This window comes from Crocodylus siamensis, chromosome 4 (genome assembly GCF_052110815.1).
Source record: "Crocodylus siamensis isolate JL-2025a chromosome 4, ASM5211081v1, whole genome shotgun sequence".
In the NCBI taxonomy this organism is placed as follows: domain Eukaryota; kingdom Metazoa; phylum Chordata; order Crocodylia; family Crocodylidae; genus Crocodylus; species Crocodylus siamensis.
Window position 1 is genome coordinate 203,146,411 of NC_143398.1, and position 243,793 is coordinate 203,390,203.

Genomic DNA, 243,793 nt, shown 5'->3' on the forward strand with positions numbered 1-243,793 from the left:
CCTGTCTAAATGAGATTCCTGTCCCAAATGTGTTCCCAGGCCTTAGCCCAGCCTTTAATTATTCCTGAGGTTTTTTTTCTTCAGAATAAGACGCTGCACTGAGTAATCACAAAGAAGTCAGAGAGCATCCTTGAACCTTTTCAATAGCAGAGCCACTGATATTCAAATAACATGCAAGGACCATTTGACTGCATGGGGACATAAGCATTTCCAATTCACTATTTGCATAGATCAACTGTCTTTGAAAAGGAAAGGAGCAGTTGTCTTCCATAACATTAAAAAGCCTAGTTATCAAATCAAGTGCTTAGTTTGGGGCTTTTAAAACGTTTACATTTTATCTCAGGTTGCCCTTTACCGTTTGACATGCAAATTCGGTGCAGTTAATTTAGACAATTAAAAGGATCTTCAAGGGAGCTTTGTCACCGAGAATATTCGGAGTTTTCCCCGCGGACCAGCTGAGATAAAGTTGGCCAGAACAAATGATGTCTAGGAGATTAATTAGATATTTGATAAGACATGAATCCCTAATAAGGGAATACAAGGCACAGGGGGCTGCTATGTGCTCTAAGTCAAAATTAATAACATTTAACAAGATTTTCATTTAGGCATGAAATGTCTTTTCCGGAGTATTGACTCGAGCGGTTTATCCCCCGGAGATCACCTCCCAGCCTGGGAAGCCTTGCGGTGCTAAGGAGAGCCCCCCTTCCCCCCCGCCCCCCATGATTAAATAAATCGCTCCTTGGCGCGGGCTGTTTTCTCCCCGTTCGGGAGCATTTTCCGAACAGGCTTTGAACGGCTTGAAAGTCCGGATCGGGGTTTTGGGGTGGGTTTTTTCCCCCTCCTTTGGAACAGAGCTCGAAGCAGAAATTTCGGGGGGCTGGAAATGAGGAAGCGTAGCGCTGGGCAGTTTCACTGTGCCCCGCGAGGCTGTTTGATTCACTTGGATCCCTGCAATTCAGCATATTTGTCTTTTAGTCCCCGCGAGGGGCGGAGAGAAGGAGCCGACCCGAGGAGGGTGGCTGGGCAAGGCAGAGACAGAGAACAAAACCCGGCAGCGTCGTTCAGAGTCCTTTAATAATACCAAAATGAAAATATTATGGCGAGATTTTTTTTCCATACAGATAAACGCATTTTTTTTAATTTCTTTTTAAATGACCTTAACTTACGTGTGTCTGAGCGAAATGTTAACTCAACATTTTAAATATCTCTTACATATATACGGACTTCACAAAGTGCATCGGAAATTGGAAAAGAAAAAAAGGGGGGGTAGAAAAAGGAGCGAGAGAGAGAGAGAAAGGAGAGAGAGAGAGAGAGAGAGAGGTGGGGCGGGGGTAGCCCCGAAAGCCCCCTGCCCCCCGCCCCCGGCATCGGACATTTACACGAGAGAAGAGGACACGGTCTGCTCGACCCCTATTTATACAGGCGGCGGCGGCGCTGCGCTGCCGGCCGCGGACTCCTCACCTGGCCGCCTCGGGATGCTTTTCCTTGCCATAGAAAAGGAGGAAGGGAGGGGGGGAAGAAAAGAAAAGAGCAAGTCAAAGTGCCGCCGCCTCCGGCTGCCCCGAGCCCCTAATCCACACGCGGGGCGGCTGAGTCCGGGGCCGGCCCGGCCCCTCCTGCCGGCGCTCCGGGCCGGGCCGGGCCGGGCCGGTGCCGCGCCGCACGCGCTCGGGTGTCTCTTGCCGCGCCGTCCGGGGGCCGCTCGGCTCGGCTCCCCTGGCGCGCGGCTCCCGGGAGGCGGGAGCGGGCAGCGGCTGCTCCTCTGTCCCCCGGGCCGGGCCGGGCCGGGCAGGGCTGGCTCGGGCGCCCCGGCCGCCTACGAGTCGCTGGGCCCCGCCGCGGCGTCCTTGGCGCCCGGCCCCCGCGCGGCGCCCACGCCGTCGTGCAGGATGAGGTCGGGGGACTCGGAGCGCGGCGTCTCCAGGTTGCTGGCGTCCGTGTCGCTGTCGCTGCCCTTTTTGCCCCCGCCGCCCCCGTTGTGCGTTTTGATGTGTTTGCTCAGGTGGTCGCTGCGCATGAAGCGCTTGTTGCAGACGGGGCAGGCGAAGCGCTTCTCGCCCGTGTGAGTCCGCAGGTGCCGCTGCAGCTCGTCCGAGCGGGTGAAGCGCTTGCCGCAGAAGAGCCAGTTGCAGACGAAGGGCCGCTCGCCCGTGTGCCAGCGCAGGTGCGCCTTCAGGTGCGACGTCTTGCCGTACACCTTGCCGCAGCCCGGGATGTGGCAGCTGTGCAGCCCCTTGCGCCGCAGGCTGGCCCCGGCCGGCCCCAGCCGCTCGGCCTCCTGGCAGTTGGGGCAGTCGCACGTGGCCCGGCCCGAGTAGCGGCGGGCGGAGCGCGCCGAGCCGCCCCCGGCCGCGGCGGCCGCGGCGCCCGTGATCATGGCGCTGGCGGCGGCCACGGCCGCGCTCGAGTCCGTGTAGGAGGGCAGCACGGGCTTGAAGCCCTCCTGCGTGAGCAGGTGCTGGCTGGTGGAGAGCAGGTGCGAGGCGGCCGTGGAGCCCAGGCCCGTGGAGCTGAAGGCGGAGTGCGTGAGCGAGCTGAAGTCGGGGTTGTAGGTGCCCAGCTGGGAGTGCAGCGAGGCCTGGGGGGCGCCCGAGTGCAGCGAGCTCTGCAGCCCCCCCGCCGGGTTCTGCACCTCCAGCCACGAGCCCGGGTTGGTGTGCACGTCCCACCACGACGACGCCGCCCCGTTGGCCACCTCGCCCGCCGCCAGCGTGGAGTGGAAGCCCGACTTGTACCAGGACTCGTAGGGGTGCGCCATGCCCACGCGCGGGTACAGGCTCTCGGCCGCCGAGCTGTGCACCTTGGAGATGAAGGCGGACTGCCCGCCGGGCTCCTGCGGGGACACGCCCGCCGCCGCCGCCGAGTTGGAGAAGAGGCCGCTGTAGTCGCTGCTGAAGGCCGAGGACGTGGGCGAGGTGGAGGCCAGGCAGAAGGCGCTGTTGGCCGCGCCCGTGCCGCTGGCCAGGCCGCTGGAGCCGCGGCTGGTGGCCACCGTGAAGCCCGAGAGGCTGGAGCCCAGGTTACAGCTGGAGGTGGAGCGTTTCCAGGGGTGGAAGCCCCCCTTGGCGAAGGCGCTGGACTCGGGCAGGGTGGTCAGCGGGCTGGTGTTCCCGATCTTGTTGCAGGTGGCGGCCAGCATGGCCAGGGGCGTCGTCCCGAATCGTGGCTCTTCCTGGGGAGACACAAAGCGAGGCCGTGAGGCCGGGAAGCGCCGCGCCCGCGGTGGCCTCGCCCGGAGACCGCGGCCGCCAGCCCCCAAGCGGCTCCGGCAGCCGCGCACGTGCGGGCGGGGGAGCCGGGCGCGGGCCCGGGGGCGCGGCGCGGCGGGGGGAGCCGTGGCGCCGCACCAGGGCTCCCGTGCGGCCCCCGCGGCGGCTCCCGGGGAGAAGCGGCGACTCGCCCGTGGCTCACGGGACAGCCCGGCGGGCGCGGGCGGCAGCGGCCTCACGGGCGCGGCCCCGACCAAGACGTGCGCCCCAGCGGCAGCAGCCGCGGCTCCTTCCCGCCGGGTCCTTTCCGCAACGAAACGCGCGCCGCGGGCTGAGCGCCGGAGCCGCCACTTACCCCAAGGATAGACGTAGCCATAGCCCGTCCCTGGGCCGGGCGGGCTCTGCCTCGCGCTCCGACGGGAGAGTTTGCTCGGGCGCCCGCCGGACTCCCGCCGCACCGCGCGCACTCCTGGCTCGGGAGGGCTAAACTCAGCCTAAGTGTGGGGAGCGCCTGCTTTGAAGTACCGCTGCCTGCGACTCTCGCCCAATGAGGGCGCAGGGAGAGCAGGCAGGAGCTGCCCCGCAGCCAATCAGACACGCGGAGGTGCAGGAGCCGGGACTCGGGGCGCGTGCCACTCAAAGGCAGGGGGATAAAACTCCGCGCCTCAGGCCGCGGGGATGACGCTGTCACTGCCCAAACCCGGCCCTCAGCCCCGGGTGCCGTCGGGGCGCGACCCGGGCCGGCGGCGGCCCCGCCCTCCCCGCCGCCTGGTTGTGGGAGAAGAGGGGACGAGCCCCGAGGGCGAGAGCCGCGAGCAGGAGGTCAGGCCGCGCTCCCCGCCCGTCGGGCCCGGCTCCCACGCGGCGCCCGAGGGCCCCGCTGCCCCCTCTCCTGCCCCTTCCGCGGAGAGGGGCTGTGCGCCCGCCAGGCCCTGCTGCCCCGGGCCGGTGTCCGAGGACGGGCCCGCGGAGAGAAGCCGGAGCGGGCGCGGGCAGCACGTCCCAAGTTCCCTTTGCCCAGCTCCCCCTGCAGCCATCCCCGGCGCCGCGCAGCGCCCGGTTCCTCGGGGAGGGGCGGGGGGGGGGGGGGAAGAGGCCTTTTTAGTTACATAACCACAACACTACACGCGTGTAGCTCCCGTGTTCCTGCAGCCGAGCCAGGAGACAGTTTCTGCAGAAGAGGCAGGGTTTCGCTCTCACTGAGCGTCCCCGGGCAAAGATTGGGGATGCCGGGCTGCCTTCCCAGCCGCCTGCAAACCCGCGAAAGCAGGGCTGGTCGTGGCAGGAAGCCCGCTCCCCGCTAGCAGCGCCAGGGCGCCGCTGGAATAAGCCTCCCCAGCACCTGCCTGTGGTCTCTGCTGTGCGCACACCCCGCACGCCCAGGGAGCGACAGAGACTTTACCTGCTCTCTGCATGTGTGACATGTAAGTCCGAACCTCGGCTCCTACATTACTGCATTGCGAGCTCGTCCCTTTGGTTGTAGTGATCGGAAGCGAAGCTGCTTAAGCAATGGCATTGAACTCACCCGGGCGGCGTCCGCGGACGATCAATAGACGTGCAACTTTTTAATATCGCGATTGTGTCTGGCAAGCGGAGACTGTTCCGGGTCCCTCTCCTGCTCCCTTCCCCACTGCAGCTAGTGACAGATCTGAGCCAGCGAGCCGAGGGCGTTCAGGCAACCCTAGGCACTTGCTCTCCACAAATATTTTTCCTCTCCCTCAAATCCGCGTCAGCCATCCAGGGTAAGACCCAGCTTCTACACCTCGCTAAAGGGCAGGGGGAGACACTACCGAGGGAGCGAGCTGTCGCTTTTCTTTACTTGCTTCCTTTTTTTTGCTGTTGTTGTTGCAAGCCTAGAGGCAGGCACGGAGCGCGTTTTGTCGGACGGCCCCCGTGAGGCTGATCCGGGCTGCAGGAGCTGCGCCACAATGGGCAGGGATCTCCCGGGAGCGTCTCTTTCATGCGAGCATGCGGGGCTGCTTTCAAAGGGTGCTTGTCTTTTGGCCGCTATGTGTTAAATACAGTCGGGGAAGTGGGAGGAAATAACTGTTCTGCCTCCAGTTCCTGCCACATTGGCTTGCACGGAGCACGGGGGTCCAGTGCGTGAATGGCAAAGCTTTTCCCGAAGAGGTCTGCCTGGGGCAGATCAGAAGCGGCAGCTTTACCCAGGGGGGCTGTCGTGCTCATCGGGTGGAGGCGACTGAAAGGCAATGGCGGGGAAGGAGGGGGGAGCCGTGTAGCACAGGCGAGGCGAGGAGTCCGACAGGGGCACCCGGGAGCAATCTCCCAACAGGTGACTCTTTCCTGCAGGGGGGAACCAACGCTCCTGTTTATTTAGAGGCTCTGCAGTTGATTTACTAATAGAGGTGATTGTTAAGTGGCAGCGAGGCGTTTCTGACCAGCCCTCGGGCAGCCCGGGGAGGAGAAGTGAAGAGGGTCTCTCCCTTCTCCTGAAGGCAAGCTGACAAAAGTCAGACAGAAAATAATCCGCAAAGCCCGTTCGGATTGGGGGTGGGGTGGGGTGTTCAAAACCAGCCATCTGAAGCAGCACATGCTCTCCGTCCCAAACCCCAGCGCATTTCCCTGGGTTTCAGCGCACATGGCTGGCTGTGCATCACAGCCAGGGATGTAGCCCTCGAATAATAAAACTAACTAAAATCCCCACAAAGCAGGCACGCGCCGGAGGGAATAAACGCATGCCTCTGAAATGGGAAACGCTGCGAAAAATCTCGAGCGGGTCAAGTATTTTCTGACAGATTTTTTCATACTCCAAAAACCTAGTTTTTAAACAAAGATCAATGTGTTATGCTAAAGTGTTGAGCTGACTGTTAAAACATTTGGGGGGGATAATGACAATGTAACAAAGGCCTGGTTTGGAGTGAATCATCACCCTTTTAAAAGTTAAAGCAATTTTCAGGAGAATAGCTTTCAGCAAATGCTTTACATTATTCAAAACGGCCAAATAATGCTCTATTATAGCGCCTGAATGCTGCCAGTCAGCCCATAAGTGCAATTTGTGCAAAGGCTCGGTGCCTTATCTCCACTTCTTTATAAAGAGGTGAATATAAAACAATTTCTTCCAAACCCAGACAGAGAGCGCGAAAATTGCTTCCCTTTCTGCAATCAGGGCAATTTAACTGGAGTGCAATTAGCACTATTAAATGTCGATTCTGCATAAACAAATCTGACTAAGAAGCGAAAGTGGGGTGAGAACCTCATATAAACTGAAACTGATTTTTTTAAATTATGTATCCGGGTCCTTTACAATTGATCCGTGACGTTTGCATCTCGGAATACATTTACATCATAAATACACTATGCTTAAATCAACATAAAGCTTTTAAAAAAATCTCAATGTGAATGCTAATATAGAAGAATGGGCTAATTAAATGCAACAGTTCACTTCCTTTGAACAAATATTGTTTCCCGTCTTTTCTTTGCACGGGGCTTTTGATCTGTGCTACTCCCAAACTTGCTGCCTTTAGGAGGTAAAGCTGGGAAACAATTCGTTCATTAAAAGATGATTGGAAGTCTCCTGGGTTCATATTCAGGAGCCTCAGCTGAAATGGCTCTTCAGTTCAAACAGGGCTCTGGGAAAGAGCTGCCAAATATTTTCCAAATAAATCGATTTAGCAGCAGTTAAATGTACGGTTGTTGTACAATTCCCTGGTAATCCGAGGAGGGACACGGAGTTTACACACGGGTGTTGGGGGGTGGGGAAGTGTAAAGCTTTCTAAGTTCAGCAGAAGCAATCAAATTCCCTGCCAAACACAAGGGACGTGTAGGGGAAACCCGCAAAATGCCCAGCGTTTATCCAAAATAATTGCATCCTACCATTTTTTAGCAACAGGACTTCCATAGGAGCTGCTCTCTCTCAATTATGCTTTTCATTTACATGATATGGAATCCACCATTGATTATCAGAGCGGCGCAGAGGGGGACCCGCTGATAAATTAGTAACTTTACTTAAGAAAAGGCTTCCCCGCCATTCCGTCAAAGAGCAGATATTAAAAAGGGGAAGGCTGTAAGGAGATGGTGTTGAAATACCTTGGTGCCTGTTGAGTCCCCTGAATTCTTTCCGCCGTAGAGTTGTTCATTTGTGGATAAAGATGAAGTGCAGCTTTTGATTAGAAGGAAATCTTTTATAGTTAATAAAAAGGGAATGAACGCTGGGATCAAATGGATCGTGGGAATTAGATGGAAATTATGGAACTCTCCAACAATTTCCACTTGAGCTTTCATTTTGTATTTGTTACATAACTCCCTCCCATCCACTCCCACCCCCACCCCTGCAAATGGGGACCCACGATGGAGCAACTGATGGACAGGGCTTTAATCTTTCCTCTGTCTTCAAGGTGCCACTATTTAGAGATAACAGGGAGACACGTATGACACGGCACTTGTGAAATCTTCAGAATAATTTTGGGGGGGGGGAGGGGCGGAAGGGTCCCTTGCCTAGAAACCGCTCTCCAGACATTTGTCTCTACAACTAATTTTCTTCCGCTAAATTTATTTGGCCCATAATTTTAAACCTCCCTTGTTCTGTTTATCTCAGCCGCAGACACATTAACAATTAAAGGGAAGACTGTGGTGTCAAAGGAAGGAAGGTGACTGTAGACTGTATGATGATTTTAATTACTACAATTATTGGAAGATTATTCAACAAGCATCATGGATTTGTTTACTGCATTGATAGGAAAGTCTGAGGAACATTTTCTGAGGATTTTATTATCTCCTTGGTTCACGTTCCTTACAACGCTGCTGTGGCACACAGGTTAGACATGCCAAGCTCAGCCGCAGCAGGTTTGAAACTCAGCCAATGCTCGCGCTCTTAAAGCTTTCTGTATCAAAAGGAGTGCGTCTCGAAATAGGAGTTGAATTAGCAAGCGGTTGGACCCGTGTTTACTGAGCTACCCTTTGCAGATAGGCTGTGGGAGCAGCTCTGATGATGACATTGGCAACTTGGTAACATTTTCAGGAGAGGCACCTGCCATATTGCTTCGGATGCAAGTGAAAATCCGAAAGGCATCCTGCATCCCAGGTCCCTTGACTTCCACTCCTGCCCCCAGCAGGGCTGATTAGACAGAGAGGGAAGCATTTACACAGGTTTAAGTTAAACGCGAGATTAGACACGTTTGCCCAAACTGAGCACCTGGAAAGGGAACCCCCCCCCCCCGCACTTCTGAGAGAGCCTCCCTCCGCTTTTTATGAACCTCGACGGCGGGGTCTGACTCGATGTTGATCTGTGACTAAGAGAACTGTCTGCCCGCGGATACAGAGACGTGGGAATGTCATGGGCACGATGATTGACGTGACAAAGCGCTCTTCAGTCCACAATGACCAATAAATCCTGCTGCAGGTTTTGCCCAGTAATGAACTGCTGATCTGGAGGAAGAAACATATCCTGCCTCTCCCGCACCCGTGCGCTCCCCTCTCTCCCCCTGTCCTGCCGTCAGGGCCGGGGACGACGCTCCGTGTGCTCCTTCTGTGTTCTGTAATTACTGGAGCTAAGGTGAATTTCAGCTCAGCTCATGAACCATTTCATGTTCAAATGCAAGCCTGCAGTACTTTCCTAGTGGCAATTAGGAGCCTATTACAAGCCATTAGATTGATCAATGTACCTTAAACAATGTGAATGATTTATATGGCGAAGAAAAAGCCTTCTTACATCCATGGTACTGTTCCAGAGACCAGCCTGGCCCTGTGAGTCCATCCATCACCGCTTTAAACAACAAAAGCTATCTATTTGGAAAACTTACAGGCAAAGGAACAGGCTCGATTCCTTGGTGTGGAGAGGCACTCGAGCTTTGTCTGCCTGGCAGGAGGCGCGGGCTAGGAGGATTCAGAAAGACAGGGCGAGGGGTGGGGGAGGAGGCTTTGCCGGCTTCCAAACGGATTCATTCACCTCGTACCTGAACGAAGGAAACAAAGAGATTCCTGACTGCTTCCTAAACAAGCCCCTGCTCTGCTGTGCACAGGCACTGTGACGAGAACAGCGCTGCTTCCCACGTTTAGCGAAGTGCTCGGGCAGCCTTGTAGCCGGTTAATTGCCGCGGGGGCGCGGAGCCACGAGCCCTCGGAGTTGCGCGGCGGCCGCGCCAGCCGAGCCGAGCCGAGCCCCAGCCCTGCCAGAGCCCGCCGCACCAGGGCTAATTATTCCAGCTAATCTCAAAAGAAACAACATGACAAAAGACGTGCGGCGATCCAAGCCAGAGCAGCCCCCCTGCAGGCCTGGCTCTGGCGGTAGTTGCCTCCTTGCAAAGGACACAGTGAACTTCTCTCCAGTTTCTAACAGCGTGAAAGTCAGGGGCTGAGGGAGGACACTTGCCAGCTCTCTCCTAGGCTTGCCCACAGTCGCCTCGCCAGGGGCAGGACCCCATGCCTGGGTCCCGCCGCGTCCTCCACCCGCCTTGTGCGTCTCCGCCAAGCCCGGGGGCTGGGGGCGCGTGGGTCTGCTGGGCTCACAAGGCGGCTGCGGGGCTCCCTTTGCCGTGCCCCCGGCGCCCTCGGAGGGGCTCTGACTGTCAGCCCCTGGGCAGAAAACACCCGCCCTCTTTACATGCCCCTGGTGAAAATCTTTGCTCAGAAAGTGTGCCCAGGAATTACATTTGCAATACTGCCTTCTCCTGGGAATTAAATCCCAGGCACCACCCGAGTGACGCCGTTAACTAATAAGGGAGTCGAAACATTCATTTTCCACCCGCCAGTGACAACCTGCTCTAACGTTTTCTCCGTTGTCATCTCCAGAAATCCCTTCGGCGCTTGTCAGGAGTAACCCTTTTTTTATCCCAGCATCACGTTAGGAGGAGGAGGAGGAGGAGGTAAGCACGGTGCAGCAGGGTCGCAGCAGGGTCGCTGCAAAGGAGAGAGACAGGGGACGGGTGGCAGAGCCCAGCCAGGGAGATGCCCCTTTTGTTACAAGGACCAGATGCCATTACTTCGGGATCTCTCTCCCCACGTTGTTCATATAACACTGAAGACGGTTCGGTTACTAATCTAGTTAGCAACTGCCTTCTTTTCCTGGTACAAAAGGGATTAGTGAAATGCAGCGTCTACCATGTAAACGGATCGGTAGACGCAATAGGAAAGCACGAGCTGTCCTCCCCCTTCCCCACAGGAGATCCTGTAATGAGAGGGGGAGTGCTTCTGCTGAGGCTGTCACTAAACCCGCTTCTCCCCTTTCTTCCAGAGCCTGCACCAGAAAGCGCTCAACACACAGAGCCGGCAGTGCGTCCAGCTTACCTTAAAGTTGTCCTTTTGCTGAGACAGGGAACTGGAAAGGAGAAGAAAGCCCATAGAGGCCCCCCACCAGGGCAGCGTCCATGTAGTCAGTTTGCTCTAATCGCAGCCTGCCCCCCTCCCCAACCCTGCACCTGACATCTCAATCACGGTGCCACCCTGCCCGGGACAGGTCCTGGCATCCCCCACGAAACCCCTGCACAGACACTTCCGTCAAGTGCTTTCTTCAAGCCTAACCCGGGCACGTATACTGCAGGGGCTCGAGAAAAAGCAGCCTGCGCCTTCATAACGTGCTGCTTTAGGCAGTTACATTACATCTGGGTTGCATTGCCCTTTAATTATCGGTCTTCTTATTGTGATCAAGTGAACTTTTACTAATCTCCACATTTATTGTTTAGGTAAACAGATGCTGCTTTTAATCAATATGGAGGGCCACACCAATGCAACTCGAGGTAACTTAAGTCAACTGTAAAGAGTTCAATGTGTGTATAATTACAGAGGACGTCAACTATTCGCTTCAGTCGAATTCAATGTTTCTCTACAGACAGAAAAAAAAAAGGAAAAGAAGAAAAAGAAAAACCCAGAGAGGCCATGCAGCAACCCAGCTGAACTTTGACGTTGCTTAACAGATCGAAACTGCTAGGTGAATGTAAGCAGACGGGTGCAATACAACACTTTCTTCCAACAAAAAAGATTGATTGCATCTTGGCCCTGGCATTAAATGTGCTATTATCAGAAGAAGCTGAAATAATGCATACAGTCACTTTAGAAGAAAGCAGGTTTCCTTTGCGAATATACCTATTATTTCAACAGTACTCAAGAACTGTTTCAATAGTGGCCGGGTTGTTGCTTACTGAAATACATTTGAATTGAATACATATACACTGAGGGTTTTTTCTTTAAAAAAAAAACACTTTCGTCTGAGTTATGCTTGAAGTTCTCATTAAATTTACCATTTGTAAAGGACAGATTAAATGAAAATGGCTTTTAGAAAAATAGAGCTGGAAATTATTCTGGCCTTTCTGACCTGGGAAAGGTGATAATTTCCAGCAACACCAGGTATTGGGCATGGATGGGCTTTTAGTTTCCGACCTCTCTGCGGCTGAACTCGTTGTGGGACTCCTCGGGAATTCAACTTTTTGTTCCGTCATCTCAAGGACGTGCCGGAGCGGAGCGGAGCTGAGCCTCAGGCCCGGGCTTTGGAGACGCAAGGCGCAAGGCGAGTGTGCCAAGAGTCAGCGGTCACACGTTTTAGTTTCCAGAACAAATGGCATTCGTGTGTGTCTCCGCAACTTCTCTCCCTACAAGTCAACTGAGACAATCCTTTTTTCAGGATAGTGATACAGATCTCTACACCCCTCCTCCCCCGGGGATTTTAAATGTAAACCACCTATAGAGCATTTTGCAACATAAGAGAAACGTGGGAAGCGGATCCCACATCAAAGAACCGCTCTGATTTCTAGCACGCCGAAGTGATTTAGAAGCACAGCTCCCACTCGCCCTCCGTGAGAGGCGTGCTCTCGAGTCGGTGCTTTGCAAACTTGCACCCTTCGTTATCAGCTGCCGACTTCAGATCCGCGTTTACACATCGGGGCCGCCGCAGAACCCGAGCTCCACATTGACAGCGACTCCGAAGTCGTGGCTGGCAGCTAGCTGAGTTTCTCTTTTGCAAAATGCAGTGAAATAGATTTGTAGGAGTCCTCGCTCCCTTTTCATCCTTCATCTCTCCTGTCTACACTGGAGTTTTCTTTTGTGCTTTTTGTTCCGTGGGAACCAGCCAGAATCCAACTCCAGTGCAGACGCGAAAACGTCTGATGTAAGATCCTTCACCAGGGGCTTGAACTGAAACGGACGTGCAGAAAACATGCACGTCCTCTCTTCTCCCCCCCTCGAGCTTCGGGTCGTGCTAGTTAACACGTGCTTAGATGCTCCTTTGAAATGGGACAAAAATCAAGCACAGGCTGTGCTGAACAGGATTTCACCCTATAACAATCCAAGAGAACCGAAAGCTGGGAAGCTTTAAGCCCCATCTTCCTAGAGCAAAACATTTCAGATGTCTCCAGAATCCATACTGAACTGCTTTTTAACTTTTTTTTTTCTCAGCCTCAATTATATAGCTCCGAGTAAACCTTGGCAAAGCTCCTAGGCTTGTTCAGTTCGAGACAGCAAGTTATACACAAGCTCAAAATGGGGTATTTTTAACGTGGTGTCTCACCAAAAATCCTCGCCTAGGGCAGGAGGAGAGGCAGGCAGCATCCCCACGTGCTTCCCGCTGCTACGTGGTTCAGCACCTAGGAAGAGCAAATGGCGCCTGCACGGCAATGGGAACTTGTCCTGGGTAAGGACCGCAGGATCCCACTAGCAGTAAGACAGAGCAGTCCTGGCTAGCGAGAGAGCCTTTCTGCAAACCGTGCCGTGCAAAAACGTCCTGGCCGGCTGTGGAGAAGTATCTCCCGGTACTTTGTTTTGATGCCCTGAACTGTGATAAGTTAGGAGCCACATTGGTCACAACAGGTGGATACCTGCTGAGCCCCAGCTTATACAGAGGTAAAACTGTACCTTTGCATTGACTAGGCATCATGTTTGCAAAGGAGCCAGGCTATTCTGAGAGGAAATAAAGTTTAAGAGCATTTAATTTGACCAAAAGTGCAGCCTGGAAATAACACAGACCCCATTTACTTAAACGTGTGCTATCAACGCAATCCACGGTCCCATGTTTATAGGACAAATATGTAAGTGAGAAACTGTCTAATCATAAAACTGAAGTCCAGGAAGTTGGGAGAGCTTGCAGAAGTGCACAATACGGGGAGCTTTGAAGTGCTGTGAGTGGAACTCCACAAATGCAAACTATTTGCGACTGATCTCTCACATACACCGGCACAGACACAGGGAATGTGGTTGGATGAAAGAAACCCCCTTTACATTAGTTACTTAAAAAAATCCAGTCAAATTAACACATTGGTAGTTTAATGTGTGAGTCTCTTTTTGTTACACTATTTTTCAACCCAAGTTGCCATAGCAACAGCATATATTTTTCTTTAATTTTTTTTTAGCTGTTTGAAAAAAAAATCTTGCCAGAATTCTTCCATAATAGCTTCCATTAACTGCAGTGACTTCTATTGGTGAGGCCAGGGCTGATGTCTCCTGCTGTCACAAGTCACTCACAAATCTAGCAGATGTTTTGTTTGATAAGGCCAATTTGAGCTTTATAAAACATGTATTTTTTCAACTCTAAGGAGCAAATACCAGTAAGGATGAGATTCATCATTGATGGCTTGCCACCAGATAAGGTTCTTGATACCAGCTAAGGTTTTTGCTTAGGGGTAAGTTAAAAGAATCTAAAGGTCCCATTCATTTAAACATCATAAAAAGCTCACACCAAAGGACCAGCAGTCAGACTCTTGCTTCTAAGAGATTTATACACTTGAGTGCCAAAACAGTGAGAAGTAGTCACTAAGCACTTCCATCACAGAATATATTTTTGTTAAGCTCTTGAAGTAAATATGGTGGAAAAAGAAAGAACTTTGCACAAGTGAATAAAAGTTGTTACAAAATCAAATGCAGCTGAATACAGTCATAGCAAAGAAATATGTATATAATAGTATAAACTATGATTATATCATATATCTGATATACTCTGTGCATGTATACACACACACATACATACACATACTGGGGCTGCTCTAATATATGCAGAGTTTTAAACCAGTAATTTTTTCACTAAGGACTAAATGCCTTCACTGTTACAGAAACTGCAATTTCTAGTGACAAACATCTTTAGTTTGGTGTGTCTATATTATTTTATAATTCTAAATCTAATTGTCCTTCTATAGCAACTTCTTTTTGGTGATCTGAAAGCAGTTTTATACATATCAGGTGATACAATTTTGTCACATCTCTGTGAGGTATTACTGTCTCTATTTTGCATATGGGGAAACTGAGGCATTGTCATTTAAATGCCCTACTCCTTTTTTCTAATGTGGCAGTTTCACATTAGATTTAACATTTACATTTTATGCTGCCAGATTCAACCATATCACATTTTTAAATGTCAAAAATATAATTTATACATTCATATTGCAAATTACCTGAATTGCACTTTCCTTAACCTTGTGCATTCAATAAACTTAATTACTGCAGCTATTCACATTTAGAAGGTTTTATTTCTAACTGGAACAGTTAGAAACATTTGTTTGCAGTGTAACTTATGGGTTTTTTTAGCAAATGCCATGGAATGAAAAACAGGGTTGTGTGACCTACCTTAGAGTTATAAACTAGAGTTTGGCACCTAAGAAGGGCACCTAAAGCCTGAGACACAGACTTCAGGTTTTATAAAAGGAAATAAAAGATAGCTATTTGGGACTGGCATATTACTCTCCGAGGTTATGGTGGTAATGTGTATGTTCTTTAGCCATATCATAATTCTTCAGGTCTTTTTAATTTACTGATTTAGGAATGTTGCTATACAATATGAGAGGCTTTTTTGCTGTACATCACTATCAGCAGCTGTTCCTCAGTCCTTACTAATGTAAGTATGTCTAATAACTCCAGCAGCCCTATGGTACTCTAGACTCACACCAGTGTAAGTGAGATGAAAATCTGGTTGTTGACTTCAAAGTGATTACTTAAGTAAATAAAGGTCATAAGATAAAGAACAATGCCTAACTTGTGTAGGCATTAAGGATTTTAATAAACCTGAATATTTACAGTAGCATATTTTAGTGTTTGCTCCGTGTTAGAAATCATCTCAACTGATATATTTATTTTTGGTAGTGTTAGCTGTAACTGTGATGGTCCAGAAATTATGCGAGAGGCAAGAATTTTTGGGGGTGATATCTTTTGTTGGACCAACTGTATAGTTGGGATAAAGTTGGACAAGCTTTTGAATGAAAAACATTCTTTTTCAGCGTGTTTTGCATTTAAAATCTGGTCCAACTTTATCCAAACTATAGAGTTGGTCTAATAAAAGATACCGTCCAAAAATCCTTGCCTCTCACATATTTACTTTTAAAATTCAGGAGGGATAGGAATATCTTTTTGTATAGTTGAAATGTTTTTTTTTCCTAGTGCATACAGATCTCTATAATTAAATTACTTTTTCCATCATTTCAGAGTATTACTAGAACATAAGCATATGTTAATATGTTGCAGCTTTTAAGAATGCTGATCTGCAGGGGAATAGCATCAGGTCCAGAATTACAGTATCTGCTGGAGTTTCTCTTTTTGGTTGAGAGAGACTGCTGTGAGGGGGGTTGATCTAATATTCTTTGTTCATTCATGTCACTTTAAAAAAAAGTGAAAGAGGCACTTAGACTACTGCAATTTAGAATGATCGATAATGTTCACAATGTTCATTCGTACAATTGTCCACTATTTTTTATTTGCTGTAGCTGGGTTATTCAGTACAAGATCCTTCAATACAGTCAACAAATCTACAGTGTTGAATTTGTGACAAGTAGTACCTGTTCCTTTGTCACTGAATATTATTTGCATGTGAATATGACAAACTATGGGTGAGATGTGTTACATTTAACTAATAATTTAAAAAATGTTGCTCATTCTTGTCAAGTGCTAACTGTACTATAGTTAAAGTTGAGAGGCTCTTTTTCTTTTAAGGTGGACTTTAATAGCATGGTTCTGTGTTGCTTTGTCATCAGAGGATAAGCTAAGAGCTGTAGAAATACATAAAAACACTTTCAAGCACAGAGGTAATAAAATAGCCTGTACATGTACTGTGATCTTTACTAACAATTGCATCAAACACAGCAGTTTAATTTACTGTAGGCATCTAAAAGCATTTCTGAAATTAATAATACACATGCTCTTTAAAATGTACTCATGTCAAAAGTTGTGTCTCATCGTTGAACTTGACTATTTGAACAAGACTTTTAAAATAGTCCAATAATTTAAACAATTACACAAAATGCTTCTTGCTTACTTTTGAAGCAAAAAAGCTGCATTATGTTTATAAAGTTGAATGTGTTTTGGTGAGCTCCACAAAAGGGATGCTCTTTGAAGTGTTCCCTGAAGAGAGCCTTGAGGCATCTGAATGTCTCAGATTGTGATTTTGTAAGTTTTTGATGGTAGAAGATTGTTTAACAAACAGCTCTGAACATATTTAAATTTTGATTAATAACATACAGTGCCACAGAATTTACATAATATAAAATATGAAGGCTAACTTTAACATGTGGTAAGAGGGTATCTATTCCACATGGTTGGAAAAATGGGAACAGAAGCACATCTATTATCTGAACAAAAGGGAGAGAGTAATTGCATTAAACCAATTAAACCATTCTTTAGGAGTATATTGAATAATTGTGTCTACTTAAGCCAAAACTTTTCCTTTGTCTTTGTGAAGGGATGAGATTACAATCCCATACATCCCCTTTCAAGGAATGCACGATGCTCAGAATGCTCTTTGATATCCAGGCTGAATATTACTGAATAATACCCAGAGTACTTTGTTTTCAAAGGGCCCTAGGCCTGAAACAGCATAGGAAGCAGCACAGTAGAAATTAACTATTTGTCTTATTTTATAATATTTACACATGCAAGTAATTCCACTGAGCTCAATACAATTAGCTGGGTTTAAAAGTGGAAACTGCTGAGCATGAATCAATTTTTACTGAGATTAGTGAGAGCTGATGTGTCCTCAAAACTTCTGAGTGGTCACATAGATTCCTTTACTCAATTTTGACTCCTCAGTATTGATTTAGCAGCCTAAATTTACCTGGCCACATTTTGAAAGTGCTGACCTTTAAGTTGGCAAAGGGCAATGGTACTGTATATTTGTTTGCCCTTAAATGAAGGACTCTCATTAACTTCATCTGGAACTGGATTGATAAATATTCCCACACTATACTCCCTAAAATTTAATGCAATTCATGTGTATAAATTTGCTCCAGGACAAAAATTTAAAGTTTGTGCAATGTTTATTCTGTTTGGTTTATGAGATTAGGTAGAAGGAATTGTTTGGCTATATTTTAAACACTTTAAATTCTAAAACTAAAAAAAGTATAGGTTGCATTCCTGTGTCGGAATAAATCAGGAACAGCTTTTTTATTTCACAAATTATTTTTCTATTACAGAAATATATTACTATTGATTAAAAATGGGCCATGGTGAATTCACCCTATTATTATTGTTAATGTAAAATTGCTTTGCAATTACTGACCTTACATAGCATAAATGCTCAAAACCAAGACTGACACACTGCCTTGAAACCATCTGTCTGTGTAACCCTCATTGATACCACACTTGGCTTTGCACGTGGACTTGGAATACTGGATAGTTACACAGATGTTCAACTGAAGGGGTTCACAGCATGTTTTTATGGGCAATTTCCCAGTTCAATTTTTAATTTACCAGTTTTACATTACCCTTACAATGCAATGTTTCAAACATATGTATCCTCCATGGTAGTGATGGTAGATCTGAAATGTGGAATGGTGTTGATTAAAATACTGACTTTCCTTCCCCAACACCCTATCATCTAAAATAGACATCCACTTTAGGATTAGTCTGTTTTCAGATCAACAAAGCATTTATTTTTAAATGAACAAGGTGAACCAAATGATGTATGAAATTCTACTGTTTGATATTAAATGTACACATACCTGTGTTAACAATGGAGTACTGAAGAAGGGATATTTATGAAATATGCTTGTTTAGCAAGAAGTACTAATAATGTATATTCTGCAGCTGAAAATTGCTTAACTTCAGGTCTGTTTCTGGAACAGTATGGCTAGGTTATAATCATACTCATGAGCTTTGGTAGTGTTTTTTTTAAAGTTTCCTATGATTTCACAACTTTTGGCTTCAGTTTCACAAATGTTCTTGTATAAATAATGAACTTCATCTCAGAGCTTTCAGAGGGCAGAAGCCAGACTGCTGTGAACACTAAAAAGTAGTTAGGAGTAATATGCAAGCTTTTAGGCTAACTAGTTGATATCCACCGAGGTCATCCAAGGTTACAGATTCTCATTGCTGAATAAAATGTATATCTTCATGTTGTTCTATAAAACTTACTGAACCCCTTAACTTTAAATAAACCAAGAAAAAATATCACCTAATCTAAATGACTATTTAACTAGGATTGAAAAAATATAATTATCAAATCAATATAAAATCAAAAATCAAACAAGTTAGTATGATAGTAGACTAATGTCTATTAATCAATTGTTGCTAATCAATCAATATAATCTCTAAGAAATCTAAAAGGTGTCTGTCTGGTTATAAAAATTGCAACAAAATAACCACAGTAATTCTTATTTTTTAATTTTAATTGTTAAATCTCAAAACCATTTTTTATACAGCTTAGTTTCAGAGCCATTTATAAAGGTTCTTATTAGGCTTTTTCAGTCCCACTCAAGCTATTCCAATACAAACTTTTAACTTGAGACTCTTAATGAGAAAACCCCCCTTTTTTTGTTTTTTGGGTTTTTTTTACATTTATCTGAAATTACAGGTGACAGTCTCAAATCTCCTTAGAACTTTTAGGCACAAATTCTTCTTAATGGCAGCCTACTTGAGAAAATATGTAGGACTGTTTCAAATTGGGAATTTTTCTTTAAGTCTCTGCCTGTAATTTATGTTATATGTGATACCATCTCTCCTTAAATTGTAGTTCCTAGTCCAACCCTAGAAATGGACAGTCCACTAGCTTTTCCAGTCCAGGCTACGCCAAAAATAAATAGAAACTTCCAAGCTATGGGGCTACAACCTGGGCTGGGCTGAATTCCCTTCCGCAACCTGATCCTAGTGCTAGGGAAGGGAACTCAGCTGGGCCGCTTTGAAACTGGAAAAGTTTTGAAACTTTTGTAACATCTCAACTAGCCCCATTTTGTTTCAAGGCTGTTTCAAAGCCCTTTGTTTCATTTCTATTTCACTGTTTCAAGCTCAAAATGAGTCGAAACAGTGTTGAAATGAAACAGCCAGTGAAATTTTGCACGGCCCTACTAGCCAGCAGCAGAAGATGTCCTTGCATGTCTGCCTTGGAAGGCCATAGATAACTGGGGCAGTGCCTGAGGTAGTTTCTTGCTTAATAAACTCATTACAATGTCATATTATGGTATTCACATTTTAGTCCTTGCTCTTCCAGGTCTCTTAAGAGTTTTGACTTTATGAGATATTCATAGGACAAGTCAAGCTCTTCACTCTCAGCTATTTCAGGAGTGCAGAGCATTCCAGCTACTGTAATTCCTTTCAAGAATGGGAAGCAAGTGTGACCATGGGGCCTTTCACTGTATAAATGTATAACATAACTATGCTGTCTCTTCATGAACGATGCGTGCCCACAGCAGCAGAAGCATGGCAGCGGTAAGCGCGGAGCTCCTGCAGATGCCACAGGTGCTGGTGGCGGCAGTGGTGGCGGTGATGGGGGGGTGGAGACCACCCACACAGTGGCAGTGCCTTTCTGTAGGGGGGAGTATCGTCATGCTGAGGGGGTGCGTCTACACCTGTGTACACCCCCTATGCGTTGCCCCGTCTCTCTTCCTTCTAAAGGGGTTAACTTTCTAGATGAGAAGTGGACACTGACTAGAGGACAAACTCAGAATATATAATCAATTACCTAAAAATAGCAAACCTCAGCTGTGGGATGATGAATAAGAAACTTAATTTGTGGTGCAGTTGCTCTGGAGATATCACCTCGTAACTTATATTTTCTTCTCTAAAGGTACCGTCAGAACTCTCACCCCATACAGCAGGTGGTCCAAAGGCTGCTTAAAATGATTATGGAAAATCCAGGAAGGATCAAGGTGCTTTTATGCTTTTTCAAGGTTTTTGTTTGTTTGTATGTTTTAAACAGAAAGGAGAGAATGCCTTCCAGAAAACAGGCCTAACCATCCAGCAGCACGTAAGATAATACATCCATAGAAACCAAATTTGCTAAAATCTGGCCAAGTGAAAATTTGCCCTGAAGGTAAAAATACTCTGAGGACAGAGGAGTTTGGATTCCTTTGCTGTGTAAACACAATGAACAAGCAGACTTTTTGAAGACTATTGTAAGGAACAGTTCAGCTCCTTTCTGGAATGAGATAAGAATAGCAGCCTTCACTCCAAATCCCGGCATGCAGCTATGCTTAACACAAAGGCACTTTCAAGGCACCTGCGGATGGATGCATTTTGCTGGCCATTGTTTTGTGGAGGTTTGTGTGTCTGTGAGAGAAACAGAGAAAAACCAGAGAAGCTGAGGGATAAGGCAGCAAGAAAGAACCAAACACAGCCAGAATAAGGTCAGGGAGTAAAACAGGCCTAAAAAAATCAAGTATTTGTATTGAGTATTGTCTGGGCTTGGAACCACAGGCAAAGAAATGATCTCCTTTTTTATTTCTCCTATTTTCAAGGAAATAGAACTTTGTATATTCTTTACAAATAAGCAGAATTAGATAAAAAATAACTGACTCCATCATCAGTTTCTTTTCCTAACGTAAACAATCAATAAGACACTGAACTTTGGATAACTGGGTGATGCCACAAGTAAGATACACTTTTCCAGGAGAGAACTTTTGAATCAAGTTGGAACAAAAAATGGAGGTGCTCAGAAAAAAAAGATGGCCATATGTTTAAAAAAGACCTAAAACTAGAGCTGGCAACTATTTAAATGGAACTAAAATGAGATCTAATGTGGCTGGAGGCTTCACAAGAGGACGCTTCTTGGACGTTTCTTGAAAAGGACAGATTTTTTTTTGAGAACCAGGGTCTTGGGAAAAATCTTAAGATACAGATGTACAATGTCTTTACTGCAGAGTGAAACAGGCACATATAATATACAGCCTACCACTGTAGTACCTTTTTTCAGCATAAAATTATCTATTGGAAAGTTAGGAGTAACTCCACACTGATGTAACTTATACTTACATGCCAATGATGTGTCCACTTCTACGGTTAACTTAAGTTTGGGATAGCCCTTTGCTCAATGCAAACCATCTCCCCATCATTTACTGGCTAGGGATTGCAATAATGCTTATTGCTGATTGCTAGGGATTGTTAGTTGTGTGCCTGGTCCTTGCTATGGAAGAAAAATTGAGGTAAATTATTCCACAGTAACTGTGTTGTGTGTTGAGATCCTTACGTAACAGAGTTAGATTAGGCTCTCTTCCCGCCTGGTCTCTGGCTGGTTGGGCTTATGCTTCAACCTGTTCCAACAAGGAAAGTTTGGCATGACTGGACCATTCAACCTGAACTTCTGATTGGACTAGCCATGATCCACTGATATGGCTCTAGGTGTTTAGAGAATTCACTCAAAACTCCTGATTGGATGAGCTGCTATCTGGGGGCATGGCCCCCTGAGGGGATAAAAAAAAAAAGGCACAGCTGCAGCCAGGGGGAGGAGAAGCATGTGGGTGGTGAAGAGCTGAGGTGACCTGACCCAGCGGGGTAGTCAAATGACCCCCAGAAGAGCCTGAAATCAGCGGGATGAGGTTGGAGTGAGAGAGAGGGATGGCAGAGACCGACGCACTGCTCTGAGGGCCAGCAGGTTTCAGGAGACAGAGCGAGATGACACCGATCCTTTGTGTGTTATAAGGGAGGGAATTGTAGTCCCAGAGGAGCCTTCCCTCTGTGAACACAACCTGGCCAGGAGGGGTAGGTGGGCAAAGTCACCCCTCCCATGCAGGGAAGAGTGCCCGGTTGAACTCTGAGCACTGGAGAAAGATATTACAGGCAGGGATTGCAAAATCGTGGGTTTTCACCAAGCTGTGGAATGGGTCATAAGCCCCTCCCTAGGGTGCAGGAGCCAGGTAGTAAGCTGCACAGTACTTGTCAGAGCCCCTGCTGAGGGGGAGGAGCCAGGTTCTGGCCAAAGGAAGTTGGCTCCACCCACCCTGCAGGAGGGTGTGACTGGTAAGGGACTGATCCAGGGAGGATCTATGACTGTGAGCGAGGTTTGCTGCCTCTCCCGGTGGGGTGGAAAGTGTCTGTAAAAGGCTGGTTGTCAGTCGCATTCAAGACCAGTGAGACATTCATCCATGGGAGTTATACAACGTCACTACAAGCAACATAGGGCAAAACTCATCTAGGAACCAACCTGAGGGATTGAGTGTAAGGGGTTTTCACCGACTGCCCTCCCCAGAGACTGCTCCCAAATTTCCAGAAGAGGCTGTTTGGAGTTTCACACTGCTGTAATATATATATAATAGTATGTAATAGTTATCAGTATCTTTGTTGGTGTATATCTTGATCCTTATGGTCTTTTATACCTCCCCTTTTCTCCCTATGTAAATAAATTGTATATAGTTAAGTAATGAGTATTGTCTGACTGAAGGTTTTGAGGCTCCAAGTGTCCTTCTGTTGGGAGACTTTCCATAGTCTAGGAATCGGGGGCTACTAGGTAGTGGGTAGCTCTGCCGCCCGGGTTACACATAGCTACTAAAGTTCTTATGAACTTGAAGGAAAAATGTGTCTCTTTTCATTTGCAAAACTTTTCTTACAATCATCAAAAGTGAACAGTGGCTGCAAAATATGAATCAATGGTTCTTATACATTAACTATAGGAAGTGGGGGTCAGGTTAAGATGACCTCAAGAACTTCTGTTGACCTGGTTTTGGTACAGTGTTACACTTAAATGGGTGTGTCTATACATGCAATTATTGCACATGAATAAACTCCAAAACTGAGTGCTCCACAGTGTTTTGCTCCTGGGTGTGCCATTTGAATGAGCTAGGGAGCAATTAACTCTGGAGCAATCAGCTGTGGAGTTTATTCATGTACAGCACATAAAGTCTGGTTAGAGCATCCCTGGCTGTCAGGGGACCCCAGGGGTCATCCTGCCAGCCTGGGGCTGCTCCAACCAGGCTCAGTGTGCCACAGAGGGCCTGCCCCTGCACTAAAGCACCCTTGTGTCCCAGTTGGCCGGGCCAATGTCTACATGTGCATTGCTGCACGTGAAAAAAAGCTCTGAAGCAGGGTAGTACTTATTGAGGAGTTTATTAGTTTCCTACACCCTAACAGGGGTGCACATGTAGACACTGAGATGTTTACTGCAGAGATAATTGGTCAGCTCCAATGAAGAAAGCAGAATGGTCTGAGAGACTTTCTAGTTAGCAGTTGGGAGCTGTTCTCTCAGATCAGTGAAGGTATAGGTTGTACTGCATGGGTTAGCACAAGAATAATATTGGGGGGAAACAGGCCATTAAACAGATACTTAACATTTTAACAGAGAAGGAGGATTTACGCATTATTGATGGAATGTATCAGGAAGGTATAATTTGAGCCTTCAGCTGGTCACTGGAACTGTTCTATAGTTCTGGTTGTGAAAAAAATAGCTGGAACAACTTCTCTGTAGATTACAGAAAACTAAACAGAATACCTTTAAACAATTCTTATTCATTAGCATGAATAGATAGCTAGATGCTTGTTCAGTCTTGTTTTCCATACCAGGGAAACTCCTGGGTACTGGTAAGTACAAGTGGAGTCAAAGGATAGAAGGTATAGAAAAGGATAGAGCAGGACAAGGTCTAAAGAAATTCAAAGTGGTGGTTTTGGCCTGTGCAAGCATCTGACACATTTGAAAGATGTATGGAGAGGTTTTTACGTGGCACAGCACAGTGTGTTTGCTATACCTAGATTACATCCTGGTATACAGACAAACTTGAACAAGAGCTGATAAATTTAAGAATGCCACTCTGAAACTGAACCAGAGAAATGTGAGCTGTTTAAATGTGTAGTAATTTTGTCTTGAGGCACGCTTGGGGGGGCGGGGAGGGGGCATTTCTGCTGATTAACAAAAAATTAAAAATTTCGGAACTAGCCATCTCTTCATGCACTCGTAGCATTTTGTAGGATTTATAACATTTTACAAGAGAAGGTTTATTTTTAGGTTTGCCGGTATTGCAAAACCACTGTGTATGCTAGGTGAAAAACAAATAATTTCAATGGTCAGCAGAGTATGATTTACTATTTTTGGAGTTGAAAAAGACTGCCTGCTCCTGTCTTGATCTGTTTGTTTCAAAATCCCATTTGGGCATATATGTTATTGCTTTCAATCTGAGGGCAGTATCAACACAAGGAAAACAAAGGGCTTGAGATGAGTTTGGCCTACTAAATCAAAAATGTAAGGTCTCTGGAGAGAAATTATTGCGTTGCCAGAAAGGAATGTCTATAGATTATTTTCACCATTATTTATATAGTAGGAAGTTTTATAGTAAAATATGACCATGCAGCGGTCCATTAAATTCAGGAAACCTGAGGGACAGCTTGCCAGGTATTTGGAAAAACTGAAGAACAAGGATTTTAAAGTCACAGATGGGTCTGGATACAAGCATGCTCATGGCAATGGTTTGTCCAGAGGATTTAGTTGTGAGGCTAATTGCAAACAACAATATAAGGAAAGATCAAAGATTTGGTTGGTCAAAGAAATTAGTGGGTCAGAAAGAGTTGTCTGTTTCATTTCTTCCTATAACTTGCAGAGAGGCAAATTATCCCGGCTCATCTACTGAAAGAGTGAATGTAGGGTTATAGAAATAGTCTCCAGAGCAACTAAAATGTTCCTTTGAGGAGGCGTTGCTATCAGAATAGCATGTGACTGAAAAATCTATTGGTAAATACAACCAATGCAACCACCCTGGACTGAAGTATCACTTCAGAATACCAGAATAAACATTTCTGGTTACAGTTGGAAAAACTGGAGATTAAAGATAAAATTTTGTGTACGAGATGATGAAAAATAATCAGGTAACAAGCACAGGTACTATTAGTTGGTTATACCCTATACACTGAAAAAGAATCTCCTCAGTTTCTCATGATTTTAAATCTGTTGGACATTTTGAGGTTGTAAAAAACTTAGCCAAGTTAAGAAGATTGGTTCAGAAAATGTAATGTTTCCTTTAACAAAGGGAGAGCATGTGTACAGCGGTATCTTCTCTGAGTACCAGAGAAGCTTACAATTGACATGCTTGGGCCACTTCCTGAGACAGAGGTTGGCAATTAATATTTGCCAATAGCTATAGAGTATTTTGAGGCTTAGCTAGTTAATAATCAACAGGCTGTGACAGTAGCAGAGGCTCTAGTGAATGCCTTCATCGCCCAGATATGGGATCCCAGCAGCCTCTGTAATTAATTTCTCCTGCTAATGGAAACAGTCCATGAGTCATCAAACTTTGGCTTATTGCTGATTTCAAAGAGGGTTAACATTTTTAATTAGAAGTTAGCAAATGCAAACAAGCCAGAATACTTAACAAATTTTCCTTGGAAGGACCATGTAGTCAATATGCATTTGTCTGCAGTTCAGTTCTCTTAATATAGGTAGGACTGTCTTCCTTAGCATGGACTTCTAACTGTAAACTCAGTACCTGATAGTAGACTAAAAATGAATTAAATACATTAATGCAACCCTCTAAAACTAATGTTGTTACTGGTATTTCGTTTAATGAAAACTACAAAGATGGTTTTCCATAAAGATGACCTGGAACAATTATACACTCAGATATTGGAAGATTCAACAGCATCAAAACTGTTGAAAGGATTTGTTCACAGATAATGAGCAGAAGTTGTTGGTGAGTAGCTGATTTGATATAAAAGAAAACTTTTGAGCTTACTGGCAGCTAATGCAGGTTGTTCGTTTAATTATGTTCAGGATCCCATGAAAAACATGCTAAACTTTCATAGATTTTCAAGTCATAAGGGACCATTAGATCATCTAGTATGACCATAGACTATTACATTTCACTCAGTTGCTATTGTACTGCAGTGTCCTCTAACTTGTGTGTGGCTATACTGAACTGTTCAATCAGACATTCAGTTTTAACGGAAGACATCAAGACAGAGAAAATCTACCACTCTTTGGTAGTTGGTTTCAATAGTTAATCAACCATCTTCACTTAAAAAAAAATTGTAATTTGAATCTGTGTAACTTCCATCTGGTTCTTGTTATGATTTTATCTGATAGAATAAAGAGGTTAAGACTGATATTTTCACAATAGTCATTTGCTTTTAGACTCTAAAAAAAGGTCACCTCATAATCTTCTTTTTTGAGGATCTAAGCAGATTAGTCCATCTCATTATAGGGTACTTTCCCCAGTATTTTTCTTGATTTCCTTCAAATCCTTTTCATGCAACTCTTTTTAATTTTCTCCAATTTTGCAACACCCTCTTTTTTAAAATCTGCACACCAGAACTGTATGTAGTATTAAAGTTCTTATCTTGCCAATACTATCTACTAACATCAACTCATTTATCTCTATTCTGATTCATAAGTCCTGTCTTTATACACCCATGGATTACATCAGCCTTTTTTACTTAAAACATCGCACTGGAAGCTCATTTTGGGTCACTTGTCAATTATGACCCAGTTGGAATAGAACAATGGTTCTCAACCTTTTTAGATTCAAGGCACCCCTTGTCAGACCTGAGACCCCTACATAACTTTTGTGAACTGAGCAGTATCCTGTCACAGGGTACTGAGGTGTGCCTGCTCCTTTAAGTGTAGTGGCAGCTTAGCTAGAGAGCCCTGGGGGGCTAGGCAGAGCTCCACAGCTGCAGGTTGCCAGGATAGCAGGCTAATGAAGGAATTAGCTCGCACCTGGCTAGCTGCGCCTGGTCAGGTGACCAGAAGGAGGCAGGGCCCTGGGCACATATAAGCCCCAGGGCTGAAGCTAGCAGGGGTTAGTTCCCAGCAGTGGCCAGGGGAAGGAGCACTTGCAGAGAAGAACTGCTCAGAGACACTGTAGCTGCTTGATCTGCTGCTTACAGGACTCATGGGACTCCAGGAGGTACCTGTGGCTGTGAGACACTCAATGCTCAGGGAGAAGTTTGTCTGTTTTAAAGAGACAGAGCACACCCTGCACCGTTTGTATCGTGTTATAGCCCAGGGGCTCATATTTTTGTTGTTGTTTGTATACCGGTGGACTAGGATGAGGCTAACTGTGGAGGAGGCAACCTTATTGGGGCACACTACCATGTAGAAACTGCAGCACTGGAGAGGGTGCTGCTACAGGGATGGCATGACAGGGATCAGAGATGCATGTGGGGGTCTCCTTACCTGCATGGAGGGCAGCAGCCTTCCCCTTCCCCCAGATGAGCCACCCACAGCCCTGTCCTGCTCCCCACTGGGGCCCTGCAACCCCTGGCCCCAAGCCCTGCCTGGCTGGGTAGGGCAGTGCAAAGCTTCCCTTGCAGCCTGTTCGAAACAGATTTGGAGGAGATTTGACAGAGCTGAATCTTCAAAACAGATTCAGCTGAAACAAGACAGAATGGTGATCTGAAACATAGAAACAAATTACTGTCCTCTGAAACGGCCGAATATGAAACCAAATCGAAACATAGCCGTTTCACACAGCCCTAGCGCTACAAGGGCCCAGGGCCTAGTGATGGCAGGAGGCTGAGCTAGATTGAGGCCTCATGACAAGGGACAATGTTTGAATACCACCTGCGAGGCATAGGGTGTGGTAAAGGGCAGGTCTTGGAGCCACGCATCTAACCCATAAAGCTTAGGGTGTCTCGGGAGGTGCCAACTTTGAGCGAGACCTGGCAAGGGACCCAAAATCAGCAGCATCCAGTGGAGTTCAGCAGGACCATAACTACACAGACTTGTGGACAGCCTCCTGCACTTATTATTTCAACCAACAAGACGTGGCAGATGAGATTAGAAGGTGACCGCAGGATGGAGCAGGCATGGTCATGGAGCCCTAGGGTCATCACAGCCATCCCTGGGGACCACACACTGTGACATGGGCCATTTCAAAAATGAATTTATTACAGTGCTTATCTCCTTGCAGATGGAGGAGCAGGGGAGCAGCTAGTCAGGGAGAGCCTGAGCCTGCCCTATTCTGATTATGTCCTCACACCTTAAGCCTGAACCTATCTTTATTTGCTTATCTCCTCACATTTTGCTTATTTCTTCCCACTTTCTGGATCTCAGGGCACCCCAAGGTGTCCTGGCACCCTGGTTGAGAATCCTGGGAATAGACTGTTTACCAATCCATCTAGAACAGGGGTTGGCAATGTTTTCTAGTAGAGGACCCAGCTTGGGTCTGAGGTAGCAGAGCCTGAGAATCCATTTGCCTCCGCCTCTCCGCCTTGCCACCCAGCTGTGGCACACCACAGAGAAAGGCCTGTCTGCTGGAGTCTGTGATGGCTGACTGCAGCACAGGCCAAGGAGAGCTGCCCCCTCCACTGAAGTCCCTGGTACCAAACTCATCCTCCCTCAGCCCCATAGGTTGCGCTGCTTAGCAGCTCCCTGGCAGCACAAGCTGGAGGAAATAGAGGAGGAACCTGGAGACACTGGCAGCAGCAAAAAGCAAAGTGAGGAGTAGCATCTGGGCCAGGAGCCTCTGGGCCTCAGTTTAACCCCTCAGGAGCCCCAAAGGCCAGCAAGTGAATAGCCCTGCCATAAAAATGATCCCTGGTTCTATCTGATAACCCAAAGCCAGACTCAGCTAGATGTAAAAAATCCATCATAATCCATCCAGAAGAGGGATGACAATAACCATAAAAGATAAGGCCAATATTGGTTTATTAGAATTTTTTAACATACATCTTTCTTGAGCTTACCTAGAAGCTAAAGAATCATACCGGAAGAGTTGTGACTTATAAAAGCCTCCCCATAAGGTATATTTACATTTTAGTGACATCATGTGCAAGCTGGAGACTGAAAGCTGCCTCACCACTACTTTCACACTGTATTTCCAGGTTGAGAACATGGGAGTGAGGGCAGGTTGGTGAAGCATGCTTGGGAGCACACTGCTGTTGTAGTGTAGATGTACTATAGAGAACAAATAAGCACACCCTATGAATACAGCAAACTAATACTATCTCTTTTTGGTGAATGGTTAAGTGGTTAGCTTCTATCAAATCAAGATCTAATCCTTCATTCCCTGTCCAGAGGACCTCTGTTAGGGTGCAATAAAGGCATATTTCCTAATAGATATGAACTCCGGGACCAGCATTGCCCATTGTTCAGTGTGGCTGGAAATTTGGATAGTGTTGCTTTTGAGCTGGTGGGAGTTTGAGTTCTCTAAATAAGGAATATTGAGGAGAAAGGCTTCATTTAAGAAGCTCAGTTCCCCAGAGTTAAGAGGATGTGAAGGACCAAATCTGTGGTTAAGAGACCTGTGAAAGAACTTGGGAGCTACTAACTAGGAAGGGTCTGTGTAATAATTTGGAAAAAAAGCTTGCTGCCATCTTCCTGAATGGGGCATTCTTGGTATTTTGGATATTGTTTCTCATGGGTGGGAGTTCCTTGTGTGTCAGGGGGATTCTGTGATTAACAATCATTTGACGGCTATTAATTTCAACAGCCGCAAGGGCCCCAGAGGTCCTATTCAGTCCTAGATTCCTATGTCAGCCAGACAGTCAGCTGACTGGATATAGTGCCCCTGTAGTGTCATTTGGCTGGAGAACTTGTGGGGTAATCCCAAGAAGAGGGGAATGGATTATACTAGGACAAAAGAAGATTCTTGGAAGAAGAGAACCATGAAGAGTTTCAGACTGATCCAGATACCCATTTGGTCATCAAGATCCTGAGGCTGGAAATACGTAGAAGTAGGGATAATGACTCCCTATCAGAATGCAAAGAATAGAGATGGAGAATTTGTCTTTGTTCAGATTTCTGTTGTTGGATATTAAGTATCTCTGTCAGGGTAAGATGTTTCAGTTTAGCTGGAGAGTTAGCTAATGCAGCCATGAGAAATTAAGGCAATAGGCATAGACAGATATAGACAGATAGCTTATAGACACAAAGGTTTCTACTGTAACTGTTTTCAGAAGGTCTTTGACCATGCTACTGGTCAAATAGAGAAAAAACAAGCAGGAGTATCTTAAGCTTGTTGGCCTGGAATCCTGCTTCTTGATGGACTTACAACCAACTACTATTCTCAGGTACACCCTCCACAGAGGAGCCAATAACACAGGACCAGCGAAAAGGTCAGGAAACGGGAGTTTGAATGGGAGTTTTAGTGAGAAGTTTGCTAAGGAGTTTGCCCAGAAATGTTTTTTCTTTACCCTTCCTTTACTTAAGAAGGCCAAGCAACATTTGAGATGCAACTGGAAAGGGATATAAAAGTCAATAAAAAGAAATTCTACAAGCGTGTCAAAAGTAGGAGGAAGACCAAAGAAGCCAAGTGTACCCTAAGGAATGCAGAAGACAATTTAGTTAAAGATGATGCAGAGAAGGCTGAATTATTTAGCGTTTTTTTACTTCAGTCTCCACTTCAGGCAGCTACCAGATTATGAGTAATTTAAATGCCTTCAAGTTGGCAGAGCTTGATGGGATGCACCTTAGGGTGCTGAAGTAATTGTCTGAGGTAATTTTAGAGCCATTTGCTATCCTTTTTGAGAACTTATGGAGTTCAGGTGAGGTTCTGGTTGATTAGAAAAGGGCAAATATAGTGTCCATCTTTAAGAAAAGGAAGAAAGAAAAGCCAGGGAATTATACACTAGTCAGTCTGACCTCAACACCTGGAAAGATTATGGAGCAGATGCTTAAGGAATTTATTGTGAAGCACTTCAAAGAGAACAAAGTGATCAGGATTCACTAGCATGGATTCACCACAAACAAATCGTGCCTGCCCAACCTGATTTCCTTCTGTGATAAGGTGACAGATTCTGTGGACAGAGGGAGAACAGTGAATATGATGTCTTTGGATTTTAGCAGAACTTTGACACTGTCTCCTATGACATTCTCATTAATGAGCAAAGGAAATATAGACTAGATGAAAGTAATGTAAGGTGGATACATAACTGGTTGGATCATGATGGCTCAACAAGTAGTCATCAGTGCTTGAATATCTAGATGGGAGGAGGTATCAAGTTAAGTTCTCCAGGGATCTGTCCAGATTCCAATATTATTGTTCTTAATTAATTATTTGGATGATGGGATTGAGTTCATGCTTAGCAAACTTGCAGGTGATACTGAGTTGGGTGAAGTTGCAGACCCTCTGCAGGGCATGTCTATGTTCCAGAATAACCAGGATAGATTGGAAAAAATGGTCTGAAATTAATCAGATGAGATTCAACAAGAAGAAGTGCAAAGTCTTGGACTTGGGACAGAAAAATTGCAAGCACAAATACAGACCGGGGAATGAGTGGCTAGGCTGCAGTACTGCAGAGAAGGACTTGGGGAATTACAGTAGACCATAAGATGAATATGAGCCAGCAGTGTGCTCTTGTTGCCAGAAAAGCCAATACTGGTTTGTGTTAATAGAAATGTCACTTGCAAATCAAGATAAGTGATTCTTCTGCTCTGTTTGGCACTAGTGAAACCTCATCTTGAGTACTGTGTCCATTTTTAGGCCCCACAACTTCAAGAAGAATGTGAAAAGATTGGAAAGAGTTCAGTGTAGTGCAACAAAAATGATTAAGGGCCTTAGGAGCAAGACTTATGAGGAAAGCTTGAAACAACTAAGGTTATTTAGTTTGGATAAGAGAACGGAAGGGGGATTTGATAACAGTCTTCAAATACCTGAAGTCTATGGAGAGAATGGAGATAGGCTTTTCTCTGTGGCTGTGGGGGACAGGAGTAGAAGCAATGGCCTCAAGCAAAGGAAATTTAAATTGGAGATCGGGAGAAACTTCCTGACTGAGTGTGGCCAAGCATTGGAGCAGGTACCTAAAGAAATTTTGAACTCTCCATCCTTGGAAATTTTAAGAGTAGGTTGAACAGGCACTTTGCTGGGACTGTCTAGTCAGGGATGATCCTACCTTGAGCAGGGGAGTTGGACTAGACGGCCTTGTGAGATTTTTTTTTTTCCCCCCAACCCTACTTTTTAGGATCTTCTGCAGCGCTGCAAGGGCTGTGAGCTCCATCTACTTAGCATAGTGCTATAATAAATAACTGATCTTGCCTAGGTAGGTGCTACAGCTCAGTAAGTGGTGCAGCTAAGTAGCCATCATTGGACATAGATAAATAGCATGATTACTATGGAGTGATTTATCCTATATCTTAGCTTTGTAGTAAATTTACTCCAGGGTGAGGAGCAGACACATAACTCTCTCTTCCAAGCTAGCATTATTACAGTTCATAGCCACCAGGTGGCAGGGAAATAGATTTGCATAGAGCAAAGGACTGTAGTATGAAATTGCCTGGAGATATGGACCACCACCAGTAAGCTGGTGTAACTCATACAAGGTATACTTACTCATTTTCTAAAGGGTAACTTTTCCCCAGAGTGGAGTTTATATACTGGGTTTATACTGGCCATACCTCGTGTCTGCTCTGCTTTTACTTGTGTTTGAGTAAACTGACGTAAGTAAACTTGTTGTTGTGTTTCCACACCTACAGATGTACCATGTTTGCACATCAGGGAATCTAGCAGGAAGCAGCAAAAAGGTACAAGTGCTTGTAAAAGGGAACCCCTGCCTCTGTTACTAGGAGAGCCTTACAGGATAGGAAACCCAGGTCAAGAAGGGCAGCAAGGAGTAGTAGCCTAGTGGACTAAGCCAAGAACTAAAAAAGCCAGGTGGAAAATGGTGCAATTAGCTGCACCTGGTCTCTGGTTGCAGAAGAGCTGGTCACATGGTGGGAAGGAGGCTGGGCTGGGGGATACAAGACCATTTTTTGACCGTACAAGGGACAGCCTCTACTTGCAGCAGGGAGGGGAGTTTCTTGGAGAAAAGGGCTACTGGAGATGGGCAGGCAGATGCCCACACCACTCAGGGGAGCTGGGGTGAGTTGGCTCTGATACAGGTAGGGCCTTTGGGCACCATTTACCCTGAGGTAGGAAGACTATTTATTTTGTAAATAGCTGGCTTGTGTTTGTGTTCTGTTTTGAACCTGAGACGGGAGTTCTGGCTATAGGGGCAGAAGATGCCATAAACAGGAGCACCTGGGTGGCACTCCCCTGCTATCAGTGCCAGAAACTAGCCCCAAGCCAGAGAGGCTAAGGCTGGTATGGTGGGACTAGAGCTCCAGGAGGGGCTGCTGCCAAGGCAGGTCTGATACCTGGGAGCTGAAGTCTCCAACAGTTGACAAAGGCTGAGGGTGCAGCCAGAGGAAAAAGGGGTCAAAGGCTGCAACAGCTGAAGCCCCAACAGGAGTTCAGAAGCCTGTGGGAACACTCCCTTAAAGGAGAAGCACTGGAGGAAGAACATACCCCCTAGGTTGGGGGCTGGCCTGGCTGGGCAAGCAAGATGACCAGTGTGTCTACTTCTGGCCCCAGGGACTGCCTCCTCAACAGCAAGCAAAATAACATCAAAGTTGTCACAGGCAAGAGACTGGAGGTGAGGTGGGACTGGGAAAGAGCCAGCAGGCAGGTCAGAACACATGGCAGGGAGAGGAAAGGGGGTCACCAGGTGCATGGATGGCAACTCCCCACAAAGGTGCCACAGTGCTGTTAGCAGTAGTTAATATTTAGTTAAGTGTCAGTCAGTACTAACAGGATGGATCACTGAAGCATCCACAAATCAAAACTCCAAACTACTTCACAACAAGATAAATTTCAGGGCGCATGACCCACTGGAGTAACCCCCAGCACGTGTGCTGAACACAGCATGCGCGGCCATTTTGCTCGGCACACCACCACCGGCCTGGGCTCTAGGCAGCTGCTGCCAGCCATGAAGCCCGGGCTGCTCCCAGTAGGCGGCTCGGCAGCTGCAAGCCCTGCTACAAGCAGACTGGGCTCCGTGGCTGGCAGCAGCTACCCAGAGCCTGGGCTGGTTGCAGCCAGAAGGTTGCAAACATCTGCTCCAGGCTCTGGCATTAGCTCCATACCAGCAGGTGCACACGTTTCAGAGCGGACAGTGGGGGAGGGGCCTGAGGCCCAACAAAAAAGGCAATATTTATGATTATTAAATATACTAATATACAGCGCATCCTGCCATGTACCTTCCCCCCCCACACACACCTCCCAAGTTGTTCTTCTGACATGTTGTCACTCGGGCACTTTCCAAGGTAGACATTGTGTTTTTTTTGGCACTCTGGTCAAAACACGTTGCCTACCCCTGACCTATTGAAAGCAGCTGGGAGGTAAACTTGAGTCAGTGACTTCAAATTTTAAATTGAACAACTTGATACCTCTGGTCAATCCTAGAAAGTTTAAAATAAACACCTAAACAGAGTTAAGCTTCAAGGTATACACAGAAATGGGAAAAATGAAGATGTTTGGGTCAGGTAATTATATAAGACTAACCAGGAATTGGGAGGTATAACAGAAAGAGTACACAAGCTTTTAATCTCTGATGTACCATTAGAGCCATTGGGCAGATCTTAAGAACATGCTTTTTGACTCCTAGGAAGGGAATTGACAGGAATGTTCTAGGGCTTGCAAGGTAATTGAGATGCAGAAATGTGGAATCTTAGGTGGAGGCATCTTACGACTTCAAAAAGAAGATATAGAAATAAGATTTTGTTGTCTGAGTAAAGAGAGAGTGATTTATAATTACAATGAGGCAATTGCGCATTTGGAGCCCAATCATTCCCTTACTGAAGTTAAAAGAAGACTCATAGATTTCAGTGGAAAAATGCTCTGGCTTTCATTAAGACCCATATTATAAACACTTTTATAAAAAAAATATTTAAGCCTCCTTGGATTTCTGACTGTATTTTAAGCATTTTTGTGATAGACCCTTCATCCAAATGCAAAATCTGGTACTGGAGGACATCATGTGAAAGGACAAAATAAATTAAGACAAAATTTACCAACAGAATGAGGACAAAAATTAACTAATTGTTGACATTTTGCCATATCCTAACCCTAGTCTTCATACACGGTTGATAGCATAATGCAGAATTTCCGCATGAGGTTCAGCTGGCATCATATGGCTTATTGTTAATAGCTTTTTAAAATATGCTTCTAATAAATAAGAATTAGATAAGAATTTTAGATTTTTTAAAGTTATTGTTTGCAACAGTGAGTGGACATTTTTCAGACCCGGCACTTCATTTATTGGTTTCCATTAAAACTTTGACATGAATTTGATGTAACTAATTATGTTTAACTGTAACACTGTTCTTTTATAACTTACAGTTTTACCTGCCTGTTTCCAGAGAGAATAAAATAACTTGAGAGAGCTAAATATTCAGTATAATTACCCATTCATTCAGTTTCAGAGCCTCAAATTAGAACAGTTCTGTCTTGATCTCAATGTTTTAAATAGCTTTTGAAATCAATGAATAGTTCCAAGTACCGACAATTCTAACAAGGTATTTCCATAAAATATTAGATTTCTTTGTAAACATTACGAAGTGATTATATTTTTCACCTTTTTGTTCAAAGATGTTCAGAGCTAATACTTATTCTTTAACCTGAATAGTGTTTTGGAACTAGTATCCTATGAAGTAGACATTCTAAGCAAAAATGTGAATTATTAATGCATGATAGCATAGTCATCAATAGACTACAAAATATTTCTTTAAAAAATCATGCTTTACAAACATGGGACAGGCTCTGCTGTGACACTGTATGCTCTAAAAGCTGCAGATACATTTGAGAAAACACTGATGAAACCATTACTGCTCCATCCATTTGTTCATAGTATATTTCATTATTCAAGAAATTTAAGAACCATAATGATGGAAAATCACACAGAGAAAAGAAAAGGAACATGGACTTTGTCAGAAACAAGGGCTACATTTTTATTCAAGAGGTCCATAATGATGGAAAATCACAGTAAAAGGCAGAGACGAAACAGGGATCCCATAAAGCACTGTCACACCATAGCAGTACAAGTAGGAGAACAGTCATAGCAAGTGCATGAAAATAAAGAAAACAAAATTAACTAGAGAAGAGCTGGACTCGGGGATGAAGCACAGAGCAGAAACAAATCACAGCAAATGCTGAAGATTAATTTAAAAGAATCTCCTGACAATGAGCCAGGAGACGAGCTACATCAATATTAATGAAGCTGAAATAGAACGCCAAATGACCACAACTACAAAATGGCACACAAAGCATTTTCTTTTAAGTAGATTGGAGATTGGATCACAGAAGCATCAGGAAAATGAAAGGAATTCATGAAAGATGTCATTAAGTGGCTAGCAGTGTGATAAACAATTACAACAAATCTTAAATGTAAACTATAGAAAGATTAGTCATCACTGAAAAAAAAACAAACAACAAATGTATTTGTGAAGTTTGTAGACTCTGATAGAAGTGGCAAGCAAGGAAAGGGGAGAAAATATATTTTAATACCTAAAAATCTACTGAAATGTTAAAGGGATTCTGCAAAGATTCAGGGTCAGACAAGATTTTCCAAAGCTGCCTATGAGATTGAGGCTCCAAACCCCCATTGATGTTCTGATTTTGGTAGGTTTGAAAATCTCTCCATTATTTACTGTCATTCGCCTATTCTCACCAAGAATCTGTCTCACTTTAAGTTTTCATTATGCACCAGAGAAGAAATTATTTATTGTTCCCAAAACTGAAATGAAGAAAGATAAATACATGTTACATATAGGTTGACAGTTAGAACTCTGTGCAACCATGGAAATACACCTTTCTGCCAAGATCACTTAATCTACCGCACTCACATTAGACAGACATGACTACAGGCTATGGAGCTTTCAGAGACTCTTGGATTCTTGACATTAAAAATTTCTGCCCCACCAACTGACAACTGTATTCGCTTCTAGTGAGATAGCCTATAGTTAGAGATAAGGGGGTCACACTTTAAGAACCCAATTTCTAAACAGACCTATACAAATGTGTAATTTCTCAGATGATGTTGTCAAGAGTCCTGTAAATTGTAACTGGCATGTCAGGCATTGTAAGATCCCCTTTTGGATAGAAAGCCAAGCAAATAAGTACTTTACCTGTTAAAGAAACCTATTCTCTTCCTCAGAAAATTCTTTGTGAAAAGCTAAATTCAAGCACTGGAGAGGGAGAATCAATGTATCTTTTTTACGTATGTAATAAAATTAAAGTGTTATAGGTTTTTCCATCTGACATAGCAATGACCACAAAAGATTTCCTTGCAACAACAAGTTACTATTATTTCAGTTTTATCCTTTTCATGGCTTAATATCAGGCAGCAGTAATCTGTTCCCTTTTGGAAATGTCTAAAACAGTGTCCGCTGACTAAGCACATGAGTTCGTATGAGATGCACAATCTTTACAAAGGCAATAGTCATAGTATAGCCACTTTTTTTAAAGCAAAAATTTTACTTAAAGAAAGGGATGAGGGAGTTCAAAATGTTGATAGTACTATGTACAGAAGAATGTAATTTGATCTGATCTTTGAGGAAAATGGCTGCTATATATTTTGCCTTTTCCTTTTAAAGGAACCAGAGAGGGGCATTCATAATTCAACTTTAAATGTTCTTCATGTCCACACTACAAAGTTTATCTGTGCCTTGGAACCTGGGTTAGCAAAGCATGAAGATGAACACCCACATTGCTAAGTTATATTTAAGTCATGTAGGTATGTCTATACTGGCACTGCACTCTCCTCCGTAAGGATTGCTACAGGCATATCCCAGGCTTTTAGTACTGCACTAAACCACCAGTCTATAAACTGTTTTCCAGTGTATTACCTATTCTTCTCAGGCCCCTGTGAAGGAAGTGTGTTAGCCTGCCAGCTGAGTAAACGACAATCTCTCTGCCTTGGCGCACATTATATGGCTGTCTACAGTGTGCTCCCCCACAACAAATACAAAGGCATGGATACAGTTTAGGATGATGATTTTTTTTTCCCCATTTCTTGGCATTAATACAATTCTCATTTCAGGAACAGCATGGCCTGAGACATGTTATAGGGTATTTTGGCAGCAGTTTGTTTCCCTGAGGAAGCAGCATGATGAGATGAGTGCCAAGATGATGGTGCAGAAATAGATGATGCAAGTTTTATCAGTTGTGGATTTCACCTATGTTGACTGGTGATTCTAGAGAGCAAGCACAGACAGGTCTATACTGTCAGGAAGATCTGGGATGACCAACAGTAGCGCCAGAACTTCCTCATGAGGTAAGACATCTTCACTGAGCTATGTTGCTGTGTGATGAGGACCATGGTCTGGTCTTTCAGTAATAGGACAAGCAAATGAGTCCAGAAGTGGGTTGCTATTGCTATTTAGAAGATGGATATCTCAGACTAACACTGATTAAACAGTAGAGGAGCATGGAAATTAATGTGCTCCAGCAGCCTCCAGCATCACATGTATCAGCATCCCTGCACTAAAAAATGGCAGTGGGGCACTTTAAACTAAAGCTTGTTCAAAAAGCTTTAGTGCAAAGCACCCTGCCGCTATTTTTCAACGTGGGGGGATGCTGATACATATGATGCTCCAGGCACTTTTAACTAGCATTGCTAGCATTAGACCTGTTCTAATTAAAGCACCCTCCCGCATGCCTCCAGGAGCACATGTATAAATGCCCTTTGGTTTTAGCCAGTTAACTGTTTGAGCTGGGGTGATGCAGGTTTGCAGGGTAGTTATTGCTGCTGTTATTCTGTGGAGCTGAAGAGTAAGAATGGTCACAAAATAATTGCTGGCTCTAAGTGCATGGGCTGCCATACTATTTTGGGGCCATCAGTGTCATATATATGCCTATTGTCAGCCTTATTCCTCAAGGTACACGTGAGTGTGTCAACTAGAAAGGATATTATTCCCCCATTGTGAAGGCCTTTGTTGAGAAATGTCTTACGGCTGTTTTTCAGTGTATTCTCATCTCGTACTGCTTGTGCTGTGGGGCAAGAGGGATGACATCAGTGCATAAAAAATTGGTCATTAAAGACTATCAGTATGTGAATAGACCAGGTATTAACTAGTTTTCTCCAACTTCTCTCTAGAGGACTAGGTTTTTAAATGAAGGCATTTACCCAGGAAAAAGAGAAGAAGACATTCCTACACTGCCAACTCGCCATGACAGACACTACTGTCCTCAGTGGTTCCCTGCACAAGCTACCTCCTGAACCAGGAAAAGTATAGCTGTGTTAGTATGGTGTTGCAGGTAAACTGATTAGCATTGGCGATGCATAGTGGGTGCATGTGCACCCCCTGAGATTGGCTGTGGCACTTTTGGGTTTGCCAGCAGCAGTGGTGATCGGCAACTGAGGGGTCCCTCTCCCCCAGTTGGTGATCAGCCGTTGGTGCCCCCCCAGTATGCTAATTAGGCCTGTTAGTGTCACAGGGCACTAGGGTGTCCTTCTCCTTTTAAGGGCTGGAACTGCTGGGAGGGAGCCCTAGCAGTCAGTTGGGAGCCCCAGCTGCTGGTTACCAGGGCAGCCAGAAGGAGTTAGTTGGCCCACACCTGCCAGCAATCGGCCAACCAGAAGGGGCAGGAGCTGGCTCATATATAAACCCCAGGGCTGAGGCCAGGAAGGCAGTTCCCTGCTAGTAGCCAGAGGAGAAGGAGCCTCCAGGGAGGAAGTGCCCAGTGATGCAGGAACTGCCTGATAGGCTGCACCTAGGGCTAAGGGGGCTCCATGAGCTCTACAGGTCCCCTCGCTTACTCAACACTTAGTGCCAGGGACAAAATTTGATTCTCTTAAAAGGTCAGAGCACACCCTGATCTTTTGTATTATGTTATAGCCCAGGGGCTTATGTTTTGTTTGCTGTTGTATACTACCAGTGGTTTGGGTGAGGTTATTTGGGGAAGGAGGAGGAGGTCTCATTGGGGGCCCACCACAGTGTGGGGACCCTGGTGCCAGAGAAGGCATGGCAGCTGGAGGGGAACAGACCCTGGCGCCAGAGAGGGTGCGGCATGAGGGGTGCAGAGAAGGGGCTGCGGAGAGCCCAGAGAGGACAAGGGGGCCAAATCACAGCAAGGCCCAGACCGGACAACGTCAATGCCATCTGTGAGGCTTGGAGGGTGGTAAAGGAGTGGTTGGAGCCATGCATATAGCCCATAAGGCTGTGGTGGCCCAGGACATCTATTTTGAAACAGGCCCCAAGAGGGGGCGGGGACCCAAGGGGTTCAAGAAAATCCATCAGGACTGTGTCCAACAGGATGTGAAGGCAGCCTCCCTATATTACAAATACATCAAGACGTGGTGGGCGAGAATAGCAGGTGCCCGTCAGGCCAAACTGACATGGTCGAGGGGCCCTAGGGGTAACATGGCCATCCTTGAGGACCCCATCCCATGACACTTAGCAATGCCAGGTTTGTCCAGCCCATCTGCAGAACTACATGAACACAACTTTACCATTTCCATGTCAGATGGTAGCTTGTGTGTAGTGAGGTATGCTTGAGAGTGTTGCTAAGGTATAGCCATACCCAAAGAGATGGTGCAGCCCTTTGAAAACACAAAGGTTGGGCAAGGCCATAAGATAAAGGAAGCCTGGGGCAAGAGATGGGGAATAAAAGATGCAGGGTGAGAGGCAGAGGAGACTTTTTGACTATGTGATCAGCCAAGACTGAACAAGCTGGCTGGGAGAAACAGACTATCTACATTGCAGAAAGCACATGAACTGCAGAAATGGGATCCTGGATATCCAAGAGGACACCCACCAAATCTCAGAGAAGGTGCAAGAGGGGTGAGGAAACAGAATCATATATGAGTGTTAAATTGCTTTTTTTTTTAAACCAGATCTATCTGTGGTGCTACTTGAAGTCAAGAGAGTGTCTCCTTAGTTTTGAAATTTTATGCAAAGCTTGTGTTTGTTTCCTTCAACTACTATCCCCGATGTTTTAAATTATAAACCAAAGTGTTCCCAACAGTAGTGTAAGTTGAGATGAGGGGATAGTAAGCCCTAGCCCTGGACACTGATTCAGAGGGGATGTCTAAATGGCAGCCCCTAGGAAGCCTGTGGCACTGCCACAACCACAGTAGCCCCTGTCTGAGGAGGTAAGCACTTGCTTTTCACTTGCCCTGTTCCACTGTACATCCCAGGGTGCTAAAATATTAAGTTATACCTTGGGTTTCCGAAGAAAAGGCTTTCTTAAGGTAGTGGGGAGTCTGAGACAGGTAGCATTACACTCAGAGCCTACCAAGTGGAGTTGTAGAGGTCTCAGAAGTAGGCTCTTCCTTCTTGGAGAAGAAAGTGGCAGAAAAATAACCTGCATCTACACTATGTATATAAAAACCTAGAGTGAGAAATAGCGTATGGCTATTTTGTGACGCAGGAAAGTTTACAGGCACATGGGTCCAGCATCCATCAGAGAGAGCTTGACCGGGACTGTGATATCACAGTAACATGCACTGTCAAGATGAATGATATCTGACAATTTTGGAGATCTGGTGCTGGCATATTTGGACATATATTCTCCTAAGTACTATGGCTATTTATAGCTATTGTTATTGTTGACACAGCTTATCTTTTTCTGCAATTACTTATGAATCCTTATGAGAGCAGGTGATAGATTATTTAGTTGCAAATGCTGATGGAATGGTCATTTGGGTGAATGAAGTCAAGATGGCATGGCCTGCAAACATATTTGAATGCCAGTATGTATAATATTTGTATTATAGATCATCCTGTGCACAAACATGTGTTAGAATATGAGGAGAACTTTTGCCAGGAGTGGGGTTGATGGCAGCGCCGGAATATAGGCCCAATACAGACAACTAGAAAGTTCATCTCTAATTACTGGGGCATGGTTCAGGAGGGAGAGGGAAGGATGCCATGCGTATTTGCGTTTTTGATCTGTAGGAAGAAATCCATGGGTAAACACATGAATAGGGAATAATGTAATTCAACAGTATTTTATATATTAGTTGTATGTATTTGATTTTTCTTATGTTAAATATGCAAATTATTGATAATTTTGCTTTAAATTTTCTGCCCGTGTATTGTTTCCCAGCCACTCACACAGTGATGGATTGTGCATGACAAGTGGTTTTTGTATGTGGACAGCACTATGGAGGAGAACTGGGACTAAGAACCTGGTTAAGAACTTAGGTTGACTCAGCATTTAGGATGTATCAATTTGTGCCATCCAGCACAGAAAAGGAACTCTTCTTTGAAAGTGAATGATACTAAGTGCTTAAAGATCGTATCAATACTGCACAACAGCTTAGGACAGGAAGTGAATTTTCTGTGAATTAAATTGCAGGAAAAAGAATTAGTGAGTGCAGCTTTACTGCACTACCTTTTTCAGAGGGATAGTTAGGGAATAAGTTACAATGTAAATAAGCTACCCCATCTTTTATAAAGATGCAAAAAGAGTTGCATGTTCCTTTCCTCATATGAAGGCTCATATGAAATTTAAGAGTATTGTTGAAGGTTGCCTGACAGTTGCTGGTGTTTTTATAATATAATAACAATGCATTTATATTGTTAGTTTAGTATTTTCATGGGAAATGGAGGATTCTCTCCATTATCAGCTTTTATGGATTTAATTATTTATGGACAGATTAGTCTTTCTACCTTGCTGTAGCCTTTAGGCTAAAATGGGGACCCATAATCCACTTCCTCTAGGATTGCAGTGCTCATATAGTATTCCTGAATCTTACTGAGTTGTACACCCACTTGATCACCCTAACAATGTACTTGCACATGAGGCAGAACCTCTGGAAGATGATCGCTGCCTCAAACTCCCTAGACTTTTATATATCTTTTTTTTCTGCAGTGGAATGTCTCCATCAAGATGTAGACTATCTCTCCACTATCATCTTTCTTACCTGCATAGCTGTGATGCTCTTTGCTGCTCTAATGAGTAAGGCTACAGGAACATGTCACAGCTCCTTTGAGTGCACTACAGTGACCTCTGATAGCATCCAGCCAGTTTTAGTCTCCATCATTATTGTAGAAAGTGCTATCTTTAAAGCAGCAGAGCTGTTGCAGTCTTGTCAGAACTCTAGCTGACCTGGGTAAGGTTGCAGCCTGTTCCAAATCTTAAAGAACAATTCTGTATTTTTTTTAATAATGTTCCTCTTTCAGCTATTGTCCTTGTCCTTGAACTTTCTCTTCCCTACCTCCTAGAAATACAGATTAATCATATAAAAAGTGACATTCAATTATATCCTATGGTCTAAGTGTACAAAAATACTAAAATTATGAAATAATAAAATTACTGCACAGAAAGCATTTTAGTTTTACAGTAATATCTCTAATTACATACGTTATATCAACATGCGGTTTTATTTCATACATTTGTGAACTATACATGGATTTCCAACCTTGTTGATACAACTTATCAGGTAAACCTACCCTAACCCATCTCTTCCCTAATAAAAGCCGTGGTCCTGTTGGGCTTATTGTCTACTGCCATGATGTGGTGTGGTCACATTGTGAATGGCAGGTACTACAAAATCAAAATCAAAATGTTACCTCTTTTTTTAACTAAATGTGGTTAGACAAAATTTAGGGTTTAAGAGGAAATTGATGTTTGAGTCATGAATTTTTTTTATACGGTGTTGCCTATTTATAAAGAGTATACACAGTTCTGTTTTGCTCTACCCAGCAGGTAGCAAAGAACAGAAGGCAGTTCCTTACCAAGCCTCTTTCCACCTAGCTAGAACTTGCAGCAAAAGCTGTCTTGAGACTTTCCACCAGCTTTCCAGTCCTTGTCTTTGCTGTATCTTTGGCTTTCTAATGCTTTTTGCTTTTTCTCTTGCTTCTATTGCAGAGGCGGACTAAACATTACCTTGTGAAACCTTCGTGCATACATGTGTCTGGGCTTGGGTAAAGCCTGCTGTTATATCAGCCGTCTGGTTCAATAAAGAAATTGAATTGTTTCTTACATTTATTAATAACAAAGGGAGAGGCCCATCAGAGTCAATGAGAAAAATGGTTACCTCTACTTCATACAGTTGCATATGATTACATCAGAAGCATGACCATGGAAAATTGGCCCTAATCTATATAATATATATACACTTAGCTTTTTTTAGGGGAGGTTTAAGTAGTGCAGTATGAATCCATATTTTTTTTAAGAGGTAGGATAGTTTTTTTTAAAAAATGGAGTAAATGGGAGAGTTTCAACCTTTCACTATAAGCGGTGTCCTCTGAAATAAAGCATTTTCCACCTAGAAAAAGATTAATGTGCAAAAGTCTGGGGAAAATTACAGTTTCAGGGCTTAGCCTCCAATAACACCAGTTCTGAGTCCAGTTCATAAGCTATTCCTAATGCAAGAATGTATTTTTTATGGAATCAATAGATATTGGTGGTTTTTGGTACATGAAGGCAATATACAAAAGTAGGACTTTTCCATTTGATCTCATGACGTCCCTTCCAGCCCTAAACTTCTGTAAATCTTATTATAATGCCAGAGGTATTTTTTGTGTTCTAGGTTACATTGACTCTGTGCCTTTTAAACTATATGCTGTTCTCCTTAGGGCAGGTTGTCTTCTTTACAAGAACCTTGATTCTTCCTGGTAGCAAGCCGTAACAGTGGGCCTTCTTGGGGCCGATCTTTTTCCTGTGGCCTGCCCACCTGTTTCTGGGCTAGCCGCCCGCCTTCTTGCCCACCATGCCTTGTTGTTAATTAATTAATTGATGTTAATTAAGCAGGAGGCTGCCCATTTCTTGCCCCAATGCCAGGGGGTGCTATCTGAGGCTCTGTTCCTCCCCTACACCACAGCCCAGGCCTCGCAGATGGCATCCAGCTGTAATTGACATCACCGGCCCTACACTGGGCCCCAGAATCCTGCTCTTTGAACTCCACCTGGATCCCTCCATTCAAATGGCCCATTCTACCTTCATTCCTAGCTGCATAGCTCCCTGAGCTGCTCCCCCTTATAAGTATGGTCCCCCCCAGGACCTTTGGCACTGCTGACCCTGGCCTCACCTCCAGGCCAGTCAGTGCCCCAGGCCCTGGGGGTCCCTCACAGTAGGCCCCTGGCCCTTTGACCTTTCTGGCCCTGGCCCCAGCATGGATCAGATGGGAGATGTCAAGACAGGTTTGAGTCTACGGCCCCACTCTCTTGCTGGGGTCCACCTTCCAGACCCCACAAGGGGGTAACCCACCCGGTTGTGGGAGCTGGGGTTAGTGTGTCCTGACCCACCTTTCACTGGGGTGATAACTGGCCTGGCATTTCCTGGGGCCTTCCGCACCACTGAGAGCCCCACCAGGCCACCCACTCCTGGCACGGTGCAGTTTTAAGTCATGTCCAGGACCAAGAGCCTCCTTACCATCCCCTACAGCTCCTCCCTTACCTCCAGTTGATACCAGCATCCCTGCAGCCAGGCAATGTTGTTGCTTGGCCTTCCAGCAGCAAAATGCCCTGTTTATATGGGCACCCCTAATCCAAAAGAGCTGCCCTAATCCAGCATCTGCTGGCTGCTGTCTTCAGGCCCTTAAAAGTAGTAGGCACAAACAGTGCCCTGCCACACAAGCTAACAACATTCTTGAAATAAAGCTCAAAGAAGATAGCTTTCCCTTTGGTCTTCCTATTGCAGTTTCAGGTTTACTCCTCTGGCAAGACCTGACAATTACAGTCAAACTATCCTTTCTCAGGGTTTTTTCCTCCCACGTATTCCTACTACATTGATGATTTGGTAGGACACAAGGGTAAAGAACAAATTCTTGAATAGAGTCCAAAATTTATTTTCCTGGAGTTTCTTCCTGACCAGTGATTCCAGGCTTATTCAAAGATTTGCAGCTACAATTCAAACAAATGCACAGACAATATTCTCCTTGCCTCCAGACCTAGCAGCACCCACAGCCTCCCCTTCTGACAGGAGGATGTGACTTGTATCCTGCTTTTTTTTTTTAGGATGTGTTCTATGTTGATGAGAGAGGGAAGGCCCACCTGACCTGTTCTTCAGTGTTACAATCCCTGTTTTCTCTCTTAACTACTAGCTGTTACCTTGGGACCATTTCCTTTCCTCTAACAGTTGTTTCTTCCATGCCCTGGTGACTCATGTTTAAGAGCGACTGAGAATATAGTAGAATGGTCCCTAAAGCTTCTTTCTACAGTCTTAAAGGCTGGTATATCTTATTGGATGACTCCCCTCCCCCCCGCCCCCAACAAAATATGTGAAATAACTTTGCAGCAGCTTCCCTTTTCCATATTTTGTGGAATAATTTTTTAGGTGCTTCCTATTATGTTATTAACTGAATGTGTGGCTGGAGGCCCCAGTGGCTGGAAGCCCCATCAGCTGAAGGGACCTTCCACATACCTCCAGGCCTGGTAGCTCCCAGCTGATGCTGGCTTCCAGCCGCTGATGCTGGCTTCCAGCCCCTGTAGCTGGGAGCCCCACCAGCTGACACAGCTCCCAAGCTGCAGGGGTGCCCCATACACCCCCATGGCTGGCAGAGTGCAGGTGATACAATCTCCCAGCTGTCAGGATGCCTGGTGTGCCCCTGTGGCTGAGGAGGCTCCCAGGCATGGCAGTTTCTCCTTGACAGTGCAGGGGGAGCCCAGGATCATCTGGAGGGGTCGTCTCCATCCTCGTATAACTTTTCGAGCCAATTTAAGAGCAGCACTCTTCTCTCTTTAGTAGAAATGATGGCTAAGACAATGCAGAGCCATGAGAGTGAGTAAATAGTAAACATATAATTTGTAGTAAAAATTTCTTTACAAAAATTGAAAAGCATCACATTGAAAAGTTAAGATAGATCTTTAAAGGGAATTGGATGACTCCATGGCTTAAGAAAACATAACAAAAATTATTCCACTAGGGCACCATCCATCATGTATGATGATTGTTCTTAAGCTCCACTGAAATCAATGAGAGTTGAGGGTACTTGCCACCTGGCTGGACTGTACTCAGGTTTAATTTTTTTAATGTCTATGGTTTCATTTCACAGAATCATCCAATTTCCTTCAGGCTTTTAAGAACCCAGACAGTCTGGGATTTGGAATTCACAAAAGCTTCATTGCTACTCAACACATTGGGCTGCACTGAGCACTGCTTAGGCACACCGGGCTCAGATTCTCTGTATTCTTTCAATTATACAAAACACTTATTTCTGCAGTTAACAGTGACTTGTGAGTAAATATATGTTCTGGACAGCAAAAAGCAAAGAGTATGTTGGGCATAAACCACAAAGTGTTTGTGGTATTACTCTGCTTTTAACATTGGTTTTCATTGAGTAGAGTTGCTGCAGGGCTATTTGACTGTTCTGCATGTGTTCTAGTCGTACAATAACTTATATTTCTGCATTACTTCTTTGTTGCAGACTGAAGTTGATTTGGAGGTCAGCTGTGTACAGACACTGATTTTTTTTTTGTCCACTCAACTTTAAAGCAAATTATAAATTTGTCTTTATTAAATTATATATGTCAGTTTGTATTGCACCTTTCACTTATATCAAGGAGAAGCAGAAAAGTACCCAAGAAGTTAACACATAATGGCTAAAAAATAAATAAATGTTAAGATGAGTCTTAAATGTAAGAAGAGGCTAACTGGCACAAATGTTGTATTACATAGAAAATTACTTCTGGCTGCTGGAATTAAATGTTCTAAAGCCCTGTATATGTAATAAAGGGACACCAGTGAAATAACCAGCAGTACAAATAGCAGTAAGTTAGGTATAGAATATGGAATTTGATAGAAAGATCAGCCCATTTTTGTGATTGGAGGGTTGGGAGTATAACTGAGAAACCTGTATCCAGATTTTTGTGGCTACACAAAACACTTGCACTTTATTTTTCTAACATATATAACCCACTAAAATAGCAGCAGCAGCAGCAGCAGCGTCTCATTAACCCTTCTCTCTTCCATAGTTCATCAGTATTCCCAGCCATTGAGAGCAGAATTGAATATGTTGTAGGATCCCAATATGTGCTGCTCCACCTGGCATAATACTACATGTAGGAGAAATCTGGTTTACAAATAGACAATCATGTATCTTTAATTCCTTTGTGGAGAGGTGAATCAAGAAATTGGAAAGTTGAAGCTAAAGACAGAGAGATAAAGAGATGTGAACACCTTCCAAAATACCCTGTTTAAAGTGAGGAGAAAACTGAACTCTTAAAACAGTTCCCTGAAATACAAAATTTCCAGTTTCCCTATGTACATGAATAAGAGAATGAAAATGTGAAGAAAAGTAGATGCGAGTTTTCAAAGAAATTAACAAAAATGATTGAATGTAATTTAATTACTATAAGCATATACAAAAAAGTTAACTACTGCTTATTTTTAAAAAAAGACAAGCTTATTTCGTATATGGACATAATACAACTTGAGAAGAGATAATGTTCAGCAAAGTTTGAAAAGATGAAACAAGAAATCCCAGGTGTACTTGCATTGAAGAACTGCCTTCAAATGTAGGTGATCAAGCAAATGTCCATTGAGCAGCAAAGAAGTTATTTCTAAGTAATTTGGTGAAGCATTAACCAGGGGCAATGCATAGAGGGTGCACACGGGTGTACATGCACGCCCCTGTCTGCTGGTGGCATCTGCGGGAGCTCTGCGCATACCGCTGTCGAGCTCCCACCATTGCTGCCACCACGCTTCCGCCACCGCCAGTGCAGCTGTGCCCCCCCAGCCACTGGGGGCATGCGTCATTCATGGCATTAACTGTAGATTCATTAATGCTATTTATTGCTGCAGCCTCAAAATAACACGCACCATGTAAAACAGTTGTTCTCAGTCTTTTTTTATATTGCAGTTTTGTCTTTGCTACTTGGACCAACCTTGCAGCTTTCCCTATCCAATCAGATTCTAGCTGGGATTTCTACGTAGTGATGCTTCCTTACCTGTTGTATTTCATAGACATTAGGACTGGGAGGGACCCTGGGAGATCACTGAGTCCAGCCCCCTACCGCAAGGGCAGGAAGTCAACTAAGGTCAAAGAATCCTAGCAAGATAAGCATCCAAACGCTTCTAAAGGAGTCCAGAGTAGGACTTGCACCACCTCTGGAGGGAGCCTATTCCAGGCCACGAGGGCTCGGACAGTAACGAAGTTTTTCCTTACGTCCAGCCTAAAATGGTCTTGGAGGAGTTTCTGACCATTGGTTCTTGTCATCCTTTGGGGTGCTCTGGTGAACAGATGTTCCCCCAGATCCTGATGCACACTGCTGATGTACTTACAGGCAGCCACCAGGTCACCCCTGAGCCTGTGCTTTTCCGGCCTGAAGAGTCCCATGGTTCTCAGCCTCTTTTCATAAAGCCTATTCTCTTGCCTTCTGATCATGCATGTGGCTCTCCTCTGGACTCTCTCAAGCTTCTCCACATCCTTCATGAATTGTGGAGCCCAGAATTGGATGCAGTACTCCAGCTGCGGCCTCACCAAGGCTGAGTACAGCAGGAGGATGACATCCTAAGATTTACTTGAGAAGCATCTATGGATGCAAGCCAGAGTTTGGTTTGCTTTACATGCTGCGACATCGCATTGGTGGCTCATGTTCATCTTGTGGTCAATCAGGACCCCGACATCTCTTTTGGCCTTGGTGCTAGTGAGTGTAGCACTGTCAAGCTTATAAGCATGCTGCGGGTTTTTTCCCCCCAAGGTGGAGTACCTTACATTTATCGGTATTGAATATCATCAAGTTTGTATCTGCCCACTTTTTCAGCCTATCCAAGTTAGCCTGGATCACCTTCCTATCCTCAGGTGTGGATGCTCTACCCTAAAGTTTGGTGTCATCAGCAAACTTGGCAAGTCCACTTCTGACACCAGAATCCATGTAGTTGATAAAGACGTTACAGAGAACAGGTCCAAGGATGGAATCTTGGGGGACACCACTGGTCACAGAGCACCATGATGATTTACTTTCGTCGACCACCACTCTCTGAGTCCGGCCTCGGATCCAATTCCCCAGTCACTGGACTGTGATACAGCTGAGGACACAGTTGGCCAATTTTTTCCAAGAGTAGATCATGGGACACCAGATCAAAGTCTTTTTTAAAGTCCAGATATATGACATCAATCTCTTCCCCCTTGTCCAGTTGATATATCACCTGGTCATAGAAGGAGATGAGATTGGTCAGGCAAGACCTACCCACAACAAACCCATGCTAGTTGTCCCTCAGGACATTGCCATCAGCCGCCTGGTCAAGAATAGACACTTTGATGATTTTTTCCAGAAACTTACCGGGGATTGAGGCAGGGGTGGGCAAAATGCGGTCCACAGCCAAGACTAGTCTGCAGGGCCCCTAAAAAATTTAATAAATTAATATTAATCTGCCCCTGGCTGCCTGTCATATGGCCCTCAATGGCTTGCCAAAACTAAGTAAGCGGCCCCCAATGGTAAGCACCCAAAATAATTGTCCGTCCCTGGATTGAGGTCAAGCTGACTGGCCTGTAATCAGCCAATCAGCTGATTTGTGACCTCTAGTATGAGAACCTCCAGAAGATCAAATAAAAGCTTAACCTGGTAAAATTGTTACTGAGCTGAATTAAGATTCCAGCTATCTTATCATAAATATACAACCAGAAAGTTAAGTTTTCTTTTTATATGAATAAGGATATTAAACGCAAGTGCTGCTCCATGACAGCTGCTAGTTGTCTAGTTTTTAAAATTAAAGTGGCAAAGGAGTTTGACCAAAGTGAAGAAAGGTGGATGAAAATTCATGAATAGCCTGGATACATCCTTTTTAATGATGGAATACATAAAGAAGGGGTATGAGAGATGGGGCTGCTCTCCAACCATTTATGAATGCTGGTGACGTGATTAAGAGATTATAGGAATGCTTATTGTATGGATATATCAGCTTACTTAATGACAAGATGTTGGAGATATGTGGAGAAAATTAAATAATGATACTTTCTATTGAACTTTGCTTAGATACATTTTTTTCTGAGGGAGTGATGGCTGGGTATATTCATGTTGACAGAACAAGGGGCAACAATCTCAAGTTGCAGTGAGGGAAGTTTGGTTAGATATCAGGAAGAATTTTCTCACTAGAAGGGCAGTAAAACATTGGAACAGGTTACCCAGTGGTGGTGGAATCTCCATCCTTGGAAGTTTTTAAAGATCTGGATAGAGAAAGCTTTGCCTGGGATGATCTAGTTGGGGATAGTCCTGCTTTGAGCAGGGGCTTGGACTAAATGACCTCCTGAGGTCCCTTCCAACCCTAAACTTCCTATGATTCTACAATTCTATGTCTGAATTTATATCTAAGTAGAGGGATGTATATGTGTGAATGTGAAGCAGGGAAGAAAAGCCAAGTGAGAGAAATAGAGAAAGAGCAGAAATTCAAACAGCTATAGAAAAAGCCTAGAATTATGATGCTGAGAATACTAGAGAGCTAGAGAGCTTTTTAGTCAAAGTGCTGGACAAAAGAGATGTGGGGTGGAGCAAAGACATTGGCTCTTGCTTTTTGATTCTTTCTGTGTTCAGGGAAGGCAAGAGTATATAGTTTTCATACAAAAAAGAAACAGAATAAATAGATAAACAGAATTGCATCAGTGATACCTAACTCCATCATCAATTCTTTTCCTAACAGAAAAAAATCAAGAGCCCTAACTCTTTCACTAACAGCATAAGTAGAGAGAGATAACACTGTATAGAAATGCATAAGCTAGTCCTGGGCTAGGTACAGACATTCAAAAAGCCCAAGGTGGAATTCATCAAACCCATACAAGTTTCTCTAAGCTTCATAGATTGAATGGGGAGCAAACAGACCACACATTAGCCTTTTGGAGTGGGGAGGGGGACACAGATGCCTGCACTGGTTGAGGCCAGAAAGTGTGGGGTGCTCAGTACCAGTGGCAGCTTGCAGGACGCACCAGTGCAGTTGGGGAGGCTTGTGCCAGGCACCACAGATGGGGCAGTCTGCAGAAAGAAGGATTGGGCCCCTTGGCTGCTACTGGTGCTGAGGTCTGAGGAACCTGATCCTTCTTTTTATGGAGCACCCCTGTCCCTGCTGCCTGGCATGAGCTTCCCTTCTCCTCTCCCTCTCCCATCCTCCCACCACCCACTGCCTGCTCAGGTCTGTGCTGACTCACACCTGTGACAGCCTGGAGCAGCCAAGTACCTGGTGAGTGCTAGTGTGTCTCCCTGAACAGGAGGGCTAATGGAAAGAACTGCAAAGGCACCTGGGATGCCGGGGGACAGCGATTTAACATTAATTGATAGGGGATCTGGTACAGAAATTTGATACACTGGTCTAACCTAAACTGATTAAGTCTGATACCTCATTGATCCAGGTCTATCTTAGATAGTCATTTTTTAAGCCAGGCTAAGTGCCCTGAACTTCTGTTCTGTTATGGGTGTAGATCAGTTTTTGGTCACTTACACCAGTTTATGTGTACTGTCTATACCTGGTCTTGATTTTTAGATGCACTGTTATATAAGAGAGTTTAGAGGCCAAATCTCTACTACATAGCTTTGATTTTGTTTTTATTGTTTTAAATTAATTGCATCTTGAAATGAAATGAAGGTAGGTTCCTTCTTGTGAACTATTAGGATTCTTCCCTCCTTCAAAATGTGAAAATCTGCAGATTCACTTACTGTTTGAATTTTTTATTGCAGTTTTTGGAACTGATAGATGAAATGTCCAAAGTAATATGCTATTAAAAAGTCTTTTGACCCATTTTCAGATGTATATTTTACAGCTAATTTTGGAAGGAATCATTTATACATTTGAAATTATTCAGACCCTACCTTCACTGAGAAATATGGCATATTTTTACCCCGTTTTATGCTAATCAGTGAGCACATCTTCACGTGCCCCTGCAACACAGTTGTTAATGCGCTGTCATTTAGTACTTGATTTAGGTGGCTCTCAGTTATTTTTAGTAGCTACGTTGCCGTAGTGATGCACTATAGCAAGGTAACTAGTTGCTAAGGTGATGTAGAGTTGACATTACCGTTTGTGCCCACCGATGTTACGTCGCTGTGGTGTCACGTGTAGATGTGCCCAGTGTTACCTAATTTATGTTACAACCCTAGTAAAGTCAAGACACCTACTATAGGGACAGAAATTACACACAAACCAATATAAGGGAATCGAAAACTGGTTCAGATCTGTAACACAACATAAGTTTAGTGCCCATAAACAGTTTTCAAGGTGACTGAAAATGGTTCAAATAAACCTGGAACTTCTGTCCCAGATCCCCTCCCGATTCATGCTAACTCTCAGTCTCCCAGCATCCATGGGGGACTTGTACCTCACCTGCAAACCTGTCCTCACGGGGTGGGCCTGCTAGCCTTGGCTTAAGCTGTCTGCTCCAGCAAAACAGAGAGGCATGCTCTAGCACCCCTTGGTTTCTCGCCTGAGACACTGCATGTGGCTACATTTCCAGAATCAAAAGTGAATGTCTGCTTATTTGCTTATCAGTTCTATCTATGTAGCTTAGACAGACCTGCAAAGATTGAATCTATTCAGCCCCAGGCTTTTTGACTGTCTGTACTTAGCCTTATAGTTTTACCCTGTGTTATGTGGTTAGGTTTTTTCATAATGCACACGCTATCAAATTTAAGACAGTAGGAATATTTGTGTTTCATAGGCACTAATGAAGATTTAAGTGATACAGAGGGCCTCAAAAAAGCAGACCGTGACCACTGTCAAACAAATTGCTTATGCACATGTTGAGTTCTAAGCACAAGAATAATCCAATAGGCAAACATACATGTAAGTGCTTCAGTAGACAGGCCTCCTTGTTAAGGCCCCAATCCTGCAACCTGCTTTTGTGAAATATTGAGCCCTCTCTGCTACTATTAACTTTAATGGAAATTGAAAGCACTTTGCATCTATTGGACCGTAGATGAATAAATAGCTTGAATAATTAACAGCTGAACAGTAGTGATTGTTTTCACCATCCTTGCAGATACACAGTGAAGTCATGCTAGTTTCTTCCTTGCTCTGCAGTTCATTGGCCCAACATTTATTGACATATGAGAGTGAAGTTAAATTGTAATTATGACCTCAGTGAGAAATCTAAATTAGACTTACTAAATCAGCCGAATTTTCTATTCCAAGTCAAGCATTTTTCTTCATGTGCAAGACTGTATCCCATTTATTTTCCTAGAGCTGGTATATAATCTGGCTATATACTAACCTTGACTCTCTGACAAAGAACCTCTCTAGTGATTCTTAAGCTCTGAGAATTTTATTTTATAGACTTAAAGTAGGGCATGCTATAAGAACTGTTTTTACAGCTCTCTGTCCTTCAATTTTCTTAGCAGGCAAACACTTTATGGAATCTATCTTTAATGGTTCAGAAAAACTCCGAGCCTGAGTTATTGAGTATTTCTTTTGAAAATTTTAAAGATCCTTGATCTGACTTTCTAATACTCTTTATCCATAATTTATTTTAATAGATTCTAAATGCTCAACTTCTTTGCAAGTCTCTGAAAGTTTCAAGGGAGATACAAGCTCTAAACCCAAAACTGAACTTCAGATTTAAGTTATTTTAAAGTGATCTCTTGGGATTTATTTATTTATTTTGTCATTCCCAATTCCCTATTTTTGTTGCATTACATAATACAGTTTACACACCTTTGACTCAACCATTAACAGATTTTCTTTCAATGGTACAATGTTCTCCATTCTGTGTTACTCTAAAATGTTGGAGATAGTTACAGCCAGGTAAATAATTTATTACGTTATTCTAGTAAATATTTTTTAATTTTAATTGTAAATGTGTTTAGAGTATAAAAGGGAAACTTGTTGAATAAGAGAGATAATTTATAAATCTAACTAAACAAATACATAAGCCTTGTATCATGCATAATAATCTTTCAGGGGCAGAATCCTAAGTGAGCTGTTTATAAAGTTCCATCCATCAATGATATTTTGAATCAGGCAGAAATGTTGCTTTTCAACTCTCTTGCAGTGCTCTCAGGGTACCTGGGTCAAGAAGGAAAAGACTAAGAAATTTGAACCCAGATCTCTACTTTCAGTGAACAGTGGTTTTTTTTTTAGTACAGTAAAGCTGGTCCTGATGTTTCTTTTTCATTTACGTTATTATTTTCAGAAGAGTCTAGGTTCTTGTTCACAGTTGCCTTGCAAGCCATAATCATCTCAGAAAGCTTTTGGAGATCATATTCACTAAAAAAGCCTAGCTACAAGGATGTCCTAAATAACAGCTTCACATGTTTTGACAAGGCCAATTTAGAGTGAAAGAACCGTTGTTTTCTTGCTGAAATCTTATTTTTGGCCTATTCTTTGAAGGAAATAACAAAAAATGAACTGAGATAAAAATTGGAACTATATTTTAGATAAAATATTTTTAAGACACAATAATGAAAATTATTCAAAAACTAGGATCCTCAGTTTAGATTTCTAAGGTTTTCGAAGGATAACAGTCATACTGTCTTATGAAATTATATTAAAAAAGTGTTCTGGAGACACGAAACAGTCAAAAGTAGCCAGCATATTAGTTACTTAACATTTTTTCAGTATAGATCTGATACAAGGGCCTTTTTTATTTAATGCTATTCAGGGAAACTGTCAGTCATAGTGACTTTTATTGCCAGCTAGCTATCATCAGTCTGTTTACATGCTAAACTTATAAACCTGTTACTAAGGATTGATAGCAAATGTCCTTATCCTAGTAACTGTGTCCGTAACCCCAAGTTTGCACAATATGTTATGTCATACCTCTATATTATCAGTACTTTCCCCTGAATCTATTCACCTTCCTTAGGACAAAGTAGTATCTCAGAGTGAATTGTTCATATCCCACATAAAGACTGAATACATGGGTTTTTGTCTTCAGGATTTTCATTGGGTTCTGGGGAAGGAATCATCTTCCTCTACCAAGACCAACTGTTCAAGAAGTAAAAATGAAGTGTTTATGTTTATATAATTTTACGGTAACTAGCCAATTGCCCATCAAGAATAATAGGGGAGTAAGGCCCTGGAATGGAGTGGCCCCATGCTGCCACTGTTCTGCCTCTTGCAGGGAGCCGGGTGAGGGCGCTGGCCTCGGCTCCCTCACCCTCTGTTCGGTCCTCAGCATGGCTTCGGAATCATGGCAGCACTCCCCCATGCTTGGAGCACTCTGATTGGCTGTTTCTGTCAGCCAGTTGGAGAGTGAATACAGCGTTATGGACAGACAGAAAGACGTAGGCTTTTATCATATCAGAATTATGATCATTTTAAACTTAGCATTTACATAGCACAGTCCACTACCAGCCCACAGTGTAGGCTGCCTTGCTGGTGGATCTGTGAACTTTGCAAATTCATTGCATGTGCCTCTTCCTCACCCAGTTCATGGTGACATAGACTCTGCGATAGGTACTAGGACTCTAGTTTGTTTTATTTAAAATTCTCACTCTGTGTCCATCACTGTGATATCTGACTCCATGTTTTTAATTCTAGGTCTATCACAAACTTGCTACATGGTCTAGAGCAAATCATTTCACCTCTCTGTCCCAGCAGTGTCCTCCTCCAGCAGGCCTGCAGGGTGGCATCTTGGAGACTAACTGGTGTAGAGAGGCATGGGCTTTCATAGGTGACAACCTATGTCACAGCATCTAACAAAGTAGGTAGTTGCCAACAAAACTCATGCCCCTGGAACCACCTGGCCCTGCCTTCTGCTTGACTTCCAATGAACAGAGCTAAGCACCTCTTGGTTTCTTCCTCTGTCCAGTTAGAGGGAAAATATTTGTATTTAAGGTTATGCCTATTTAAAGCATATTTGTTTCTGTCAAGTTGTACTTTTTTTAAACAGTGAGGTTTTATAATATTACAGTTAAGGAATGAAAGCCCTGTTAAAATTTGCTATGGGAAACCATCCTGAGCCATTGCTGCATACTATTACACAGGGTTGCTGTCCTCCCATGGGTCCTGCTCTGGCTTATTCCACAGACTGCTGGAAACTGGGTTGTTCCTCAGAGAAAAGACTTTACACAATGCGTGAAAAAGCAAAACATCACAGATTTTGTTACCTGTAATCAAAAGCAGCAAGTCATGCTCACACTTGGCACAGGAAGACTTGATAACCCCCAGGAGATGCTTATCCTTTTAGGTGGGGCTTTCGCTCTGTTTTTCCTCCTTATCTACTTTGTTCCCAGCTGCTGCTTTTGCTCCATCCCATTTCTCTGCTTCATTTCACTCCCTGACACTGTCTTCAGAGACTTTCACCTGATTCCTATTAACTTTCCCTCATTCCCTGTTTCCTCCTCCTCCTGGGGAGTCCTGCTGTCACTTGCACTTTCCTGAGAGCTTTCTTTCCATGACCAACTGCCAGGGAACCTGTGGATTCCAATATTTCTGAGCCTTCTTTGTTACTGAGTGAGCACCCAAACTCTGCCCCAGCAGATAGCAGGCAATAAGAAAAGATCACCCCCTCCTAGAGAGTTTGAAGGGAAATTGTTTTAATTTGGACTGGAACTTCTGAGATTGATAGTACGTTTTGCTGTCTGGCTGTGAGACAGTTGATAGGAAAAGACATCCAAGTCTGTTCCTGTCGCTCTTATCTTACATTCCTTTCAATATCAACAGCCTGAGGTGACTGTTTTCTAACGCGTGGAAAATTATTACTTGCAGCGGCTGCAAATAAATGATCTACATTTATGTTTAAATTTAGACAAAATGATAGGATTTGTGTATCATATATTGCATATCATTTATTTTTTGTAACATGACATTTTAATTCACTTGGCCAGGAGAAATAAAGTGAACTTTAACAATATTTAATCTAAATATTTTCCCCTCTACATACCTAAAACTGGTTTATAGATGTTACTGTTTTATTTGTTTGTTTGTTTGTAAGTTGACTCTGAATTTGGTATATATTAGCTATAGCTTTTTTCTGGTGGAAGCTTTGTTGCTATACAGCCAGTAAATTTCTGTTAGATTTGTTTTTAAAAAATCCTGTTTGGTAATTATAGATAAATTTGATTGCAATGTATTTGAGTAATGAGATTCACACCAATACTAGAGATATCCTGTACAGTATTGGTCAATAAATAGAGATGGTTTCAGAATAATTAATTAATTTTTCAGTGATGATAAAGATGACCTGGGTATGACACAGTACAAATTCTTATCAGTCCAAATGAGCTCTTTCATGGTCCAGCTGGGTCAAAATTTCTGATGATTCCTAGAAAGCAATATTGGCACCCTTGAGAGCATTCCGGTGTGTCAAGTGGCTTCCAGCCAGCTTGTGGACTTAATTTGTAGAAGTCTGCTAGAGAGTTCATTGTGAGTGAAGCTCTGCATCACAGAGAAAATAAAACTTGAGATATAAATAAACTTGAGATGCTAATCAGAATTAAAATGCAAGTTACTTTGTTTTTGCTGCTATTGAACCTGAATTAACAAACTTGGGTTAGAACATCTGAATCATGAAGGCAGACTATTTTCTGGAAATGAGGGTATGACAAAAGAAATTGAGATGGAGCCAAAGTTCAAAGAGCTTAATATACTGCAGTTGGGAAGGGGGCAAGAATCAGATAATCTCTGTTCAGGTATACTGAAAGAACTAGCACATGAAGGTCTGGCAGCAAGGAATACTGATAAACCTATCAAGTCAGGGATAGTACAATATGACTGGAAAACAGCAAACGTAATACCTGTGTTTAAGAAGGGGGGTGAGGGAAGTGATCTGGGAACTGCAAGCCTGTTAGTTGGACCCTGACTACTTAAACACATTTAAAAGGAACAAATAAGTAAATAAATTAAGGTAAATAGAGAACAGGATACAATGCAACTTGAGTTTACCAAAGGTAGATCATGGCAGATCAATCTGATGCCTTTCTGATATAAAAACAGATCAGGAAAATACAGTAGATCTAACTTGTCTGGACTTCAGTAAAGCATTTGTTAATTCAACTGCAGAAGATGGGAATGAGTACAAAATTGGTGGGTAGGAACTGGTTAAAGAGTAAACAGCTGACTGTACTAAGAGGGGAAAAACTGGGCTGGAGGAATGGTATTAGGAATACTGCTTGAAGATGCAACTTGTTTTATATTAATGATGCGGGCACAATAAAGTAGAAGTGTACTAATTGAAGTTGGGAAGCATTACCAATACAGAGAAGGATTAGAATAGCATGTGTGAAGTTTGTTAAATCAAAATATCAGACTGTTGTAGTAAAAATGACAGAAAATGTTATAGTACAAAAAAACAAGGGCATGTACTTAAAAGCTAAAAACAAAAATTATTGCTGTAAACGTGGAGGGTATCACTTTTAACTGACAGAATGAGAAAGGCCAGAATGTATCAATTGATTACAGAATGGCAAAGAGCAACTAATGTGATGTGTCTGTGGAAAAGGCAAATGCACTAAAACAACGGTGCCAAAACTTCTGGCCCTGTGGACTTGATGAGTGCCATGTGGTCAGTCTACAGGCTAGATCCTCCTCTATGTAGTTGGCACAGGAGAGTTGGTCAGTGGCTGCACGCCAGTTTGACCTCATGCACTATGTTTGGGAAATCAAAGTGACATTTCAAGTCTTGTTGGAACATAGATTAAGATACAATCTGTATGTTTCAACAAGACTGAAAGTATCTTCACACAAAGCTTAAAAGTGTGACTTCCTCTTCCAGTCAAATTCACCAAATCTCTCTCCTTTCCCAAGGATCCTAAAGTCTTTTATAAATGATGTGAAAACAATACCATGAGATAAAACAGGCTGCACAGCTAATGGGCGGCGCTCTGCCAGCCTTCATAATGGGTGGTAAAGAAGGAAGAAAAGCAGCATTCTGCCAGGATTGAAGGTTTTCAATTTTGTTGTTTATTAAGCAGATGTGAAGAGCAGTCAGGACCATAGGGCTTTTTTTTTTTTTTTTTAATGTTGTTTTCCAGACTGGAAGAGAAGAGGCCTTCGTGTGCCCCACTATGCACCAGCTCAAAACTCCTGCTGGGAGAGCGGCAGCCATAGGTGGGTGGCCACCTGGGCCGGAGGGCAAGCAGTCATGGAGTTACGCGGCAGCAACTGCCAGTGCGAAGGAGCGGGGGTGTCTGTGACCGGTAAAAGAGAGCCGGAGGTCACCAGCACCGGGACTCCTGCCAGCTCCAGCACCGGGAAATCTCAAAGGACGGTGCTGAGCCCCACGCGTTAACAGTACCCGCAGCAGTGCGGTACCAGCGGTGCCCGCGGCGCGGGGGAAGGAGCGAGCCCCGCCCCAGCGCTCCGCGTGACCTTTCCCCTTTGGGCGGCCCCGGCCAATGGGAGGCCGCGGGCTCCGCCTGTTCCGCCGGCCGCCGTGCGGGAAGCGTGGCCGCGTGCGAGGGGCCCGTGCCAGTGCCAGCGCCAGCGCCTCCCCCGCCTCCCCGTAAGGTGAGCGCGCCCGCCGCGGCCCCTGGGGGGGCGGGAGCCACCACCTCAGCGGGGCCCTTTGCCGCCGAACAGGCCTCAGACAGCGCCGGTTGCATGGGCGGGGCCGGGGCGCGGTGGCGCCTTGCTCTTCGGCCCAGCTATCTACGCTCCGGGGGCCACAGCTATTTTTAGCTGAGCCAGGCCGGAGCCCTGCGGCAGCGCGGGGAGGGAGGGAGGGAAGGAGGGGGCCATGCACCCGGCGAGGCCGCCATGGCGTCCAGGAAGGTACCGGCGGCGCCCGGGCGGGAGGGATGGGGGAGTCCGCAACCTGGAGCCGCTCAGCATGTCGCGCTCTGCCCTTGCAGATGCCCCCGAAGAAGGGAGGGGACGAGGCCAAGCCGCACCCCATCATCGGCAGGTTCGGGACGTCCCTGAAAGTCGGCATCGTCGGGCTGCCCAACGTCGGGTAGGTGTCCGGGGCTGGCTCTCTGCAGGGGCGGGCGCCGAGCCGCCGCGTTTGTGCAGCGGGGTCGGGACAGGCCCCTCCTGGCGCTCGCAGGCAGGTTCTAGCAGCTGCAGATGGGATGGGGCAGGGAGCCGTAGGGAGTGAAACTAGACAGGTTGGGCTCCGCTCGCCCACAGGCAGCTGCCCAGCACCTTGGCTGGAGCAGGAGGATGCGCGAAAGTGAGTGCTGGTATTTGCAGGTGGAAGCGGGCCGGGACTGAAAGAGGGGCTGTGTTTCTCCTTCATAGGTCTCTCTTGATGGCACGAACGCCAGCATGAGGGACTCCAGGAGCCTCGTGGAAGCCTGCTGAAAATGTTAGGGAAGAGAAAACTAGAATCTATTCTGTAAGGAGCCATCCTGTGCCATGGAGTGAATTACATGGCAGTGTCAACTCTTGACTGTGGTTTTTAATTGCCCATGTGTATGTGTCATCATACAACGAAGAGGGATGGCTACGGTAACCATAAGGGCAGAGCTGACCCTAGGGGGGTCTGGGTCTGGGGCAGATCAGCCTGTGTGGGGCTGTGGTACCCCTTGGGGAAAGGGTATCTGTGTTTCTTCCCTGGTGTGGGCCTGGAGTTCCAGCTCCAGGCAGGCCCTTCAGGAGGGGCCATGGCCTCCCTGGGGATCCAGCTCTGTGGGGCCCCTCCAAAGTGTGGGGCCCCTCCAAAGTGTGGGGCCCGGGGCAGTTGCCCCGATTCGCTGTATCCTAGGGACAGCTCTCCATAAAGAAATCTGGGACGTGTGGAGCACTTCCCCCACCACCTGCAGGTCAGTGCAGTTCAGCAGGGAGCTGCCTCACCCACCATGCCACTCCACCTCCCTGCTGAACCATACTGTACGCCTCTGCGATTCTGGGACTTCTGTTTAAATTTTGACAAACTGTCTGAGGCTGGCCTACGAAATCCAGGACTATCCTGGCCAAACTAGGATGTATAGACACCGTAGGCTGTGTAGATAGGCCTCTTTGACAACATTGGGAGCATGGGCCTTATGCCCACAGAGGAACAGGCCATGTAGATGGGGAAAGGGCTAATAATACTGCAGTTGTCATAAGCACTGAAAATTTACCCTCCCCTTGGTAAAGCTTTCTGTGATGGCTGAGTGAAAAATACTATGCAAGTTTTATTATTTAAGAGTATTACTATAGAAAGTATAATAATAGAGCTTCTTTTAGTGTGCTTTTTGTAAACCATTGTGTTCTTCATAGGAGGTTAAGCATAAGATTATTAATTGAGGGTAACATTAACGGGTAAATGCTTGCATGAAGCTATCAGTATATACTTTGTAGTCATGCTAAGTTAAAAAAAATCCTCTTTGGCTCTTAAACAATACGAATAGAACAACATCTTTTATTGGTGTAATATGAATGTAGTCTCATACTGTTCTAAATGCTTCTTAAGTGTTGAAAGTAAACTTTTTAATATACACTATTCATTCTTAGAATATGAGTAACTTGAATCTGACAAAGCAGTGTTGAGAAAACCAAAGGTTTTTTTCTTTGCTTAGGAAGATAATTTTTTTTTTCTGTTGGTCTTCTAGTTTAGAAGCAATTTTGGGGCATGTCTGAGAATAGCAGTGCCAAAAATACTGACAGTACCCATGCCTCTTCTCTTGCTGTTTTTCTGAGTTTATCATTGTCCTGTTCATAGTGTTGTAGGGCTCAAGACAAAGTTGCGTTGGATTAAATAAAAAAAGTGTTAAGTACGCTGAGTAAGCAAACTGAAAAAAGAATAATATGTAGGTCACAAATAATAGCAGGTTTGTTGTTCTTTGAAAACATAGTATTTTTGAAGTAGATGGGCATCTTACAATAAAAAGGTATGATGCATACAGCAACAAAGTTAACTTGCATCTAATTGTATTGTACAACTAACACTCCAGTGCATTCAGAAACAATGATTTATTTATTTTTTTGATGGTGGGGTTTTTCACAACCAACAGCTTAGAATCTTTAGCATTAGAAATGCAATAATAGCAAATGGACCATTAGACCACGTCTTACCTATACTGACCCAGTGTGGTGTTAGCAAGTGCTGTACTGAGATGTGCTGTGCCTGTGTTAAGTGCAGAAGCAGTGCAGCTAGCTCAGCGAGGTACTAGGTACACAACAATCAGCTTTGCCCCTCAGAAGGAACATTGACAGTACCATGTTAAGCTGGCTATGCTATTGTGTACCCTGTTTGTCTGGTATGCATATAATTTGCTTACATTACCCCATCCCAATTTATGGCCTGTTGCATGCATACCAACAAACCTCAGTTATCTGTATCAGGTAAGTGCGTAAAACACTGGTATATGCCTAGCATATCTCAGTTCCACTGTTGGCTTTTTAAATTAATTGTGCTGTGGTTAACTATATACTAGTTGTAATGTCTACTTTGTAACTCATTGTACTCCTTTTAACTGGATGTTTCCTATACTTTTGATACCTGGGACACATTATTTTCCCATATTTAAAATTTGGTGGTTCACTTCACTTGCTGGTCTGTGGGCCTGATCCTACCATGTGGAGCTGGTGCAGTCCCAGCATAGCAAGGGCCCCATCCAGCCCTCTTTTTGCAACACACTTTCACCACTCTTGCAGCACATCCTTTGGAAATCACTGTTTTAACTGAAACACAATTAGTGAAGGAAGTGGCTGTTATAAAGCTGCTACTAGGTACCTTGAAAACGAAGGGAGCAAGTCAGTTTCATGGCTGGTATTTTTGTCTCTTTCTTACTGCTTTTTCAAGCTGACTAGCTTCTCTCATTTTCAAGGCTTCTAATAACTTCAGATCTACTATAAGAGGACTTGAAACTGAAGAGAGCTGGGCAGCTTTGAGGTTGAAAGTGCTGTGTATTAACTTGTTTAAACAATACATTTATTCAGCCTTTTTTCAGTCCCAGAAGTATATGCTTAAGAAGAGTATGCTCTGCTTTTGGTTTCTTACGTAGTGCGTGTGGAGTGGGTGGGGTGTGCACCTACCTGTATAGTACTCCCTAGTACTATACTGTGGAGCACTGTGTCAATATTTAGAAAGTGCTGGGCTTGCCCCAGACTTTTTGGGAGCCCTTCCTATCCCTTTACTACTTTTTTAATTGGATGTTTGGATGGGACTCATGGTATTTAAACATTCCAAACTGATCAATAGATAGATATTCTGTTGTTAGGCCTGAGCTAAAATATATTATTCAGTTTTCTGATGCAACAAGTGGGAGGCTTATGGGTGGTTAGTGTGCATAGCAAGGGAAGGTTGGTTAAGATGCTGTCTAGTTCTTTAAAGAGAAAAAAATTAGTATACGTACAAGATTAATTTTTTGGAATTGTTTAATGTCCTGAAACCATTGCTTGTTTCTTATTTTCATTACTTCCTTTTCGTTTTCCTTCCATTTTTTTTCTTTCACTCTTTTTGTTATTTAATACTTATAAATACTGCTGTGAAGTACACTTGAAATCTAAAACATTCCAAGGTAGGTAAGAAGCAAGGTAACTTGTTGCTCATTGCTATAAACTATTTTGTCAGTGTGGAATGACTTCATTTAGATAAGAAAATAGATGACAGCTGCCAAGCATGAAAACTGATTTTACACTTTAGGAAAAAGGTATAGTTTTACAACAAATGTTTCTGTGTTTGCTTTTTGTTTACTCCAGAGGTGTCAGACATGGTCTGCAGACCCAGACTTGGTCTGCCAGGTTACCAGGAGGCCATTAGAAGTTAGGGGGCATAGCTGAGAGAAGTGAACTGATGTAGAATCCAGGGCCCCTGAGCCTTGGATGTGGATGTTGGTGGTAGGAGGGCAAGTGAGGGCTGATACAGCCCTGATTGCCCTTTGGCCACTTGTCTCATCACCACTGCTGTAACCCCAGCTCTTCTGCCACTGGCCCTGTTGCAACCCCATGCTGGAGTCACAGTGACAGCTTGACAAGTTATATGACAACAGCAGCAGTCCTGGCTCTGGCAAAGGGCATGTGTGCAGAACCAGAGCTGTGCTGTGCCCTGTGCTGAAACCAAAGGTGCCACTGCTGCTGTGTGCTGCTGGATAGGTCTGGCCCAGGAGGAGCTCTGTGGTCTGGATATGACCCAGCATGTAAAGAGAACTTGATACCTCTGGTTTACTATCTTTTTTGGGAGGTGTGTACATGCAGCTCTAACATCTAGGGGAAATTTTCAAAGATGCAGATGGGATTTGGGTGCCCGGTCTCCATTGAGTTTCAGCAGGGATTGAACACCTGTCTTTCCACTGTATTTTTGATGATGTCTTGTACTAGAAGGGAACAGCTTATACACAATAATACATTTTAAGTTCTTTCTCTTTCTGAAACTTGGATTGAATGAGGGTTTGTTTGTTTGTTTGTTTTTTCATCCTTTTTTTTTCTCTAAAGCTTCTAATTGAAAATGGATTAAGAGAGTTTTCATTTTGTTTGTAGGAAATCAACATTCTTCAATGTATTAACGAAGAGTCAGGCAGCAGCAGAAAACTTTCCTTTCTGCACTATTGATCCAAATGAGAGCCGGGTACCTGTGCCGGATGAAAGATTTGACTTCCTATGCCAATACCACAAACCTCCAAGGTAACTTTTAAAACTTACTACTTATTCTCTTTATTTTTTGCTAAAGAGTTGGGTACCCAACTCTTCCTTTTGTACTTCTAAAAATGCCTTGTACTGAAAACAGGATTGTTAATGATGCTTCATAATAAATCTTAAACTCTGCTGTATAATAAATAAAAGATGTAATGCTGGTCACTATCAACTTTTCTGTTTAATCTATCTTTCCCTCCTGCTATGCAATCTTTAGAATTAAGAACTTTCAGACTATGCATTCAAGTACACAAGTGACTAGAATTTAACTCTTCATATGACTTCTTGGGGGAAAACAGTAGTGACTTAGGAACTGCCATTACTATTCAGACTACTTAGTGTAGTATTCATCTCTGGCCCTGGCCTCTACCATGTGATTCACAGGGTAGTGGAAACACCTCAGAATGGATAGCTGGCAGTACCTGCTAACATAGAATGTTCTTCAGTTAGAGGTTGACCTGAGGGGTTTATATACTATTTTTTTTTTGTTTAAAACTTATAATTGTTCTTTAAACATTACATTATTTGTGTAAAGTTCAAGTTTTAATTAGTCTTTATTAATACAGACTCCTAATTTTTTTTCTTTTTAAATCCTATTTATGATGTAGCAATGACTTGTATGAATTGTTTGGGTCTCCCTCCCCTGACTGGCCAAATATCATCCTCTTGACATCTTGATGTTTTCCTTTTCAGTTTCATTCAGTAACTTTTGTTTTAGCCTCTCTACCATTCATTGTCTTATGTTTGTTATGTTATTTTTGGTGCTTTTTTGTTTTCCCTCCCATCTAAGGAATTGTAGTGAGTTTTGTCATCTGAACATGAATGCTTTTTTTTTTTTTTTTTTTTCCTGCCAATAAGGCAGGCCAAGATTATATTGAATGTGTTCAGCACCTGACTTGGCATCTACTTTAAGAAGAGAGAGACATAGTGTTTTTTAAGATGATGCATTTCTATTTGCTTTTAGAAGAAAACGTAATTTTTTTTGTCTCTTAATATTATAGTTCAGGAGTTGTTTGTATGTGTAGCCTGCTAATGATAATGTGAATTTAAGTGCATCATAACCTTGATGGCACAGAGGTTTGTGTACTACCAGTGACCATGAGAGCAATGCCAACTGGAGTTTTGTACTCCTGCTGGAATCGCCCATGGTGGCAAGATCAAGAGTGAGATTCCAGACTAATAGCAATCAAAAAATAAAAATAAGTCCTCAGTGGTGGAGCAAGCAGATGAAGAAAATAATTCACAAGGGCAGTGAAGATGTATAAAAACTGAAGTGGAATAGAAATGTCTAGATTTTCCTTTCCACTGGAGTAATGCTTACTTCTCTCAAAGTAACATATTGTGAATGCACAATGGCATTCCCATGTTAAAAGAAGGTGTGTAGGCATCTTCCTCAGTTGCAAGTCCTATGGCATTGGATAAACGGCAGCAGGGGCAGATAGTAGTGATTACCTGAATCCCCAAGTCACAATGGTCATTGTAACTCATACTTGTAACTCAGACAGGTGTGTAGTTTGGTAGTGGCAGTCATGACTGAGCAGGTCTATTTAGGATCTTCTCTGCTTACCCATGTGGGGAAGGGGCTAGAAAAGGTGTCATAAACATAGTCTGCCATTTCATGCGACTGGAAAACTATGCCCAATGGGATCACTTGATCTGTGGTCCAGATCAAGTAATGAAGCTTACAACCTGGAACGTCTGCATTCTGGTGGACAACACTAACAGTGACCAATCTTGAGCTAAGAGAACTTGCATGATTTGATACTGATTTTGCTGCACTCAGTGAGACCAGATGTGCAGGAAGGGAGCAGTTCAGCGTGGTGGTGGCTATACTTTTTTTTTGGAAAGGAAAAGATGAAAAAGGTGGACATTTCCACAGGATCTATCAAAGCCAAGATTGTTACTCAGGTGCTGCCCTGCCTAGGTGGCATGAATGAGCATCTTAGGAACCTACATCTCCAAATGACCAACAGATGACATGCAGCAGTCATCAGTACATACCTTTTCATGCAGATGATGGTCAAGTTGGAATAGAATTCTTCATTTGTTTCAAGTTATGTTATCTGTCCATGAAGAAGATAAGATAATTGCTCTTGGTGATTTCAGTGCTAGAGTGAACAGGGACTTGCTATGGAAAGGAACACTTGGAAAAGCAGGGGTGGGGAAAGTTAATTCAAATGGAATTATTTTTCTTAGAAGGTGTTCAGAACATGATCTAGAGCAAAATTTGAGAGTGAAAGAACAAGTGGTGGGAGAAAAAAGCAAAAGAGATTCAAAAGTTTGCTGGTGACCATGACATACGTGGTTTCTTCTGCACAACCAGAAGAGCACACAAGGAGCCATCCATCTGAAGGTAGGGTGGAACAATACTTGAAGATGGCTTTGCCGTCAGTGCACTGTGAAGGGAACACTGAAAAACTCCTGAACCAAGACTCCAGTGTCAAAGATAATATTGTTGAAAGTCATTCCATAGTACCCCATTAAGGGCTACCTTGCAAATCCACCAATTTATCCAAAGGCCTTGAGAGCCAGTAAGCAGATGATGATCAACAAAGCACATGGTCTTTATGGAATAGCACCTAAAACAAATAAGGTAGAAAAAAGGTTATATCTGGAAACATGGATGGATTTCCAGTGACTTGAGAGATGCCAGAATCATTACCATATTCAGGAAGGACGCATCGGATTGCATCAGTTACTGTGGTATTGTCCTTCTGTTCATAGTTGGGAAGATCCTTCCCTGCATTCTCCTCAATAGACTCCCTTCCCTTATTGGTGACATTCTACCTGAGTCCCAGTATGGATACTAACCACTTGAAGGTACAGTAGATCTTTGTTGCTAGATGGCTGCCAGGGGTATGCTGTGAACAACACCAAGATCCTTACATGGCCTTCGGTGACTTGACTGAGGCCTTTGATTCAATCGACAGAGAGGGCCTGTGGAATCTCTTGTTGAGATTGGGATGCCTGCCATTTTTTTTTTTTTTTTACCACCAGCAGAATCCTTAATGACAACATGACAGAAGCTGTCCTACGCAATGGCTTGGAAATGGACCCCATCACTATTAAAACTGGAATCAAAACAAGAATGTGCAATTTGTACCAACACCCTTCCATCTATATCACAGGTTTTCTGAGTCTCATTGCTGATTAGCTTTTTATTTGGAGTCAGCATCCAGTATCGCATGGACAGGAATCTCTTTAACACCAACCAGTTACATTCCAAATCCAGGATAATCAACATTTTCATTATTGATCTTCAGTACTCTGACAATTGTCACAGGTGTGCACTCAACTGAAGAGCTCTGAGTTGCTCTTGACTGCTGTGAAGCATATGAAATACTTGGATTTGTGTCAACTTTTATGAAAACCAAGATACTTTACCAACCCACCCCAAACCAAACAACTGCTCCTACCTATTGCAATTAGAAGTTAATCCATGGAGAAAGGAGCATTTCCCCTACTTGGATAGCCACCTTTCCCAAAAAAGTAAATATAGACAACCCCAGATAAAATCTGCCAGTGCTTCCTTTGCATATCTCTGAAAATGGATCTTCAGTTATCATAACATCAGGACCCAAATGCAGGCTTCTTGTCTACCAGGCCATTGTCATCCATACCCTGTTTTTTGTGGTGTGAAACTGGGATGATGTATTGAAAACACCTGAAAGCTTTGGAATATTACCATCAGTGATGCCTTCAGCAGATCTTCCATATCTGTTGGAAAGGACAGAAGAATGAATGGCAGTGTTCTGGCTCAAGCAAATGCCATTTATAAACATGGCTTTGATGCTGTTGGCATTGGCACCATTGGACAGGACATGTTGTTTCATAGTTTCATAGTAGCTAGAGTCGGAAGGGACCTAGGTAGATCATCTAGTCCGACCCCATGCCTTGGCAGGAAAGAGCACCGGGGTCAGATGACCCCGGCAAGGTGCTCATCTAACTTCCTTTTAAAAATCCCCAGGCTAGGAGCCTGCACCACTTCCCCTGGAAGCCGGTTCCAGGCCCTAGCCGCCCTGACTGTGAAGTAGCGCCTCCTAATATCTAATCTAAACCTACCCTCTGCCAGCTTGTGACCGTTATTCCTGGTCACTCCTGGCAGCACACGGGGGAACAGGGACTCCCCCAATACCCGCTGATCCCCCCTGACCAGTTTGTAGCAGGCCACAAGGTTCCCCCTTAACCTTCTCTTGTGGAGGCTAAACAGGTTCAGGTCCCGTAGCCTCTCCTCATAAGGCCTGCCCTGCTGACCCCTGATCATACGAGTGGCCCTCCTCTGGACTCTTTTCATATCGTCCACGTCTCTCTTGAAGTGTGGCGCCCAGAACTGGACGCAGTACTCCAGCTGCGGCCTGACCAGTGCTGCATAGAGTGGGAGGATCACCTCCCTGGACCTGCTCGAGATGCATCTGTGGATGCATGACAGGGTACAGTTGGCCTTCTTGACTGTCTCCCCACACTGCTGGCCCATGTTCATCGTGGAGTCAATGACGACTCCAAGATCCTTTTCCGTCTCCGTGCTGGCAAGAGGGGAGTTCCCCAACCTGTAAGTGTGGTGCCGGTTCTTCCTCCCCATGTGCAACACCTTGCACTTATCAGTGTTAAACCCCATCCTATTCTCATCCGCCCACTGTTGCAACCTGTCAAGGTCGGCTTGTAGCCTATTGCACCCTTCTAGTGCACCCACATCCCCCCACATCTTAGTGTCATCAGCAAACTTGAACAGGGTGCTTTCTACCCCCTCATCCAAGTCACTGATGAAGATGTTGAACAGTGCGGGCCCGAGGACCGAGCCTTGCGGAACCCCACTGCCCACGTCCTTCCAGGTCGAGAAGAACCCATCCACTACCACCCTCTGGGTGCGGCCCTCCAACCAGTTAGCGACCCATTTGATTGTGTGGGCATCGACGCCACAGTCTCCCAGCTTTTTGATGAGGACAGGGTGAGAGACAGTGTCAAAAGCCTTCCGGAAGTCCAGAAAGACTACATCCACAGCAACCCCTGCGTCTAATGATTTGGTGACCTGATCGTAAAAGGCCACCAGGTTGGTCTGACAAGACCTGCCACTGATGAACCCATGTTGGTTGCCCCTGAGCATGCATTCCCCCGCAAGGCCCTCCTGGATGCGTGCCAGGAGAATTTTTTCAAAGAGCTTACCCGGGATTGAGGTCAGACTAACTGGCCTGTAATTTCCCGGGTCCTCTTTTTTTCCCTTTTTGAAGATAGGGACCACATTGGCCCTCTTCCAGTCCTCCGGCACCTCGCCAGAGCACCACGAGTGCTCATAGAGCCGCGCCAGGGGTCCCGCAATGACCTCGGCCAGTTCCTGTAGAACCCTAGGGTGAAGATCGTCCAGACCAGCGGACTTGAACACGTCCAGCCTCTCCAGAAGTACCCTAACTAACTCCTCGCTAACCCCTGGCCCAGGCGTGTCTCTCCCGGGGCCCGAGGGGGGCCCAGCAGGGAGGTGGCTGAACTGGTTCCTACTTAGGAAGACGGAGGCAAAGAAATCGTTAAATATGTTAGCTTTGTCATCTGGCGTGACGACTAAGTTGCCCATCGTGTCCTGCAGGGGCCCCACATTACCCGGGACCCTCTTTTTACCCCCTATGTATTTGAAGAAGGACTTCTTATTGTCCTTAATCCGGGAAGCTAGTCCTATCTCCATCTCTGCATTGGCCTTCCTGACTGCCCCCCTACATCCTCGGGCGACTGTAACATAGTCCTTCTTGGTGATGACCCCATCCCTCCATTGGGTGTATGCCTCCCTTTTAGCAAGGAGACATTCCCGGATGCTCCTAGTGAGCCATGGGGGTTTATGTGCCCTCCTGCTCCCTTTGACCCTTGTTGGGATTACCTCCCTTTGGGCATGGAGGATCATCTCCTTAAGGAGCAACCACTCACCTTGGACATCTGGCTCCCTTCCCCTCTGGGTCCTCAGCGCTTCCCCAACGATCCTCCTTAGCTTGTTGAAGTCAGCCCTCCTAAAGTCTAGGGCTGTTGCCTTGCTGCAGCCCTTTGCCACCTTACGCTGGATGGTGAATTCCAGCAAGCGATGATCACTGTCTCCCAGGTGGCCCATCACCCGCAGCCCCCTCACCAAGTCATCACCCGTGGCCAGCACCAGGTCCAACAGGGCGTCTCCCCTGGTGGGGCTGTGTACCTCCTGGGTTAGATGGAGGTTCTGCACTCTGGCTAAGAACCGATGTGAGCGGTCAGACTTGGCTGACTGCTCTTCCCAGCAGATGTCTGGGAAGTTCAGGTCCCCCATGATGACCACATCCTTAGCCCTCACTACCTCTGTGAGCTGACCTAAGAATTCCTGGTCGAGCTCTTCTCCCTGGTTGGGAGGTCTATAGTAGACTCCCACCGTTAAGTCTCTCTCCCCTGGACTGCCTTTTACTCTAACCCAGAGCACCTCAGAGTGCCCCCCCTCTACCCCCTTGCTAATTGACGAGGAAGTATATTCCTCCTTGATGTAGAGTGCTACTCCTCCACCTTTCCTTCCTATCCTGTCCCTCCTGTATAGCCTATAGCCCTTGACACTCACCGCCCAGTCATGCGATGAGTCCCATCACGTTTCTGTGATCCCCACTATGTCAGGGCTGGTGACAGCTAGGAGGAGGGCGAGTTCCTCCTGCTTCTTCCCCATACTTCGAGCATTCGTGTAGAGGCATTTGAGGCCTCCAACGGTTGTGCCCACTGACCCCTAGTCTCAGCAATGCCCCGTCCCCCATCACTTACCTGTTTCTCCCTTTTGACCATTGGTCTGGGCTCGCTGGCTGTTGCTGGGCCTGGTAGTTCATCATCTCCTCCGCCCTCATCTTCCCCCTCCCCCGACGAGCCTAGTTTAAAGCCCGCCGAAGGAGGTTCACCAACCTGGAAGAGAACACACGCTTACCTTTAGGGGAAAGGTGGAGCCCATCCCATCCCAGCATGTCTCTCATCACGATGTGCCGGTCATGGCTGAGGAAGCCAAAGCCCGCCTCGAAGCACCATTCCTGTAGCCTCCAGTTGGTCTCCGCTATGCACATCTCGTGGTGTCTGCCTCGACCGCTCACTGGCAGGATGGAAGAGAAGACCGCCTGTGCACCCATCTCCCTCAGCACGCCTCCCAGAGCATGGTAGTCCTCCATCAGGCGATCAGGGGCTCTCCTGGCCGCATTGTTAGTACCCACATGTAAGGATGCCTGACTCCCAAAATGGCTCCTATACTCCCAACTCACCAATGGTCACTGCTTTAGAAGTGTACAGAAGGAGAGATTCAAGAACACTTTGAAGGCTGGGGTGAAACGATACAGTATCAATATCTGGAAGAGTTGAGCACTGAATTGTTCCCAGTGGTGCTGAGGTGTACGACATGAAATTGATTGTTTTAGAGTGCACTTGCTCAACTATGGAGGCAGATAGATAAGAATGATAAAGGGAAGGAGCTTTGACCTGACATCACAAGGATCTGCTCCTTCCTCATGGAACCATTTGCCACATCTGCAGTTGAACATGCAGATCTTGGATCAGCCACTTCAGTCATCTGTGGACTCGCCAGTGACATCTCTGTTTATTTACTGGAAGACTGTTATTCTCATAGTGAGGAACTGCTGGGGACAGATTCTATAAAAATGTAGAAATGCCTTCTATGCTTATTTTATATCATGCATAGATTTATCTTTTTCTGGAATTGTATCTCAAAGTCGAAACAACAGCAGAGCTGAAAGGGAAGGTACAGTTGGTCTTTTTAGGTTTTAGCATAATCTTCAAAACAGGCTGTTCTTCTTTGTATACATTTTTAAATACTTTCAATTCTTTTTTTTTTCCCCCAAAAGATAGAAAGTGAATTGGTACAGAAACTTTTTGTTGTTTAGATTGAATGTTATAATGGCTCCCCTTATCTTTCTCTTCGAATATGAACACTGAATGCATGCTTGATGCTTACAGATCATAGAATTAGATTGTAGTTTTTCTCTAATACAGTTCAAGTAAACTTAAAGTCTCTAAAAACTGCTAAGCAGTTAATTTCAGAAACTGTGTACATAGTGGTGCTGGTGTTAAGTTGTTTTTTCCCCCCCCCTTTTGTTAGTCATATCCTAAAGCATAGTGAAGGGCTAACACTTGGAGGGAAGAACTATGTTTGATAAGAAGCAAATAATTTCTCTTGCATAAACACTGTTGAATACTATCATTTGGTAATGAAGTAAGCAAAAATAGTAGGTAGAACTCATATGTTTTAACCGTATATGATACATTCTTGTTTGACCTTACAGGTATGTTCAAATGATACAGGAGTTAAGTTGTTTAGCACAGTATGGCCCAATATACTCTTTAAAGTAGATGCAAACAAACTAATCTTTTGTAAGCAATGATGAAAATGGCTCTTGTCTGCAGTAGCAATTGTTGGGATAGTAATTACCTATTTCAGGGGTTGGAAACTTTTTAGGGCAGCAGGCTGGGTGCTTGCAACTTGGCTACCACAAGCTGCTGATTTCCTTTGCTTTCGCTACTTTCTGGGTGCTGCTGAAAGCCATGGTGAATGCCAACAGGGAATGGCAAATTTGGCAACGGCACAGACTTTAAATCAGTGCTTGAGAATTGATCTAATTTGGTGAGGCACCATAGCAGTCTGTCTGAGCTCTTCATGGGCTGTATCTGGTACCGTTGCCACAAGTTATTAAAAAGTAGAGGTGCCTACAATTAAAATGTTACTTAAGAAAAGTCTCTTCACATTTGTCTGTTCTTTTGGCCTTAAGGTTTTGTGGGTTTTTTAGATTTCATAAACATGATCTAATTCTAGTTAGGCCATGCAGGAAGGAAAAAAGTATTGAATAGCTGCATTCATTGATGCTCTCAAAGCACAACTGAGACGTGGTAAGTGGTCACAAATAATGCTGCCTCTTTCTATTTTGTTAAAGTTTGATACTAGTTCTTGGTAGTCCATGAGACGTTTTCTTGGTTGACAGTGGTCTGTTGCTTCAAAGTTTGGGAGCCACTAACCTGTGACAGGTGATCAATGGGTCACAATGCCTAAATGGGGAAATGGAGACCTTAACAAGTAAAATCATATCTGGCAAGTAGTTTGGGCCCTTCTACATCAGTCTCTTACCATATTTATGGAAATATAAGATGACCCTTATGTATAAGACAACTGCATAGTATTTAGATTATAACAAATTTGTAAATTTTCCATGAATAATTTACCAGGTATAGAATCTAATATGTAGATGGTTGCCTTGAATTTATCCCCCTCAAGCTGCTGCAGCAAAGACAATAAATGTGGGGGCATCAAGTAGCTCCCTTGTCCTCTGACCCCAACTTCTTCTCTGTGCATCCCCTTACCCGCCTCAATACTGTTGGACCCTGCCGTCCCTGAGCACATAGAAACAAGGGGTAAATTGAAATAAGCATACCTCTAGTCAGGGCTGTCCGTGGGGTATGCGAACTGGGGCAACTGCCCTGGGCCCTGCGCTTTGGGGGGGATCCCGCAGAGCTGGGCAGAGTGGCCGCAGCAATTTTCTGCACAGCCGCCAGCTTCACGTCTAGTGTGGTAGACCCCACTCCCCATCGCTGAATCTGGATGCAAGGAAGCTGGCAGCAGTGGCAGGGCCCTGCTCAGGTAGTCTATCCCTCTTGTAACATGTATATAGATGAACTTACTACAGGTAGCTGTTGCTTAGGGACAAGCAACATGGGTTTATTAGAGGCAGGTTCTGTCAGACCAACCTGGTGGCCATGACCAGGTCACAAAATCCTTGGATGCAGGTGTCACGGTGGATATAGTCTTTCTGGACTTCAGGAAGGCCTTCAACACTCTCTCTCTCGCCCTATTCTCATTAAAAAAAACTAGGAGATAGTGGCAATGATACGTACACAATCGGATGGGTCACTAATTGGCTGAAGGGCCGCACCCAGAGAGTGGTGGTGGGATGGGTCTTATTTGACCTGGAGGGATGTGAGCAGTGGGGTTCCACAGGGCTTGCTCAACATCTTCATCAGCGACTTGGACAAGGGGGTAAAAAGCACCCTGTTCAAATTTGCTGATGACACTAGGATGTGGAGAGAGGCAGGCACGCTAGAAGGGAGGAATAGGCTGCAATTGGACCTAGACGGGTTACAGGGGTGCGCGGATGAGAACAGGATGGGTTTCAACACTGACAAGTGCAAGGTATTGCACCTGGGGAGGAAGAACCAGCAGTATACCTGCAGGCTGGGGAGCTTCCTTCTCGTCAATGCAGAGGCAGAAAGGGATCTTGGAGTCGTTATTGATGCCAAAATTAACATGGGCCGACAGTGTGGGGATGCGGTCAGGAAAGCTAACCGTACCTTGTCATATGTCCACAGATGCATCTCAAGCAGGTCCAAGGAGGTGATTCTCCCCATCTGTGTGACACTGGTCAGGCTGCGGTTGGCATACTGTGTCCAGTTCTGGGCGCTGCACTTCAGGAGGGATGTGGACATCATGGAGAGGGTCCAGAAGAGGGCCATCTGCATGATTAGGGGTCAGTAAGGCAGGCCCTACGAGGAGAGGCTAAGGGACCTGAACCTGTTCAGCCTCCACAAGAGAAGGCTAGTGGCTGTTTACAAACTAGTCAGTGGGGACCAACAGGCATTGGGAGAGTCCCTGTTTCCCCCGAGCACTACCAGGAGTGACAAGAAATAATGGTCACAAGCTGGTAGATCCAGGCTAGATCCAGAGGGTAGATCCAGGCTAGATATCAGGAGGCGGTACTTCACTATCAGCGCAGCTAGGATCTGGAACCAACTTCCAAGAGAAGTGGTGCTGGCTCCTACCCCCTGTGGGTCTTTAAAAGGTGGCTGGATGAAGACCTTGCTAGGGTTGTTTGATCCCAGTACTTTTTCCTGCTGTGGCAGGGGGTCGGATTTGATGATCTGCTTAGGTCCCTTCTGACCTTACCAACTATGAAACTACCCATAGTCTTAGTTCATCCAGAATTGATGACTTTTTTTTTTTTTTTTTTAACTGCTGCAACTCTTAGTATAGATACCCCACTAATACGCTCTTAAGCAGCACTTTTGTACCTACTTATATATAGTACAAACTGACAATTTTTCCTTTAAAAAAAAAAAAAAAGCATGTTCCAAGCCAAATCCATGAATTTTTCATGAACCAAGTGTGGCCCTACTACCAGCAAATATCCTTCATCCCTACCTGGGGTTTTAGATGCTTTCAAATCCTTTGGTAGGCATCCTTTGTGCAGGCTGAAGCCTGGAAGCTTGGGGCTTGGACGCCTCCAAGTTTGGCTTGCCTTCAGCCCTATGGCCACTGGAGCAAGCTTGGAAGGAGACTCCCATTTCCATAAAGTTGGCATGTAGCAGAGATCCTCCCACTAGAAGGTAAGTATGATGGCCATCTTCTACCAGGTAAATATAGTACAAACTACAAATGATATTAATCCAAAGTCAAAATGTTTATGACTTAACATATAGTTCATTGGACCCCAGCAGAGTCAACAGCATTTCAAGCCGTGGTGACCCCACAGTTCAATACTGCTTAGTATGTGTGCATGTATTCCAGATAGATACTTCCCTTCTAAAAATATCTGCCACAAAGGATCCATGTGCTAATTAACCTCCCTCTGTCATGATTGGAACTGGGTGTTCTTGTCTTGAGTCCTGGGATCCTCCAACAATGTTATATGGAGATGAGGCACAGAGCAACCTAGTCTGTCTCCACCTCATAGAGAGCGAGGCCACATATTAATCATATGTATCAGGCTGATAGAGGGGGCAACAGGGGGTTCTGGGTGTACTTTTGGGTGTTTGCCTGACATTTAAGATGATGGTGAAGAAACAGGAATATTTGGAAATGGGAAAGAAAGGCACAGCTCAGCTTGTAGAAATAAAATGTATATATTGTAATGGCTAACCATGACTTGAAAAAGAGTTGATGCTGAGGGGGACTGAGTGTAGTGGGCACTACCATATGTCTTATTCAGATGGGATGTATTGATTTATCCTTATGGTTGACTCTCATCAGCATCTTGGTCTCTTGGCTAAGATCAAGCACTTTTGGCACCAGGTAGGGGGTGTGTCAAGGCTGGTTCTGGCCCTACTGGTGCTGGCCTGGTACTGCAGTACTTTCAGGCCCAGTGTCCCTTTCCTGTGGAGGGAACACCTGCCCAGGGTGTTTCATAATATCATAGTAGCTAGGGTTGGAAGGGACCTAAAAAGATCATCAAGTCCAACCCCCTGCCTTGGGCTGGGATGGGTGCTGGAGTCATGACCCCAGTCAGGTGTCCATCCAGTCTCCTCTTAAAGACCCCCAAGGTAGGAGTGAGCACCACATTCCTTGGAAGTTGGTTCCAGGTCCTAGCCACCCTAACTGTAAAGTAATGCCTCCTGATTTCTAGTCTGAACCTGCCCTCTATCAACTTATTCCTAGGAGAACAGGGCATCTCCTATTCACTGGTGATTTCCACTGCGCCCCCGCCCCCCCCCCGCTCTGTGAATTTATAGACAGCCACCAGATCCCCCCTCAGCCTTCTCTTGTGGAGGATGAATAGGTTCAGGCCCTCTAGTCTCTCCTCATATGGCCTGCCCTGCTGACCCCGATCATGTGAGTGGTCCTTCTCTGGACCCTGTCAATATTAGCCACAACTATCTTGAAATGCGGTGCCCAAAACTGGATGCAGTACTCCAACTGCAGCCTGACTAGTGCTGCATAGATGGGGAGGATGACCTCCCTGGACCTGGTTGTGATGCATCTATGGATGCATGACAAGGTGCAGTTAGCTTCCTCGCATTTGGCAGCTCATGTTCAACCTGGAGTCAACAATTACTCCAAGATCCCTTTCCGCCTCCATGCTGATTAGAAGGGTGTTCCCCAGCCTATAGGTATGCTGCTGGTTCTCTCTCCCTGGATGCAGTACTCTGCACTTGTCTGTGCTGAATTCCATCCTATTCTCATCTGCCCACTCCTGTAACCTGTCCAGATCTTGCTGGATTCTGTCCCTCCTTTCTGGCATGCCCACCTTGCCCCACATCTTGATGTCATCAGCAAACTTGGACAACGTGCTTTCCACCCCATCATCCAAGTTGTTGATAAAGATGTTGAACAGATGTTGAAAATGGAGACCTTTGGAAGTTGATGAAGTCTTGGTTTATAAGGCTGTTGTGCTGACCACCCTCTGCTGCAGTGAAACCAGGACTGTCTACCGACGCCACATTTAAGACCCATTTCACCAGCAGTGCTTGTGTCGAATCCTGGGGATCAAATGGGAGGACTGCTGGACCAGTGCTAGTGTCCTTCATGAAACTATGTCCACCAGCTTGGAAGCCTTGCTCTTGAGAAACCAACTTGGATGGATGGGCCACTGCATCGAAATGTCCAAGAACTGCCTCCCTTGCCAGCTTCTTTTTTCCCCTCTGGCCAGTGCTTGAAGGGCAGCCAAAGGAAACGGTACAAAGACACATTCAAGGTCGCCCTCAAGCATCAACACCAACGGCTGGGAGGAGCAAGCTGCTGACCGTCTGGTGTTGCACCGCCTGATCCACCAAGGCACTTACCACTTGGAGGCCCAATGACTTGATACTGAGGCAGAATGGCGGTGGCGGAGGAAAGAGAAAGAGAGCAACCTGGGGCTGTGAATCCCACTGTCCCCATGCAACAACATGCCCCCATTGCTAAAGAACGTGTGAATCCAGAATCGGGCTCCTCAGTCACCTGAGGACCCATCAAGCCTGATGGATGTCATCCTTGACTCTGAGGGACTGCTGACAATACCTAATGGGGCTATTCATCAGCACAGTGAATTAGTCTGCTGCATCCTAATTGCCACGTACCTATAGATGGTGACACTTTACTGCACAGCAAATTAGTCTGCTGTATGGTAAAGCATCTAATGTAGACACCCTGCCTGAATTACTTTAGTTTTAAGTTTATCCAGAAGATACAGAGAGAAATACTTTCTTCATTTGAACAAGTTCATTCAGAATTGACAAACTGGAAGGCAGTTGGTTTAAGCAGGCTAGCTTATGAATAAAAAATAGGCAAGGGGGAGGGTAAGATCTATCAAGTCTAAATGCTTAAAAGAGATGGCAGTTTGAATGGGATTTGGGTACCTCCATGGTGTAGATGCCCTTGGAAAATCATGCTAGGCACCACCAGGATTTTAAGTGCCTAAATGACTTTGAATGTTTGGCTCAAAAGGGTGAGTAAACTTATCACTTCACTTATTACAGTTACTTTTTATTAACATATGAAATTGTAACTTTTAAAGGCAAACCACATGTTAATGTTTTCTTATTTATTTGGCATATCTAAAGTAGCTTTGAGCAACTAATAATACAATTTTATGTTGTCTGTGTGCATTCTAACTTTGGTTTCCATTGAAATGCACCTTAACACAGGTCATGAGTAAAAAAAACAAACTCCTGTAAATGAAATTATTCATCATTTCTAACATAGTAAAACATGTAAAAATTAAGAATCTGAAAAATTGCTTGTTGACTATAAAATGTGCCTGGATAGATCCTATCCTTCAGGTTAGCAGGAAATGCTGAATTTAATGTAAAGGCCGTATTTAATTGCAAATCATCATGTTTTACCGACCAGTGAAAATGAACCTTTCTTTAGGAAAATAAAAAGTGCAAATGCAAAACAAGATTAAAATCAATGATTTAAATCAAGGCTTCTTGCTTGCTGATTTAAGTCATGATTAAAATTGGTGGTTCAGATCGCTTTCATTTAAATCAACCCTTTCTGTCACTTTCCCTGCCACAGTTCTCAGGATATAAACTTCATTCCTACTTTGTCCAACCCTGGTAAACAACTGTATTCTCTTGCACACATGCTTGCTTCTAAAATAGACTGCAACCATTGTCACATTATATACAATATAGATTATCTTGATTTGTATTCATATCTCCTGAATTTAGTAATCCTTTCCAAACTTAAATTTTAAACCAATCGTATATGTTACCCCTCTGGAGAAGATAGGACATACCACCTTACCCTTTCAGTCTTGCTTAGTCGCTTCTCCTAATCTTACCTAAACTTTTATTTAAAATCTATCTGTGTAATATATTTGAGTGATGATGTTGTAGGGTACTCAGATTATGGTGTGGTTTTTGTTTTGTTTTGTTTTTGTTTTCATTTGTAGCAGTAACAGTCCATGTTTATGGGTACCTAGTGAATTGCCCATCAAGAATGACTTGGGAGGAGGGGGCCACTACCACCTCCAGCACTGCTGGCCTTGCCTCCCTGCTCCTTCCCTGCCATCATGGTGGCGCTCCGCACTCTGGTTGTTTCACTAACCAATCAGAGGGCTCCAAGAGCGTTATGGACAGATGGACTAAGCCCTTTATTATATAAGAATATTTAAATAAAAGTATTTCTGTTTTGAAACTAAATACTATGGCTAATAGGTCATTTTAACATAAGTGCTATTCAAATCAGGCAGCAAGTAGGTAGAAGAACAAACTTAAAGAATATAATGGACTGCAGAGAGATTTGGGGCAGCACTTTCCAAAAATACATTTTTTGAACAGTTTTTGAACAGGTCGATATTTTAATAAGTCTTAATAGCTTTACTATTGACTTCAGTGGTGAAGAAAGTGGCTCTTTCTAAGCCTTCTAGAATAAGACTTTTTTTTCTCCAAGCTTTAAAATAGCATTTTTGCATATGCAGTGTTTTTGGTTTAAAAAAACATCCCTGAACAGTACTGCATAAGTGTTTAGGTAACTTAGATGGCTAACGGGTTGTTGTACTGGTGGCCATTTAAGAGAATCCTGCTTCTAAAGCAACTTTGGCTGTCAGTTTTGTGTAGCTCTGGCTAACTAATGTATCTAATTCAAACCCTTTTACTTGGACATTGTTTTATGTAACTGCACATCAGCTTGGTCTTGGGCCAAGTATAAATCAATCTATGTGACATTTGTATTGTGGCTTTAAAAGACAGTAATCTGTCAGCAATGAAAGAAAGACCTTTAAGAAGTACCCATGATTTGGGCTGTCTCTTGTGTCTGACGAGAGAGATCAAATTTAATTTCTGCTAATATATTTTTGTGCTTTAGTAACTTATTCAGTATCTAAAAAAAGGGGAATCTTCTTGTCCTCTTCCTTAGTCTAGGGTTTTTTGCTTTGGTTTGTCTGTTCTGGGAGGAGGGCTCTTTTTAATTAGCAAGGTATCTGACTCAGCATGTCCAAACATTCTTTTTAATTTTTATATCTCATGAGTAATTCGCATGCAGAAGCTTTCTGTATCTAGTCTCTTGATCTTAATTCACATACCGTAAGGTGGATTGTAAGTATGGTTAATTTAGGCTTAGCAAATGCACTAAACTGCCTCATGTGCATCTGATTTGCATTTTAATGGCATGTTAAGCTCCCTCCTGGCATTGCAAAGTTTTCTTTCAGGTGAGGGTTATCTCTTACCACTACTAACTTTTTAATACGTTACAAAATTCCAGCAGCTTGCCACTGTTGCAAGTGAATGTGTAATGAGGCCCTAAGACACCAGTTCTATGTTGTCGTTAGTGCCATGTAGCAGTTTTTTCCTTTTTTTTTTTTTTTTGGAAGCTTCTCCACTGGGCACTGATGGAAATTAAACCACAGGTTTCCAGTTCCTATGAATTAGTCTTTTACTGCTTCTGTTAATTGCTTTAAAACACTTGTTACTTGAAACAGCCTTTCTAAATTATCCCTTAATCTCTAATACTACCTGAACATCTGTTTTTCTTCATTAGAAGAGTGAAAGAAACACACTTCTTTTTTCAGTGTAGAATCTAACCAATATCCTACATTGAAATAGCTGTGAGTGTAACATTAAGTCTGCCAATCCTGTTAAGCTAATGGATGTTTCTTCTATTGGTAAAGTATATTTAAAAATAATTATAGCTATCAATAGAAATAAAATTATTTTGTTTGTTAACTTGAATAGTTTATTAGCTTGTGAAATAAAAATACTATTTACTACTGTCCTTGAGAGCATCAGAAGGCAACCTCAGGTTATCTATTCCCAATCCTCTTCAGATTTAAAAGAGAGATTCCCTCTTTTAACCTACTTCAAACAGAAGGTTGTATATAAGTGTCTGAGCCTGCCATTGTCACCTGGAAATGAATGGAGTCTTCCAGACAGATCTGAGGATCTGGAGACTTCTTCATATCTTAACTCTAAGAGGACTTTCAAATTCAGTAGGTATTGACTTGTGGGATGGTGTGGAGAGTTAGAGCTTCTTGATATGTAGGACTTAAGATCAGGTAGTGCTTAATATCATAAAAGGAATGCACTGAAATGTACTATAAAATGAGAAGCAATTGTAAAGCCAAGGTCTTAGTGGAATGTATATTCAATCTGAGAGATTGCTTCTAGATGGCTTCCAGCAGAAGCCTTTATACGAGTGATGGGACTGCAGTAATCTTTTAATAAATGGATGGATGGCTGTTGTCAGGGTCCAAGTTCAAGAAAGGATATTGTAATATCTAACACTAGGAGTAAATAAGTATGTTTGTACATGTGCCTTTGACTTCTGCAATTTCAGAAGCAGTTGTAAAGGATCTTTAGGTTTCTAACATCTACCGTATTTACTCAAATCCAAGATGAGGTCCCCCCCACCTGCAACACGGGGAAGAATGCCACTCATCTTGGATCTGAGCACACAGTACTGGGGGGAGGGGCGTGGAGGCAGCCAGCTGCTGCTATGTCTCTGGTTCAGGCTCTGAACCTGGGTTGGGGACCGTGCCACAGCAGGTGGATGCTACAGCTCTGCCATAGCTGCTTCTTTCTGTTCCTCCCTTGGGTAAATATGGTATTTCATGGTGCATGATAGGTACAAGAGCCTACTACAGAAAGAACAAGTGCAGCCCCCACAAGTGTCAACTTTGCTTGGCTGTATATGTTTTAGATCCAGATGTATTTATGACGTCTTTCTCTACAAATGTAAGCATGCATATGTAGCATTTTTGGAATCTTTATATAACAAATATTGAAAAACATACTCCAGCTAAAACCTACTAATGAAAGTGTCGTGTGGGTGCATGTAGGGATTTTACCATGATCCAAAAAGGATTTATTTGTCTAACTTAGGCTTCTGGTTTCAGGGCTTGTTTAAAAAGAACACAACAGTGCAGTTGAAAGATAGAATTCTTTCTCATTTATTTGTTGGGTTTGTTTTTTATTATTAAGTCATAATCTTTTGCTTAAAAAATAAACCTGTTTATACTTGTCTTTACTTATTTAAATAAGTATAAGCTGAATCTGTGGTTCATAGAAATTCAGCATAAGCTTAAAATTTTTTTTTGTGGGGGTGGGAGTATGAAATCTACTTGAAAAGTTTGAAGAACAGTCTAGGTAACTTTTTTTTTTTCTTATTTTCAAGAGATGGGCCCGTAGCAATTTAAGTTCCAGTCAGTTTCATTTAGGAATATTTGAAACGTTTTCCAGATCAATCTGTAATAATCAGCTGAGTTTTCTGAGTCTATCTAATATGTTATTTAGTTTTATACACGCAACTTTTTGATAAGGCATAAATCTATGTCTGCAGAACATCTAAGTTTTTTGCATGTTATGTGCTAGCTTATATGCTTGTTGAAAATCCAGTTACAGTCCAATGCAGCTCCTGGGTACATAAATCGTGAAGGAAAAAGCTTAACTTCTAGTAAATAAGCCAGGATTTCCCCCACTTTTTGGTATCTGGACACACTTTTTTCTTTCTGGATTAAAAGTGATGCAAAAATACCACCCAAAAATGCGGGGGGAGAGGGGGAGAATCCCCCCCCCCCCCCCCAATTTTAACATATTCTGTTCCCCTGCCGTTGGAAATTTATGCTAGTGCTTTAGATGTACTGTTAAAGAACACCAAACGCTTTTCTTTTTAAGCCAAAGTTTAGTCTCTATACCAGTGGACCTTTTTAACCTCAAGGCACCCCTCCCTAACTCTTCTGAATTTCATGGCACCTCAGTTGAAAATCCATTGAGATGGATCTAAATTTGAAAAAGAGTTGAGAAAATGTGGCCTTGAGACTAAAAAAGTTGAGAATTGCTGATCTAGTTGGTGCTACTTAAGGATGATGGGGGTAGGACCTTCCCTTGCTATGCTGTGCTCTTTCCCCTGGCTTCCCTTCTTCCCAATCCCTAGTTTGTATCTCAGAGGGCAAGGGCAGCTGCTGCTGCCAAAGCTGCTCCTGCAGGGTCTTGCACACCGGTGACCACTCCCACAGTTTATCCTGTCAGCCCCAGAAGCATGAGCAGAGTGGAGGAGATGAGCGGGGGGCTACAAAGCATAGCTCCATGTGTACACCCATTTGCAGCAGAGTGTATTGCTGGGAGTGTGCTGGCAGGCTGGCACAGGGGCTGCCCAGGGGTAGGCAGCAATAGTGGTGGCAGTCCCTGGCAGAGGGTAGCTGGGGAAGGCACAGGATGCTGGATGTGAGAGCAGAGCATTTACCTCTTCACACAGGGGGATCTTGTGGAACACTTACTTGTATGTGTTGTAGAACAAACTTTGGAAATCACTGAAATAAGCAATCTATCATCTGCCTCTTTCTAAGGTACTAAAAATGTGAAAATGGTAGGAGTCTGAAAATATCAAGCCATATAAGCACTTAAATGTGTATCATTATGATGATGTATCATTTGTATATAGCAAAAAAGTATATCAAATATAAGGTAAAGGCTCTATATAGTTGTAAATCTACAGGTTCTAAGGGTAATATTAACCGATCAGAGCACACCTTTCTCTACAAAATAAGTACAAGTGGAAAAGTTGATTAAAATAGATTATTTAAATCAAGGCTTTTTCTTCGGTGATTTAAACATGCTATAAATCAGCAATTTAAATCAATCCACCAGCATAGTTAGGAGGGAGATGCCTGAAGTCAGCATTCAGCTACCTAGAACTAGGCAATAAGAAACAAAGGATGGGTTGTGTATTAAATCCAGCCCCTTCCCCAGGCTACAAGGAGGCATTTTTAATCACTTTGACCTGTCTCCTGAATGTAAGTTCTTGCAACTTCCTTTCAAAAGCTTAGGTGAGGAATAGGCAGTCAGAATTCATAGTCGAGATGATATCTCTTATTAGATCAACAAGATTTTTCCAAAAAAAAATTATTGCAACTGCAAGCTTTTGGGCATAAATACCTTTCATCAGGCATTGGAGAAAGATTGTAAGAGTTCTTGTGGGTAGAAATGAAAGTTCATATTTCATAGGATTTGTCCCAGGGGGTGCAAGCGGAGGCCCTGGAGCACCCTCCTGTGGTGGTACCCAAGGCAGGGCTGACCTGCCTGGAGAAAGAGAAGAGCCCTGAAGGCAGGGCATGCTTACCTTTTTTTAGGAGAAGCAGAGCCAGATGAGCCATGCTGAGATGAACCTGCCCATGCAGTTCTTCAGCCACTTTTTTATCGCCGGCTGGGAATAGCGCCGGCGGATGACGTCATCAAAAATTGCTCAGGCAAATGGAGAAGAGAGCAGCACCACCAGAGCCAGAAGGCAAGGCTGCTCCCTGAGCTGCACACAGGCTGTGTCGGCAGCTCGGTAAGGATCCAGACAGGGACCCGATGGAGGGGTCCAGGGTTTATTGAAGGAGGCATCGCTCCAGCCCGGCAGGGCGGCCGGGCGAAGGAGGACTGAGTCAAGGGACCTTGAAACTGCAGATGCTGAACCTGTGAGTGGGGTGGGCTAAGGCTCTGTGCTTCAGCTGTTCCTTTTTTTTTTTTTCTTGTTTTGAGTTTTGCAGGGCCCCAAACCAGGGAGAGGGGTCACAAGTGACCTCTGGATCAGGGGAGCCGGGACAGCGCAGCAGACAGCTATGCTTCAAAGGAAGACCTGGCATGTTGACAAGGATGGCCCCACGTCCCGTGATTATCCCGTGTGGAGGGATGCTGGGAGATGAGCGGGGGAAGACAGGACAGACAATGACCGTGGAGGGCGAGCCATCATTTGGCTATCCTGAGGGCTGGTGCATGGCTGGAGTGTAAGGGAGGTGGAGTCCCAAGAATGCCCGCTAAGGGAAGCGCCCAGTCTGCAAGAAGCCACAAGAAGGAGCCCCACCACTGAAGAGAAAGTTCAAGTTTATGGCAGGCGGGTTTTGGGGTCTCCCCCAGGGTGAACGTGACCAAATGTCTAGGCCTCAGGAACACACCCTGTGGCCGGCACCGGGTGTGTGCTCCAAAACTGCAAGAAGGTGCCTACAAGAGGCCGGGGGGGTGCAGGATTTCACAGAGGAGTCAATAGATGGAAAACTTGTGGGCGGTCAGTTCATAGTGGGTATGGAGCCCTATCTCCTGTGAGGATCTGTGATGATGCAGATTTCCTTGAAACAAAGATGGGAGTGCAGGATCTCAGGTTTCAGTTGGTCACAGTTGTTTCCTGCTGGGGAAAATATGAAAATTTTTGTTTTAAAAATTGGTTAAAATTCAGTATCTTCCATGTGTTGGGTATCCAAGTTGTGATCAGGTAGGTGAGGAATATTCTTTTTTTTTTAAATGTAGAGGACGTGGTTCAAACCTCTCTATTATAGGTTAATGCAGGTATTAACAAGCTCTTACGAGCACAGGCCATTGATCCAAGCTTGTGAACCCCTGTTCTAGTGGCTAGAATGTTCTCCCGGGATGTGAAAGATCCAGATACAATTCTGTCATCTGCTTGAAGAGGCTTCAGACCCACATCTCTCTTCTTCTGGGAGATTCTCCAAATCACTATGGCAAAGACTTCTAGTTTTTTTAGGACAGGGACACCTTCCCTGTGGAGATTGTTCAGTGTTTAAAGGAAGCTACATTCATAGGGACAGAAAGATGGCATGTCAGTTTTATCTGGAACCAGTAGAGAAGAGATGGGGATCCAGGCCTCCTGTTTCTTGATGAGGTACGTAAGAGCTAAACTATAGGAAGTTTGTCTGTGTGGTCTGTGGTGGGTCCTGGGGCTGAGTCTGCTGATGCTGTCCAGAGCTAGATGTCTGCCTGTGAGACCTGTTTTGTGCCCTGTGCCCACTCTGAAGTGGGACAAAAAACAGATGCTGAGGATGAGCCCAGATCAGCCTCACAGGGGGGACTGCTGGCTCTGGAAAATATCAGTAGACTTGATTGGATAGATCATGCTCAGCCCTGTCCTCCCAGAGGTGTGCACTTGGCATAGTTTATAAAAGCCTGGAATCATGCTTGCTTTTGTGCATGATCTCTCTCACTGCTCCAAGAATTTTGTATTCTTTAATAAAGTTTGGCACAAATCTAGCATGTGAATTGTTGACAGCTTTAGAATTTCCCTCTCCCCTTAGTTTCTTGCATTTTAGAAGGCTTTGATTTAAAATACTTTCTGCTTAAAATGGGGGAATTGGTAATATACCTTTAACTGGAAAAAACTGGAAGATATTACTCATATAGCAGAACTGAGAAGATATTTCATGAATCCATGAAACTATACCACCATATTTATTTGAAATTAAGATCATCCTGAATTTGAAGATGATCCCAAAATAATTAGATTCCACACATGTGAACACTGTATAAATTAGTTATAATTTTCCATGTACAGAATCTAATTATTGGGGGATCATCTTTTAATTCATGCCCCCAGCTACTACAGGGGGCAAGTCCTTTTTCCTTTCTCCCATACCCCATTACCCATGTTCCACACTGACAGGCTCTGTCTCTGTTCTAGCCTGGGGTATGGAGCATGAGCCCACCCCAGCTTTGTAGTAAATGCACTGGTTGTGTGCCACTGCTGTGGGGCTGGGCTGGGGCCATGCTCATTGTTTAGGCTGCCGTGTGGCTGGAGCCTGCTGGTGTGGAGTAAGGGTGGAGGGGACAGGTAAGGGAGCAGAGGCTGCCTTGTGAAAGAGCTGAGGTAGGGAGGAAGAGAGGAGGAGATGGCAGGGTAGGGGGGCAGGCAGCAGGAGGTAGGGTTACAACCTGATCCTTGGGGGCTTGGAGCCTGAACCATAGCTGCTGCCTGTCCCTTCCCTGTTCCCCTCTCCCCCTTCTTTACCTTCATACATGATTCTAAGACTATGGACTTCTTTCATGTTTTAAATGGTGAGGACCTTGTCTTTTAAAATTGAGTAAATATGTTAATATAAGAATTAAAATACTTTAAAGCATATAAGTAAATTTTTATTTTCAGAAATAGTGTTATCCTATGATTAAAGTAAACATGAGCAAAGGGAGGCTCTAAATCCAAAATTAACCCTGGCATTCTGGACTTGCGTGCTCAGTTATGCTGCTTATTATTGCACTAACATTATTTTGATGTAAACTCTGATTATCTAAAAGTATTAGATGGTGCTTGTTTCTGAGAAGACCACATTTGGGCTTAGTGATGTAACATTACATGATGACCAAAAGACTTGTTGTGATCTGGAAACTGAGAAGACTTTACCTAAAGTTAAATTCCACACTTCTAGCAGTTGAAATGAGTGTATTTGCTCTAATATATGTGCTGTGCAATAAAGAATCTTTCTTTTCTCTTTTATGAAACTTTAGATTCAGTGGTGCCCCTGCCCCCCCCCCATATTGTAGTAAATCTCATAATTCTATAGTGTTGTAAATCCCTTAACTCTGCAGTCTTGGCTTCCTTCTCCCATATTGTGGTAAATCTTAATAATGCTGGTATGTTTTTTATTACCCAGTTCCAATCTGTCTCTTTGTACTGTAAAAAGGGCAGGTGACCTTGAGAACTTTCTGCCACAGTAATAGAAATTAATTTTTCTTTAGTGTCAACTGTGTGTTTCAAGATCTAAAAATGAAGGTTGAAGAACCTGCTATAGATGATGATGCTCGCTATCCTTAAAGGACCCTTTATTGTCTCAGCTGTGAAGTAATTAACATATTTGAGAAGTCTGGTGTTTTATTTGACAGATAATGAAGATAAATCTGATTCTGGTAATAGAATGGGTTAACTGCATATCAATGTAGACCTCTATATCCATACTTGTGCTGCCCTGTTTGCAAGGAATGGGTGAAATTTTAAGTTAAGCTACCTTGCAAGTTAATGAGCTGATGAGATTGTAGTGATTTAGTAGTAAGTATAAAATTGATTGCTGAGAAGCAGGATTTTCTTCTTTAAAAGAAAAAAAACAAAAAAACCCAACAACAAAAAAACCAAAGTTTGATCTGGGTTTTGATCGGGAGGAGTTTAAAGAATATTTCTTAAATATTTTTCTAGTGGTTCATAATTGTAGGACTGTACTGCTTTTGTCTAAAGTCTAGTTCTGGAACTGTCATTGTTGCATTGAGATGGGAGTATTAGTTTTGCAATCTTTATGCAAAAACATACAGAATTCTTTTCTCAACTGAACACTAAAATCGCAGTGGTTACTCAACTCATGCCCTGCTCTGACTTCAGGGTACCCATCCTTTTTCGTCTGCCATGTCTTGATGTAACTATTGAATGTTAGAAAGAGAGGCTGCCTAAGGGTCCTAGAGTGAATCCTTAGTTCTGACCAGTAGTAGATCCCACCTAGACCCTACTGGTCTTAATTCTACTTTGTGTCTGGTGGACCCTCTTGACTCTCAGTCTTGCCCCTCAGAGTACTTGCAGTCTTAAGAGCTATTCACAGCTTTTGAACCTCCCCTCCTACATCCATGCCCATGTCTCACAGGTATTATTGTACAGTCGCTATCTTTTTGGGGCCCCTGTCTTCTTGGCCTCTGCCCCTTTTCTGTAGCTGAGCCACCTAGCCTGAGTCCACTGTACTGGACCTGGCTTCTGGGCACCAGCTTTTATCTGGATTACTCTAGCCCTGGGCCCTCTAGCCCTATCTCAGCCCTGCTTAGGGTGCTGAGCCTGCTTCTGCTCTCTGGGCCTCTGGTCCTATTCTCTGACTCCCTGGCCTGATCTGGCTTGAATTGCCCTCAGCTGCAGTCCTTCTCTAGGCTGTAACCCTATAAAACTCAAAGCTGACTATAACGAGAATAAGCCTTTCTGGAGAATAACACCAACTTCTGAACATAAACAGTGGTTACCTCTCTGTACAACAAGGTTTCCTGTTATCCTGGGTCACATTCCTCTCCAAGGCAACAGCTCTCTGTTTGCCTCCCTCAGGGTAACACCGGTGCCAGCTACAAGCTGTCCTGGCCTCTCCTGCTCTGGAGGTCCTTCCACTGAAGGCTTCAGGGTCGGACTATGTGGATTCAAGCTCTGAGGAAGGGGGCAGGGCTTATACACAATAAGCCCTGCCCCCTTCCAGTCAGGTGACTCTGCAGCCATCACAGGTGTGTTCATTCTGACCCTAAAGACCTACCTGCTTGTCTTTGCGGATGCTTAACTACTGTTTGCAGCTCTTAGCCCCTGAGTAACCTGACTCTCTGTCCTTTTGTGTTTTGTTATTGCTGGGTTTTGGCTGCATCTCCAGTAGAAGGTAGCTAGTTTTTTAGCTGCTAGCCTGCTGCAGTTTCCTCTTAAGTAACAAGAACCTTCTGGCTCCCCGCAACACAAGCATTATACATTTTCAGTTACCCTAACTACCGTGCCAGCCTAACAAAATAAAAAATAAGAACCAGTGATTTCACATTGAAGGAACCCATACAGTTCTTATCTGTACTTTGTTCTTTCTTGATGTTATCTTTCTTTGCTTCTTGAGTCATTTTTTTTTTAAATTTTAAGTTTTTTGGGGAGATGCAAATAATTCTTTTGAAGTCTATACCATCATGTCAGGCTTAGTGATGTTTTTGAACTCTTACATTTTATAGGATAAAGGATTCCTTTATTCTTGAAACAACAACATGGAAAAAATGTCAGGTTAAATTATTTTTATTTTTTTATTTGCTGAAATATATCTAATCAGCATCTTTTAAAGGCTCTTTGTATCTTGCAGATCTACAACAGGGCTTCTGTTGTTTAAAAACACTAGCACTGGAGTTAGCTGAACTACAACCCCACTTCCTCATTTCTGCTTGGGTCTTAAAAGGTAGCCAAGACTACATTTGACTATGTATGGTCTAGCCCGGGGGTTTTCAACCTTTTTAAATAAATGTACCCCCTGCAGTTCCCTTTTTAGTAAGTGTACCCCTGGGGGGGATGGCGTGTGGCCAGATGCTGGGGGGGGGGGGGCATGGCAAGCAGTGGCAGTGCAGCATCTATGTGGCCCTGCTCTCGCCCAACCCGGGCCTTGGTCCTGGGAAGCAGGGGTGCGGGATGGTGGTGCTTCATCCCCATGTACCCCATGGGACCTTTCAGAGTATCCGCAGGGGTACGCATACCCCCGGTTGACAACCCCTGGTCTAACCTTTGACTAGACCATATGTCAAAATGAAGGAAAGCAGAAAACTGTCTCAGTAAGGGTGATCTGTAAAATCTTGAATGGATATATTAAGGATGAAGAAAAATAATTCCCATAATTCAAAAGACCAAAGAGAGTTGCTTAGTAAAAGATTAAATGTAGCTTTTCAAGTTGTTTGAAAAAGAGGATAAAGTTTAAATAAAATCCTAGAAATTAGATCAGAAACTCTCAAGGTTAATAACATAAGTGTTAAAGAGACTTGAACACAAACTGGGGGCAAGATTTGTAATCAAATTGATTACCAAAATAAGAGGGAAGACCATTGATACTCTTATTAATGATAGGCACATTATACATCTCTGAAAATCTCTAAATCCAAAAAAAGGGGGGGGGCATCTAAATCAAAAAAGGGGGGGGCACAAACTTGCCATAATTTAAATGAAGTTTTCAAGACCAATGAAGAAATAGCATGTGCTAGAAGTATGAAAAATTTACTTGTGAGCAAATGTCCTGTATTTTTGAGACCCAATTCTAAAGAAGCATTTGGTGGGGCCTGATCAAAAATTTTTGATTTTGTTAGACTTTGGGGTCCACAAAAAGATAATGAATCCGAACACTTTCGTGGTATAGTTTTAATTAGTGATGTGGGCAGTATGTATATTTTAAGTTTTAAAAGACTTGCATAACTCTGTCCTGGTTGGGTCTGGAGAAATGAAGAGAACATTCTAATATAAATATCTCCTTTATTCTGGAAGTATATCATCCATGACAGCAGCAATTATTTCAGGGAAGATAGTGAACTAACTTACAATAAGGCAAAATGTTGCGACCAGCTCATTAAATATCTTCCATAAATATTTGTTTATAACTCAGATTTTAAAGAAATGTTATAGTCCAGTAAATATAACTTGGTGTATTATATAATGGAAAGAAATTAAATTGTGTTTATGAAGTAATACAATTGGGGAAAGTAGCAGTTAGGACTTACTTTATTTACACTTTTAAGATTTATTTTTAGGAAAACAGGAACAAGGAAGAAGAGAGGGGGATTAGCAAAAAAAAAAAAAAAATTAAATTGATAAAATTATAACTGGGGTGCACTGATGGGGATTTTTGGGGCCAATACCCATAGCTGATTTTTAAGGAGGCATATTGGCTGATACTGATCTGATTTTTTTAAATTTTATTTAGTATCATAGTATCATAGTAGCTAGAGTCGGAAGGGACCTAGGTAGATCATCTAGTCCGACCCCATGCCTTGGCAGGAAAGAGCACCGGGGTCAGATGACCCCGGCAAGGTGCTTATCTAACTTCCTTTTAAAAATCCCCAGGCTAGGAGCCTGCACCACTTCCCCTGGAAGCCGGTTCCAGGCCCTAGCCGCCCTGACTGTGAAGTAGCGCCTCCTAATATCTAATCTAAACTTACCCTCCGCCAGCTTGTGACCGTTATTCCTGGTCACTCCTGGCAGCACACGGGGGAACAGGGACTCCCCCAATACCCGCTGATCCCCCCTGACCAGTTTGTAGCAGGCCACAAGGTTCCCCCTTAACCTTCTCTTGTGGAGGCTAAACAGGTTCAGGTCCCGTAGCCTCTCCTCATAAGGCCTGCCCTGCTGACCCCTGATCATACGAGTGGCCCTCCTCTGGACTCTTTTCATATCGTCCACGTCTCTCTTGAAGTGTGGCGCCCAGAACTGGACGCAGTACTCCAGCTGCGGCCTGACCAGTGCTGCATAGAGTGGGAGGATCACCTCCCTGGACCTGCTCGAGATGCATCTGTGGATGCATGACAGGGTACGGTTGGCCTTCTTGACTGTCTCCCCACACTGCCGGCCCATGTTCATCGTGGAGTCAATGACGACTCCAAGATCCTTTTCCGTCTCCGTGCTGGCAAGAGGGGAGTTCCCCAACCTGTAAGTGTGGTGCCGGTTCTTCCTCCCCATGTGCAACACCTTGCACTTATCAGTGTTAAACCCCATCCTATTCTCATCCGCCCACTGTTGCAACCTGTCAAGGTCGGCTTGTAGCCTATTGCACCCTTCTAGTGCACCCACATCCCCCCACATCTTAGTGTCATCAGCAAACTTGAACAGGGTGCTTTCTACCCCCTCATCCAAGTCACTGATGAAGATGTTGAACAGTGCGGGCCCGAGGACCGAGCCCTGCGGAACCCCACTGCCCACGTCCTTCCAGGTCGAGAAGAACCCATCCACTACCACCCTCTGGGTGCGGCCCTCCAACCAGTTGGCGACCCATTTGACCGTGTGGGCATCGACACCGCAGTCTCCCAGCTTTTTGATGAGGACAGGGTGAGAGACAGTGTCAAAAGCCTTCCGGAAGTCCAGAAAGACTACATCCACAGCAACCCCTGCGTCTAATGATTTGGTGACCTGATCGTAAAAGGCCACCAGGTTGGTCTGACAAGACCTGCCACTGATGAACCCATGTTGGTTGCCCCTGAGCATGCATTCCCCCGCAAGGCCCTCCTGGATGTGTGCCAGGAGAATTTTTTCAAAGAGCTTACCCGGGATTGAGGTCAGACTAACTGGCCTGTAATTTCCCGGGTCCTCTTTTTTTCCCTTTTTGAAGATAGGGACCACATTGGACCTCTTCCAGTCCTCCGGCACCTCACCAGAGCACCACGAGTGCTCATAGAGCCGCGCCAGGGGTCCCGCAATGACCTCGGCCAGTTCCTGTAGAACCCTAGGGTGAAGATCGTCCGGACCAGCGGACTTGAACACATCCAGCCTCTCCAGAAGTACCCTAACTAACTCCTCGCTAACCCCTGGCCCAGGCGTGTCTCTCCCGGGGCCCGAGGGGGGCCCAGCAGGGAGGTGGCTGAACTGGTCCCTACTTAGGAAGACAGAGGCAAAGAAATCGTTAAATATGTTAGCTTTGTCATCTGGCGTGATGACTAAGTTGCCCATCGTGTCCTGCAGGGGCCCCACATTACCCGGGACCCTCTTTTTACCCCCTATGTATTTGAAGAAGGACTTCTTATTGTCCCCAATCCGGGAAGCTAGTCCTATCTCCATCTCTGCCTTGGCCTTCCTGACTGCCCCCCTACATCCTCGGGCGACTGTAACATAGTCCTTCTTGGTGATGTAACATAGTCCTTCTTGGTGATTTATTTTTTATTTATTTTTTTAAACGAGCCTGGCAGCTTGGAGAGCTGTGTGCAGCTGGTAACTCTTGTGTGGTGGAAGGGGAGGGGGGAAGGAAAGGGTGTGGGGGGCAGATCAAGGTCCCCATGGTGAGGGAGGAGTGGGGCTGGGGCAAAGGCTGCCCTCTCAGGGTGGGGCAGGCATGGGATGTAGCCATGGCTCGTGCAGAGGGTGTGGGGAGGGCAGCTCCTGCCTCTGTGTGCTGCTAGTTTGGGAGCTACCAGTCTGGCAGCTCATCTGGTGCCTCCAGCTGCTGCTCCTCCAGCTTGTCCAGGAGGGCATAGGGGGTGGGAAATTGCCCCCAGGTATGTGCAGGGCTGGGGCTTCACCAGGCTCTTCTTGGCAGGGCTGGGCTTGGGGCAGGTGGCTTGGTGCTGGGATGGGAGGGCTACAGTCCCCCCCCCCTCCACCCCCCCCCCCCCAAAAAAAATTGCTGTAGGCTCTCCCTCCAGTCCCTGTGCCGCCACCTTCTGTCCTGATCCCAGCCCTGCCTCGCCAGGAAGAGCTTGGTGCAGCCCTGGCCCCCCTCAGGTTGGGGGCATTCCCTTTCCTGGATGAGCAGTGGGAGCCATGGGATGAGCACCAGATAAGCCACCAGACCAGTGGCTCCTGGATGAGCACTGAGAACCACCCCTGACACCCCCCAGATGAGCTATGGCTCTGTCTCATGTCCACCCCACCTCGGCTGGGCAGTGCTTGTCCCAGCCCCGCTCCTCCCTCACCTCCGGCGGGGGGGTAACCTTGATCTGCCCCCTCTTCCCTTTCTACCACACCAGACTTAGTAACTGCACACAACTCTTCAAGCTGCTGAGTTGTACTCTTTACCACCTACATGCTGCGCTGCAGCTGTGTGTGTGCATGGGCCATTTATTGGCCATAGCAAGCAGATTTTCTGATATAGATGTTTTCCTTTATATCAGTGCTGATCTAATTACCAGACTGATGCATCTGTGCATCTCTAATTATGTCGCCTAATTCAACAATAATAGGTAGCCTAAAACATCATTACTATTCAAATATTACTTAAATACTGCTGCTAGTCAGACTCACTGTCGTCAGTCTGTCTATACTTAGTGAACTGTCTGTAACTACTTTGGTAGTTCATGTATAGTCTCTATTTGTCAGTTATAGTGAAGATAACTTTATTTTTTTCTTTATTGTCTTGTCATATTTATTCTCTAATTTTAAAAAAAGTTAACTTTTTAGGAAATCTAGAGTATATGGATGAAGGACTGAAATAAAAAAACTCAAAATGCTGTGGATGTTGCTGAGTGGATCTAGAAGATTAAATCCATAAAATAAGATTTGGAGCTTTTATGTAAATACCAAGCTTTTATGTAAATACAAGTATTTTTGAAACATAGAGAAGAACACTTAGTTATGACAAACTTTGTATTGGAAAAGAAATTGCATTTAGTAAAAACAGAATATGAACACGTACATCTTAATTTGGGGAAAGCTGACTATGAACTGGAAGGTTCTTCAGAGAACCTCCAGGATCCTCTCTATCCTTTTCAACTCATTCAGCTTGGAGAAGGAACTCAATAATTCATTGTATTTGTAATCTGTGTGTTTGTTTGTTTGGGTTTTTTTTTTTTTTTTTTTTAGATCCAATAAAGTTTTACCAACATGTTGGTCATAGACCTCTTCTCCTTTGAATCATGATTCAAGTATATTTTATAAAGACTTTTGTTCAGTTTAGGAAAGACTTTTTTAAATCTAAAGAATAGATTGAATAATATTTAAGAGTAACAAACACAACTGAAGACTCAAGCCACCGGTGACCAGGACAAAAGCCATCTTTTATTCCAGATGCTCAGCAGGCCTTGGATAGAAAAGGGCCAGGCACAGTCTCCTTCCAAAACAGATAAAGATATCTTTTGTCTTTATGGCACAGGTCAGATTTTGCAAGCCTGGGTGTAGGACTAAATGTCTGTCATTATACAGATAGTCTTTGTGTATGAAGGTCCTGTGTTTTCCTCTCCAGTCCTTAGCCCTGGACAAAGTCTAGAATGCTCTAGACTAAGAAGGATTAATTTCTATAACATCGTGTTCTTAAAGGATGTGAAAAGAAGAAAAGTTATTTGACCCATTTAAAAATCTTATTTTAGTTTTTTTAGCTTAAAATATAAAAAGGAAACAGTTTACTTCTGTTGGTATTTTGTATCTGATGTGGGAACAGACTATTTTAACTTCTCAGGTTTGCAGCTTTTGGAAGACCTTGTGTTGTGGAAGGCATGTCTGATCAACCTTTAGTTGCAGGGGTAGAAGTACTGACTCTAACAAGTGATCTTTTGTCCTTGATTTTTTTTTTTTTTTTTTTTTTTTAACTAGAGAGTCTAGATATTTAACAATTGGAAGTTTAGTATTAAAAACTAGTCCTATGAGTTTTAAGTACAGGCAGTCCTTGAACTTACAGTGCAGTTGGTTCCTGAAAACCATGTCTTAAGTCAATGTTATAACTTGGAACCAATTTTCTCATAAGAAAAAACGTTATAAATGAGGGATTGTTCCTGAACCAAGGCCCAATACCCTGTTTTCATCAAAAATACCCCAGAATTTTGTACTCAATTATAGATGAGTAATATACAGTAAAAGCTGTGTTATCTGGCACTTTACCATCTGGAATGCTCTATCCAGCATCTGTCCCATGGTGGCATTTCTGGTTTTGCCACTGTGAGCCAAGTCCCACTTCTTCCTCGTGGACCACCGCCCAGGGCAAAGCAGCCTGCGCAGGGCCTCCCTCCCTGTCCCCCAGCACACTGACGCCAGGGATTGAAAGCCTTGGCGCACTAGATGCAGCAGGAGGAGTGGTGACTGAACAGGCAAGGATGCCTCCAACCCGCTGGGATGGAGATGAGTATAACTTTCAGATAACTGGCACATTTGATTAACCAACACCCCCCATTCCTCATAGATGCCGGATAACAGAGCTTTTACTGTAGCTATATTAATGTAGTTGTATTGTAAATAGCAATCATATTGATTTGGAAAGAATTCCTTGAGGTGACTTTGCTGGACTTTTTGAAGGGTTCTTGGCTGGAATCTTCTCAGGAGTCTTGGCTGCAAGTTTTTTTTTTCTGGAGTCTTGTCTGCATTTTTTAAAGAAAGTGTCCAAGGAATTTGGGACAGAGATTCTCCAGGAAAATGGGTGACACAGTGAACTTGTTTGCTGCCGTGGCGTTGCATCAGATCAAGCGTTGTAAAGTCGAAACTGATGTCAGAAAGTTGAAACAGGGTGTCAATTTATAAATGTTGTAAGTTGAGGACTGCCTATAATGTAGACAAAAATTTCTTATCAGTCAGTTGTTTTATATGTAACACGCAGTTGATTTTGAACTTTCTAGTTTGCCTGGAAAAACAGAGAAGCCAAAATCTGGATTTTAAAAAGCAATTAAAAACTAAAGATTGTGTTATACTTTTTTTTGAAGGGGGTTGGGGGGAAATCGGGTCTTTACGGTGATCATTTGTAGTTTGTTTGTTTGTTTGTTTGTTAAAAAGTGAAGGCCATGTTAACCAAAATGCTTTTTAGCCTTTTGTATTCCTTTTTGTGCCAGACAACTTTTTTGGTTATAAATGTAGTAATGAAGCCTTTAACTCTTATCTTTCAGCAAAATTCCAGCCTTTCTGAATGTAGTGGATATTGCTGGTCTGGTGAAAGGAGCTCATTCTGGCCAAGGCCTAGGAAATGCCTTTTTGTCTCATATTAGCGCCTGTGATGGAATCCTTCATCTGACAAGTATGTACTTTTTAATTTATGACCTGTACAGGTTGTGTGGCAAGAAGTACAAAAATGAGTGGAAAATGTCTCTTTATAAAATGTATGACGTCATATATGCACCTTTATGATGATTGGGATTTTTTCCCCAAGAAATCTCCCATCTTCAGAAACATGCTATGGGACTGCCCAACGAATGTAAGTAAACAAAAGTGTTTGTATGTTGTTCCTTGGCTTAGCTTGAATGTGCAGTAACTTTTTAAAATTTTTTTTATCTTATTTTAGTGGAAAGGAATGGAAAGTCAGAATGAAAGACTGACTAGTATGGTGGAAATGCAGTGGGTTCTAGCTTACTATGTTTACAGAGCTAGTGTCATCCCTCAGTCCTCTCTTTGATTTCTCTGAGAGCATCACCTTAGGTCTTGAGTCTTATGTTGCTGCCAGTACAGGGTGAAATTTCACAATTTTTTGCACTTAGACCAGACTCTTGGCTACAATAGCTTTGTACATCACTTGTTTATCATGGATCAACTGTGTTCATTTCTACTTTGTGACCTTTAAGTATTCAGTCTTCTTATTTAGCGGTGAGAATGTAGAGTTAGAGGATAGGATTTTAAAATTCATCTGTGTGCATGAAGTCCTAGCATCCCATAATGGAATCCATTCCACCACTTGGGGTTCATGTTTTTGACAGCGTATCTGCATGGGGAAGCAGTAAGATGGGGCGTGATTTAAAAAATAATAATTTTTTTTTAGCTTTCATTATTCATGAATTCAACTGATCAAATAACAGATTTGACATTTAAAGATGCATCCCTAAAATATACAAGTACACATAAAAACATCAACAGTGTTCCTTTAAACTAAATCAGTGTCCACATGAATCTTGTGTTCTTTTCTTCATTTCCTTTCAGTGTCCTTTCCTTTCTGAACATTTCTCTATAAATCCATAAATATTAAGCTTTTATTTCTTTATCTTTTGAATACTAATTTTACTCCCTCTTCCTCCTCCCTCTCTCCCCCAAGTTCTGCATAATTCAAATCTTACTATCTTTTGCTCATCTCTATGGTTTTCCTTTTTAAATTTTATTCCAAATGTATTCTTAAGTGTTAGGGCTTGCATTTGCCTTCATTCCAAGAAGTTTCTCAAATGTTCTGGTTTAGAGAGAGGAAATTATTCTTTTTTAGCAAATTCCAAAAGATTCCACCAAACTGTCAAGTTATCTTTTTTCCTTCTCCTCTTCAAAACACTGATAGGACAGCTTTTCCATTGCTAAAGATTTCCTAAATTTTTGGAAACCACCCATAAGGGGTGTTGCTTTGCTTTTCTTCCGGGCTTTTACAGTTGTAACTCTTGCAGCCATTAGAAGATGAGTGTTTAATTCCTTGTGACTCTTCTGTTGCAGAGTTCTCAGGAAGGTTCACTAGGAACACTACAGGTTTATCTGATAGTTGGCATCCTGTTGTTTTCCTCACTATTTCTCCATCTTCCACAGCCATTTAATTTTAGGGTATGTCTACCATATGTGGTAGAATCATCCCAATCTACTGCGTTGCCTCCCACATTTTCCTGTTCTTATACCATAAATAAGCTTAACTTTTAAATGGATTAGGTCCATTTGATATAGTATTTTTAAAATAATTTTCTAGATGGACAGATGAGGACCAGTGTCCCATGTCTCCCATTTTTACAGCACTGCTTTCTGATCCAATATCACTAGCCCACTTTGTCACTAACAGTGGCTTTTCCCCCCTTTTATATGGCTATTTAAACAAACAGCAGGCTTGTGTGTTTTGTGTGTGTGTGAACAATATTCTGTTAGGTATCAGATAAATCTTAGTATCTCTTAGGGTATGGATTTTCAGCATACTAGCTGCTCCACACTAATTTCCCAAGCAGGCACTTAGGCTGCTGAACAGATGTTCATTTTAAAGGCATAGTGGTATCTGGTCTCATGTGCCAGCCACATGTACATGGTAGGATGTGTAATTTTGGGATCAGAGGTCAGATCCTAATTGCACCCTACCTGCCAGTGCAAGCAGAGCCTGGGATTGTTTCTGGGCTCTCTCTGCATTAGCATGTTGAAAGGTGGGTATCTGGCAATCAGCTGTTCGTCAGTTAGCTACCCACCTGCCCTGGGACTTGAAAGAGCCCTGGTGCAGCCCCCAGAGTTAGTCAATGATCAGTTGATCAACTATGAAAGCTGGTTCAAACCCTTGTGGAGTGCCAGAGCCAGAGCCAGCTGACAATCAGTTAATTGTTGGCTGGTGAGGATCATGCCAGAGCCAGTTGGAGATCCTGATGTGATCCTAACCTTGCTGCACATTGAATTTAAGGCCAGATACAAGCCAGCTACAAAAAAAAACTACAGTAGTGTAAGGGTGCTGTTGTAGCTGTGATGGTCTAAAAATTATGCATGATGCAAGGATTCTTTAGAATGATATATTTGTGGCTGTGATAGTATTTTAAAATACTTTTTTAGATGAACAATGATCCTGATCTGTCTTTTAAGTCATCTCCCATTCTTGCAGCACAGGGTTTTTAGTGCAACATGTTCTTCATCAGATCTCTGAAGAACACTTTACATTTGAAAGCTTGTCTAACTTTATCTCAATCATACAGTTGGTCCAATAAAAGATATTTCTTTAAGAAATCCTTGCCTCTCACAAAAATAGGCACTTTTTGTTTCTGACTTCTCTCTTTGTAGTGCTAATAATTCTGTGAACATGTGGCTGGGTTACTGTCTTACCATTTAAGATGCAATTATCAGAGTAATCCTGTCTTAAGTGTAATGTCTAGTATTTGTTTCTCACCAATTCTCTTGGTGTATGCTGAGAATATCCACATGGCTTCAGGGCACCATGAATTCACAGCATAGTACAGCTTACTGTGTGCTACCTTCCTTGTGTAGGCCCACCTTTTAATATCATTTTTCCTCTTCCCTCTTAACTCAGCTATGGCTCGTTATGCCCCTGTGCTTGGGTTCTTCATGTTTCAACCCAAAATATTTTTTTTCATCTATGTTGGATGGAGACGGAGGTGGAATCATCAAAGCAAATATTTCAAGTACGGACCTGTAACAGTTTTTGAGTGTTTGCTGAATATATGGAGCCGTAATTCTTTCTGCCTTTTTTTTTTTATGAATTATATTGATTTAAACTCAGATCAAGTAAACTGCATACCAATAATCAGGCCAACATATAGCATTGTAAATGTTCCACATCTGTTGCTTAGACTTTTATTGCTGAATCTGTGATTGGTGACAGTTCCAGGATTCAGTAGATTTCTTTAAATTTGGACACTCCATTACTGGAGGGTAGAACCTGTTAGATGTGGTTAGCCATGCTGGTTTGAAGTAAAGTAGATTACAAAAGCAACTTAGATGATAGATTTATGCTTGATAGATTAAGTGAAGGGAGGGAGTCTCTATACCCATGGCAAATGTGAAAATACGGGTGTGCACATGTATTGTAATTTTTACTTTTGTTAATGGAAGATTGAGACTCTCTTAAAAAGTAGCTATTTTCAATTAAGGTGTTCTTGGCAGACTTTCTGAACAGAATAGGAAAACTGAGATGGGAACTGTAACTAGGTACCCTGTAATATTTATACTGCATCATGAAAAGTTGGAAGATCAGCTATGGTAAACTGTTGTAAATATGTTTCAACAGACCTACCTTGGATGAGGATCTGGTCTAAAACATTGAGGCTCTTATTAATGTATGACATTGACATGTCCATGTGGTACTTTGAATATTGCTTGAGATGCAGTGAAGAGTCATCAAATATGTAAGTGAACACTGCATTTCTTTAAGGTCAGTACGTTGTATAAAGTAGGGCTGACCAACCCATGGCACGCATGCCACAAGTGGCATGGGCAGTTTCTGTGTATGGCAGATAAGGGGTAGGTAACACAGCAGATAAGATAGGAAGCAGACCAGCAAGTTGGCTAGGTAGCAGAAAGGGATTGGAGTGGCACTTGCGGTTATGAGGCTTCATTTGTTTTGTGCCTTCCAAAAAAGGTTGGCTTCCACTGGTGTAAATCAATGAGAGAATCAATTTTTAATAATTTAGTCAGCTATTGTTGTAGTAATACTTGGTAATTCTTGAAGTCTAGTCCTTTACTGTTACTCTTGATGCACTTTAGTTTTGGCCAGAGATCCTGATGTGTAGCAACAGTTATGAAATTATTGTTTCTTTATGTCTTATTTTCTCCGTGGGAGCCAAAAAGGACTGCTGCTACCTTGCAGATAATACCTATCTTGCTTTCTCCAGCTTTCGTTCAACAAAGGTGAATGAATCTGGTTTACAGTATATATTTTTTTAACCAGAATTGAAGTTAGTGAAGAAGGAATGATATGGAACATGTGAAGATGCTCACTGCTCAGTAGACACGAGGAACTTCTCAACTGATATTAAGGGATGTGTTTTAAAAATGGAGTATGGTCACGCAAATACATCTCTTATCCAGATGAAAAATGACTTCTTTTTGTACCTAAAAATATGTTCTGTGTTTTGTTTTTTGTGTTTTTTTCTTCAAAATGTTGTAAAAATAAAATTTATGACTCTAGCAATTGTAGAGAGAACTTTTTTTTCTAGTAATGGTACTCCTTTATTGGCAATCATGTATGACATGGATATGCACAGCATGTGGAATTGCTTTTAGTTCCAGGTACAGGGGGCGGTTGAGTCAACTTAGAAAACTGTCTCCAAAAATGCGTCTTTCATTAATCTGTTTCATTTTTATAGTATTGCTATAGCTCTTTATAATTTGTATTTAGCTACTCAGCTGGATTAAAGAAAAGTTGAGACAAAAGATTAATTTATTGAGAACAAAAGTATGCCAGACACATGACTTTTATGGGTGGGAGGAGAATAAATAAGTAGTTCTATAGTAGGCCTTTATAAATGTATGTTTGAACACTAAGTTACTTGAAGCAAATAAAAGTAATTTGTTAGTGCTTGCTTAAAGAATTTAATCTGTGTTCTTGATGTGTGACTGTCAGTAATAAAAATATAATTGTAACTATTTAAGGATTCTTAAGCTGTAAGTCTGGACATCAGCATACCTGAAGTTATGACTCTAATGATATTTTGAAATTTTGCCTGACTCCATATGTATTTTCCAGGAGGCTATGTCGGTCATTTGTGCCTCACATATCGACCATGTTGGAAGATCGTTATTCTATAAATGCAAAACTGTGCCTCTTATTCAAAAGATGAAACAATGCGAAACATTTTAAATCCTAGGCAATCTTTAGCATTATCTATCCAAAACAGTCTTTTATATTTGAAACACTCTTGTACAAAAGAATACTTATGCTCAGCCTAGGAGCAGTTTCTGTGCCACATTCCAAATTTGTGATATGGCTGAAACGGTACAGTAAATTTCATTCCCCCCCCCCACCCCGTCCCAGTGGTAGGTAGGTATTTCCACACAATAAATCTGTTCTACAAAGCTGACTCTTGGGTTACCTTTTTATAATAGTTACAAAAGCAGTCATTGGTGGAATTCTTGAGGCCTTCCAGACTTTTCCCATGTGACCCACTGGCATATTCCTAGTCTGCACTGTTTTAGAAATTGTGCACTGATGGGTTTTTTGGGGGGTTTACTTCCAAACCTACTCAGCTTTGTTCTATGCAGTGAAGCTTCTTGGATTCCTTGTTAAACTATTCTTCAGGTTTGGTTACAAACTGTGACGAGTGTGGCCTCACTCTTTAAGGCTTGGGAGTCCTGAGGCTGGCCAGCTGTGTTGGATTAATATTTCCTACATTGTGGGTGTTCTGCTTGAGGTAGAATGCCCAGTATAGAGGCTGACTGGGAAAGGAAGGATGCTATTTTGTAAGAAGCCTTAAAGAGATTAAAGCCACGGGGATCACAAAGGCAAAGGGGGCACTGATAGGAGCTTTCCAGGGTAACAGGCTTTAGGAAATTGTGCAGGTGTAACTATGGATGTGTAACAAGAAGCCCCTTCTTGCAGAGACCTAGCACACTGGGTGTGGTAAGGCTCGGAGCAAGCCAGAAAGCTGAAATGGTTTTCTGTAGGAGAAACCTACAAGCTACATCTACACATCAGTTGAGCTAAGTGTCACCTAAAGAAAACCAAAAGAACTAAGATATCCACATCTTTGCCCTGGTATTCTGTATCTTGTGTTTTATACCTTTTAATAAATTTAACAAATGTATTTTCTTTAGAGTAAGTCATACCTTGTATTACTAAAATGATCATTATAAGACTGGAATTGCATTGAGATTGGTTTCCTGAGTGAATCTGAGTGAGTGATTGAGTAATAGGCAAAGCCAGCTGTGCTTGCAAGTTAAGGAGCGGCAATTAACAGCTTGGAGCCACAGACTGACAGGAGGAAGGTATCTGGCTTGAGTTAGTCAATGCTGAAGACTGATTCCTGTAAGTGAGCACCCACCCTATTCCTGTAACCCATGACAGTACAGCCATTAAGTCAACAAGTCAAGGGTGGACTCCCAAAACCGCACCGTCGGGTGGAACCCTTATGACTGACTGACAGCTGTCATGTACTACTCAAGACCCACATGGGGCAGCAACCTCTGGATTGGGCAGCCAAGATGATGCTGGGGGATCACACAAGTCTGCCAGAAAGGGATAAAAGGTAGTGAAGCGTGACCCTTGGTGACGCCCTGTCTTCTAGCACCTGACCCAATGAGACAGAAGGACAAACAGGTGACCCCCTTCTGGAGAAGACAACCTTGGAGGAAGCTGACTATAGATAGCAGATCCGCAGGGCCTCAGTAGATATACTAACACCAGTGCTCCCACAATCACTGCAACAGCTACTATACTCTGTCCTGCATGGGTTTGAATGAGTGAGCACATATGTATATATATGTTAAGGTGACCAGTACCTATCATAACCCCCAAAGGTTCCCCATTATAATTTTATTGTAACTTCGCATCCCATCTAATAAATTAGAGTTTATGAGGATTCTGACAGTTGGTCCTTTGTAGCCAACAGATGAGTTGGAGAGGGTGAGATTTATCCATTTGAACAGTTTACACAAAATTAAAACAGAACATAGTGTGTGTATGTATATATAGATAGATATATAGATATATATAGATAGATATATAGATATATATATATACACAAGTAAAATGAAGCAGTGGGCAAACAAAACAAAACAAAAATTCTATTTGATTTTTGGCCCTTTATTCTTTGTGCAAGTAGCACAAATACATCTAAGGAGTATTATAAGGTAGGCTCTGAAGTATTAGACAGAGGGAAGATTTGTTTATTTTTCATTTGCCCAGGATTTAATATCTTCCATTGATGGGGAGATTCATTTAAGCAAGACAATGATTTAAATAATCTATTTCATTTTTCTCTCAAGAACATATTCAGGCTAAATATGGGGCTAGACAGAACCATCATTAAGTGGAAAGTTGATCAGAATTACCTTGAGCAAAGAGCAACTATAAATGGATGTCAGAGTGCCAGAAGGTCTTAACATTTCACTTGACTCCTATTTTGGGTCAAATGTTTTAATTTTTTAAAAATAATTTGGAGGGCAAAATCCAAAGCAGTTTGGACACACTGAAGAACTGGGCATTAGGGAACACAATGAAATTTAATTAAGACAAATGTCATATGCTAAGCATAAAGAAGAAGAATCACAAATACAGAATGGGAGTGAACAGGCTTGTCAGTAGAATTGCTGAGAAGGGTTGGGGATTTTGGTAAATCATACCAACTCAACAAGTGACATTCTGTTGCGGACTCATGCAGTTTTGAGTTGCTTTAACAAAAGCTTGAGTGGAAGATGTGAGAGGTAATAAATAGTACCACTTGGTTTAAGAGCTGGAAAGGTCTCTACTGGAGTACTGCATCCAGTTTTATGTTGAAAAGCAAGCCATACAAGGAAAGATTGAAGAAATTAGGTCTCGTCAAACCCTATGTTTGAATGTTTATCTATCAAGAAGGGCTTGAGTGCACTCCAGATTAGGTCCATAAAAATCTGGATTTTCCACTTGTTTGTTGGACGAGTGGTACAATACTGTTTCTTCTTTGAATTTTATCACCTAGGAAGGAAATGGTAATTTTACATTTCTTCATGGCTAATCCTCCATATGGTTCCATACATAATCCACATTCTGTACCAGTAAGGTCCCTTTGATCTGACCAAATATTCCTCCTTGTAGTTAGATTTTCAGTTTTCAAGCTTATCGTACGTGCAATAAAGTTTTAGCATTGTAGTCATCTTGGCCCTGAAACTTACAATATAAATTTAGATAGTTATTCTCAATTACTGTATCCTAACATACAGAGTTGGACTGGAATTAGTTAGGACAAGATGCAGAAATTGACAGGGGTGAACACGCAGTAATTGTATAATTAGTGAAGTGGTAAATAATTTTGCATAGTTTAGGAAACAGTTTGTATTTGTGCATCTTATTTTTCAGTACAAAATAATTTTAATACATTTGTTAGTGCTCAAAATGTATAATTATTTGTTTACTTTAAAAAGAAAAACTCAGCAGCTCAAAACATGATGTATCTGTATTAGTTTCATAAATCCTCAATTATTTTGTTTCCATAAAATTATGATTTTTGGGCTGACCTCAAATATGGAATTTTTTTGGTGCAAAGGGAAGACTTGATTTAAAAAAAATTCTTAGAAATTGTGGCAGTGAGTGAAAATGGGAGTTTTTAATTCAAATTGCTTTGTCCTGACTAATAGCATTTCTTTCCTCATGGTACGGTAAGTTTGGTGTACTGTTTAAATAATTTAATGTAGTTGAAAATTTGTCAATCTTCAGTTTTTCTTCAATTTATTTGGAGTGACTCTTGCATTGTGTTTCAATTGAGTTGAGATTTATTTTCATTTTTGTAATGTGTACATTTGTTTTAAGGTCAGAAGAATGTTTCTTTTGCAGTTGTAAACGTTTAACTACCTTTCAGATTTATAGCAGAGCAGTCACCAGCACTTATCAAATTGCTTTCTTTTCTACACAGTGGGTTAAGAATGGGATGCTTGGTGTAAGTGTTAATTTGAAGATTGGATTTCTTAAGGTAATATCTTTTATACGTCTTCACCACTACAATAACTACTGACATCTGATATCAGCATGAAGCAAATAGCAGATGTTGTTTAGAGTGTGATAATTGTTATGGTGAGGAATTAATATGAGACAAGGATTTTTTGGGATAGGGAGATACCTTTTTATTGGACAAACTGCATGGTTGGGATAAAGTTAGAAAAGCTTTCTAAATACAAGGCATTCTTTCTTCTTTCTCAGGTCAGGCCTTGTATTTGAAAGTTTGTCTTATTTTATCCAGCCATGCAATTAGACCAATAAAAGATATCTCCCCCCCAGCCCCTGGGGGAAAAAAAAAAATTCTTGCCTCTCTCTAGTTGCTTTAATTTAAAACCTGTATTTAACTTTTGATTTGTAAAGGCTCTTAAGGAACCAGAAGTCTTCAGTATTTTGGATTTTCCTTTCTTAATGCAGTGGGATAGGGATAGCATTTCTAGAAGATCCTGTCCTCCACATCTCGTGTCATGTTGCTTTATCTGCTTTAATCAAATCCCGGGTATACCTCAGAACAGAGCTGTAGCATTAGATGTTCCTTTCTGAAAACCAAAATCTAGGTTTAGAAGTTGACTTCTATAGACCCACCAGATTCAGAATCATAAAATAATAGGATAAAAAGGTGAAAAGACCTCAGGAGATCATATAATCCATTCTCCTGCTCAAGGCTGGATCATTCCTGATTAAATGGTCTCATCTAAGTGACCTGCTTCTAAAAACTTCTTCTGAGGCTGGAAACTCACAACCTGTGTAATGTGTCCCAATGCTTAACAACCCTCATTAAGTTGGATGTTAGGAGAAATTTTTAAATTTTCTCTTCTGGAAACTTAAGGCAAGTATTTCTTGTTCTGTCCTCTGGTTAATTACCATTGTCTTTTTATAACCACCCTTCGTATATTTGAAGACTGTTAACAAGCTCTCCTCAATCTTCTCTTCTCAATATATAATCCTACTTTTTCCTTGAAAGCCTTGTTTCCTAGACTGCTAATCATTTTTGTTTCTGTCCACTGGATTCTTTGGCTAAGTACAGTCGGTCAGAAAGCCTGAGGCTGAATCGCTTCAATCTTTGCAGGTTTCTGTAAACTACCTAGATTGAACTGCAAAAAGTGAACTGGTATTCACTTTTCAAACTGGAAAAGCAGCCTGGCCCATGCAGTGCCCTATATCAGGAGCTGGTGGGTGCTAGAGCATGCCTCCCAGCTCACCAGCCACTTCAGAGGGCCAGCAGACTAGCAGTTTTCCCCCAGCCATGCCCTCTCTTCAGCCCCTAGCCAGCTGAGGAGGCAATGTGGGGAAACCTGCCCCCCCACACTTGGCCCCCAGCCAGGGTCTCCCGGGTGTTGGAAAAGGGAGGAGGGAGAAAGCCCCCAGCTGGGCATTTCTTCTCCTGCCATGCCTAGATCTGGTTGCCCTAGCCAAGCCCCCTTCCTCAGTCTGGGCTTATTTTTTTGAGGAGGCGGTGTGGGAAAACCCCTCCCAACCTTTTAGTCTACTCCCAGCCAGAGTCTCCCTGCATGGGCATCAGGGGGAAGCCCTCAGCGGGTTGTTTCTATTCTTTCCCACCCAAGTCAGGACCCAGGCCAATCACTTGGCCATGTCCCCTTCTTGGCCTGCTGGCTGAGGAGAGCACAGGCTCATTGGGAGTCCTGAAGCCCACAGTGAAGGCCTCTCTTCCCTACTCCTCTATTCCCTCCTCAGCCAGCCTGCTGGCCAAGGAGGGGACGTGGCTGGGTGGGTTGAGTAAAAGCCCCACTGTGGGCTTCCCTGATCTAGGAGCCAAGGTGATCACCTGGCCAAGCCTCTTATTCAGCCAGCCAGCCAGCTAAGGCAGGATTATGGGGAGGGGGGAGAAGCTTGCAGTGGGGACCATTCCTCCCCACTCACTTCTCAGCTTGCATACTGGTCAAGGAGGTGGTGTGGCTGGGTGATTTGTCCTGGCTTAGGCAGGGGGAGTAAAGTCCCCACTGCCATCTTCCCTGCATCTGGGAGATGGGGCAATCATCTGGCCATGGCCCCTCTTCAGCCAGCAGGCTGGCTGAGAACGGGGTGGGAGGTAAAATGGCTGTCACTGTGGGCTACCTTGTGTGTGCCAGGCACAGGCTGGCTGGTAGCCCAGAGCCAGGTAGAGGGATCCTTTTCTCCCTGCCCTCCCTCAGGTGGCCTGCTGGCCTGGAAGGGGGTCTGGCCAGGTGATCACTTCAAGGGAGGATGAGGACCAATGGGCACAAGCGAATAGAGGGAAAATTTAGGTTGGTCATAAGAAAAAAAAACCAAACTTTTTTTCCATAAGAGTTACCAGACTCTGTTCTGTCATCTGCCACCACTGAGAACAGTATAGCTCCACCCTCTTTGTAACCTCCCTTCAGGTAATTGAAGTCTGCTATTAAATCCCGTTTTAGTCTGGTTTTCTCTAGACCAGTGGTCATTGACTGGTCAATCCTGGTCAACTAGTTGATCCCAATGGGCTAGCCCCCCCCTTCCCCTCCCCCGCCCCCCCCAGCTGAGATCTGCTGTCAGAGGCTTCGCAGTTGGGGGTGGCAGGATGCACTTGGGGAGCAGCCCTTATGCAGTCCAGGAATGGTGGGACGTAGGAGTGGCAGGATGCATGTGGCTGGGCTGAGCCAGGAAGAGCCCAGCCCATAGTAGTGGCACTGGGAGCAGGGCCATGGGGGAGGGAGGGGCCTGCAGCCACCTAAAAATTTCCTGTAACCCTGCTGCAACCCTCCATCCCAGTGCCACTATCACTTGCTCTGAGTGCAGTGCAGTCAGGAACACCATAGTGCAACCTTCCTTCTCTCTCCTCCCCCACCCCCCCGGGCATAGGAGCTGTGTGCCCAGGATCTGCATGGGGCAGAGCAGCTGCTGCTGCAGGCTGGGAGGGGGAGTTGTGTGTGGGGGGATTCCGCCCCCTCCCCCACCGCCATAGCTGTGCTCTGTGTTACCGTGGGCCGGGCTCTTCCCACCAGCCAGCCCCTCTGCTGGGAAGAGCCTGGCCCAAGCCTGCCCAGCCCTGCCCCACCCTGTGTGCAGGCTGGGGGCATGTGTCCCCTGTGTCCTCCTGGGGTGCATGCCTCCCTCCCCACATTCCCCCAGATGAGCTGCTTGTGGCCCTGTCGTGTCCTGCCCCGGCTGCACACTCCTGCTTCAGCCCGACTCTCTCCATTGCTGCCACTGGGGGGAGGATGGGGGCAGATTGAGGCTCCAGCAGTGAGAGGGGGAGTGGGGCTAGGGCTAGGGCCTCAATCTGCCCCCCTCGCCATGACCCTTTTCCCTCCCGTGCTCTTTCCCCCATAGACTTACCTGCTGGGAGGGGCATGCCCCCAAATAACTTTTTCTCTCTCTGCCTCGATCTGCCCTCTGCCCCCTTTTCTTCCCACAGAATTACCTGTTGAGGGGTGGAGGGGATGTTGATCTTGCGTTGCTTTTAAATTCCAAAAGTCATCTCCTACTGGAAAAGGTTGGAGGCTACCACCCTAGTCTGAATAAGTCCAGTTCCCTTGGTCTTTCCCATTAAGTCATGTCCCCCCACTGGCCTCACCATTTTTGTTGCCCTCCACTGGACCCTCTCCAATTTGTTGTCATTTTTTTTCTGTAGTGGGCAGTCCAAAACTGAACACAGTACTCCAGATGTGGCCTCAGCAGTGCTGAATAGAGGGGAATAATCACTTCCTTTTGACCTGCTGGCAACACTCCTACTGACCAGTATGCCATTAGCTTTCTTGGCCACAAGGATGCACTGCTCACTTGTATTCAGTTCATTGTCCACTGTATACCCCAGGTCCTTTTTTTGCAGTGGTGCTGCCCAACTAGTTGGCCCCCAGCCTGTACTGGTACATGAGATTGTCCTAAATGAAGGACTTTGCACTTATTGAACCTCATGAGATTCCTTTCAGCCCAATTGTCCAATTTGTCTAGGTTGCTCTGAATCCTAGCCCTGCCCTGCCCTCCAGTGTATCTACTACCCCCCTCAGTTTGGTGTCATCCGCAGACTAGCTGAGTGTACATTCTATGTCATCTTCCAGGTCGTTGATGAAGGCATTGAACAAAATGGCTCCAGGACCTACCCAACTTGATACCGGCTGCCGACTAAACATTGAACCACTGATTAATACCCTCTGAGCTTGATGCCCCAGCCAGTTTTCTGTCTACTGTATAGTCCATTCATCCAGCGCATTCTTTCTTAGCTTGCTTGTAAGAACGTTGTGGGAGACGGTATCAAAAAGTCTTGCTAAAATCAAGGTATATTACATCCAGTGGTCTCCCTGCATCCACAGAGCCAGTCACCTTGTCAGAGAAGGCAATCAGGTTGGTCTGTAAACATTGGGAGACACATAATAGTGCTTAGTGAATGTTAGTGCTTGAATAGCATAACTCCTACATGATGAGAAATTTGACAGGACCTTGAAGTCTTAAACCTAATTCTTCAATATCACAAAAGAAAGAAATGACTTGTTTCACAAGTTGTCTCCCAGTGAATTAGGCCTTAAAAAGTTTTAATCAACTACTGTGTTGGTTTAGTTGTATATCAGTATAACTCCATTAATATTTTTGATGCACCTTGGCTTCAGTAGCTGATAAATATTTGTTTCTCAATTTACTCTGCATTATTTAAAACGTACAACGTGGGCTTAAACCATATGACTTAGTTAATTAAGGCTTTTAATGGTGTGATTTGCTACTGCTACTTATTAGGGCTGTGCAAAGGTTTGGTCCCTCATTCGATTTGGCCTGATTTGGTGGCCGACTCTTCAAATCTGAATCGAATCAGAGAACCCTTCAATATCTCCAAATCGAACTGGAACCCTCCCAGTTGATTTGGAGATTTGGACATAGACACAGCGTTAAATGTCTTTTCTCCATTCCTCTAGGTAGCAGGGGCTCGTGACTGCTGTGATGCTGGGACACGTGGAGTGTCCCACAGAAGCCCAGGGGCTCGGCAGCAGACCCAGAAGCACTTCCAGGTCGACTGGGGAGTGTGCTGGGGGGCCTCCCTGCACCTCCCAGCTCAGTGACTGGTGCCTCTTGGGTCTGGGGGGGCACCCCGGGTCCTGTGGCTGATTTCCGAACTGAAATATTTCTGGTCCGCTTCTGGGTTCACTGCTGAGCATGTGGGATGCTCCATGCGCCCCAGTATTGCAGCAGTCATGAGCCGAACTGGTATGCAGAAAAAACTTTTAAAGCTGTGTCTATGTCTGAATCGCTGATTCTTAGAGTCAGCATCAAATCTTTGGATTCAGCTGAATTGACTCGGGGACAGTGATGCGAATCAGTGAATCAAATCACTGTCCCCAGTTTGGGCCAAATCCAAACCCAAATTAAATAGGCCTGCTTCTCACACCCCTGCTACTTTAGGTTTTACATTGGTATAAATGTCATTGAAAGTTTGTGTTTTTAAAAACATTCAGTATAATTCTGCACTGGATTTAAAATGATGTCTTTTAGGCTTTATTTGATGCCTCATGACTCGTGTAAAATTTATAACCGTTATTACTGTATGTTGCCAATATTTGATGGCTTTTTCTTATAAAGAAGGAATATGATTTTTGAGAATATAGGGCTGATTATAAAATTACTTAAGTAATTTAGGCAATCGGCTTTATTTTGTATCTTTTTAACATCAGGGTGCACATTTTATTTTTAAAATCTTTAAATGTATGTCTTGTGTGTCATGACTTGAAGGCAATTCATTTTTTTTATAGCAAATGTCTACTTTTTGTAGTTCTGCATATTGTAGATGTGTTGTATTTTTACATTCTCAAAGCAGAAATCCCAGTTGATTTGCTGCTGCTGGGAACTGACTTGCTAGGAGGCATATGATGATATCACTTAGCTACACTCAATTGCACCAGCATTTGGTGAACAAAGCATGAGTTGCATCTTGTCCCCCCCAGCATGTGTAATCTTTACATTGGCAATTATAGTGGCATTGTTTGTACTGCTGTAGTTAGCATATGTTGTTTTTTTCCTGTTATCTGCAGCTTTTTCAGTTATTTGTAATGTGTCAAAAATTACTCCTTAAATTTAACAATAGCTGGTATCAGTACCAGGATTTATTTCTGTGTGTGTAAAATGTCTTTGTAACAAATAGCCAAGAAGCTGTTTGTTTCAAATGTTCGTTCATGATGGTTCTACGTGTTTTTTCCTTCTGTGCAACTAAAATTAACTAGAACATTTAAATTTTTTTAATAATGTAGCATAGGCCTTTATTACTTAAATACAAACACCCCCTACTGAGCTATTGAAGTTGAAAAGTAGCGAGTTGCACGTGTGCACCCTTTTAGTCTTATAGATAACATGTCTTAATTGTACACTATGTACAGAATCAACTAGATAATATTTTAAATTGAGGCATTCTCCTTTGGTACATCTTCAGACTACTTGTGTGTGCGTGTACGCACACAATTTTTTTTTGTTTAGCTCAAAGGAATCATTTAAGTTACAGAAATAATCTTTCCAGTTGTTTTGGCATCTTAAAAAACCCCCAAAGAAAACTAAAAAGGCTTTGAGGTTGAAGTTATGGCTAGATCTAGAAGAAGCTTTTTGAATGTGAGAAAAAACTAAAACTATTTCTCCTTACCCCTTTCTTGAATGCTTAGTCCTTTTTTTTTTTAATATTATAAAATTTCTTGTAAATCTGGGTAAGATGTTGTATGAAAGACTTTGCAATCACAAAATTGTTTTTCATCTGTGTCAGCAAAATCATTGCCAGAAGTGAAATAGTTTTCACTAGTAAGACTACCTTTGTTTTGTGTGTTTTGTCATTTTTAGAGTTTCAGGTCATAAAGCAACAAGAGCCAAAGGACAAGAGGTAATTTTATCTGGGTTTGTCCCGTGATCTGTCTCTGAATCTTAAACATCAGTTTTCAGTTGTCATTGTGGAAAACCTAAGTGGAGGAGGAGGATAATACGGATGCTAAATTTAATAATAATAATAATAATAAAAAAGAACGGAATCGCCAGAGTTGCATGTAAATTGGCTGTCATTAAGGCATTTTTTGTTTAGCTTAACATTAAAGAAAAGGTTGTTACCAAAAAGTAGTTTTATTTTAGTTGGATTGCCAGTACCAGAGGAATTTTGTAGGCTTCATCATAAAATCCTCTCCTTTGTGAATGTTCCTTCTTTCTTTATGAGGATCCAGACTATACTATGCACATGTTAAGGGCAAAACCTGAGAGTCTATACTCTAAGAGGAAGACTTCCCCCCCATTGTGCTTGCTTGCACAGAGCAAGAGTGCTGAGCTCTTTAGAGAGCTTGAGAAGGTGGGGGAAAAGGTTGTCAAGGAATTAAACCAGGATTACTGTTTGATGAAGCATTCATGTACATAGGGATGGAGACAGAATGGGGACTGTAGGTAGTAGGAGGTGTTACAACTTACTGCAAAGAGCTGGGATAGTGCTGAGAACCACGTTTAAATTCTCCATTAGTAATTGTATTATAGGACATAGAGGGTAATATCACATGGTTTGGTAAGAATACAAGATATATGTAACTGCAGGTAATAGTAGATAACCACTGCAGCCTTTGTTGGTTCGTCTGGAGGGAGGCTGTACCTTTAAAACTGGTGGTCTACAATCTTAGGATCCTGGGAAAGTAAGCACAAGCAATTTAGTGTTAAAAGTTTCTTTTTCCAATACCCTTGTAAAATAGAGAATGTATTCTATTTACAAATTTACAGATTTGAGGCATAAAGATTCTGTCTTTATCATTCTTGTACAGTAAGTCTAAGAGGAGGGGAAACCAGAATCTTGACCTCCTATCACAGTTGGAACTCAGAGCTTCTCATCTTTGCTTTGGTACCTGGTTTAGAGATGCATGGAATATTATGCAAGATGGTGGAAGCTGGTGGTTATTAATAAAAAGCAAGCTTCTAGGGCAAAGAGCAAAGAAATACATTATAATTTTTGTGCATAAAATGTTTTCATAGGTTTTATTTTTCCTTCCTTATATGGCAAAGAAGTCAAGTCAGTTTGAGGGATAGAAAGTATAAAAATCCAGTAAAAGTAAAGATCCAAAAAGAAAATGAGTCCTGAGAGATTCCACACGAAAAGCTAACTGCAGTGGGAGAGTTGTGGCAGGGAGGCACGCACAGTCACTAATACCATGTACAGGGATCAGGCCAGTTTGGAAGGAAGAGCCTTGGATTTTTCTCGTATGCAAAGAGTAGCAGCATTACAAGCTGGGTTGTTTGTTTTTTTTTTGCAGAAAAAGCCATGGTAAAGAGAGGAAATGTTCATAAAGACATCTGTTTGAAGAAACCACTTGGGAAATAAGAATCTAGGGTTAGACTAAGTATTTGCACAGCATGCAGCAGAGTAGATGGTGGATGTAAGTGAAATTGGGAGTAGATTAGGGGCAAGACCAGACATCCCATTGTGTAGCATAACTACTGTTATCCCTTTCCTTGTGTCTACTACTCAGTACAATGGTATGGAAATAAGTACTATGATGAAGGCTGGTGTGGCAGACAAATTGTCAGATGATACTAGCTACTTTTGAAAAACTACCTGAAAGAGCAACAAAATGCTGCATAAACAACTATACAGTTTTGGTTGTAATAAAAAATTGCCCAAAATATTGTCAATGGACTTAAACAATTGTAGTCGGTAAGAAGCTAAAGAAGTTTGTGATTTTTTTTTTTTTGAGTCCATACAGTTCTAGCAAATCTGATTTGACTGAGTTCTTAAACTATTAAAATCATTCAAAGCATTGTTGTCCAAGAATTTGAGAGTTTGAAATAAAATATTATTGAAAGGATAGGTGAGCTAGTTCGCGCTGTGTGTTACATTGCAACATACTTTTCCTTTTCAGTGGACTTTTAGATAAGTGACTGACCATTGTCCATCAGCACGCGTTGCTGTGAAGCTCTGAAAAAATCTGCGGTAAAATTGCGCTGAGACTTTCCTTTGTCGTGATTTATAATTGATATAAATATTTCTTGCCAGGTTCAGTTAATTATTGTACATTTAGTAAATAACACTTAAGTTATGACCATCAGGCACATCTAAATATGCGCTTTACTTCAGAGTAGATTAATTAGCTCCACAGTAAAGTGTCACCGTCTACATATGAGCCCATATTAGGGTGCAGTAAACTAACTCCGCTGTAGGATAGTACAGTCTGGAACAAGTCCTATCCTATAGTAGAGTATTTATGTGCACTGAAATGCACATGTAGATGGTGACTGGGGGCTGCCTGCTGACTAGCCCTGTATTGAAACACCCTTGTGCCCCAGCCAGCCCCTCTGTTGAACTGGGGTGGACCAGGCTAACACCCAGCCCTCTGCCAGCTGGGGCTGTTCCACCCCAGCTCAACTTGCTGTAGTCTTGGGCACACATGTAAACACTGTGCCCAGGAGCAATACTTATGGGAAGATTCTGAATATTGGTAGTGCAGCCTTCAAAACAAGACGCTCCCATTTCTGTTTTGGAAGCTTTAGGAAGCATCGGGTTAGAGCCATGGATCTTCAAATGTTGCCTTGACTAATGAAAATAAAATTTTTTTTACACACATGCTGGCACTACTTGGTTAAATTTGTAGGTTTGTATTTTCAACAGCTACTTTTGTGTTCAGTTTTTCCTGCTTTTATTGGTGTTTTTACACCCCCATGATCTATAAATAGTCCCATTAGTTGTTTGTACTTTCTCTGATTAGAATTCATCATTCTAATATTTCTGATGTCTGGACATCATTTGTCCAAATTGTTAGCAGTCGCATTTTTATTAACCTAGTCACAGTCCACAGAAGAACTGAGGCTAACAAACTCAGGCTTAGTTCAAAACACATTTCCCACCCCCAGAATGGATAAAACAAAAAAATATCTGAAGGACAACACCTTTAACTGTGTAGCAGCATCCAGTGCCATTCTATTTATAGATGGAACTTGTTAAGTTTCCTCAGCAGGTACTTAAAGCTATGACCTTGTAGGCCAGAAACAAGAGAGCTGCCTACTGAGCTACAAGGGCAATCTCTCAGTTCTAAAGAAGATACAGAGAAATTTCTAATATACTGTACTATAAGTCACAAAGTACTTGACCGGTTACTTTCCCCCCCCCATGACATTATGTAGGTTACCCCCCACCCCCTTTTTTTGTTGTAGTTGTCATCAGCATTTTCTGAGTCATCAGCATTATCTGAGTTGCATGTAACTACTTTTATTAGTCATTTTTAAAATTATTATTATATGTAGGCAACACAGCAATTTTGTGTACTTTCTATAGATTTTGTTTGGGATTGTCAGTATATTACAGCCATAATACAAGTGTTGCTCAAATGAATCTTGCTTATTAACAATTTTTTTTTTTCCTTATTCAAAAGGATGCCTTTTTCAGGGTGGGATGGATGCTAGATGTTCCTGTCAAAGCTGCAAGTCAGTAACAGCCTGCTTTTAGATACAGATCATTTCATATGTTCACTTCTTGAATGCATGTTTGTGTGTCTTGCCTTGGTCTCTTTAGAAAGCTTGAGGGACAAACTCCTTCACCTTTTTTCTTGGCAACATGTTATAAATCTGTGGGTGATAAACTTGAGAATGCAATCTCCTCTGGCTGGAAGAATGTACAATGAGTTTACTCGAGAAGAGTTTCATTGCTACCCATTGGAGAAGGGTTGCAAAAGCATTCTAACTAGCCAAAGGTGTATCAAAACGAATTGGTGGCTGTGGCAACATCATCTGTTTGTACCTTCTGTTCTGCATAAAGAGAGAACCTCCAGGTCCAAGTTTCAGCAGGACCACTGGAGCACCCCATTCAAAATCCCCAGCTCTAGCTGCAGCTGATACCCAATGTTTCCAAGGAAAATGTAGCAGGAGAATGGGTAGAAAATTCCCTCTCAGCCTCATGCGAAGCCTGAGTGATGGATAGTAGGAGCCAGAAGTGTGTTTAGGAACCTAACTTCTTGATGCCTTTCAAAATAAAATTAAAGCTTAGATGACTAAATTCCTTTTTGGATCTGGCTCCCAGGCTAGAAGCCTGTGATGTGCCTGTTTTTTGAGTTGGGGAAACTAGAATGGCAGTAATGTATGAAGCTCGCAGAAAGCACATCAGGAGTTTATTTTATTTACACATACAAATCCAAAAACATACCATTTTTTGCTCACTTAGTACCTGTGGAAATAAAATTCCTTTTAAAGGCAGATAGTCATTGTGATTCTTTGGGGCCAACTTGAATGATAAAGTAGCTTCACTGCAATATATAGCTGATATTAATATGGGCAAGTCAGATCTTGCTTTTTTTTTTTTTTGTATTCTTCCATAGCATACGCTGCATAGTTCTAGTCTGCCTCAGAATATGGTTCTAATACTCTAGGGCTTCTATGATGAGAGAAATTTTCTTTCCGTTGATTTCCACTAAAAGGTCATTATTAGTGCTCCACCTCTCGTTATTTGAGCAATTTGTAACTTCATTGTTGTAGTTAAAAGGACCTTTTTTAAAAAGGTTAAGCAGTTGTTCCTGAAATTAAGTTTTCCTTTTTGATTTCTGAAATGAAAGGTTCATATTTAACAGCAGTGTCTGAATAAACATACATATAGTTTATTCAAGGAAATCTAGTTTGCTTCTAGTTGTCTCAGCATATATAGTTTTATATATCCTAGTTCAGTCTTTCCTGGGAATCTTTTTCAAGCTACAAACCCAATGCCTGGGCTCTTCTCAAACCCAGTGCCTGGGCTGAGATTCAGCTCAGTTTTAGACTGTGCCTCCAGACCCAGGCTCTACTAGAAGTTTTTTCCTCAGTAGGTCCCTTATATAATAACTAGATGTGCACCAATACATCTGTCCATGCGGTATTGGCACTGATGAAAGAAAAATTGACATTATTGGCAATTGAATTTTTTTGGCTGATAAATAGCACGTATATGCATGGTGCCAGGAATGCAGCCTGGCAGCTTGGAGAGCAGCATCCAGCTGGTAAGTCTGTTGGGGGGTGTGGGAGAAGGAAGGGGTGTAGAGAGCAGATCAAGGTCCCTGTGGTGAGGGAGGGAGTGGGGCTGGGGCAGGCGCAGATGCTGCCCAGCCAGGGCAGAGTAGGGCATGGGATAGAGCCATGAGTGGTGGCTTCTGCTGCCTTGTCCACCTCCAGGGGAGGCATGGGGAGCATGTGCCCCCTGGATCTGTGCATGGGGCAAGGGTGGGCTGCCTTTCTGGGCTGGGACCGGGGGTGGTGCTATGCTCTTCCCAGTGGGGTGTTGGGCCAGGGCTGCCTCGGGATGGGCAGCAGTGGCACTGAGAGGTGGGGCTACGGGGTGGACTGCAGCCATTCCAAAATTCATCATAGTCCCCCCCCAAACCTCCTCTTCCCAGCATTGCTGCCTGCCCTGAGTGCAACCCCAGTGCAACCTCCACTCCAGAAAAAGCCTGGTGTCGCCCTTGCCCCGTATGCAGATCCGGGGGGTGCATGGCCCTATGCCTCCCCTGGGGGTGTGCACAGTGGTGAGAGCTGCCTGCCTCCCCTCCCCACACCCCCTGGACTAGCTCCTTGTGACTCCATCCCCCACCCTGACCCAGCTGTGCAGTGCCTGCACCCACCCTCCACTGTGGAGGCCTTGATCTGTCCCTAGTCTTGCTCCTTCCCCCTTCCTCCGCACAGACTTACCAGCCAAATGCTAGTCTGGGCTTCTGGGCTTCCATATCGGTATTGGTAAGTCTGACCTTGCTGAGCTTATTCAGAAGCAGCTATCATTATTTGGGATGAAGCTGTCATTATTTGGGCTCACTGGTACTTGCTGAAGGCTGTAGAATAGACTCTGCTAGATTTACTGCAGAGCAATCTGCCTTTTGGTGGCAAGGTGATAGTGCTTGGGGGTGATTTTTAGCAAATCCTGCCTGTTGTGAAAAATGTCTTACAGCCACAAATAGTAGAGGCATGCTTGAAGCGATCTGAGTTGTGAAACCACTTCCAGATTTTCCAACATCGTGAGAACATGCGAATGCGTAAGGGAGGTTTTGATGTAAGAAGTGCAAAATACGCTCAACGGCTTTTGGATTTGGGAAATGGCAAAGTTTCAAATATTGACGAAATCATTACCCTGCCTCCTGAGCTCTGCATGCCTCTGGATCTCTCAGCAATAATAGAATGGACATTTCCAAATCTACTGGATAATTATCGAAAACATCTGAAAGAGCTGCAGGAGACCTTTGCCATTCGTGGGGGCATACGTCCCTGGGGCTCCCCTGCGGCTCTTGCTCCTGAGTGCTGCGGTGGCTGCTCCGAGTGCTGCCATGGCTGCCTTGGGGGTAGAAGATGCTCCTGCCACCTCCCTCCACATCCCCTGTGCTTGCTGTCCACCTGCCTCCTGGCTCTGTCCTCCTCCACAAATATTTGAATATACAAATCCGGAGTTTACAAATAGCAAGCGCTTCCTGTATTTTGGTGCCCTATTACTGTTGTACAGGAGATCAACAGTGCTATTGTGGAAAAATTTCCAGGCCAAGAATGGGTTTGTACAAGCACAGATGCTCTTTCAGAGGATGAAAGTGTTATGGCTGTGCCAGTTGAGTACCTGAATTCCATGGAGATGTCAGGTTTGCCTCCAAATCAGCTCCACCTTAAGCCTGGGTACTCATGCTTCTGTGAAACCTTGCCCCAAAGGATGGTCTGTGCAATGGAATATGCAACTACTGGCATAATCAGTCATCAACAGCGGACTGCTTGAGGCAAAAATTGTTGGATCAGAAAGAATAGTACTAATTCCTCAGATGTCACTGAAGTCATCTGACAACACATTGTCGACATGTCCATGTGAATGGAAGTTCTCTGTGCAGGTGGCATTCGGTATGACCATCAATAAAGGCCAGGGGCTTTAAAAAGACATTAAAAAGAGTGTTCCTTCGGGATCCTGTCTTCACCCATGGACAACTATATGTGGCTGCTTCCACCCAGAAAACATCTGATTTGCAGTGACTGTTGACTTGAGTAACAAAATCAGAAATGTTGTGTAATGGTTGTGTTGTAAAGCTCTTACAGTAAGGAAATGTGATGTTTCAGGATTTTGTGTATGTGGAAGTGTTGTGGAGCTGTTGAAATACAATAAAAAGTGATCTCAAGCAAAAATTGGCTCATTGGATTTTTATGGAAACAACACTGCACGGGGCATCTAGTAACTAACTCATTATTGGTTCTTATGTGCCATTCTTGTGTTACAGAATCATACTGTGCACTAAATATTTTCAGTAAAATTTATTTTTTTCAAAACTCTCTAGTAGCATCTCATTTGCTTATGTGAGAATTCCGGCTTGACTGCTGTAGGTTATACATGCCCTAATTATGGTTTTATAGACTTGGAACTTAATTTTCCTTGGGATGAGCTTGGATGACTAGCTTGTGCAGTGCAAAGTAGGCTCTTTTCCCTGCTTCTATTTTTCCTTTAGTTTCTTACTTTATATTACTATCTTGTACTGTCCTAGAGCCTAAATACTTGAAGTGGGTCCTTTGCTCAAAATTTGTGTTGTATATTGTTATGTGAAATTCCTGATTTACTGCTGTCCTGTTTTCCAGAAGATACTGTGTTTTATCCATGGTCAGTTGTAATCCAGTTTTCTTTGGTTCCTTTGTTTGATTATGCAGAGTTTCTGTATCATCTATATTTTCACTTTTGAGTGCTATGTCATCAGTGTATATGAGGACTCTATGCTCTCCATTCAACTGAACTCCTCCCCTCATGTTATTTATACTCCTAATTACTTTTTCCAGTACCATGTTGAATAAGATCAGGCACAAATCATCTTCTGGGAGCTGTATTCAATAAGAAAATTCTGGCACAGTTTCTTTAAAGCTGCAATATTTATTTATCCAGAGTAGTATAAGAAAAGGTAAAGAATATTAAGTCTCCATACATATTTTACCAAAGCTTAGAATTTTCCTCAATACTTAAGTAGACCTGACTTTTTCCTGGTATCTTCAGCATCTGGGAGAGAAAAGATGGGTTTTTTTTCCCAGCAGTCCTCTCAACATCTGGGCTGAGTCTTTCAATCTTGTATCTACCTGCTTAACTTTTTTCTGGTAGTATTCTTTACCCAAGTAACATGCAGGGGTTGCCAGCCAGCCTACTTACTAGATTGTGAGGTCAGGATAAACTTGAAAGGAGTTGATGCCACATGTAAATATTGGTTTGGGATAATTTACGCCATTACATTTTGGCCTTCTGTGGAAGCACATAAACTGCTCAGAGTTGTTAACTGTAGCCATGTAACAGAGTCTGAGGCTATATCAACTAGCATGCATCATACTCCTAAAAACCATACAGAAAACTGAAATCTTCATTTTATCCTTTAAAAAATATTTTTATTGTTAAACACTTTCAAGGGAAAACTTTTTTGTTCTTTATTTTATGTTATTTTTTTTAATCACTTGAGCCATGCCATTTACTAGCTTAGAAATTATGAAACTATGAAATTCATTTCTGTAAATGGAAGCTGAATGTTTGGTTTAATTTTTGAAGTGAGGTTCTTGGAGTCTGCATTTCAGAAGAAATTTTCTATGAACATATTTTTTCAGGCTAAATATCTATGGAAGAAAATTTTCTTCCTTGTAGTCTCTCTCTCTTGAATTGATGTATACTTGAGGCATACAAAGTAGTAAGTTTTTAAGTTGCAGATGTCATTGTCTTGTACCATATTTGCTGTCTGAAGCCTGTCTCCATGTTGCTACATGTGCACATCCTTATCCATAAGATTTGCATGCCCATCTTTACCTACTCAGTTGCTTTGTAGTTATTTAGTATAGAATTTAAAGCTGATTGAGATTAACTGAGTGTTGTTTAGGATAATTGTTTAAAGCTGTTCTCATTATTTTAGTTTGTGTGGCAATGGTGTCCATATTTCTTGCATCAAAAGCTTTCAGCAGTGTTGGCTCCTGTCTTTCAGTGATGCTGTAGTGTGGGGGAACTAATATTAAAGAATTTTTGGAGATATTCTGCTTTCATATTTCAGGCCATAATATCCTTTTTTTCTTTTATATGAATAAGCCTAATGTGGGAACACCCCACCCTCACCAGGAGACATTTCTAGACATTCTAATGGGTAGTGGAATACATAACTTTCAATGGGTAGTGGTACTACTGGAGGCTTTCTTAACTATTTTATAGAGAAGATGACTTGGATTATATTCTTCAGCCTCGTAAGAATCTTACTGTACAGTACTTGAAGAATCTTACAACATAAAATGTAGTTTTCTGTGTTAGTCTGTCTATGTAAAATGTAAATCATTTTAGGAAATGAAATATAAGCTCTGAGTGAGTAGAGTGTAAAGTTTTGCCCCTCTCATCTCATGACAGGGTAGTTAGTGCTAAAGACTGACAAAATGTAGAAATCTGCAATGGCTAATACTTGAGATTTGTGTTCCTGAAACTGGAGAAATTAAATAGAAGGTAAGAAGTGCTAGCAGCAGACTGCTTAACAGTGGGTAGATGACAAATTATCATATGCAGATTTGATTTCATCTAGGGAGTTTAATTTTGAATGATTACTTCTTATGATCTAAAGTATGTAGCACTCATTCTAGAAAATAAGTCTGAGAGTCTGGGAAGCACCAAGAGTGATGTGGAATTGATATTCAATGCATCCTATATACCTAGAGCTGTTTTTTCTAGAATTGTTATTTGCTGAATTATGGGTAGCATTGGAAATCATGAGTGGTCTGGGGAATCCCTGAGAAAAGTGGAGCAGGTGACTGTTAAAAACCTTTGGTCCTGTACTTTTCCTGGCATCGTCTAATGAACACATGAGCTTTTTAATATAAGATCTTAGTAGACTATGAACATAGAAAAGTAGATTTTTTTTTTGGACTGATATATAATAACATTACAACATTTGAAATTATGCTTTAATTATATACCGGGGGTGGGGGAGGTGTGTGTGTGATGTCTTTTTGGTATCGATCTAGTTAAAGATATATATATATTTTTTTAATATATGAAAATTTATCAGAAACCTATCCAACTTCTTTTTTTGTGAATAAGCACAGAGCTGTTTTATAAATGCTTTCTTGCATTTCAGATCTTTTACCACTTGTATTCAAAACTATTTCTTTTTACAAGCATGGCGAAATATGTATTCTTCATTTTGGAGTTTGCATAAATTCTAAAGTGTCAAGTTTTTAAGTAAGCTATTAATGTTTAAAGCCAAGAGATTGCACACATTCCTGCAAGCTTGATACAGCTCTAAAAAAAATTGCTTATGAGAACTTTTCCTGTCTTCTGACTTTTGTGTGTTTTTGTTTGTTTTTGAAATGTCATCCTTAGTATTGCATAGCTAAACACTTGTTGAATCCTGCAATTAGACTTATATTTTTGTTTGAATTTTCTCTAAAATGACCTTTCTGCTGACTCAGTCTGTCAGTTGTTGGCCTTTTACATACCAGGCTGTGGAAGACGTATTCTAGAGTGAAATATGCCCTTGCTTTTTGTGATGAACAGTTTGTCATAGTGTCTGATTTTAAAGCTGATTGTTTTGACATTTTGAAAAACGGAAACTAAATTTTCATACAATTTTCATACCTAGACCTGCATTTAATACCAAACTAATAGCCATATTAGCACTACTAATTATATAGTTAATACTAATAAAAACAAACCAACAGGTGAATATACCTCTCATAGCTATATAGTTTCATAGTTTCTAGGGTTGGAAGGGACCTGAGTAGATCATCTAGTCCGACCCCCCGCTGTGGCAGGAAACAATACTGGGGTCAAACAACCCCAGCAAGATGTTCATCTAATCTCCTCTTAAAAACCCCAGCGTAGGAGCTAGGACCACCTCTCTTGGAAGTTGGTTCCAGATCCTAGCCGCCCTGACCGTGAAGTAGTGCTAGTGGTTCTTGATATCTAGCCTAAACCTACCTTCTGCCAGCTTGTGACCATTATTCCTGGTCACTCCTGGCGGTGCTCGGGGGAACAGGGACTCTCCCAATGCCCGTTGATTCCCCCTGGCTAGTTTATAACAGGCCACAAGATCCCCCCTCAGCCTTCTCTTTTGGAGACTGAACAGGTTCAGGTCCCGTAGCCTCTCCTCATAGGGCCTGCCCTGCTGTCCCCTGATCATGCGAGTGGCCCTCCTCTGGACCCTCTTGATGCTGTCCACATCCCTCTTGAAGTGTGGCACCCAGAACTGGACGCAGTACTCCAGTTGCGGCCTGACCAGTGCCGCATACAGGGGGAGGAACACCTCTTTGGACCTGCTCGAGATGCATCTGTGGATGCATGAGAAGGTACGGTTGGCCTTCCTGACTGCCTCCCACACTGCCGGCCCATGTTCATCTTGGAGTCAATTATGATTCCAAGATCCTTTTCTGCCTCCGTGCTGACAAGAGGGGAGTTCCCCAACCTGTAGGTAGGGTGCCGGTTGTTCCTCCCCAGGTGCATCACCTTGCACTTGTCTGTGTTGAATCCCATCCTATTCACATCTGCCCACCCTTGTAGCCTGTCTAGGTCTGATTGAAGCCTGATGCTACCTTCTAGTGTGCCCACGTCCCCCCACATCTTAGTGTCATCAGTAAATTTGAACAGGGTGCTTTTTACCCCCTCGTCCAAATCACTGATGAAAATGTTGAACAGTGCGGGCCCGAGGACCGAGCCCTGCGGAACCCCACTGCCCACGTCCTTCCAGGTTGAGAAGGACCCATCCACTACCACCCTCTGGGTGCGGCCCTCCAGCCAGTTGGCGACCCAATTGACCGTGTGGGTGTCAGCACCACAGTCCCCTAGTTTCTTAATGAGAACAGGGTGAGAGACGGTGTCGACTGCCTTCTGGAAGTCCAGGAAGACTATGTCCACTGCTACTCCCACATCTAATCTGGTAACCTGATCATAGAAGGCCACCTGGTTGGTCTGGCAGGACCTGCCACTGATGAACCCGTGTTGGTTGCCCCTAAGCATGCAGTCCCCAGTTGGCCCCTCATGGATGTGTGCCAGCATAATTTTCTCAAACAGCTTGCCTAGGTTCGAGGTAAGACTGACTGGTCTATAGTTTCCTGGGTCCTCGTTCCTCCCCTTTTTGAAGATGGGAACCACACTGACCCTCTTCCAGTCCTCTGGGACCACATCAGAGCACCACGAGTGCTCATAGAGCTGTGCCAGGGGTTCTTCAATGACCTCGGCCAATTCCTTAAGGACGTCCAGGCTGGCTGACTTAAACATGTCCAGCCCCTCCAGAAGCCCCCTAACTAGTTCCATGCTAACCTTTGGTCCAGGTGTGCCTCCCCTGGAGCCTGAGGAGGGCCCAGCAGGGAGGTGGCTGTTCTGGTCCCTACTTAGGAAGACAGGCAAAGAAATGGTTAAACATTTTAAATATGTAACAAGCTTAGACGCTGTCAGTTAGGATATTTTGAATGTGTTACATTAACACAGGCAATGGACTGTGGACCTCCCAGAGGTATGTGAACTTTCTTCCTCTGTTACACTAACTTATATTTCCTCTATTGGTATTGCCATAACAGATAAAATTCTACCTCTGTGTTTGTTGTATTATTAGTTATCTGATACTTTCTGAATGTAGCAATAATTTTCAAACTTATTTCACTTTAAAACCATTTTCATGCTTTTGATTTTTTTTTCTGTACTTCATCTCCTAAACTGATCAAGTCAAGAGCACTGAAAAAATAATCTTTCTGGTGCTGGTCCATATGCATATTTCTGCAGTGACTGAATGTAAACCTCAAGTATTTGAGCCTTTGAAACTCTTTGCCCTGAAGTACCCATGCAATGCACACATACCTTGCCTCTCTTTGGGCTCTGCACAGGTGGACAGTGTGCTGCCTGCACTTCAGTTGACTCAACCACCTAGGCTAGATACAGAGCTTCTGCAACCTGCTCAAAACATGTCTGAATTAAAGCCTTTCAAAAATATCTACACTCCTTTATTTTTTTTCTTTTGTATCCTCTTGAAGAGTTACAGCTTTTACTTTCTTTATTATTTTTCAATGTTACTTTTATGTTTTGGCCTTTGTCATCCTCTTTGAGACCTCAGGTTTCATTATTACAACATTGTCAGTAGTGGTATTATTCTCATAAATGTGGCTGCATACTTCAGCCAGGTGAAGTTCAGTTTTCTTCCTTATACTACTCAAACACCCTTTCTGTCATAACTCCCCCCCTCCCCCCACTTTCTTGCCAGTCATTGTAGCTTTTATCTCAGATTTTCGGCATTTTAAGCTGTCCATCCTGCAGCAAAATCATGCCAGCTGTGGATGAAATATTAAGTGTCTCTAATGTGTCTGCCCAGCCACTAGGAACACACTTTTTAGTACAAAGTCTATGCACATGTAAAAGCCTGCCAAAAATTGCTTAATGCATACTTAAATTTAGTCTCATTTAAATGCATGTGTAGACATGCCCTAAGAGTCATCCCTTGGGAATGGATGTGAATGTTTTTCCCTGGCAAGGGGAAAGGATAACTACAACATATGCAAAAGAGAATCCTGTTTCTCCCCTCTCACCAGTTGGTGGCCTTTGTGCTTTTCCTATGTGGGTAGGGAACTAGTCTTTGATCTGCTGATTAGCCAAAGCTTCAAATCAACGTCCTGGAGCTAAAAGCAGTATGCCAAGCTTACTAGATATTCTTATATAATATCCCTGGACATTCTGTTCAGACCATATACCATTGACACAGTGTAGACATCATCAAATGATGTACAAGATTTTCTTCTCCATGTATGGAGGCAGCCAATGAAAGTAATGCATCTTAGGCCTTTGCAAAGTGTCAAGTATTTGCTTCAGATTCGGATTCAGCCGACTCAGAGGGACAGTGATTTAATTCAGAGATTTGAATCTCTGTCCTGATTTGATTTGGCCAAATCAGATCCGAAGATTTGGTGCTGCTTTGGAGATTCAGCCATAGACTAAACAGGCAGCAGTCCTCACCATAGTGGACACAGCTGCCTTCAGCTGGTAAGTCTGTTGTGGTAGGCGGAGGGGGGAGGGAAAGGGTGTAGGGGAGGGATTGGGGCTGGGGCTGGGACAAGCTGCCCAGCTGGGGTGGGGAGCGTGAGACTCGGGGAGCGGGGCAGGAGGGTGTGGGATGTGGGCACAGAAGCACTATGCCCTGCTGCTGCTTGCCCAGCCAGGGTAGCGGGGGCGGGATGTGGGCACGGCTCGCTCTGGGCAAAAGGGGGTAAACGGCAGCAGGGCATAGCCTGCTGCTTGTCCAGCTGGGGCAGAGGATGTGGGTGCTGTCACCACATGCCCACCCGGGGTGGTGGGGCGGGTGCTGCTGCTGCTCTGCTTGCCCAGCTGGAGGCAGCTGTGTCCAGCATGGTGAGGGCTGCTGCGGAATCTCCAAAGTGGCACCAAATCTTTTCCAAATATTTTCGGAGGCTTCTGATTTCGATTTGGAGCTTTTAATTGGTCTCCTGATTCGATTTGGATTCGGACATTGTCACCAAATTGGGCCGAATCTCTTCCAAATCAAATCAGCTACTGAAGCTTCGCACAGCCCTAATGCATCTGTAATCAAATAATGGTACTGTGCTTCCAGGCCATTGGAATACCAGACCAGACAGTCTTGGTATATACATCTCCCAGTACTGACAGTGGAAATTAGGAACTTCCTTTTCAGGACATCTTGTTTTAGAGGTACCCAGAGATGGATCTGTTTTGCTTTAGAAATAAACCAAAAGTACCAATGCTTTTGCTTCAGGAAGGGACTTTAGACTTGGCTTGCTTCATTGATGCTTTTCCCATCCCATGGTGAGAGAAAGTTATATGCCACATCTAGATTTCTAATTCTTCAAAGGCTTTTGAAGGTGAGACTGAATTCTGCACAACTATCTTGCTGGCTCTGCCCTGTCCTGATTGAGTCAGTTTTGGTTTCAAGACCTCTTCTCTCAGTGAAGATACTCCAGCTGCATTTACATGTCCTGATTCCAGCAGCATGGATGCTGGATGGCTTTTGGAAGAAGAAAAGGCTATTCTTCTCCTGTCTCATACATAGTAGAAAAAAACTCAACTAGCTAGACTAGGTTTACATCCTAGTGTCATTCATGAAAAACTCTCCTATTTCCTGTTTCATGGACTGCTTTCTAGAGATGAAGCATTCCTTTACTCAGCTGTGGTTTATCTGGTTGCCACTGGAAGATTAACCTGCCTTCTTTGACCCAGCCACTGAAATTCTTGAGGTTGTTTCCTGCCTATGAGAGATCCAGTTTCTTACTGGGCCCTGAACTTAGTCTTTGCATACCTGATGGCATGCTATTTGGAGAGAGAGGAAGTTTGCTGTATTAGTCTGAAGTCAGTCAGAAGTCAGGATAGATTGCTATTTGAACTCATGGAAACCACGTTTGTTGCTCCACTTGTGTATTAAAACAACTTTCTTGGCACCAGTTATTTTGGTATGAAGGATGAGATTGGAGAGCTCATGGTGGATGCGCCTTAGGTGTTTTATCCAGGTGCAGGTTCTTTTTTCTTTCACCCAACAAATCCCTCCAGTATTTTTCCTGAAGTGTCAGTCCTTGAGAGCTGACGGATCAATATGCACATTTAATGTGAAGAGGTTTTCTGAACCTGCATAGGACTTAGTGTTAGGATAATAGGCTAGAGCGTGAGAAATGCAGTTTCTGCCCAAAAGCTTATCTAACATCTCTCCTAACTATATAGTTAGTCCAATAAAAGATATTGCAAAAAACACTTGTACGTCTCATGGGCTGTCATGGCTACAACCACACTCCAAACGTACTCTACGGATAATAGTAAGTTCATGAGGGGTGGGACTTACTGCAAAGCGCTGACGCTCAGTAATTGTACCTGCTCTTACTACACAAGTGAAATCTAAATCACAGTAAATTAACCCTCAATTAAACAAAGCTTAATTGAGATTTCCACTTCAAATTCAGTTATCTAATTTGTTATAACAATTTGGCTCAAAATTTCAGTAGTTATTCATGGAGTACAGGGTGAATTTCCTGAGAATTCATGTACATATTGGTTATTTTGAGAGAGAAAAATTATTAAAAAGGGTTCTTTAGCATAGATATTGGATACATTTTTTTGGATCATTAAAATGGCAGATTGAGGTTGGGTGAGGAGAAAAAAATGTCTTAAAAATGTTGGTTTGATCTCAGACTGCAAACACTAAAAATATATCTTAATTATAAACATACTGTTATTGCATTGTCATCACTGGGCAGAGTAAAGGGTGGCTTGGTACCCAACTGTGCCTTTGAAGTCACTTAAAGCATTTGGTGTTTAATTTTAATGGTAGTTTGGAATCTCTTGGGTTTTAAGCGCTTGATTTTTCGGAGGGATAACTATAGTATCTATAACTATAGTATAGATAACCCTCTGTGAGGGTTTTCTTTTTTTTTTCTTTTAACCTAATTTTTTTTTATAAGTGCATTCAATCTTAATTCCATTTTAAATTTAGACTTCTTGGTGATATGTTGTGGTTAAATGGAAATTGGGAAAATGTTTTGAGTCCTATATAGTGTTGCAAAACTCTTTGAAAAGGAGAATCTTGCAGTGTACTGTGCTTGAAGTAATTTTGCTGGATTTCAGTATTGTATTCTTTGAGTTAACTCATTGAGTTTTAGCTATAGAAAGATTATAGCTAGTTCTTCTGACAAAGTGTATTATAAAAATGTTGATTATGAAGAGTTAAAAAAGCTCTTTTCAGTGTTTTCTTTTTACAAGCCACCTGTTGCCTTAGATGCTTAAGTGTATAAATCCGAACAAAGTGCTCATCACTTGTCAGCCATCAGTGGCAGCATAAAAATTACTTGTGGTGCTTGCTTTGCAAGAAGTTCTTTTGTGTTTGTGACATCAGCTTTGTTTTATACAATTAAAGTATTACACGCTAGAATAATCTAAATTGCAACCACTAAATGGTGATGTAGTTTTTTTTTTCATAGAGCGGAATTTGTTTACCGATTTGTATGCAGCTATTGACTACTGTTTAACATGACAAGTTCTTTTTGTCTTGAACAGCCTCGAGGAAAGGTGGGTTGTTTTTTTTGTTTTTGTTTTGTTTTTGTGGTTTTCTTGGCACTATGGAAGATTTTTCTTATACTTGTTTCAAAAGTTTATTTATGTTTGGTCTTTTCCTTCAGTAATTTTTAACTAGCAAATTATGGTCACGATTTGCAAGAGAGAGATGAAAAACTTCCTACAGTGAAGTTACCTAGACTTCAGGAGACGCTTATGAAAACATTTTGATACGACTCATACAATTATATTTTTCCACTACTGTTTTTTTTAAAATACATAATTTGATGGAATATGGAGGACAATCTGGTCACAGTTTCATTATAAAAGTGACTGTATACACACAAACTCTCAGAGAGTTTACTCCTGAAGTTCCTTTTCAGACCTGTTAATGCTGCATTTATCATATTCCCATTGTATATATGACTGTATTTTCAATTAAGAGCAAGTGTGTGTTACGTGCATTCATGTATGTGTGCATATGAAGATTCTAGTCATGATCCCATCATTAAGATTGAGTTTGGTTTTCCTTCTGTTAAAGATGAGGTGTTTGGTCTCTATATTGTCATTCTGTAAAAGAACAAGGTCTAGAATTTAGGAGATGGATACAATTACAATATGAGGTCGTGTTCTTCTAAATCCTAGAACTTGTTCATTTATTACACAATTACTATTTTTGAGAATGTAATACATTAAATATGATCAATCTAATTTTCTTGTACAATTATCAGTATACAAAGGGTGGGAAGTACATTTAAACAATAGTATGCTTTCGAGGCTTTTTTGATCCCATATTATCCTAATATTGGAAAAAACAAAACTCTTCAAACTTCCCATGTGGTTAAAATTTAATTGAAAGCTTAAGGATTTGCTGTTTAAATGCATGACATGGTAATGAGGGTAAGTTATTACTGACCACTGTTAAATTCAGTCAATACCTCGGAATAAATCTGCGCAGTTAGTGGGTATACGAAAGTTACTGGTTGTAATATGGCAGTGGCATGAGGACCTTTGGATACATAGTGAAAGCTTGTGTTGGTTGATTACTTGCCCCAGCTTTCACTGCTCTTTCTGCATGTTGTGTTCATGAGAGCACAGAATTACTCACAGAACTGTCTTTCTATCAACCTTAGTAAAGATGGCTAAGCTGGGGGCTTTATTAGTAAAGTGTACATTTTTTGTTTGTATTATAATTGAGGAATGATTTTAATACATATGCATTTATTTGCATGATTTTGTGCAGTGATCATCTGCAAAAATAATTTTCTATTTATATGGAGAAAAAATGAGTCAAAAACTTAAATCTTTCCATACAGCTAATTTCTTCCACATTATTTAAACAAGTTAACAGCATTAATACATTGTTGTGATTTTAAACTAAAAGTTTTTCACTTATTTTTGCCATGAATGGTTTAGAGTGTTAATGGAATAGAATTGTTCTCTTTAGGTAAATTATTGTGGTTTTTTTACAGAAAGCTTTTAAGGTATCACTGTTAGACTTGCTTTTAGCTATTGTTATAAATCTAAAGTACAGTATGAGTACATTTAGCAAAAGGTAAAGGTACCTCTCAAGCTGAATTGGCCAGTCAGCTCCGACCGTGTCTTGCTCACTGAAGCTCAGCAGGATTTCAGTTATTAACAGTAGAAAAGAACATACAAATAAGGTTACTTTTTGTTTTGATTTTTTTTTTTTTTTTAAGTGCAGACTAAACCAATGTGGAAGTTTTAGATATTTTATGAGTAGTTTCCCTTCTCTACATTTATGCTTAGTGTGATATTAAATTGCTAAGGTATTATGACTGGGTTACTTGATCATGTTGTGAAGTGATGATAAGTCATAAGCCAGAACATCTGCTTTATAATTTTGATCTCACTGATGTGTGATGATCACTAATTTGCAAATAGAAAGGCTTGGTAAATTCACCAGACATTGTTTTGCTGTTGGTATAAATGCACTAGTTACTAGCTGTCAAATGCTTATGGTAGGGGACCAATAAGAGAGAGGCCCAGATTCATAAAGTGGGTGGATATAGTGGATATATCTGCAGTGGATCTGTCAGCATATCTTCATATCACTCTCTGCTAGGTGCCAAAAAATTTAACATTCCTTTGACTGCTATTCTTTTGTCACCTGGCTGCTGGAAAGTCAGAAGTTTAGTGTTAGGTTGCATCAACCTTTCCTCAAATATAAGGATGCTTTCTGGCAGTTCCTCTGGATATTAGTGGTGATGACCTTGTGTTACTGTTTACTGTTTTCCCATGCAATAGCAGAATGGCATTGATGAGACCGATAAAGAGTTTTAAATGCCAGCAGTATAATTTATTAGAATTTAAATTTCATTTTTCTGTTTTTTGTGTAACCATAAGAAGTTGCAGTCTGTCTGCAGACTCAGGGAGGCAGGACAATATTGCTTGTCCTGAAGAAAGCTATATTTGCAGGCATGATGGCTGCAACCACATTGTTTTGAACTGAAATTTACGTCTGGATTAAGCTGCAATTTAGCAAGGAAACTTACTAATCACTCATTCACATTCTCAGTTACTTCTTACCACTTTTTAAGCTTTAAGAACCCATGGTTGTTTTTTTCCATTCTGAAGAGGCATAATTATGTGTTAATAGCTAATCTGTTGTATACACAAACATAAACAACTGTCTAAGAACTTGAATATAACATCTAATAAAAAGAAAAAGCATTCTGCAAACTTTGGGTGTGCGAGGAAGAGGAACGTTTATATGATTGCACCGTTAAAATATACAGATGCAACTTATTTTTTCCTAGGGTCCTGATGTATCTAGCAGAGGAGTGGGCTTTGCAGATCTGTTGTTACAGTTGGGGAGGAATCCAGATGAAAATGGCATCTCACTAAGACTGAAACAAAATATTTTGTGGGAACATAAGATGTCACCATAGGTCACTGTTGGTAGGAAATGCTGTAATATTACCAGCAACATTGTGTTTGAAAATTGGAAACCAGTAAGTAAAAGCACATTGAAAAGAACAGATAATGTTAATGACATAGAGAACCATTTTTAATGTTAGCAATCAGCAGACCACAAACCAAAGTTTTGTGATCAGACTTCTGATTTTCGGTAAGAACCAGTCTAGTCAAAGGTAATCCATCTTTTCTTCACTTTGCAATTTTGTCTTAGTTTTATTGCCTATAGTTTTCTTAGGAAAATACGTCATTAGCTAGTATTGCAGAAAAGGAATTAGCCACATTATACCTGTCTGAATATCCCCTCTTGCAGGATAATACCTTTGCAATTTTCAGGAAATAATTTAATAAAAAATAAGTCTTTAGAAGGTTATCAGTACTAGAAAAGCACAAGAGTTTAGTCCTTTTTTAATAGTTTTGAAATTACATTTCTCATTATGTTTCAACCAGAAAGGCCTCCGGTTGATCAAAGCATGCTTTTTACAGTCTTTCATTTTTTATATTAGTTTGTCTAAATGTTGAACAATGAAGGTTTCCTGTACCAAGATAAACTTATGTGGATAAATAGTTTCTGTATCCTTAAACTTCTCTAATCTTTTTGTTTCAATATAATTTAAGTTAGTGGTATTTATAGTGCTGTGACAGAGTCAACAAAAAAGGATGAAATTAGGCAGTAAACAGTGGTGTTTGGGATGAGGCTAATTTGGTGTAGAAAATCATCATACCAAGGCAACTTTTTTTGTTGGTTTTTTTTGTTTGTTTGTTTGTTTTTTAGGGGTTTTCTATGCTATCAAAATCTCCTCTCAAATCTAGTTTCTAAAGGCTAGTATTATGCAAATCAGGGTCAAGTCTTAAATATTGCCAGGTTTTGAGCATAATTAAAATATGCTTTTGTTCTTTAGTTTCTTCCTTACTTTCTGTTTTTGAAAAATAGTAAGTAGTATGATTGCATGTCTTCTCTGACCTTTAATGAAGCACATTTTTATAAAAACAACTTCAGTATGGAATAAGTTCAAATCATGAATAAACATCAGACACCTGAAAGTTTTCATGGTGGGAATTGGCTAGGTGGGTTCTCTGAAAGAATTGGATGAAATCCTGATCCCACAGAAGTCAGTAAAAATTGTGTTGCCTTCCATGGAGCCAGTATCTTATCCAGGAATTAACCAAAATCTGCAAATTGAGACACAGGGCAGGGTTGTGTTCCTTAGATCAGTGTTTCTCAACTGGTGGGTCACAACCCAAAAGTGGGCCGCAAGAATATTAGAAAGGGTTGTGAGCAAGTCCCAGAAAAATGTGTGAAAAGTCAGGTTTCCCCTTGCAGACTGGCAGTATTCCAGCCTGCAAGGGGCTGCTTGGGACGATTGGGGGCAGCAGGCACACGTGTGTCAGTTTGTGCAGATGCATGAGGCGAGCTTGTGGGAGGTGGACACAGGTAAGTGTTCGGGGAGTTGGGGTTGGAGGTCCAGAGGACTGTCCGTGGGGGGGGGTGTACACCTGCCAACACTGGGGAAGGTGGCCGAATGTAGGGCTGTGGCAGGGCAGGGGGAGTGGGGGAGTTGCCTGGCCCTTCAGTGGGGGAAGGGGGCAGGAGTGGTCCTTTGCAGCAGGGAGCTGCATACCTGGGCTGGTGGCACAGGGCCCATGCACACAGGGGCCTGCACTTGTTTCTCGGCGGGGCAGGGAGGCAGGATAGGTGCAGCACACGTTGCTCGTTGCTTGTGTTCTGGCCCAAGCAGGATGGGGGCAGCTGGGCGTTCCCTCCAGCGGGGCTGGAGGTAGGCAGCATGGGGTTGAGGGGCTCCACCATTGCCCAGGGCACCAGCAGAGCCAGAGCGTTGTGGGTTGGAACAAGTCATCGATCTTGGCAAATGGCTCCTGGTACAAAAAAAGTTGAGAACCACTGCACTAGATAACCTTGTTACTCTAAACCAGTAGTTGTTAACTTTTTTAAATTCAAGGCACTGCTCATTAGACTCAAGGCACACCTCCATAACTTTTGTGAATTGGGTGGTACCCCAGTTCAAGAACTAATTTGTATATTACTGTGATTACCTTCTTGCAGAGGGGCCAGGCAATAGGGGTGGGGGAATGGCCAAGTAGGGATAAGCCTGAGCCTGTTCTTATCTGCTTATCACCTTCTGGGACCCTTCAAAGGATCTTTTGGTACCATAGGATGCCCTGGCACCTTGACTGAGAATCACTGTTTTAGACTTCTTTAAAAACTGCAGGGTTTCTAAGCCAGGTAGAACCTCTTGTCCTTCCATAGATGAAGGACAAGCCATGGCCTTTGGATTGGTTTGGCATATCCCCTTGAGCAGGAAGGTGAGTTTACCCAGGGACAACCAGGAGTGGCACATTAAGTGTTGTTGCTGTTTGTCTCCAGGGACCACCCATGCACACACACTCTGGCATGTAGCACGTTGCCCTGCATGGGTCAGGAGAGGCTGGGGCCAGCACCTAGGCTGGCCCCAACAGCCTTACCTGGAGGCTGGGGGCCTCAGAGGTGCAGCTTTAGTGATTCGGCAGCAGGGAGCCAGGCAGACAGCTGGAGTGTAGTTCCAGCTGGCCAGGCTTCAGTTTCAGGTGGCGCATGCTGCTGCCTTGTGGACCGCACTGCTTCTTTTAGGTACAGGGTTTTTTTTTTACACTGGGATCTCTGGGTGTCAACCCCCCCCCCCCCATGCTGCAAATTAGCATCGCGGGGAATGCCTGCATCTGCAGTGCATGTTGCATGCAGTGCCGCAGATGGGTCTGCAGTGCCACAGACCTCACATGTGTGCTCGACTGGATGAGCCCATTATGTCAGAAAAATACAAACTTGAATAATTGACTGAGAAGGGACTGGGCTGCAATACAGATATGAAAGGGGGGAATATTTTCTGGGTCCTTAAAATGCTGATTTCGTAAGGTAAAGGTATTTTATACTACATCCCATCCTATAGCAAGCCCACAAAAGGGGGCAGGGAGGCAACGAATGAATTACAGACAAATGTTCATGTTAGCTCTTTTTCCACCCCTGGAACATTTCTTTGAAAGTGTTTCTTGTTCCCTCTTAGCAGTAAAGATGGAAATGAATTCAGAGCATTTGAAAGGAAGAAATTATTTTCCTGGTGCCTGCTTGTCTTTTTTGCTGTGCGCTGTTAGTATGCGTGAATATGTATGGTAACATTCAAATGCAGAGGGCTATTGTGACCGATATTTAATTTTTATATGTCCAAATTTATCTAAATGTGTACTTTTAGATTTAAAGTAACAGTAAGCCTGCAGAGATGTCATCCATATGCTGCTGTATACACTTCTACTAAGGAGATGCAGTGGTATGAAAATGTACTTTATGGTAAGAAATAATTTGGGATATTAAATGGAAAAGAGGATTAATTTAAGATTGAAACAAGACAGGTATAGAAACTTAACTTATCTTTTCAATCCAGCCAGCATTTATTAAAGTAGAGGTACTTCTGTATGAAATTATTCATGCAAAATGAAATCTCTTCTCAGCCCCTCTCTGCATGTAAGTGCAAATATTAGCTAAAATAATGTTGGTGCTACTGGATTACAAATAATGGTGAAATACAGGAAATGGGAAACATTTAATAATAGCATGTAAGACAGTGAATCTCTACTTGTATTTTAGGTCCATCTTTAAATGGTTTTTCAGTTACAACAGAAATTGTATCAGGTAGGCAGTATACTGGTGATCTTGGGCTGCAGGCCAGTGTAGGCTTAGTGCCTCATTGAAGTATCTCTTTTAGAAAGAACATGCTGGCAATCCTTGCTGCTTCCTGTTAATTGATCTGTAGTTCAGCACTGTTGCTACTGGATCTCTTCTCAGCTTGCTTTCCCAGTTAGAGGTCAAGTACTATGATGATAGCAGCATAGTAGCTTGCTCCTGTAGAAATGATAATGCTGATATACATAAGTAAGGATTTGTAAAACTGAGCATGTTTTCATATGCCAAGGTTTAGTGAAGAGCCATGTAAGCCTATATTGGTGCTTTTGTATTGGTGATGCTCACACTAAATGCGGGCAACAGTCAGACCAGGATAATCTCCTCAAACGCTTATTTGTGTGTAGATAATTTATGCAAAATTACTCTGAGTTATAAAATAATGTAAAGTAATTTCTGATTCTCAAATCAAGTTTCTACTGTTCTGAACGAGCTTTATAGCAAACTACTCTATATAATGTACTTTGTCTTTTTGCATCATTAAGAAAAGTGTTTCTGTAATGTTAATTAGCTAGTAACTGCTGTTTTCAGTGTGCTTTAATTACTGTATGTTGCTTGATTATATGTTATGAAATAAACTTAAGGTTATTCTAGATTGTTAAACACAGTAGTTATGTATTACCTCACTATTTAGGATCAGGGTTTCTTGCAGATACGGTTGTGTGGCAGAGATCAAGAATTAAATGCCTAGATATTGAGGGATATTTCTGACATGATTTAGGAACACTTTGTAAGAACTACCTATTAGGTTGTTAAGTTTTCCATTTATAACTAATAGTAATAAAATGCAGTGGATTTTTTAAAACATATATATATATATATAATTCGATATGTTTAAATGAATAGTATTCGTACTTTAATTTGGTAAGTTCTGCAATCGCAGACAATTATTTACTGACAGTTTAGGGTGAAAACATTACAAACATTTTTCAGTAGTGAAGTTCTGTTCAATAATTGCTGCATTACCAGTAGACTGTTCGTATATCATTAGGCTTGTCTACTGTAATTTAGCACCGTTGTTATGCTATTTGATTTGAATTAGAAAAATGTTTTGAATATAAGTAGTCTTGTTCAGTCTTGAGTTTTAATTTTGTATTAAGTTATTGATGGATGAGTGCTGAACAGAAAGTTGTGCACAACACTTTTGTAGATGTTTGACCCATTGTTGCAAAATTGAAGAGAAGTTTCATAAGAGTGAGGTAAAACTCGTATGGTTTTGAATATCCTTTATATAGAAAGGAAAACAATTGGAATGATTTATATTGTTGGCTAAACATTTTCTTAATTTGAAATGCTTCCCAAATAGTTTCTTTGGCCTCTTTATGACAATATTTTAAAGAGTTTATTTTGTCCATTGAGGTAACTAATCTGACACTGGAAACCACAAGCAGTTTTAATATTGTTTTCATATAATTGTCTTCAACTCTGGTCTTTGCAGGAGATGGTGCTTTAGCTACCCAAGAGATTTTCCTTGGTATCTTTTTTTCTGAGATTCTAGTGGTTTTGTTTTAGCAATCAGATGTGGATAGAAATAAACAGCTTACATTTTCAGTTGATGCATAACTTTTCCATTTGCTACACTGAATCTTTTAATCCTAGCATGATCCCTAGTTAAATTTTGTGGCCATATCTACATACTTTTTCTCCTCAGATCTTGGGGAAGCTTAATATAAGAAACTGTGCAACCTGATCATGAACTAGCTTTGAAAGAGGTGGAGAATTATAAGCAGAGACAAAATTCCTGTATTTTGAAAGCTTTTCATCATATTCATCATATTGCTTCATCATATTCTTTTCTTTTACAGAAAAAATTTGAAAGTAGATGTGATGTGTTCATTGTAAGTATTAACTCTTAAGTATGATGCCACTTAGTAAAGCATTGCCTCGGAGATTATTCAAGTTCTCTTATATTTGTGTTTAAACTTCTTGTTAAAGTGTTTGTAAACACTTAAAAAAGCAAAGTGATAAAGCTCAACACTAATATAGTATAGATTCCAAAGGAGATAAGCTATTTCATTCTTGTTTTCAATAGCCCAATGAAATATGGCATTTTAAGCATGACTGTCTTGTGTTGCAAGGCCTAATTTGGGACTATTGATGTAGTTGATTTAAGAACTGTACATAAGCAGCAGTAACTCCCCCCCCCCTTTTTTCCTGTATTAAAAAACACCTTCCAGAAAAGTAAGAAGAACTTTAAAATTGTTGTCGCTTCTGCAAGTATCTAAAAACCTTACAGAAATTTTACCAAATAGTTTAGGTACTGTTTTGTGTGAGATTTGGGCTTCAGTATGTGTGTATAGTGATTGAAACTTTTGGTCATATTTTAAGCCAGGAGGACTTAACCGTTTATTAGTTAAAACGTTCATATTTAATATAAAAATTCCAACTGGTAATTACTAAGACTAACAGTAAATTGAGCAACATGTTTATGTTCTGAACTCTTAAATTATCTCAGCAGCTTGTGTTCATAATTTCTGTTAAGGTTTTTCCCTAAACACATTTTGGTGCTTTATTTGTTTTTGTTGTGGAAAGCAGCAACTTTCTGAAGTTCTAGTTAGAAACCTCATTTTAGCATTACTAGGTGTTTTTTTCCCAGAAAAAAACCCAAGCATTCTTTTTACTCCTCTAAAGGTCTTAAATAAAATAATAATATTGCAAAATTGGAATTAGTCAAATTGGGGTAGTGGAGGAAAAGGCTCTTCTACTTTACTTTAAATCTTTCATGCACATGGCAGTCTTTATAATTATTTCAGTGCCTGACTTCAGACATTTAAGAGAAGGGAATTGGATTACATGAACAAAAAAGGGAGAAAAAAATCCATAGACTCATGAAAATTGACTTTTTATTCAAGATCTTACCTAGTGCAGTAGTTTCTGGCATTTATGTTCTCAGACTAGCTCATTGAATTTATTAGAACATACCTGAAAAACAGCTATTGATGGATCTAGTTTCCTTTATTTATAGTGTTTATAAAAGTGACTTAGGAAAAAGTTAATTGTAGTTTATTTCCATAGTTTCTAGCATTAGTTGCAGAGAATAATAGAATAAAATTGGATTTTTACTGATTGTTGAGAAGGAGATATTTGTTCAAAAGCTGTCTGGGAGTGCAAAGATCCATGTCAATATTCAGAATTCATATTTCCCTTGAATGGAAGGTTGTGATAAAATGGTACACGGTGTGTTTTCATTGCCTGTTGAAAGACTTTCATGCAGTTAAAATAAGCATTTTGATGGTGGTTGAATTAAGAGTTTTTGTCAGTCTCTTCTCATCATGGATGATTAGACTAAAACGTCTGCTTGTCTTGACTTGAGATCACCACAGCTTCAGATAACATGCTTTGTGATTGAAGGTCGAAATATTTTGAATTCTAATAGGCTGCCAGATGAATTGCTTGAAATAGACTGTAAAATTTCAAGGCTTCCTTTTCCATCTGCTGTGAAAAGAACCATTGGGAATGGTTGAGCTTGATGATCATAGAATTACTGGATGGTGATTCTAAAACCCTCAAAGGGAAGTTGCTATGGAGATCTAGTTCCAAACTGTGAAATGATTCACCTTTGAAAGGCTTCAGGGTCTGAGAAGCTGAACACATCATTGTTCAGGTGGTCATTGGTTAGGAAATTGCTGGTGCCTGTGTAATCAGCACTCCTGTGGTAGTTAACGATCTAAAAAGGTTTGTTCTGAATGATGTGGGACAACAGCAATGTGCATAAGATGGCTTCTCTCAATCATAGTTTGCTCAGTCTGGTGCTTGTAAAAAATACAGTGAACTAAATGGCAGAGAAATGAACTGCTTCATTGAGGGAAGTCTTTTAAAAACAAAATTTTGCTTCGTGATGGATTTGACATCTACAGTAAAAGGAGAAAAATCTTTTCAGCTTAAAAAAGCGGTAGTTATATATTTGAAAAGCATTTCATTCTTTTAATTTTAAAATCCACCCCCTCCCCAAGGAATAGAAGGATGGGGGTTGTGTATTCATGTTTGTTTGACCACTGCTGGAAATTGAAGATGTCCATTGAATCACAGCTCAGGAGCACTGCGAGTAGCCTCAGTGCACTTTACTTACTTTAGCTGTAAAAGGATTTTGGGGTCTTCCAGAAGCTGTGCTTAAGCATTTCTAAAAATGTCTTGACTTCCAAGGACTCCAATAATAATAAAGCATATATTTTTTCCTTTAGTATTTGTTTTTGGAAGAGTAAAACAGTATATCTTGAAATTGTGCTTAAACAGCTGTACAGAAATGCTAACTATTGTTAGGAATTTGCTATTAAATTCTTGATCTAATTGGAAATCATTTGTAAATTGATGAGGGTGTTCAGCATGTGCTCTTTTGAGGTACAATGCTTTTGTACACTGTACAGATAGGTACTAATGCGTGTAGTCAGCTGCTACCTCATCGTAAAATGTTCAGTGTCTAACTGGTTAAGATCTAGATAATATTTTTAATATAAAAATGCATTAGCTCCTGTATACACCATTATCATGTTCAGTATTATTGCTCTCGTAGTTTTAGGCAAAAGCAGCATCTGTGGCTACTAGATGGTGCCAGATAGTTAGAGAATGCAAGGAAAGCATCAATTTGGAATATAGTTATGATTGAAGTAAAATAGAGCAAAATAAACCAACAAGAAGTGAGGTTATGAGATTTAGCTCATCAGAGCAATACACAAGAGAAGCAATCACTTAACTTTCTATAAACTAGCTAATCAACCAGTCGAGCAAATAACTTGTATTTTTACAGCAAGAAAGGGGTTAACATCCACAATAACAGTTTTTTAGTACTTCTTTGCATCTGATTCATTTGCTTCAACATAATGGATTTCTAATAAGAATATAACAATATACTATTTATTTATTGAAAAGAATATTGTTATTTCTGTCTAAGAGCTAAATTATATCTTATTTCACGGTCCGTCTTAGATTTATTTTGATTTTTTAGAAGATTGTCTGGAAAAAGAATAATTATTCTTTAAGATTTCATTTTAGCCTGAAGCCTATTCTTTACCTGAAGCATCAAAATTTTGATACTATAATTAATTGAAGGTACTAACCATTCATGGAGGATAAGAGGAGCAAAGGATTCCTTTAACCAGCCTTTTACCACTTTAAAAAATGTGCCTTATGACAAAAAGAAGTAAATCATGAAATTTAATGGTAGTCTATCTTCATAGTAGTTTGTTTTCAGTAATAATCTTAATAATTATGAGAGAGACTATTGAAGGGATTTTGATAAATATTACTGTTCAACATTTTGGTTACAGTGATCGTCATTAATCCTGTTGAAATTTACAAGTGATTATGTTGTGAAGTGAGCTACTACTGCTGCTATAGGTTTATAAATACTACTTTTTGAAGATGGGCTGAAATGCCAGCAAGTAAAACGGTAATTATGGGCACAAGTAGTTTGTTACATGAATTTTTCTAATCTAATTTAATTTTTAAAATGTTTTAAAAGTACTTGTCAAAATAATAGGTAGGGAATTATTGAGTTGTATCATATAAATGACCTGCATAAACATTAGTCAGAATATTCCATAGACATTGGCAGTGAAGACTGTAGGACTTACCTTGTGTTTTGTATCTACCCAAAACAATTTCCATGGTACCTCAAAACAGAAGTTGTTCAGTGGAGAAATATTCCATTGTAGAAATACACAGAATTTCAATTGCTACCAATAACAAAACAATGAAACCAATTTACTCCTTGAAAAGCAGAGAAATCAGTTTTGTTTTGTTTTGAGTTTTTTTAAAACAGTGATTAATCAATAAAATATATAGCTTGCATTTTGGGAGGTACTTAAATGTATAATCCAGTATTTGATAACTTTTGTAATGAAATGCTGTTTGCTTGTGTTTTATCATATTAGTGTATTAGTGTCACACTGCTACAGTTAAGCAAATTACTTTTTTTTAAAGATATTTTAAAGTTATAATCTTTTTGTAGGTTAAAGTGTTTCATTTTTTAATTTCTCTTAGCTTTTATCAATTTCATTGAATCATAGTGTTTAAATGGCTAATAATTGTTTTACATCCCATGCTTCTGTACAGAAGGAGTTCTTTTAAATGTCATTGGTTCTCTCTCTTTTCTGCCTTGAATGTGAAATGGGAATGGTGGGTGGTACAGGTTTCCCCTCAATTTATGCGGGTTTGATTTATGTGAATTTGCTCTTATGCGATGACCCTTCTTATGCCTGAAATTCGTTATATGCGAGGTAAATTTGCTGTTATGCTATAGGCATAGGTGTGCGCCCCCTTCCCCCAAGCAGGTAAGTATGTGAGGTTGTAAGGGGAGAGGAAAGGGCCATGGGGCTGGGGCCCCACTGACCACAGCACCTGCTACAGCTGCTCTGGGAGTGGCTGATGCCAGCTGCTTGCAGCTACTGGGCTGCACCATTCCCTGAACCCCCCAGGGCACCATGCCCTTAACCGCCTCGCGCGGCATAGCCCAGTGGCTGCAAGCAGGTGGCATCTGCCACTTCAAGGGCTGTAGCAGGGGTAGGCAGCAGTCTGCAGTGGGACAAGAGCAGGCTTTGGCTGGTGGCTCTGCAGATTGGGGCTGGCAGCAGCACCAGGCTCTTCTCTGCACTTGGGGTGGGCTGTGGCAATGGGAGAGGGCTGCTGCCCACCCAGAGTGCCATGCAGGGCCTCGTGCTGCCCCTGCTGCAGCCCTGGGAGCAACAGATGCCTCCTGCTTGCAGCCACTGGGCTGTGCTGCGCCCCCCTCCCTGCCCCTTCCGTAGCCTCAGCCTCACTCCCTCCTTCACCACTATGGGAACGCATCCCTATCTGTTTCATTGTAAACTGTGTTCACTTTATGTGAATTTGATTTATGCACTGTTCCCTGTTAACACGTCTACTGCAAAAAATGAGGAAAACCTGTATATGGTACAGGCTTCCTTTAAAAGAGTCAGAAATCTCCATTACAGCTGACCATCGAGTTTTGTTGCCTTGACTACAGATGCTGGTGTCCAACTTCTGAGCAGCTGGGGGACTTCACACTGCACTGTTTGAGGGGTGTGGGCTACACACTATGCAGGCCACATGTTGCAGGGGTTGCATGCCATGTGGGCGTGCAGGGATCCCCACTATGTGGCCAATGCAACCCTTTCCACCATACAGGCAGTGGGCTTGCGGGTCCCTCTATTGTCATGATACTTTGCCTCGGAGACCCTAGCCACCCACCGCAGCAGCAGGAGCAACGGGGAAGTGGCAGCTAGATGGCTGAATATTAACCCTTTGAGGCTAGATGTGACCTACAGGCCACCAGTTGGACAGCCCTGGGGAATTTACAGGATTGCTGTTTACCAGTTCATTCTTTTTTACAAAAATAGGCAGGAGGATGAGTAATGCTCAGTTATTTGTCCATTGTGCATTTCACTTTGGTGCTCTAAATAATAGCTTCTCTCGATTTTAACATATAATTATTTTAGTACATGTTTTTATTATGGTAGCACCATAGACTCCAGTCATGGTCCTTTCCAATTGTGTGGCACTACATAATTCTGAAATTAAAATTCCTTGTTGAAAATAATTTGTAATCTAAATAGGAATAGATGCACAGTAGCATGAGGGGCACCAGTGTAGAGGGTGTGCCAGAATGATGCCTTCCTCCCCAAGAGTCTTTGCTGCATCTGGGGCAGCCTTCAACCAAGCTGGAATAGCTCTGCTGCCCAGCTGTAGGAACTGTGCTGGGACATAGCAGGAGCCGGGGGTCTTTGAGTTCCCAGAGCAGGTAAGATTCCTCTGTGGCTGGGCAACACAGGGCTTTTGCAGGTCGTCATCTAGGGCTGGGTGTTGCAGGGCTGCTCCTGCTGTATCTAAGCACGCAGCTCCTATAGCTGGGTGGTGTGGGGCTGCTCCAGATTTGAGAAAGGAACCCTTACTTTTGCCCCCCAGCTCCCTCCCCAGAATTTTTCCCAAGGCATCACCAGATGTATAACTGTACATTCTGATGCAACACATAAGTATAGAACATAAAATACAGAAAATTTCAAAGGTACAGGTTGTCCTTTAATCAAATAATGAAAGAGCCTTATTTTTTACCTTCCAGTTGTCTGCTCAGAGTACTTCGTAATTTATTTTTGAAAGGGGCCATCTTTTTGGATATGTTTGCATTAAGGCTAGCAGAATACAAATAAATAAATAGTGTTATGCTGCTTTTAAACGCATCAACATCAAATTGGCCATCAGCATGAAGGAGAAACTATTCTTCTTTACATGCCTAAAAGGGATGCCAGTTTTGGCTTACCTGTCTATAGGTCCTTTCTTGTCATATGTGGATTTCATAGATATAACTAATAATAGTTCTAGGAATACTTAAGGCACCTATTTCAAATGGTATCAGAATGCTTTGCTTTTTATTGAATGAAGCTTTACATATCATAGTAGATGCGGTAGATCTGCTCTACTTTTAATGGGCTCAAGAGAAGGAACTCAGATTTCTGTTCTTCCTGTTTTATATTGGGCAGCAGAAGCCTTTTTGTTTCTTCCCAAAGAAAATGTGTAGCAGTGATTCGGAGAGAAGACCACATGTTATTTATATAACCTTCCATGAAGTTCAAGAAAGACATTTTTTTTTCAGTCTACGTAAATCTAATAGAAGGCTCAGTCTGAATTGCAACCTGCTTTTTCCCTACTGGCGCAACTTAAAGTGGAGAAATAAGAATTGTACTCTAATTATTTTACTGTCCAGATGATGCCAGAGGAGGACATGTTTGATAATATTTGTGGATTGGTTCTAGAGCTTTAAAACAATGGAGTAATTTGCTATCGGTCATTAAATCAGGTTATTATGCAATGCTGATGGCTCTTAATCTTGCTTGCCTCTTATAATACCTAAAGTTGCTTTTGAGTTGGTATTTGCATTATCATATTATGCTCTCTAATATTGCTGAACCCCCCAAGAAAGTTTCCAAAAAAGGATGTTCTTGTTAAGTGCCTTCAGGAAGAAGGGTGATCAGTAATCCCCTATCTAAATGTTTGGCTAATATATAATTCATTGCTTGCAGCATCAACAACAACTGTGTGATCTGTCTGCTGAAATTTATTCCAGGACCTGGGGCTATTGACTGATCAAACACAAGAGCTCTTTAACTTAGGAGATGAATCACTTGGAATGTACTTCTTCACAGACAAAAAAAAAAAAAAAAAAAGTCTTTCCATCTCTCAAAAAGTAATCAAAATAAAGCAAGTGATTAGTTAGCTCAGATAAACAAGGAGTCTTCTGAAAGAGAGGGTTTTATTCCTTGGTCTTTTTGTGGTGGTTTGGACACTGGCACAGGCCAGGTTACCTTCCAGAGTTGTCCTGCTGCTGCTCCAGTTGACAAGGCTGTATTTAAATAAAATGGCCAACCTTTCTTGGACACTTTATAGTTCTTTTAAATAGCACTGTTAAAATGTCATTCTTCTCAGAAAAATAAGATTATAATACGATGTGTTTGGTTTTTTTGGAGGGCCTACTTGCATCACCAGGCCAAGCTGTGACATTTGACGAGATCAGTATTGCATTGTCTCATAAGTTTATCAGAGAATAGCCTTGTCAGACGTCCTTCCCTAACAGGATGTATTAGACAGTCAGTAATAGCATGAATAAGAAATCACAGGAAGTCATAGTTAGCCCTTTGGAGATTTGAGGCAGTGCAGGCTCCTAGATGCATCTCTCTAGCTCTCAGATAGTTTCCCCTTGCCAGCAAGACCAATTTCATGACGAATCTCAGTAGAGAGAAGGCTCTGTTTGTGGAATACCGACTACATTTGGATGTGGCCAAAGTGTGAAAGAGCAATGGTGTGTTAACATATTTTACATTAGGAATCAATCATGAATGTTGTTATGAACATCCAAGCATCATACCCAGAATGATATGATCCTTGTTCCTTCTTGGTTGCATCTTTCCGCTGATAAAACTAATTCATTAGCAGGATAGTTTCATTCTTTTTTACTAACTTATCAGGCGTTCTTAAATGACCCCCTCTGCCTCTGTTTCTCTATCTTTGTAACAGGTTATAATTTTTTCCTTCTCTTTGCAATGTGATTTTAAGATCCTTGGATGAAAGGTTATTCTATGCAAATCAAAAGTTTATTATTTATGAGTCTCTTTGTACAATTAGAAACCAGATAATAAATTCTTTAAATCTGATACTGCTGCCTTTGTCTTTTTCTTAGACTTGCATGTTCTCTCTCTGTATGTTAGTTAATAAAGACAGAGATGCGTCTCTCTTATAGAATGGTTGTTTAAAGATTTGAGGAATGATTGTCATTTCTGTTTTGGTGCTCAAGTTGGGCTCTTCTGATCCCCTCTCCCTTCCCCCAATGCCCAAATGGGGTTCAGTGCTGGTAGAAATCCAGCTAATGACTTGCCTTTATAACAAACGAGCATCTTTCACAGACACTCCTGTGTGTGTGATCAGATTGCATGTATAAAATATAATACTGTGTTCAGAGTAATTAACACTGCAGTTCACATTCTGAACTCCTTTTCAGTTATTTAAAATCAGGCTAAACTTAAGAATAAAAACAAGTGTTTTTAATGGGAATTAAAGCCTTCTCTACCTTACTACAGTACAAGTAAAACAAAATAATTATTGCCACAGTCACTGAGTGCTTGCATTTAAAATAAATTTATACATATTATTTAAAAAAAAATCTAGTTAACTTTAAAATATGTAAGTTTTCTTGTCATTTAGGGTTCTGTGAAGCTGATCATCAAGAGGGTTGCAAATCATTGGCGGTTTCTATTTTCAGAGTTCCATATCCCAGAGTAATTTGCTTTAATTTCACCCAATTTAACCTATACTTCACACCATCACCATTCAGCTTTAATAGCTATGTTCTGTGCATAAGAAAAGCAGATAAATGTCCACAATTAGACTGCAAATGATTACAACTAGTTAGGGCTTTATGAAGACAAAACTTAAAGGACTGTGGCACAAAACAGAACCACAAAAGACATCTGAAAAATTATTTCTCCAGAAGTCAAGGTTTATCGCGGTGTTTTATTTACTATTTTTGTACTTGATTTTACTTATGTTGAAGACATTGGCAGGTGTGCCTTCTGTAACTGAAAAATATTCACTCGTAAAGAATATTTGGTTTCTATTTACAAGTTGATGCATTCTTTCTTGAAATTAACTTTTAAAGTAGCTTTGCTACATATTCACCTTGCGTTTGTCATTATTCTGTTAACATATGCAACATTTAAGAAGTTTTTTTATGGGGTGCTTGCTGTGTAATATTATTTTGGCTTTTAATTGTGAACAAAGAACAGGTAGTAAAGTCTAGCATCCTGTAAGTGTAATACTTTTAATGTTCAGTATATTAGCACCAGAATTGATAAGGATACCATTGCTTTCATAGCAAACCCCCCTCCTACTTACGGTACTACTATGAAAAATATTGGCCTGTACCTACCTATGTATATGTAAAATCTCTTTAGTCTTCTTTCCTTTCTGTAGCTCACAAGAACAGCCATCTTGTAATTAAAAAGAAAGAAAAAGCAATAAGTCACAGCACCGTTTTATTTTGATGACTATAGAGACAATTATGACTCAGTTCAGCCCCTTACTGATATATGCAGACATATGTATGGTGCTATATCTGCATTCAAGTGGGTACTCTTGATGATAATACTTGTTGAACATTTGTTGGAGAAGAGCACCTATCAGCTACTCTTTCCTATTTATGCTCTTTCCAATTAGTATCAAACTGTGTTTTAGAAATGTGTTTATTAAATAAGATGAAATTTTTCCCTATGAAAAATACCAACAGAAGTTCTGTTTTAGGTAATAGGATGTACATGTGAGATTCTAATGAATATCCTGTTCATTACTTATGAAGTAATTTTTATATCCTTTTAAATGGTGATCTTCTTAATAAATACAAGTTATTAAAGCATTTTTCCTAGAATTGAGCTTTATTATGAATCATATTAATAAAACTGAATGAGGTATTTAAAAAAAATAAGTCAAATAAAGATAAGAAAACACAAAGAAGCAGCTATTGCAAATAACTGTGAATTTATCTTGAAGGCGCTTATACATTGTACCTAGTTGCATTCAAAACCAGAATAAAACTTATCTGCAGTTACTGGTTTTTCAATAATTTTAATATCCCTGCAATAAAATCTTTGGTAGATAAGGACAATAAAGTATAACCTATAGACAGCTTCATTTTTGTCAAACTAGTTTCATATGCTATATTATAAAACTTTCAGTCCAATCAGCAACTACATTTAAATACTGCAAATTGTAGCAGCAAAACAATAATTCTGCTGATTAGCCCCTTTCCATTTCTTGTAAGTGAACTGTTTATGCTGTTGAGTACCTTTTGAAAAAAGAAAAAGCCAAAACAGCCTTGATTAGTCAAGGAGTAATTGGATGACTTGATTTTAGCAAGAGAATGAATTGGTTGATGATAGCCTGTAACTAAGTGTAGTGGTTCTGTTCCGATGAATACATAACATACAGTCATCAGATCTTGACAGGTATAACATAAGCATTGCAAAAATTTCTGGAGCCTTGGAGGTAAATTTTGTCAAAGAATTCTGAAGCTGATTCTTGAAAGAAAAAGATGAAAAATGTGCACAGTATCAGATAATGTTCTTTACAAGAATACTGTTTACAAGCAGCTTTACAACTGTTGTACACATACTTACTTTTTGTTACCTTACATGCTTGTGTCTGAAGGTTACTAATGTAGCTGATGTGGCTTGACTGCTATGAGGACCTGACAGATGGGTAGCTTCGGCTCCTTTCCACTCTTTTGTTTCTTCGGCTCAAGCCAGCCACACCTTCCTTTGTTGCCCACTTGTTATCCAAATCACTTGAAGAGCAAAGCAACAAAATTAGCCATCACTGATTTGACTTTTAGGACAGCTTTTTAAAGTCTCCCATTTCCCTTCTCCCCATCTTCGCTGGTATTATACTTGAATTTCTGTATGAAAGACAAGGATTGCAAAGTGGCGGCAGCACACAGTGGTGGGTGAGCTTCTCCATGCCTGCACCTTTATGGCCTGCAGAGGGGCGCTGCTGCCCTTGACAACCCCCTTTTCCCTCAGCCCTGCTCCTGGGAGGTGGTGGCACAGGTTGGTGGGTGGTGGGGCTCTGTCCCTCCCCACCCATGCATACCCCCTAGGGCCTTCCCAAGTACCCCCAGGGGTATGTGTACCCCTGGTCGGCAACCACTGACCTATATTATTCTCTCGCCCACCTTCAGTTAGCCATTGATGCCATCCTCAATCCACCAGTTGTTTACATTTTCAAAGGAACACTTTCATATTTTCTTGTGTGCTGCCTCTTCCATTTGAGAATACTTCAAAGATCAAGATATGCAGAGATACTGAATTAACTTTCAGATTTCTTCTTAAAACTCTTCTACATCGTAACTACAAAAAAACTTGACACAAGTAAGGTTCTCACTGTGCCTCAGTGCTGGCCAGTATTGTTTCATTGCTTTCTTATATTCCCCAGTCTGTCCTTTTGTCTATGCCAGCAATCGGCAGCCTTTTCTGACTGTAGGCTGGAATGACCCAGCTTGGTTTTAGAGATAGGTGGGTGGGCAGTAGGTTCTGCCTGCAGCCGGTGCTTCTTGTTGTGGTGGCACAATGTGGAAGGGGATGCCTGCAGCTGAAATCCTTTGCTTCTGAATGTGGTGGAAGCCCCAGATTTGCTGGCCAGATATAATGAGCACAGCCCCAGCCCAGCCCCCTGCTGGGAAGAGGCCAGCACAGCCCCGGCCCTGAGCTCACAGTGGGCCCCATGCACCCCCTGCCCCATACACACATCCGTGGGATACATGCCCCCATGCCTCCCCTGGGGGTGTGTGCAGCAGCCAGGAGCTGACACCAAGTCTTTCCGGTTGCCTTCCAGACGAGGTGTCCATGGCTCTGTTCCATGTCCTGTCTTGGCTGGGCAGCACCTGCCCCAACCCCACTCCCTCCCTTGCCATGGTGTCCTTGATTTGCTTGCACCCCACATAGACTTACCACCAGATGCTGCTCTCCAAACTACAGGGCTGCATATCGGCAGTCAGATTGGTATCAGCTGATGTGGCTGGTTAATAATTGGCCATCAGTATTGGTCAAAAAAATCTTTATCACTGCACTCCTAAATTATAGTAATATCTATTTAAAACTAGTAATACTTAAGTGACAGTAAGTAGGCCTGTGCAAAGTGGCTAGTATTTGCTTTGGATTTGGCTGATTTCGGGGACAGCGATTCGATTTGGTGATTTGAATCACTGTCCTAAATTGATTTGGTTGAATCTGGTTTGGAGACTTGGCCTCCACTAAATCAGTCAAATCTCTGAATCAAACAGGCCCCATCTCCTGCCCACTCTCCCAACCCTGTCAATGGCTGTCCCGTCCAGCCCCATTGTCCTGGCACTTAAAAAAACCCAAACAAATAAACAAAAAAAAGCCCCATACTCACCGGCTCCTGCCAGGCCGGGGCAGGGGGTGATCCCTGTTGCCATGTGTTGCATGGGGGAGGGTCTGTCATGAGCTCCCAGAGGCCCCGATGGCTGCTGCAGCATCTGGTGAGTGTGGGGCTTTAAAAGAAAAAAAAGTGCCAGGACACTGGGGCCAGGCAAGGCAGCCATTGATGGGGCTGGGAGAGCAGGCAGGGGCTCAGAGGGGTGCTCAGGATGTTTGAGGGAGCAGGCAGGGGATGGGGCCTGGTGGGGGTCCCCCCATGGTCCCCTCCACCCCTGTTCAGCCCTCCACCCCCTACTTACTGGCATGAAGTTTGGGTCCAGCTCTGCAGCAGCGAGCAGGGACTGCCTGAATCTCCCAGTCTTTCTAAATCTTTTCCAAATCAATTTGGAGGCTTTGAATTGATTCAGACCTTTTTATTGGTCTCCCAATTCGGAGATTCAGCTGCCGAATCGTGCCAAATCTCCTCTGAATCGAATCAGCAACTGAAGCTTCTTACAGTCCTAATAGTAAGTTGTTTAAATTTTAAACTTCATCAAATGACTGCATTTTTTATTATTATTTTTACAGCTCAGATTTATTGTTTATCAGGGTTATCAGACCCATGGGCCAGATGAGTTGCTTGAGGCTGTTTGGGCCCATGGCAGATCTAGCTCATGCAGCATGAAGTCAGAGATCTGCAGTGTTCCCTGCAGACCTTGGCCAGTGTAGGACACTCTGTGCTATGCTTCCAGAGTGGGCTTGGGAAAGCAGTGGGGAGGGTGCTGCATCAGGGGCCAAATGATGGGGCCTTGCAGGCCATGTACCGTCCACAGGCTGCATTTTTTATAACTGTAGTCTATGTAGGGTATAATTCATCTCAAGTATCCAGCTTTAACTTTGGTATATTTTAACTTTTGAATGCTTTTTAATGTTCCTTTAATGGTTTTAGGACATTTTTGTATGGCAGCTGCTTGCAAACTAGTGATCTTCATAAGAACAACTGGAATGACTGAATAGGAAATGCTTAATTTCTTTTAAGCTGTCAGCCTCATAAATGTTTCTTACAAAGTTTCTAGCCTGCTTTCTTTCAAATTTATTTTCTTTCTCAAAAAAATATCTAGTTGCCTTGATCAATTACCAGTTTTTGGATCATTTATTCTATATAGATTGCTGTTGGCAAGATTCACCGAAAGGTTAAGTCTGACTTCCACCATTCTGTCAGTGCAACGTGGGTTTGAATTGTCTTAACTAGTTGTCCGAAAATTCTTCCTCCATAGGAGAATACCCCGGTAGTATAAGGTCAAATGCTAGTCATTTCTTTATTACCTTATTCTTGCTCTTTTCAGCTTCCCTTAATCTCCTTGCCTGATGGCAGTTTTGAGGCTGATCTACTTTATTTTGGGGTTTGTTTGTTAGCCCCTGAACACAAAACAAAAGTGTTTGTCGCACTTAAATTATGCTAAGAGCTTTTCAGCCAACCCAGTCCTAGAGCCCTTATTGGTAAAGAAATATTATGCTTAGCTTTGCTATTTCTGATTTTAATTATCTGAGAGGGAAGAGTTTTAGATTTAGCTTTTCTAAACTTCTGATAATTTTGAGTCATTTCTAGAAGCTTCAACTTAAGTATTTATCAGTGACTGTAGTCTGAAAATACATATATATTAAATATACTGTAGATTGCTATTGCTTGTTTTGAATGTGCATACTTTTTCTAAGCCAGTATTCTCTTGAAAAGTGTAATTATGAAACCAAATGGCATCTTACTAGAAAATTTTATTTCTTTAAAACTGTAATTTTTTTAGTATTTTACACTATTCTATACCAAAGTTACATAAGTTTTTCTATGAGTCCACAAATACTTACTGATCAGTATGTCACTTAAAATAAACGCTGTTTTCTTTGTGATTTTTTTTTTCTCTCTCACTTTAGCTTAATTTATTTTTCTAATTAGCTACAGGGAATTTGAGGTTTTATTAATAAAACACTCTAAGTCTTATTGGACAATGTCTCTTCCATTATACACAAAGTTCCTTTTCCTTTTAAAACTAGCTTTGAAAGCGAACTGATTTAAAGCAAATGCAAAGGAACAAGTAACTGGTTTATACACTCCAGTAACAAGGTGGAAAAATGCAGGGGAAGGACATTGGACCAGTTTTCTGCTGCATTGAGTAGAAATTTATCAGTCCATCAAAGGAAACTTCCGTATCTGATTAAGCAATCCTCCAGGTCAGTACAATTACTATAGAAGCTGTGAGAAAATATATGTTGCATTTGTGAAGAAAAGCTGGATGGGAAGGAGAAAAGTGGAGAAAGCTTCATGAAGTGTTGGGAAGAAGAAAGAATGGTGGACTTTGGGAAGGATAATGGAATAAATTTGAAAAATAAGGATTGAAAAGTGAAGTGGGAGGGCAGGTATGAAATTGTGTGTTGGGGGGGTTGCTTTTGTTTTGATTTTCTTTTTTTCTTGGTTTTTAAGGATACAATAGGGAATTAACTTCATGTGAAGTCTAAATAATATAGAATAAATGTAGATTTTCAGAGGGAAAAGAAGAAAGAATATGGCCTTGGTAGAGGGTAGAAGTATATTTTACTCAATAAAATATTGTGTAGATTGCTAGTATAGAAGTCAGGGAAGTTTGAGAGCCCCTTATTAAAACTTGACAGCATATTAATTATTTGTATGTTTCATAAATATGTGTTCTGTTGTTATTTGTTCACTTACCTTATAAGTGGTCCTTACTTTGCTTTCTCAAAATCAGAAATACCCAAGAGCAGCTGGCTCTAACAATTTGTTGTTTGTTTTTGTTTACTGGAGGGGGGAGAGGTTGACATCTTCAATAAATTTGAGACCTTACTCTGATTGCTGTTTTTTTCTAATTCATTCATACAGAAAAAGTTCCAAAACTAACTCGATATACTTTAGTATTAGCTGCTTCATGTCTAATTAGACTCTGGGGAAAACCTCTGACATTTTGTTTTTGCTACATAGGATAATACTGGTTATTGTATTAAATGGAAAAAAATAAGCAAAAGTCCTTTTCTGTAGGGTTATCATAATGGTATTCCTTCTTGTACATTGATTTTTTTCTAAGATAGGTTAAAGGAAGTGAATATTGTTTTTTGTGTTGGTTTTGTTTGGTTTTTTTAAGGTAAATAATTCTTAAGTAAAGAAAATTTTTCTTTGTTAATAAATGTTTGTGCTGATCATTAATCTATAAATTATCTGTAGATTATATTGTCTCTAATTTACAGTAAAATATTACCTCGTGATACGTTTTGTTTATATCCAGATGGCCTATGTTGTCTTGCTAAACCTGCTGTAGAGTCTAACATGTTTCTGGTTGAATGACCTTAGTTCTGAAGAACTAATTGATATTCTTTAGAGAATGTGAGAGGAACAGTTCCCTCTTTTTGCTCTTTTTAGTGTTTTCACATGTACCTTCAAGTAGCCCGTCTGTAAGCCATGCAGCTGACTTCCTTCATCTTCAACTTGAATATCTTCAACTTTTTTACTATATTCATCCTGAAACTTGTTTATAAAATTTAAATGTTGTTCCTTTGTTTTAAAACAGTTTCAGATAACAATAAGGAAGAAACTTCTGAAATACATGACAGTACAGAAAATGAGCATTCTGTCTAGCGATTTGTGGTCTCTTGGTAACTGACCCTATATCTTTTTCCCGTATCTGGTACAATAGAAGTTAAGTCTGTTCCTTTGATTCCTTTACAAACTAGTTTGCATGTTGTGAAGTACAATTAGTGAATACAGTAATATTCAAAGACATATCACTTTTGTTTTTCAGGTTTTCTTTAGTTTGTAAGTGTAATTTCTAGCGCTGTGGAATTGATGCCATGGATCATCACAATAAAATTGGTTCAGGAATACTTTATAAACTGCACTTTTAGAACTTCTCCTTTAAAAATATTTTTTAGTCCTTCTTCCAGTTTTTCTGACATTGTTCTTTATCTGGTAATTTAAGAGTAAATCCCAGCTGAATTATGTTGCCACATTATGTCTTCAAAAGGGCATAAAGTCAGTACACATGCTTCAGTAATATCTGGTTGTTTTACCCTTGTGTTTCCAGTTGGCAATTTGAAATTATGGCTTCAACTGAACTTTAAATATGTGATAATAGCATGTGTTTCTAATAAGGGCCAGCACCATTTTGTTCAGATAGTGTGAATAGTTGTCACTCATATATGACAAATGCACCTTCATCTGCTTCTTTGATGGCCCCCTAAAAACCATACCCTCAAATCAGACCGATGAAATTAGCTGCTGTGTAAATTGTGTGTCTGAGTGGTTCATTATCTAATCACCGTCAGAACCACAGTGATAAAGTAGATTGAAACAGGGAAAAGGTCTGCCACATGATTTCAGGCCTTTTTTCTAAATCCTGTTTCCCTTGGAAACCCTAATAATGTGGTTCAGAACTTCAAGATTCTTTGTCTAGAACTTCGTATCAGGTTTTTTTAATACACAAAACTTGTGACCAATGAGAGTGCTGGGATAAGATTTTCCCCTCCATTTTTTCACTGTTATCATGTGTTTTAAAATATCTAAATATTTTAAATTGGGCCACCATGTTTACTGCTAATGGCTAAGATATTAATCTAATGGCTCCAATTTTCAGAAAAGTGTGGACTAGAGGACCCAATAAATCTTTATATATATTTTTAACTCTTATGTTTCTAATACATTGTTGTGAATGTTACTTTTTTTTCAGTTTTGTGTTAATGCTTAAGTGCTCTTCTTTTCTAGGGGCATTTGAAGATGATGATATCACTCACATTGAAGGAAGTGTAGATCCTGTTCGTGACATTGAAATAATACACGATGAACTTAGGCTTAAAGATGAGGAAATGATCGTGCCAATTATTGACAAACTAGAAAAAGTAGCAGTGAGAGGAGGAGACAAGAAATTAAAACCTGAATATGTAAGTAAACAGTGTGCTATCAGTTATCTTGTTTATTAATTTGTACTTGGATGCAACAGTGTGTTTTTGTTTTGTGTTCACCTACATTTTTTGAACATGACCAGTATTTCCAAATGGATTTTAAAGTGACTGCTGATCCACTTGTAAAAATCATTAGAATTGTATTGTATTTTCTGTTAATTACTTAGGGTCACATTGATAAAGTTAACGAAAGTTCTAAAATTTGCTCCTATTAGTTAATCTCCAGTATAGCGATGTTGAGATCCATCTGTAATGTCTTGCCTGTGGTTGAAAGCTAATTTGGATTATGGTAGAGTATGAATTTTAAGTGCAGTAGCTATTTCTTGATAACTCTGTATGGATACTTCTGTTCCTGAATAGCTCCATTTGTAGGAATCCCTAATATATACTGTAGATGCTATGAATTTTGGTATCAACTAAAAATATTTTTTGGCTGTCTTGATATATTGAACTCAGAAGTGTGACTCAGCTTTTGTGCTCTCTTAGGGAATGTGAAAAAGAATTGCTAGTTGAAATTAGTCATACATTTAGAATAAACATGCAAAAAGCAATTTAAATAGGCTTAACTACAAGTATTCTAGTGGGTTGAATTATTTCTTTTATAGATTGGATATATGTCACTTCCATATGAACATCAAAAAGTTGTTTGTTTATCTATATTTATCCACCACTTACTATTTGAAGACTGTTACATTTTACAGCGGTGGTCTTAGCATATTACTTTTTATTATAAACATTAATATATTCAAGCATATTTTGGAATCATGATAAGCAAACCAAAAAAAGAATATATGTGCTTAACAGCAGCTGTCAGAGCTGCAAAAAACACCAAACTCTCATGGTTTCTGAAATTACAGGAGATGAGGAGGAACATTATGGTATCAAATTTTGTGAGCATTTCCTCAGGGGGGAGGGCAGGGGGTGTGCATGGAATCAGTATGGGTAAATATATCATATCTGTTTCCAGTTAGTAACGGGTTAGGGACAGGAGAAAACAAAAAAGTTCTAGCATCTGGAGCCAGAAGAGGAAAAAGCAAAAAAAACCCTCATGTATCCTGCTGACAGTTAAACAAGTAATTAATTTTTGGCCTTGGCTGATATTTCTCAAAGAAAAGTGATAAGAAGCCCCCCCTCTCTATGTTACATGTATCACAATATTACTGGATTAATTGAGCAATTAACTTAGATCAGCTACACTTGCAAATTAACTATCACACCATAAAAAAGTCCAACCAAAATGCTCAATAACTTTTATAGTCAGTTTCTATCCAGCTTTCATTTTCATGGGTGGCTGGGTCTCCCACTGTAGCTGCAAGTCAAACAGCTGAGGGAACTTTCAGCCTCAGCAATTCCCCACAACTGCCAGGATAGAGAATGCTGCAGCTTGATGGGACTTCCCCTCCCAGCAGTACCCCACAGGTGTAGAACTCTTGGTACTAGCAGTATCCAATAGTTGCAGGGACTGAGAGTCCTGCAACTGGTGGACTTTGGGTCCCAGCAGTGCCCCACAGCTGCTGGAGCCAGGACTCTTGGTCCCAACAGCCATGAGGCACTGTCAGGACCCAATGTCTGCAGCTACAGGCAGTCCTCGACTTGCAAAGTTTTGCACTTACAATGTTTATAAATTGACACCGTTTCAACTTTCTGATGTCAGTTTTGACTTTATGATGCTTGATCTGACGCCACACCAACGAACAAGTTTGCTGCATCACCCATCTCCCTAGAGAACATCTGTCCAAACTTCCTTGGACAGTTTTCTTTAAGAAAGCAGACAAGACTCCAGAAGAACCTGCAGCCAAGGCTCCTGAGAAGACTCCAGCCAAGAGCCCTTCAAAAAGTCCAGCAAAATCACCTCAAAGAAGTCCTTCCAAATCCACATGATTGCTATTTACAATATAAAGATATTAATGTAGCTATATTACTCATCTATAATTGAGTACAAAATTCTGGGTTATTTTTGGTGAAAATAGGGTATCAGGCCTTGGTTCAGGAACCAATCCCCCATTTATAACATTGTTCTTATGGGAAAATCGGTTCTGAGTTACGATGTTTTGACTTAAGACGTGGTTTTCAGGAACCAATTGTGTCGTAAGTCAGAGGACTGCCTGTATAGGACTCTCAGTTCTGGCACCTTTGGGGTGCTGTCATAGCTGTGAGTCCTCATCAGCTAGGGGCTCACAGCTGCTGGAGCTTTCTACTTGCCAGTGCAGGGAGAGCCTAGGATGGCAATTCCAGGTTCTCCTTGTACCGGCAATAAGGCATGATAGTTTCTGATGCTGGATCCTACAATTTCACATCCTGCTGTGCAAATGTGGGTTGTGTGGATCATGCATTAGATCCTATCATGCCTTTACCTGAACCAGAACCTATCAAGCCTAGAGGGGCCCTGGCATGAATAACATTTATCTTTTGTTTCCTGTCTTATCTCCATATTAAGCTGAGGGTAGCTTTATTGATAAGCTGTATTGGCATTTGGATTATTTGTGTAATATTATGGTACCAACTGCATCAGATAAAAGAAATACTTCCTTTCTTGATGGAAACATTGGACCACCAGTGTGGTCTTTGAAGGCTTACTTATAGTGTAAAAACTTGCTTGAGGCAGGTTTGTGTTAAAATCCTAACTGATTTAATTCAGTCTACACTTGCTTAGTAATATATGCAGTGTTATTGACCTTAATGTCAAATGAAAAGTCATCTCAACCTAAATGAATCCATAGTTAGTGTTTTCCACTCTGTTTTATGCTACAGATTCTCAACTGGCATCCAGATGGCTTGTCATTGCCACCTGTAAATAGGATACCATTCTCCTTTGTAGGAATTGACCTGACTTATTAACCATTGTAAAATTCAGCCTTTTGCCTTTGTAGCTTCACACCAAGGCCTAAAGTCTCTTGCTGGGTCAGAAGCTGAGATTTGCTTCTGCTATAAACTGCCAAAACTAAAATGTTTAGTCCAGGTCTTAGGATGATCTTATTTTCTTTCCTTGCTTTACTCAGAATTGCCCTTATGAATGTAGCGGGAATATTCTTGTCCATTTTCTTGAGCATGCTAGTATGAACCTGTGCAGAGTATCATGGGTCACCACATCTTATGCATCTCCTGTATTAAGACTGAGGAAATGTTTACTACTAGCTGTATGCCTCTCTCTCCTGTTGAATAAAACTGAGAAACCTCTACACAGAATGACTGATGTCAGCTGTGTACAGCTAACAGGTACTCCAGTAAGAGAATACTATTATTCTGTTTCATGACAGAGTTGCTCTTTTTTATAGCTAAATTAATTTCGCTTCTAATTAAACTTACAAAACTTCAAACAAATAAGTCTCAAATCTAAGAAAGTAATGAGTTAAAATATTAAATCCAGATATTAAATTATAAAGGGATTTAAGGAGGATTTTGGTTCATAATAAGCCTGTAGTATGCAGAGCACACACCTCTGTGTGTGCAGTATAAATTATAGATTCCTGTAAATACATTGTTGTGAACAAAAGCAAAAAGACCTTTTCCACCTTTTAAACCCTGATTATTCACCAGTCTACTCCTAATCAGCCTTATAGGCCAGTCACCAGAACAGATAGATAGTGAGGGTCTGCAAATCTCAAGGCAAAACAGTAGGACTGGTGCTATGGTTAGGACTGTAACTTCTCTCTTCCTTTCCCAGATGCTAAAGAGGGATGGTCCTGGTCATACATTTACCAGGTTATGATGAGCTTCAGTTTTTATCCTTTAACATTTTCTGTGTATTGAAGAGCATTTAGACCCTTTGCATGTGCTCAGTGTACAAAAATTTGGGCACAATGACGGACTTGTCACTCTAGTTAAGGGAGAAATAAGGAGCTGGATTGGGGAAATGCAAAGAAAAAAGCTGAAGTAGAACAACCCAGCAAAGTCAACCTGCCTCATGACTTGCAAATATTACTGATAGGGTAAATTATCTTTTATTTGTCAACTACAAATTAAAACAGTATTGGGTGTTTATTTGTGTTTTTTCTGTACGTTCCTAGTTTGTTCCATTTTGAATTGTCCATTTCCATGTGAGGTGGGAGAAAGGTACCTATGGAACATAATGTGTAATGTTGTCACCATGTGGATTATATGGCTTCATACATGCTACAGTGTCCTGGCTCTCCTGTTTGAGTATACAAAACTTAAACTCTGTACTAACATTTCTTATTAAGAATAGGTTTTAAAACTGGCTACATGTATAAGAAGGAAAATGTTTGATTTGCAACTTTCATTTCATTACCTGCAATTGTGAATCTCCCATCCTTTTCGAGAAGTGAATCATGTAACAGAAAATAGGCCAGGTAGGCTTATCTGACTTTTCAGTTATATCTTTTATAGATATTTCCATCTCTTCAGGGGAATGGATCCAAAATTAAGAGAAAACAAAATGGCTTTAGCAGTTACTTTAACTGGTGGTATTCTGTAAAGTTCTGGTCTCTCTTCCTTCTCATTCCTGTTTTTATCCAGTGGGGCCACCTCTCTTTCAGAGAAATTCAGAGGATTTTCTCTATATTTAATTTTCCCAAGAGAACAGGTGGATTGCAAAAATTTTGAATGACTACAGTTCAATCAAATATAAATACTCACTTATTCTACCTTCATTTCCTTTACCTTGTGCTCTCTTTCCCTCTGAACAAAAGGATGTGTAGCTACAATAATATCTTCCTCACTTTTCTTTCTTTCCTTTTCTAAAGTGCTTTGAGATCTATTGATGAAAAGACATGAAAAGTTAAGGAAAGAAGAGGAGGAGGACACGGAAGAAAAGAAACAAAATTTAGAAATAGCATTCATGCTTAAGGGCAAGCATATTTTCCCATTGATATTTAATCTAATAATAATGTACTAAAAGTTTGCTACTTAAAAAAAAATATTCTGCCTGTGATCTTTGTACAAACTTTTGACATCAATGGGAGTTCACTTTGGGTTGAAGAGAGAGTATAAAACTGATCTGTGGTCCATAGTTGAAAGTAGAATTTGTCTTTTCTGTGGATGCGAGTAGGACTTCCCTGCTTTGCAAAATCATGTCTATTGTGGCGGTGGCCTTTTTTGGATAGAAACTTTAAATCTCCAAACACTTGAAAAAAATAATGCCTGACAGATGAGAGAGGGCAGGTGTGATGAACCACAGTATATCCAACTGCCTACACATTAATTTATATAATCTAACCTCTCCCATTTTAAACCATTTCTCATCTCAAAATCCAGATTGATTACAGTTGGTAGGTTCAGCTTCTGTGTAGTGAGCTATGTGGCAGAAAGCCACCTTGGTTTCTCCCCAAAATCTCTGCCCTGTGACAATGTGATCAAGATGGGCCAGCACAGAGGATTCACACCTCAGCCTGTCTCTTTGGGTAGCCTGAGCTGGCTGCATTCCTGAGGGAGGGGGGAAACCTGCTCCCTCTGCCTACATGACTGGCATCAGTTACCTGGGTGAGGGGTTTCTACCTGGTGAGCTGGAATCTGCCCAGTGACAGATGATGTATTTCAAATTGGTTGGCTGATAGCCAACTGGGGCTGACCTCCACTGGACCAGGTGAATGAGGTCACGGGGGCTATATAAGTTAGGACGGGCTAGGAGACGGTCTCTCTTCAGCCATGAGGTGAAGCAGCAGCCATGCGGGGGACACAGAGAAGCCTTACCATCTGAAACTAGCTCTCTCTCACCCCAAAACTCATGAGCAAGGAACTGCCTGCCTCCAAAGGGAAACTTCACCTGCCTTTGGAAGATGCTTGTGAGTAAGCTGCTCAATCTGATTAGATATTTAGCTGGCAGTAACACAGATGCGTAATCAAAAGGCTACCTCAGGCACACTGTTTGCTCTTTAGGATTTCTAAGATATTGCTCAATCCTGTACCCTAGTTTATTGATTACAAGGGGTAGGGTAAAGTTCTCCTTTTTGACTGGTGTGGGAGACTTATTGAGGGGTGGGTCTAAATTATGCCTAAGAGACCCCTTAGGTCTGTGGACTAAGGGAGACTTTACTTTTTGCCCCCTGACTTGGGGAAGTGCCCCAAGTGCCTGTACTGGGTCAAGTACCTGTCGGACTATTAGGCCTGTGTTTCCCCGAGGACACAGGGCCGAGACAGTCCCTTCTTGGGGTGGTGGCTGCGACGTTACCCCCAGACTAGCGAGTGTGCTCCGGGAGAGGGGTTGGCTGAGCATAAGGCGCCCCTAGGGAGGCATTTGGAGCCTGGAAGGTGGGCGGGCGCAGGGAGGTGGGCGGCTCAACGCAGGAGTGCCCCCTACTGGCCCGCCACAAGCTAGTTTTGATGTTGAATAAGGTATTAACTGTTCTTGAAGTCTCTTTGGAAAATGTTTTCTTGATGGCCTGTCAGCAGAAAAAGTAGCCAACTTCTGTTATGGAGACATTAGTGAAATCATTTTGAAGTCCTGCTTAAAAATCGGTGGTGGATCATGGCCCAAGATCAGCATCACATAATGTTGGTATGGATTTGGAACAGGTTCCTTTTACATACATTTTTGTGTTCTCTCTGTATCCTTACAGTGATACTTGTGTAGTTTTCTAGTTTTCCAGGGAAACTGTGTTCTTTCTGAATCGGTCTCTTTTTAGTTGTTGAAGTTAAAAACTTCCAAATGACGAGTGGTGATATTTTCATGCATGCTGTCTCTCAGACACTTTTGTATTTACATGTATCAAAGTATTTTAGGAATCATTTCAAAAACATTTAAAGTAATTCTGGTTGAAGTTTCACCAGTTAATTTGTTTTGTAAATGGCATCATATAGACATATTGGAGAGAAATCAAGTAATTACCCAGTAAGAGAGATGTCACAGTGTGTCATTTTTGGGAAAGAACTCTTGGAATAAACTCTTTATTAAGTGTATCAACTTCTTCCACTTCAATTTTTTTTAAATTGGCTATCTATAAATATGTGAATTTAGTGTTTAACATTGTTGTTTCTGGAAAAAAAAGGCTCCTATATATTTATAATGGGTACAAGAGAATCTGTGTGTTTCTCATGCTACCCGACCAGTGTGCCTTTGCTCTTTATCATGTAGATGACATTCAGAGGATCTGTCTCTGTAACTCATTTAATTCTTGGTGTTTTTTGGACCTTGGCAGTTTCAGCAAATAAATATCTGTGGCAAAGGAATTAGTTTGTGCATTTTATCAGTAGAATGTAACTAGTTCTGTTTATACAGGTTTATTATTTAGTGGCGGGAAGGCAGTGACATTAAGTTAGTATCAATATCTGATAGATTTGTATTCCTGTCTTGGTTGGTAAAGTGATCTTTTCACCTCTATCTGAGCCATCTATACTCCCAGGATATAGTTTAGCATCTTTACAATAAAGTGAAGACTTGAAGTTGAACGTCACTTTTTGAAATAAAAGAAAATCCATTGATGCTTTGAAGAAAGCAGCTGAAGATCTTTTAAATCAGCGTTTTTGATTGACATGAGTGACAGGGTAAATGTATAAATGTCAAGAAATATAGATTATAGGCTACATGGCTTTGGATGAATCTTCATTTCTACTCTTTGACTTGCTTATTTTGTAATAAACAAATTTGTCCCGAAGCCTCAGGTAGAAGATTAAAAATTCTGCAATAATCTAGATAATTAAAATTTAGATAATAAAAACGATCTATCTGCATTGTGGTTATATTATTTTAGGTTGTCCTCTGTAAATTATAGACTCAGAGAAGAATATGGCTCCAAGAGACCATCTAGAGGTCGTCTGGTCCAGTCCCACCCCTTCAAAGCAGGATCATTCCTACTAAATTATCACAGCCAAGTGTATACCTAAACTGTACTTAATCCCTGCCAGGGACAGGGATTCCACACTGTTTCAAGGTAACCTGTTCCAAAATGTGACCACCGTCCGACTTAGAAAGTTCTTCTTAGTATCTAACTTCAGTCTCTCTTGTTTCAGTTTGAGGCCACTCCTTTCCCAGTGTTCTTTTCCCCTCTGGACACAGAGAAGAGAGGATTGTCAGTTTCTTTATAATGCTCTGTTTTGTATTTGAAGACCTCTATATTGTCCTTTTTTTGTTACTTTCCCCTCGTTGCTTTTTTGCCAGACTAAACAACCCCAGCTCTTCCCATCTTCCTTATGCCATATTCTCTACACCATGTTCTCGACAACCTTGACTTGTAAGATGTTGGCATGCAAGGAGCAGATGGCAGGTGAACCAGGAGGGGCCTGATCCTTGTTGTGGCAGTGGAGCCCCACCGTCCACCTCGAGGGGCACATGCTAAGCAAAATGCCTTCTCATGCTACACTCTGCCCCAGTTGAATGGCTAGGCTAGGGTTTGCCTAGCCCTGCTCTAGACTTTTGATAATTTCAGTTGCTTTCCATTAGACTCTTTTGAATTTATCTATTTCTTTCCTGAAGTGTGATGCCCAAGGCTGGATACAGTACACCAGCTGAGGCGCCACTGTTGTTAAATAGAGCAAAAGAATCACTTCCTATCACTTGCATAGGATGTTTAATACATCCCAGTATTCTGTTAGTTTGGTTTACAGAAATATTACACAGACTCCTATTTATGTATTCTAACCCCTAGGTCCTTTTCCTACAGTACTGGAGGCTGACTGCTGCTCCTCTTTTTGAATTTGTACATTTGATTGTTCCAGTTCAAGTGCAGTATTTGCAGGGTTGTTGGTTGCATCTGTGGTGGTCTAAGGTCATAGGCACACAAGGTTCTTTTGGTTAGATGTGTATCTTTTATTAGACCAACTAAAATAGTTGGGAAAAAAGGTCTTTGCAAGCTTTTGGGCATGAACACTCTTCTTCAGGCATTGGGAGACTCTGCAAGTCATTAACGAAGCTAACTGGACCTAGGACAGGCACTTGGGGAATTTCACTTGATACCTCCTCCCACTTTGACTAGATATGACTAGATATGAACCTTCTTCTCTTTACCAGAATAAACTTGATCCAAACAGGATGATGAACATTTCTTCCCATAATACTCTGAAAAATGGAATGTTGCTGATCTCTAACCTCGTATGCGTTCTGTGGTTTCCATTGATGGATCAAAAAATTGTCTATGACAGAAGTTATCAGTTAGAATTTTCAGAAGTTTCTTAATTGTTTTCCAGACTTAATTTTTATTCATTCCTTTAGTCTTATTTTGTTGGCTTAGTTCTTCCCACTCAAGAAGGTGGGGGGAGGACCAAAAGCGGGGAAAAGTCTTGTATGTACTTTATTAACATGCTTTTTGCCAATAGCTTTTCTTTTGTAATTAGTAGCGTAAGCAGTAAATCATAGGGCTTCAAGAAAATATTTCTATTACTGATGCATGTAATTATACCTAAAATCTTTAGTGGATTGTTTACTTTGCTTAATGTGATTATTTAGAGGAAATTAGAGTTCTTTCTAAGGAACACTTTGAAATTTACCAGAAAAATATTTGTGACAGATGTTTATAAATGATTTGGTGTTAATGCTTTGGGTCGAGTGCATATTGTAACTTCCTTTGCTGTATCAGTGTGCATACAAAAGTTTGCTTAACTAGCCTGTGCCAAGGCTAATCTTTCCTATTAAAACTTATTTATGACTTTTGCAAAAAAACTTGGTTAAGAGTATGTTATAAATATGAAAGGATTTTTTTGGTACTTTTACTGAACAAACTGCTTGGTTGAGATAAAGTTAGACAAGCTTTCAAATGCAAGGCATTCTTCATTGAGTGTTTTTTAAGTTGTGGATTTTCCATTTTAAGTGGTGGATTTTGATTTCTATGTTTTGATAGTGTAGGAGATCTGTAGCCATGATGGTCCAAGAATTATGCAATGAGCAATAATTTTTTTGTGATTATTTTTTTATTCAGTTAGTCCAGAATAACATAAAATATAACCTTTATTTCAGGGAAGTTTTAAGTTCTGTGTTATCCAAGAGGTCAAATCGGAAGATCATAATTGGTCTTTTTGCCTTAACCTGTAAATTTTTATGAATGCTGATATCTGACTGCCCTGTTAGCTAGTTACACCATAATTAATCTTTTTATGAACAGATGGACACCCATTCTGGAATGAGAATATATCCTTTTCTTGATTAATCTACTTCAAAAGTAAATTAACTTAATTAGGAAAAGCATTCCTATTCTGGAGGAAGCATCCATAGAGTTACTCTAAAATAATTCCATGGGCAGATAAGGCCAAGGATGAATAAGACTTCTTTAGAAAGGAGGGGTATGATTTCATTTTGTTTGGTTTTATCCCAGTGAAGTTTGTCTGTATCCCAAATTTTAGGGAATGATAGTACTGAAAATCTCTCTCTCTCAATGTATAGCTTTCCTTTTCACATTATGCATCTGCCTTTTCCTTTGAAAAGCTACAGGCATGGTTAGCACAAATGAATTTCCATAACTGTAGACTTCTCCAGGACTTGCAGGGTTTGTCTACACTAGAGAATTTTTGGAATAAACACAAATGGAGCCACCTTGGATGCTTTGTAATGTTTTGCTGATGTATTTAATGGTACTATAATTGTTTTGGGTCTCAGTGCTGGTACAGGTGCTGCCTTGTACCAGTTCTGTTGTTTACAGTTGAATGGAAGAATTGATGGCACTGGTATTGACACCTCCCATTGCAGTCCCATAATTCTTTTTGTTCACCCTTAAATGATAGCTCAGAACACTCCCATGCTTGCTAACATAGTACTTTTGACATGTTTTATTCTTCCTGGCACCCACTTGCTATAATATGTTAAACATAAAACATAATTGAAGTAATACTGCCTTTTCAAATGACAATTTTTCAGTTAGTGTTTTATAAGAAAATTTCTTCAAAAATTGTGTTAAATTTTTGTATGGGTCAGTCTTCTCTGCCTTAAAACCAGACGCAATTTTTAAAAAAAGATAAGGCAGCTGTGCCTTGAATTGGATGAAAGGTTCCACAAGAACAACCACAACTGGAAGAAATATCGTGTTGCCCAATTAAACCAGTTTGTATTATTGGACTGCTACACTGAAACAATTCAGAAGTGTGCAGTTTAGTAAGTATGCAGGTGTTTCATCTGATTTTGAAACAATATAGTCCACTGTCAGAATCTGCCACTTGCCATGCCCCTGCTCCGTCTGGCCACTCCTCCCCCCTCCCGCCCTGCTCTGTGTCTGGCTGCTCACCCCCCTGGGGTGAGCACTTACTAAGCGGGGTGGGGTGGGGCTGGGGTTACACCTATTAAAACAGGTTGAAAACCCCTGTCGTAGACCATAAGATTTCTTTAAATTTAATTCTCATTTCAGACTAGTAGCTATGAGTATAACTCTTAGAAAAATGTCTAATCTTGAACCGAGCTTTCAAACCATGGAGAATCCTCTATACTCCTAAGTAGCTGCTTCTTCTCTGAACTCTCTTTAGTTCTTTATTCTTCTTCTTCTTGCAGAGTGGATACCACAACTGGACATACTGTTCCAGTAATGGCCACAACAGTGCCAAATACAGCAATAATAGAACCTTTTTATTCCTACTTAATATTCTCCTGTTTATACATTGAAAGATCACAATTAGCCTGTTTGGTCTGTGGAGTGTGGAAATGCATGTTCAACTGATTATCTGCTCTGACCCCAAAGTTACTGCTCTCCAAGATGGAGTTCCCTATAATGTAATTATGGTATATCCTTTATTTTTATTTTTATGTTCAGATGTATGGCATTATCAAAGCACATTTTGTTTGCCTGTGCCTCAGATTCTTAACCAGGATGCTGCAGGATCATTTTAAAGATGTTGCAGGATGATGCCCAATATATACACAAACATAATTCACTACATGCAATTTACAAGATTAAACCTGTAGATTTGAAGTAGGAATCCAGTGTCAAAAGCATTCTGGCCTGCTTTGGTCTTTCTGAGTTCTTTGCAACAGAAGAATTGCCCTATTATTTTTATGTAGTCAAAAAACAAGTGAAAGCCAACAGCTGGCATTTTCGAAGGGATGTCTTGAGTCTAAAAAGGTTGAGAACCACTGGGCCAGCTTAACTAACAAGCTATATCACTATGTACCAGTGAAAAATCTTCATTATTTATCATTTCTCCAGTAAGTTCAATGGTTATGTTTCTCTTCCTGATCTCTTATAAACTCTATCTGCAGACTGTGGAAGGACTGCATTTAGACTTCCAAATATAAAGTGAATAATCTTTACAACTACTAACTTACATTTTATTAAAAATAAAAACTTCAATTCTGTAGAAATTAATTGCATGCCCTTCCAGTTTAGAACAGAAAGCTTCTGATTTACTTGTGCTAGGTAGGCAAGCAAATTTTTCAAACCTTGGTTATTTAGTCCTAGATGCTGTACAGAATATTTGGCAAAGTGACATATTACTACTTTCATTCACCCAAAGTATTTAATGGCCTTTAATGAGTATGTACACATTTTTCTTCTTCCCTGTGTCAGTATCTGAAATTCCCTGAGCTAGTAGACATAACTTGACTGTATTTATTTGTTGTCCTCTAAACTGCCAGGATTTCCTGGGTTCACCCTTAGTGCTACAGAGGTAACAGACTCCAGAGGGCACCATCACAAGTTAAAGAGACAAATGGGCAATCTTTAGTTTGTCAGATATGGTTGGCTATGTAAGTTGTAAAAAATATGTTCAGAAAGTGTTGCTAAAAATTGTCATATTATTTGACTTTTTCATGGTAGTTCTTGTATTTCCTCTTACTTTACCGTGTGTGGGCAGTGTTGACTTTTAGCGTTTCTTACCCAGACAAGAAATGAGTTCGTTAAGCAGGCAGAAACAGGTCATTTCTCTGGTGAAAGAATGGCATCGAAGTAAAGAATGGGATTGACCATTCCTGATGTAACGAGTCAGATCATCTCTTTTTGTATTTTAGTTTAGGCCAGTGCTAACACCTAGGTTGATGATTAGATATTTGTGAATGAATGAACCTCTGTCACATAAGATAACAGGTAAATTAACATTCTTTTTCTTAAGTCTAAATAGAAGCCGCAAATAAAACTAGACAACAAATAATGTAAAATTTTAAATAAAACATAAAAAAAACTTGTTTGTTTGCTTTTTTGACTTTGTTTTATTTTACCCCAGAACAGAGGCAGCTGCTGCATGAGAAATATGCAGCAGTAGTTGCCTTTGTTCTTATTGTCATTCGTGAATCAAATCAGGTCTCATTTAAGTCTGACTCTGACATAGATGTCAGCAAACCTTAGTTCATCTCCTCTTCTTTAATTTTTCAGGCTACCTGTTTTAAATTCTACTGACAAACTGTCTCAGGATTGTAGTAGAGAAAAAAATATTTGTCTGGTTTAGAGGATTTATTTCCAAATTCTTCCCTTTCTTCTTTTCCCTTTCACCCCACCAAGAAAAAAAATCCTGAGATCAGACAGATGTTAGTTTTTAGTTTAATTTTTGTGTGTCTTTTCTAAAGAGAAGTTGTCTGATACTTAGTTAATTTCTGTTTACAGATGATAAATAAGCTGGAAATTATGCAGCTATATATGCTTTACGAAATTCTGGTTAACAAAGTGAAAATTTACAGACAATTGTGAGCAGAGCTTGCAATTAAGTATTATTGTAGGGCAGCAATTGTGGATTTGGCTGCCTAAAGTTAGGCACCTAAATCTTAACAGCTTGAAAACTTAGATTCTTATAGGTGTCAACATGGATTTACATGTCAGTCCAAAGCAGTCAAGTTAGAGGAAAAGTTTGTATTACTGTCCTGCATATGTTATCTCTTTAAAACTACAGCTCTTACATAATTTTGTGTGGCATCTATAGAATATACTTAACAGAGAGGACAGACATTTCTTGTTGCATCTGTGTTGAAGTTCTCTGGAGGTTCTAAGCCACCTAACTGTCCTTGTCCTTTTATGTCTTCTGCTGGGATAATTAGGGGCTAAATCAGAAATATACCTGGGCATATCAATTTTGATATATTCACCCTTTTATACAGACAACTTCAGAAATATAACTAATTGGCCCCAAAAGACTGGAGTATGGTTATAAGAAAAATACTACATTCAAAGAACTCTAATTACAATGTAATTCCTTTCAAATCCTTTATCTCCATTTTGAGTGTCCTTTATTAATGTAATATAATGTATTGCTACTGGAGAAATTTATAATGTCAAAAGCCCTTTTCTTGGGGCTTTTAAGGATATCCAAACTTATTTTAAAATCTGAAAAATTATGCAAAATTCCTTCACTAGTTAGCAAGATTGGTTGAAAATGTCGTATTTCTTAAAATGAAACAAAAGCTGAGAATAGCACTCTACATTTAAAATGTACATGCAAGTATTATTACTTCCTTTATCTGTTTTTATTGATTAATGGGGGGAGAAAAGCACATAGGGTTAAAGATAAGATGGTACCACTGTTTTCTTCTTCATGTGTAATCTTGTTGCATGTCTCTACATAAGCTGTTCTGGCCACTCATCATAGTAACCAGCTGGGCCATTTCACCTGCTGGAGCCATTAAAGAGGACTCTCTCCCCCTAGATTAATCCCCTCCGACATTAGTTTTTTTGCTCTGACAACTGGAGCAGGCATTCAGAATTTGCAGGTGGCCAGTGTGACGCACATAATTGCCTACAATTTTAGGCAATGAATAAAAATGGTCTACATTACTTGTCAAAGGTTGTATATGCAGTGCCAAGTGAGATCTATGGGAAGCCTTTTAGGGTTTAAAGAACAGTTAATAGCAAGGCTGCACAGTGCTTTTTTAATCATAATGCATTTGTAATATAGCACTTTGATCTTCTCCTTGTAGGAAATGGTGTTATATTAGCCACTTTTTAACATTTATGAGTGAAATTCAGTTATAGAAGAGTAAAAGTGATTATTCTTAGTCAGAACATGTTAGATTTCATTAAAAGTTTTCAGTGTGCCCCTTCCTTGTTAAAATCTGTGGGGAGTCCTGTTCCTGGAGGGTTTCAAATCAGGATCTGAGGATTTAGAAGAGCTTTTTCCTTGTTTTTTCCCTAAAGCATCTGCAAGACTGGGAAGAGAAGGTATACTAAATAGTGAGGCTGTTTATATCTGTTTTATAAATATGTTTACCCTACATATCAGTAAGAATAAATAGTTATGGATCACAAAACATTGAAGGAGTTAAATATTTGTATGCTAAATATTTTAATTCTAAATTGTGTCAATGATAACTTTCGAGAAATATATTATTTAAAGCATGACCATAAATTATCTACCACAAAAATAGATGACTCTGAAATGCACTACTCCTATAAGAGCCAAGTTTGACCTTTCAGACCCAAGAGCCTTTTATTAACACCTGCCTGTAAGGAGAACCTTGCCACACGCAGCTTTCAGATTCAGAACCATAAAACTGATGAGGAAAGGCTTGAAGGGTTCAGTTTGTGTCACTTGCTGTTTGCCGTTTCCATTTCACAGATGATTAATCTTTCTGTGAAGAAAGGCCAGAGAAACAAAGCACATTGGGCTCTTCCTGCAGTTACTCCTTCTGAATGCACACTAGCTTGCTAACTAAAAGGCCTTTAGATTTCCTGCAGAGAGAGATGTTCTGAAAGTGAATGCAGCTGGTTGGAGGTCACCAGTGCAAGGCTCTTGCCATTGTGTAATGGAGGCTTTGGCAGGTTTCATTTTTGGGGGGAGGGAGAAGGTGTTGGCAAAAAATTAATGCAGAATAAAAAGGGCTTTGGCCAGTTGAATTAATTTCTTGAAGGGTGGATCATCAATAATAGGCTCAGTTTCTTTTGCTAACAATTTAAAAAATATACTCACTCTGTATTTTCCCACCCATTCCCGTTTCTTAATAGCATGTTTATAGTGTATGTGGTCTTATCCGCTGGATACTGAAATGTTGCGTCTTACTGAGTTGGAAAAGCAGTCTAAAATGTGCTGGATTTTTACATGTTTTATGAGCTCTACTAATTTTTTGATGAAGAAGGAACCTACTGAAAATACTATAATTAACAAGTTAAATGCATAGGATTTTTTTTTTTGGTATTAACACTCAGTGTGCCTTTTAGTGCATATAGAATTATAATATGTTTTTTTTGACTTCTCAGATAAAAAATGTAAATATATTTGCTTGGCTGTGTTTAAAAGTTATTACCTAATTTTTAATTTGATTGTACGTTCTTTGTTTTGGTATCAAAATATCTTGTTTACGGAAAATAATTGTCTGGTATCCAGCTGAGTTTCTTCTTCTTCATCTACTTTAATGATTTTGTTTTTCTTAATCCTGTATAGGACATAATGTGCAAAATCAAAACCTGGGTAATAGATGAAAAGAAGCCTGTCCGCTTCTATCATGATTGGAATGACAAAGAGGTAGGTAGGCTATAAATGCTTCCCCATTCTTTGACTCTTAACATTGCTACCTGCTTCTGGCTGTCTTTGCTAAAAATGCATAAAAAGAATCCATGATGCTTAAAGTGTATTGTTTATTAGTAGGTTTTATGTTTATTGAAGTATAATGTTGATATTTAAATAATCATTTGCATTCTTAAATACAGAGAATAAAAAGAAACTGAGTTATAAACTATTGTTTAGCTCAAGTTACTGTAACTTCTGTTTTTAAAATTCTGCCTTTATATTCTTGCTTTTAGATCGATGTGTTGAACAAGCACTTGTTTTTGACCTCAAAACCAATGATCTACTTGGTTAACCTCTCTGAAAAATGCTACATTAGAAAGAAAAATAAATGGTGAGTTTACTCTGGTTAAATGTATAAATTCACCTTTTGTGTTTCACATTTCTGAAAGGTGCATAATTCCTCGATATTATAATACTAAAGGTTTTTCTTGTTTTGATTAATATAAATTAATATTACTTTTATATTTGTAATTTTTCCATTAGAATCCTGTTTACGTACAATGGAGTTAGTTTCTAATGAATTTACAGAAAAGAAGCAAATCCTAATTTTCCTCCTGGAATTTTAGAGAGACTTGATACGCGTTAGGAAAATAAATATTTAAAAATGGTTACGAACCATTACTTTTATTTAAAACTTTTTTTTTTTCAAATGTCACTTAAATAATGATGCTTAAAAACTTTTTCATTTGTTTATATGCTGAAAAGTAATTTGCATTGAGGCACAAATACTTTGAAGTGTGACTTTAAATTTATGTTGAACATTTCAACAATATGCTTCCCATTTGCATGTGAGTGCCAGCATTGCTTGCCACTGTCCGTATTTGTGTACACATGCACATCCATACATGCATATACACACAAAAAAAGACATTTTACAATTTGATTTTTAGTGTGTAGGCCTACTTTGACCACCCTTACTCTTACAAGTTGTCATTTTTCATACAGGTAGTATTTTTTTCTTGCATGTGCAGTTTTTACTTAAGTATTCTTATTAATGTCAATATTATGATTCAGATGCATGATGATTGTGAAAACTGCCTATCAGACATTCATTGAACTGGATGAAGATCCAATTGGTGGCGACATGTTGGGGATCCATTTTGGGAAAACACACCAGATAATCTTATTATAAGAAACTACAGATGAGATAGTTTGGGGAGGAGGGACAGACTTAAATAGAATGCTGTAAAGGTTAATTTTAATATCTTTGTGTTTAAAATTGACAACAAATTTCTTACTTGTATGTGTGTATCACTTTATTTGTGAGATTTTGAACTTCTGGCATACATATGTGTACTTGTGAACAGATATGCATTTAGTCATCCAAACCAATCAGAAGTATCCAATGCAGAATATCTGAATTCGCCTAAAATATGCCCTCTGTTTCTCCCTGTACTTCATTAAGTACTTAGATGCACATGGTTTCAATTTTCCATTAAAAATTCTCATTTCCATATGATATCAAAGAGTGAGAAGGCTTTAAACTGAAAAATAAACATTCATAGACTGGAAGCCAAAACAATAATTAATGTCAGATGGTTAACTCCAATAAATCATTAGAATAAATTCTGTGAAATTACTGCAACTAAAACTGTCCTGTTGCTACTTCAAGACATTTTGTATTTTTGTTTTTAAAAAAAAGAAAAACCAAAACCAAAAAGTTAGATTTAACCTTTAAATGGCAATAATTTGGAAAATACATTTTTTTAATGTGGAAAATTTATAGGAACCAAGACACCTTTTTCTTTTTCTTTTTCCTATTGTAAGTCAGATTCTGTTGTTTTGAGGAAGTTCTTTCTTGGCAGAACATTTTGTAAATACACAATTCATTAAATTCTTAGAGTCAAAAAGGAATTCTTTAAAAAAAAAAAAAGTATCACCTGACTTTAATGCAGTAAACACTACCATCCTGATTGAAGTGCACATGTCAAAGTTTCCTGAGGGTTGTTATAACTCTACAGGCACCAGAGTTATGTGAAAATGGATGAGTCAGTTTCCTTGTCCAAAAGGGAACCTCACACCTGTATTTGGATGATTACAGGTAGAGCTTACTAGCTCTAATTGTACAGTAAATACCATTTCCCAGACCCTAATAGTAGACAGACTACTTAGGAGACGCCAGTCTGTGATTTAGCTGTCGCCAGTCACCCCCTGTTTTTGTGAGACCAGTTGTGGTGATGATACGGTTATAGCCAATAGAAAACAAACCTTTGTGTAATTTACAATTTTTAATTTGTAAAAATCTAGATGTTTAAATTGGGAAGTCATATAATAAAATGATTTAACTATTTATATGCACAACTAATGATTTAGATTTTTTTAAAAATCCACATCTCATGGATGTTAGTGTAATTGTAGCTGAAAGATCAAAGCCTGGGTAGCTGAGTGATGTTCCAGAAGAGAATTTACCACATAGCCATTTTCAGTACAGTTTCTGCCTCCTGCTGTTCCTATTTTCCCTCAAGCTAGCCATTGACTACCCCCTGTGCATCCCTGCTCGTAAAAAATGATTGAGGAAGTATTTGTCATGTATTTATGAGTGGGAAACATTGTGTGATAGGGAATGGCATCTACTGGAGCCAGAAAGATTGCCGTTTTCCTTCATTCAGCCACTCTGCTACAGCTTTAAATCCTCTGTTTATGCAACGTAGCTTTTGTATTAAAGTACAGAATAAATTTTTACTATGGAGGATGCTAACGGTAGGCTTTCATCATTTGTGGCAGTACAAACAGATACAAATGATTAGACTATATTTTACTGCTAGATGCCTTTTAATTTGTGATTATTTTAGGTTCGTGTTCTTAATCAAAGCTGCATTTTGGTTAGTTGTTCAATGAGCAAAAGTTTCTTATTGAGTTTAATTCGTGATATTGTTTTAACAGTTGAGGTTAATGCAGGAAATACTCAGTAGTAAATGTTTTCATTGGTCTTTTACAACTAGAAAAGTATTTAAAGCATCAGCAAAGAGGAGGAGAGGTTTTTGATTGTGGGTACAAGAGGAAAACTAAAATTGTCTTTGTTTTACTGGGTCACCCTTTCAGAATTAATGAACATTTTAATTGCTAGTTAAAACATACTTACATTTAAGTGGTAACATGTTATTTTTCAATCCTAAAAAAGAAGAAAACGCTGTGAAAGATAGGACTATTGTGTGCTTGAGTAGGTGTATTGACCTTTTGAAAGATGTAAAAACTGGAATGGCTCCAAGCAGCTACTTGCTGGTTTTAACAATGTTGAATTAGTCATTCAGCTGATTTATGATTAAGACCTAGCCCCTGAAGAGAAGCTGACATGGCAGCTGTGTTAGTTGCACTTGTGTTATGATCAGATGACAGTAATCATGATATTGTATAGGGGAATCCACTGAAACCATTCTTCTATTACATATTCTATTCTGTAAATGAATTGTCAAAGCATTCTATAGCTTTTTTATGACACTGTTAATTTTTAGGGACCTGCAAGATTAACATATTCTAAACATGAACTAGTTTTACTCATAACAACATATACATAATACAGCATATTAATTTCAGTTAAAACTGCCTACCTGAGCCCCAGTATACCAAGCAAACGTAGGACATCAAACTTGTCAAACCTTCACATGATTAAGGGTTTAAATTTCAGTCTTGGCTTTTTTGATGCTTTAAAAGGGTTACAACACAGCATCCAATTATGAAATATGTCAAACAAAATAATACAAGAATGTACTGTTGCATCTCTACAACTGCTGATTTTGATAGGTTCATATCACCCTCCCCCCTGCTAGACTCCTCCCCAACATGCACACTTAACACAGATAAACTATATGTATCAAAATTCTGCAAATTGGTCTTTGAATCCAAATTTGTTTTTTAGATGTAACTTTTTCAATATGAAGCTGTAATAGTGTTTAATGACTATTTGAAAGTGGTTTTTAAAGATGTATCAAATGGGAAATTAGGAATAGATTTAACACTATTTGGATTATTTTGTAAAACTTTGTTTATGAACCTTAATATATTTGTGATAGAATTTCTGGCATTACCAGATATCTTTAATCCTGGTTTGAAAACACTTTACTTGTAAATGTTAACTAGTGGAAGAACAAACCACTTTTTTTCTTGCTATGTGCACATCATGTAATTTATAATAAAAATAAGTATAATGTGAAAATTATATTAATTGGTTTTAATGCTAAAATGAACAGTTATAACAATCAAGATTGACCTTCTGGATATCTCAGGCTGCAGATTAAACTACTGAAATTCTGTTATTTGTTTCCTATTGTCTCAACGTTTTTCAGTCAAGAAATAGAAAGTCTGCTCTGAGAAGAGAGATGTGGGAAGGAAAGCAGATGATTCAATAGATTGAGAATGAACTAAACTGTAACTCACTTCTTGGTGAGCAAGTCAAATTTGCCTAGGCCAGTGAAGAAAGAAAAGTGCATGCAGTGATGTCACAGGACAAGGAAGAGAGCAGAGTAAAAACACTTACTTTTTATTTGTATTTTCTTTTCTATTTTGTTTTTAGCCTTATTTCAGTTTGAGCATGTGAAATAACAATAAATAGCCAGCTCTCTTCATGGTGCTTTTCATTCATAGAACTAAATATGCAAGAAGAAAAAATCCAAATGTTCTAGGGCCCCTAAAAAATCATAGTACATAAAACCTAGAAAAAGAGCAACAGCACAGCTGCCAACTTTTCCACAACAAGAAAAGATAGACAAAAAAACCCATAATCTTAGGCCCCTCTTATCTTCTTTTTGCCCCTATATATGTGCTTACTGATAGAAAGGGACCTTACAATATGCTCTGAAGCCTAACAAACATCCATCAATAACTTGTGTTTTATAGATAGAGGGGCTCTATTTTATGGATCTCTGTTCCAGCTGTGATTATAACACAGGAAAAGAAAGTTCTCTTTTGTTTAAATAGAGTAGGTCCCAAGCTAACTATGGCGTGTTGGATCAACACATACCCCTTAAATTTCACCTGAAAATCTGAAGGTAGTTATTACAAATCCCAAAGTGCAGGTTTCGTGTGATGAGGTTAACAAGAAAGGAGTTGAGTTCTGTACTAATGTCTTATTCTGAATTATTTCTGGTGTATCTTCAAGCACAGTACATTGAAGGTTTCTCATCTCAAGGTGGTATAGGTAAAGCAAGATAAATGAATGCACTCTTCGAAAGAACAGCATGTTCTTAAAAACCCTTTCCATGCAAAATTGTTGAAATCACAGTATAAAGTTTAAAAAGAGTCTGGTTTTGATTAGCTGCTATGTTTAATTTTTTGAGTAATTTAAGATATGCTGCTTTTTTCATAATTTTAGAAACTATTTTATTTTTTGAAATGTATGTTTTACCCCCTCACCGCAAACTCAGACTTTAAGCTATAGTGAGTATATACTAAGAAGATAAGGTGATTTAAATCATTAAAAGGACCTTCAAGTGCATATTTGTGCATATTTCACGCACATATACATACTTGTTGCAAAATATGTTTAAGATTGTAAAATGGGGTATTCAAGAAGAAATGTTGCGATTGAGGTTATCCACGCAATCTTAATTCAGCCCCATTATGTATATACATCATGATACAGTTTGAATTACATGTTTGCATACTATATTTTTTCCACAGGGCACCTGACTTTCACTGTGGCATGCTGAGTTGCATGTATAGTGTGCAACTATTAAACACTTTGTTGTCAAATGATCCTTATGCCTTATTTGCTACATATTATTCAGATTTTTCTCTGAAGTAAGAATTACTAATTTTCATCATGGAATTTTTTTTTATGATGTTCCTCACTGCAGGATCTGGGGTCCCCTTTGCAAATGCAGGTAAAGGTGCAATGGAATCTAACGTGATTCTCCACAGTTGTGCCTCTTGCTATGCCCCACGTACATGACAGGAGGCACACATGTGGGATCACCCATTAGATCCCATCACTGGTACAGATGCAGGCAAGACTGTGATCCTGGGCTTCCCCTGCACCAGCTCCCATGTCTGAGACCTTGCAGTGGGGTCAGTGTCATCAGCTGCAGGGCTCTCAGTGGGGGTGGCAGGGAGGTCCAAGCATTATCAGCTACAGGGCTCGCAAAGGTGGGACATTCTTCCTGCTGAGCCCTGCAGCCAACAAGGCTTGTAGCAGTGGCAGTGTTCCCAATGCTGGCCCCAGTGCGAGTTCTGTACCTTATGAGGCTTGCAGGTGGGGAGGGGAGCGGCATCATTCTCCCAGTTGCAGTCCCCACAGCTTACAAGGTTCACAGCGGGACAAAGCCAGGAGCACCACCACCACTGCAAGCCTCGTCAGTTGTGGGGCTGGCAGAGAGTGATGCATCTCCATGGCTGGGAACTCCCAGTCGATATGCTCCCAGCCACAGGGGAGCACTTGGCCACATTTTCAATTAGTGATGTGATTAGAACTAGTTGGAAAGTCATTAAACGTTTTTGATAGAATAACTTGTAACTTATTGTTTGTTTTATCATGTGATTAATTGGTTAAATGTGTAGCTGGGTCACAACTTAAGGCATGACTAACTGGTTAATTGTGCCTTAAGTGTAACATGTAGAGGGGGCCTGGATGTTTCACAAACACCAAATACTCTTTACGTATTTTGAAATGAGGGGGATGGTAGTCTTCCAGTTTAATGGAGTCAAAGCTAAGGGATAGACAGATTAAAATGAAAAATGTCCAGTAGTTTTATGTGCTCACTAAATATTGTGTAGGCTGCAGCATGGGTACAGCTTCCAGCTGGAGAGGATCTGCATTGGGGCTGGGCTTGGTGGGGAGAAGTGGGAGCAATGTGGAAGCAGCTTCCAGCTCCCCACCCCTGGTGCAGTTCCCTTCCAGCTGGAAGCTGTACTCTTACTGCAGCCAAGGAGCATGGACTAATGGAGCATGCACAGTTTCTGGCCAGAGCATACCTGTTCCAGGCTACTTCCATGCTGCTCCCTCTTCTTCTCCCCTCCCATCAGCCCCAGCATAGCTTTCTTTGGGCTAAAAGGCCAGCCATGGAGTGAGGGACTGGGAGAAGCAGCAATGGCACAGACGCAAGTAAACTTTCCCTGACACTGATGTGCCATGTAAGTGACTCAGCCTGTGGTTGGGAAATGGGTTGTCATGGCCAGTGGCTTAGAGAAAAGTTGCTAGCTCCTGTAGCAGGCAGTTATCCTATTTTGATCAGAAAGTGGATTCAAACATTTGTTTAGTTGGGGTGAGCAGAATCGTAGGTTCCACTGCCTGGCTCTCTTGTTTTTTTTTCGTTTGGGGATAATCTAGAAAGAGCGTTTTTAATTCTATGAGCTGGGCATTGTATACTTTAACTGTATAAAGTTTAGTGCATCAGAGCTCTGCCCAGTATTCTTGAGTAGTGTAGAGACAAAGGTGGCTTTAGGTCACCTTTATGCATGTCTAAAATTGGGGGCTCTCAGGGACCTGCACAGTTCCCAGAGTGAGAGACAGTGATCTTGGGGATTCCCTAAATTACATTTCTTTGTATCTTGTTGGGTGCACAGCTACAGTGCTACCATATGGTGTTGGGAAACCTTGAGAAAAGAATTAAGTGTTGGCATAGAAAAACTGAGTGGAGCAGCCCTATGCAGTGGAGATTCCTTCATCCCATTTGGCTACTTTGGTCTGTTTTTAAGGTGATTGCACTGATAGAACAACAAAAGATCATTTTATCAGACATGACAGAGCTAGGGGCTCATGAGGGGCCTTTAATTTTCATAACAGATTTTGGGGTTTTTATCAGAGAATTTGTGATTTTCTCTCTTTTTTTTTTTTTTAATGAAGGAAAACCAGGATCCCTGCTGATAAGATTATCTTTTGGTTTCAGTGAGAGACTAACTGGTGTTTTGTTTGTTTTTAGGGGGAACAAGAGAACATGCCCATGTATTATATCACAGCATTACGTCCACTATTTGCAGATGTTGCTCATAATTTGTAGCTTTGTTGCTGTTGCCAGGTGTGATGAAACATGGTGGAGAAAATAGTCCCAGGAATAAGTGGCTGATACTTTTTACAAGATGTTGCTGCAGATGAACATGTCCTGTATCTCTGAGTATTTTTATCACCGGTTGGTACAGTAGTGGAGTGGTTAAGATACCTTGCTACAGCTGTAGGGCATGAGTGTAACCTTCCCAACAGATTTGCACCTAAAGCCACTTCCAGTTGACACAGTTATAAATAGGTTCTTAATTATTCAAGCTGGGGAGTTGAAGGCAGCTGGATGTAATGTTAGCCGCATCATTCCCTTATCTCCATAAGAGAATGATGTGGCTAACATTATATCCAGCTGCCTTCAACTCCCCAGCCTGAATAATCAAGCCTGCCCATATATGGAACCTCAGTATGTATCGCTCCCACAGAAACTGGTGTCTTAATCAAGCTAGCCATGTGGGCTGCTCAGGAGAACTTTCAGTCTGGTTTTTGTCTTCATTTTAAGGATGTAGAATTGAGATCTTGGGAAAGCCACTTGCATTTCTCTGCATCGCATGGGTATTGCACAAAACAGAAGTAGAATCTAGATTTCATTGGTTTGTGTGTTGTGAAAGTCAAAAGCCTATTTTTTTCTGTCTCTTTTTTTTTATTCACTAAATGCCACCCGACTTTTATATTAAGTGAGACAAGGATGCAATTAAATAACATGGGACCAGGGTTTAAACCAGTTCATTACATGACCTTGCTTTGTTCACAGTGTTGTTGTCTTCGGCAGTCCCTCTGTTCAGTTCTGCCACAGCTCATTGATGGGTCTTGAGGTGACTTAAGAGTCCAATCCTTGAGCCATCGATCTATCCACAGAAGTTGCAGGTCTTTCTGCAGGGGAGAGTAAGCTGCAGTCTGGGATTCCTCTCCTTTCCTTCTCTTCTCTCTTCTGTGCTTTCTTCTGCCATTTACCTTAAAATGGGCTGCCACTTCATAGAGGTTTCAGTGCTATTGGGGGTTGGTTGGCAGCCAGCTTCTCTCAGCTCTTGATGTTGGCATCCAATTTCTTAAGGTATGCCTCAGGCTGTTATTAAGCTAGGAGTATAGAACTTGTCTTGGGAGCTGAGAGTCTGGCATCCTCACATAATGTCGGGTCCAGTGAAGTTGGAGGTACACAATGTCTGTGTGAAGGAGTGAGAAAGAGCAAACAAAAGCCCTGAGGTGCCTTACATGCTAGGCAGGGGAGGTCAGGAGAAGAAAAGCAGCCAGCAGCAACAGACAGGGAAAGTGAAAGCAAGCAACGCGTACAGCATGGAGAGCCAGTGGGGCTGCAGCAGGAGACCAGAAGGGAAGAGAAGCAATCACCACTTCCAGAGCAGCATCTCGCTCCAGATTGGAGGAGGGAGGCTGCTCTGAGGTATTTCTGGCCCCAGAGAGGGGCAGAGGAGGGTCAATTCCCTGCAAGCCACAGAGGGAGGAGCATCTGAGCGTCCTGACAAGCAAGTGTTATGAAACTTGCTGAAGTAACGCTGTGGGTGTGACCCTGAGAAGGAGGCAAGCAGAGGCCAGCACACACAAGGCTTGTAATAATCCCTGGAGTGGGGTGACAGCTGAGGATCCAGGCGAAGAGGCCAGAAGAATTGCTGTTCCAGATTAGAGCCTTGCTGCACATGGAAGAGATCCCACTGGGGCTGTGAATACTCATGAGTAAGCTGGGGCAGACCTGTGCAGAGCAGTGACTAAACTAACTGATTTTATTGTTGTTGTTGTGATTAGGACATGAGAGCCTGACCCCAGGTAAGGGGACATGGACTGAGTCTGGCAAAGAGACTGAGAGCAGTCAGGTTTTTGCTTTCTCTTTTTTTTCTTTGGATATTTGAGCACAGGCCAAGGCCAGCCCTGGAAAGGTGTGCACCTAATCAAAGCTGACAGCTACCCTGGTGGCTGAGGGTGGAATAATAGACCAACAAGCAGTTTTAAGACCTGGCTGCAGAGAACTACAAATGCCATCTGGAGAGGCTAGGATGGGGTAAAGGGGAGGTTTAGAGCCCCACAGAAGAAAACGGAGATTGAGATCAGGCAGGATCACCTTGGGCATTGACTCCTAGCAATATAATATAAAAGTCGTGGCAGGTGAGAAAACATAAGACCAACTTCCTGGCAGACCAGGTGATCCATAGCCAAGGTCCACCTTGTCACCACCTGTAGGAAAATGAGCTTAGGCAGTGGCAACAACCCTACAACACCTACAGTTGTCACAGTCTGCTTGAGGATCACCAAGTCGATGCTGGTAACATTGGCTTCAGCAAGGTTGTTGGCATTTATGTGGTGATCCTTCCCATTTGATGTGCAAGGTATAGTATATGTGTGGTTGCTTTGATTGAAGTGCTGGCAGATGATTGCACAGTTGAGATCTGAGTCATTTTAAACCCAGGATCAAAAATCGTGCATCTAGCCATGCAATGGTAGGATACACGGTTTTGGGAACTCGGAATAAAATTCCTCAGATCCCAATGCATGATGGCGTTGGCTGCAGCAGGGGTCTTTGCATGTTCCCAAGTTCCAGATGCTGAGTGACTCCCCCCTCATGGGGTGATATAAAGCCCTGGATTGCAGAACAAGGAGTAGCCCCAGGTCTGGGACCCAGAGATGCCTCTGTGGAATTTGACAGGGAGCAACTCTGGGTCCCAGTTCAGAATCTGGGGCTGTCTCCTGCCTGATGCCAGCAGTCAGCTAATTGTTGGCAATGGCCGCCCTAGGTCTAGGACACATGCCAAACATTCAGTTTAAAGCTGGAAACAAACCAGCCACAAAGACATTCCACATGAAATTAAATGTGGACAGATTAAATGCATAAAAATCTTTGTGGTTGGTTTGCCATTTTATCCTGTCATAAATTCTGTGAATATGAGGCATTTCAGAATTTTCTTTGTGATTAATGTGTTAATTGCACAGTAAATTCAGTGTCTGCCAAGGGCCTGAGAAAGAGGGCTCTTAGACAGAAAAGCTTGTGATCATGTAATTTAAGACGATATGCATAAGCGATACAAATTGAGGTTCCATAGGCTGGCTTGATTTCTTAATTGTGACTGTTTGACTGGAAACTAACATTAATTTAATGTAGAAAACATAAAATAGACATTCCATCACTTGGAACCTTTCAGTCTTCTGCTTCTATTATCAGTAAAGTCTAAACCATAAACATTTAATAAGGTCCTCTATCTTTTGAGTTCACTGCATAGCGTGTTGTAGTTATGGTGTGGATGGTTCACTAGAGGTGGAAATTATGACTACTGTTTTGTTGTCTTATTCAGCTGTCTGCTAAAAGGGAGCCTCATGGCCTCTGCCAATTACATCAGCCAGTCCTTCCCATCAAGCATATGGAAAGCTCCTGGCTTCTTTACCAACCTACAGGACTCTGCATTGCCTTCGCTTCTGGAGAAGCAGTGCAGTTTTCTCTTCACCCTGACCATGGATTTTGCTACTTTTAAAAGCCGATACCTAACTTAGGAAGAACCCAGACACAAACTCAGCTACCCACAAGTTCCTGCTCGGTGACCTTAGTTTCTGTAATACCTTGGTTCCTGTAATTTAGCAGCTATCACATTTTGCCTCACAAAGGTTCTCAGTACAAAACCAGACAGAAACAGCTCCCTGCTCAGTGTCCTTCCTGGCAAGCCTGGCTTGTAGATAACACTAGAAATGCTGATGTGACAGGAATAGATTTTTGTTGTTATTGCTGGAGGGTTGGGGTGGGTTGGATTTCTGTAGTGTTACTTGGTGTGATAGAAGGTGTCTTAGGTGGGGTTTGCGTCAGGTGGCGTACTTTCCATCAGGTGCAGGGCCCCTCCCCTCAACTCACCTGCCACAACTTGGTGTATTGAATGACAGGGAGGGGTTCAGTGAAGATCGTTCTGGGGGACACTGGGGATGGTAATACTCACTGTCTGGTCATGATGTTCTTCAGGGCTCTGCCTCCCCTACACCCTGTCCACTTGCCAACTGGGTGGATGCCACTTGTGTGGTTTGACCGTGCTCAGTCAACCCTTTTTTTTTCTATGGAGATCAGTCTTGGCGTTGGTCTTGGTGGACTAGCCTGGCTGTCCTGATGGCTGGCGTCTCCGCCTTGGATACTCGTGAGCTGGGCTTCCATAGGTTGGCATACTCTTCGGCATCTCTGGACGGGACGTCTCTACTTTGCTCTTTGCCAGAAAAAAATTAGATCTGTGGAGAGGAGAGGGGGTGTGGGACTGCCTCCTCCATCCCAGCCTACTACAAGGGCTCAGCTCCCCCTGCTCTGGATGCCGGCACCGAGCCCCACAAGAGCCTCAGTGTACCTAGCATGCTCCATGCCGGCGTGCTTCCTCACTCACTTCCCCCTGGGTCCCAGTGGTGTTTTTAAATTTTCCCAGGTGGCTGTTCCAGCTGCCACGATTGGTTTGGCTTTTCCCCGCCTGGGGAACAGCTGATTAACCAGCCAGCATAACACCAGGTTGTGCAGCCATGGCTCCTGCTCTGGCTCTGGCTGTGCCCCTGGAGGTAAGTTTCTCTGGTGGGGAGGCTGCATGTATGGCTTGGGGCCTGCAGGGACTGCCCCCTCCCCTCCAGGAGCCTGTGGGGTTATCTTGCCACCACATTTGGACAGAAAGGACGAGGCTGGTAGTTGGGACAATAGAATGTGGGTGCCGACAACCTTCCTGCGGGGAAGGATGTGAGCAAGAAGTACACCCTCTTGGCAGTAGTGTAACTAGGGCAGAGGAAGCAGGGCATCAAGCATCAGGCCCAGGGTGCCAGCATCATCCTAAAATGGCATATCAGAATCATCCCTGCTGGGAGTCTTTGCCACAGCATGTGAAGCTCTGTGCTCTCTGTGGACAACCAAAGGAGCTGGTCAGTTCAGCAGTGTACCAAGTAGTGTATCTGGGGGCTGGGGTAGAGGTGAATGGGGTGAACAGGATGGTGCACTGCTCCTACCCCACCAGGAGCCTTTGCCAGAGCAGGCACAGCCTGGTAACTAATATGCATCTGGGGCAGAGAGAACAAATGGCACCACGATTGGCTCCAGGCAGCCTAGCCACAGGCCTGGAGCAGCAGCAGCAGTAGCCCAGGGAGGTAACTCTTTCTTTCCCCTAACCCATGCCCTCACTCCCCTGGTCTACAGTGGTCAGCAAACCTCCATTTCTCTCCCCCCCCAATCCTGGCTGCTCGCTACACTTTTGCCTGTCAGGATGTTGTAGAACTGAAGAATGCCTTCTGATGCTCTGCATAACTGGGCAGGTGTTACATGTAGCCCTTGAAATTGTTATGCTACTGAGAAATTGCTGTTGGAATGAGCTAACATTTCCAACATATTTTTTTCTGTGTTTTCCTGCTTTTTTCTTTTCACTAAAGGAAAGGTGCTAAAAGGTCTGTACTTCTGTATCTCTTAGTATAAAAGAAGTGCCTGTCTGTGGCTAAGAATGTCATTGATGGATAGACAGGTCTATGGTTGGGGTGTCAAACGTGGCTCACGGGCAGGATCTGGTCCACGAAGCTCTTAATTAGACTCGTGGTGATGCCCCTTTTGCTGTAGTGGAACTTCTCTGTGAGCAGTCCCCAGGATGTGCGCCACCCATGGCACTTGCTCAAGCAGGTCCTGGGTTGTGCTCAGGTGGGCATTCGGGGGGTGGGGTGGGGGGTGCTACCCATGTTAGATCAGGCATGCAGGTGGGGGGTGAGCAGTCCATGGGCCTGATCCAGCCTGTGGACCAGTCCACTGCCACTTAGCCTGCGGGGCAAATGAGTTGGACTCCCTTGGTCTAGGGATTTTATTCTGCTTAGTTTTTTCTTTGGTTCTTACCACTTTAAGTGCTGTCTAGCACTGAGCGCACTGAGTGACATGACTAACATCTGCTATCTATGATTCATTGTGTCTCATCCTTGCTGCACAATAAGAATTTTATGTGCAGTATAAATATTTTTGTTTTGGAAGTTTTCCTTTCCATATATGCTTTTGTATATGTTTGTTCTATACATTTTTTTAACTTTGGATATACGAGTCTTATATATATTCAGTTCACAGCACATGTTTAGTTGGCAGGCGTAGAAACTTTAGCAGTAAGCTTTGAATAAACTTACCTGAGCTTGGATCGATTAGCTCGAATTGAGGATTGTTTGTGAAGCTTTTATTGGATCAAATGTATAGAGCATAAAGTATGAGACACTAGGATAGAGGTCCTAGAGCTCTCAGAGAGCCAGCTGGAATATTTTTAGTATTGGTAATCCAGTTTTTCTCTCTTGTTCTTGGAAGAAATGGAATCATTTTTGCTAAATTTAATTTTTTTCTACCTGAGAGAGAGAACATGGAAAACTGTCAGGTCAAATGGATAAAATTGGGCTATTTTACATGCAGCTGACATCAAGATTATATAATGGCAAGTGTTATATAGCTTTAACTACCGACATTGCTGCCAGCTTCACTTAGAAATGACAAATAAAATTGTTTAAATATAAAACTTTATAATACTCAGTTTCTTTGACTTTGGTTTACTCCTAGTCTACTCCTCTTAACTAGAAGTAAACCAGGAAAAAACAGAATAGTTTGCAAACATATATATAGTCATTTAATATAAGGAAATTTACATAAACAGGGACTACAAAATAAGAGGGCAGGGGAATACCGTTTTTAGCTAAATATTTGCCTTTCTTATGGCGTAGGCAGTACATGGATTCATAGATTGCTAGGGGCTGGAAGGGACCTTACAGATCATCAGGTCCAGCTCTCCTGCTCTAAGCAGGAAGACAACTGGGGTTAGGTGACTCCACCAAGGTGACTGTCTAGTCTCCCCTTGAAAACCTCCAGGATAGGTGAATGCACCACCCCTGGAGGGAGTTTATTCCACGGTTTGGGCACCCTGACAGTGAAGGAGTTTTTCCTGCTATTAAGCCTGAAGCATCCTTCCAGGAGTTTGTATCCATTGGTCCTGGTCTTCCCCAGGGATGAAATTTCACTGGCAGTTTCAATTTGACACAGTTTCGACTAATTTTGAGCTTGAAACAGCGAAATCAAATTGAAATAAAGGGCCTTGAAACAGCCTCGAAACGAAATGAGGCTAGTTGAAAGGTTTCGAAAGTTTCAAAACATTTCAAGTTTCGAAGCAGCCAGGTGATATGAGGCTGGGGAGAACCAGGACTGCACTCCCAGTGGCTCCACAGCCCCATGTGTCTTAGCTAGGAGTGCAGCCCTGGCTCTCCTTACCTCTTGGCTGTGGGAAGCTAATCACAGCATAGGGGAAGGGAACTGAGCCTGATCGCTTAGTACTTAGTTCCCCTCCCCAGCTCTAGGTTTGGGCTGGGGAAGGCAACTCAGCCCAGCTGAGCTGAGTTATCCTCCCCAGCACTGTGGTCAGGCTGGGGAAGGGAACTGAGCCTGATTGCTCAGTTCCCCTCCCCGGTGCTAGGATTGGGCTGGGGAAAGAAACTCAGCCGGGTTCCTTTCCCCAGCCCAATTTGTAGCACTGGGGAGGGGAGCTCAGTTCAGCTGGGCTGAGTTCCTTTCCCCAGCTTGATCTAGCACTGGGGAAGGAAACTGAATGATCGGCCTCAGATCCCTTCCTCAGCTCCCCAGTCCCAAGCGGCAGCACCTGGCTTCCTTCTTTCATCTGGCAGGCAGATCGGGGGGCCTGCAGCCCCAGGAGGACTGGCACAGCCCCCGCAGCCCTTCTGGGGTTGCAGGCCCCCATCTGCCTGCCAGATGAGAGAGTCTGTTTCAAGCTTCCCCATTATAGCATATAGGTGAAACGTCGAAACAGGGTCACTGTTTTGACAAAGCGAAATGGAACGGCGGTTTCGAATCGAAATGAAATTCAAAACGAAACGCTGTTCTGTCAAAACCTCGAAACTCAAGTCAAAACGGAACGGTGCCATTTTGCACAGCCATAGTGAACCAAGCTCCTGATGCATTCCTCTGATATAGCAGTAAGCTGCTATTAAATCCCCTCTCAACCTTTTATTTTTTTAGGCTAAAGAGGCTCAGGTCCATCAGCCTTTCCTCATATGGCTTGCCTTGCAAGTCCCTGATCATATGGGTGGCTCTTTTTTGGACCCTCTCAAGTTTTTCCACATCCTTATTAAAGTGTGGTGCCTAGAACTGCACGCAGTACTCCAACTGTGGTCTCACCAGTGCTGAATACAGTGGGAGTATCACTTCCTTATTTTTACACAAGATGCATCTGTTGATGCATGCCAGTGTGTTTGCTGTGCTCTGACCACTGCCTCGCACTGACGGCTCATTCATGCGATGGTCAATCATTACTCCTAAGCCCCTTTTGGCCATGGTGCAAGTCAGGCTGTCACCACCAAGCCTGTATGTATGTTGAGGGTTGTTTGCCCCCAGATGGAGCACCTTACACTTCGATGTGTTAAACTTAATTTGGTTCTGGTCTGCCCAACTCTTGAGCCTGTAAAGGTTTACCTGTATTTGCAACCTATCTTCTGATGTGACCACACTGCCCCATAACTTGGTGTCATCCGTGAACTGGGGCAGTGAGCTTTTCACTCCCCCATCCAAATCACTGATAAAGTACATGAAAGAAAAGGTGTTTTGCATTAAATGTGTTAAAACCAATGCTTTAGAGTTTACCTTCTTGCTGCTTAGTGTGCAGAATTTTTCCAAATTTTGAAATATCCACAACTGTAGATAGCTAAAACTCTTTAGAAAATTTACCTCATCTTACAGTTCCTTGGCCAGATGTATGCTGTTTTATCCTTAACAGTAGTGGCACCCCCAACTTCCCTTTTCAGCCTGTTGTGTGGTAATATCAGGGTTTTGTTATCAGTTTCTAAGACTGAGTATAGCTTTCTGTTCTTCAGGACTGAGGTTGTAATGCAAGTGTTGTTGGTTTTTGGCAATCTGAGAGTTGGTACAGAGGCAGAAAGAAGGTCCAGAGTGGGGCTGCAACTGAGAGAGAACTTTTTGTCCCAGACATTTACAAACTTGTGATGGAGGACCCCACGGTACAATAACAGAATGCACTACATAAACTATTAAGACACTACCTCTAGAAGCACAAGAGAAGATTGATAGTTCTTCCTCCCCAGAGCCCAGGCTAGGCAACTGCTATCCAAGATCCACAAACCTGGCAACTCAGCATGTCCCATCATCTCTGGCACTGGCACCTTTATGGAGGGAGTTTCTGGCTATGTTGAACATACTATATTCCCATGCCACAGGAGCTGCCAGTTACTTGAAATACACAACTGATTTAAAAAAAAACTGTTGCACTGACAGGCTTCCAGCTACCACCATATTAGCCATCATGGATGTCATATCTCTACGCTAACATCTCCCATTAATGATGGCTTACCAGTCATAAAGAACATTATCCCTGACAAGAACATTGCTTCTTTTTCCATTTTACTTTCTTGTTTTGTCCTCACACAGACCTATTTCACTTTTGGAGCCTCCTTATTCCAACAAATGAATGGCTCTACCATGGGCACATGTATGGCTGTCCAATATGCCAATATATTTATGACAGACCTTGAAGTCTGTTTGCTCTGTAGCTGCCCTCTTGTCCCCCTGATATATCTAAGTTGTACGTCTTCATCATATGGACACATGGAGAGAAATCTATAGAGTAATTCTACCAAGATTTTAACAGCTTTCAGCTCTCCATCAGACTAACTCTGGAGTTCTCCACCCAGCAAATTCATTTCTTGGACACTGAAAGTTTGTAATGACTATACCATCCCCACATTGCATCAAAAACCAACTCCCAAATGTTGCAGCTGCCTCCATGTTAGCTCTCATCTTAAGCAACACTACTAGATCCATTGTCTACAAACAAGCTCTATATTACAGCTCTGATCTACTCTGATCCCACTGACTGAGATCTGGAGCATGGATTCCTAACTTAAAATACTAAAAACTAATACTAATAGACAGTCAAATCAACAGAACCAGACTCAGAGCCTGGTCTGACTTGCTACAATGCCAACTCTGAAACAAGGACAATGGAGTCGCTTTGGTGGTTACCTACAGGTCCTACCACCTGAACATTTTGGACTCATCATTAATGATCTCCAACCAATCCTGGAAAATGATGACCATCTAAGTGTAGTCGTGGTGGGCAAACTTGTCCTGTTTTACAGCCACACAACCTCAAATGGCAGAAGTAGAACCAGGAATAGTTTCATCAGCTGAGCTGTGGTGCTCTATAGAATGTGTTAAATCTGTGAGATTCACCATCCTATCTAACCACTAGGGAACATTTGTTATAAAGATGAAAGAACTGAAGGCTCCTGAATTCCAACATTCGGCTGTCTAGGAAATTGCCCACTGGCATAGTGTTTGTCACATTTAGACCATATCATGGAAAACAGTTACTTGTTTAGTGTGAATAGAACTGGGTTGGAAGTCACACCCCGCTGGACAGGCCTGCAAAGATCCTCCATTGTACATGATGGAATTTACTTTTCACTCTCTAAAAAAAAAAATGAAGCATAAAGAAAATATCCCTGTGGCTTTTTAGTGGTAAAAATATTATAATCTCTTAATTATGGCACAGTGCACAACAAAGTACAGGTGTTCACCCATTTTTATTTCTTGGATCACACACTGGCAAGTTTGAAAATTAAGAGGTATGCTTATAAATGACTGTGATTGTGAAGGAGTTTATTTTCATTTGCTATTAGGAATGCTAACAAGAATTTATTATAGATGGCAAAATAAAAAATACCTTGCCTAGTCACTGTATTTTCTTGCATATATATGTCTGGAAATTTAATACATACTTTCATTTTGAAAGACAGAATGAAGGAAAAAAGATGTTTCCATGTAGTAAGCAACTAAGTATCAGCAGCTAGGGAGCAGAGTCTAACTGTTGTTCTGCTCTCGGTGAGTCATGTGCAGGTTTTAATTTCACTTTTGCCTTTAATGGACAGAAACTGCTCTTCTGTTTGTCACATAATTTCCAGCACATTTTTCACATACAATTTCCAATAGTTGCTTTTTTGAGTAGGGAAGTGCAGGTTACATGCAAAAAAAAAACCATATAGAAGGCTCTGATGGCCAGGTTTGCCTTTTGGGTTAGGGACAGACATCAAAAAGCCTGAGCCTGAATTGATTCAAGCTTTGCAGGTTAGTCTGACCTGCCTAGGTTGAACCAGTTTTCAGCTGCACAGATGTTCTCAATGGACTGGGGAAATGCAGGTACATGCCTGCAATGGCTCAGGCTAAAAGCTGGGGGACACTAGAGTAGCTCTGCTTTCCCTCCCAAAGTGCTAAGCTTAGGGGGAGGGTGTGGCAAAATAAAAAATACCTTGCCTAGTCACTGTATTTTCTGGCATATATATGTCTGGAAATTTAATACATCCTGGCAGGATGCCCTGATTAGGGCGGGGTGTAAACCCCCAGCTTGCCTGTCCCATCCCAGGCTTTTCTCAGCTCTCTGCTGAAGGGGTGGGAGTATTGCCAGCCCTCAGCCCCAGGCTAGCACTCTGAGGCAAAGGGGGATGCATCTGTTTATGATACTGAGCTTTCCAATCTCCCTCTCTCTCCTTCATACTGTCTGCAAACCTGGCAGGTGAGGGAGTGATCAGGGGACTGATACCACAGTGTTTATCAGCCCTTCAACAAAACAGAAGCCTCTGTCATCAGTTCAAGCTCTTCCTTTTTCCAAAGAACGGCGGGACATAACCAGCTGACCTGCTGATTAGCTCCAAAAAGCCCTAAGTGGACACTGTTCTGTCTTCCTGTCCCAGTGAAATTGAAGACACATGCACACCAAGAGACACCTCTTGGCATTAGCTAGCATACCACATGCCTAGGGTCTGTGGGGCTGGGGTCCATGCTGTGGAAGATGAGAGGAGGGAATACCTGCTTGAGCAGCGAGGGGGCAGGAGGAAGCAGGGCCTGCTGTACCTGCAGTCTCCCCCAGAGCTCTGGGTAGGGAGCAGCAGCAGCCAGGCCAGTCCTGTTTTCTAGAGCAGAGAGCCCAGCCCAGCACCACAAAGCATCTGGGGTGCTGGGGGACTGTGATTTAACTTAAACCAGGAAGGGGTCTGGGACAGACGTTGCATAAACTGGTTTGATCCAAATCAGTTAAATCTGATATACTACATTCAGCCAGGTTTAGCTTAAACCAGTTTCAGCCATTTTGAACTTGTTTGTGTGCTCTGAACTTATGTTCTGTTACAGTTTTAAAACATTTTCTGATCACTTAAACTGGGTTATGTGTAATGTCTGTCCCTAGCCTTGAAGTACAGATTTCTAAATCTCTTTAATGCTGGCTTTATACTTTGTATAGGGTACTTTATACTTTTGGTATATTTCTGCTACTCTGAGATATTCAGTCCCTCTGAGTACAAGTTTTTGACCTCAAAGTAGATGCGTCAGCAATTGTAACAACTTTTTACTAGTGAATTAGGAAGGCCAGTAGAGCAATTCTGGTTCAAAAGTTTTCCCCAGGCTAAAGATGTGTTGATATTTTTCACTGTTCCAAAATGTTGAGACTCTTATTACTTCGTTGGAGACTTATGTAGAGACATTGACAAGGCACTGCTAACAATCTTGCTGTAATACTAACATTCTGAGTGATGTCCCAATTAGTAAGTAACTTTCCCCTGCTGATTTTATTGGTTCTGGTTGGCATGTCTGATTTGCAGAAAAGTTATTTATTTATTTATTTTTGTAACTAAGCTTATGAAAGACAGTTCAGAACATGTGTTACTTTGATGTAGTTCTTGCTGCCAGGTGTTCATCTGTCCATAGTGGGCCTATGGAATTCTGTCAGGTAGGGTTGTGTGAAATTTTGGCAACTATTTTGTTTTGGAGGTGTTTGGAAAATTTCAGAGTTTTGGAGACAAACTTGCCAGGAAACAGCTGTATGCTGCTGCCCTGCCACGTGACTCGGCTCCGCTGGGAGCAGAGATCCACGCCAGGGGTGTCCTTGCCACTGCTGCCCACCCCGCACTGCCTTGGTGACCTGCGGCTGCACGGGGCAGGCAGCAGTGGCGAGGAGACCCCAGGTGCAGATCTCTGCTTCGTGCGGAACCAGGTTGTACGGCAGGGCAGTGCTGGTCCCAGCCTTGTGACCTGGCCCTGCAGGTAGCAGAGATCTGTGCTGGGGTCTCCTCGCTGCCACTGCCCACACCGCGCAGGACCACATTGCTGGGCAGCATGGGGCGAGCAGCAGTGGCAAGGAGACCTCTGGTGCAGATCTCTGCTCCCTGCCGAGCCAAGTCACACAGCAGGGACCAGCAGGCTTGCTTGCCACTCTGTGCTGCTTCCCTGCCCCACTACCTGATGCAACAGGGAACAGAGATCTGCATGGGGGTCTCCTGGCCTGCATGAAGGGCAGCAGCCCTTCCCCAGACCTGCCACCCACGGCCCCATCCTGCTCCCTGCTGGGGCTCTGCAGCTCCCGGCCCTACAGCCCTGCTGGCTGGGTAGGGCTGCATGAAGTTTCCCTTGCAGCCTGTTCAAAACAGATTCAGAGTAAATTTGGCAGAGCCAAATCTCTGAAACAGATTTGGCTGAAACAAAACAGGACAATGATCCAAAACACCAAAGCGAATCGCTGTCCTCTAAAACGGCTGAATCCAAAACCAAATTGAAACACAGCCGTTTCACACAGCTCTACTGTTGGGCCGTGGACTGGCCTTATGTTTAAAAGTAATATACCTTTCCATGCTGCAAAAGTCAGTGTACAGCCATTCAAGCAGTTTGTTGCCAAAAAAATATATATATATGGTGGTTTCATAATAAAATATTAATTCTTTCCAACAGCAACTTCTCAGCAGCACAATAATTTCCAGTGCTGTATATATAATGGCTGTACAGTCATATGTACCTTATTCTAAAGAATGGAGATGCTGCTGTCCCTTCACATGGACACCAGAAAATCCTCAAATATCAGCAGCCATAATGAGTTAAAACATGGCATATTTGAAAAAGATTCAACTTTAACTGAGGGCTTGGAAAGGCATTAATTTGAAGTTCTAAGAATTTTCAGGGAATTTGCAGCAACACAAAAATGTAGCAGGAAACATGTATACAGCTGTTTAAGTGCACTTACAGTACCACACAGCAAGGCAAGAATATGTACTGTTGGTGCTCCACAACCAGAGGCCTAATTTGCAGTGATCCCAGTGTGCTTTGTAGGGGCCCCCATCTGCAGAGTGTCCCAAGAACAGGCATTGATTGGCTAGCCATCTAGGGAACTACACCTGCCAGGGACTTCTGCGCCCTCATGTTGGGAGTGCAGAGCCACAGAGCATCTGGTCAGTTTCCACTACCAAAGGTGCATCAATTTCATTTTTAGCTCACAGTGGATCCCTGACACCCTTCTGCCTTGAAGCTCACAATCCAGGGGTGTCAGACTGACTTGGGTTCCCGGGCTGGATCTGGATTGCAGGGTTCTTTGCAGGCTGAATCCAGTCCAGGCACTGGGGGTAGCCATGATAACCACCATGGCAGGGGTGAAGGATCTGAAGGTGGCAGTTGTAAGCCCTGAGGAGGTGAGGTGTCTGGAGTTGGGTCTGGTGGTGGCAGCAAGAGGGGTCTGGCAGCACCAGTGGGTCCAGGGGAGAGGTCTAGGGAAGGCAGCAGTGAGCCAAGCTCACCACAAATGGCCACAGCCAGCAGAACTACAAGGTCTTAAATTCTGTGGCAAGCCATGTCCCACAACTTCTAGTGGCTGGCTGGAGCCCGGTGAGCTAGATAAAGTGGTTCTGCAGGCCAAATAAAGTGGCTCTGTGGGCTCCATGTTTGACAGCCATACTTTTAAAGCTAAAAGGAAACATCAATCAATCCAGAATGTTGTATCCCATGAACAGAAACGTAATTTATAGGCAAGGAAATTCCTTTATCCATTTGAATATAAAGTGTTGTGGCCTTGGCATGCATTTTTTTTTTTCAGGTTTATCTTTTCACTTAAGTAAGCCCTTGTTCTGCTGTTGACAGCCATAGCTTTCAGGTGCCTAGTTCCTTTTAAATCTTTACATACATGATATGATTTTATTATTAGCTTTTACTTTTCAACAGGATTTTACAGATCAGTTTTCTTGTACAGATATGATGATGTTTCATTTTACCTATGATTTTTTTTAACAAGTATAACTTTAAGGAAAGAACATAACTATTTTTATGCTTTTATATAACATAGAGCCTTCATTTTAAATTATTTTATGTTAGAGTTTGATCTTAAACAATATAACCTTGAGATTCACTGTTACAAACGTTTAGTGAATACAGATTTGATGTTAGCATTTTTCAAAAAGAATAAAATAGATTATTCCTGTTATATAAATTGGAGAAGGCACCTTTAAAGTTCAGTCTTTTACAGCATGGGTGCTAGATTAAGAATGTTTTGTTTTATATCCTTAACAATATTATTAATACTTTTATTACATATAGCCATTTAAATGTCTAGGGTCCCAAAGGTAATGTTTGACATTTTTTCCCTCTTCTGGCTAGTTTTTAAAAGGGTTTTTTTCAGTCTAAAGTCATGTTTTAGAGAGATCCATTTCCAATTGTACGTGCATTCATTGGGTCTTTTGTTTTTTTGTAATTTTTAGGAGGAGGGTCTTTTTGAGGGTTTTTTTCTTTGTTTTTGATGCAGCTTAACTTGGGCAATAGAAATGGATTAATCAATAACACTTTCTGGAATCAGCCTCGTGTTATACAATAAAATGTTGCTGGAGTTTTGAGACAGTGTATTTAAACCCAAATATATATATAATTATTTTGAAAAAAAAAGAGGGGCCAAACCATATGACAGTCCCTTAGCATGTATTCAGTATCATTGTCTCTAAAAATCATGCTTGTGTTTATTAAGTAAGATCTTTGTATCCCAGGAAATTCATTAAGATTTCTTTAAATTATTTAAAAATAACTTTTCTGTGTGATAAATGTTTGTCTTTGGCTCCCTCTATCAGTCTGTCTCTATTTGTCTTTTTGAATTACTGATTTTCCACAACTCACTCATCAAACAGATTGGAGTCAGTTGAAAAAGCCTGTATATATGGACATTCCGTATCACAGTTTTATAAAATAAATAAAAATGTGCTATTAAAAGTCATGCAAGATAGTGGTGTAGGGAATCTATTTAAAGAATATAAAAAAGTTAATAACGTGTACAGTATCTCTGGTATTTTTTATTATTTTATTTTGATCAAAAATCTGTTCTTTTACCTTGGATATTATTAGGGCTCCCATCTCATTTAAGTGCTGGAAAATATATTAAATGGAAACATGTTTTTAATTACATATCTTGCAGCAGCATATTTCATGGAGTTGTATGGTAGCCTTTGTTTTTGATTTCTAGCTATTTCAATGCCCCACTGACATAGAGGGTAACTGGATTGTTCTATTAGTAGCTTCTGACAAATAGAAATGATTTGATATGCTAAGCTATTTCTGACAGAAGATACAAAGTTTTGACAAACATGCATGGCACAGCAAGTGTCCAATTCTAAAGAGCAAAATAAATGCAAACCACCATTATGGGGAACACAAACAGCCTGAAATCAAGTTATCAGTAAGCAAATAATTGTTGAACTGTTATGAATGGAAGAGGATGTTGAAATAGGGCATGATTGGCTGATGTTACATATGTCCTTGATTACCTTCCTTGTGCTTTTATCCTAATAAGTGACATTCTTTGTATTCCCTTGGATGGCTAGACAGTCTGACACTGAAGAAGAATAAATATTGCATGTGGTACACATTAAGCTGTCATCTAGGACAGCATTTATAAAAAGTAACTGGAGAAATTCATAAGAAATTCTGCAGTGCTACAGTTTCCTGGCTCCAGTCATAATTGTCAAAGTTCTTGACACATTCAGGTCTTGTGAAATGATTTAGGTTTACAGTTGCTTGGTGTATGAATAATTATGAAGGATTCATTTTCTCAAATGATGTAGGCTGTTAATGTTAGTTACCTAAATGTTGAATTTTATTGTACCTGGCCTTTAATCAAGGGATATATAGTAATAATCGCAATATGTGCTGCTGATTCTAGCAGTAGCTAAAACCAGCACGGGTATTTATGTTAAAAGAAAAGTAAATAAGATAAGAAGGTTTCTTTAAAATATATACATTGGATCCAGCTATGACAGAAAATTCCATGTGAATGAACAGTTTAGTTTTTCAGCAGCTTAATTTGTGAGTGGATCTTTTGTATGGAAATCATTCATCGTTTATATTTCTCTTAATAAAGAGTAGATTAGGAGATAAATCCTCAAAAGGAAGATATTTTTCATTGCCTTTTTAGAAACAACTGGACTGCTCACACTGTCTAAGATGATCTAATATTAGATCAATCAAGTATGTATTTATTTTCATCTTTAAGTTTGAACAGTGGACTGTGTGTGTGTGATTATATCTTTTATAGACATGTTTCTCTCTTTCTTCTAATGTACTCTGTCCTTTGACCCAGGCAACAGGAAAAGGACTGTGGCTCTTTAAAGCAATGGTTCTCAATGTTTTATACCCAAAGCACCCTTCTTTAGACTCAAGATACCCCTCGTGAGACTCAAGGCACCCCTTGGAGAATGCCAGCTCTTAGCTTTAATTTCTTGTTTAACTATGGGAAAATATTAGAGTGATTCATCTGTTGCAAAAAACTTGGAAAGATCATAACAGTTCACAGAGTTTTTAAGACAGTTGATTCCTATTTGAAATCTCTAGGTTCATCTTATGGATCATGTTTGCACACCTCATAGTGTTAACACTGCATGGTAACCTGTGGCTGTCTTGAAAGTTCACTTGAGAATCACTGCTTTAAAGCAAGAACCATGTCTTTGTATCTGTTCATACACTCCTCAAGGTAAAGCTAGATGCTAATTGGGACCTTTAAATAACTAATACTAAATTGTAAATATTTAAAAATAGAGGCTGATGCCATCCTCCTCTGAATTTGTTAGCAGATCACCATCGTCGTGTTTTGGAACCATGACATAAGGTACCAGCTTGCTTTCATTTGAAGGTCTATGGCTGTCCATTTTTTTTCCAAAATAACATAAATCAGTAATTTTAGTTATTTTATTATCTGTTTAAGAGTACCTTATGACTGCTATATATTATGTAATATAATTGAAGGCCAGCTTTGTTTTGTGGCAGACATATTGTATTAGTGCTCCCCAACATCCTAGAGCATATAGTTGTAAACTGAAAAAGACTTCCAGTGGAAAAAATCCATTGGCTTTTTCATGGAGTTTGCATTTAATGTTAATGGAAAAGCTTGAAAGACTACTTAGAAAATGTTGGGGAAAACATGTATTCTTGGAAATAGACAAATCTAAAACACCTATTTGGGTTGAAGAAACTTTTTTCCAAGTATAACACTGCTCAAATGTTACCTATAACTGTTAACTCTCTAGACCACTACAGAGCACAAAATATTTGCCCAACTGGTAAATTGAACTGTAAGTCCCACTGTGGGAAATTGCTTTGCTGTGCTCCAAACAGCAGTTATCTTAGTAATTGTACCTGAATTCTTTTGTGGCTAATAGACCATTGATGTACTTTTTACCATGAGAAAATTATTTTACCTTAATATTATTAATTGAAAACTAAAGGATAGGAGGTTGTATTAAAGTAATTTAAACTATATTAACAGCATGCTTTTTAATTGCCATTTTGAGTAAACTATTTTTGTTCCAGTTTAGAGTGTACATACCCTGCATTTCACATTCTAAACTGGAGCTCACAACAAGGAGCTTATCAGAGCAAATTGTCTAGTCCATCCCCTTCCTCACTCAAAACCTAATGACCCTTTATCATCATGGTTTAGATTGCTGGACACAGATGTGAGAAAATACAAGTAATCTACAGGTAACTACAGTAGCTGCACTGATGTTCTGAGAGAACTGACTGCTGGGAAGATAAAAAGCTTCCCACAGAGTCTGTGACTTTCCAGCAGCAAAGCACATCATGAGCTCATACATGAAGTTTTATTTGCTGAAGATTCACAATAAGATGCATTAGGACATTCAGCAGGGACCCTTTTTAGATGAGCACAAGAATTCTGTGAGGTTATTAGTTGATGCACTAGTGCATGGCATCACACTAAAACCAGACAGTCCAACAATACCCATATTTCTTTTGAAAATACAAGGACTACAGCTATAAAGTGGTGTTAATATTAAAATGGTTCATTTCTCAATTGTAGATGATTAGTCTAGTTTTGATGCTTTTTTTTGTTTATAAAATATATTGAAGCTAAAGTATGTGCACTAAAAGCAGCATTGAAATAGGAATACTGAAAAACTGATTCCCAAAAATGTACCAATAAATTATATATGAAAGAATTTGTTTATGGATATATACTATGATTTCTTTTAGCATTTTTACCATGATCATAAAGTAAAACCCATAAACCTATATGTAAAAGGGTATTTCACCAAAGGAAGATATTAAAAATAGTTTTGGATAAAGTTTCTGCACATGTAGCTATAAACCATATTTACTCAAATAGAAGACATCCCCCCAATAATTAGATGCTATATATGGAAATGTATACATTTGTTATAATGTTCCAGGTATAGAAACTAAGTATTGGAAGTTTATCTTGAATCCCACCCCCCACCACCACCCCAGTGCTACAGCAGGGAAGGCAGTGGTTGTGGGGGGGAGGGTCAGGTGGCCTCCTTGCCCTCTGCCCTGCCCACTTCTTTCCCCTATAGCCTTACTTACCCCCACATGTATCTCCCCCAGCTCACCTGAGTCTATGCCCCTTCCCTTCTGCTCCCAGTCTCTGCCTTTTCCCCTTCTCCCCACCCCCTCCTTACTTCCAGTAGCTGCTTAGGCTGCTCCTTTGCAGAGCACAGCATGTGGTAGTTCAGCCCTTGCCTGACCATGCAGTGTTGCCAGTGCTGCTGATTGGCTGGACAGGCAATGCAGCAGTGTCAGCAGTGCTGATTGGTTGGGCAAGGGAAGAAGTTTCCTTGTGCTCCATGCCTAGGGGAGACCCCAGCCTGAACTTAAGCTGAGCTGTACCTGACAGTGAGGGGAAAGGAAAGGCGTAGGGGGGCAGGAGGCTGCCGTGGGTCAGAGTCAGCAGCCCTCTGCTCCCCTCTCTGCTTCTTACGTGAATATAGAATGAGGAGCTTTTTCCCCCATGCTGATTGGGAGGGCATCTCATCTTATAGCTGAGTAAATATGGTAGTTAATGGTTTCTCTCAGGTTGAAGAAGCAATCAAAATACAGAAAGTGAGATTTATTTACCTCTTTCCATATCTTGTCATTTGCTAAGGTTGATATTTATCTATGCTATCAGATGGATCATCTTGAATCCATTTGAATTTTGTAGATTCAGTTGTAAATTATTATACTTTTCTAAACTAATTAAAGTATGACCACAACTTCTTGTGTCCAAAGTTGAACTTGTGCACTAAAATCTTTTCATCTAGATTAATATCTTTTATTCTTTAGGTAAGAGCTGGTGGATATGTGTCACCTTTTCTGGCACTAAAGCATATTTCAAGAGAGGTGGTTAGTTCTAAAAGTGAGAATATAGTGAGAATACACAGTAATTATTGTAAAAGAACATTTGTTTAAGGAGTGGCATGCAGTTAATCACAACTTTGGATGTTTTATAGAAAATGTTGATACATATCAAGAAAATGGATGCTAACAAGACAGACTTATGATTATCTTCTGATTACATCTACCCACTATTCTAGGCTTATCTGCACCTTTACAGTCTTAAGGAGCTGCTGCGTTAGGTCTCACAGTTTATTTAGCTAGCAAGCTTGAGAGAGTGGGGAATGGCTACAGTACTGTAGGGATCAGACCCAGACTAGTGACATGTGCAGCATCATCTTAAATTTTGTGTGCAGTCATTGATTGACCACTGGAGAAAATTACAGGATGCTGAATGTCATACAGCTGCATACTATTTTCCACTTTAAACCATATCACCTTCATGTGCTAGTTCTTGATTTCTACCTTTCTCATGTCCCATCCTCCAGCTTCTGCTGACATCAGGGGTAAAAACCGTAATCTTGTATTGCAGTCATCAATATAGCACAAGAGCACACTGAAGAAATGAATTTGAAGCGTTGCACGTAAAATATATTTCTGATCTTTGTTTCCTAGTGCAGATATAAAGCGAAAAAAAATCCTCCTGCTTAATAGCAAAATATTTACAGAGCTACAGAACTGAAAATCACAAATATATTCTCTTATCCTCTTTCTTTCTTTAGCTGGGGAATGGGAAAAGGAGAGAGGTCAAAGAATCAAGATTTAGATACAAGACTTAGATTTGCATATTTGCTATTGTATCACCAGATTTAATATAATGGCATCCATTTGCAGTTGTAGAAATAGTCTGTAGTGTTTTCTTCGTGACATCTGCTGGGTTTTATAGTCTGTAGTGTTTTTAAATTCTCAACTGCATGCTGTACATATGCAGAAAAATTAAAAAACCTTGTCTGTTACAAAGTTTTGTTTGAGCTTTTTAAACTGAGTGATTAGCAGAAATAATGACCCTGTCAGCGTTAATCACATTAAAATGTGGTTAACATCATTTAATTTTTTCCACTTAATATGCGAAAATTTCCAGTAGATTTGCAGTGAAGGCCATTGAAATTCCATTAGAACAAGAATAAAAATTTCAGGCATCATTTATTCAGGGAAGGAATAAAGGTCTCAATTGAAAACTGCTGAATCTTTCTATTAGAGAAACTATGAATCATTACATTGAATTGTACCTTCAGTTTCTGTAGTACTGAATTTGACTTATTCAAATGGATGAAATCCAATTGTACTTTAATGTTTTATGAAAATGACAAAAAATTGACGCAATTTTTGATAAACATTTTACATAAAGGACTATTACGTAGGGTGGGTTTTTGTTTTGTTTTGTTTTTTTTGTTTGTTTTTTTTACAACCACTATAGCTAGTAAAATACTCCTAGGTATTTTACCAATATAGAGTCACTTTTTTTTCATAAAACATTTAGAAATATTAGTTGATGCCTGTTTCATTGCCGTGCAATATAGAATAGTTCTTTGTGGATTTCGTAACTGCAGCAAACTATTAAAGCAAGAAATTGTTCTAATAAGTCGAGAATACCAACCTAAATTGTGAAAAGAGACAGTTTTACTCAGGGGTCCCTACTCTGAGAGACGGTTGGTAAACAGTGTGTCAGGTATTTTAATTTTTCACTCCCTTCCTTTGGTTTGTTAAAATGTATCATATTTTATTTATTACACTCCTGTTTTGTTTGAAGTGCAGGACAGGGTCAAATTTGGATCCAGAAGTACAGGTAAACTGTGTGTACTTTTGCAGACTATGGTAAAATGTTTGTGGAATTAAGCATGTTTGTGGGGAGTGAAGGGGGTTGGAGGTTTTTTGTGGGGAGAAGGAGAAGGGTTGGGTTTTTTTAAACAGATATTACTGTATGTACCTGATAAGCTGGAATGTCTTTCTAGAGCCATTTTGGTCTCTCGGGTAATTAAGTAATTATACAGTGGATTGTTGTTTTTTAATTTGTATTTTGTTCCTGAGCCATTTCAGCCTATTATATAATTATACTGTGCTCTTCATAGCAAAAATCCTGCTGAAAATTATTAAAGAAAATATACTGCGCCTGTGCAGAAGATTATTTTTTAAATATAACCATTTTGATGTTTGGTATGCTTTACTCTGGAAATATAAGGAAAACTCCTTTAATGGATTAGTCTTGCTAAATATTTGATCATTTCTTTCAGAGGGTGTTTCAAGTCCTCTATCTTAATCTCTTAAAACCCCATATTCAGTAAAGTGCATAAGCACATGGCTGGCTAACTATGTGAATGGTCCCAGTGAAATCAGTCAGTGGGGATATAATTTATTGCCACCATTGCTATTTGGTCCCCATGTTAACCATTCTCCCAGCTGGAGATGGTTGAATGTGGTTCTATTCTGTGCACTGCCCAGGGGAAAGCGGTTGCTGCAGTGAAAGCAAAAGACAAAAATTTTGTGTCCAAACATCACTGCTCACGTATACATTGCTGTTATTAAATTGAGACAATTGATATAACTTAATAGAACAGAAAAAAGATACAAGAGAAGGAAGAAAAAGTTTAAAACTTTGAAATTTTAGGATGCTTTTTAAGCTAGTAATGCTAAAACAGCTGAAAATCTTAAATCGTGATTTAGAGAGAAGAGGGGGAAACTGTACTTACGGGCTGTCTCATCAACATGATTTCCCCTCCCCCCCTTATAAACATCCAGAAATAGGGCTTACGTTTGTTAATGTTTCAGTATTACGGTATTTATTACAGGCAGCAGTATGGAGGAGTGTAGCTGACTAGCATGTGGCCAAATTGCTTCTGCTGTTGTTTTGTGTTTTGAACATGGAAGTTTGAAGTGGTAAGATTTTTGAGCCAGCTTTTTTGAAGATTTGGGTACAGGTATGAGAAGAATATGATATAATTAAGAATCAGATTTTTTTTAAAATTTAGTTTCACTCATCAGTTTTAGTGAAAAGAAAAATTAATAATTGTCCCAAACCAGAGAAACATTTTTAGAATAATCTCTTCAGCAGAGGCCTTTTAGTCATTTCTTAAATTCAGGACTAGAGAGATTGAGATTACCCCCAAATCAGGGAATGGGGACCAGTAGTATGGTGGGAGAAGAGAGGTAGAGAATGGATGAAGAGGTAGGCAGGATGGAGATCAAAATTGGCTGGGAAAGGAGACTTAAGACAAGGAGGCGGTGCTGGGTTTTCAGATGAACACCAAAATGAGACAAAGAACCTGAACCTCTGATTGGAGTAAGTGGGTTGGGGGATATTAGTAAGTTTTGCAGGAAAGCTAGTGGAGACCAGGGAGAGAAATGGATCAGAAGAGGATTGTGACTGGCTGACCTAAGATACTGTAACCAATTGGAAGAGCAGAGACTGGGAATTGGCAAGATGAAGGAAAATAGAACCAGAGCAAAAGCTCTTAAGTTGTGATAGGACAGTTGGAAGGGATGGGGTAGAAGAGGTCATATTTACTGGAGATATGAGCAAAAGATGTTTTGGCTGCTAAACTGTACTTTAATAGATTCTGGAATGGACCCCAAGAATTTGATCATTCTTATACTCCAAGAAATATGTGAAACCCTCTAGCAAAATACCATATCTCTCTCTAGCTTGCTGTTATACAAATACAACATCGTGAGACTTTTATCAATAAATCCATTAGTGCAAGTGTCGCAGCCTTTGTGATAGTTCTGTTAAGTTCCAACTTTTCTATTTGCTTTTTAAAAAGCTTAGAAAATTACTCAAAGTGTGTGTGTGTGAAAATGTATATATATCGTGTGTGTGTGTGTGTGTGTGTGTGTGTGTGTGTGTATAATTTGTTTTATGTGTAGCAGAAGTTGCCAGGAGTGTGCAACAGGGATTTGTTGGTTGCTTATGGCTAACAAAGAGACTAGATCCAGCCCACAAAGATGTGATCTGCTCTGTGCTGTATTAACAACTGTGGCCTTGGCTACATCACAGTCTGATGACTGAAGAATTGACTCCGAAGCTGGACTCAGAGAGTGGTGGTCAACGAAAGTAAATCATCATGGTGCTCCATGACCAGTGGTGTCCTCCAGGGCTCCATCCTTGGCCCTGTTCTCTTTTTAACTTTTTTATCAGCCATGTGGATACTGGTATCCGAAGTTGACTGGCCGAGTTTGCTGATGACAACAAACTTCGGGGTAGAGTGTCTACACCTGAGGATAGGCTGGTGATCCCGGCTGACTTGGATAGGCTCAAAAAGTGGGCAGATACAAACCTGATGACATTCAATACAGACAAATGCAAGGTACTCCACCTTGGGGGGGAAAGAAACCCACAGCATGCTTATAGCCTCGGCAGTGCTGCGCTCGCTAGCATCGGGGCTGAAAGAGACTTGGGGGTCATGATTGACCACAAGATGAACATGAGCCACCAATGTGATGTCGCAACTGGTAAAGGAAACCAAACTCTGGCTTGCATCCATACATGCTTCTCAAGTAAATCTCAGGATGTCATCGTTGCGCTGTACTCAGCCTTGAAGAAGCCGCAGCTGGAGTACTGCATCCAATTCTGGGCTCCACAATTCAAGAAGTATGTGGAAAAGCTTGAGAGAGTCCAAAGGAGAGCCACATTCATGATCAGAGGACAAGAAAGTAGGCCTTATGAAGACAGCCTGAGAGCCAGGGGACTCTTCAGTCTGGAAAAGGGAGTGACCTGATGGCAGCCTGTAAGTACATCAGGAGTGGGCATCAGGATCTGGTCCCCAGGATCTCTGTGCACCAGAGCGCCCCAAGGGATGACAAGGTCCAACGGTCACAAACTCCTCAAAGACTGTTTTAGGCTGGACATAAGGAAAAACTTCTTTACTGTCTAAGCCCTCAAGGCCTGTAATAGACTCCTCAATAGGTGGTGCAAGCGCCTACTCCGGACTCCTTTTAACAAGCATTTGGATGCTTATATTGCTGGGATCCTTTGACCCGAGCTGACTTCCTGCCCTTGGGACAGGGGGCTGGATTTGATGATCTCCCAAGGTCCCTTCCAGCCCTGATGTCTATGAAATCTGTGAAACAGTGTGCTGATCCTCTGTTCCCCTCCAGCCCTCCCTGCTCTGTGAGGGTCTTGGCCCTTTCCTCCCATTCATTCCCAGGCTCTGCTTACTCTTGCCACTGAGTGAGCCAATCTAAGTTGTTGCATTTTGGTAGCATGTTTTTTGGGATTGTGGCTGCACGAGGGAAGCAAAAAAAGTAGCCCTGAGCACAGAGAAGCGATGGCTGGAGAAGCAACAGGAGACTAGTGGCCTGCAGTGGTGGCTGGGTTGCAAGTGCTGGCTGTTTTTAGAAGAGATTGTTGACCCCTGGTGTAGAGACTGAGCTAACTTGTAAGGAAAGAGGTGATGGTCTCATGGGTAAGCAGTTGAATGCTGCCCTGGAGAATAGGCTTCTAGTACAGCCCTAGTGTCCTGTATGATGTTGGGTAGTTACTTGCATCAAGCTTTTTTATAGGTAGCTGTGTGTTCCTCCTTTCCTGAATGACTGTTTTAGGCTAACCAGCATAGAAATTTAGGCCCCCTCTACACATTACAGGTAATCTGCAATTAACTGGTTAATTGAGCAGTTACCTTAAGACCTGCTACACTTGCAAAGTTCTTATCATACTATAAACAGATCCAACCAGCTACAGTGTTAGACCTTGTATACTGACTTTATAGCTGATTGCAACCAAGCTTTAATTTGCACAGGTAGCAGGGTCTCTCCTGAGGCTAGGAGCCCTGTCAGCTGACAGGATTCCCAGCCATGGGTCCACCATGCCCAGCATGAAACCCCCAAGTGTAGAGAACCATGGCAGCTGTGGTCTCCAAGGCTTGGGGGTGCATGAAACCTCCAGGTCCACATGTGCAGCTGGTACTGAGAGTCCCCACACTGACAGGACTCTCAGTCCTGGCTGTACCACGTGTGGTGCAGCTGGGACCAAGAGGCCCGTCAGGCACAGGACTCTGTCTCATCCATGCATGGCCCCCTTGGCTGGGAATCCCCTCAGCAAAGGGGCCTCCCAGCCATGGGAGCCACCTTTATGCTCATGCAGGGGGAGCCAAGGATGGGATTCCCCCTACATCAGCAATTAGGCATGATTGAATTGATGACCTAATTTCCCCCCAGTTATCTTTTTCTTTAAACTTAATAACACCAGTTCTTTCAACCTTTCCTCGTATTAGAGATCTAGAATAGATTACAATTTTTCTATCTCTCCTCTGCATAATTTCCAATCTATCCACTTTGCTTAAAGTATGGTGACTAAAAATGTATTCCAGATGAGGCCTTGCAAGTGCTGAATAGAATGGAAGAATCTTTCCACATGTCTTCCTGTTAATGTATTCCAATATTAGGGCTTGGGTTCAGTTTGATTAGGTTTAGTTTGGCCTTCTTTTTATTATTCATCTTCAGTTTTTGGTCCACTGTCACTCAGAGATCTACTTTTGCAGTTCTGCTATTTAGTCACACACTCCCATTTTGTATTTTTATGGCTGTTGAGGTAGCTGTTTTTACATTGTTCATTTCTAAGCAATGTATTTTGCAGTTGTCTTGCTAAATTTCATCTAATTTATTTCATACCATTTTTCCATTTTAGTAAGGTAATTTTTAATCCTAATCCTGTCTTCTCAAGTACCTTCCAGCCCAACCCAGGCTGGTGTGTCACCCACAAATGTAAATACACCTCAATTTCCTTGAGTCATTAATAAATTATTGAACAGTACTGGATCCAGGATAGACCTTTGTGGAAACCCACATGATGTACATCTTCCCGGTTTGTTACTGAGCTATTTATTGTTCACTACTCTTTGAGCAGCATTGTCTGAGCAGTTATGTGCCCACTTTATAGTAATTTGATCTAGAGTATATTTCCTTAGCTCATGAGAGTATCTCAGGAGACCATGTCAGAAGGCTTGCACATGGAGTAAATTCTTCCATTCCTCCTTTCCCATTCACATGGTCCATCTTGTTCTAGAATATAATCAGGTTGGGGCAGCATTATTTGCACTTGGCAAATCTGTATTGTTTGCTACTTATCACCTTGTTTACCTCTAGGTGCTTATGGATTGGTTGTTTGTTGATATGCTTACATATTTTGGGGGATATTGAATTTAGACAAAATGGTTTGCAGTTCCTTGGCTGCTCTCCCTCTGCCCCTCTCCCCCTTCCCACCCTATTGCCTTTTAAAGAATGAGCTGCTGTATTTTCTGTTTTCTAGTCTTCTAGGGTGTCACCTGACCTCCATGAGTTATCAGAGATAACCAATGGCTCTGCAATTACTTCAGGCAATTCCTTGAGTACTGTAGGATGAAGCTCATCAGACTCTGCTGATTTTAAAACATCTAAGTAATCTTTAACTTGCTCATTCCCTACTCTAGGCTGAGTACCTTCCCATCTGTCCTTGATATTAATTGTGTTAGTCACCTAACAGTTGACGTGTTTTGTGAAGACTGAAGTATAAAAGGCTTTAAACACTTCAGTCTTCTCAACGTCCTCCACTATTAGCTTCCCCTCCCCATTCCATAAGGGATGTATACTTCCCTTGGCTTTTCTCGTGCTCATAAGGTACTTCTCATTCTTCCCTCGTTCCCCCCCACTTTTTTTACAATTTGATACCTGATGGAAGATTAAACTAATAGTTAACAAATGCAAGAAGTAGGGTACATTCCAAGGAGTCATTGAGAATAGTTATCTTCGTTGTTAAGTTTAAGACCTTTACTTAGCAAAGAATTTAACCGTATAGTAAATTTTAAGAACATCAACAGTAGCTTAATGTTATTTGTTTAGACTAGGTTGAAGCCTAAATTGTAGGGATTCAGAAGAAAGAAATGGATGCTATTATGGGTGGGTCTATATGAATACCTTTGCTCAAGTAGACACTGGAAAAAAATGCAAACAAAATGTTAAATGTGTAAGGTTTGGAGAGGAATTGAAAATAATACTGGAGATGCATAAATTCATTGTTTCCCCTCCCTGGAATTCTACATTATTATAACAGGTATAGCAGAAATAGAATGCGTTGTAAAAGTTTGCCAAGTGTGTGAATGGTAAAAGCAACAGCTGCCTGAGAACTGCAGGAGGATCTCACAAAACTGAGTGAATGAGCATCACTATAGCAGATGATATATATAAAGTTGATAAATGCAAAATGATAGATATGGGGGGGAGCAAAATAACCTGAGACACATACATGATAATAGGTTCTATGTTAGCTGTGACAACTCAGGGGAGAGATCATGCAATTATTGGTTCTCAATACAACAACGTTTCGCAGTACAAAGGGCAAATAGAGCATTGGGAATTGCTAAGAAGTGAACTAGAGACGAAACAAAAAAAGTCATTCTACCATTGCTTAAATCCATGGTATGCCCACAGTTTGGATGTTGCATGTAGTTTTGGTCTTCCCACCTCAAGAAGTATATAGTAGCAAAGGTAGAGAAGGACAGCAAGGATGATCAGGGGTATGGAGAAGCTTCTGTAGGAGGAAAGACTAAACAGTCTAGGATAGGGGTGTCACACACATGGTCCATGAGCTGCTTCCAGTCTGCAGACCCATTCTCTCTAGCCCACTAGCTACTGGAAATTGGGGTGGTGTGCCGTGAGGGGAGTGACCTACCACAGAATTTGGGACCCTTAGGCCCCAGTGGACATGGTGATTAGTAGCAGGAGGAAAAACAATGGCTGAATTGGCCCTGGTTGCCTTCTAACCACTTTGCCTTTTACCACCACTGGGGTCCTGCTTCCTCGACTGCCAGCCTCACTGACTCATGCTGGAGATGCTGCCATATACCCTGTACTGGAGCTCCCTTTACAGCCACATGTCCCAGGCTGTAAAGGGAGCTGAGCTGCTAATGCATACCCCATGCCAGATCCACCCTGTGCCATGGGCTGGATCTGGCTTGGTAGGAGCCACATGGTTCTGATCCAGCCTGGGGCATGAGGTGAGTTTGACACCCCTTGTTTAGGACTTTTCAGTTTAGAGAAAGGTGACTGAGGGCAAATATGATAGAGGTTTATAAAATCATGAATTGCATGGAGAAAAGTAATTGGGAGTTTATTATTTACCATTTCTCACAATACTTAAAACTAGGAGGCACACAATGAAAATATTAGGTAGCGGGTTTAAACCAAGAAAAGGAACTTTGTTTTTATATAATGTGTATTAACTTGTGCAACTTCCATGGGATATTGTGAAAGCTGGTAACTTAACGAGATTTAAAAGGAGATTGAACAACAAATTTGTGGAGGATGGGTCCATCAGTGGGCATTAAACATGGTAGTCATGGGTGAAACCTTCAAAATAAGGACTTTCTGACGTGAATGCTGAAAAGGTATAGGGAGAGAAGGAGAAGGGATGCATCATTCTGGCTACGCCCTTCTTTAAATCCTCTTTTACCTTAGCATCTACTCGCACACTGAGAGAGATGAGATGTTAGCTAGATGAACCTGTAGTCTGATCTAGTATGGTACTTCTCAGTGTTCCAAAAGTATCCCTATAAACAAAGACTAGAAAGATTGTTGCTGTTTAATTTTCAAGAATTTCAAGTTTTCAGCAAAAATGTTGATTTTCAGTTGCAAAGCCTTTCCATCAAAAGTTCTTGAACAAAAATAGCTCTCATGAGTATTTTAAGGAGTAGAAGGGATATGGTAAAGGTATCCAAAAATAATGATCTAGACAAAAGAAAAGTTACCCTTGTGTACATTTTTCGCAGAAACAGGAGGTTATTCAGTGAAAGTGAAAATGTTCTTAATTGGCTTAGTTGGATTGTTTTTAATCAAATCTTCATTAAATAATAGTAATAGTTGTCATCTGATTAGTTAAGATTTATATCCTCCTAGAAATATTCTCAGGGTTTAAGGCAAAGGTCAGTCACCAGTTAGAAGTCATTAGTAAGAAACTTCCCTGAGAGCAGACTATTCTGTCATTGTCCACTGAGATATTTATTAACCTTCTCACTAAAGCCTTTGATGCAGTCCAGTCAGAGAAGAGAGGCTGGTGGGTGAGACGGTTAGTTGTGATTTCATATTGAAAAGTTATGCTTAGCATGTACCCCTGAAAGCAGTGGCATAGGCTGGTATAAATGTAGGTTATGATTGAACTTACCTTTTCACATTCTGATATTTCCATTTCACTTTTTTGGCTTATTGGTGGTGATGATGATAGGCACAGCTGGATGTTTGGATGTGTAGATAACACTCCACTTGCCCTCATTGACATACAGCAATTTAAAGGGTTTGGACATTTTTTAAATCAGTGAATATTCTAAATTAGTTAATATCTCTTAACTGTATTGTATACCACACAGCCTTATGCTACTTTAAGTGAAATGATGTGATGTTTAGCAACAGAGAAATGTCAAAAACAATGCATTTATGTGATATGAAAGATTTGCAAGTGCAAGCTAACAGTTGATAGTAATATTATAATTAGCCCTTTTTACAGCTAGTTTTTTATCCATGAACATTTTCATTTATGTTGACAACTATCATGTATTCTTCCACATTTGAAGTCATTCCTTTGTTAATCAGGAAAGAGTGAATATGAATTAGTGTTTTCAGACTTATATATATTCTTGATTTTCTACCAAAATGATTTTAAGAACCATGTCACACTGATTATTGTTAGAGTCTGCATCTTAGAATAAATTTTAAATTTTCTCTGATTTTTGTGTATATCTTAAGTTAATGGTAAAAGAGCTGAAATGCATATTCCAATTAAATATTTCTTTCCATTAAAATTAATATTGTCTAAGGAAAATGTTTAATAATGCATTGATAAGAGGAGAAACTAGTTTAAATTTTAGGTAAAAATAGATTATTTTGTTGGTAAATCTAGTTTTTATGTATTTGTATTATAATTTAAAAAGTGAGACTTATAAAGCATGTACATTTATTCAGATACATATAGACTGCTGATTTGTATTACAGCAGTCAGGTTATACTGTCATTTTCTTCCATACAAAGTTCCTTAATGTCTGGTAAGGCTGTAGTCCCTCAAGTGGATAATGTAATTTAAAACAATAGTGTAAATATCTTCCTTGTATCTCACTTGTGCAAAAGCCTGCTCACCATTTCCCTGCCGCAGTTTTTTGAAGGGATGTCTGGAATATTGTTAATATTTTCTCACTTCCACTATGATATCTGTTAGCCAAGGAGGCTGAAAAAAAGTTTGAGACCATTTTGCAAACCAGTGAAACACACTCCAAACTCTTTTACTGTTTAAGGTATAACACAAGATTGTAAAAAATCAACGTGTGTTATTGCATTTTGGGTTGGTCCATTTTATACTGATTTCAAAACATTACGTTAAAAAATAATAGCAAGATAGTATGCTAATATAAGATTCTTATTCCTGCTCCAAAAACAAGAAAACTTTAAACTGTAGCATACTATTTGCTAATTTGCTAGCTACTTGTACTTGAAAACAATTAAGTCTGCCATAAGAGCATACAACACTTCTGGTAGACTGTAGTGAACTACTGAAACTAAGCCTAAATTTGTAGCATGTAGCTAGTTAATCCATGCATTACTAATTCAGATATCAGGTATCTGGAACTTTCAAAGGTCACAAATATAGCTGTACCAAAGTACATTTGATTTAGAGAATAGGGTTTTCCTGTCAAAGAACCAAATTATTCTTTCTCCAGAAAAAAACAAAACACTCATAATGTTACCAAAGCTTGATTTTTACTCCAAGTTTCATATTTGGGGTTTTCCCTAAAAACCCCAGTCTGCCACCATGTGACATGTGAGGAACTTAACCATTTGAGGTTTTTTTACCTGGACTTCTAGACTTCTGGCTGTGAAAAGCTTGTAAATTGACCTAGGTGAGCTGTTAAAAAAAATAGAAAAGCAAACAAGCAAAACAGAAAAATTTTAAAAAATTCTTGAGTTTAGGACTAGTATTATCTGACTTACAATATTTGAATAATCTTCACACTGCTACTTGTAGTTGAGTGGTATTCCACAATTTGGAAGGACTTAAAGAGAGATCAGTCTTGTTATAGGGCTCACTTGAGAGGTTCATTTCCTTGTTCCATGCAAGCCAGGGGATGATTCTCCACTCAGAGATCCATGAGATACAATTTGTTTAAATTTCATGAAATTGACATGCTGCATTAGCAGTGGCCCAAAACAGCACATGTTGCGTCTGGATGTGTTACTCATTGCAGGTTTTTAATTAGCACTAATGGAATATATTCCCAGTTGCTCTTAAGTGTAGTGTCTTGTTTCAAGTGTTGTCAGTATATATTTATTTCATTACATGGGAGTTTTATGCAGACCAGATCTCTCATTAGGCAGAATGGCATTATTTCTAGGTTGGTGTCTCTGTGTATGTTAAGTGGGGAGTAGAAGCACATCAACATAAGTTGATGATATCTGCCATGTATTTCTTGTGATATTTTTCTAGTAAAGGCATCAAGTATTTTGATAATGTATTTTCTCTATGTGGGAGCTTTTAATTCCTTATTTTGGGTTATTCCGTTTCAGTAATAGTGCCCGTGCATTCTTTTGATATGAGGTCTGTCTTTTGCAAGATGAAATTCAAAATGACACAGGGTAGGCCCATCTCTAGAGATTCTCTAATAGGAAAATTAAGTAGTATTATCATGCCATAAGACATGTACTGTTGACCTAATGTCTCAGAGATTATGACTTTGCATCTATTGACTTCTTATGATTTAGACCAGGGCTGTCCAACTGGTGGCCCACAGGGCACATATGACTTTCAGATATTAAACTGAAGCCCCCAGGTTCTGTCTGGATACTGCTCCCTACATTGCTGTCCAGCTTCTGCTGCCTGCACCCATCCCTGAGGGCAGGGCAGCATAGACAGTGGGGCTGAGGGACTCCAGGCTGAGAGGACCTAGGGTGCTGGGATGGTTCAGTCTGCTGAATGGTTTGGCAAGGGAAAAGGCATGGTTTTTCAGAAGTTGGGTTGACTTCTTTTTAAATTCATGATTGCTCATTTCCAAATGTTTGTATCATTTTCTTTTTCAGAAAATGTATTTTTTATTTAATTTATTTTATTTATTTTATTTATATAGTATATATAATTATAACGTATATAATCTTACATCACTATTTTAATATGTTGAACAATTTACCTATTCGTGACTTTTGCACAGGTGATAGCAAATAAAAGAAAGTCAGCTTCTTTCCTAACCTTGATACATCTACTCCATAACTGTGTAACTACAGTTTCTGAAATGTAGAATTATAGTGCAGGGCTAGAAGAGACCTCAGGAGGTCAACACCCAGCTTTAGTCCAACACCCAGCTTAAGGCAGGATTGTCCCTGTCCAAACCATTCCAGACAAGAGTTTGTCTGACTTGTTCTTAGAAATTTCTAACCATGGAGGTTTCACAGCTTCTCTTGGTAGTCTGTTCCAATGCTTTACAACCCTTATGGTAAGAAAGTTCCTCTTAATATCCAACATAAATTTCCCTTGATACAGTTTAATAACATTGGTCCTTACCCTGTCCCTTGTGGTCACAGAGAATAGAATATTTATAAACAGAATATTTTATTTACTTTCTTTATAAAATTACACTTCATATATTTAAAAACTGTTATCAAGTCCTTCCTCAGTTTACTCCTCTTCAGACTAAATTATCCCAGTTCTTTCAACCTTTTCTCATAAGTCATATTTCCCAGACCTCTAATCATTTTTGTTGCTCTCTGTTTGACTATTTCCTGTTTATCTACATCTGTCTTGAAGTGTAGTACCCAAAACTGGACACACAACTCCAGGTGGGGCCTCAATGTGACCAGTAGAGCGGAAGAATCACTTTACTGACCTGCAAGCGATACTTCTGTTTGTAAGGCCTCTGCGCTGCAGCCAAGCAATTAGGTCAGCAACATTCAACTCCCTAGGCAGGGCCAGCTGAGCCTTAGCCTGAGCCTACTGGTTAGTTCCAGGGCTGCTCTTAAAGAGCTCTTGCCACACCTGGTCCCTGCTGAACAACAGCCTGGCCTCAGTCTGTGTAACTCTTGTCTTTGTGCCTTCCCTGATGCTGGCTCCTGCATTGCTGCCTGTGTATCCAGTCCCTGAACTTAGGAATCCCTGTTTGACTCCAGCGTTCTTCTTGACATCTGCTTTTGGTATCCTCTTGGCTTAGCATGTGATCCCTGGTTTGACTTCAGCTTGCCCTTGGACTACAGATGCTGGTAACATTCCCCAGCTCTAACCACTAGGTTGAACACCTCTGTGAACTCTAACAGCTTGCACAATTAATAACCTGGTGAGGCTGTTGCAGGATGAACCAACCCCAGGGTCAGATCTCGGGCTGAACTGCTGGTTGTTCTGTGAGGTTTGCAGGCCCAAATTACAGCTCTAGTTCCAGACCCCCTGTGCTGCCTCTCCCCCCCCGCCCCGCCCCAGCTTTTCAGCTGGCTTTCCAGTAAGCCCCTAACCTAAGATCCTAAGATGCCTCTACCAGATAAATTCAATGGAGATCCCTGTGGCTTCAATGCCTAGTTGTCTGGCTCTTCCGCTGGATGTATGCCTCAGACACTGCCAGGGTGGGGCTGATAATTGGTCTCCTGACTGTAGATGGCCTGGCCTGGGTCTCTGTACTCTTGGAGTTGTCAAGCCCCCTCCTCAACTCGGTTGAAGCCTTTATCGCAACAGCCAGAATGTTTGGGGACCTACATCAGGTATATATGGCAGAACAGGCCCTTCAGATGTTGAGGCAGGGTTGCCGCTCTGTGTCTATTTATGCCACAGAATTTAGGTGCCTAGCCGCATATATTGAATTGAAGGAGGCCGCTCAGCATTTGGAATGTTTATTGTGGCACTGTTCCAGGCCAACAACAGGATACTTTCTTGATTGATGTTTGAACTTTAAGATAAGTTATAGAGGAAATTCAGAGTCTGCTTTTATCAGTACCGTCACAAACTGTTGTGGAGGAAAAATAATTCTGGATTCTTTGGTGTTTGTCTTTATGTGCCCCTACAGTTCTGGTATTTCTTAATATAAGCTGGTTTTCCAGGTCAGCAGTTTCATAGATTTCATAGACATTAGGGATGGAAGGGACCTTGTAAGATCATCAAGTCCAGCTCCCTGCCCAAGGGGCAGGAAGTCAGCTAGGTTCAAAGCAAGCATCAAATGTTTCCTAAACGTATCCAGGTGCTTGCACCACCTCTGGGGTAGTCTGTTCCAGGCCTTGGGGGTTCAGACAGTAAAAATGTTTTTCCTTATGTCCAGCCTAAAATGGTCTTGGAAGAGTTTATGACCTTTGGACCTTGTCATTGCTTGGGGTGCCCTGGTGAACAGTGGATCCTGATGCCCACCCCTTATGTACTTATAGGCTGTCACCATGTCACCCTTGAGCCTGCGCTTCTGTAGGCTGAAGAGTTCCATAGCTTGCAGCCTCTCTTCATAAGGCCTGTTTTCCTGCCCTCTGATCATGCACATGACTCTTCTCTAGACTCTTTCAGTCTTTTCTATGTCCTTCCTGAATTGTGGAGCACAGAATTGGATGCAGTACTCCAGCTGTGGCCTCACCAAGCTGAGTACAGTAGGAGGGTGACCTCCTGGGTCTTGCTCAAGATGCATCGGTAAATGCAAGTCAGAGTTTTGTTCGCTTTGCCAGCTGCGGTATCACATTGGTGGCTCATGTTCATCTTGTGGTCAGTCATGACCCCCAGGTTTCTTTTGGCTGTGGTGCTAACAAGTGTAGCATTGCTGAGCCTATAAGTGTGATATGGGCTTTTTCCCCTCAAGGTGGAGTACCTTGCATTTCTCCATATTGAATACCATCAGGTTTTCATCAGCCCAGCTTGCAAACCTATCAAGGTCGCCCTGGATCACGAGCTTATCTTCAAGTGTCTTCTTCCCCAAAGTTTGGTGTTGTCAGCAAACTTATCCAGTCTGGTTCTGACACCAGATCTTTATTTCTGTGTTGTATAGTCTTTAGTATCTTAACTGAAAAAGCATTGTATCCATCAGTTTTCCTGTTTACATTTTTTTGAAATAGCCTCTTTCAGTCTTAAAGCACTGCTTTCAACTTCCAACCAGTTGCAACCAGCTAGGCAAATGTAACATTTCTTGGAAAATCAGCATTGTATCATTTGATGTGATACTTGTTTTATGTTTCTTACAAAGTTGGAAGAACATTCCAGTTAGAGGAAACCTGTAAGTAACCAGTAGCCTCTCCTTTAGATTTCTCTAGGGAAATGACTACAGCAAGAAAAATGAAAGCTGTATGCCCCATAAATAATACTTATCAGCTTAGGCATCTTGTTAACAAAAGTATTTCAGGGTCTGGGGGTGGGGGGAGGGGGGTTAAGATCTTTCAATCTGTTTTTTCTGTTAAGCCTTAGGCTTGATTTTCAGGTACCCCAATATCTTGTCTGTCTTCGCTATAGCCTCTTTCTGGCAGGTTGCATGTACATGGTAATAAGTCCAGTCTGATACTGGCACCCTGTTATTGGGGATTGTTTATTAAATTAGACCTAAGAACTACTGTTTTGTGCCATATGATGTGAGCTGTTGGTTCTTATTTGAATTCTCATAATATTAGAAGGGCTCCATTTCTATTGTACAAATACACAGCAAAAGACATTTATGACCCCAGTGAGCTTTCAGTTGGATAGGATAGACAAAATGGAGGGGGAACAGTAACAGAGATGAAAAGCCATGTTCAGTATCATATGGCAGGTGTCATGGATTCCCCCATCTGAGTGCCTAGTCAGGAACCCTGGCCTTGTCTACTCTTTTTGGGTGCATCCAGACAAGCGTGCACATGTGATTGGTGGCACCTCAGAGCTGTCTGAAGTGCCACAAACCCCATTCACTGTGCTGCTAATTTGCAGTGTGGCAGGGTTTCCTTGACACCGGAAAATTCCAGTGTCAACCCCCCTCCCCCCACCCCACCAAAAAAAAACACCCCAAAAAAAAAAAAAAAGCACTGTGGCAGCATGCACGACCAGAAATAGAACGTGGCCCCAGCCTTGCCTACCTCACTCAGGTCAATGTGCTGTGCACCAGGGTGGTACCCGGGGCAAACAGTAGTGGCACAAATATGCGCTTCTGCTATTTGTCCTGTGGGAAACGTGTGCCCCTGCATATGTGGGCTCATCTGAATGTGTCCTTTAAGTACCATTTGAAACCATCCATTAGAGTGGGGTAAACCCCTATTTTTTTACTTCAAGACCTGGCCTTCAGACCCCGGCTCTCCCTGATTACACATATGAGCTTCCTTCAGGGAGCTACCTCCCAATTCAGCTCCTCAGAAAAGGACTTTGCTTCTTCAAAGGTGAAAGGAAGGCACCCTGAAATCATAAGCAGCAAAGCAGACTGCTTCTCTTCAACTAAAACATTTATTGGGTAATTCAGTACATGGAAACAAAGCTCTTGCTCCCTCCAAAGGGTTAAACAACCTCTCTGTTTGCAGTCCAGCCTGCACAGAGTACCCCAAAGTTAGTTTGGCTGTTTTTTCCCAGTCTCTTGAGAAGGCCCAGGTTTTCAATGTGCTTGCTCTCCTTTGTTTGATGTTTATCTCTGCTTCCCTTGACACCTCCTGGGTGGCACCTCCTGGGGATGTTTATCAAGCCCACCTTGAGGAAGTGTCAAGGAAGCTATTTAAAGCCTTGTTTTTGGAAGCGCATGCTGTCATGTAGGCAAGGCAGCTCTGGCTTAAGAGAAACTAAACCTGTTCTTTCTGCCCTGCATGAGCTACTACGGGAAACTGAGACATACAACACTTAAAACATGAATACATTTAAACCAGTAATATTTCAACAAAATCATAATCTTCCACAGCAAGTCAGTAACAGAAAACCCAGGTCATATACCTAGACTGTGACCACCCCCGCTTCTCTGCCCAGTTCACCAGGCTGTGCTGCATCACTTACTGTTAGACACTTTTATTAAGAAATACTTTTCTCACTGTACTGTGTTCACAGGAATTATAAGGTCTAATTTTAGAAGAGTTGAGAATAGGGTAAAAACTGAATGACAATAAGTGGCATAGACAAAAATAACAAACGGGAAGATGGAAAAGGAACAGGAGATCTGAAATGTCTAGTGAGAAGGATAAGTAGAAGGGAAGACCGAAACAGTAGAGGCATTAAAACATAAAAAGGACATTTAAAACATACAGCCTTTTGTTCATGAAGTAAGAAGCACTGTCTTGAATAAAACTGGTTCAGGCATCAGCCAGTAAGGGTGGACTAAATAGTCTGATGAAAGATAGGAAAACAGAAAGGGCCTTTTGGAAGAATTTCAGATGCTTCTTTGTTGGCTCAGTGTGCCATATTAGGAATTGCAAGGGAAAAAAACCTAGTTTTGTTTCTGTAATATCTATTTAAAATTGTACCATAATACTACTGTATGGTTTTAAAGCCTGATTTTTTTCAAGATGCAAATGGTGAACAGGATGTGCTTCTCTTTCCTCTCATTTTCATTTTGAGACAGTTGTTTTCATGTAGACTGATATGCTTTCCACTGAGAGTGGCTTTCTTCAGTGACTGGTTTCTTTCTTCCTCTGCATATGAGATGAGTAGGAAGCTGTTTAGGTCATGGTGATAAGCTAGCTTTGGGTTCCCTCTGGCATATTTTCCATTATTGTTACACAATGGTCTGCAAAAGGGAGCAGTTTCTCCTTTGCCTAGAAGTGGGAAAAGTGCTTTCCCACTTTTTCAGATCATGACTAGGGGAAGCCCTGCCCAAGGCTAAAGAGCACCTGTCACATGTCCAAGCAATCCAGTTCCAGGAGATCAGCTATTTTTAGGAATTTGCTCCTTGTCATTAGCAGGTCCCATATGGTCAGAAGGAGAACAGCAGCTCTTTTATTTCAAGTGGCTTAATTCTTCCATCACCTGCAAGCACTCCAAAATAATAAGTATTCTATTCATTGTAGCTGCTCTCTCGCCATGAGACTTCCTCACTCCATTGATTTTTTTTTTTTCTTCAGAATTAGGACTTCCAGACTCCCGGTGCCCTGTCTGTTGAAGGAATCTTACAGTTTCCGTGTATCCTCAACACTTTCAGTACTTCACTTTGCCCTTTGATTTGATACCCATGACACTTTCTCAGAGTCCAGTAGTGGTGTCTCAAATTCATTTTTCCTAGAAGCTCCAAAGTGGCCTTGTGAGCAATTTAAATAACATCTTTTCTTTCCTCTAAATTTACAGAAACACAAGAATTGCCACATCTTACTAGACCCGTTGTCTGTTTAGTTCAGTATCTTGTTTCCAGCACTAGTCAGGAGGCATTAAGTAAAGGCAGTACATTTTGATCTGTAAGAGTATGGGCAAACAAACGCTTTGTTTTACTGGGAGTTAATAGCAGACGAGGATCAGTTGTGCAGAAGTCTTGTGCTCCTGTTTTTACCCCACAGTAAGCTCAAATGAAGTATGGTAGCTGAGTCCTATTTCATTGAGGGCTCAGTAGCTCTTTAGCTTTCAGTTACTGTGACCAAAGAGCTTAAGTAGGCTGAGTTCTAGCTGTAGCCTGAAGTTCTGGGGGGGGAAGGCTTTGGGGGCTCAGTATGAGCATGCTTTGCTATAAATAGGTGATGTAAGTAGTTTAAGAGTTAACATATCTAAATGACCTTTTCAACCCAGAGGAAGATAACAGTCTGAGCCTGGCAGCAGGCTGCAGAGACTGCCCGGTCAGCTACCAGCCACGGGGGTGCACCATTACTACTTCTCTATCTTGCTTTTGCCTTCTTATTACATCCTAGGATTGCTTTTTCTTGTGCGATAGCTGCATCACTTTGACAGCTGAGTCGGTCACAGAATGACTAATACACCTAGGTCCTTCTCTTTCTCTGTCATTTCCAACTGAGGAATACCTAGCTTGTAACAAGCTTCTTGTTGTTTATTCCTGTGTGCATGACCTTATGACTTTTAATACTGATTTTTTTCCTCCAATTTTTATTTTTTCCAGTAGTGAAGGTCATTGAGTTGTTTGCTCTTGATTTTTTTTCATCTTCCATGTATTCAACTTTGTGTCATCAGTAAACCTGGTAAGTCCAGAACCTTTTTTTTTCTGTCAAGGTCATTAATGATCCTTGGGGAACTATGCTGGTAGCCTTCCTGCCCCATGATAATTTCCTGTTGAATACAGCCTGTGATCTTCTTCAGCTCTTTACCCATTTTACTGTAGTTGTACTAATCATCATCTCTACTTGAACTATGACTAAATTCCAATAAAGTCGCAAATGCTTTATTGAAGTCTAGATTAGATTTACTGCATTTCCCTTCTCTGCAAAGTTAAATGTCTCATTATTGAAGGTTATTAGGTTAGTCTGTCATGAACTGCATTTGGTAAGCCCATGTTGCATTTTATCCCATTTTCCATTTTACCTCCCTGTCTGCCCCATAATTACGCAATTCCTGGCAGCATTTCGCTTTCCAGCAATAACAGAAGAAGCTCTACCCATATCCAGATATGACCCTTGAAGTCTATAGCAGAGTCCCAGTAGAACCCAGTAGAGTTTTTATTAACCTTCTGCAAAGTGATGACCCCAGCAAGTGCAGCTTTACTCATGCTATTACTTCTTTTCTTCACATTCAGAAATTCGGTCATTCAGAATTCATGCCATCATCTTGATCTTTATTTCACTCTTTCCTGCACAGTACAGATTGTTCAATACCTGTTTTCTGATCATGATTGCTATTCCACACTGTTTCTGTTATCCCTCTTATAGCTAGTTTCATGTTATGAACTGGTAGTTCAAATTCTTCCATTTTTTATGCTGGCTACTTGTATTATGCAAACAAACACAGTATTTACTTCCTTCTTACTGTCTGTTTGTCTGTCCCTTGATAGTCTTTTATCCATTGCTACATCTATCTTTTGTTTACTTAATTTTTTCTCTTCCTGTCTAGTAAGATCAGGTGTGAAGATAACACGTCTCTTCCAACTTTCTCACTTCCTTTCTCAGTTTAAAGCTCATCTGAAGTCTCATTTGTCCTTTGTCATGGAACATTCTAAAACTTTACTTAAACCTGAAGTTCTCTGTAGACTTCATTATCTTTTAAGCATGTTACCCTCCTTCTCTAGGGAGAGCAGAAGAGCTTCCATTCTTTATGCATTTTCCCCGCCCTGGTATAGTCATTCTTGTTCTGTTTCAGCAGGAATCCGGCAGGGTTGTCAGTCCTTTTTAATGGGAAATGCTTACACAGTTTTAGCTATTCCTGCTGGTTTTGTGACTCTCCATTTTTTTTTCTTTTCAGTTCTTCTCTTTGCTTATCATTCTGCTGTATGTTCTTTCTCATAGTTTTCTGTGTATTGTCGTTATTCTTCTTCAGCCTTTAGTCCCAGGCTGGTTTCACTGTTGTCGTCTCTCTTCTTTGCCATCCCATCTTCTGCTTCTACCTCTTACTCCGTTACCTTCCAGGACAGCAAACCTATTTTCAAGTCTTTTTCCATTAGTTTGTCTGTTTCTTGCCCCCTCGCCACTAGTTGCCCTCCTTATTTGGGCAACTGTCCTCCCATCCTCTTGTTCAGCAGCTGCCTGTGTAGCCTCTTGACTTTCGACTTTTCTCCCTATCTTTTTTTTTATTTTTTATTTTTACTCTAACCTCCACAGTTTTCTCAAGCAGCATCTCTGCTCCTTCAGTTTTCTTTTCCCTTAGTACTGTCAGATGACACTCCATATACAGTAGCTTCTCAGGTATGCACTCAATAGCAATATACATCCTGTAGCTTTTGCATCAAGCCATCTTAATCTAAAGTCCTTCGTTTCTTCTCTACTTCTCTTTCAGTCATCTTCTTGTCCCTCCCTGAGGACTCCTTTGTTTACCACTTCCTGTTCACTGTGGTTGTACATTCCTTGACGGTGTAAGGGTTTTGTTTAGGTCTTTTAATATTATGCTCATATAAACTGTCCATCAGCTATTAACCAAAGCTGTCTTGACCTTTCAAACTTAAGAAAGTGGATTGCTTCCTGAGTTGTCATCCCCATCCGGGAATACCTGTTCAGGTTAGTGGAAAACTAAGGTGTGGGAGTTAAAATATGCTACGTTTGCCAGATGTTGGAATTCCATAGCTGATGTTAGGGTCAGGTAAAGATGTTTTGGGGAGAAGGCAGGGTATGAAAACCTAGGAAATATGTATTGGTCTTTTGTATTCTTTCTCTCTCCCTCTCAACTACCACCTTCCATCTTTTTCTGTCTTGCACAGTCTCCTTCCACTGAGTTACATCTTCACCTGTCTCTTCCAGATCAGTTTTTATGTTATCTTCTCATTGTTGATCTACCTCAAAATCTGATGCTCTTTACCTCAGCTTCTAAAATCTGCCGTGTGCCCTCATTCTGTACACTCTCTTATCTTGCTCAAGACATTCATATATTTTTTAAAGGTCCACAAACTCCTGATTGTCGTCTCTTCCAGGTTAGGCATTGGGCTCGACCTTATCTCTTGTAAAAAAGCTAATGTTATGAAACCAAAATTCTTGCATGTCAGAAACCAGATTTTTTGGGACATCAGGACAGATTTTGATGAAATGTAGGACAGCCATCCATGAATTCTCAGAGATGTACTTTGAGTCCTTTAGCATGAGTATCCTTACTTTAGCTCTCAGTAAAATTGACTCCTTTGATGGCAATTGGTAAAGAGTGGAGGAACTCGTGACTCCTTCCTATGGGAAACCCTTTATGGTTTTCCACAAGAATAATATACACTTTTATTCCTAAGATCGTTTCCAAATTCCAGAGGGATTCTTTTCATGTTTGGCCAGTTTCAGATAAGTATTGTCAATCCGTAAATGATGAATAAGGCCTTGAAGTTTTACTTCCAGGGTGGAAGAATACAGGATCTCTGTTGGTTCTTTTTTCTCCATGCAGGAAGTGTTATTCTTGCTTGGTGACTGGTAAGTAGTTTCATGTGTGAGTTAAAAAAACATTTTGTAGCAGGGCACCACCTATGTCTCTAAGGCATTATAGTTCACTCCTCTTATAATATGGCCACCTGAAGGGCAGCAAGAACACGTTGAACAGAATTTTAGAACGTGATACATACGCTCTCAGTTGTGTTGGTGGACTGATGATCAGAGTTCATTCCAACAGTGCTTTTAAGTGCAAGACACTGAATGGTGTCATTGCAAAATAGTCCCAGTGATTCCTTTCCAATCTAGATGGTGCATACTGTTGAAGAGGGGCAGGGAAAGATGACAGCATTTTTTCTAGGAGACGTCTGAGTATAGCAAGGAATTTTGAATTATTTGGGAATACTGTTCTTTTTCTGTATATTAAATCTGGTTCCTGCTGGGAAGGTAAATATCTGATTAGTTTGTCTGTGGATAAAAAGTCCTCTAAATCAGTGGTTCTCAACCTTTGGTACCTTAAGTATCCCCTGCCAATTGACATGGCAAAAGTGAAACTGGAAATCGCACCGTGGCACTTGCCGTTTTGCTGGAGCAAGCTGAGTCCCACTTTTTCCACCACGGCCCAGGGCAAAGCAGCCTGCATGGGGCCTCCCTCCCTATTCCCCAGCACACTGATGCTGGGGAGTGAAAGCCGCACAACACCGGACCCGGCAGGAGGGGCAGCAGCCGGAACTTCTGGCCTGAGCAGGCAAAGACCAAAATGCAGCACCAGCGTACCCCTTGCCCGTGTCTCGCGTACCCCTGGGGCTATGCGTACCACAGGTTGAAAATTGTTCTAAATCCTCTGCCAGGTGATTTGTGGCTCTGATTAAGCAAAAGAGCAACCTAGCTTCTAGACTCTTATAGCACTTCAAAGAAATGTAATTTATAAATAGTACCTGTAGTCTCCATTTTTGCATGTGAGGAAATTCTCTTAAGATTCTGTCTCATGATAGTGTTACAATATATAGTGCCAGTCTGGTTATAATACAAAGAGTAGGACTCCCAAAAAGTTGGTGTCTTTTGAGAGTTTTATTTTACATATAATATAGCATCTGTCCCATGAAAAGAAAAGGAAAGTAGGCATGGGTTCAAGATACTGGGTTTAAGAGACAGTCGCATTGAAAATTAAATTTTAAAAGTAGTTAAAAATGGGTTTGTGTGCTGTCCCTGACCTTGAATCCTTCCACCAGTTTTGGTGGATTTACAATTCCATGATCCTATTTTTTAATATTTTCTTTTCTCCTATTACTTGTGATAACCCCATAAAGAAGCAAGAAAAATCAGCTCTACAAGGAAAGCTACATAAGTAGTTTCCTTAACTGCTGTCAAAAGCATAAAGTAAGCTAAGTTGTAAGAAATAAGTTCTTTTTCTGTGATTTATTTTTCACCTCTTAAGTATTACTATTGCACTAGCTAAAAATTCAAACAAGTGTAATGCTAAGGTAACGGTACATCTTTAAGCTAAACAAACTATAAAGGAAACTGTTTTTCTTTTCTGTCATGTATAATATTAATACGTGGAGAAGTTTTCTACGATCTCCTTACCTCAGCACACTCGCAAATAAATGTAGTATGCCCTTGTTTTGTAGACTTATTCAGGATTTCAGTAAAAATAATGTCCTCAAAAAAACTGTAGAGATGAGTATTAATTATGATAATCACTCTAGCTTTTAGTAAACTTAATATGTTTTTGAAAAATCAAGGTTATTGTTCTTTCATTGATTATCAGCTACTAGTATGTCATTTGAAAATTTCTGTGACATTATTTATTTATATGTATGATACTCTTTATTTTGCTAGTCTGTGTTGGTCAGTGTTGGGGAAATTCCTCATTGCTTTTTAGTATTTCCTATGACATTGAAAGTTGGAAAAGTGAAACACTCAGGCAGAGAACCTAACTGTCTCTACAGAACATGATGCAGTACCTTATTCTTTTAGTGAGGCTGTGGCAGGTCTGATGTCAGTCACTTCAGAGACCTTTAGACCTCAGTGCTCATTTATTGCTAAAATGTACCAGCTCTGCTCCTGCATTATGAAGATCATCTGTCAACACTTTGAGATATTCTCCTTTGTTATTAAGCTTGTGATGCTCTACACTGTCAGGTTTTTTGCCAATTATAGTTAAGGTACAATGGTGTATTCACTGGATCAAAGTCTCACACTGGCGGTAGAGGAATGATTTGTAAGTCTTTATTCATCTGAATTGTACAATAGAATACCTGAGGAATGCAAATAATCCCTCTAAGGACTCAATAGAAAAGCTGTTAAAATGACAGTGTAAGACTATTATTATTCTGAATTGGTGTTTTAGCCAAAGTAATTATTTCTTATCTTGTTGTTCCACAGTAGTTCTTAGTTTATTAGTTATGATGACCATATTTACAAAACAAAATTTGAATCCAATTTTAGATATTATTTTTACAGATTTCACTTTACTTTGTGTGGTTTATGCTTTTATTCAGTTGGTCATGTGGTACATTATTTAATCAATCTAAAAGTCAGCTTATTAAATGTTTACTTTAAGAAAAAATAGTGTATACGCACTGAAGTACAGTTTGACTAGTAGAATTTTTAGGTAACTTTTTGCGTAAAAAGCCAGTGCATGTCAGATGTGGCTTTTGATACCCATATAATTTAAGTTTGTTGCTTAATATGTCATTTCAGAAGTACTTTATTTTGAGGTTAAATGTCCTACGAAATTTCAGAAATATCAATTAACTGTGATTTTTGGTTTAGACACACTGTAGTATTAACTGTCCCAATATCATTCTTTTTTACCACACTATATTTTCACTGGATAACTGAAAGAAATAAAGACTTGTATAATGAGGATTGAAAACCACTGATGGCGTATTTACATAAGTAAACGATAGAAGACCAGCCTTATATAACAAACGTGTGAAAACTGTCGAGTGAACTTTTATATTCTTTGTCCCATCTAAAACCCTACTCAGTGGGCCATGCACTTAATCTCATAATAGCTCTGATCCCCTGCTATTTTCTTTGACAAATGTGTGTTGATGAACTTGTGGTTTAGTTCATTTTTTTTCTGAAGTGACATTTGCATTGATTATTTAAAGGATTGTAGGCCACAGTTTCAAAGCACTTTACCATAATAGCTGTTAAAACCTTAGTCTAAATCTTGGAGATTAGTAGGACTAAGAATAAGAACTCAGCAAGTGTAAAAACATATGCTGTATGGGTGTTTTAGAGCTGAAACATCTATAGCATCCACAATGCTATATTGAATTCTACACCTCTAGACTGCAAGAATATTTCCTGTACACCATACCTGTTATGTTTACTCCTGAACATATAAGGCTGTCATTCTTTCCATTCACACCTGGTATGAAATATTCCTCTATACATAATATTACCTGAATAAGGTTATGTTTTGGTAATTTATTAATGTTTCTGTTGCATTTCAGTATAGAGGAATGTGGCTGTATTTTTACTGTTAAAATTCTTGCAGTGATATTGTATTTCCTATAGTTATAAATGTACAAATTTACAAAGATAGAAACAATAAAACACCAAACCTTCAAAAACTAGTTTTATAAATCTAAAGTTCTAATCTTGCAGTTTTGAATGCGTAAAAATTGGATTACATTAGCTCACAAGGAGCAAAACTGTAGCTGGTGTTGTCAGTTATTGGAAAATGGAGAGATTTCTTCAGTTCTTCATTTAACAAAAAAGTAAAAACTATCGCTACTATTGAGGGGTATTCTCCTGAAGAGGTAATGGAGGGGTGGGACAAACCAGAAGAGACATGCGATCTTGTATTCATTAGCTGTGATATACTCCAAGATCAATAGCCAGCGGTACCAGGGTGCTGCTTGCTGTATAGGAGCTGATAGAGTCTGGTGTTCTTTCCACCTGAGTATCAGCTGCTTTAAAAGTCCCTGGGACACAATCATAGAAGCCAAAGTCAGAGGAAAAAGGAAAGATTTTATTTTACCTTATCATATATTAGGACTGTGACTTGGAAGTAAGAAAAAATCAGTTTACAGAAGCTGAAAGTTTTATAGAATCAAGGTGCTCCAACTTGCATATCTCTGTTATCCAAAGATTTTGTTATTTTCTAAAATTATTCATATTTCATATATTTTAAAGTAAAACTAGATAACAGTAAAATATTAATAGAGTACACCTGAAGCAATTACTGCCTGTTAATGCCTTGACCTTGGAAAGCAATACACAAAAAGATGGCATCATAAAACCGTGCAATTCTTATGAATATGTATGTGCTACTTGATAATAATGAATGTGGTACAGTCATGCATGCACTACAAGATAATGTTGTGCCCTTTTTTGTCTACAGGTTGATAAAAATTAAAGAGTGGGTGGACAAGCATGACCCAGGTGCTTTGGTCATTCCTTTTAGTGGGGCCTTGGAACTCAAGTTGCAAGAAATGAGTGCTGAGGAGAAACAGAAGTATCTGGAAGAGAACATGACACAAAGGTTAATTAGCATTCATTTTCCCTACACTTTATTATCAACTATTTCCTTGCAGTAATTTAATTGCTTGCGCTGATAGAATAATAAATGACAGAGTAATTACCATTATAAAGAGAGAATCTTCTCCTTTCTTTACCATGAGACAGAGTGAAAAGATTTATTTTAAATTAAGTTTTTAACTGTCATCTGTCATCTCTGTACAGTGTTTTAATTATAACATAGGTATTAGTTATGTATATTTTTGAGAGAGAATGATCACCAAAACTCTTTCTTCATCCTGGGGAATGGGGATGGTGGAGAAAAATTTGCCATCATTTTTCTGAATATCTGTAATAAATTTTTCCAATATTGAATTTCAGTCAAACAGTTCAGCTTTTATGACCTACAGTTCTGAAAATTGCATGAGACCAGAAGTACTGTGTGAAAGGATGATTTAAATTTACCCTTTCTTTTTGTGTGTTTTCTGAATAGACAAATCAAAATGCTGTCTTTAAGATAGTATAGCAAAAAGTAATTCTTCTGAAAGCTTTTTCTTCTTCAACTGCCCTGTTTGTCAACACGTTTGAAAGTAGAATAGGGGGAAGAGCCCATGTCTTCCAAATGTGTGATGCTTTTCCTGCAGATTGATTACTGGAGGCATTTAGCTGTTTCTTGTGTATATATTGAATGAATTGGTTTCATTTTATTTCAGTGCTTTACCAAAGATCATTAAGGCTGGGTATGCGGCACTCCAACTAGAATACTTTTTCACTGCAGGCCCAGATGAAGTGCGTGCATGGACCATCAGGGTAAGATTCATACTTATTCATCAGCTATATCCAGTTCCACACTATTGAATTCAGATTGATATCACTGACTTTGAAGTTTGTCATGGTGGCGGTTAGCTAGTCATTACAGATGAGGTTTTTGTCCAGGATAACTTTAATTATTTGTGAGCTGCTGAACAGTGAAAGTGGAGCTGCATTGATTGAGGCAGGTAACAATTGATTCTGCCTATTACATAGTCTGAATTTCTTCATCCTGTAGAATCTGTCTACCCTCCTCCTGTGGTCAGAGATAAGACGTACCAGTATTGTGCTTGCTTAATCTGTGTGACTGGGTTTGTCTGCAGTGAAATTGATGTTGCTTTTCATTTTGTATTCGCTAAGTTTGTTTGGGTTGCGGGTGGTTCTTTCCTCCTTTGCTTTGCTCGGATTACATTTTCAGCAATAAAAGCAATATAACATCATTATACTCCTCATGGATACACAGTTGAGCTCAAAAAACCTAAAACCAGTGTGTAATAATTCATATCTTTTACTGATTTGAATATGTGGAAGTGGTTAATCTTGATAGTTTTCTCTGTGGTTCCTAGTGCCAAAAATTATATTATATATATTTTAAATATTGATATAGGCTGATTACAGCCATAGAGACTGACTAATGTATTCCCAGAAGACAATAAGCTGTGTTGTAGTGGTTTGCTTTTGAATGTAAATACTATATTCAAAAGAAGAGAATATTATAGAGATGAGTATTGAAAAAATATTGTGAAACGCCCATACTTACAAACTCCATATTACAGATTGCAAAAATATCAAGTTTTGGAAGTGGTGTGTGTTGTATGTCTGTGTTAGTGCTGTGCTTTGATTTATGTTTTAAAATAATTTTTGCTTTCAAAAACTGCTGTAATTCCATTATTTTTATTTAATGTTACTATGGCTGCTGAAGCATTTCAACAAAAATTTAAAAACAAATTTTCTTACGTATGATAGATATTATTAACTTTTTCCCCCTACTTCACCCTTTTAAGTGATTATTCTTAGACAGGGTCTTGTACCTAAGTCCACAAAATACCATCAAAGCATGCATGTTTTGCCGCTGTTCGTTATTTGCCAGGTTGAAAAGCATTTTCTAAAAGTCCAGTGTTTTCAGTAGGAGCAATGCTTGCCCTTTACTAGAAAAATTGAAAGCTGGTTTATCTTGAGACTGATTGTAAGTATCTGTGATTTAATGTGCTAAGATATTTAGTCAGGTAAGCATCAGTGAGTAGCCATATTAACCCAATACATCTTTTATTGTAAAAACTATGCTTTACAGTGTCAGACTCTTTAGCACTTTAACATGCTTTATTAAGCAGCCTTTAGGTCGCCATTATTTCTCAGATTTCTTTCCATGGTTGTATGTGCACAGAATGTATGTCCTGTAATTTAAGATATGCAGCAATCATACTGCATTTTTTCTTCTCCATGAACTTAAATTCTCTTGTGATGGTTGCATGAATATGTGCAGTTATAATTTTAATTATTGAATTTTAGATGTAGTAGTGGGTGACAGCTTTTAAAAAATATATATGCATTTGTTCTATATTAAGACTTGTTAAAATAATTCTGGAAATAAAGTCATATTATCATTTGGTTTAAGCTACATAGCAATGTATTTTTATGGTTCCAAATGTATTACTTTTAGAGATTCTGTAGTCTGTGTGAAAAGCAGAGAATGTATATTTAAACACAACTGAAGTCTCTGGTAATACAGTTTTAAAAATTACTTAGAATTTTATGTTCCTTGGATTCTGTATGGAGAACTAGAGATCGAAATGAATCCCACAACAGAATGCAATCACAGCTTCTAAAATCAATGCTGCTTTTGATAACCATTAGGAAAAACAAAGCTGCTTTTAAATATCAGTTGGTTTATCTGTGGTACAAGCATCTATCTGTGTCCCAATATTGAGAATTAGTCAGCTGTGTGCTTGACATTTTAACTGATACGAAACAAAGTTTCAGCAGAGCCTGAAAGCATACTAGAAAGGAGAAATCGCTCTCCTGTAATCAATCTTCTTAAATGCAATTAATTTTCTTCTGGTCTTTCTTTGACAGAAAGGGACGAAGGCTCCTCAGGCAGCAGGAAAGATTCACACAGATTTTGAAAAGGGATTCATTATGGCTGAAGTAATGAAATATGAAGATTTTAAAGAAGGAGGTTCGGAAGCAGCTGTCAAGGTGAGCTTCCCCATATTTTCCTTCTCCCCTCCTCCATGCACACCATTTTCCCATTTCAAGTCTGTTTTTCATTGGAAAGAAGTCCCTGGTGGTAAGTAAATCTGACAGTCACCTCTAATAATAGAGCACAGATGTATTGTCTTTTTATACTTGTGAAAGAATTAAAATACAATAACTTAACTAACAAAGATGTGACAATTTTAGTAACCAAGATATGGTGGCTAAGGGACTGATTTGATTGTCAACATTAAGAGCAAGAGTTGTTCTTAACTTTTGCATGCATTTATGGTTTTAGCTATTATATTTTAATAGGAAGGACCACGCTAGTGTTTTGGTAAGATTTAAAATGATTTTGACTCTATAGAATCAGAAAAGATATCTAACTTTCTAATTAGTTTAAAATCACTAGCTGTCTGCGTTTTTAAATAAAAAGTAAATTTATTTTCTATTGTCACTGAAGCCATTACCATACAAATTTCTAATCCAAATGTTTAAGGAACTACATTATTACAGAAGTGCATTTTTAAAGTAGTGAAATCTAATCAGGTTCTGGTCACAATCATTAAAAGCATAACATCTACCATTTCAGTTTTACCTTGATAGCTGAAATATTTTCTGTCTGAGGATCAAATCTATCTTTCAGCATCCTGATTTTATAGTGCCCCTAGTAATTATATGTAGCTTGGGAAACTATAGCAGACCAAGTTTTTTGGCTATTTTTTACTGATTAGGCACTGAAAACTTTTTTCCCCTTCTGGTACTTTGTAGTTAAGAGTTTTATTAAGATGAGAAATTTTATCTGCTTTCTCAACACTAGAGGGCAGAGACTGATTGGGTGCCCAAAGTTGTGCCCTTATTACAGCAGATAAATTAAATCTGATTTGCAGTTATTAAACATGGGGATAAATTAGATGTAGCAAATCAATGCCTTAAGAAGAGCTATCCTGTTTTTTATTGCTATTGTATTTGTTCAGTTCTTGCTTTTATTAGAAGTGAGCGATATTTCCCTTTTTCATACAGATTTGATGGGTGTTGTATTGCTTATGTAGCATTGCTGACATTTATTTAAAGGTGTATGTTAAAATTACAAATTATATAAAAGGTTAGTTATTTTAACCCACCTCAGTATTTGATAGTCCCTGTTGTATTGTGTTAAAGAATTTGAAAGGCTTTGCCTCATTGTTTGCTATTTGATAGCTTGAAAGGTATGCAAAACTGTCATTTCAGATTGAGCTTATTCTTAGGAGTATCGCTAAGGAAGATCATACTGAGCAGCAGGGCTTTAATAGGTCTGTTTGAACCCCAGGAAGTGAAAAAAAATCCCACTATAATTGGTTCATTGTGGCATGTGAACTATCTTCCAGAAAGGGAAGTGGAATTACAGTGGTACAACTAAGCCACAGCCATAAATAAATCTAATGTTCTAGCATCAGAAACCTTGTTGTGTTGCTGAGAATTGAATTATGCCAAGAGTAAGTTAAGTACCTCATGATGTACAGAGCTTAAGAATCTGCCTAAAACAATGTTATATTAGTACCTATTACGATCATGAATGTTTTTATTTAATTTTTTATAATGTAAGCATCCAGAAATGTGAGGTTTTGCTAAAAATATAAAATTATAACAAGATTTTGGTACAGATTTATAATGCATCAGTAGAGTATGCACATTTGCATTGCCAATAACAAACTTTTTAAAACTGAAGTAAAATAAAATCTTTGTTTTAAAAAAAATGATATTACATGGATCTTATTAAATAGACTATCTTGGGCTATAAGCAATATTCATTACCTTACATTGCCTTTCTAAGCTGAATTTGGATGCATTTTGGAGTAATCCAAAATAACAGTAGTAATGAGAGTTGCTTGCTTTGTATGTTATCAAGTTGATCGATTTTTAAGTTTGATTTTGTGTGTCTAACACCAGTACAGCATAACTAATTTAATGCCAGTGCTGTGAACTATACACTGAATAGCTCTGTGTGGGCTTTGTAGTCTACAGGGATATCACATTATTAGCAATCATATCTGCTTAGGCAAAGCTGGCTTCTACAGATGGCTGCTTTCAAGTGCAAATGAACTGGTTAGACGTGTCTTGTTTAATACATACTCAAGATTCACAAATGGGTATTGATTTTTTCAACCAGTGTTTCTGATAGCAATGGAAATGGATTAAATGGTCTCTAGAGAATTTAAAGGAACACTGTCACTTTTAATTAATTGTAAACTGGTGAAAAAAAACCCCAAACAAAACACACAAACTTACATTAGTATGTCAAAATGTATTTAATTAAAGGAGACTGACTATACAGTGTGCAGTGGTATGTTAGAAAAAAAATAACATTTATTTTGTGTAGACCAAGTTATTTGTAAATATGTGTGAATAATTTATGTATTAACTGTAGAAATTCCATTTACCTGTGGTGTAGCTTACTGATTTTTAACAGTTTTATTAGTGCTTATATTACCAAATAATCTAATTACTCTTGACTTGTCAGTATTATTGGGCTCTTCAAAGGGAAGACCTACTAATATGCCTTGAGAGTGAACCCTTTATAGTGTAAACCCATTTTCAAAAGAAAAATACAAAAACATGCATAAGCTTTTATTTCTATATTAATAAAGTGTCAGATGGGATAAGGTAATTACTGTGGCAGTAAGTGTTTGTTGATTGTGCAGGCTGTTACATCTAAGGTTTACTGTAGGTTAGAATCACCGGTTGTGCCATTGAACTCAAGAATGACAGCTACAAGATCATTGAGCTTCTAGATTCCTAGACAGCAATATAGGAAACATGTTGCTCTGCAGAGCAAGTTTTTCTGACAGAAAGGTGTTAAAGTAACTATGTAGCATTAATCTGATCTATTCTGCTGTAACTAAGGTCATTAGTTAACAGCTTTCCTGTAATGGGAGCTTAGTGTGCCACCACTGTGACAGTGTCATTGAGAATAATGGCACAGTGAGGTCTTGCATGGAAGCATTTTCCCTTGCAAGAGGAAATTTCAAAACAGGAAGGGCTGTTGAGCTGGAGCAGTGGCTCACAAGTTTTCTATGTTGTAGGTCCTTTGGTTAAAAAAAATATATTTAGTGATAGAAAGCAGACCACCTCCCCCCAAATTTTGACTCGATACCATCCCTGTAGCTAGTAGAACAGTTGGCTTAATTTTTAAAAAATAGACCAGAATTGGAGAGGAGAAAATTAATAAGCGTTAATGGATGTTGATGTTTAGTAGAGTTGCTGGTTATTTTGTATCTGCTCTATTTATTTCTTTTTCCTGAATAAAGGAAGTGGAGAGTAGGATAGTACCAAACCTCCTTTAGTCTTCTCAGCTTTCTTCTTCACCCCTACCCTTGCAGTTATGTCTATCCTTCTCTGTACTTGATACGCTTCCATTTTTTGTATCACCAGCAAATTAGATCACAGTTAAATTACTCTAAAGAAATACCCAACAACAGCTCTTCATTTCCTGTGCAAAAGCATAGAAGAGTGCTCTGCTTGAAAAGGCAGGCATGCACAATTACAACTTTTTTGCATGCTGAGCCCATCTTTCGTTTTTAACTCTATTTTATTTGATGGAAGAACATCAGCAGAGCACCTGGAAGGAGTCTGTATACTATTTGGTAGCCATACTGCTAAGATTTAAACCATGGGTTGATTGTCTTCCTCTATGACTAGTCTTAAAGTGATGATGAGCCCCTGAAGAAATTTTAGAAGCAGGAATAAAACCCCTAAAAGCTAAAAGAAAAATATTTTTAAGATGTATTTTATCCACTTCTATCTAACGAGTTCGTGTTTACAGGCAACATAGAAATGTAACATTAACAGCATGTAATAAAATCTAATTTCAGCGGAGGGGAGATTATGACTGTTTGTAAAATCCAGTTCCACCAAATCAAGGCGTTACAACTGTCAGAGTCGTCATTTTTTTTTTAAATTTTGTTTTAACCAAAATTTATAATACTTTTAAATTGGGGTTTTCTTTTATATGCTTGTGGTTAAAGTAGTAATTCATTTCTTTCCTGTCTTTTCTATTTTCAGGCTGCTGGAAAATACAGACAACAAGGCAGAAATTACATAGTTGAGGATGGAGATATTATCTTCTTTAAATTTAATACACCTCAGCAACCCAAGAAGAAATGAATATCGTATGTTGTTCATTGATCAGAAATAAACTGTGCTGCTTCAAAAGGCATATGAATTTTTATTTAGACAGGAATATCTGAAAACAGAAAACATACAGTATATATCTAGGGAAAAATCCCCACCAAATTGAAATTACTTGTTTGTTTTGAATTAAAATATGGCACCTCCAGTGAACACGCAAGTTCACTAAATGTGAACAGCTTTGAATTTCAAACGATTAAGACCCTGCTCCAAATTGTAGAAGCTTTTCAGGAACCATATTACTCTCATGATACTTCATTAATCTCCATCATGTATGCCAAGCCTGACACGTTTGACAGTGAGGACAATGTGGCTTGCTCCTTTTTGAATCTACAGATAATGCATGTTTTACAGTACTCCAGATGTCTACACTCAATAAAACATTTGACAAAACCAGCCTTGGTGTGTTTGGGGATGTCTGTATTGACTGACTGTGGTGTGCTGAATGTGATACGGCACCTGGTGGCTGCTGATTACAGAATTTTAAGACATGTGTATGATACAGTAACTGGCAGTATGGGGCAGCTGCAATTGTATCTTAAAAGTGTGTCTTTCATGGGAACTGGAAGATTAGGATGCCACTGATTTGTCTCAAAAAAGTTAATGAATTTGTAGATGGGCATTTATTGAAAGATGATAGTAATGATAATAAAAAGGACACAGCATAAGTGATTTTGACTGCTGAGAGCAATATATGTGTGTGTGTGTGTATATATATATATAAAATTTGTTTTCTCTTTGAGGCTGGAGCTTTTTTGCTTAGATTGTTTTGAAAGGAGTATTATTAAATTGTGGGGGTTGACCAAGTGGAGTTTGTTGTATGTAGCCTTCTCAGATCAAGTTTTCAGCCCATTAGAAACAGACATCTACTTAAAAGTGGAAAGAGGTAATCACTCTAGTCTGTAGTCAGGCAAAAGGTGCGGGAGAGTGGCATCTTAGAAACTAACTTATTCAGAGGGACATGAGCTTATGTAGACAGCTTACTTTGTCAGATGCCATGAATGGACTTTCAGAAAACTGGGATACTAAATAGAAAAGAATAAAATCATTTAAATACAAAGGATAGGAAAAGGGGGGCGGAAAAGAGGAGACACTGCAGAGAGAAGCAAAGGTGGGTTGAAGAGATCAAAAGGGATAAACAAAGTAGTTAACCCATTGAGGGACATGAGTTATAAAAGCTAAAGGAAGTTAAAAGTTAAAGGAAGAGGCCAGTGTCCAGCCATGCGATCAGTTCTAGTGATGTAGATTGCCTCTGTAGCTACTTGCACACCCCTTTAACTATGACCAAGAGCTGTACTCTCTGGGTATTGCCGATAAATATATTATTAAAATGGGAATAAAACTAAAAGCTTAAGTTTAGTCCTGCAACTGCTTTTGTGGTGCAGTGAAGTTATTGGAGGTAGCTTGCTTGTCTTTGAAAAATGCATCCTAGCACATTAGAGTTGCAGGTATGGCAGGATCAATGTTGGTGTAACAGATGGTGATAATTCCCAGGGCTCCTAAGTGTGGCCTTCCTGTGCTTGATTTCTTCTATTAAAAACTTGGAAAGAGCAACTGGTCTGTGGCAATTCATGCTGTTTGTAAGATAATGGAAATGCTTGTAATTCTATTTACAGTGCTGGTGAGCTCCTGTTATGCTCCCTTTGAGCCACATTTACTCTCTCCAGCAAAGGACACAGATCAAAGTCAGTGCCACAGGATGACTTACTGTCCAAACTAGGGCATCACTTCCTAAACTGCACTGGGGAGGTGGGGAGGTAATGCATGTGACCCTCATTTTAAAAAAAAAAGTGTGTTTTATTTCTGTCACTCAGGGAGATGGGCGAAATGAACACACTAAAGCAAGGTTGGAGAGGCTACAGCTCTCTTAATATCAGGACTCAGGTATTTGCTTGGCATCCCTAATACAACATTCACAGTAGCATTATTTTAATACTATATAACCTAAAGGAATTAGGATAACAAGCCTGCACTGAGAACAAATCCATGATGAGGTAACTAAAGCAATTTTATTCTCCTAGAAGTCAGAGTAGTGGGGACAGCAGAGTGGATCATGCCAGGTTTTAACCAGAGTAAAAAGTGGAGTAATAGCCAGAGCTCCAGGAAAGCCACTTTTTAGCTTTAGTGTAGGAACCTGACACTCCTTTTGCAGGCCCACTCCAAAAACGGTACAAACTTTGAAACAGCTTCCTGACGCCTGAGGAATAAGTTTATGTTCTGTCCCATTTGACACTTTTTAGGGTGTCATTTTAGTAGAGCAGGAAAGTCCAAAAGGTAAAAATACAGCTTTATACAAATGAAGAAATATATCTGAAACAATAACTGCATAATTTATCGCTGCCTATATTTTGTTGGGTCTTTTGATTATATTTAATATTTAACTATACAAACTAACCTGAACTATTCTGGCTAGAGTTTTTTTTTTTTTCAATGCAGTAGATTCTGCTCTTTGTATTGTATCAATTATCTGCACATTTTTCCTGAGGACAAAAACATTTTCCATCCAGTTAATTTTGACAGATTATTTCCATATTGGCTTTTAGCATCTTTCAATTTATTGCAGAAGGCAACACTTAAAAAATGAACAAGTTAGTCTAGTGTTCTTCAACCAGGACACTCTAGGGTGCTTTAAGATCTTTTTAAGGGTGTTGCAGGTCCTGTGCAATATTAGCACTGTACAAACACCTGCACACAATTTACAAGATATACCCAGAGATTTCAAATACGAATCCCTAGTGTCGAAAGCATTCTGACCTGCTGTGGTCTGAGTTCTTTGCAACACAAGAGTTGCTCTGTTATTTCTCTGTAGTCAAAAACTAAGTGAAAGTTAAGAGTTGGCATTGAGTCTTGAATCTAAAAGGGGGTGCCTTGAGTCTAAAAAGATTGAGAACCATAGAGTGAATTGAATAACGCAAAGATTGAGCAGCATATAGAAAACAATTCCAATCACAGAGGACAGTTTTTTTCATGCTTCAGATTAAAAAATATTTTTGTACTTTGGTGAATGCCTATATATAGTTTTGGGTTGTTTTATGTTAATAAGCAAATCTCACTATTTTGAGGTATACTTCACATTTTCTGCCATTAATCTGGCCCATCAGCCCCATTGGATCATTCGTTCGGTGGCAAGCTTAAGAGATGTGTTAGCTATGGAGTTTTCTTCACTGTGTGCAAGTGCATAAAAAGTAAGTGCTAGGGCATAATGAAGCATAACAGATTAAACAGCAATTTCGATATTTTATTCACTCACCAGCAAGAGCTTATAAAAAGCGTGAAACAAATTGTGGTCCAGTGCCATATTGTGATAGGGGCGTCCACTAACTATCTCTGCAGGGAGTGGGGGTGGTGGTTTCCCCCTCTGTTCTGTTTATTAGCATAGTCTGCTCACTTGCATAATTGTGTTGAGAAAAGGGGATAGTCCAATAGTAGGTATTTTCCTTATCTATCAATATATTCTAGAAATAGAAAATGAATTGAGAAGTTTTGCCACGTGTCTTCTCTTTCAAGTGCTTGTTTATAACCTTGGTCCTTATTATATTTTGGCTTATTAATTGGATTGAAAAGCTTCTCCCTTTGAATAATTAACCTAGTCCACTTAATTATTTTAATTGATCTTTTTAAAATTACATTTATTAAAAGCATGCATGGTCTAATAACCTTTGCATCTCCGACCTGCAGTGCAGCCTGGCAGTGTTGCATTAAATTATATTGCACTTACAATCCTTATTTTTTGCAGCAATAATATAAATTTGAAGGGGTTAAAGATATGAACTCCTAACAGTTTCTAACTCCAAACATTTCCTAAGTCTGTCTGTTCCTGGCAATGAGGCGCAGTGTTTATGAAGAACAGCCAATTTCCTCTGTTTTGTGCCACATTAGGGTGATTCCCTAGAAGAACCCCCCTGTCTCAGGGGATCAATTCTCTGGTCCACGTAAGCAGCACGGGCAGGAGGGCTGGGCCCCCAGATCTGGACTTAGGCAATTGAGCAAAATATAAAAGTATTGGTTTCTGCAATGTGTTCACTTAAATTGGGGGTGGGAAAAATATGGGTTGGATCCAGCCCACAGAAGAACTTTGTCCGGCCTGCGGCAGGTCCCTCGGTCCCACCTGGCCTAGGCATCATACAGCCTGTAGTCCATCCTGCCACCCCCAACCACACAAGGGGCTGGGGTGGCTCTGCAGCTGGCCTGCATTTCTAGGCAGCCCAGGCGTTGCTTCATCCAGCTGCCACCACCACTGACCACCGCTGCTGGCCCCAGCTCCATTGTACTGGCAGGGACCCATGCACCTGGGCACAGCCCACCCTGCACCTGCTCCAGACAGCCTGACTGGTGTGGCTCAGTTCTGGACCAGCTGGGACTAATGCACAGCCCTAACCCTGGCCTGCCCCACCCCAACTCTGAACTGCCTCCCCATTATGGGCTGCAGTGGTGACTGGGCAAAAGCTGCTGTTGGGTGTGGGGGAAAAGCATCCACCTCCCCCTTGTCACTGCCAGGACCTTGCTGTGGGCTCCCAGAGCTGAGCTGCAGAGCTGGCCAGGTGCGGGCTTCAGGTGGCTGCAGCAAGAAGGGTCCAGCAGTGGCAAGGGGAAGGGTCACTTTCCCCTGTGCCCAGCAGCAGCTTCTGCCCAGCCACAGCCACCGCTGCTCATTGTGGGCAGGCAGTCTGGGGTAGGCCAGGGGTGGGGCTGTGCACATGGGTCCCAGCTGCTCCACTGTGGCTGAGGCAAGTCTGGAGCGGGTGCAGGGCAGGCTGGAGCCAAGGCTCAATGCAGGTGCAGGGGGGGAGCTGTTGTGGGGACTTTTGTCTAGCCAGGCCTTAAAAACCTCCAAGGATGAAGGTTCTACAACCCCTCTGTTCTTGTGTTTTATTACCCTTCTAGCAAGAACATTCTTCCTCATATCTAACCTAAACTTCCCTTGCTGCAACTTGAGACCATTGTTCCTTGTTCTGTCATCTGCCACCGCTGAGAACAGTCCAGCTCCATGCTCTTGAACCCCCTTTCAGGTAGTTGAAGGCTGCTATTAAATCCCTTCTTAGTCTTTTCTTCTGCAAACTAAATAAGCCCAGTTCCCTCAGCTTTCCCTCAGAAGTCATGTGCCCCACCCCCAAACCATTTTTATTGCCCCAAACTGGACTCTCCAATTTGTCTGCATTCTTTTTGTAGTGGGGGCCCCAAAACTGGACATAGTACTCCAGGTATGGCCTCACCAGTGCTGAATAAAAGAGAATAATCACTGCCCTTGCCCTGCTGGCAACACTCTTACCAGTGCAGCCCAATATGACGTTAGCCTTCTTGGGAACAAAGGCACGCTGTTGATTCATATTCGGCTTATTGTACACTGTAACCCCCAAGTCCTTTTCTTGCAGCCAGTCAGCCCCCAGCCTATACCAGTGCATGGGACTCTTGTGTCCGAAGTGCAGGACTTTGCACTTGTCCTTGTTGAACCTCATGAGATTACTTCCAGCCCAATCCTCCAATTTGTCTAGGTCACTCTGAATCCTAGGCCTACCCTCCAGCATATCTACTACTCCCCGCAACTTTATGTTATCTGCAAACTTGCTGAGGATGCACTCTATGCCGTCTTCCAGGTTGTTGGTGAAGATATTGAACAAAACTGGCTGACCCTGGGGTACTCCACTTTATACCAGCTGCCAACTGTCGGGGTAAACCGAACAGAATGAATCGGGCTCCAAGGTCACGGTGGGCCAGGGTGGCAATCAGATACAGACAGGTGGGATTATTGGCGTGGAGTCAGGAGATAGGGACCTGTAGTGGATTTGAACAAAGATGAATTTATTTAACTTACGCTTTAGGCGTAGGCAGCGATGTCTTCAGTTATAGTATTAACAACAGAGAACAATGAAGGGGTCTGTTGGCCCACGAGGTTCCCCGACAGGGCAAGCCTTTCGGATAAGTCCCAGGCTGGTCAACAGCTCATAAACGGGGTAAACAGACAAACAGAACTGTAACACGTAGGTCAATAACCGGGGTCGTGATGCCAGTCCAATGGACAAACGGATGGTTGATGATGAAAGCCAAGGTCGAAAGCCAGGTAAGTAGAGTCACGTTGAGGTACCGAGGGTGATCCGGAGGCGAAGTCAAGGCCAAAATGAAAACAGTCCAGTAACCAGAGAATCGTCAGTATAAGGAGAATCCAAATCGTAGTCAAGGATGGCGAGAAGTCAATTGAAAGCTGAATAATCAAAGCCGCAATCACTATTAGTTAAGGACACAGAGTGCCAAATCGAGGGAGGAGATCAATAGGCCTAAGGGCCTGACTGAGAGTCCCTGGAGCACCAGCCTCTGTCTCCAGCTAACGCAATCTCCCCCCGAGGGAGGGGCTCACTGAACTTTTATCTGAATTTAGTGGCCAATCAGAACACTCTCCGCAGAGAAATTTCTAGTCAGATTACCTCGTGTCAGGTTCTGACTGAGCATGCTCTCAGTCAGAAGCTGACACAATCTGAGCATGCGTCTGTGGGGAAAGTAGGTCAACAATGATTGACAGGTCCGCAGGTCACCCAGGGGGCAAGGGCTGGGTGAGCCTTGGAACTTTCCACTCAGAGTCCAATATGCATGTCAGTCTCAATCTTCTGTGTTGGCAGCATTTAATCAAAACTTTACTCTGACACCAACTAGACATCAAGCCATTGATTACTACCCTCTGGGCATGTCTACATGTGCATTTAAGTGCTCCTAAATTTAAAGCGTGTTAGCTTAATGTGCATTAAGCAGGTTTAGGCAGGCATCTACATACACAGGTGTTAAAGCACATTAACTCTGTATGGACTGACGTGGGACTAAAGTTATTCCCACACACACAGCGTTAATGTACTTTAACGCATTTATGCATTCATTAATGTGCTTTAACTATGTATGCCTAAATTTGATACCTGCATTTGCAGGTATTAAATTTAGGTGCAACTGGCCTAAATTTGTCATTTTTAAAGCACATTAAGGGGGGTGCACGTGTAGGTGTGCACCTTATTGCACCTTAAATTTAGGTTAATGCACCTTAAAGCCTCTCATGTAGATGTGCCCTCTGAGTCCAATGCTTTAGCCAATTTTCTGTCTACCTTACAGTCCATTCATCCAGCCCATACTTCCTTAGCTTGCCTGCAAGAATGTGGTGAGAGACCATATCAAAAGCCTTGCTAAAACCAAGGTACACCACATCCACTGGTCTCCCCGCATCCACAGAGCTAGTCACCTTGTCATAGAAAGCAATCAGGTTGGTCAGGCATGACTTGCCGTTGGTGAATCTATGCTGACTGTTTGACTGACTCTC

General features: G+C 41.5%; 2 protein-coding genes across 4 annotated transcripts; one reads left to right on the forward strand and one right to left on the reverse strand.

Annotated features, from left to right (window-relative positions):
• Nucleotides 1–1,669: 1,669 nt before the first annotated feature.
• On the reverse strand, nucleotides 1,670–4,866 carry SP9 (Sp9 transcription factor). Of its 2 annotated transcripts, none has more exons than XM_090045449.1 (2): nucleotides 4,735–4,866; nucleotides 1,670–3,172 (listed from the first exon to the last, which is right to left on the reverse strand). In XM_090045449.1, exon 2 carries the CDS (start codon nucleotides 3,137–3,139, stop codon nucleotides 1,817–1,819), a length of 1,323 nt encoding a protein of 440 aa, XP_089901575.1. In that variant the 5' UTR covers nucleotides 3,140–3,172; nucleotides 4,735–4,866; the 3' UTR covers nucleotides 1,670–1,816. The 2 variants fall into 2 exon arrangements, with proteins under 2 accessions (XP_089901575.1, XP_089901574.1); XM_090045448.1 differs by lacking the exon at nucleotides 4,735–4,866 and adding an exon at nucleotides 3,565–3,716.
• A 55,267-nt stretch (nucleotides 4,867–60,133) lies between these two features.
• Nucleotides 60,134–236,895, forward strand: OLA1 (Obg like ATPase 1). 2 transcript variants are annotated; one of them, XM_090045451.1, is made up of 11 exons: nucleotides 60,134–60,268; nucleotides 60,613–60,713; nucleotides 65,165–65,308; nucleotides 98,261–98,388; nucleotides 157,179–157,354; nucleotides 173,543–173,623; nucleotides 173,902–173,999; nucleotides 229,214–229,354; nucleotides 230,043–230,139; nucleotides 232,213–232,335; nucleotides 236,374–236,895. In XM_090045451.1, the coding sequence occupies exons 2-11, from the start codon at nucleotides 60,613–60,615 to the stop codon at nucleotides 236,473–236,475; spliced, it is 1,191 nt and encodes a 396-aa protein (XP_089901577.1). In that variant the 5' UTR covers nucleotides 60,134–60,268; the 3' UTR covers nucleotides 236,476–236,895. The 2 variants fall into 2 exon arrangements, with proteins under 2 accessions (XP_089901577.1, XP_089901576.1); XM_090045450.1 differs by lacking the exon at nucleotides 60,134–60,268 and adding an exon at nucleotides 60,514–60,532.
• Nucleotides 236,896–243,793: the final 6,898 nt, after the last annotated feature.

Excerpts from the sequence above, each read along its gene's own strand:
- OLA1 (XM_090045450.1), top strand. Across the intron at positions 60,714-65,164 it reads GTCGGGCTGCCCAACGTCGG|GAAATCAACATTCTTCAATG; the intron begins GTAGGTGTCCGG and ends TTTTGTTTGTAG. Across the intron at positions 230,140-232,212 it reads TGCGTGCATGGACCATCAGG|AAAGGGACGAAGGCTCCTCA; the intron begins GTAAGATTCATA and ends TTTCTTTGACAG.
- SP9 (XM_090045448.1), bottom strand. The coding sequence starts at position 3,585 with ATGGCTACGTCTATCCTTGGG. Across the intron at positions 3,173-3,564 it reads TGGCTACGTCTATCCTTGGG|GAAGAGCCACGATTCGGGAC; the intron begins GTAAGTGGCGGC and ends GTGTCTCCCCAG.